This window comes from Coturnix japonica, chromosome 1, assembly GCF_054131305.1.
Source record: "Coturnix japonica strain WE chromosome 1, WE-NBRP24, whole genome shotgun sequence".
Classification (NCBI taxonomy): domain Eukaryota; kingdom Metazoa; phylum Chordata; class Aves; order Galliformes; family Phasianidae; genus Coturnix; species Coturnix japonica.
Genome location: NC_140663.1, coordinates 164,343,840 through 164,632,197, shown reverse-complemented (window position 1 = coordinate 164,632,197; position 288,358 = coordinate 164,343,840). Strand labels below are relative to the sequence as shown.

The window sequence follows — 288,358 nt, the reverse complement described above, 5'->3', positions numbered from 1 at the left end:
CCTTTCACAGAAAATTGGGTAGGACCCAGATAGGGCAGAAGAGAACCTAATGAATTTTCCTACATAGTGTTATCCTGTGAAAGCTGTGTGACAGGAAGCGATAAATCATAGAATAGAATCATAGAGCGGTTTGGTTTGGAAAGGACTTTTAAGTTCTTTTAGTTCCACCCTCCCTGCTATAGGCAGGAACAGCTCCCTCCAGACCAGGCTGCTCACAGCCCCATCCAGCCTGGACTGCTTCCATGGAAGGAGCATCCACAACTCTGGGAAACCTGTTCCAGTGCCTCACTACTCTCACAGTGAAAGATTTCTTCCTAATAACTAGCCTAATATGCCTTCTTCTAGTTTAAAGCCCCATTGCTCATTCAAGAGCTACTGGGAGGCAGTCTGCTTTTAGACTCATTCTCCTGCTTCCAGAGTAAATGCTAAGCCAGATTTTTGTGAGTGCTGCACATACCATGTGGAGTCTGTGAGACTCTTCAAGTCCACAGCTACTTATAAAAGATGCTGGTTACACTACGTTTTTCACGCCAATGCCTGAAAATCGAGAATCAAGAAGTTGAAATGATGCACTTGCCCATGGGAAGCATCTCAACAGTGGTCATCTGTTCATGTGGTTCATTCTAAACAGAAGACATCCTTAAGTATGCACCCAGGTGGCTGTGCCCCTCCTGGTTGTAGTACCCTTGTTTGTAAAACTCTATTTGTATTCTCTGTCCTTAGACACGTGACTTAGTTTTTTAATTAGTAACTCCTGAATTCAGCCCAGAGCACTTGCTTGAGATAGTGCTTGTTTTCAGAAAGTCATCCTGTATTACTTTCAAATCTTCCATTAACAGAAACACCCTACAGTGGCTAATGAGTTGTCCCAGTAATTCATTCTATTACCTTTGAAAAGGCACAGATCATTCTTGCACTAAATTTAGGTAGTGCCTTCTTTCAGCCATGAGCACATTGAATACAGTTTTCAGACACACATCTTTATGAGCAGATGTCTGCTCCAACAGTAAACTTTTGACATCTGCTTTACTTTATCCATGAAAGAGATTGGAGAGCTGGTAAACCTGCTTGTTCTTGGAGATCTAGTGTTAAATTTAATACTTTGTAACACAGGGTCTTTCCTTGCTAATAATGAGTGTGATTTCTTAGATTAACTTGCATATATGAATAAGTTCCTCCCTTTCCAGGCATGTCTGAACAGATTTATGGCATCCTTGTCTATGCCTGTCTCAGTGGATTGAGGAGATACCAGACTTGGGTTTGAGCACTTCTATGACCATTTGCACTGTCACATTTTTATCATTATCCCTTGCATGGATTTGTCCTAAACAAGCTGGTTTTCCCCTTGATTACCAATATTTCAGAAACCTGAGAAGTCCACATGTATATTTTGAAAGTCATGGAGAAGCCCTCAGTAAGGCCACTGTAGTTGGATATACAGCTGTGTGGGTGTATACACTTTATGCTTTTATGCAAACCGAAGGCATCATTTTGGCACTCTTCAGGAATGTAACAATGGAACAATACTGTTCTTGCTCAGAGGGAGATGAAGCCACTGACACCTTCCCTGTGGGAGAAACTGCCCATCTTGTACTGCTGGGGGAATATTTGGAGGGAATTGTTGATGTCTGATAGGTAGCTGTATGTGCAAGGTTTATTTTGATAAATATTTTATACATTTTTATAAATATATATATATATATAATGAGCAGTTATCTCATGCCTGCAGGATGGATTGGGCTCCCTGCTTGTGTACTCAGAGATCTTTGCACTTGTATCTAGTTGAGAAATCCCAGTCTCAGTTTGGTAACCATACGAGTGCATGCAATTGTTACTGTCTCTGAAGTGTGTTGACAAGATCAGTCAAAATATTCATTACATATCAGTGCAGTGTTTTATATAGAACACCCTACTCAGCTGTGGGGGGACATATTTGCAGAGGTATGTAGGTGCCTCGCTACTTTTAGAAGCTTAACTCCCCCAGATTCAGGTGAAGTAGGTCCCTAAAAACCTCGATAGCACTTGTAGAATACCAGAGGCAGAACGGTCTCTTAAACTATTCCCACACACTCTTTTTCCGTTCTATCTTCATTACTACTGAATTATTCTTACACAAAATAAAGATTTTTTTTTTCCTGAATTTGAATGAGTATATACATTTTGTTTCGGTTGCATACTATTATTGTTTTAGCACTAATCTGACAAATAGAATTGCCCCTCACATTCTGTAAGGAAAATATAACACATTTTAGCATTCTTCTGTGATTTAATTTCTTGTCAAGCTGTACATTTATAAAAAAGTCATTTCATAAAAATTAAAGACTGTGCTTACTCAGTCATTTGCTGCAACCATCTGCTGCTGATACATTATTTTGATTTACCATCCTTTGTCTTCCTCAAGGAAGTCAGCTGTGATTTTATTACTCTTTTCACTCAAAGCATGATAGAGACTTCATTCAACTTACCACTCAAGGTGAATTATAATACAACCTTCTTCCATCACCCTGCAGCTAAGAGCTTGAAATTTCTATACCAATAGTATTGTGATATTATAATTTTCCCAGTCATTAATCCTTTTGCAGTCTCTTGTATTTTAATGATATTTTAACTCACAAGAAAAAGTAGCACTTCGGCACAGAAGTATTTTGAAGGTTACTGAGTCATAGTCAATGGCCTCTTTCAGGTGTCACTTAATTTAGTACATCAGTTTCCAGGTTCATTAATTTTCTCTTCTCATTTATTTATTTTTTCTCAAAGAAATGTAGCTTCTATGTACATGCACTTTCCCTTGAATGTATTGCCCTTTGTATTCTTGAATTAGATAAAGCAACTTTGAATTACATAGTGCTTTTGAGTTAATTGACATTATCTAAATGCAACTTTTACGACTATTTAAACTGAAACATTTTCCTAAAATCTTGTTAATCCTTGTTGAGCACGACAATTAGAAATGAAAACCTTGTTTTTGCTAATGCATCTGTTTATATGTACCAAATACACCCATACTGCAGACACATACACACTTACCTGCACAGATACTATCCATATTTTGATGACAGTACTTTGTATTTTTCCATGAAGTACAGACATTTAATGCCTCCTGCCTTTGGAGGTGGCTTTCTGAGCACCTAACTAAAAAGGGCATGTTTAATCACAGATCTCAGCTGTGAATACTGAACAGCTATAGGAGCTCAACCATTCCCAGGAACATTTATGGGAGGGACTGGGGTCAGCAGCAATGCCTTTAGCTCTCATGCAAATTTCAGAGCACTGCAAAAGCAAAGCTAAGCATAAAAACTAAGCACAATAAAGCACTCATCTGCCTTTTATGATATTAAAAATTACTCTGTTTTCAGTATGCCACACTTTCTACAGTGGAAAAAAATGTAGAGGACAGCTGCATATAGATTAATGGCTTTTCAAGTAGCTATTGTAATATACACAAACAGAAATTGGCTGTGCTTCTTGCTCTGAACCACAGTTTAAAGGCATGTGAATAATGCTGCTGTTATCTCAAGTGAAATCTGGCATTTTAACTGCAGTCTAGATTATACTAATAATTCCATAAGTGATCATGACCAAGTTATGGAGCTCATCTTGAATAGCAGAAACTGAGCCAAGCAGATCACATTTCGCCTTGATATCTTGAAAGTCCTTGAAAGGAAGATATCACAGGGCAATAATAATGTTTTTGAGTTACCATAGGGAGAGACATTATCTAACAGTGTAATCTCATAAAACCTGCACAGTAACTGCATATAGAGTACTCAGCCAGAAGTTCGGTCTGTACTTCCAACCCTTTGAGCTTTCACTGGAAGAAATAGTGTGTTATCTTGCATTCTGATATCTTATTTAGTAAACTATTTTCTTTCTCCTCAGATAATTGTCACTGTTTTGTTTTAGGCCCATCTCTCCATCTCTCTATCCTTTTCCTTTATCCCCTTCTGGGGTGCAGATCTGTGGGTCCCTCCACTCCACTAGTCACAGGACTGGGCTAAATTAGCCCATTAACCATTGACAGTACCTGAAATATCTATGATGAAGTCTTTCTACTCTGAATCAAAACTAACTGGAAATAGGAATGATTATGACTCCAGAGTTCATAAATCCAGATAGATAAGCATCACACAAATAACTCATTTTTTTCTGTGTATGTCCTTGATCCCAGGTTCTTTCCATTCCTCCTCCCATCAAAATATACTACTACTGCTACTGCTATCACTACTATTAATATTACTACTAATACTTCTACTACTACCAATAATAATAATAATAATAATAATAAAATTAAGAATTACTTTCCAAACAAGGAGTTTAAAAGAAATGTATCTTGGAGAAAAAAACCGGTTTGTTTTTCCTACAGAGGATCCTGCTTATCTCCTGAACATAAAGAGAAAAAGACTGGTCATTGGAAGAAGGCTATCATACCCTGGCTTCCTTAAACTCAACCTTGGCTTGTTTAAGCCCCTGTTAGACAGAATTCCTTGGGAACCTACCACTTTGTGAGTTCACAACCAAATAAGAAAATGTGGCAGGAGACCTCAGTTAAGCATGAAGTTTCCTCCTGTAATAACACAAACAAGCAAACAAACAAACAAACAAGAACACTTGTGAAAGTCATAAAAAATATATCAGACTGCAAAAAAACAACATAGTGAATGATGATATTGTCATGACCGAGGTATTTATTTAACATCTTTTTTTTTTTCCCTAAGTCTTCACAGACTAGGCGTGTTCCCAGTTCTTGTCTGTATTGGCTCTTTTTGAGAACTAGATGGATAGTCAACAGCAGAGGAATAACAGATTAGAGTTACTACTGAGTGAATATTCCTCTCAGTTTGGTGCCTTTGAGACCATACCTGAGGCAATGTGCTCAGTTTTGAGCTCTTCATCACAAGAACACAGATATACAGGAGTCCTGCAAAGATCATAAAGGCAATCAAGGTATTAGAGGTTATGTTAAAAGAGGTTGAAAGAAATGGATTTGGTCCACCTTACGAAGGCTCAAGACAGATTTATCGCTGTCTTCAACAGAGAAGGCCTCTCAACATGATGGAGAGACATCCAAATCAGGTTATGACAAGAGAAATTCCAGTCAAGGAAAAACAATCTCTGCAATGGAGTTGGTTTAGCACTGTCACAGGTTTCCCCAGGATACTCTGGATTTTCTGTCATTGGAGATAGTTAGAAGTTGACTGGACATGGCCCTGAGCACTGCATTATTAAGGGGAAATAAAACTTGAGCTACCTCATTATCATCTATATGTGATTAAAGATTAGTTATGTTGATGGCAAGTGTGGTAGATATAAAATGTTTTGATTATAGTCTGAAAGCTGATTGTTCACCAGGCAAGCAGGCATTAAGCTCTGTTGAAGAAAAAAAAACACAACTGAGCTACTGAACTAAATAAAAATACTTTTGGTAGTAGCCAATGAAAATCATCCAGATATTATTCCTCAAAAAACAGTGTAGCCTAGAGACTGATACTGGGACAAGCAATGTTCAATAACATCACAAAGAACCTATTAGGTAAGACAGAATAAGCAAAGAACCATGCAAAACATACAAAACTAGAGAGCATTTTCATATATTGAAAGGCAGTGACTCCTCCACATTTCAATAGGTTGGAAAAACCAGGCAGTCCGGGTTAAGAAAAAATTATGTAGTCCAAAAGGTGAAATGAATAGTTCTGTACCCAGAGCAACTTCTACAAGCTTCAGCGGAGTCAAAGCATTGAATGTAGTTGATATCTAGACTGGGAGAACAATATAGTTGTCTCCTACCAGTGACTTTGTAATAGAAGCCTGTTGTGTTCTCTTCAGTAAAATTTTTCAGTGAGGTATTCTGAAGCACTTAATTCACTGAAAATTGCAGCATTTCTACATCAGAGGGGAATTTAACCAGGCTGAGAGGCCTCAGCCTGTCTGTGAAGTGAGTATAGCATTTTCCTTGTATTACAGTCACCCAGAGTTGCAGTTATTAATGTCACAAACCTTTCTCTGAGTCAGAGACTGCCTTTTTCTTCATGTCTGTACAGCAGCTAGCAAAATCATATGACAGCTTGTTTGCAACTATGGTACACCACGGAAAATGTGTGCTATATATATATACATTTTGTACCTTGGTTCTAATATCAAACTTGGTTGTAATATCAAAAGCACTTTTCCTTCCTTTTTGTGTATGTGTGTGTGATTTATGAATTCAGAAATAAGAAAAATCAGACATATATGATTCATTTTTAAATAAAAGAGCTTTTAAAACATAAGAAATGCTGTGTACCAGTAGGATGTTACCCTTTGTGCATTGCAATTTGCTCTTTTTGAATGTACTTTTGCACTGATTGAAGTTAATGATTGAATCTTCTGCTTTAATTACATGTGTCAGAAGTAATTTATCAACAGAGAAGTAATTAATCTGTGCTTTAATAAGCAATATCTCATATGATCTGTAAAAGAATTTTTAATCTGCTTTCTGGCCCTTGGAGATCCCGAAGATCTTTTAATGAGATTAAATGAAAGCAACGTTTTCCTAAGTTATTTGCTACAATGAGTTATTAGCTTTTACTCATTAAAAGAAGTGTGATAGGAGTATATATATATATATATATATATATATATATAAAACTCAAGTACAGGTTTCATTCCTCAAAAAAAATCAGTAGAAATATATTAAACACTTGATAGCCCAGTTATTCACAAAACACTCAGTAGAATACTTTTACGTGCAAATCTTCAAATGATATTAATGCTATAGTCATCTTTGTACACGTAAATGAAATGAGAGAGAAATTTCTTAAATTTGAGGAGACTATTACAAGCTATGGATTGGTGATAGCATTAATGATCAATGGGAAAATTGCATTGAAGATAACACTCATAAAACCTTTAAAGAAAAAGGCAATAAGGTGATTTAGGTCAGCTTGATTACAATCCTATTAAGAAACAATGAATAGGGCTTTTATATTATAAAAGATCAATAAATTAAGGGTTGCTATAACACACATATGCCTTTAAAAGAGAATGGCATCCTGGTAGGAAATTCAATAGATCTGGCTAATAACTAACTGCAGTGAATAAATCAGACACAATGAGAAATACTCATTCTGATGCACAACTCTGCAAGCCAGAAATTGATTTTCTTAGAATAGCAGAGTATTTACTTGCTTAAATATTTCAGTATTGTCTTAAAATAAAATCTTATATTTCACATAAGTATGATTTTGACAGTTTCTCTACCACTGGTTAATAATATTTGTGTCATTCACTTACAAAAAGAAAATACAAAAAAAACCCAAACAAACAAAAAAAACCAAAACAAACAAAAAAAAAAAAACACGCTGCCTTTGCATTTTCTTGTCAAAATGTAACATTGAAATTTAGTGGTCACACACTGCATGGAAGAAAACTGATTAAAGAAAGCCTACTTTTGGAAAAGCAGATTGTCATTTTTTGGTTTTGGAATTAATCACACAAAATTAACATATTTTTTCTACTATTCTCTTTACTGAGCATACTGATTTCTGTGTATAACATTTCATGGCACAAAGGGATACCATCCAGTGGATCTTTGACAAGCTTGAGAGGTGAGCCCATAAAGTTCAAGAAGGCTGAGTGCAAGGTCCTGTGCCTGGATCAGAGCTATCCCAAGCACAAACAGTCTGAGAAAAGAGTGGACTGAAAACAGCTTTGAGAAGAGGAACTTGGAAGTGTTGGTTGATGAGAAGTTGGTAGAAGAAACGTTCTTACAGTCAAGGAAGTCAACCATACCCTAGGCAGCATCACATGAATTATGACATATAGGTTCAGGAAGGTGATTCTCCCTCTCCAGTCCTCTCATGATACTCCACCTGCAGTATTGCATTCTGCGATCCCCAACATAAGAAAAACATGGATCTGTTTGAATGAGTCCAGAGGAGAGACATGAGGATGATCAGAGGGCTGGAGCATCATCCCTATGAAGAAAAGCTGAGAGAGCTGGAGTACTTCAGGCTGGAGAAGAGAAAGCTCTGGGGAGACTTCATGGCAGACTTCCAGTACCTAACCAGAGCCTACATGAAAAGGAAAAATGTATCAGGAAGAAATTCTTTACTGTGAGTATGGTGAGGCACTGGAACAGGTGGCCCAGAGAAGCTGTGAATGCCCCAACCTTGGAAGTGTACCAGGACAGGTTGGACACAGTTTTGAACAACTTGATCTAGAAGAAGGTGTCCTTGCCCATAGCAAGACTGTTGGGTAGTCTCAACTAGACAATCTTTAAGGTCCATTTCAACCCAAATCATTAGATGATTCTATGATTTTTTTCCAGGTGATCAGATGACCCCAGTACAGAAAGAACATAGAGGTGCTGGAGGGCAACAAAGCTGGTGGAGGGCTTGGAAAATATGTCATTCAAGGAGAGATTGAGGGAACTGGGGCTGATTAGTCTGGGGAAGAGAATATCTGAAACATGCTTACGGAGAGAGCGGGGTTGGTCCCTTCTCACTTGTGACAGGTGACAGGATGAGGGAAAATGGCCTCAAGTTGCACCAGGGTAAGTTTAGGTTGGATATCGGATATCAGGAAAAACTTCTTGACAGAAAGGACTGTTAAACACAGGAATAGGCTGCCCAGGGAGGTGGTTGAGTCTCTGAATAGTCCTTATGCTATTATTTTACCTTCTCTGTTTTATGCATGTTAAGTTTTCAGACATCTTTGATTATTTACACTGCTATATGTATCCAGTTCTTCCAGTGATATTTATATCATGCCTTGTTTCAGTTCTACATCAGTTAATTACTTTGACATCATTCTGTATTATTACTATTATTATATAATTGAATTATATAACTTCATGCAGTTAGCTTTTGGAACTGCTACCAAGATATACCTCGTGTTATCAATACCAAAAAAGCTTCAGCATCAACAAGAAAAGGTCTAGTAAATATCCTTCCTTTTTTTTGATTTTTTTCTTCTTGATGTTAGTGCATTTTGAGGTTGTAAGGTGAATAACCCAATGTGGTACTTCCAGCATCAAAGAAACACAATACAGCTGTACTTCAGTTAATGTGTTTTAATTTAATGTACTTGGGTTTTTTGTTTGCTACAACTAACTTGTTAGAGAGCATGGTGCATTTCATTTAATGAAGGATGAGTGAGTGAATTTGCATTCTTTTTAAGATCCAAATTGGAACCTAAAAGGAACAACTTGAAGAAAAATCTCTTTTACTGAGGGCACTGGATGGGGCTTTGAGCAACCTAGTCTAGTGGGAGGCGTCCCTGCCTTTAGGAGGGGGGCTTGGAACTAGATGATCTTAAAGGTCCTTTCCAACTCAAACTTTTCTATGATTCCATTATTCTATAATTCTATGATTCTATGAAACTTTTTATCCCATCAGTCTTTCTAGCCCATACTGACTCTACATCTGTATGCATCCTCATGCAGATAACAAAGCATCCTTCGACTCTGAACTTCTCCACCTGTGAAGATGTCAGTGCTCAGTCGAGTTAGAGAGCTCTCTTAGTTTCTTGCAGGATCAGAATAGTGTGTCTTTATTGTGTTCCACATACTCTTATATACCATTCACTTACAAGCAAGACATTCCTGTTCCTCTTACAGTTCCTCTAATCAGTTAATTGGTCCCAGTTTCTCCCAAACAACAGTGATAAAGGATGAAAGGTTTCTTAAGTGTAACAGGATTAACAGTGCATATCAATGGAACCTCTTATCTACCCTTAGACGCAAACAGACACTGCTTGCTCTTGTTTTACACTCTGGTCTTCCAGGGTTTCACAATGATAAGGTCTATCAAAGAGTCTGATAGGCTCATTGGTGACTTGCACACAGTTACATCTTCCCCCACATGCAGACATACTGAGAAGGCTGTATATCCCAATTCATTTTTCTTTCACATTTCTATCAGGATGTTCCTTTTCTCGCCCTACAGCATTGCTGAAGTAGTGGCAGTAGTAGCTGCCCCTCCCACCTGAAGCACTGTGCAGATGTCACCACTCTGCTAAAGCTCTAGAGACTTTAGTGTCCTGAAAATATAGTAAAAATGAGCTGTTTGGATGTGGGAAGAAGGGAAGGAAAAAGGACAAGTGGAAAGATTTTACTTGTTAGAGGGGGGAAGCATTCAGAGCTGGCTGAGCAAGGTGACAGAAAAGGGAACTGGGACCTGAAAAGGCTGAGGGACTGGGAAACATCTGGAAGGAGAAAAAGAGCAAAGATACATTAGTGGAGGGGCTGCACGGCAAAAGTGACAAACTTGAAAGAATCATGGAACCAAAAAGAGCAGCATTCAGACATCTCCAACACATCCAGTGTTAGAACAGAGCTGGTTGGCAAGGCAGCCACAAATACATGTTTAATTAATATAGACTGCAGTCCTATCCTTTCCACAGAATGAACATTTGGACATTATGGACCCTGCTGTTGTTTGTGCAGTGGTCTCACTTCTCTTTTCTTTTATGCTAGTTAAATAAATTCAGAATTACATGCAATTAATGAGAGAAAATAACTACTATAAAAATGGAAATAAATTTTAAAAAGACAATCTGTTTTACCTAGACAATTTTCTTCATTTCAGAGCTGGTTGCTCTGGAAACTTTAAGATATATCTTTTCATCCTCAACTGAGAAATGAGCTGATTTATGAAACTACACTGTCAAGTAATTCAAGCAGACAGTGAGCGACTTCAGCAAACTGGACAAAAAGTGATTACTAGAACTGTCTCAATATTAGGTCCATACCTGTCCTCCAAGGGCAGTTCTACAGTACTTATTTTACTTAACACTTTTCCTCCTATGCAAGTTTTCCTGGTCAGAAAAGATTCTCTAAACAGTTTCTTGATGTGGCCCTATGTCAAATATCTTTCACAATCACAGTGAGAATTCCCTGCGCAATGCAAACTGCGGTTACTTCCATGCTTGAGAATACAGCAGAACATTAGTTTTAAACTTATATTTATGATTATTTATACATATTTCAAAGGGGCACCAAACAAAGCTGTGCTTCTTATGCACACCTTCAATTGTGATGCTGGAAGACAAAATGATTCCTCATATAGCTCCAGTTTATCTATACAAGTTTCATCAAAGAAGATGGATTTTGTGCATCTTGTTTTCATAGTCATGGGCACTAAAAGCCTACAAATGACAAAGCCATGAAATTTCATCCTATTTCTATTATATCCATTTAACTAATATTCAGAAACGGTGGACAAATAAGGAAGCATAGCTTTGTATGGCTGTCACATCATGCCTCAGCATTCAGAGCAGAAATAATTATATATGGGTAGAAATAATTATATAAACCTTTCTACTAGTAGGACTGAGACATTTAGAGTAGGAAGAAACAAAAGCAAAGCAGTAACACCACAGTCTGGTCTTTAGATAGGACAGGTGCAGCATGAATGCATAAGAGTACAATGATGCATAAGAAGTTAAAAGATGGGGATTGTTGTGTGTAGATATGTCTTGATTTCAGTTCAGACAGTGCTAATAACACACTGATTATTTTCTTATTTCTGAGTGATGTGAATGTGACCAGTGCTGGGCCTGGCCACTTGGCAGGGAAGGTTTGCCACCATGATGGCTCTGAGGCAGGGATCAGGGCAGAAGCAGGACAGAGGGGTCTGAATTAGAAAAGAGCTTATTCTATGCCATGTGACAGCATGCAGAAGGCCTCCCTGCTCCACCACAATTTGTTCATGTAAAAAATTTATCTCCTTCCTTGTTTATGATGTCCTTTTAGGTACTGAAATGCCACAATGAAGTCTTCCCAGATCCTTCTCTTCTCCCATCCAAACAAGTTCAACCCCTTCAGCCTATTTTCTAAGGAGAGGTGCTCCAGCCCTCTGATCATCTCCATGGCCCTCCTTTGCACCTGCTCCAATATCTCTACATTTTTCCTTTTCTGGAGATCCCAGGCCTGGACATAGTATTCCAGGTAGGGCCTCACTGTGTGTGTATTTATAGCTTCAACTATGAGTTCATCTAGATCTTGCAATGTGCAGTTTACATGCTCCAGTGATGTGCCAAGGAAGAATTGTTTTTCTGTCATGCTGTCAGTCACAAGGCTTGGCAATTAGCCACCCATTTCTAGTTTTTCAGGCACACTGACAGCCTCTGATCTGTGACTGTACTCCACTTGTCCATGACTATTTAATTTCCTTAACAAGTTTTTTTTTTGTTTTTTTTTTTATTTTTAAGGAATTTGATCTTTCTTTACTGTGTTCCAATACAGTGTTCATTTTCAGAACTTTGAGTGTCTACTCCAGACTTCTGGCAAAATAAAGTCACAGAGCTCTCCCTGGAATATCTTCTTTTCTAGAAGTCATCCTGGCTAGTCTCCATCTCAGTAAGATCAACGAGTTTTCCATCCTTGTCTTTAATATATTTTATGACAGGATATCAAAAAGGCTAAAGGGACTTTACTTAGGTATGAAAAAAACACATCTGATTTTGTATTTTTACTGTATTCTAAGGAAGAATAATGTAGACATTTTACTTCTCTGCAGAAAAAGTCTACAGATGATGATACTGATGATATCATGATGATATTGACATAAATCTACTGTTTAACACCCAAGGACAGGATACAGTTCCCACTACATAAAGTGAGTAGGAACTCTGCTCTCAGCCTGCTCAGAATATGTCAATAGTAATATGCAAGTTACTGTAGAACTGTGAAGGAATGGGTAAATTATGCCTGTCCAGCAACTGATTATATCTGAAGAAGTCAGAGACCTCATGTCTTGTCAGATCCAAGCTGTCTAATAGATTTTTCCAGACCTTGAAATAAGCAATGCTTAAGACTTGATTTCTGTTTTATAAAAGACTGAGTTCTGATTTACATTTGGCAACATGGTGAAAAGCTGATTTTCTACAGAAAACATTCAAGCAATTGCTGTCCAGTGAGATACAGAAAAATGTATCTCTGAAACTCAAAGCCATTTGGTCTTCAGAAACATATGAAGACACCCCCATCCTTGTAATGACACTCAGACTGTCACTAATTTTGAGTGATAATTTAATCAAAAATTAAGAAATGCCATGCTGAAACTAAAATAAAATAAAAAAATAAATAATTTTGTCATTTCTGGATCTGGATTAATCACTGAAATAATTATTTAAAATTTCCAAGAGTTCTTAATAAGACAAAATTTACTTCAGATATTTTAAAATGCATCCTTAGCACTACCACAGTTCAGCCAGGTCTGCAAAACTTTTTATTCACTTCTGCACAGAGCTCTGGCTAGTTGCCTGGTCTCTCAATTCTCATTTTAGTTCAGCAGACAAGTGAGATCTACTCAGCTCACTTATATTCTCAGACATTACTAGTTTGGCATGATCTTGTAAAACCACTAATTTGAAGATATTCCTCACATCAGGAGGGTAGGACTGTGGACACACACCTGTATCTTCTCAGCCCAGATTACTTCCCAAGGACTTCCTTTACTTCCTTTGTTATGTCATGTTGCTGGGCATCATACATAGAATCATAGAGTTATAGAATTACTCTGGTTGGAAAAGAACTCAAAGATCATCAAGTCCAATTGCAGCCTAATCATAGTACCCTAACTCTAACAACCCTCTGCTAAATCATATCTCTGAGCACCACATCCAAACAGCTCTTAAACACATCCAGGGACAGTGACTCAACCACCTCCCTGGGGAGCCACGTTCAACCTAAACTTACCATGGTGCAACATGAGGCCATTTCCCTCATCCTGTCACCTGTCACCAGTGAGAAGAGACCTGCCCCGCTCTCACTGTAAGCACCTTTCAGATACTGGAAGAGAGCAATAAGGTCTCCCCTCAACCTCCTTTTCCCCAGACTAAACAGCCCCAGCTCCCTCAGCCTCTCCTCATAGGGCTGATTCTCCAAGCCGTTCACAAGCCTCATTGCCCTTTTCTGGACCTGCTCCAGCACCTCTTGCTCCTTTTTGTACTGAGGTGCCCAAAACTGAACACAGTACTCAAGGTGAGGCCTCACCAATGCTGAGTACAGGGACAGGATGACTTCCCTGGCTCACCACACCATTCCTGATACAAGCCAGGATGCCATTAGCCTTCTTGGTCACCTGGGCACACTGCTGGCTCATATTCAGTCAATTGTCCATCAGCATGCAATCAACATGAAATCAACAGAACAGTTCTTACATAAATTTTACACCTTCTTTTCACCTCAGCACAAGTCATAACTGGAAAAAAAAAAATGGTAGGACTAGGAATGGCTGTGTCCATTTACCATTTAACATAATTTATGGCATGGAAATACTGAAAATTATTTTTAGCCTATTCAATATCCAGGCATCCATTTGACTTAAAAGGCCTAGTGGGAAATAACAATCATTAAAATGCTTTTAACATTTGTTCTCAAGGTAATCTAAAAACTAATTGATAGGCTTCATTTGAATGATTTTCAGAACACCTACCTCAAAGGCCCAGGCATAATCTTCCAGAAATTGAATATTTCTGCCCCTGTATCTGACTCAGAAATTCAATGAGCCTGTTAGAACTGTCAGCTAGGGAGCCTAGTTTTTCAATTCAAGGGGAAGACACTTTAATCTCTGGCGTCATCCAAAAATTCACTTGGAAATTGCCAGCAGGAGGAATTACTTCTGCATGTAAAGATTTACTGCACTGATAACAAAAAGTGGGCAAATTTGGACTCTAAGGAAAACTATGGCAATAGATATTTAAAAGTGATAGGATATCATTATAGCACCATTTTTTGCAAAACACTGTTTCAGCACACAAGGACAGACATTACTGTCCTTCATACTCTTCCTGACTGTGGAATGCCTCCTTGAGTTACTGGAGAGAAGGAAAAAGGATGACAGAATCTGGCTTGGTTCCTTTCCACTGACAGCTCGCCAGACAGACACTAGGACATCCAGACACTGAAGCCATCTGTGTGTTGTAAAGTCTATATATGACTAGTGTCCACATACCACTCTTGTATTGAGGATATCTGGCATATCTCTCTAGTGTTCTTTTACAGAGCATGGAATAGCATGTGACCTGTATTCACATACACCTTGTCTCACAGAGAAATCATTAGAAAACTGCATGCCCCTTCCTGTGTCTGACACTCATTCTGGATAGACATCTACAACATCTTTTAAATTATGAACACCAGAACAGGACACAGTATTTCCTCTGCTAAGCATACCGTGACATGTAGATACATGCATTGTATGCAAGCAAGGCTCAATGCAGTCAATATGTAAACGCAGTCATGCACAAAAGCAGAACTGTTTCTCTTCTCTAGACATGCTCCAGGGCTTGAATGTCTTTCTTGTAGTGAGAGACCCAAACCTGAACACAGTACTCAAGGTGCGGCCTTGCCAGTGCTGAGTACAGAGAGATGATCTCTTCCTTGCTCCTGCTGGCAGCACTATTGCTGGTACAAGCCAGGATGCCATTGGCCTTGGCTACCCAAGCACACTGCTGATGTACATTCATCAACCAACAACTGCTGGTCCATTTCTTCCACACAGACTTCCAACCACTCTGCCCCAAGTCTGTGGCATTGCCTGGGGTTGCTTTGGCCAAAGTGCAGGACACAGCACCTTGTCCTGTTGAACGTCAACCCACTGGCCTCAGCCAACTGATCCAACCTGTCCAGATCATTCCATAGGGCCTTCCTACCCCCAGGCCCTATGGACACTTCCTGCCAGCTTGCTGTCATCTGCAAACTTACTGAGAGTGTGTTCACTCCCCACGTCTAGGTCATGGGTAAAGATATTAAACAGAATAGGCCACTGTATTGACTCGTGGGGAGCACCACTCATGACCACTTACCAACTGGATTCAATTCCATTCCCACCACCATTTATTTGCCTGGAAAATAAAACAGATATAAAAAGAGCAAAATAACGTTACTTGATAGATCAAATTCTCACCTACAAAACGCTATTGTTTAAGAGTCACCATCATTAGCTATGTATTTTCACCAGCAATGAACAGCCTGCATGCTGCACCAGTCAAAATCTCCACCAGCTGATTTACTGTGATGGCATTGTTGCTAGGAAAATTACCCCCAAAATTCATCCTTCATTGGCCCAAACAGGTGGAAGTCAGAAGGCACCAAATCTGGACTATACAGTGGGTGTGGTAAGACAGTCCAGCCAAAATCGGTAATATGTTCCACAGTCTTCAGACTGGTATGGGGCCTGGCAATATTGGGTTGCAGGAGAAAGGTTGTCTTTACCTCTGCCCTGGTTCTGGAAGTTCAAGCCTTCAGCTTGAAATGATGCCAAGAGCTGATGGTTTGTCCCAGGAAATCCAGAAGGATCACCTCTTTCACTGCACATCACTTTAGTGCTGAGGTCTGTGGCATGAACTTTTATTCAGTGAAAAATTAATGTTGCCTCTTCATGGACTACCATTTTGACTATGGCTTGTAGTGTTTAGGCTACATCTTATCAACAGTAATGTGATCTGGGAAATCACCTTCAGCCTCATACTGATTCAATAGGTCTTGTTCTTTCTGATCCCTTGCAAGCGTTCACAGGACCCACCTGGCACAAACTTTGCAATATTCCAATACTACCAAGCTGATGTTCAGCTCTGTACATACCTGCCTAGTTGTAATCTGCCAATTTGTGCAGATGAGCTGATCCAGAAGCTATTCTTTTCTTAGAGTGACAGCTGTGCATGGCCATCCAGAACATAGCCTGCATTTCATGTCACTGTCAGCACAGCTGAAATGTACCACCCACCACCTCACCGTGCTCACATCCACTGCTTGGTCTTCATAAACATTCAGCAAGCTTCGAGGATTGTCAGTGGTTTTCATTTTTTTTCACACTGAGGAATTCAGTGACACACCTTTGCTTCACAGGCACTTCCATTTCAGATGTCATTTTGTCAGACTGCCCCTGTGCTGCCATCTGTCACATGGCAACAAAATGTAACTGAATACTGGTAGAAAGGTTCAGCCTCTACTGTCATACTTCCAGCATCTGCCTCTGGCCTCATGGGCCTACATAATTAAATAGAGGACATTACCTCTAGAGCAGCTTTGTATATTGTAATGATTGTGTTTCTATTTCCATTTTTCCCTTTTGATTTTAGTAAATAGATTTTATCTCAACCCATGAGTTGTGTTTTGTTTCCAGTTCTCTCCCTCATTCCACTTGAGGATGGAGTGAGCAAGTGACTGGTGCTCAGCTGTCTGCCAGTTTAAACACCATAACAGCTTGACTTCCTATTTGTTGGGATGGACTAGTCTTGAACTTGGAGCAAATGGTCATTAAAAGTCATTTTTTTCACTGTCATAGATTTTCTTGAAAATTGTCTCCTCCCCAGGGCCATATCCCATGGGATTCTTCCAAGCAGATCACCAAAATGGCAAAGTCCACTTTCCTTAAGTCCAAGATTGTGACCCCACTATTTGTTTTGTTGCCTCCTCTCAGGATCTTAATCCCCATCACCTGTGGTCCTCGAGGCAGATCTTCATATGCAGAACCAATTCTTCCTTTTATATAAGTATGAAAATCAGTATGGTGACTCATATTGATGGGCCCTCAGTTGCCATCATTAAGAATTCACTATCAGGGTCCACTAGAAGCCGCCTGCATTTCATATTCCCAGCTGTGTTTCCCTTCCAGGAAATCTACACAGGTTGAGAGTCCTTAACACTTTGTACCCAGTTCTTGACATTCTTTAACTATGTAGCTTTTCTAAAAGTGTTGTGTAAAACATCAGTAAGATTTCTATGACTAAATCTGAAGTTACATACACACATAAAAGTTAACAGTTAGTTCAAGAAGAAAGTTTCTGTGGCACTATACTTTCTTACATGTCATATACTCCAAATTAATAGGATTTAGTTTACTGAAAACACTATCAAATACATATATATATATTTTTCATAACTTCCACTTTGGCAGTAGCTCCAGCCAGCAAAAGAATCAGGGTGTATTTCATACTAATGACTGTGGATATGAATGAAAGAAATAAAATTGCCTATGTCAGATGATCACAATGGGTTAAATACCTTCCCACAGCAGATAGCTCAGCTTCAACTGAAGTAGAACCAGAAGCCCTTGTATGAAAATACATTTTGCAGCAGGGATTGTATTAAATTAACTTCATCTGTTTAACTCTTAGGTATATATAAGACCACAAAATAAAAATAGTCCATTTGAAATGGTAACTTTACAGGAACAACAGATATGAGTGTGCCTAAAAGGATGGGAAAGCAAAAACCATGCATATCGTTGTTAACTCAGAAAAGCCGGACACTGATCAACTGATACAGCAGAAAAGGGCATATTCTTCCTATGTTTTTCCTGCTTTTCCCTGGCTCCCCTTCTTCCTCTCAATCAAACAAGCAGTATTCCTGATGCAAATATTCAGAAGTATAACATGTATTCACAGAGTCAGTAGTTACAGCTCCCTGGCAACCACAGGAATACAAGGGACATGCTTACAAACTTCTGACAGTTCCCAGGTTGGGAGTAGCCCACTGAGCAGATGAAATGTGCATTACTTCCTTTTACCTGGCAAATATTCCCCAGCAGGAACTGACCATCTCAGTAACTTTTCTTCACCATAAGCATTTACAGACTTATTTCTGCTTATTATTTTTTCTTGGGCAGCTTATTCATATTCAGCTAATTTATATTCAGCTTTCTTGTAACAGATTTATTATAGCTTTTGAGCTTTTCTCAGGACTTCTTCAAGCCTCGAGTTTGCATTGGCTTATAAAATTGAAAATATATTCTCTGTTGTCCTGAAGGATGTTATTCTGACTAGAAGAGTGCACAGGCTATTGCTGAACAATATTACCCTTGAAAAGGAGACCAAATGACAAATGGCTGCTTTCTCTCACTTATCTCACAGTCATAGTTGCCCTGTGCAACTGATCATTTTAGACACTATCCACATTTTACTGTCTCAACAGAAATGCTTTAAAGAGATCTGATTGTCCAAGAATGGTTATTAATTCATCTGCTGAAAATTAATCACCTGTAATTTTCCAAGAGTAAGAAACTTAAAGAAAGAGCTTCTTGTAATCACTGTCTACCTTTGGAAATGTCTATAGCAGCATTGCTGTTTGGACCAGGAGTGTACTGTGTTCTTCCAGCTGAAGTTAAGCAGAAGAGGAGCTAGCCTTATTGTTTCATCCATCAGTGGGCCCAGAACACACAGGGTTCTGACCTAGCTGGTCCAAGTGAAACATGTGGTACATAGGTATGCCCTACTAGACAGAGAGATATTGATGGGGCATTCATGCGTCACCCCCTTCTTGTAAGCAGGCACACCAGCACTGCAGGATACACACAATTCAGGCACAGCCTTTGAGGACATGCATACATTTCCCATTGACACCAGTATATTAACATTTCACCACAGCTAGCTTGATGGGGTACCCAAGTGTGTATGTGCTGTCAGCAGCGATTAACCATGTTTCACGTGTAGGTACTTGGCATGCTGCTAAATGCCAGCAGCAGCTCCATGTCAGCCTACTGCAGAGATTCAAATACTGCTGCTGTTACTGGTGCTGCTCAGATGTCAGTGAGAACAGAGAACAACCCCTGAATGTATAATATCTCTAAGAAATTTGTGAGAGTTCTCACAGTGTGACTGCCCAATGCAATCATGGATACGTCACTCCTCTGCAGACAGGGCTGACCTGCTGCAGACCTAGCCTGGGTAATTGTCCTTTTCTCTGCAGAGGTTTATGCTCCTCTTTGGACATTCTTGTGTCAGTCTTTGATGGCAGCAAAACCAGTGGTTGTTATACTGTCAACTGTAAGGTCAACATTCAGAAGTAGTGTAAATTATACTGTTGTAAATCAGTTCGAGTGAGTGTCAGATGAGTGTTTTAAGAAATTGCATGTTAGAGAAACAAAATGTCAGGCTTAAAGCAAGGAAAACAAATAAAAAAGATAAACTAAGGACTTATATCCAAAGGAAGGACACAGTACTAATCCTTAAATATAGACTCAGATACATAGAGATTATTACCTATCTCCTGTGCAACTGTTTGATCACTAATAAAGAAATGGGTGGTTGTTATTAACCTGGACCTTTTCCCCATTCAAATTTCTCATAATCTCCCTCAAGGACAAGTATCTAACTAACAATTACTAATTTTCTTATTTGTAATTTCCTTCTCCTTATTAAACTCCTTGTTAATAATTTCATTTTAATAACTCTAATGAGGGTTCCTCTTATTCACAAGAATAATTTCTTACTTTATTCTTAGATAATATGTACTTAACTGTCTTTTACCTGATTCTGATACAGCATTTTCTTACATGAAAGAGAAAAATCAAAAGACATTTTCCCCAAAGCATATCAAAACAGGAGTACATAATATTGGTACCTTTCCTTTGAAGCATTTTTACTAAAGCTGATTTCTCACTCCATTTCTCAGTAGTATCAGGATAACTGAGATGAGAGAGCTATCTGTGCATATCTTTCTCGATGCATAGATAATTAAAAATGTGCAAGAAGGAAAAGCAGAGGGAGCTCTGAACATCATATTAGACTAAACAGTCGTATCTAAACCTGCATCACAGCATTGCCTTTGTTCCCTAAATCTTCCATGTGAGAACATTCTCTTGAGCAGATTAATTAACATTTCAGAGCCACATGTGTGCATATGTATGGATATTTCATTTAGATCCTCAGCTATCAGCATGTGGCACCCAGGGTTTTTAGTCATCTTTGTTTGTGCCTTCAAAGAGAGGGGAAAATCCTATATTTAGCTCCCCACAGCACAGTTAGCTTAGCCTGGTACCCTAGACTATTTGTTTTCTCCAATGTACTTCTGTCAATTTCTGGTTAGAAGACAGTGAAATCCCAGCAAAAACTGCCTCTGAAGCAGTATTTTACGGAATTTATAATTTTGCACAGTGAATGTTCTTTGTGAAGGCATTTTATGTGCATGGCAGAGCTCTGTCTATGGGCTTAATTTCCTGTGCTTTATCAGGCAATGCTTTCTTTCTCTCTTGAATGTAAATAGGAAAGGTTGACACTGCACAGGTTTAATCTCTTTAATCAAGTAAAAATGGAAGACATAAATCTTCCTTGAATGTTATTATATTTGTTACTTAAATTCTATTATGCACACTTAATTATTGTTAATTGAAATGTTTAACTAAGATAGATGTGCATGATCGTGCTTAGCTGCTTTTCTTTCAAGGAAGAAAGTTCTTAATGTTTTGTAAGTGTTTTTCCTGCAGATTTTCTGTCTTCAGACAGCAGCAGTGTGCAGGGAATTTCAATAGGAAGATTTCCTTGCTGATCTCATTTGTATTGACAAGCATAAGTGTGCCTCATGCCTTATATGTGTACAGCATTTATCTTGGACTGTTCTCTGACCTTATCAAGTATCGTGACAAGTATCACTTTTTGCTATTGTACAAATTCATGTCTGAGAAGGTGGGTTTCATAATATACCTACAGTGATTCTCATATAACTCATGTCATGGCTATACTTCCAAACTTCGAAAAAATAAGGAAAAAATAATAATAATTAAAAAAAGCAGACATTTTGTGTTCTATATCCAGGCTGTATGGCCAATATTGGCTTCCTTTAAATCTCACTGAAGTTGAAATGATTCTTTCAATTTGCCTCTGAAAGTTTCAAAGAAAGCTTTGGACATCTGATTTGATTTCATGTCTTTAGTGAAAAGCCATTGGATAGATTACTTTAATGTTTCAACCACAAACCATGCAGCAGAAAGTGATACACTTTTGGGTATTTTCAAAGTCTTTGAATTTCCATAGTAGGTATTGAAACCCACAACATTCGGGTTAGAAGCAACTTCCACTACAGACACAAGTGGGGACACAACAGAGGGGTTCAGCAGAACTTCAGTCTGGGTATCACTTCATCAGAGAATAGCAGAGCTTGGGGAAGCTTTGGGGCTGTGCTTGGTGTTTCTCCAGACCCAAGTTTATTGCCCAAAAAAGTAATCTTGTATCACCTCTGTTTTGTATTCTAATGAATTGGTCAATTCAAAGGGACACTGTTTTCCTGCCAGAAGTTGCTGAGTGTTATACTAAAATAAACCAGAGTGGGGAGAAACTGTTGTAAAATTCGTCCCAAATTTGCTAAGGAAATCATCTGCCTCCTGTCATGTAGGTTCAGGGTAGATTTACAACTCAGGTTCATCTGCCAGATGTCTGTATGAGGAGCTTTTCACTGTCAAAGGAAGAATTGGAGAGAAGGAAGAAAAGGTTTACTTACTACCTGAAGACTAATTTTAATTGTTTCTGGGTGAGTTCAAAGTCTAATTGATTGTGAAAATCACAGGAATATATCCTAGGATTAAGCACCTGTTGTCTGACACATGCTTTTAGATGCAGTTCAACCCAAAATAATTGTCATGAGGAAGTCTGAAAGGTTTTTCTTTTCATCTCTACTAAGAAGAGATTGTCAGTTCAAAACACAGTAAGTATTGCTTTGGAGCTTTGGAGTTTCACCTCTTGGAAATTCTGCCTCAGTTTTCACAACTGGAGATGATAATGGTGTCAGATATCTGCATTGCACTCACAAAGCATTGTGGATTCAATTCCTATACATCAGTTTCTATAACCCCATCAGCTTTGCTCCAAGAGTAGAGCATGGAGGAAAGTCTTTAAATGAACATCAAGTCTTCAAAAGAACCGAATCCTCTGGAAAACACTTACATGGGGCAGAAAAGAAAGAAAAAAAAATAAAGCAGGCTTTTAGGAACTCACCAGAAAAGCTAAAGGTTGGATAAGTCAGATTTGTTTTCAGATAGGACTAACTATACATAAGAAATAAAGAGACTGTGGACTGTCCATTAAAAAATAAAAAATAAAAAAATCTCTTCTGGACCTCTGACCTTGACACCAAGGATCCAAAATGCAATGGGAGGAAATTTCACCTGAAATGAGGCACAAATATTTGGTAATAACTGTCTTGGCTCCGAGTACAGCTCAGGCTGCACTCACAAAAACATACAATCCCACTCACTAATTATCATGGACTGATCCTTCAGCCCTCACCATACTCACCAGTGTAAGGAAATAATCATCTTTTACTGACCTGTTTCTTATACTCATTACAGTGTGACCCAGGGGGAGAGAATGATTCATATGATTACTTTATCCTGTGAAAAACATAAATGTATCACTCAATCAGTTTTCAACAACAGTGGAAAAAAAAAAAAAAAAATCCTTAACCTTTCTTGCTTATATTGAATAATAGAATAACCAAGGTTGGAAAAAACCTCCACCTCCTAGTCCAAATGTCCATCAACCACCAATATTTCCCCACTAAACTATGTCCATCAATACATCATCTAAATGTTTATTTAACACCTCTAGGGACAATGACTCCACCACCTCACTGGGCAGCGCATTTCAGCACCTGACCACTCTTCTAGAGAAGAAATTTTTCCTAATGTCCAACCTGAATCTCCCCTGGCACAACTGTTGCCATTCCCTCTCATGCTATTGCTAGTTACATGGGAGAAGAGGTCTACCCCCACATCACCACAACATTCTTTCAGGTTGTTTACTTGAACCTCCTCTTCTCTAAACTAAACAATCACAGTTGTCTCAGTCACTCCTCATAAGACATTTGCTCCAGACTCTGAAAGATATTTACAGACTCTGTATTACTTTTCCTCCCACTTGAATCTCTATTACCATGTGGTAACTCATCAGCACATAAGGCCAGTAGTCAGTGGTTGACCAAAACTAAATCCAACTACTATTCAAGATTCCAAACTGCTCTTAGGGACAATACGAGAATATTTCCATTTTTAGTGGCAGTGAATAATGCTGAACAAGGTCTACTGTACTAGGCAAACAAGAACTAGTAGTAGACATCAGAGGAAAGAGACTCACTGACATCCCTGCTACACATGGCATAGACACTGGGAGGTGGCAGTGTCACTCACTTGAATAAATTCTGGATAGAAAGTGGGAAGATGAAACAACAAGAGATGGGTACATTTATGTAAATTCAATGTAACACAGGTATAGATGTCACATTCTACATTAGCTTCACGTTGCAGAAGCTTGTGTTTCACTAGTAAGTAAGTACTTTCCTGTAGTCTGTCTGGAAAAACTGAGTTCATTCTGTCCATTGGATATTCTCCCTGCTTCCATTGCATTATCACATGACTGTAATGTAAATAAGACAATCCCAGGTTCTTTCTCACACAGTGCTAAAGCTGCATGCCACAAGGGTACCTAAGAGTTGCAAGCAGATTGACCCTGAGCTGCCCTTACTCTGTGGTAAAGCAATCATCAGTGGTGCAAGTACCAAGAAGGTTTCATGGCTCTGTGTTTGGGAGCACACTAACAATTGGGCTAAGGTTAGTCTAAACACTGTTCCCAAAGGCAGTGCAGTGGTATGAGTTTGTTCCTAATTTAGATATGTTCATACATATACTTTTTCTGGAACTGTAATAGTTAAAAAATATTAAAGCAATAATTAAACATTCATAACCAAATGCAGGTATTAAGTCTGAGGAAGTCCTTTTTTTCTCTTTCCTGCATTTTTCCTCAAAGCCCATGGCATCGTGATAAAGGGATTTTGTAAAATGAGTTTGAGTATAGCTCATCTTCTTGAACAAAAGACTTTGAGTGATATGAATCATCACCACCTAGAATCTCTGTTCATAACATTGCATTAAATTAAACAAAGGAGAACAGAGACCTGGATGAGACTTCAGGGCCACTGAATCTAATTTCCTATTTTACATGCGAGAGTTTATAAGAGCTGTTCTGTCTTGACAGAAACTAGTGATCACTTCCAAATGCTCATTAAAAAAGTCAACCCTCAGAAATTCCTGCTCTTCTTTCTTTCTTCTTTAAATCTGTTTTCCCCATCTTTCGCTGTGGAGAGATGAACATACCTGCTTTCCATTTGGAAATTATTGCAAAAATCTTGCTGCAAAATCCTGAATTCAGGATGCTTGTTCATCAGATCTGGTTCAGGTTTCACTCCAAGTATTTCTGTTGCAGTATTTGCTGTGGCACATTCTACACTCAATACATTGCTATAAATAAAAAGGAAACATAGTGTTTATATGTAAAGTCACGTAGTTATTATCAATATAACTGATACAAAAACTACTTAATAGAAAAGTTATTACTAGTCCAGACTTAATTATTAGAGAAATGGAAATCAAATGAGAAAATTATTGTTATTATACTAGAAAACTGTCAGTAATGGTACAAATAAAATTGTTTGTACCTTGTGTTTATCCAACACTCCTTTTTCTGACTCTGTGTTTGTCTTACCTCTGCCTCTTTTACTACTAAGCTGACGGCTTCATTATGGTGAGAGTGGAAGGGGTTCTAGAAGACACCAGTATTGAGAGTCATTTGTCTGGGAAAGTGGTGATGGTTTCTGTGTCCAGGATCCAGTTCATATTATTTTTAAGTGATTTCTAAGAAATCTGTATGCTTGTTCTTTTTTCACTGGTCTGCAATGCCTTGTGACTTTACTGTGTATGTTATATTGTAGATAGATTAGATGCTTGTTTTTTGTTATCCAAAAACCATTTTTTATCCAGATTTAAATCTGCATGTTTCTCAGTAGACACTAGTGAATTTTCTATAATCTTCAATTTTAGAATCCTTTTAGAGGATCTGCAGCTTGTATCTTGTGATCTATCATCTCATGCTTGCAATCCTTGCTAGAACATCTTGCAGCTCCACTTTTCAAGGTCTCTGCTATCTGATAGAACAAATTTTCTCCACACTACATTAACATTATTACACAATCATAAATATTTTATTCTACACTGCATGTCAGCTTACTATTACCTTTAAGTACAATAGTTGTACCATATACAGGTAAGCAAAAGGAAAACAAGCTAGGTGTACAAATCGCTCAAGAGAAAAAAAATGCTGTTGTGATCAAATGAAAGTAAAGTTCTAGGAACATCAAGAAAGGTTCAGACAAAGCCTTGCCAACTCAGTACAAACCATGTGGCCATCTTTTACTAGCAGTGACAGTGTTGCATCACTCTACTACAGAACTGCAACTGAAACAGCTGTGATGTGACCTTCATGATCAGCCTCTGAGCTTCTCTTCATTTGCTGTTTCAGATACCTGTACTGAACTTCAAAGACCATCTAGTTTCAACCCCCTGCTATGTGAAGGGTCGCCAACCACAAGACCAGGCTGTCCAGAGCCACATCCAGTCTGGCAATTTAATGTATTCAGGGATGAGGCATCCACAACATCTTTGAGCAACCCTTTCCAGGGTGTCACCACCCTCTGTGTGAAGAACTTCCTGCCAGTATCTAACTTAAATTTAAACTACTTTATTCCATTTCTCTGTTCCCTGTTTTTTGTTTTCATGGCATTTTAGATATACATATGTACAGATATAAAATGAATACCTGAGTAGCAGAACATGTTTAAATGTGAATTAAATGAATCCATTCTTAACAAAAGAGTTACACTGGGAAGGAATTTTGCCAATGAGGTTTTAATTTCATAATTTCTTTCCTGTTGAGTCTCACTAGAAATAAAACAAAAATGAAGTAACAAATCTTGTAGAAAGATCTAGGGGGAAAATAAAAGTGAATTAAGAATAAATTGTTTGGTCCGTTTTTGATGAACACTTTGACTTAATGTGATTCAGTGTGCTAATTTGAGAGCCAGAGAAAAGCTTCAAGCTACATTACAAGCAAACCAATACAATACACTCTGCTTCTGAAAGGAAAAAAAAAATGTTATCCCATTCTTTTTGTTTCCCAGAAGTGAGAACGTTTGGTGTACATGTAATCTCATCCACAAGAACTCAGCAGAGAATGGAATTTGTAGATAAGCAATTTCTTTGTGTTTAGGTGGCTAAATGTACTTATTTCTATGAGGAGGAAGAGAGGAAATGTTTAAGATAGGAAATTTTTTTTCTCAGTTTTAACCCATAAGGATGAGACTTCATTCCTTGTGGGCATGTTAGGGAGAGATAGGACAAGAAGCAGAGCTGCCTGGCTTAAATTAAAGCAAATGTGCTGCACAACTGTTGTTTCTAGACCTCCAAGATATTCACCTTGGGTTTTAGCGTTTTTTTATTTCCTGGGAGAAAAATGCTGGTATTCAAACTGTATCAGAATGCTTAATATTAAGCAGCACACAAAATACGCTGACATTTTTTGTTTGTTTGTTTGTTTGTTTTTATTTGCTTTGTTTGTTTATTTGTTTCTAAAGAGGTAACACATGTCTTTAGCAGACTGCCTCTGGTCATAGTTACATGAAGACATAGATCCCATAATGAAATAAGAATCTGCTCCAGAAAGTACCATCTCCTAACAGACCACAAGCTGTTTAGCATCCTCATCCTTATATGAGCTGACATTTCTCCAAATAAATTATCAGAAATTCAAGTTTATTATCAGTTTATTTTCTTTGCTTTTCCTCTCCTCTCATGAAAACTATCTTTAAAGAATTCTCTGATTATGGAAACATAGCATCTTATCAATCTTATCACACTAAGGCTGTATTCCTAATCTCTAAATCTGCTGGCTAATTTTAACTATGGTTATATTTGGGGATGCAGCACATGTCAACCAAGAACAAATAAGTTTTGTGAAAACCAACAGATGGTTGATAATAAAGAAAAGAAGAACAGAATTCAGTGTTTACCCATTTTGAGAGATAACAGACAACTGACCAACCTGACATGAGCACGAGATGGCCAGTCAATGCATTCATCATTCCAGCCTAGCTACATGACACAGTTGTATTTCATTTTCAGAAAACATACATAGAACATGGTAGTAAAGGAATGACATGTGGTTAACAGTAGAATAGATACTGTACATGCGATAAACTAGATGGCGTTATGGGAATTCACGGAATACACTGAGAACCTTGAGATACTTTAAAGAAAGCAGGTGGGGATGGATTAAGACAAACCCATGAGAAGTGAGTGTCAGTAGTTCCACTGCTTGCAGAGCAACACACTGTTCTACACAGTACATTATGCAGTCAGGAACTAAAATACAATTGTCCAGGCTTCATCCTGACAGACAATGCCCTAATAACCAGTTCTCAGTCTTAGTTATAAAAGCATAAAACTTCCCCCACTAATTTTATTCCTTGTTATCACAAGGTGACCCAAATGTTTATGTTTTCTCATGCAATACGTGGTTTTTGCAAATTGAAATTCCCATCAAGTCACAATATGTGGCATATACTTAGCAGCATCTAAGAAACCAACAGTTTCACAGTGTTGTATTTCTACTTGTCAAATAGAAGAGGACCATCTGATTAACATTTTAAGTGTCAAAGTTGCTTGGATGACACATTTAGCAAGGTGCAGAATAATTTCAGCCATATGTTTTAAAATTCTATAAGGGGAAGGAGATCTAAGCATAAGAAAAAGCCTAATCCATGACCAAGACTTTCAAAAGATGTTTGCATACAATTAGATTTTGAAATCTGAAACTGATTATTTTCTCAAATGAACTGTTTTTCAAAAGAGCTTGTGAGCCCAGGCTAGTCCATACCATCACATCTGTGAATTTATGGTGAAGAGAGTAATTTGACTTTGGATCAGGATACTTTCTTAAATATGGAAAGTGCTGGCACATGGAGACTTGGTGTTTTTCACTGGACAAGAAAGAAAGTGTTCTATCATTTCCTAGCCTGAGAAAAACCAAGTGGGAACATATCCTGCAAGAAACATGCAAAACCTATTCCATCGACTGAAGATCAAAAGCTCTCACAGAATCAGTTGTCACTGAGGATGTTACAGGAAACAATTAGAAGCCTTCCTCCTGAGAAAAACATCTGCAACTTTCCCCTCATCTACCAAATTAGTCAATTAATTATACAAAGTTATCCTACTGGTAAGGTCCAATTTCTGTTTCTCCATGTTAACTAATCTCCATCACCTCTCTTGTATTTCATATTTTTAGAAATATTTTCCAAGGTTATTATGGGATTGGGTTGAGGTTGACCAGCCTGAAGTTTCCTGGGCCTTCTTGCCTTTCTCAAAGACATAAGTGGCATTTCCTTTCTGTCAAACCCTAAGGATCTTCACTGCTCACTATGACCTTTCATAGATTATTCAGAGCTGTCTTGCAGTGATATCAGCTAGTTCCTCATCATGACTGCATCCTACTGGATCTGAGAATTTTGTGTACTTTCAGTTTGTTGAAATGCACTCAGATCTGACCTTCTGCCTAAATAAATCTCTTTTCCTCCATATTTTCCTATCAGTTTCAGGGGTCTGGGTCTCCTGAAGGCAGTGTACTCCAGAAATTAGTGCTGGGTCCAGTCCTGTTTGACTTCTTCATTAATTATTTGAACAATATACTCTCAGAAAGTTGGCAGATAACACAAAGCTGGAAGGAATGGCTGATACACCAAAGGTCAGAGGGACCTCAAGGTGACCTATGGAAGAACAACTCCAGATACCAGTACATGTTATCTGGATGTTATCTTGGGCAAGTGATGCTAGCTAGCCTTGCTTAGGCTGCGCACTGAACAAGATTATCACCAGAGGCCCGTTCCAACCTTTCCTTGTATCTGTCCTGTTGGACAATGTCTTTACATCCTCTCTATCTCACCTCTTCCTTTTTCAACCTCTTGTGTACTTTTGCTTAATATTTAGTTTTTGTCAAGAGATACCCACAGATCTGTGCTGACCTCTTGATGCTTTTGCTTGTATTTGTGCACATTGACACAGACTCAAATCAAGCCTGGATAAAACGAACTATTTGGCCTCACAGTAGCTTGATATCTAAAATATAATTCACAGGTAACATCCTCCTGCAGAATGAAACAAATTTCTTTTGGCCTCCTACGTTTAGAGCAAGCAGACTCTAAATGCTCTCCAGTGTAGTAAATACTTTAGCTAATAAAAGTTCCAAAAGAGCTCTTATAGAATATGGCATATTGGTTATTTATCTCATTTCCTTGCGAAAAGAGCTAATACATTTTTTTTCCCTGTCACCTGCTGAAAAAGATGGTTGTAACATAATCAGGAAAGACTGGATATGAAATAATCTGTGAGAAAAAAACTTAGATGAGTTAAAGCTGAACACATCGCCAACATAGCCAGGGTCTCTAATGAAAGTTCTGAAGGGCATAAGATAGCCACAATGAAACAATGAGGTATTAAAATTCCTTCAGGTATGTGCATAAAAATTAAATCCCTGGCACACTGAACACTAGGACCAGTCAATAAAGTTTCCACTTTCTCTTTTATTCCCTGCCAGCATTACGCGCTGCTGTCAAATTTAAAAACAATTCTGTTCAGTATTGATACTGTACAAATTTCACTGAGATTATGCAAATGGAAAAAGTTCCTTGCATGAACAAAAGATAAAAATAAAAACAAACAAACAGATTTTCCCTTTGTAATTGGGTGTGTGCCATTTCAGTCCTGAAATATATTCTGTACAATTATGAAATTTGACAAATTATTCTACCTGAGTTATGTTTTTCTCTTGGTTTTAATTTCTAATACTTGTTTCATTTGGGTCTACCACTTACTTCCATTTGGAGACACCACAGGCAAGCTGGCTACCTTTATGGCCAGTGTAAAAGCAGCTTCTGTTCCTCCTCCTAGAGAGAGATGGAGAACTGCGGCAATTATTTTCAGTACTCACATACACCTAAGGAAAAACCCAAATTCAGGGAGTCATAACTTCCAAGGTACTTAGAAATTCAGTCTTCTCTACTGAGCTCTTTCTAAAATAAATGCATAAATGTGACCAAGTATTCAAATAATACCAAGCAAAATATTCCAATATTTCAAGAATCATCATAGCTCCAGTACTTTATCTGACAGTGTTGTTTTTGCAGATATGTAATACAACACACGTTATCGGGCATCTGAGAAACAATATGCATTACACTGTTGTTCAGAGTTTTACAGGATTGCACTTATTCTCTTTCTTTTTGTTGGAATGTATTTAAGTGTCCTTGACTGTAACAGACATGTTGCATCATATTACCAACATTTCTATTTAATAAATAACCAAAGAGAGAAATGTCAGCAGTTGAATTATACTTTCACATTTCACTGTAACATAGAGAAGGAATTACATTGCAATCCAATAAAGAAAGAACTACTACAATAGGGAGTAGAAAACACAAGGTGACAGCACAGAAGAAAATGATTTTGCATTCCTGAAGATAGTTTATACCTTGTTTTTCAAGATTTAATGGAAATTTCTAGCTAAATAAATAAATAAATAAATAAATAAATAAATAGATAGATAAATGAAAATGTATCACAGACCTGGGACAGTAACTCTATAAGCCAGGAAATGGCTGTAAGCAATCAGACTGGTACATTTCTGTTTCTGGGAGAAGTAAAGAGATCTGAGCCCGTGAGTAGCACTGTGAAAGGCAAAAAGGAGACCAAAGAACATATCACTAAGAGATATGTTAAAATAGATCAGATTAAAATGGAAAACAGAAAAAAAGAAGGGACTGAATGCTTTAAAATTGGAAGGCAGAAAGCATGAAAATAAGAAACTAATACTAATAAGGATTAAAAAATCCACCCAGATTCTAACAAAGACATCATTTATTCACATCTTGAAGGAAAGCTTTGGAGGAAGGGCAGAGACTAAGTGGGAAATTTCCGCAAATATGCATCTTGCTGTCTTTCATAAGATTTTTTTAAGAAGTCACGAGAATGCAAGAGCAAAGAGACTCAATAATGTTAGTGATTGTGAAAGGAACGTCCAAGACTTGCCCCTTTTTTGTTGTAGTTCTTTTTTATTAATCTTCAATTTTGAATTTACTTACATGTAGTTCTACTTACAATGTTGTTTTATGAAGGTGACAGCTGTCTAAAACTGTTGCTCTTTCTGTAATGTCTATAAATGCTGCTGAGCACAGCGACTCCCAGTCTCAGCCTGGGACTCTCTGATGTTACCAAGGAAACTCCCTCCATTTGTTCTGGAAAATAAATGAATAAAAACCACTGAGGACTCCACAGTAAAAAGCGATTTTTCAAATATTATACAGTGGAACACTTATTGTGTAAATAAATGCAAAACATATTGCTGATTACCAAATTCAAGGACTGGGAATGCAAATTAACTGAGGATTTAGACACCTAAATTTAGGTGCATGCAAGCCAGAAACTGAAGGTTTGATGATACCTAATGGAGATCTGGCCAATACAGATATGGATTCAGGAGTGCCAGTTGTCTTTTTTTTAAAGCGAATGCTTACATTTTGCAAGGTATATAGCTTTGTGTACTCCGATGACTGACATGATTAGATCTTGCTTGATTATAATGGGAGCTTAGATGTCTGGCTCAGAGGTTAAAGGTGTTAATAGCAGTCTTTGCACTGTAATTAGAGAGAGAGCAGTACCAGCACATCACAGAACTACAATATCCCAAGTTGCTTTAATAGCTTTTCTAAAATGGCCTCCAGCTGGACTAGCATTGTGTCATATAACTGCAGGTTCCTGAAGTTTAATTTGAATCCTCAAACTAAATCCACAAGTAAATGAGATTCTTAGAAAGGAAAGATAATAAAATAATTAAATAATTTCTATTACCTAACAATTTCAACTTCAAAACAAAAAATGATCTTTCCAATCACGACAGTTGTGACTGACAGAAAGGACTTGTAGTGAAATGAAAAGAGGACAGGAAAAGAAAATGTAAAAACAAAAAATCTCTTCAAGATCCAATGCTACCACCAGATTTTTTTTAGGCAAAATCATCTTTCTGTGAGTCTGATTGAGTTTTCTATTTTCAGATTCTCCAGATTTATCCATTTTCAGATGTGTCTTCTAACCAGGCATAAATACCACAAGGCACCAGTCACTGGCACAGTCTTGCAAGACTAACTGACAGAATACATGTGAAACACACATACCAAAAAATACATACAGTGCCAGCTCAGCTGTAGACCACTTCAAAAGAACTACCAAAGCAATTCAGAGCAGGATACTTTTGCTACACAGTAGAGCATCTCCTTCCCTTATCTAATGCAAAATCTATGAGCCAAACGGAGAACTTTTTTAAGGCATCTCTCCACTAAATTGCTGCAATTATTTTTCTGGCTGAAACAATTAGTAAATAATTAAAAATTCCTTTTTGACGCAGTTCATCATTTCAATTAGAAATTCACAAGCATTGTTAGATCTGGCAGCTCATGATTATTTTTTCCTTCTTACATACTAAAAGGCTTGTTACTCCCAGAAGCCAGTAGGCACTGCATATTAATCAGTTATGAGCAAGTCAGAATATTAATTTGTCAAAAAGTAGCTTATATGAATTTGCTGTTCTCTATTTATGCTTGATGTGAAATCCTGAGGCTTTAAGTCTTTTCGCTGACCCATCACTACATGGTGCTATTTGAGTCAGTCCAACTTCTGACACTGAGATGTCTGTGTGTGATGGGATGGCACACAGTAATGAACATGGCACATCACAGCTCTGGTGTAACCGAAGGTGAAGGAGAGGAATTGTTAATTGAAGGAAAGGACCTCCTGGCATAGCTGAGTTTTAGCAAGTTGCTTTCACTTCTCAGAACACTATTTCTTTTTCAAGTAGATAGCTTAAGAAAGTTCAGAAGATTGTTTCTACCATTTTTGAGACAGGTTAGATAGATAGACAGACAGACAGATAGGACAGCAAGATTTCATCACCTGTAAAAGAAAGCTACATTTGTATTACTTATAAAAATTGCCCATCAAGCCCAAATAGTGGGCCATAGAAAGCATAACTGTTACCATGAAAATTCATTAAGTTGAAACACTCTTTTACTCTGCCTTACTTTGTATGCCTTTCCTTCCAAGAAGGAAGGATGGAAGAACTCACATAATTTAGAAAATTATTTCCACACCATTTCTAGTCAGTCTAGAACCGGAATAACATAGGACGCAAAGGAAAAAGTCCTTACAGCTCAGCAGAAAACAGAAGATATCAACACTGATATCCAGATGGATAAATGCTTAAATGCCATATTAGTGAATTGTTAGTATTCTTTCTTTATCTCATTGTCAGAAAGAAAAACCTTTTAGTGCTGTCACTTCATTATTATTATTATTATTATTATTATTGTTATTATTATTATTATTATTATTATCATTATTATTATTAATTAACTGAGTTCTGAGTCCTTTGTGTTTCTATCATAAAATTTTCATGCAGCTTCAAAAATTTAACTCTTGTTACTACATACAGTTCATTGTTTACCTCCCCACTGCTTTTCCAACTAGGCAATGTCATGTCATTACCCAAGTTAGGGTAAAGTAACCCTTCAGAGGAAAAAAAAATAGTAAACAAGTAAATCATGCTTAATTATTAAAGAAAAATAATTCTCAGTTAACATGATATGCATCAGAGAGAATTCTGTCATACAGTGTCCTTTCCACAACATGGAGTTTGCTGTTTCCAAAACAATCCATATACTTTAATCTGGAGTAATCTTGGGCTCTGTTCAGTCTGCATTTCTTTCCCAGTGAGCCCTCATCCTCGCAATCGTCCAAGTGCGTAAATCATGTCTCCCATGTGTGAGGTGTGTAGGAGGCAGCTCTCTTCCTGATAGCCAGCTCAAAAGATTGAGAGAGCATGAATCACTAGATCTTCTCTCCAAGTTTTAGGAAATCAGGTTGTTTTTCCATATGTAGGAAACAGTATCTTCTAAACCTCACTGGAAGCATTTTCAAAGGTTGCATGTTTGGTGGGGAGTCTTAGGAGGAACTGTGAACAACAAAATAAGCTGCCAATTTGTTGTTTTCAAGAAAACAGATGTTTACTGATTTCCTTTCTGGTCACAAAGTATCAAAAGGAAAACCAGGTATAGTGGGTCACCAGAGGGAAACTACCTCAGAAGGCACATCAGAAGGCATTGGAGGGAGGAGCCATCTACTGCTCCCAGTTAGTTCTGTCTGCCTCTACATCTGACACATGCAAAGTTCTCAGCTGGTCACGTTGCAGAAGTGTATTATGCTAACTGTTTCAGCTTGCTGTATGGGCTGTCTTCAGATGTGAAGGCTATCCTTGCCAGGTTCACTTTGACTGGTGTCTGTTCCTCCTTGAAACTTTTATTATATGTCTGAGAATGGGCACAGTGCCACCCAACAGATGGCCATAAGTGTAGGCATGTTGAAAAGCTACTATGTACAGATCTAATGCCAGATTTCTCCTCCCAATAGGAAAACTGAGGAGAGCTTCTACATTCTTTGTGAGCTAAAACCACCTCTACTTTAAATATCCCCTGATACCTTCCTGCACAGCTCAGGTATAGAAGGGTAAGATACTCCTAAGAGCAAGGAAAGAGGCAGTGAGAGATGTATCTGTGCAAAACAAAGCTCTGTAAAATGTGTTAAGTGAGAATTAGCTAAACTTTGCTACGGTTTTAAGGGCTCTCCGCAGGATAAGCATACATAGTGCAGAAGAAAATGCACATTCAGTCATATGTGGAAAACTCAGTCATTTCAACATTTTATGCCTGTAGTGACTGTATATTCCACAAGTCTACTGCTTGCTATACAGCATGGCAAGAGGTTTGTTCCTTTCAGATCATCTATGGTATTAAAAAGATTATTATTTTCTGAAGCTCAGAAGGTGAATCTAATTCATGCAGTGCATACAAAAGAAAAGAAAACAGAGCAAAATCTTCATGCCAGTTTTTCTGTATGAACAGCTATTACAGGGTAATTCATATACCTTCCCCACCGTTAACATTCCATATAGGAAAAATATATATTCTAGGAAATTAATCTAATCTTTCCTTCTTTCCCTGGCCTTGCTTTCAATATTTCCTCAGCAAGTTCCAGCTTGGAAAGTGATTTTTCTGTTCACTGCTCTACTGCCATCAGCCTTGGTTGTTTTATTACCTGTCTCCTTTCAGTACCACCAGCGTAGTTTAGCTGCTTCAGCAGTAGTCACAGGTTCTATGTGCTTTACAAGTTTTGTTTCCAGTCCAAGTGCTCTTTCTATTCTGCTTTCTGCACCTCACACATTGCCTCTTTATCAGCTGCATCTCTGTGATTTGATTTCCTCTTGATTTACCAGTATTCTGAGTAGCCAGTCTAATCTGATGTCAGGTTCTCTTACCAGAAAATTGGTTCTGCCAGGCTGCATTATACCACTCAAGGAGTTGGGGCAAACAACTATGAGTAAAAAGGCCATGGAGGAAGTCAGGAATATTTGGATTCCACAGTGGGGGTTCACATCACTGTAGGGCAGAAGAAATAGAATTTCTGCTCATTGTAAGTCAGATTTTAGTATCTGGTTCTGAAAATGTACTTTCAATTCAGCCAGCTATTCCATACAAATGAGGGGGAATAATGGACACTTGCACTTCTTCAATTCACTCTCACTTTTTAATTAGCATCACACACTCCCTTACCTGTTCAACATCTGGAGTTTCTAAACATTCTGATATAAGGTTAAGAAATAAAGGATTTCCAGGAGGTATTAAAAATCTTATACTGAGAATCAGCAGGTCAGTCCCTCTTAGCATGAATTTAGCTGAAGTTCATCCACCATTTTGAATTAAGAGAGCTGCATCCAGGAACCTTATATTTAGATCTCTGAAGTGCCTGAGGGCTATCCACTCCCTCTCCTTATGCCATTTTTGTGTGTTAGCAACTTCAGAGAAAGTCCTGACTATGAAACAGAAATAGTTGTGCAGTGCTGTATGACACCACTTGTATCAAAAGAAATAGGCCTCCTATGTCCCCCGGGATATTCATTAGTAGAAACTGTTTACAGAGCCTATGCACAGAGAGCCTGTGACAGGTAGCACCAGGTATTGGGTGCTCCTGTGCAAAGTGTAACATAAGGAAGGTTAGGTTACCACTTTGCAGAACTAGCTATGCATGATGATATTCATTTGAAGATGCTAATTGTACTGAGTGAACTGGAGACCACGCATGTTGCAGAAAGCATTTCCCTATGGGCAAGTCTGTGTTTGATAGATGCCAAGTTTGCTGAGGTCACAAGAAGGTGCTCTGGTGGGTTTAGCATTGGCCAGACCTCACCCAGCCATTCTCTCACTGCCCTCCTCTATGAGAGAGGAGGAGATGAGATGAAGAAAACAGCCTACTCTGTTCTGGGCCTTTCCTGGGCGACAGGGAACTGCTGCCTGGAGCATCTTCTACCCTCTCTACTTTTTCAGCAAGCTAGTTCCACTATCAAAACAATACACTGCATTTTCCTGTGTTACCATACCTTTTAGGCATATATTGTTCTGTGCACATGGGAGAAGAAACAAAAGAAAGATTGTTAGCAAATCCTCTCTTATATTATCAGATTTATGGGGTAGGAAGCCTTCACAGTTCTTGTTACTTTTTCTAGAGAAATACAGCTAGCAATTTTATATATATATATATATATATATAAAGGTTATTCTTTTTCTCACTTAGGTCATTCATTTAATTTATTCATGCCCTGTTGTGTTAGTCATGTCTTCAAACTGGGCTGCTCCATATCTGAGTATTTTTCAGATTTTTTTATTGATCCAGAAGTAAGAGTCCAAACTTAGAAAACCTTTACAAACTTTAATTTGGGGTCTATGAGGAGAAGGGAGAATGTAGAACAAGTGCTTTGACAACTCTTGAATTACTGTCTACTGAAAGGTAACCCACAAATGCAGTGCACTTAGCTGGAAATCCACTTCATTCCCTTCCTCTGTTCCTCCCTCTGCCTATGAGTTCTATTCTTTGTGGGTAAATCCGTGGAAAATAGGAACAGAAGGAAAGTGGTAGGTCTACTTGCTTTAGGAGGAAGAAAACATTTCCAGCACAAGAAAATCAAAACTAAAGTCTTACTATGCATGAGGAAAAAATGCATTATCACAGAACAAGAATGACAAAAAAGGACTGTCAGAATTCTGCCTACCAAATCGGTCTGTACAATTCAAAACCTGATAAAGTGATTTAATTTATTCAGAACGTGACAACTGGGGAAACAATTCTATAATATGCAAATGCCTGAAAAGAAAAATTGTTAAGAAAAAAACTTTACAGAAGTACTTTTGCTTCAACAACAGAATTAGAAGTCTGTTGGGTTTATCATCTGGGAAATAGAAGTTGCCTATTGTTAAAGATAGATCTCTGGAACCTCTGTTTAGTGAATTCGAGTGATGAAAAAAATGCGAATGAGGTGTCAGACTGCATAAAAACTGGGCTGGGGAATAATACAGAAGAAATAATACAATTATGTTTCTGGCTCTACAATAGCAGATGTAAGTTTTTGAGGGGAAAAAAATCTGAATTACAGAGGGCTTAAGAGAAGGGAATAATTATTAAGAACATGGAAAAAACACTTAAAGGGAGTATGAAAAGATTGGAATTGTTCCCTTTAGAAGGGAAATTCACAAGAGTAAATGAGAAACAACTGTATTAAATAGAGGAATTTGATGGAAAATGGAGGTGGAGGAATTCCTTTTTTTCTTTTTTTTTTTCTTTTTTCTTTCTTGTAATGCAGGAACAAAGGATATGAAGAATAAAGAAGACACAAAATTTAACAGAATTTAAATTGATAAAATCCATTCCCTACGGTGAATAATTAGATGGTGGAACAAATACATTGATGGAGGTGTCACTGCAGCCAAGGATTTTGCAAGGATGAATTAAGTATGAATAGTTACATGCATTAATGCTGACAAAAATATCAGAGAAGACAAAGTGTTTTCTCAAGACTAAGCCCAGTCTTTAACTGCTAAGAACAGGTAGAGAGGTCCCAGTACCAGGCATCTTTATTTTTCATATAAACTGCATTTCTCACTGCTACTGGTAAGATTCTCACGGTACAGTCAATGGAATTTCTCACATAAGTTTATTTTGCAGTGTTGTTCTAAGTGCAATTTGGATCTGTTCACAGTAACATGACAGCACTGCAGATGGTGTAAATGTCTATCTCCAAAAAACAACCCAGTCATCACTTCCATTTTCAAAATCCACAGATGAGTCATTTCCCTCCCACAGGTAAATGCATTTGCATGAACACCAAGCTCTGTAAAATTCTGCGTACATCCTCACAGTGGAAAAAAATAACAGCAGTATTTGTATTGATAAAACTCAGGTTCCAGTTTAACCTTAACCACTCTCCAATTCTGCAAATGCTCTGTTGTAATCCTGACTACCCAAATGGGCATGACAGTACAACACCATTTTATGGCAAAGGGGATCATAGGAAGAAAGGCACCTCAGGATTTCTACAGTCCAAACCGTTGCTCAAAAAGAGATAAACACTGAATTCAGCTCAGACAGTTCTGATCTTCACCCAGTCAGCTCTTGAAGGCCTGAGATGGAGAATGTTCAGCCTGTGTGTGCATCCTAAGCCACTGCCTGGGTGTCATCATGTGGAAACAGTATCTCTTTATTAGCAGGCTGAGACTCCTGTTTCAGTTTATGCCCACTGTTTCTTGTTCTCCTGCCCAGACCAACTTTGGAGGCTTCAGCTTTCTCTCCTCTATGACCTCAACATGGGTACTGAAGAATGCAGTAAGGACTCTTGAAGTCCTGCTCCAGGTTGAACAAGCTCAGCTCCTCTGGGCTCTCCTTACAGGTCCAGTGCTCCAGCCCCCACCATCTCAGTGGTCTTCTCTGAACTCAGTCTAGTTTCTCATTCTGTTTTGTGCTGGGGGACCCAAAACTGGATTCAGTAAACCAGATGTGATCTGAAAAGTACTGAGTTGAGGGGGACATACAGCCCCCTCATCCCTGGCTCTGCCTATTTTTATACAGTCCAGGTTGCCATAGGCCATCCTGTCCAACCAGAACTTGCTGCTGACTTACATACCACTGTCCAGCAAGACCCCTTGACATTTTTTACAGAGCTGATCCCCAGGAAGTTACCTGACTGTTCCTTTGGGAACTGTTCCTATTCTCTTCCCTGCAGCAGTGACTGGCATCTGTCCCTGATGAATTCTGTGAGTTTCCATTTGGCTCATTCCTCCAGCCTGACCTTGCCTCTCTAGTCAAAAGCCTTGCCTTTATGCACATTGGCTGTTCCTCCTAATTAGGTGATGTCTGTATACTTGAGTTCAACCCCTGTAGTCCTTCAGGCTACTGATATGCTAAAACGAACAAGTCCCGATGGCACTTTCCTTCTTAGAGCAATCTCCAGGCAAGGAGATTAACATCCTAATTTCACCTAAACCTGACCACACAGCCATTTTTTACCCATCCTCCTGTTCACCCATTAATATCATAACATCCTAAGAGGGGTAGAAAAATATTTTGGGAAAAATGCACCAAAATTCTTTATAAAGTCAAAATAAATAAATGTAATCTACTTCTTTCCTCTTATTCAAAAGTCTAGTCATATTATCATGGAAAATTGATTGTTTAGCCTTGATTTACCTCTGATGGCCATGATTACTGCTCTCAGTCACCTTATTCTTTTCTATATTCCCAGATATGTACTTCACTAGGAGTTGCTCAGTGGTTTTCCATAGATATGAAATGGGAAATGGGGCAGATCAATCTGTAGTTCCCTGAACTGTCTTTTTGGAAGATAGGAGACCTTTCAACTTCCTCCAGCTGTCAGAGGCCTCTTTACAGCTCCTCTATTTCATAGAGTGTATAATTTGCTCAAATGAAGAAAAACAGACGTTATTCCCACTTCAAACTGTACCATCAAGGTGTACCTTTTACCATTAGCAAGATGCTGAAAGAGCCGAATCTGCCAGCTGTATGTGGAATTGATTTTAGTATACATATTGTATACAGTTTCAAGGAATGTTGTGAGGACATGGCCAAAGCAACATGTATCATGTAGCTGTGAAGGAATATAGGTTGGAAGGGTTGGCACATCATCCAAACAGTGAGAGGGGATGAAGAGCACTCTAGTGTGCCTTGTCCATGTGTCTCACTGGTATTCACACTGGTATTCACACAGCTCTGGTTAGCACATCAAGCACTGGAGGATGAGACCTCAGTTGCTATAGCAGGAGAATGGGCCAAAAGTGCTGAGCAGAACAGGCCTGGCAGGAAGCAAGTTGCAGAAAGCCTGTGTGCATGCATAAAAAGGGCAAATCACCTTGGAAAGTTAAATGTTCTTGTCAGTGCAGATGTTATCACATGACAAATCACTGCAACTTGATGAAAAACGGAAGAAGAAAACAGTCCACTTCTGAAAGCTATTAAACTATTATGATGTCAGGCCACACTAACCACCACTGTGTTTGAGCTCATCAGGTTTAGTTAGGAAAAGAATTTAGGGGGCTGGCCAAAATGGTGTACTCTATTTGGATAAATATTAACATTTCATTTTAGCATGATATTACATACATATATTAGGAGCTAATTATTTGATTGGTTTTTAGTGAGAAGGCCTTTGACACAGCTGAAATGAAGTGGTCATCTTTACAGTATTACAGGATCACTGACCCTGTAAATATAAGGATCAGATGGGAACTGACTTCCTGTTTCTTACCAAGCCACAGGAAGCTTTGGGAAAAGTAACAGAAAGCTGAAGTCATTACTTTAGAATAAAAGCATTTAAAAGCTCTGAATGCTTCTGAAGACATCAGAGACTTACCACAGAAGCTACAGAAAACCTGGTCCAACACGGAGGTGAGCTCCAGTTCCCTTTCTTGGGAGAGGAAATGGCATCGTGGTTGTATGGGATTTGTCAATAAAGCTTCACATCTATAATGACTAGTTCTACATTATCATCATGAAAACATTTCATACAGAAAAATTTCCACAGCTATGCAGCATGCTAGTTCTCTCTCTCTTTCCCTCTGCTTCTAAATTAAGACCTCTAATACTGTGTATTTTTAAAATCAATATACCTCTTCCTTTATCATTGTTCCATCTGGTGATATTCTATGGCATTTGCGGAAAGCCAATGTTTATTACTGCTAAAAAAGAAATAATCTAAAACAATTGATATTTGTAGTACAACTGCTAATATCGACTGTAGTATTTTCACACAAGCTCATTTTATCTATTATGTATGAACACTGCATCTGCCAATTTTTCCTTTTCAGAATCAACTCAGAGTCTACTGTTAGTCATCACTAGAGAAATAACCTAAGAATTGATTACCAACAATAACAATAAAAAACAAATTTCTAAGAGAGACAGTTCCTAAATGGGAAGGATTTTCGTGGGTTTTACGTCACTTCTGCTCTTTCAAAGGGAAAACAATGTCTTCTAAAGGATTTTGCTTTCTTTCTAAATTGAAAAATACACTGCATCAATAAAAACCCTAAGGAACAAGATTACACGCATTCTCAGAGTCTACCAAATAATAAAACAGGTTTTTGTCTGCACTTACTGCATTTCTTGGAGGAGATAAACCCAGATTGCACCAAGAAACTCTGATTACTTAGAAAACAAGGAGAAGCAGTCCTTCTCATTTTTTCTATTGGTACCTCTATTGGCCGTGGATACCATACAACCTACTGTTTAGGCTCATGAATTCCATAGGTTAATACCATCTCCAATGCTGTCTTAATTGGCCCATAGCTCTCAACAATTTTCATTAGCCACTCTATACTCTCAAGGCAACAGCAAAAAAGTTTCCATCCCGATCCTATAGCTACTAGATACTGTGACAGAGATAGTTATAGAAGCTAACTGTGAATCATTCTGTTATATTTATAACTTTTCTATTCATACCTGCTTACACATTGAAACCAGCAGCCCAACTTCCCTGTCTCACTGAGTTGCCCCAGAGCATGCAAAAAACTAACATGTTTCTTATAAAAGGGTGTCATTATTGACTGAGTACTATGAAATCTAATATGAGAAGAAATTGCAGAAATAGTAATTAGATTTACTAGAGAACTGAATCTCTGATGGAAAACTCTGCCTGATCAGTTCATAAGATGTGAAGAAGAGAAGAATCCACTGTGTTTACTTATTTATTAAGTCTTTTGAAATGAATTATTTTAAGATGATTATTCCAACTCTGGGAAAAAAAAAAAAAAGAAAAAAAAAAAGGAAAAAAAAAAAAGGAAAAAAAAAAGAGAGAGATAAAGAAAAAGAAAAAAAAAAAACAGCAATAATTTTTAGAGATACAACATAAGGCTTCATTAGTAAAGAAAATCTTATACCATAGTGGTGTGTGGACACACACAGGGTGAACATTTGTTAAATTAAGTTGATATATTAAGACCTTCACATAGGATAATTCTCACAAGGAAAATAGAATCTCTCAACCAAGATAGTCAGCTGCTGTCTGGTTGATACTGAGGGTCTACAAGTGACTTGGCAGCAGTATCTTCAACTGGATTAAGTGAGACACCCCAAGCTGCAGCGATGAGGATTTCTTATATCTGGACAGGCCATGGTTCTACACGATTGATCCTACACCAGCAAGGTCTTAAATACATTCAAAATGCTCTCCTGTGAGGCCACTTATTCATCTGCAGACATGGTTTCTATTGAGCACATGGGTAGCATGTAGATTTTGGTCAATTATTTAACAGGAATGGCCTCAGGGAGTCCCTACATGCAGCAGCTGCCCCTGGATAGTCTCCAGGGTTGCTCAAAATCTCTGCCTGAGGAGAAGCTGTCAAAATTGGTCAAATACTTCACAGCAAAGCAGTTGGAGTTTGGTCAAGCATTTCATGCATCAGCCCATTGAAACAAGCCAGTCCCATGCCTCATCTACACAGAGGTTGAGTGAGGAGTTCCTGGTCACCCCAGGGAATGAGTGACTAGGCAAGTCCCCTAGCTGTGTACACAGGCAGATCCTTGCTATTATAATTACAATTATTGGGCAAACTTAAATTTCAGTTTTCTATCAGATTTCTGAGTTAAACTTTGTAATTCTTTTGACAGTAGGTGTATTTGGTAACCAGAATTTCAAAGGAAGACAGAGATCAAATCTGAGTATTTCTCAGACATAACCTAAATCACAAATTTAGCATTTCAGCATTATAATGATGATCCCTCAGGATGCTTTGATTTATGAGATTGTCTCAGTTTTATTTTTTAATTTTCATGTAATTATGAAATACACAGAAGATGTTACTCCACCACAAGCCCATCACTGATGGGTGTATGTGTAGACACTAAGTATTTGCTTATGCTGGAGAAAAAGGAAAAGCAAAGAAATATCTCACAGCTTTCCTGACAATTTAAAATACCATTTACTCCCCTGCACAATAAACTCCTGCTTCTTCCCACTCTGCTTTTATTTGACTTGTTTCTCTTGTTCTGTACTTCATGCATAATTTCACACCTGCACAATTTCCAAAGAGCTAGGAGACTTTGTTTATCATTTTAAACAATAAAAACAGACTATTCAAAGAAACAGATGGACAGCCATTTTGCAGGCTGAAATGAATGGGCCTGGTCTGTTAATGCCAACAGTGATTTCCTTTTTGCAGCCAGCTGAGAAGTGTTATACTCTCAATAATAATGTTAAAAGGCCAACAAAGCAAAAATAAAGCATACAAAACCCCACAAAAGGAAGAGTACAATGAATGTATGCACCACTGAAGTACATACCAGGCGTGCATCCTTTGATGACTAGTAAGCAATTTGAAGAAAAGTGTCCTTCTTGAAGTCCTTTGGGGGTAAGTGCGATGTTTGATCTCCCTAGCCAAGTCTGCATACTGTACTAAATTGGTGTCTTGTAAAATACAGCATGGATTATAGGTTGATCCCATCAGTATGCCTGGAAGCAGCAAGTCAGGAAGACAGTCAGCATCCTGGTATGGAAGATGAAATTTCACAAGATCACAGAGCCAAAGAGTGGTTTAATTTGGAAGGAACCCTTGGAAGTCATTTGGTTCAATTTGATTTTCCCCATGTTTCATACCACTGTCTCGTAAGGCCTGGTGCATACCAGTGATGCTGGTGGATAATAGATGGTGGTCAGGCTGGAGATGGGATGGAGGAGATGGGTCAGTCAAAGCAAGAGTACTGCCTTATTGCCAAATATATTTTATATAAGATGTCAAGTGTGCTATTATTTCCGTTTATCAGAAATAAGGCAATAAGCTGCTAGCAATAGGTTTAGGTGCAGTTTTAGTAAACAGGTGCATCACCATCTCAGCTCTGCATCATGATATTGCTGGTGCACCTGAGGAGGAAGTGGTCCAAACAGGAAAGTAACACCAGGCAGCAAGGACATAAGGTCTCCCTAAAACCAGCTTTGCTCCCAGACTGCAGCTCACCTACCATTTTCTTAACAGTTTCCTGGTATTGTTCACTATATGCAAGACTGTGATCTTCAGTTTCCCAGTGAACGTACCTGATGCAATGCTGTTACTCCAAGGACTTGTGCTATCTCTAAGAACTAAGATTATTCCCACTAATGCAGCTAGATTCAGGACTTTTTCTGGAGGGTGTTAAACATCTGAGCAGCTTTGGACAGAAAAGTTCAACCTTTGAGATACTCTCCCATCAGTCTCTTCTGCAAAACTGTCTAGGCTGTGCCAGGAGAGGGGTTTTAGTGCAAATCAGATATATGTGTAAATCTAGAAGTTTAAATCAGATTCTACAAGCATGCAGGGAAAAGCATTATGCAACGTTGCCAAGAAAAATCTCTGAGAAGCTTCTTGAAGTTCCGGTAAGAAATGAGTCTTTCATTTTTTGGAACTCGATAAATGGCTGAAATCTTCCTGTAAAGGCATTTAGCACAGCTCTGCTGCAGCTAATAGTGTGCCGAAATAAATAGGATCGTGACACGCAATAGCGGTGCAGCACACCTCATGAGGGTAGGTCACACTATTGCAAAATAATTTATGCAAGGCACAGCACCATTGGGTACTGTGGAGGTAATTTATGTTTATTATCTATGAGTCTATGGTGACAGCAAATATGCACTGCAATAGCTGTGTCTCACCAACACAGCAGTCATCAGTATCACTGATGTGGTCATGGTTGTTTTACTAATTACAATAAAGTAATATCTCAGGAAAGTTATGAACCCGGCTAATGCAACAGTGCCTGCTCCAAAATTTTAATATTCTATTATTTGTTATTTTAGTTTATTGCAATAAGAAAGATGAAGCATCATTTTCCTACCAACTCTCCAGTCTGTGCCTGGGTTTAGTCCAGTCCTGCAGGGGAGGACTTTTAAATGCTCCAGGTTTATCCCTGGTGGATCTATTTGTGATTCCCAGTGCTGAAACCATGTACTGGCTGCAAGTTTTTTTTCCAAAGGGCTGTAGTCATCTTGCACAGGGACAAGTGCAGAAATTGTCCTGCTTGATCACAGGTTAAGATTATGGGGTTCATGGGGCTGCTTTCTAGAAAAAATGAAGCTGCAGAGTGCTATACCAGAGCTTTAAGTCAATCTGGATTTCTTTCTGTAGGGTATTTTCTGCTGAGAAGAGAAATATATCATTAATAAATAAAGAAAAAGTAAATAATTAGATGAGGATTTTCATCTACAGCTGTGAAGTTCAGACTCAGTGATAATGGATTTTCCTGATGTGAAAATAAGAGGGGATGATGTAGCATATAATGTCTTTGGGTTGTGTTTATGTCTACTGCAGAAGAAATCCACCCTGCTGGCAATGAGCAGGCAGTACCAGGCAGAGCAAGGGGCTGCAGAGGTGCCAGATACAGTTCCCCTAACATATAATTTGCCTTCGTGTCTACTACCAAAGCCAAAGGACAAAATGGACTTGCTCCCAAGGCACCAAAACTTCTGTCACCTTTTACTGTATATTAGCAACTGAAATTGTGCTTTGGGCCTTACTCTGCTTAAGATCCTAGAATCATAGAATCATACAATATCCCAAGTTGAAAGGGGCCCATAAGGATCACTGAGTCAAACTCCTGGCTCCATATAAAAATCAGAACACGTAACCGAGAGAATTGCCAGGACACATCTTGAGCTGTGACAAACTCAGGACTGTGACCACTTGATATTTTACCTTCATGTACGTCAGCTCTTCTGACAAGGTTTTATGAAATGCTGCATCAAACTCTAGAATCACATGCAAAATGTTTAAACCAATTGCTCTTTGGTTTCTCATCAACATAGGATTGTGAAAGTGTTATAATGGAAATTCTGTGGTTGACTTTTCACAAACTGGTGTGGTCTGTACCTCACTGTTCTGTTATCTTCTGGAGCTTTCCCGGCATAGATTATTCTTTGTTTTTCATTGTCTGAGGCCATAACCCTTAGGACCTCATTCTTGAGTTTTTCCTTTTTTCTCCTCACCCCAGTATTTCTCCCTTGTCCCTTTTCTCAGTCTCTGATTACACCAAGCAAAACAAATTTATATTTTGGCCATTGTGAAAAATGACTTATCTCTGGCAGACATATTTTGTACTGGAAATTGTCATTGAATGAGCCAAACTGGGTTTCCATGCTACTGGCTGGAGAACTGTGTGCAGTCATGAGATTTTCAAACGATAAAGGGATTGTTTTGGTTTGAATGCTCAGTAAACAGTCAACATGCCTCTTAAATAGTAATGAAAATAACTTACGTATTTGGTGGAAGTTGATACAGAGGAATTTAAAACAATCTCAGCTCAGTCAGGACCATGAACAGCAGAAAGAAGAAAAAGGATGGATTATGGACACCATCACTCCACGTGAAATGGCAAATTAACAGAACAAATTGTGCAGAAGATTAAAGCAGAGGCTTCATTTCCCCAGGAGAGCAGCCTTCCTGCCTTCATGCCATCCTCCCCTGTCACTTCGCCGTGGCTCAGTTGTTAAAGCGCCTGTCTAGTAAGCAGGAGATCCTGGGTTCGAAGCTTTCGGATCAGCCAATGAACGGTGTGGAAGGAAGGGGGCGGGGCTATCGGCGTGGGGGCGGAGCTCCGCTGTAGCTCGCAGCCAATGGGCGGGGAAATGGCTGCGCCGTAAAGCGCCGGAGGTGTAGCGCAGTGGTAGAGCGCGCATGCAACGCAGATGCTTTGCATGTGAGAGGACCCGGGTTCGATCCCCGGCATCTCCATGGGGGGCGCGCATTGTTTTTTGATTCTTGAAGAAGCGGTCAGGGAATTACTGCTCCAACTGCACTGTCACAAGTCCATGGGTCCGGATGACATTCACCCGAGAGTGCTGAAGGAACTGGCGCAGGTGATCGCTGAGCTGCTTTCTGTTATCTTTCAGCACTCCCTGTTAATGGGTGAGGTCCCAGAAGACTGGAGGCTTGCTAACGTGACTCCCATTTACAAGAAAGGTTGTAAAGGAGGATCCGGGGAACTACAGGCCCGTTAGCCTGACCTCGGTGCCAGGGAAGGGAATGGAACGAATTGTCTTGAGGGAGATTACGAGGCAGGTGTGGGATGACCAGGAGATCAGACATAGCCAGCATGGGTTCATGAAGGGCAGGTCCTGCTTGACCAATCTGATCTCCTTCTACGATCCTGTGACTTGTCTAATAGATGAAGGAAAGGCTGTTGATGTGGTCTACTTAGACCTCAGCAAAGCCTTTGACACTGTCTCCCATGCTGTTCTCCTACAAAAGCTGGCAGCCCGTGCCTTGGATGGGTACACTCTCGGCTGGGTAAGGAGCTGGCTGGAGGGCCGGGCCCAGAGAGTGGTGGTAAATGGAGTTAAATCCAGTTGGAGACCAGTCATGAGTGGTGTTCCCCAGGGGTCAGTGATGGGGCCTGTCCTCTTCAACATCTTTATTGATGACTTGGATGAGGGCATTGAGTGCACCCTCAGTAAGTTTGCGGATGACACCAAATTGGCAGGGAGTGTTGATCTGCCTGAGGGTAGAGAGGCCCTGCAGAGGGATCTGGACAGGCTGGAGAGCTGGGCCAAAGCCAATGGGATGAGGTTCAACAAGACCAAATGCCGGGTTCTGCACTTTGGCCACAACAACCCTGGGCAGCACTACAGGCTTGGGGCAGAGTGGCTGGAGGACTGTGTTGAGGAAACGGACCTGGGGGTACTGATTGATGCTCGGCTGAACATGAGCCGACAGTGTGCCCGGGTGGCCAAGAAGGACAACGGCATCCTGGCTTGCATCAAAAACAGTGTTACTAGCAGGAACCGGGAGGTAATTGTCCCCCTGTACTTGGCATTGGTGCAGCCGCACCTTGAGTACTGTGTTCAGTTTTGGGCCCCTCACTGCAAGAAAGACATTGCGGCCCTGGAATGTGTTCAGAGGAGGGCTACAAAGCTGGTGAGGGGTCTGGAGCACAGGCCTTATGAGGAGCGGCTGAGGGAGCTGGGATTGTTCAGCCTGGAGAAGAGGAGGCTCAGGGGAGACCTTATAGCTCTCTATAACTTCCTGAAGGGAGGTTGTAGTGAGCTGGGGGTTGGCCTCTTCTCTTGTGTAATCAGTGATAGAACTAGAGGGAATGGTTTTAAGCTGTGCCAGGGGAGATTCAGGCTTGACATTAGGAAGTATAACTTTTCGGAAAGGGTAGTCAGGCATTGGAATGCACTGCCCAGCTGGTGGAGTCACCGACCATGGGAGTGTTCAAGAAATGCTTGGATGTGGTGTAGAGGAATATGATTTAGCCAGGAAGTATTGGCAATGGTTGGACTAGATGATCTTCTAGGTCTTTTCCAACCTTGATAATTCTGTGATTCTGTGATTCTTGGTCTGATATGTTTGGGGAATGGTCTCACAAGAGAGTTTGCTTCTTTTTGCTTACTGCCTGTGCTTCTCCTTAACAGTTTTTTGCTTTTCTGCTTCCTACAGTAGATGTGATTAAAATAATTCTGATTCATTCTGTATATGTTAGCTATGGTTAATTGAATTCTTCTCTTTTATCAAAATCATTTGTTTTCCTACTATTTACATAACTATTTACTTCTTACTGGATTTCACCACCACGTTTTATTAGGAAAAGCTTACTCTCCAAAAGACTGGTGAGGCAGTGCCACAGGCTGCCCAGGGAGATAGGGGAGTCGCCATCCCTGAAAGTGAAGTGAAGTGAAAAAACATGGAGTTGTGGCACTGAGGGACATGATTAGTGGGCAATATTGGTGGTAGGTGGACGGTTGGACTAGATGATCTTACAGGTCTTTTCCAACATTAATAATTTTATGATTCCATAATTTGTCCTTTTAAGAGCATTGCCCTTATGGTTTATTTCTTCATTTCCACCAAACCAGTTACGGAAGGACATAGGGAGAGGAGTTAGAACACACTCCCAAAGTGCTATCGATGAGTCATGTCATTTGTCTGTTCATTTCTGAGTGATATCCCACATTTTTCAAAGTTAACAGTGTCAGAGCCTAATTGAGGAATTTCTAACTGTAAACTGCGACAATGGATATTGTGTCACAGAGCTTAAAGAAGGAATGCACAAACATGATATCACTTGTTTACATAACGGAAGAAAATGAGTGACAACATCACTAAAGTTAATGCAGAGATGTTCCCGCTAGGTAGTGAAGTGGGCAATGAGTTTATCTGCCCTTGTGTCATTAACAGTAAAAGTTGTAAGGAATATCTTGTACTATTCATGTGTGTTCAGTAGTGAAATTCATCATTATATTTTGTGGAGATCTCTGAATAGTAGCTTCTCTTAATCAAATAAATGCTACAACATTCACTTTTCATTGGAGAGGAGGAACAGTGCAGTGAGAAGTGTTCTTCAGAAAATAAAGCATGGGGAGAGACAGAGAAACGTATTCTTTGATATCAGTATAAAATAAATCAGTCTGAAGTGAATAGCAATCCTTCCTTTTTCTACTTATAATCTCCTTTTTGATTGCAGAAAATGTGTCCCTTGAATGGCAGCAGAAACATCACGAGATAATTCTTTTCTCCTTACAAACTACAATCGCCAGTGCTCGGACTAACTTTAAAACTCCACTTATTGTGGAATTCAAGCTTATTACAACTGCCATTGATGGTTGTTCAGAAGAAGACTTTTATAAGGGAATACAATACTACTCTTTTGTGATTTAAACAGAATCTCATCATCTCTTGACAATATATTTCTGAAGAGTTGTCTTCAGGTAACAGCAGCATCTGCATTCTTCTTTCCCCCTTTCAAAGTTCTACTTAGCCTGGCTTATCCTTCATCTCCTTCCATCTTTCATTTTTTTTCTTTAATACTGTTTCTGATGGATTTGTGCTCATTCCAGTTTAAGCTCTGTTCTAGATTCTGTTTTAAGCCTGATTTCATTCATCATTTTTGGAAGATATTGTTACAAAATGCTGTGGTGTAAAGCAAACTTTAAAAGTAATGCGGTATACACACACGCAAAGTAAATAAATTTGTCAGAGACTACAAATATAATATGTATATTTGTTTCACATTTCATAGCCAGGATTTCCTATGTAGACTTCTCAGGGTATGGAATAGCTAGTATAAGATGTCTTAGTCTTAGGAGAGTGCTTTTTGGTATTCTGATAATGTAATATGTGGTAACATGAATGGGAAATCAGATCAACTTCTCTCGAAGTGGTGTGTCTTTAGACTTGAGGTAACAAAGGATCAGAAGATGGAAATCCATGAAGACAGGGAGGGGAGTAAGGAAGCCGAATACTTCATCATGACTTGCCAGAAGGGAATCACCCGAGGGTGCTGAGGGAGCTGTTGGAGGTGACAGCCAAGATGCTTTCCATTGTCTATCGGCACTCCTGGTAAACTAGAGAGGCCCCAGAGAATTTGACATCTATGACTTGCCCTAAAATGAGTCAACTGTGCAATAGAAATTCTTCTTACCTGACAGATGGCCATGACCAAGGCTGCTGGCTCTTGTATGGACCATCTAAGATTTGTGAGAGGTAGAGCTAAGCAGTCACGTGTTTCTGATTGCAGGATTTTGTGACAGGGAATTGAAGATTGCAAATAACAAAACCAAAAGAAGAAGAAAGCAGTAAGTCCTTTTTGGCTGAAGAGTATTGTATGTGATTTGCTAGACTGCTCCAAGGGTCTGATCATCGCTTGTTTTACGTGCAGCATAATAAACTTCGCCAGCTCCAGACAGACTACTGAAATAAGAGCAGTATTTGTTCTTTCTCTGTCACTGTAGGATAAGCATTCTATCTGGATCTGTGCACTGCAGGCTTATAATGATTTCCTAAAATTACAATACAGTATGTTACACAAGAAATGATAGCAGGGGTTGTTTGCAGAAGTAACTGAGATGGGAGGACAAACAACACATGTTATATAAAACACTTTCAGTTTCCATGGACTTCAAGACACTTTTTCAGGTTCAAATTAAATAGATGACACTTTATCTCATTTGCTAGTATTACTACTCAAATTACTGCAGTACCAAGTTGGATCTATTACAAGTTTATTATTAAATTTATTTCAATATTTTCTGGACCATACATAAAGTTTTATTTTATCAATTATGAACACACTCTGACACAAGTCATGTTGTATCACTGGCAATTAATTTAGCTGCCTTAATACAGCATCATGTTCTGGTATACAAGAGGTTGATGCAACATGGGTAATTGTGGCCCATGGTCTACAGGAAAAAATTTGTTACCTAGAGTCTAGAGGCCAAGCAAATTGAACTAGGGCATCTCAAAAGCATAAGAGGTCTATGTTTAGGGAGTTAATCCAAGATCCCTTGCATACGCATTGATACCTAACCTTCTTTCTCATGTTTTAAGAAAAGTCATAATACAAGTGGCTGAAGGTCCTTTTTTGGTCAGTTCTAGCACCGTACAAGGAAAGGCACAGAGAATCACATCCCCGATCTTTCAGGAGATACACTAGATGGCAACTGAGTCTTTTCTATCACTTGGCCGTATACTTAAGCCCTCTTAACCCTAACAAAGCAATGTGAACACTTCAAACATTTTGATGGTGTTACATTCTGTGCTCAGAGACATACCATTTCATCAGACACTTTTAAAGTGTTTCACATATATTCTTTGAAAAAACTGCACAATCTACAGAAAAGGAAACAGGCCAGTGAATGGAAGATGTTTCCCCTAGGCTTTACCTGAATGTCAGTCACAGGAATACACTTCTGAATGCAAACAGTCAGAATTATGCACAGTATTCCAGGTAAAGTCCCACAAATACCTCATGATATTGCCCTGTATCTATCAAAAACACCTCTCTTGTGATTGCATTTGATTTTCTCATGTGACAATAGTAGCTGTAATCATACATTTCTCAGTCAGTATCCTTCTATCTCTTTTTCTTCTGTCATTTCTAAATTATGAGCTTCCAGCTATTACAGGAATACCTGCAATTAATCCTGCCATGCATTACTTATCCTTTCATCCTACTTCTATTTTATGTCTGAAGTCTGTTCCCTTCCTCCCTTATTTCACTTGGCTATTACTGTGTTGATAAGAACTCTCATTTTTGTGCCATCAACAGACATAATTGCTCCTCCTCTGCACTAAGGCCTTTAATGAAATTATTGAATAAAACCAGTCCTCAATTTCAGTTTCCATTCCACTGAGCCCGTGCATCTTACACATGCCTGTGTTTTAGGAGCCTAGTAAAACTAAATTACATTATGTGATATGCTTGCATATATAGAATAGGGAAAAGCTTTTGCTCGTGCAGACTTACAGGCATGGGTTCTTTACTCAGCATTATTTTTTAATTTTCTTTGCCTGTGTACTGAAATCATGAAGAGAGAGAGAGGAAAAAAAAAAAAAAAGAAAAGAAAAAAACCCTCAAATTATCATTTTTATTAGATCTGTTATTAAACATGTCTTACACTGTAATCCCAGGAAGCTTGTGCTCTGGGAACTCTAGAAGATTCAACACAGTAAAAAGTGCCACCTGCTGCAGATGATGAACCCCCCACAAGCTTTCCTTATAACATCAGTCTTGGCCTATTGATGGGTCTTTATCTTCTTAATCCATGTGTTGTTTTTTTCTCTGCAGGAACAGGGAAAAGTCTGTGAAAGATGACCCGAAACTTTTTTGAGCTGAGAAATTTCTGCAGAAACCTACATTTGCAATCTTCCTGCATTTACTAACTCTGTATGAACTTCTCCAGTCAGTATCCCAACGAGAGCCTGCCTTTTCCTTCAGACCAACTGTGTTGTCCAGTCTTTGTATTGTTTTTAACAGTATGTTTTACTATCATAGTATCATAGAATCATAAAGGCTAGAAAAGACCTCTAAGATCACCTAGCCCAACCATTCACCTACCCTCAGTTCTTCCCACTAAACCATGTTCCTTAGTACCATATCTACACATTTATTGAACAGCTCTTACACTATCTCCTCCTAGTGCTGGTATGACTCTTATATTCTCTTCCTGCTATTCTCCCCAGCAGATCATTCTGGTCTTTCTTCTCCCAGTGCCTCCCACATCAGAATTTAAAACCAGAATTTTCTCATTTCTTGAAAGGTTTTTCTACCCAGTACCTTGTCTGCAACAGCATCCAGTGGTGAATTCTCCACGTGGAGAAGATGATAAACATGATGAGATCTCTGGCTGGGACACTCTCTGAGGCTCCTACAGCAAAGAATTAGTGTCAGTCTGAGCTGATCATAGCACCCCATTCAACATATTTAAAATTAGATGATGAATCTACCCTTCAACAAATTTTCTAATTGCTTCTATTTAAAGAACTGAAATATTCAGTTGGCACTGAGAGCTATAATTTGATTACACACTCTGTGAGAAAAAAAAAGTACTTTCTCTTGCATTTGCTGTTAATCTGCTGCCTGTAACCTCACTAAATGCCCTCTAATTTTCTGGCATTGTAAGAAACACAATAATCATTTTCTATTCATTTTCACCATAGTACCCCGAGGCCTTTATCACAGCCATGACTTTTCATATCTAAGCAATTCTTATCTATTTAATTTCTGGAAGACAGACATCTTTGTATGTTTGTTTGATTTCCTCTTTTCCCCCTTCCTTCCCTCCTTCCTTCCCTCCTTCCTTCCTTCCTTCCCTCCTTCCTTCCCTCCTTCCTTCCTTCCTTCCTTCCTTCCTCCTTCCTTCCTTCCTTCCTTCCTTCCTTCCTTCCTTCCTTCCTTCCTTCCTTCCTTCCTTCCTTCCTTCCTTCCTTCCTTCCTTCCTTCTTCCTTCCTTCCTTCCTTCCTTCCTTCCTCCTTCCTTCCTTCCTTCCTTCCTTCCTTCTTCCTTCCTTCCTTCCTTCCTTCCTTCCTTCCTTCCTTCCTTCCTTCCTTCCTTCCTTCCTTCCTTCCTTCCTTCCTTCCTTCCTTCCTTCCTTCCTTCCTTCCTTCCTTCCCTCCCTCCCTCCCTCCCTCCCTCCCTCCTCTCTCCTTCCTTCCTTCCTTCCTTCCTTCCTTCCTTCCTTCCTTCCTTCCTTCCTTCCTTCCTTCCTTCCTTCCTTCCTTCCTTCCTTCCTTCCTTCCTTCCTTCCTTCCTTCCTTCCTTCCTTCCTTCTTCCTTCCTTCCTTCCTTCCTTCCTTCCTTCCTTCCTTCCTTCCTTCCTTCCTTCCTTCCTTCCTTCCTTCCTTCCTTCCTTCCTTCCTTCCTTCCTTCCTTCCTTCCTTCCTTCCTTCCTTCCTTCCTTCCTTCCTTCCTTCCTTCCCTCCTTCCTTCCTCCTTCCTTCCTTCCTTCCTTCCTTCCTTCCTTCCTTCCTTCCTTCCTTCCTTCCTTCCTTCCTTCCTTCCTTCCTTCCTTCCTTCCTTCCTTCCTTCCTTCCTTCCTTCCTTCCTTCCTTCCTTCCTTCCTTCCTTCCTCCTTCCTTCCTTCCTTCCTTCCTTCTTCCTTCCTTCCTTCCTTCCTTCCTTCCTTCCTTCCTTCCTTCCTTCCTTCCTTCCTTCCTTCCTTCCTTCCTTCCTTCCTTCCTTCCTTCCTTCCTTCCTTCCTTCCTTCCTTCCTTCCTTCCTTCCTTCCTTCCTTCCTTCCTTCCTTCCTTCCTTCCTTCCTTCCTCCTTCCTTCCTTCCTTCCTTCCTTCCTTCCTTCCTTCCTTCCTTCCTTCCTTCCTTCCTTCCTTCCTTCCTTCCTTCCTTCCCTCCTTCCTTCCTTCCTCTCCTTCCTTCCTTCCTTCCTTCCTTCCTTCCTTCCTTCCCTCCTTCCTTCCTTCCTTCCTTCCCTCCTTCCTTCCTTCCTTCCCTCCTTCCTTCCTTCCTTCCCTCCTTCCTTCCCTCCTTCCTTCCTTCCCTCCTTCCTTCCTTCCCTCCTTCCTTCCTTCCTTCCTTCCTTCCTTCCTTCCTTCCTTCCTTCCTTCCTTCCTTCCTTCCTTCCCTCCTTCCTTCCCTCCTTCCTTCCTTCCTTCCTTCCTTCCTTCCTTCCTTCCTTCCTTCCTTCCTTCCTTCCTTCCTTCCTTCCTTCCTTCCTTCCTTCCTTCCTTCCTTCCTTCCTTCCTTCCTTCCTTCCTTCCTTCCTTCCTTCCTTCCTTCCTTCCTTCCTTCCTTCCTTCCTTCCTTCCTTCCTTCCTTCCTTCCTTCCTTCCTTCCTTCCTTCCTTCCTTCCTTCCTTCCTTCCTTCCTTCCTTCCTTCCTTCCTTCCTTCCTTCCTTCCTTCCTTCCTTCCTTCCTTCCTTCCTTCCTTCCTTCCTTCCTTCCTCTCCCTCCCTCCCTCCCTCCCTCCCTCCCTCCCTCCCTCCCTCCCTCCCTCCCTCCCTCCCTCCCTCCTCCTTCCTTCCTTCCTTCCTTCCTTCCTTCCTTCCTTCCTTCCTTCCTTCCTTCCTTCCTTCCTTCCTTCCTTCCTTCCTTCCTTCCTTCCTTCCTTCCTTCCTTCCTTCCTTCCTTCCTTCCTTCCTTCCTTCCTTCCTTCCTTCCTTCCTTCCTTCCTTCCTTCCTTCCTTCCTTCCTTCCTTCCTTCCTTCCTTCCTTCCTTCCTTCCTTCCTTCCTTCCTTCCTTCCTTCCTTCCTTCCTTCCTTCCTTCCTTCCTTCCTTCCTTCCTTCCTTCCTTCCTTCCTTCCTTCCTTCCTTCCTTCCTTCCTTCCTTCCTTCCTTCCTTCCTTCCTTCCTTCCTTCCTTCCTTCCTTCCCTCCTTCCTTCCTTCCTTCCCTCCTTCCTTCCTTCCTTCCCTCCTTCCTTCCTTCCTTCCTTCCCTCCCTCCTTCCTTCCTTCCCTCCTTCCTTCCTTCCTTCCCTCCTTCCTTCCTTCCTTCCTTCCTTCCTTCCTTCCTTCCTTCCTTCCTTCCTTCCTTCCTTCCTTCCTTCCTTCCTTCCTTCCTTCCTTCCTTCCTTCCTTCCTTCCTTCCTTCCTTCCTTCCTTCCTTCCTTCCTTCCTTCCTTCCTTCCTTCCTTCCTTCCTTCCTTCCTTCCTTCCTTCCTTCCTTCCTTCCTTCCTTCCTTCCTTCCTTCCTTCCTTCCTTCCTTCCTTCCTTCCTTCCTTCCTTCCTTCCTTCCTATCAAATCCTTCTGTGCCGAAATTGCTTGGACTGCTTATGGGCTTTAAGCTAAAGGCACTCCTTACAGTCATAGTGTCATAAATGTACGTCATGTGATAAAGTGAGATCACAAAATACAATGTAATAGCTCTCTTTTGCATAATTTCCTGATTGGGATGTAGTATTCCTCAGGCTATGGAGGACCAGAACTGACTCCCAGATATAATTCCCAACTAAAATTTCTAAAACATTTTGGAAGAATTTGAACTAGTTAAGACACTAATAGAAAATAATCTCTTCCTTGGAAAATATTCCCCAGCCTATTCCCCAGCTGTGGCAAAGAGCATTGAATGCTCAAATGTGAGAAAGAATGTTAGACCTTTCTTAATTTTAGTTCTAACTACATAAAAGCCAAGTGTACTCAGTACTGAAATGTCAGAATCAAACTCCCCTGCCAACATTTTGAATTACCTGAAATTCCATTTTCTCCCAATAGCACATTTCATATAAAAGTAGTGCATCCAATTCTAGTTAATGATCTTCAGTTAAAAAAAAAAAATAGCGAAGCAGAATGAGTCATATTCTCAGTTGGGGATGTAGAAAAGATGATGGAGGAATGAAAAAGTGGGCAATGTGAGCAGGATTCTTAAGTCTGATGACGTTACAGTGCAGCAGCTTTCGTTTTTCTTGCGTGGGTATCAATAAGCTAATGTTGTTATTGCATTGCAATGTCACCCAATTCAAAATTCTGTTCTTCAAGACTTAATTCTGGTTCTGTTTTTCTAAAGAACCAACAGTCACAGTAAGAAATTATTTACAGTATCACACAAATCAGGCATTTACTTTCTAACAATCTGTTCGCTTTTTTAAGCAGCTATTTATTTAAACTCCAAAAACCTCAGTCAAGAAGAAAAGCTTTATTAAAATCTTTACATGGCAATGTCCATGAAATCTGGAGAATTCCTATAAATAAATATACATAATCGTGTGTACTTAAACATCTTCCTTTTCTTACATTTCCCTGTTTTCTTTGTATGTGATAGACATGTGGTTGAAGGTGAGCTTTAAGAGCAAGGAGTGAAAAGGGGTTCTTTTCATGCAAGTATCTTTGTTGACTTCCTGGGCTATTTCCATTCACTTGGGTTTTACCTTACTTTATATTACAATACGTAATCCTGCTCTTCATGGGTTAGCTGTCAACAAAGGGAAAATTTCAATGATTCATCATGAATTTTAATAGACTTTTGCATGATTTATTGATGTAAATATGCTTAAAATAGCTGGTTGGACATTAAAGGGTAAAGAAAATGTTTGGTTTTTTTCTTTAACACGGTTTGGAATTGAACAGTATAAACAGAACATAGTCATCACCACTTTATTTTATGTCATTCCAATCTACTGTCAAATTCTTTTCATATACAAATTCACTTTTTCTTTCTTTTTTTTTTTTTGGTGGTGGTCTTGATGACCTAGAAATCTTGCATAATGAAACATTATTTACACTGTGTATGACTCACAATTAATTACAAATAAAAATTATACAAAATGATTAAAATATATAATTACATGAAAAGCAAGGAAGATACAGTAAATGTTCAGATCACCGATAAATGCTTACATATTTGTACATATCTTTCTAATCTGAAATTGCTAGATGTTATATCCAATGATTTTGATCAGGAATATTGGTTCTTATGCCCACACTACTGAAATGGAAGCAATATTTCCAGATATAATGAGCCACTTAAGAAACATTTATGATACTGCATAGAATGGAGTGTAATAATCTTAGAAAAAAATAAAATAAAATATTTGATATTGTAAAATATAAGCAATTTAATTCATGCCATACTGGTACATTTTCTATTAAACCAATACTGTAAGATGGCATTGTAAATAAACATGACAGAGCTGTAACATTTTAAAAATAAGCAATTCACAGGGCATTTGTCTCATAAAATAGCAGATGTACAGTATTATTTACATTGCAAACCAAAGAGATAGTAACCCCCATGAAAGCTCAGCAAACAAATTGTTCAAAACATTGATCACAGACCTGATTCATAAAATATGCAGGAATGTGGGCAGAACATATGGAAAAATAAGTCCATATATATCTGAAATGCTGCATTAGGTTCTGGGTGTGTGAGCCCTCTCTCCATCCACCCAGGCATGAGGTATGGCCGCAGTCCCACCACCCTCGCTCAGAGTGTTTGCAGAAGGCTAAAGTACGCTTTGAGGCCCCCTGCATCCCTTTTGTTACTTGTTCACTTTGACACAGGCAGGACTGCAGCCTAAATGGCCCATGTAACTAAATGTAAAATCAAGATGCAGGTCAGGGAAAGTGCTGTCTTGTTCCTACACAGAGTGCTTTAGACATCCCTGTGCTGGACTATGGTTCTGTTAGCAGACTAAGCATTACCCAGCAAATACAACAGTTGTAGAATCAGACCGCTGATGTCTTATACAGCAAGGAGTGTGGGATATGGTTTCAAAGCTTTTTGCAGACTTTTAGCCCAAAGACTCCTATCAGCTATAATAGCAGCCCAATGATTTTTCATTGCAAGGATGAGGCGGAAGTCTGGTCTGCAGTTGTTCAGAACACTGGATTTCTGGAATGGCAACACTGACAAAGGTTTTGACTGTACTGTAACAATCTGATTTATTAGTGGAGGCTTTGGACCACTACAGATGACTTCTGATTCACTGCAGTCAAAATTCACAAAGCCTGGATGGAAAACGCACCTTACCTGCTGAATTCCAACATGGAATTTGGGTATTGATCACTTCAGCAATGAATCATCAAATGACGGTTGTTAAAAAGGATAGTCATCTCCTGCCCCACAGCAGTACTGTAGCTACTCAGTAAACATTTACCTGATGAACTCAGGTACATCTTCTATGAGACCAAAGATCAGCACTGACTGTTGTGTTTGAATGGTGTCAGTTCCTCATGTGGCAATAGGAAACAAGGTTTAAGAGAACACAAATTTTGACAAATGAGCTCTACATCACAACTGTCTTCACATTTCACTCCCCCTCTCCCCTTATTTTCTTTGTTCCAGACACACTTCACAAAACAACAGAGAGCACGTGGTAGAAATTACATAATACTTTACATCCAAAATCCCAAATGCTGTAACTTCCATTTTTTACCCCAAGTTTCACCAGAGTGAAATGCACTAGATGAGCAGTGTGTCAGCGCCTGTTGTGCCTATACACATCAGCTCCACTGACTGAGATGAACTGAGCACATTTGCAGAATTGGTCTGCTCCTAGCAGAAAGCTCAACAAACCTATACAAAACTACTCTTGCCTGAAATACAGACTTTTTTTGTGCACGTCTGTAGTCTGGTCTTTACCCAGCAGACTTCCAGAAGCCCAGACAGAGCTAATGACACAGTTAAAGAGATGTCCAAAAAAAAATCTAGACAGACCACAAGTATCACAGAAGTGTTAAAGCAGTTACTCATCCATTTGATTGCGTGGGAAGGCAAGGCAAGTTTGCAGCAAACTACCCAATGCATTCTCCACTTGGAGGTACTGGAATAATGCAAAGACATAGGATCACACTAACATTCTGAATGGTGGGAGAATAATAGTAAGTACTTTCTGGATGGTTTCTTGGGCACCTGAAAGTGTAAATGAACTGGTACTTTTCAAGCCATGTTATTGCAGTTCTCAGAAAGCTAAGCTCCATCAATACTTTCCATAGAATACTCTACATTTATGATGATGAAAGTCAGACCTGGCAGCTGAGCTGCCTTTATAGAATGACTGGATAAAGTAACCAGGTAACTTCCCTTCTCAACTCTCTGCATATGAAACTTCTGGATTTGTTGTAACACTGTCTTATTTGATCACCTCTTCAATGACTTCTCTCTGAAACATATAACTTAGTTATCCTGGTCACAATCAAGAACAAAATGTTCTTCTGTAGAGTTTCTCTGGTAAAAAAAAAAATAAATTAAAATTAAAAAAAAAAAATTTTTTTACTGGTTATTGTATTACTAATGTGATAAAGAGTAATTAATGTGAGCTACCTACCTGAGGAATAGGTTAAATGAAGTGAAAAATCTCTTGAATGAAAGCCATGTGATTTTTATTAAATACATTCTCCATAGCATTAGACTTCCAGATAAAACTGGAAGCAGAAACTAGAAGAATTTTTGATGAAGGCTGGATACACGTCAAAAGCTTCAGAAAATATGCCTTCTATAGTGAACCAAGAAGTTCTGCAAAACTAAGTAATGCACAGTTCTTCAGAATGCACTCAGCTGAACTTCAGAGGGATTCCTGCTGTTTTGTTAACTAGTAACTTATAAATGAGGTTATAGATCTGTTTATGAATCAGGTACTGTGACAAGATCACGCACTAAAAGATCTCATTACTCTCCCTTTATGAAGAATTAAAGTAGGATAGAGCCCACCACAGGTTAACTATAAGCATGAGAAAAGAGTAGTTGCTGAAGAGAAATATTACTGTTTAGACAACCTTTAGTACTCAGACAAGGCAAAACTTCTTTCCTTGGTCCTGTAATGAACAATAAAACCTGTATTTTGTTTATAAACATTTATATGAATATTAGCCTAAAACTAGAGGCATTGAAATAGAAGATGTATAGTATATTGTATATTGCTTTCCTTATAGAGTGTACCTTATGTTCTAATATACTGACAAACAGTAAAATATTTCGGACAATCTAAAAGGACCTCATTGTAACAAACAACATTACAGCAGGTCACACTATGAAAGCAAGATGTGAAGCCCCAACGCAGTGCAGGCATGTCATTAAAAGATAAACTGGAATGTTCTTAGAAGGCTGTTTTACCTTTCCACTCTCTGTTAAAAACATGCCTGCATGTGTTCTGTAAAGTTTCTTCTTCTTGTTTGAGACCTTTAATTGCTTTGGATAAAGGAAGAGCAAAGAAGGCAAATTGCCCTCCATTGTTACAGCTGGCAAGACTTGTATCATCAAAGTGAAAGGAAGCAGAAAGCAAAAAGTAAGTATCAACAGAAGCTGACCAGAAGAAGGCCACTGAATATATGATTTATCTCTTCTAAAGAAGGGCTGTGGTTATTGGTGCTGTTTGCACTTACTAGAGGAGGAAAAAAAAGAGGAAAAAAACACAGCTTGGCAGAAAGAGATTCAGGACCAGCATTCCCTGATCTCCCCAGCCTGTAAAGTTTACAGATAGCGTCTGCTTTTCTGTTTCCCAGCAACACATGGAGAAAGACTCCTTGCTGTGTGGAGGACTGTGTAAACAACAATTCACAGAGTGGCAGTTTTAAAACAAGAAGAATAAACTTTAGCTTACAGATTTGTCAGAAGCTCATAGGGTCACAGCTATCAAGATATACATTCTATTATAGGAAGAGCAGTACAAATGTTAAAGCTTTGAAGCCTGTATGTAATTCACTGCACACACAATTTTCCCATGGCCTACACATATGGCACATAAATTTATTACACAGATTTGTGTTTCCATGGAGGGATTAATACTGAATTCTGCTGTGTTATACCAGTGCTGCAGCCTTGAATAATTAATTCTTGCTCAATGACACAACATGGTTTTGGTCAGTACATGTATTATGCACTTCATCTGCTTCCAGTCAAAGTCACAAATAATAGAAACCAAACTTCACTGTTTTGTTTTCAAATAGATAAGTCTTTGGTTAATGATAAGTTCAGTTGGTTTGGGGAACAATCATAACTGAAACAGTAATTTTCAACCAGAGCTACTGTAATTTCCAGACCACTAAATGCCAAATGAATCACAGTAACAAAACTGAAATGCGGCATGAAATATTTTCCATGGTTTCTGCTTCTTTTGGTAGGTGGATTCCTTTGCTTAACAGCTAGGAAAAGTAAGAAGCCAGTCTGGGTTTTGTTGTTACTCCATTGGTTTCAGTGCGGGAAGATCTTGGCTTACATGCTTTGCTGAGCTTTTTTGTCCACATGAGGTCCCAGTAAGAGTCTAACCTGCCATTTTCTTTCCCAGAACATTACAGGTCACAGTTTGAAAATAATACCAGATTAATGTACTATTAAATTGATCTTTTAACCATTAAGGGGACAGAAGTATCCAGAGACTCTACCTCTCCTATATATTACTGAAACAGAAACACTGCTGTTAGTTGGTTACCATCAGCTCTACAAGAAATCCTATACAAACTACTACCGTTCACAAACACCACAGTGCTCTAAATGCTGTCTGAGCTCCAGTATTATTTAATGAAATCAAACATTACTTTTACTGTAAGTATCCTTTGCTGATAGTGCAAGACTGTAATCCCATTATGTAGTGCAGAATACTTGTAGAATTGCAGTGTTACGGAACACAATAAAATAAAATTTCAGAATGCACTGGCACTCTGGGCAGATTGGCTCATTTCTACAGGAGAGCAAATCTTGAGTTGGTCAGTATTCACATTTTAGGATACCAAATACTTCCATCCAGCTTGCAAAACAGAGAAGTTAGAAACAAGTGGCAATTCTCAGCCACCAGAAAGGTGACAGTAAAATGTCATTGAACTGCTCCTTCCCTTTGCTCTGATCTGAGCAAACAGTTGACAACTAATATGTGGCTGATAACTCCTAATTTCTACTCCTAAAACTGAGTACCACAGACTCAGGTGAACATCCTCCTTCCTATAATAATCCAGATTTCTTGTAGTCCCTTAGCTACAAGCTACATCTTACCTCTGCCCATATCTGGCCCTGTTACAGGAGGTGTTTGTAAGCAGCTCATACAGAAATAAGCCCTCAGGTTTTACTTTGGCAACACTGAAATAAAAGGGAAAAGGCAAAAGATACATCTCTAAGGCATCAAAGAGTAATCATTCTGGAGTTACCTGCAGAGGAAATTGAGATGAGTCTGAACAAACTGACAGTTAAACCACCAATTTGAGAATTGCATCAGATTCCCGATGGAAAGTGACAGATTGAAGTACCGGAAACATGAAGTTTACTATTCATAGTTTCATAGCTTTCATTAGTTTTCCTTTGGATGGGAGGAGTAAGGGGACAGACAGTGTGGAGACAAACAACTTTGAAATTGTAATCAGTTCTTCCAGGATAATTATGAATGCAAAGTTCACTTTGTACTCAGACTTTGGGATGAGTCTGAACTATGACTTGATGAGCCCAAGCTGTGAAATGTACACCAGTAACACTGGCTTGTTTTTGAAAAAGTCTCATAGTCATTGATTTATCTCACTAAAGAAATATAAATCACAAGAACTTTGTCAGTAAGTAGAATTGAGTTAGTTTTCTACAGTTGCCTGCAAGGACTCCAAACATATGATTTATAGAAGCTACAGGGCTGGAGAGGATCATGCCTTCCACCAGAGCAAGGATGCCAAAGATGCATGACAGCTCAGAATGATCCCAGAAGAAGGTGATGAAACAACCTATCTCAGGATAGGCACCAGGCACTGCAGTAACCACGTATTTTGTGGTTTTAATTCCCAAATATTTTTCTGTATATTTTGTCATATTACATTCTATAATATAAAGTATGCCATGAAATGTGTGCACAGTGTGTAGGATGTGCAACACAGGCAACTGCAGGTGCTGCTTGTCCTGACATTTCTGTTTCACCACCAGTCCTTAACACTGCAGTAACTCTGGTGCACAAGGAAAGTCAGACAAATGCAACTGATGCTAAAATCAGAAAGAATCCTATCCCCTCTTATAATGATGACCAAAGGCTGCTGAAAACACAGAATTTGCAAATTATTTACAATATTTGCTAATATTTTTAGAAGCGATTTAATTCACTGGTATAAGTTATTGTTTATACCCTTTGCTTGACAGTGCCTCAGATCTGAAACGCAGATATCTTATAGAAGGTACGCAGAAAATGTGCATCCTACAGAATGGATTTCTATAAAGTGGTAAAGATTACAGAATCATTAAAGTTTGAAAAGACACTAAGATCATCCAGTCCAAACATCCATCCATCCCCACCATGCCCACTAACCCATAGTCTTTTCTTGAGCACCTCCGGGGATGGTCACTCCACCACCTCTCTGGGCAGCCTGTGCCAGTGCCTCACTGCCAATTCTGAGAAAAAAGATTATTCCTGAACTGTAGGTTGGTCTGCTTCTGACCATACAAGTAAAAATAATGGCTTAAGTCATAAAACAAATTGTGTGCGACTGCTGCCAGCCTGATTCAGCTGATAAAGCAGCAACCGCAGGCTGGATCCAGAAGGTGAATAAAACAGAATCAACACTAAACCCTGACATTCTTCCAGTTGGCAGCTCTGGTTATTTTGAGTGTAATTTTATGGCTAACTTGTAATAATAAAAAATGCTCAACCCAAAGCTTTTTCACCATGTTATGACACTTTGATTTGCCTTCACCTCTGCTCCTGAACAAGCTTCTCTGGCAGACACACACTGCCTATTTTTAGCACCATGAGCTACTAATCCAGTTTCTCTGACAACTGCAATTTGCTGGAAGAAACGACTGGTGTTACGATGTCTCAGAGCTATGAGCCCCATTTGAGAAATTAGCGTCTTAGCTGACCTTTAAAGCAAGTGAGAATAATGTGCCTGCAGTTCCGCAGGGTTTGGATTTCATTATCACAGCAGCACGTACAAGGCGGGATGCCCCTGCTGCACAGCTCTGCCTCTCTGGTTTGTTTTCCTGGTAATTACAGAAACTGTTTACATGGAAAATCTGCAAGTTTTCTCAGCTTGGGGAGACAATACTGCTTCTAATTCCTTTTCTCTGGAGAGAATGACAGTTCACAGTGCAGAGGACTGTTCTTCCCAAGAACTTTCCCACGGCCTCCCCAACCAGGACTGCGATGGAAATCACTGCAGATGGCAGGAATGGTGATTGATAACAAACAGAGATGGAAGGGTGGGAGAAGGATGGGAGTTGTAAAGCAGCATCCCTGATTCTTCCCACTCACCTCTGGTTCAGAGCTCAGCCCAGGGCCCTTTGAAACTCTGGCCCTTGTCCCTGATGTGTTTCTCTCCGTGTGTATGTTTGCTTTTCCATCAGAAGTTGTAAATAGACTTAGGATAGCAGAACCTCACTCCGTCTCACAACAATTCCAAAATCTCTTGGTGCTCTAAAGCTTATTGGATCCCAGATTAAAGTGGGCAGCAAGGTATAAGGTTAATAAACAATATTCTAGCACCAAAGGCATTAATGGCTACAACTTAACTGCTAATTGTCACATAGGGCAATACGGATGCCATGTACTGGGGTGAGAGTTGTGCCTGTTTGTTTGGGCTTCAGTAAAAGGCACAGTGCTCACAGACATCCTAGGAAGCGTGTTTAGAGACTGGCATTGGGATGCATTCTTCCTCTTAGTAAATGCTCTAAACCATCTGAATTCAACTTTGGCCTTACCAAATATTATTTGCTATGCATTTTTGCACCTTGAAATTAACTATAAATGACTGTTGGCTGCAATTGTTTTTGAAAAATCCATATATAGAACTGTTTCTGAAAAAATGGCATGAACTTAGAGTGTCTTAGAATCTTATGTCACAGATTTCAAACCTTTGAATCTTTGCTTTGACTCAACGCTCCCAAATGTGCTGTTCAAACATTTCTAAACAATATTTATTAATGAAGTATGATAGAATCATTACTTTTCTTAAGTGCTAACACTAATGTATCATATCCCTACACACGCCCGGAAGGCATTCATCTCTACTTGAAAAAGTACCTCACTTGTAATGTTTTATAGCTACTGACAGGTTTTGCATTCACCATCTAAACTTATGGGGAAATTCTGAGACCTATCTCCAGAGAAGTCAAATGATGAACAAAAGTGGGTCATCTGTCTTTCTACATTTAGAATTTGTATATTTCCCTTTTTCTCCACAACTTTTCACTGCAACCAGAGATTGAACTCACTTGAAACAACTTTCCAAAAATAATGGATTTCTCATGCAACTCCACTAAAACTCTGAGGATAAATCTAAAACTCTAAAGCTCATCCTACTAATGTGAGAGTTCTCAACACCACATACAGCACATTCTTGCATTCTGCAACATACCACAGTACACTCTTTGTTATCAAACTTCCAAACACGCTGAATCTTTCTTCACTTTCCTCAGATGCATTCTCCCCCTGGGCTCCTTATCCACACACTCTTGAGATCTGATATGGATTTCTAATCCACATTTTAGAAACTTATTGGGGCATTCAGAATCTCAAGATATTGAGCAAAATGAGGTTCAACTTTTAGAAGGAGTTTGTGTATCAACAAAGAAAATGGGATGGAGGAGAAAGACTTATGGACCTTGAAAAACTTCCCTCTTTCTTTGCAAACACAAATAAGCTGAATGATGAAGCTGTGCTTTAATTGTACAATTTCAGAATGCTTTTTAACCAAATAGAAATGCCACATAAACTTTTACAAATAATATAAGTTTGTTCTTCGTTTCCCTTTCCCATATGATTTGTTATCACAGGCAATGTTCACTTTTAAAAGAAACTCTACTCAATAGTTATTAATTTCCAAACATGCTCCTCTGCAATAAGCTCCAGAACTGATATTGATGCAATACTGTTTTTCAGCCTCACTAGGGAAGGAAAAAATACCTTAGAGATGTGCTGATAACAAACACTAAAACAGCTTAAGAAGTGCTCTGCTCTGACTATTAATCAGACTTAACATTAATTTACTGCTGCTTACAAAAGCAAAATATATCAATTACTTATAGCTGTTTTATTGCTCATATTTATCATTCTTGGGCTTATCTTGCTTATGGTGCTGTTGTTTCTAGGATGGGAGAACAGTCTCACTCGGCAGGCTAGTCTTTAAGGTACTCTGTTTACAGCCATAAGCCTTCTCTGATCCTGATCCATAGTTCCAATTTGGCCCATCCTAATTTAAGCAAATAACAGTGTGTATTTTTAGAAAACTAGCAAAAAGACAATACCTCACAAAATCCAATTATAACACAATTTTTCCATGGGACAAAAATACACAACAGGGTGTTATTGTGTCATTTCATGTTCTTCTAAAAAATGCTTTATCAGGGCGACAGCTGTCGTTCAGGAGTTTACAGCAGAATAGAATTGCATGGCTGAATGTATTGCTTCAAGAGTAGTCATTTCAAAGTATTGCAAGGAACACTACTCTGAAAACAGCTATCTCAGTGCAAGACATTCTGCAGTAACTTCAGGCCTACAAAATCACAAAACCAGTAAATATGTATATTAATGATAACCCAGCAACTATTCTCCTGCCCTTTACCATTTGTATACTTCATTATCATCTATACATAAGGATAACCAGCAAGGTTTATATAGGCATTCTGTCATATAGCTTAGGTGAATATTCATAATGAGATCACAGAATTGCAGGGATTGGAAAGGACTGCAAAAGACTGAGTCCAAGCCCCATACTAAAGCAGGCACCTTACAATAGGTTGCATAGTTATGTGTCCAGAAGAGTCTTGAATGTCTCTATCAAAGGAAACTCAACAACAACCCTGGGCAACCCATTCCAGTGGTTCTGCTTCATCACCCTTACCATAAAGTTCTTCTGCATGTTATTATTGAACTTTCTATGTTGAAGTTTTAGGCCATTTCTCCTCGTCCTATCAGTGTGCACCACTGAAAAGAGCCTGGCCTCATCCATTTGCCTTCTACCTCACTTTAGACATTTATAAACATTAATCAGAACCCCCCCTCAGTCTTCTTTTCCCCAGACTGAACAGACCCAGGTTACTCAGCCTTTCCTCATAGAGGAGATGCTCCAGGCTCTTTACCATTTTTGTGGCCCTCCAGTGGATTCCTTCTAGGAGAGGTATTTGTCTTTTTTCTGCTGGGGAGTCCAGAACTTGTCAGAGTAGTCTAAATGATGTCTCACCAGGGCACAGTAGAGGGGGAGGATGACCTCCCTCGACCTGCTAGCCACACTCTTTTTAACATACCGCAAGATCCAGGAGTTGTGATTGGCAACACTCACAGCTTATGTAAGTGGTTCAGACAGCAGAAGGAAGAGATTTCTAGAACTTCAGTAGCCCCTGTTCTGGATGGTCACTGTATCAAACCACTGTTCATCCTGGAATGTGCTTATCTGTCCATGTAACACTTTCTTTGGCTAGTTCAAAACTCTGAAAAGCAGCACAGACTAAAAGATTTGAGAGACAGCACTGGTCTGGAGAGAGCTTAAATCAGTGGGATCAATTTCACACCCTCACACCCAGGGTTTTAGGCAGCCTCATCCTGTGTCTAGAATCATGGGGGGTAAGTAACTGAAGAAACTACTGGTTTTCTGAGGAAATTATTTCTGGGTTGCTAAAGTAGAAGGGGGTCCAGCAGCTGAAGGCAAGAGCAAGCCATGCTGCCACTGAGCACAGCTGCATTCTGCTCCTTGCCTCCTAACCAAGGCAGGCAAGATTCTCCTTTCCCTGAAAGACAGCCTTGCTTTGCCTTGGGAAACTAAAATCCCAGGAGCAGATGGCCAGTTTAGCATCTGCCTCCAGTTGCTCTTTTTGCTAAGGCTGCCAACAAAGTTGCCACTTTGCATAATTTCTTGTATTGGCCTCTCTAATGAGAGCCCCAGCCTGAGATGCTCCTTGCTGTTTCTTTCAGAAGCCATTTTGTTGCTGCAGTGACACTGGGATCAGAGATAACTGGAGGTTAACCCTTCTAAGCCACAGGAGTGAGTAAGCATCTGCCAAGGTGAATGATTTGTGACCTCTGACTGAGTTGCTGCATTCCCCTGTGTCACTGTTTCACTTGTTTTCATGCATGATTAGAAGCCAAGCCACAAAAGATCAAACATGCATATGAAGTCAAATAGCTTATAGATTTTTGTTGTAAGGTTGCTCATGCACTGCAAATTAATAACATTGAAGAGTAACTACTGCACTGACTTCACCCAAATTCCCCAATGAAAACTTCCACTGTGGTCCTCCCACTCTACAGAGGCAACTGCCTGCTGTGTCACTGTAATGGTTTTGTCTTTGCTGCAAATAAGAGCAAGAACAACCCTTTGATCCTACTTTTCCTTTAAATGTAAGCAGTCGTGTCAACAACAGATGTTAATAAGAACAATAATAAGAATTACTCACCATCTATGTCATGCACAGGCTGCAAAACAAAAAAGAATGGAGGGCTTTTAAATAACAGAATTCTGAACTAGAACTGGAAGAGCATGCAAGGCAATGGAAGCATGAACAGTAGCAGCAGAAGGTCAAGCTCCTACTTCTTGAGCCCCCTGCAAACTCAGCATCTTCAATTTATGCCTTCCTCTACTGCTACTTGCATCCTCAGTTCCAGAAAAGCTCAATGAATAACGTATTCCTTCGAAGGAAGGGAACCAACTGTTTCTGGCTTTACTTCCAACAACACTTTAACCTTTCTCAAAACATCCCTGCATAACTTGGCATTATTGCTATATTCTTTTCACATCACCAGACCCTTTTTCCATATTCCATACAATTCCTTCTTCCCTTCGAGTTTATCCATGAGTACCTCGCCCTTCCATGCATGTCTACTGCCACCTTTGCATCTTAGGGATGTGCTGACCTTGAGCTTGAAGTGGCATTTGAATAACAGCAAGCTTTCTTGAACCTCCCTTATATTCTAAGCACTCTGACCCATAGGATCCCACCAAGAAGGTTTTCAAAGACATCTAAGTCAGCTCTCTGGAACTCCAGAGTAGTAATATGACTTATTGTCCTGCTTCTTCCACACAAGATCCTGAACCCCACCATTTAATGAATGCTGCATCCCAAGCTGCCCTAACCCCTCACATCCCCAGACAGTTCTTAATTGTTTGTAAGAGCAGCAAATCTCTCCTCACTGACTTCTCTACTACCTGAGTTAGAAACTTTGTCTCCATACACTTCATGAACCTCCTGGTCTGTGTGTACCTGGCAGTACTGTTTTTCCAGCAAATATCAGACTGTGGTGATGCTTCCAGCTGGTTGCAGAAGGCCTCATCAAACTCATTCCACCTGATCAAGTGGCCTGTAGTACATGCCCACAACAGTGTCACCCACATCAGCCTGCCCCTTAATTCTCACCCACAAGCTTTCTACTTCTTCACTGTCCATACCCAGGTAGAGCTTGATACATTCCACTTGTTTCCTCATGTAAAAAGCAACCTTACTGCCTCACCTTGCTGGTTTGTTTTTCCTAAAGAGACATCTGTCAAGCTTATGCTTCTTGTTTTGTTGCTAATTTAAGCATGCTGCTATCTGTAGTATTACAAATGCATAATTTTACAAAGCAATACCATTACCCAAAAACAGAATGAGAAGCTCTGTGACTGAGTTAGGGCAGGGAAGGGGCTCTGCTCAGTGTGTTGTCAGCACTCAGCAGAGGTGAGGCAGAAGCCTGAGATCAGATGAAAGCACACAGAAGATGCTAGATGTCAGTGATGCTGCTGTTGGATTAGTCTTGTTGGCAGATAGAATGTGTGAGGGCTTCCTCTGGATGCTGAAGAATCTGAAAGCCATCCTGCAGCTACAATTGCCCCAACAACTTATACAAGTTTCAAGCCCATTTGCAATTCAAATTGGTTTATTTCCCCCTTCATTTTAAAGTCTGATGGGATAAAAAGGATCTGTTCAGAGGAAGAAATATTTAATGTAACATCAGTAAGCAAAGCATGGGACTCAGTACAGAGCTATGGTATGTTTAAGTGTTTGCAACATGTCACAGTTCTGCACTGTTTGCTTTATAGAGAAAAAAAAAATCAAAAGAGAATTGTTAAGAGAAAACAGAGAAAAGGTGGTTACACACTGGATGTCTCTGTAGGCACAGGAGCACTATGAACACAGGAACAGACATCACTATGAAATTGCCTCTTTATACAGATGAACCTCAATAGGACCAGCTAGTGACAAACTGCAAGTATTTCTTCTTCAGCATAAGCATTTCCCATACAGGATGGTTTTCTGTTTGCAGAGGCATGCTTCCAGGCCCCACAAAGCCTTTCTGAGCAGACTGAGATCTGAAAATGGATGTGGGAATGAGCAGTGTAGTCAAAACCACAACCGCATTTAACAACTACGAGCTCTTTGGAATTAAAAGAGCAAAACCCTGTGGGACTCTGCAAGACAACCACACTATTAGAATTCTGTCTTTGCAGTAACTCTCCCATGCAGTGGCTTTTGTCCTTGTACCGTAGGTATTGGTAGAGTGATACTGAACAAAATTTTATCCACTTCTCTACAATTTCCTTCACCCTGAGTTCCTGACCTCTGTGCCCTGCATCACAGAAAAGCCTGTGTGACAGAGAGCTTCAAGCAGATGGAGAAATCTGACAGAAAACCTCTAAAAGGTGCCCCAGGGGAATAACTGTTGCTTCTGTTTACTTAGGCCTCATGACTTCTGTAAGACAAGTTGGCCTGTGGGTCTGCCTCTGTGGTCAGCCCATCGTCTCCAGTCTGTCTGAGCCTGGATCAGGGGGAAGCTGCACAGCACCAGGCTGTGGCAGAGACCAATAACCCCAGCTTGGGCCCATTCACCCTCCTCCCCACACAGGGAAGATGCAGTAGATCTCCTGTCTTTATCTTCAGAGAGGAAAAAAGGATCATCTGTTTAATAGGAAAGAAAATATCAGGAGGAAATTCCAACTACAGTATGTGATTTCTACATTTCTGCACCTCTCCACCTCAACATCCCAAGGTAAAAACACTGCAAAACCTTTTATTCATGAAAACAATGTCAGGCTAATGAGAACATTTTCTCTGTCACTAAAATGAAGTTCCGTTGGACAAATGCTGAGTCTGACAATGATCTTACCAACTTCACAGCATTAACCTTGCTAATAAACTACATTTCACTTCATACAAGTGTCCAAATAATAAGTTTACTACCTAATACTGCAGGCAGCAGATGCAGCTGCTAAGTTAAACAATGTTGAGAATGCTTCACACTTTTCTCACACTGATCAAGTGCCTCTAGAAAGCCTACACTTCTCTATTAACTTAACCTGTCGTAACACAGAAGCAAACAACACAATACGTAGCATCAGTGCTGAAGTTTTGGGCATGTTACCTCTACAGAAACTTATAAAAAGCAGAGACTGTATATTCTCATACAGTAAATCTGCTCCAGTTTGGGGAGCTATCTTTGTCTCCATGGTTCTGCTAACTCCAGTTTTTGTTCTTTGCTGTAATCTCTGTGTTTACAGATTCCATTATCAAACAAACTGTAACTGGAGAGAATGAGGATGGTGCAACAATTATTTTTTCTTCTCTTGGCTCTTCAGTGTAATAGCTGAATTAGCTTTTAACCATCATTTCTCATTAAAGCATTTCCATGGATCCACCAAAATCACCCACAGGATAAACCTAGGCATTTCCTATTAGCAACTGTGAGAGACAGGATATTGAGCAATATGCTTTTGGTCTGAACCTCTTCGTTTGTTCTCATCACAGAGTACTGTGGGTGGTGAGAGAAGAAACAGAGTTTGGCCAGAGAGATTAGTAATCTGACATTAACACCTACTGAACAATGAGGATGTGCCAGTAAAGTCAGAAAGAAATCTTGATGTATTGATTCGAAAAGAAATATATTGCTAGGGAAAAAAAAAATAATCACTCCAGGGAACTGGGTAATGACATCATAACCACAGCTTTATTAGCTCAGAAGCAGTGTTCCAGTTCCCATGACTGAACTGGAACTTTGCTCCTTATATAATCCTTGCAGGTCTCATTGATGTTCACCAGAAAGAGGAAATGAACGCTAAATCCTGTGATGTAGCTAATAGATGTAAAATATCTTGCCATTTGATGCAGAAAATTCTTGAATCAGTGGTTTGGATGGAAATCCTACAACCCCAAGCCCAAGCAGTTTTCATCAAGTCATTTTTCAGACATAGAGTACAGCTGCAAATGCTGATTATCAAGGTAGGCAGAAGATAAACTCCTCCAATCCCAAGGATGCTGTATTACTATGGAAGAAATTTTTAACATCAGTGGTCCTCTGAAAAACAAGGGAATTTCTATTTAAATAATATTCATAGAATCATACGTTAGGATGGTTTGGATTGGAAGAGACCTTATAGATCATCCAGTTCCAATGCCCCTGCCATGCCCATGCAGATTCCCTCTCAGCAAGAAAACATCTTGCACAATAAATTCATGTTTCTTCTACCTGATGAAGTCTGCATACGTTCAGAATAGTCTTTTCTCATAAAGGCAGGCTTCAAAGGAAGGAAGCATAATTTTTTTTTTCTGTAACAGGATGAATTGTTCCTATCCTAATGAGAGTCAAATAGAAATAATGGAGCATTGTCATTCCCTCTGCAGAAAGGTATAACTGGATAATTTGGACACATGGAGAATCTTATTCACTAATTTTCAAAAGGCGCTTCAAGATTTGATAACTAAATCCATCAGTAAAGCCCAAACTTCTGGTTTGGATTACAGAAGAGCTGAGCTGTTGATAGTTTTGACTTTGATTTCTTTGAGCTTTGATCAGGCCATTGTGCATCTAAGCCAATTTGAAATCACTGCATTAATGTTTTCTAAAAATTTACAAGACAAGTAAAATGTTGGCTCGATTCAGTAGGACCTAAAGGGAAGTACACATAGAAAAGAAAACTGACCACCGTTACTTCTGCAAAGGAAAGCCTGAGAAACAAACACTGTCTGAAAACATGTCTACTGGGAGGACAGATTTACATCGTGATTCCTGTTTCAGTTGGTTTCACTGAAGAAAACAAAACTATTTTAAATTTAACCAGGAATTGGGCCTTTTTGTTTTGTTTTGTTTTGTTTTTTAATTATTCATTTAATTAGCATTAGAGACTGCTCTAAATCTTCAACTGGCATTTTCATTAAATCTGAGACATTATTTCCTTTCCCTTTTCAGTATTTTTTGGTCTGCATGAGATAAAGCTTTTATCCAATCCACCACAGAAGAAATTTCCAAATGAGCATCTTCAATAGCAGATAGGATTTTTAGAGCAGGAGCAGAAGTCCTTTTAAAAAACTAGAAAACCAGTACCCGGAGTGCTTCCAGAATTTGCTGGACTCTCTCAGAGTAAGGACTTCTACCAAATATTCATTTGGATGACAATTTGTTGCAGAAAAAATAAAAGACCCACTGTGTATAACAGAACTTTTCTGTTTGTTAACAGATTGTTCTTTCACATTTTGTTTGCTTTGTCCTGAAAAGACTGGAAACACAGCACTGTAGGACAAATACTGAACATTATTTTGTATTAGCAAGACAATGCTCATCTAAAGTTTAGCATAAACATCAGGTAAAGAGGTTTACCAAAGTGGTGGGTTTTTTTCTTTAAAATACTGGTTTTTCTGATGCCAAAAAAAAAAAAAAAAAAAGTCAAAAAAATGACTTCTTCCCATTTGTATAACAATAAGCTTTGATAGGTAGAATATACGAAATATACAGTAGCTTCTTCTGAAAAGCTATCTAGGCTTACTCAGCTTACAGTATGTGGAATGTAATTATCCAGCAAGTGAAATATGTATAAAAATAGGTAAAATCCCTACAACATTTGTACGAATTATAATTCCTCCTGCCAGGAAGGTTACAACAACTCTACAGTATATGTATGAAATGTTTGTTCATAAAGTTAAAAAACATCATTACCGTACTGAATAACACACTGAATGTAGGAATGCATAATCAGAACTGACTCTCAATTCTGCTTAGCTGGTGCAAATCTACAGAGAACCATCACCCTTTCTGCACAAAACAAAACCAACCTCTAATGTGAGATTTGGTTTTTCATTTTGTTTGTGTTTGTTTGTCATAAAGGGGCCAGACTCAAGTTTACTAATGAAATTCCTCTGGAAGTGGAAGTATTTTGTTTAAATGCTTTTTTCCCTATCATCTCCACTCTGTTTACCTACAGCAGTCACCCACCTTTAAAATGGTTATTGCCTGACATTACATGAAGCTTTTACTGCTTGTTCAGAACAAGGCAGTGAAATAGAAAGAACCTCCAACTCCCCTGGCATGACCCAATTCTGGGCTTGTGCTTTTTGATGAGTCTTTGATCTGCAGCAGGCCTCATAGGCTGGTCTCCCGGAGGAACATGGTGCCAATGTTGTAAGAAACTTTTCTCACTCTGGTAGACGTGATGGAGGGTTTTGGCTGCTTCTGACCACTTCTGACCTCGAGAAAGTAACAGATCCCAGGAATTTCCTTTGGAAAGTTTTCTGGAAGCTCTTCGCGGGAACGAGGGATAAAAACAAAGTTTTCTTCCTTTTTCAAAAGCCTGGGAAAAAAGGAAACAGAGACATAAAAAGCTATGAAACACAGTGTGGACACATTTCTATGGAAGAGATTGGTCCTATGTGATCTCAAATTTAAAAATGTATTCAAAGTATTACATGACATCTAGAAAATCCTTGGCCAGGATCCCCAACCAATCTACATTAAGAGCATCACCAACTTCAAGGGGAGTCAAACAAGATGACCTTTAAGGGTCCCTTCCAACTGAAATGATTCTGAGATTCTAGATCTGCTGAGATCAGCTGAGAAGAAGGCCCAAATAAACACATTCTCTGAAAACCAGTGTCAGCATTCAGAAAATCATGTACCAGAAAGAGAACCAAATTCAGAACCAAAATTGGTCCCAAAGCAGCAAAACCAGCTTCAACAAGAAACAAATCAAATCTGACCCTATCCACCGTATGTACCTGAGAATTTAATTTAGGACACCTGGTTGAGATAAAAAATAGATGCAGGCTCATGTGAGGTGTGAAGCCAACCCCCCCCCCTCCTCCAGCCATGCCATACAAATGGCACAGTGTCACAGACCCAGTGATACTCCCTGCTGCTACTTGTAGTCTTCCTCCATGTTGGAAAAACCTTTACTGGCTAAATCTAATAATTTGGGGCCTTTTCATGAAAACAGCTTAGTTGCAAAATAAAGCAAATAATCTACACTTTTCTATTTGTTTCCAGTAAGTGAAGAATTGAAAAGAACAATTTTGATGTAATAGTAAATTCTAAGCTATGTTGGATATATGAAAGTAGCCTTCATCTTTTTCTCAAGGATATTTATTCTTTCTCTCAATCAGAGAGAAACTCAAAAACATGAGTGGGAAGAACCTTGTTAACTTCAGCAGATTTTGTAATAGGCTGCTTATTTAGTGCCTCTAAAGCTGGTTTCTAGAGAGTAAACGACTGAATGAATTCTGCTGCTGGGCAAGCATTCTGGAATTTTCAGTACATTTAACGGAACTTCCTTTGTTAATTTTATTTTATTTTATTTTTTCTTTTCTTTTTGTCTGGGAGAAACCACGTGAACTCCTCACAATTTCTCTAAATACAAAGGTATTTTTTTCCCCAGCTTTTAAATAATCAGATGGCTGTAAGTCTAACCACGTTTTTGCCTTTGAACTTCTGTGGTGGTCTTTGTTTACCATATGGTTTGAGTGTCATAATCTATTTTCCAGGCCGTCAACTTTATGAGCAAAACACAATGATCTTCTTTTCATATTGTGTGAGAGTTTGCAGAGACCTCCACAGAGAAGCTTCTCTCATCTCCACAATCTCAGACTAGATTTTACAAGGAACAGATGAACTCTTAGAACCTTCTGAGCTAAAACCACAAGCTTTCACTGCAGACTTCTTCCCTGAGCAGCTCATTCACTATACAGCATCTAGACTTGCTAAAAATCAATGGTTTCTTTCTCAGAGTCCAACATTATCTGATTGTAATGACAGTTACAGATAGATAGATCTAATTCAGGGCTGGCACCGAGTTTAATCAATATTTTCACACTATTTTCCTCATAGAATGAAAGTGCAAGATATTAATCAAAGGCCTTATTTTCAGCTGTTCTATGAATTGCAGCTTGGTTGCAATGAAATTGTTTGAGATTATCAAAAGTGCCAGCAGTGAAGGGTGACTAACCAATTAGTACAGCTATTTGGAAATTTATTCACTGTGGCTTGGGATAGACTCCACATCACTATATTAGGCAATATTTGAATTAGCCTCTCATACTCAGAAATTGCTTAGCTGACCTTTATTTCAGCTCCCAAGCAATCACAGCAGGAAATAGTCCTCTTTAACAAATATTAATGGAAGCTACTTCTAATCATATTCTATGCTACTTACTTTATATGCTTGTGAAAAAAATAAAAATAATAATTATCTTAATGACTCTAATTAGAAAGGCTTTAAGCAAAATAAAAAATGATCTCTCCAGTCCTGTCCTAAAGTACAGGTTCTTTGGATTGTCTAAACATACTGGTCCTGGCACTCAGTTTCGCAGACAGTGAGATCAGGTTTCAGAAATTGCATCTCATTTCTTATATCTATGTGTATACACCAAAGAAGGATTTATCTACTTATCCTCGGTGTTTATGAGTAGGGATATTTTTTCTCCAGGAAACTTCTCTCCCATATTTAGGCTATTACCAATGTTAAAACGGTACCAACTGATGTTTGCAACCAAGAGCTACAGACCTTGCTAAGTTTCTTGTCTTCCTCTACAAGGGTATGAAGAGCCTCAAAGTATAGTTCTGCCGAGAGCTGAACAGTGCAGACTGACAGCAAGGGCAAAGCTGAGCCACATGACTAGTTCTTGCACTTCTTCTCTGTCTCAGGGGACTTACTGGTGTTAAGCCTTGTGTCTGGAAGCTTGTGGTGGCACCCAGTTCTGGTTGTTAGTTCCAACTTGCTGACCATCCTCAGAGTGCTTTGTTGAAACCAAGTCATTGTGCCTGCTTTGAAAATCTGAGAGTCTACCATTCAGCTTCCAGAAATTATCTGGTAGCTTAGATTCTACACAAAGCATTTCAAATCCCCTTTGTGTCCCACAGTCATAGAGCTTGATTTGAGGCAATGCAACCTCAATAATTCAGGAATTTGCATATAACAACTGGTCTGAAACTATTCCAAAGCATTTATCTCAGCAGTCCTTCCTGCACCACTTCTGTATATTTTCCTTAAGAGCACTATTGCAAAGGACGTTTTTATGGTAGGTTATTCACAGGGTCAGAATTCTGGATTCCACTCAAGCGTCTGGATACACAATTTACAATTCAGTGCTTAAACTGTGAGGGTCAGGCTACTCAAGCATTCCTATAAATTTCCTGGAACCAGGTCTACCCTCATCTTGTCTTTTTTGTTGATGTTTCAATGGAGGAGAAATTTCTTAAATGCTGATTTGTAGTTGATTAATTTGACAGCTTCCCCTCCTAGTGTAAAATCTTCCTGAACAGCATAAATTCTTATTCTTTTCCTTCCCGATGGAAACACTACTACTTTCATACAAAAAGATGGGATCTGAGAATCACCCCCTTTTTCTTTTCATTTTCAGGAGCGGAGGGGAGTTTGGTATGGTTTTCCATACATATATGCATTTTAGCCTCGTTATAATGAATTTACACACACTTTAAATAAAATCGATTATATGATACAATCTGGCAATTTATTTACTCAGAGTTAAAGCACCCACACAGAACTGAACATTCACATAAACTTCTTTAAGATATATAGATTTGCATAGATTGATGTTTGAGTTACATTTCATAAAGACATAAAATGGACGAAATTAAAGAAGAACATATACTGCCTTCCTAAATACAGCATACAGCAAAAAGTTCCTAGGTCAGTCTTCCTTGCATGTTATCTTCCATGACTACAAATAAAGAAAAATTATTTCTGTTCTAAGTCTTACAGTGGGAAGCTGCTTCTGATGAAGTGTATTGAACTGTCTTTACCTTATTGAGCTCCATTTATTAATTGGCAAAATTAGGAAAAGTTAATTAATGGCTTCCCAAATGGATTATCAGAATCCTCTGGGATTACTGATCTCTTCCTCTTTGTGAATGAGTGTTGGTCACTTCACTAACTGGTATCTGGTTTCACAAAATACATCAACTCATTAGTTTTCGTATGAATTATTATGGCATTAATTAGAAATCAATAGTCTGCTTATAAAATACACAATATAAGTGTATGATTTTGCTATGTAATGCTCCAAGTCAGTCTAATTGGTCTTATATGTTAGTGGCTTTGAATTTCACACACTGTTTTTGTACATACTAGAGATAAACTTGACTATGCCTGATTCTAATTTATTTCATGTTATATGTCATGGAAGTTCATGTACTGGTGCTTTTCCTTCAAGAAGAAAGAAGGGTTATAAAAGATTTAGCCCTGATTTTGTATTTAACGCATTGTATATCACACAAAATTCTGCATGGTGTCTATCACTGACTTCTAAAACCTCTATTTCTTACATACCTAAGCAGAAGTGTTACTGTGTCTGCACTCTGATCAGGACATCATAGAATTAGGCTCAGTGTTAGGATTGTGCCATCACTAGGGAAAGGCCACAGACTTTGCACAGACCTAACAAAACGGAGCTCAGGATTTGTGTGGAGTTGAGTTTATTGAATTAACTTAAACAATAACTTTTACCTTTAGTTTAGCTGTGCAGAACTGTGCAGTGTAACATCCACTGTTACATAACTGACAGTGATCTAACCAAAAGTTATCCCATGATCCTGAAATGAAAATGTCAAACAGTGGAGAAAGGAGGCCCAGAACTGGATTCACAAAACACAGTTGCTATGGGAGTGTACACTCATGGAGGCAGATGACACAGGTTTCAGGAGTAAAAGGAAATAGAAAAACAAGAATAAATCAGTTTGCTTGGATGTGACTTCTAACACTTTAATTAGACTGATTTTTGTGTCCATATATAAGCTGTGTTTCCCTTTTGTCCATGGCTAAGTTCTCTGCCCAATAATACATCTCATGAAAGCACACATGTTGAACTGTGAAAAGAAAAAGCTTTTTAAAAGGATTGTCAGAAACATAAGTTTAAAACATCTGAAAAGGTTCTCAGAGAGTAAATCCACTTACCTGCCTGTGTATAGATAAATACACAACCAGTAGGAAAAAGAACTATTGAAATACTCTGAGGTGATTATGGAAATTCATGGTGTTTTAATTTAAAAAAAAAAAAAAAAAAGATAATGACAGATATAAATACTTAATTTTAATTATGAAAAAGTAAAATGAGTTCCATGTAACAGCATAAAAATTCAAAATTTTGCAGGTTTTAATTTACTGTTAAGGCTGAGGGGCAATTCATGCAGGTGAAGTGGCAATGACCTCACCCAGCTCCATGCAAAACAAACCTTGGCAGCTCTCTGCCCTAATCACATAAGGAGGTGAGATACAGGATGACCATCTTTGCCTAAGCTCAGGTGCTGGATGTATTGCATAGCATGTGACAGTGGGAAATATCTGTATCCCACACTTGCTTGAAGTTTTGGACGTTGTGTTGAGGGACAAGGTTTAGTGAGAGCTATTGGTAATAGGTGAACGGCTGGACTGGATGATCTCTTAGGTCTTTTCCAACCTTGGTGATTCTATGAAGTCCTAAGGCATAATGTTTAAATACTATTAATAGAATTAATGTAGATGCATTATCATCATAGTATCATAGTTGTGTGCGGGTTGGAAGGGACCTTAGAGATCATTGAGTCCAACCCCCCAGGATTCGAGCCTCCTGTGTAGCAGGGTGGCACTTCTACCACTTGCGCCACAGGAGGATTTGAACCCAGGGCCTCCGGTGTTGCAACGCAGCATTGCTACCACTGCGCCACCAGGGCACACAATTATATTATATTATATTAGTATCAGATGAATATTATTATTCAAGGCTGAAACAAATAATTAAAAAGTAATTAATCTTTCTTCTACGCTGAACAGGAGGCTGAAAAATATGATTTCCCTTCAGTATGGAAAACATGACAATTTTATTCAGTTTAGGATAAAATAAATAAATTACATAAACCTATAGCTGGATTTGTCAGTCTACTAAAGGAACAGGGAATGTTTTATTCTCCTTTTCCTTCCTGGCCATCTGGTTAACAAGGACTGGTCTAGGACCAGATTCTTCAACTTCCATGCACTGCACCAGAAGTTTTACCAGTGCTATTCAGTGCTTTCATCCTACAATACTCAGTGATTCAAAGCAACCAGTGCTCTGCAGTTCTTCTGTCAAAAGACCTGTCTGTGTCAAGAGAACAAGGGGTTTTCAAAAGAGCTAAGCTTTTATGGCCAGCAGATTCAGAGCCCACTTTTGTAAAAGGCAGTCTTACATTGCTGAGCTCTTCCCCAGCAAGTGTAACTGCGAGCAAGTACACCTCAGGTTCACTACTGCTGCTAAGCAACACCATATCCTATTTATTTAGGCTCCCCTTCTTACACAGGCAGATTATGGGCTCATACGGAAGTGTTTGAAAACAATAATTGGCATTCTGATGTACGATTATCATCTGAACGCTGATGACACTTTGTAATGCATAATTTATACTGTAAAACGAAAGCTGGTAAGTATTAGACACGTTTGCACAAAGTACGTTATCGGAATTTTCATCACAGAGCATGGTAGACACAAACGCATTATGATAAATGCCAGTAATTAAATGGAATTCTGTTATTTTCATACTGATTGTGGAATTATCTACTTTGTGGAATATTGCTTCTTAGATAATAAAAACAATAAATGAGTAAATGGCAGCCCAAAATGATAAATTTAAACATTTAAAGGCATGTAAGGTCAGCTCTAAAGACATTACCGTTTGTAAGGAATTACCTCATTTGTACACAGCAAATTATATACCCATGCCAATTCTACTTAAGAAAAGTTATATACAGGCACATCAGATTATTACTTGTTTATTTAGATAGTACTGCTATATTATGTTAAAATACCCTTGATCACCCTCAGAAGCTCTGAATAATTTTGCTCTATGGAATATCTTGTAATAACAGCCCTCTCTCGCTCCCGTCTGGTTCTGTTTCCTGACTTCTCCCTATCTGTTCTCATCCTTGCAAACACTCCTGAAGTTATAGTTTGGAATAGCCTTTCTGAGTAGCTCTATCTACATTCATTTTATTTTCTCAAATACTTTCTGTAAAAACCTTGTAGAATCTTGAACAATAACTGCCTCTCATTTGAACACATTTTCTTGCTGTTTCTACTCCCTTTACCTCTAACCGTGCACTTAGCTTGTTACTTGCACTTAAAGCTCTCTGAACTGAACTTTGATCATGCAGTCTTTTGCAATAACATAACCACAACATCATTCACTTTTCCACTACCTTCCTTTTCTTGAAAGCTGAAATCAAAATTTGTAGTATTCTGGAAGATAAAATCAGACATGATGATCACATTAGGTGAAAGTTTGGCCACACTGAAAGAATCCGACTTGCATCACCAACCCAGTGGTTTCAAGATATATTCTCATATTATACCAAAATGTCACCTGATACTGCATGGCCCCTCCATGACTGCTTTGTAAATTGATTTTTGCTTGCAAGCAGCCTTGGGAATCTTTAAAGACTCCCAAAGACTGTTTTCAACAGAATCATGCAGTCCAATAATAATACAATGCTGAACTGTTAAATCAGTATATGTTTTCTATGGATTCACAACAAAATCAATATCCAAAACCATACAGTTGTAAACTTTGTGTGAAGAACTAAAGTACAATCTTGTCTTTTTGTCTTTTACTTTATTTTCACAGTGTCTACCACAAAAAAAATAACAGTCTCCCTTCATTGGAAGTTGCTACTGTTCATCAAGTTTCAAAAGCTGTCAGAATCACAGAATCATAGAATTACCCAGGTTGGAAAAGACCTTGAAGATCATCAAGTCCAACCGCAGCCTAACTATAGTACCCGAACTCCAACAACCCTCTGCTAAATCATATCCCTGAGCACCACATCCAAATGGCTCTTAAGCATATCCAGGGATGGCAATTCAACCACCTTCCTGGGGACGCTATTCCAGTACTTAATATGAAACTATTCTAGATACACCAGTTGATGCTGTGATATTAAGCAGGTTATTTTTGATTTTTCAGTAGAATGTGTAGGCTAATGTCACAAACTATCAATTTTTTCATTTAGGTCTGGAATTTCAATCCACAGGCACTCTGGTTGCTAACTGGACACTCATATATGTCTAACCCACTAGTTTTCTGTTTTTGCTGCTTTTTATGTTTTGATAAAAATATATATTAAAAAAGACATATATATATACTTTATATGCAGCTCAGGCAAACCAATAGGTTGGATAATCATAGATATCAGACACTCCTAAAATAATTACGGCTGAGAGGCACCACAAGTGCTTTCTCATCCAAACTATTGCTAAAAAAAAGATAAACACTGAATTCAGACTAGACTACTCAGAGCACCACCCAGCCAGGTCTTGAAAACAGTCAAAGATGGAGAATGCTCAGCCCTTGTGTATGGCTGTCCTTGTGGGAAAGAGTTTTTCTCCATAAGCAGGCTGAGCATCTCCTCTTTATGTCCACCGTCTCTTGCTCTCCCTCATTGCCCTATTCTGGACAGCTCATTTTTTTTCTCCTTGATGATCTCCCCATGATCACTGGAGTATGCTGTCAGTTCAAAATGATCAGTATATATTTCCTATACATTTATAGAAATCATTTTTATGTAAATGAGTGGGTTTTGTATGCCTGACAGTAACTTAGGTCTATGTTTCTCTTGCACGTTACCAGAAAATCATATGAACCTGCTTCTGCACACAATGCAAAAGTCTGTTCAGATTTTCTGCCTCTTGTTCAATTAGCTACACTTGTGTCCCTTTCCATAAATCTGACCTCAAGTAAATGGGCTCTTCAGATAAATGACATTTTATTCACTCGTTTTAATTACTTTTTAACTTTTATTTCTGACTGCTTTCTATTTTAGCATATCAGAAGATTCAATTCTTGGATGAAGAAATTCCATTTAAAACCTTAATTTACACAGACAGTTGTGGGGAAAAAGTAAATACTGAGATTCACAGGTCTGTAAAGGAGAAAAAAAAAAAAAGAGAGAGAAAGGAAGAAAGGAAAGAAGTATTGTTTGAGAAACTGCTTACAGATTTACAGCAGAGGAACAGCCTGAAAACCTGAGCAAAACTGTACTTCAGAAAATTACTTCAGATACAGAGTGTAGAAAAAAAGAGTAAGATTTAGATCTCCTGCCCAAAAACAGAGAATACATCAGTCATAATCCTAGCACAAGAAATTCTTATAGTCAAGCTGTCAAATCTGAACAATAAGGAACACCTCCCATTATTTCAGGAGATGTTCCTCATAACCTGATTTAATCATGCCTTTGCTTGATTATTTGCATAATTTCTTCAAACAGGCAGTGATTATGCTTTGCCATTTCCAGTCTTTTTTCTTATATTGAGAAAATACTTTTACCAAGTGTCTCTTTACAGTGCTAAAAAACTTTGTCTCCAAGGAAGCACAAAAACTCGGTGTCACTGACAAAATTAAAGGCTTTCTCCTCAGCCAGTGGAAACATGCTTCTCTTCATCTGAGGCACAGCATAGAGCAGAAGGCACAGACCTACCCCTGCCCTGTGGAAGTGCTGGGCCTGGGGCATCCAAGGGCATGGTTGGCCCTTTGGGTTGCCAGGGCTCACTGCTGATTCACACACATCTTGCCGTAATTCAGAACCCTCAGATCTCTTTTCCCACCCTCCAGTCTCTGGTTCCCCAACCTGTACTCTGATCCAGGGTTGTTCCTCCTAGGTGCAGAATCCAGTGTTTGCTCTTGTTTCAGTTTCTTGCTGCTGCTGATTCTCTAGCCCTTCGATTTGTCAAGATCTATCTGTAAGGACTCCCTATTCTCACAGGGAATTAACAGCTTCTCTCAGTTTAGTATCATTTGCCCACTTCTGTTACATGGTATTTTAGGTAGCAACTGCTGGTCCTCCTGTTGTGCTCCTTTGCCCTCACTGCCACAGTTTTCTGTATGTTCTGATGCAAAAGTGCAAATGAAAGCCTGAGAACATTTTGCAATTGCTCTTTCCAATTAGTATGCAACCTACTGACTTTGTGCTGTAGTTCATATGCCAAGTGAGGGGAAAGCATGCTTTAAGAACTCATTGCAAACAGATTGTAATAAAAAAGCAGCATGAAAAGCTAAGAGCACTTACTGGTACGTGGTTGGACTGACATTGATGCGACGCGGATGACTTCCTGACTCAAACTTGCTTGCAAGGGTGACATTGTTTCCAAAGAGACAGTAGCGTGGCATTCTTACACCAACAACGCCAGCCAGCACCGATCCTGAGTGAATGCCTATCCTCATCTGCAAAAACGTAAGATTTGTGTCAGTTTGTCTATTTTGTGCTGCCTGTATTAATGGCATTAGCAATTATTTACCAGCCAATCACAGCAACCCTGTCAAAGAAATAATAAACCAGAGAACAAAGAGTAAAAGAAAGTAAGCTCCCCATTCCACGAACTCAGATCAGACAAACATGGAACCTTTTCACTAAAAACATTTTTGGCTGCTGCTTCTGTGCCCAGTGTTCTGGAGACTACCACAGTCAAATCAGGAATCACAAACAGAACAGAGCCAAATAGCCAAGTGTTACTGCAATATCAGTAAACGCAGAGGGTTTGTCACCAGTTCTGATGCAGGCATTAAAACAAGACCCAAATTTTCCCAAGCTGGCAGAAAGAACAGTAGAATGGATGAATATGGTACATTTTTTCCATAATTTTTCCCCCCAAAGGGCTAAGGCTGATTTTCTCCCTTTGACAAACAGATATAAGGCAACAGTGAAGATGAGGAAATTAAGGCACCAGTGATTCTAAAAATCATTTCATCCTTCCCAAAATAAGAAGGTGCAAATCTGTCTGAGATGTGGATATCACACTGACCTTAAAAGCTTGGAATTAGCCTCCAAGTTTCCTTTAGAACAAATGCCTCCAGGGATGGGTCATCCACAACCTCCTTGGGCAACCTGTTCCACTGTTGTCACCACCCTCTGTGTGAAAAACTTCCTCCTGATATCTAAACTAAATCTCCCTTGTCTCAGTTTAAAACCATTCTCCCTTGTCTTATCACTATCCACCCTTGTAAACAGCCATTCTCCCTTTGCTCTATTCAAGTACTGGAAGGCCACAACAATGTCTTCCCCATGCCTTCTCTTTTCTAAGCTAAACAATCCCAGTTCCCTCAACATTTCCGCACAGGAGATGTGCTCCAGCCTTCTGATCATCAACATGCAGGAAACAAATAATAAAACAGAGGATCCAATGGAGACTGAATGGGTGACTTAATTATATCAACCTATACTCCATCAGTTCCTTTGACTTATTCAATTCACACTCATCACACTGTGCTTTTGTCTAATAATCTTTATTTTTAATGACTGTTAATGACTGCCCAAACACAAATAAAAAATAAATAAAATTACTATCTTGTTAGCTTGCACACCAGAATATACTGTCAAGAAATCACTCTCAGCTTCATAACCCTGGAGTTTTGGAAGTTCTATGAACATGTGGGACACCATGTTATTTCACTCCCTATAGCTCTTCCCATGTGTCCTAGACTTTTATCATATAGCTAAGCACCCTTCTCATTTTGTTCCTCTCTTACATGCTACCAGCAGTAGGTACAGCATTGTGTTTGCTATACACTAAGCCCGTGCTAACCTAAGAAGACATTGTTCTGCATAGTGCAATATAACTTTCAGCAATCCCACAGGCTCCCAGTAATGCTGTTGATTACAGGCTAGGATTAAAAAGTAAATAAATCTGTGAACAAACAGCACTTGAGTTTCATTGAGCTTTCAAACCTTTACTATAGTTTGAAAGGCAGCTGCTGAAATCCCTCAGATACTACATGCTACTGGTCTGGGAAGCACCCAGAAACTTGCTTTGGCTATAAACATATATGCAAATCCACTGCAGCTACATTACTTTGCAGTATTTAGGACATGAAGATTTCCAGCTTTTTCACAACATATTGTTCCATTACAATGGAAAAGGGTGGTCCTGTGTCAAAAAGTGAACAAACAGGTCTCCTGAATGTTAGAGAGATAAGGACAGCTCCTGTCGGTACCTGCCCACAGCAAAGGAGCAGACAGCCTTGCTCACACAAAAGTACAGCTTTCAATGAACAATAAAGCACTTATTTGCAATGTCTTGATTTTTTTGAGATAGGGGAATTAATTATGTTGTACATAAATTTAAGAGCACAGCATGCTGCCTGATTCTTCCACCTGTACTCTGCATGTTCATTAAAGCGTCACAAATAAACCACTCACTGTGACCTCTTCTAGGGTACATTCGGTAACATCTGAACAAGAAAAAGCACTAGCTTTATTTTGAAGTTGGAAAGAGATGAGAATATATAGTAGACTGGAGGGAAACCCTGGTAGCAAATAAATAAATAAATAAAATCAAAAGGCACTTATAAAGTAAAATTAACTTTTACAGGCAAAACATATAAGTTGTTGATGATTGGTTTTCCACTCTTTAAGAACTTCTTTTTACCTGTTCAGAAAATTGCTTTATCATTCAGGACTTAAATTGATAGAGGACTTTACTCAGGATCTCCGAACAGCTGCAAAACTGTTAGGCTGTCATGTTATTGATTTTGATCAATACATGTCCTCACACAACCCAGATAATGTATTAAAATTCATGTTTACCTTCAGTAAAAACTGAGACATTTCATTAAAAGTCTTTAACATTCTCTCTCTATTATGTATGTTTTGAGAAGTAAACAATGTTCCAAACTTTAATGAAACCTGAAAATTTATTATTTTAAAATTAATCTTCAAGGCTTTTATGTACATGGTGCTGTGCAAAAGTGTCTGCAGATCTTGGTTAAGGGCTTGCAAGTTTATTTCACAAAGTTTATTTCACGCATGTTAACTAAGAAGAGGAAGGACATCAGATGTGTTCCCTGACAGGTGACAGCGTGAAGAATTGGATGAGGACATGAAAGTGAGGAATTATTGTTTCTGGTGAAAGGAAGAACAGGAAAAAGACAAGTCCATGGGTATCTTTCTCTTTGTCTGACAGTAAGGAATATTTGATGCTAAAAAATGCAAACAAACTTTCTCATTACAACTTTCTTGTTCATCTTATATGTAATCCTTTTTCTGGTAAGCCCAGGGCAAAAATGCATTTCCAAAAACATCTCTCTGTAAACTTTATTTCAGAGATTTCCAGAGCCAAAAGAAATTCTTCTTTTGTAAAGGAAAGGTGTTTGTTGCTGGCATTTCCTCCCCAAATATGAACCATGGTAACATTTCCAGGGAGTGGCACTTGATGCAATATGCAGTATGAGTACGTATCCTTCCCACCACACACAGAATAGGACCTTAATAAACAGTTCTCACACTCTGAAAAACACATTTCAATGCTTGAAATAAAAGTCTCAGATTGCCTGACAGGTGAATTGCATCCATATGGGCTCAAAACCCATCTTCATATAGCTGTCTGCTTAATGCAGAGACTGCGCTGAAGAGGTAAGGGTGGGCTGGAAGTAGGTGACACAGTTTCAGCAGCAGCAATCCTATACGCAGCCAGCCTGGGGGATTTCAAACCTTAATAATGTGACCAGCTGGCAGCTGCTCAAGCTTTGTGCTGAGCCAGTAGCAAAGCTCAGGCAATATGAAGCAGGATGTGCAGGGAAGTATTTCCAGGCACATGGACATCCCAGACCAGCATTTAAATCAGCAGCATCAAAGCATTCTGCTGATCGTGATTTTGGATATCAGTTTCAATAATCATAGAATCACAGAACTGTGTGAGGTGGAAGGTACACTTAAAGGCCATCTGATACAACTTCTCTGCAAGAAACAGGGACATCTACAGTTTGATCAGGTTGCTCAGAGCCCCATCCAGCCTGACCTTCAGTGTTTCCAGGGACAAGGAATCCATCACCTCAAGGCATCCATGCCAGTGCCTCACCACCCTTAGTGTAAAAAACTTCTTCCTTGTAACTTATCTGAACTTCCCCTCTTTCAGTTTGAAAAAATAAAACTCCATGTCCAATAATATACTTGTATTTCTGTACATTTCCATTTCTCAAATCATCACTTTCTGCCCTAACTTATTGAGCAATATTCAGTGTTTGGGTTTATTCTGTCTCTGTAGTCACCTTAGAGAGTCACCTCTCACAGCATGTCTTAGGTATTGGTCCGTGACCCACTGCCAGATCCTTTCAAATAGATTCTGTAAGATCTTATCTTCCTTAATATTTGTAGCAACTTCTAACATCACCGCTATCTCTGAATCTCAACATATGCATTACACAGGGATATTTATTTCTGAAATGTGTTACTGCAAAATATACTATTCAAAGCTTCAAGCTCTAAAATCAGGGCACACACTGGTGAGTCGAGCTTTCTTTCTACTCCTTCAAAGAACTGCATGTTGACAGGACCGACAGCTATGCCCTGACATATGCTTTAGTGTGGGGGTTATCTGTATTCTTAGATAGATTTATAAATATCACAGTGTCTTTCTGGAAAGGGACATATGACAGCATAGCTCACTATAGAATTGTTGCCAAGAAACAGACCTGCTCAGAGGAAAATTTAGATCATTTCAAATTTCACAAGGTGTTCTATTGAACAAAACTACAGGACACATTTCCCCTATATTTGAATAACACTGAGAGAAATGAACATGGCTTTTTTCTAATGAGAATTCCCTAGATTTCTTATTCATAGACTTATAATTATTTAGCCTGTCTGAAATAAGAGACACAGAAAATTATACATGGAAAAAATAGAAAACAATAACGAACTAACACAGATTGAATTTCATTGATCAATAATTCTATCAAATATTTATTGGGTAAAGAAATTGTAGTTTGCGTGAAGGATACAATTACTTTTCCAGTGTGATCAACACTACATATGTACTTTACAGGGCCGTGGTCTTTTCCTATGGCCATCTCCACTGAATGAGGAACAAGCAACTGCAAAGTATGTCTTTGTAAATCCTCAGATGTGGATAAAATTTATTTTCTCCTTCCCTTATGTCCTTCTGCTATGATCTAAGGGAGCCTTTCTTTGAGCGGTGGTTGGATTAGGTAACTTCCATGGTTTCCCTAACACCAATTTTATTACATGATTCTGTATTTTATGTCCCATAACAGAAAATTTTATCACTATGAGTGCTTAGCAGCAGCCTGATGTATATGATTAGATGAAGTAAAAATCAAAGACAAAGTGTAAATTGGGGGATTCATTAGTTCCAGCCTCAGGTTTATGTGGAGGCAAGTTTTTTGGAGTCAGATTCTATCCTAACACACCATCTGAATTGATAACAGGATTTTTCAAGGGTTTGGTTACAACAGAACCTAAAATGATTTAGTACAAGAGGTTAATGTGGGTTGAGAAGGATAAAGTACGTACATGAGAACTTACAGCATTTTGAACAGAGGAGTAGGCCCTATGTCCACCCCCTAAGACTCCAAAGAAGAGAACAGCAATAATATGCCTCATAAAGTGCTACTCCCTCACCAACCAAAATGTTGCATTTCATTATTGATACAGCATTTAATCAAAAACATTATCTTTTGTTTTGCTTTTAATCATAATTTTCACAGCAGGAATTTAATTACTATGTGAAACCGTGTGTTCAGGCACTTCAAAAAGAACTAATCATTCAAGCAAGCCCACATAGCAGTGGAGGATTTTTCCCAGCCTCCTCTCCACTGACACCCAAAAAAGACAAAAAAAATTATCAGAATGTTCTGTTTGAGCCTCAGTGTAGGAGGACATCTTTGTCTCACAGTGCCATCATATGACATACACCGAATGGATTGGGTGATATTTTAATGAGGATGAATGACACACGCTCAAAATATTTAAGGGAACAAAAAAAAAAAAAAGAAAAAAACCAACCCTCTATGGTAAAATAAAAGTTGGGCAAAAGAGTTTTAACCTTCAGAAACAGTCTGCCATACTTTTGTTCATTTTTTCATTTAAGGCAGATTTCAGCTAATTCCGACAACCTTGAAGTCAGTAAGGGAGTAAGGTAGCTTGTTTAAATTAGATTTCTAGACTTCTTCCAAAGCAAGGAGATAAATAATCTCAAGGGAACACTTCTTCATCTTCCAAAACTGGCACCTTAAAAGGGCTGGAAGAATCACCCCTGGAGATGCTTAACTCTTTTGGTGGAATAGAGAGGGGCTCTCAGTGGTGAGTTTAGTTTGAACACCTGACACATGGACAGCTAAAGGTAAGTGAAGTGCATCCAACTCTGAGAATGAGGCTTAAAATGAGCTACACTTCTGTGCATAAATGAACAAAGAAATAGATTCTGACAGAGAGGGCACTGTTAGAAGGTCACTCTACGCATATAGAACAGTAAAGTTTTCTTCAGCTATTTTAACTTAATGGTCTTTGAATTCACTCTTTGTAAATGTAAAGGGAAATGAGCTTGCAATGGAAAAGCCCTACTTTGTCTTTTGATCACAGTATTTGCTTTTACACATTGATGAAACTCATGATCTGCTTTGAGAAGACCTTTAAAACCTGTAAGCAACAATCTGCTGCATAGCAGATTTAAGAGCTACAGAAACCACTGACGTATAAGAATCTTGTAGTGTTATTATTAAAAGCAACATTATCCAGCCTACATACAATAATGACAAGTCTTTATTAAGAAACTAACCAAAGGCATTTACACTGTTAAAGAGAGCTAAATTGGTGCCAATGTCATTTAAACCTTTATCAATGCAATATGTGCTAATAACTTTTTCATAATTGCTACATATTGATACAATAAAAATTAAAAAAAATTACTAGGATCCCATTCTTGCATATAGATACAGGAGATTGCACAGAAATAATTAAAAGTTGTTCATAAGGTGGTGAAAGGGATACACCAGTTCTTTAGTCTACTCTCAGTCTTACACACAATATATGCAATTAAATGAAGACAATTACTGGAGTCAAATCCACGTGTCCTCTTTGGAAATGCAGTATTCATAAATTCTGAAAACTGAGTGACTGAAAAAATACAGTAAATCAAGGAACGACTAAGTGGATGGTAAAATGCTAATAACACCCCAATCAGTGTATAAGGAATGCTTAATGTTCTAAGTTATCATAGCCAAAAAATAGTTCACTTCCTTATTAAGAAAGATGCCATCATCACAAGGATTTGAATACTAAACATCTAGTATGATCACATCCTCTTTCCTGTGCCTAGCTAGAGGATAAATTAGCTCTTGAGTACAGGAGGCTTCCTTGTGACAACAGGAGTCTTTGTATACTTTAAAGCAGGCACATTACCATATTACAACATCTCACAGTATTAGACTATTCTTACACATCACATACATCTCTAAAATAATAATGAGTCTGTTCCTTCAATTGTTCGTGTCTACCTGTTTAAGAATTTCAATTTCTACAGACTTAACAAAAGTCAATATAAAAGCTACATTACAACCATGATTTCTGTGGAATTCACTCTGTACTTAAACATGGAGCAAGACTTCAGTTTGCAGGTAAGTCTAAAATCCATTTGCAACTGCATACAAAGAGAAAAGAGGCTCTGTGATTGTATGTGTCTTTCAGATAGGCAAGTTGAGGAAAAATGCTTAACAGAGGGAAGGGAAGGAGTATGAGGAGAAATGGCTCTCCTCTACAGTGAACTCATTATTTTAGTGCAGTGTTCACAGACTCTTTTGATTCATAAATAGATGATATTTTATCAAGTCAATCAAAATTTCTCAACACTACAAAAGAAGTATAATAGCAACTAGCATCAGAACTCAAATGCTTTTCTGCACCTTCTTTGGAAAACTAAGTTAAAAAAGAAATTTGGAATTAAAATAGTAAGTGACATCAATGAAAAGTCACACTGTAACTACTACAAAATGTTACCTGTTTTACTCCTATACTTAAGCTGCAAAGCTGTAAGCAGTGTCTGATTGCTACTGTATGTTAGATGTGCCATGAATAGAAATAAGCAGTAGTAGTTTCCAGTTTATTTCAGCTATTTTACATAAGAAATTCAATTGCACAGAATTTTAGTTGAATAATTAGTATAAATTTGAGTTTTTTGTTTCTAGAGAGACATGAATCTTATTTGCAACTTCTTTTTCAGAGCAATTAGTAAAGAAGATCTGATCATATAAAGAAGACAAAATCCAACTGTTTTTATTAACAGATTAGTTTTTCTATAATCCACAAACATACACACACAGAGATAAAAGCGCTTTTGTGCACGTTTGGAAGACCAATAGAGAAAGATGAAAAGAGTTTAAGCCTCAATTATCCTTGCATGTTCATTTGAAAACCTTTAGACAAATGAAACAGTGATTTGGTTCTGGATGAAGTAGCAGACGATACCGTGGCATTTCTAAAAATCTCTCTGTTATCACTGCTGCCCAGCCAACCTGTAACTCTGCTAATTGGGTGAGTTTGGCAGCTGAAGGGACAGATATCTACCCGTGTAATTTACTTTACCAATATTATTATAACTTACTTCTTTCTTGCTATTTATCTTCTCTGATTGTGCTTTATTTGGAACTTTTACAGTCATTTTTTCCCCAAAGCTACCTCCCTTTGGCCACTGTTAAGTTCTTCTACCATCCTTTAGCCCTTTCCTCCCAAAATTCATGTAAGATGTCCTCTTAGAAAGAGTGCCTTTATTCTCCAGCACACTAAAGTTTTCATACTCCACACACATGTCAGATATGTAATCAGTAGAACTGAAAATAGAATCATAGAATCATAGAATTACCCAGGTTGAAAAAGACCTCAAAGATCATCAAGTCCAACCGCAGCCTAACCATAGTACCCTAACTCTAACAACCCTCTCCTAAATCATATCTCTGAGCACCACATCCAAACGGCTCTTAAACACGTCCAGGGACGGTGACTCAACCACCTAAATAGGAAATAGGAATAAGAATAAGTATAAAAATTATTCTCCAACAAAGAGCAACCAACTTGACAATACTTCTACCTTAAATTGCTGAACAAAAATAAATGTTTGCCTTTAAAAGTCAATTGAGCTTTTATCTGATGATATATAATCAAATCAACCCCAGAGAAGAAGCAGAATGAATGCAACATTCAATCACCTTAAATGAAGCAATATTTTCAAAGTAGGAAAACGGAGAGGAAAAGAATGAGTGGAAAGCAGTCATTATAGGTTTCTTAAACTGTATAGAGTGCATACAGAGACGGTTTTGAAAGACAGTGCTTATTTAGAAGGTCATCTACAGAGACCATGCAGACCAAATGAGTAAATAAATTAACTACTGATCATACTAATAAAAGTGCTTTCAAAATCAATAAACACCCGAAATGACACTGGAAAGTTAAATATAATTATCTACAGAGGAAAACCAAGAACATTATATTAGATATTACTGCTTCTTTTAGCCTTAAAAAAATTAAGAGAAAATGGTTGAAGAGAAAGAAATCATTAGACATTTCAGAGTCTGTGTCTGTGGTTTTATGAAGACTAAATCATAGCGATTTAATTATTCTTATTTGCCTTTAACTTGAGTTGAAATTAAGTGGATGTACATGAAATACATCTGAACTTTGTCTTCCATTTACTTGTGCTCAGTAAATAAAAATAAACCATCCCAAATGTTATTTAATGTGTACAGCAGTGATCTGCAATAAAGAACATCTATTTTAAGTTTACTGATCACACAAACTGGACTCATCCAGGAATACTCTCCAAACTAAAAATGCACAATTCAGTAGAGAAAATCAGAAAATTCTATTAGAGATCTGCTAGGTGATGGCCCAGATGAACTTTAGTTAACATACAATCTGGTCACATATAGAGAGTAATCTGGGGCCACAAGCATTGCAAGTAGACTCTAAATAGTTTCTTCCTTCAGAATTCTTGCTTACCTACACTACGAATACTAAGTTAAACCTAGGTACTGTCAACCTGAATGGTATCAGAATAGATCAATAATCTGCTCAGATCCTTGAAAGGATTTGTTGGGGGGGGGGGGGAACACTAAATATTCATAGCTATGCTAACTATGTCTCAGTAGGAGGAACATGAGAATCAGCTACAAATATCTGCAATTTGTTATTGTCAAAGACTGAGATATGGCAGATGAATATTCAGAGAACCTGAGGTCTACATATCTCATACATCAGTGCCAACAAATTCCTGAGATAACTGTGTTAAGCTATGCCATACAGGTCTTTTACACATTATTCTAATGCTGCTAATACACTTCAATTTTACATTGAACTAATCGTGTTATTTTGGTGTTGTCCTTTTCCTCCTCACAGACAACCATTATTAGGCTGCAGTTTGGTGATTAATTCTGCTTCATATGGAAAAGCATAAAAATAAACTCTTTCTTGAGAAATGTTTTGGCAGTAATACATTCAGAATCCACATGGATGAGAGTATGAGAGAATCCTTTGGTTGCTTCACTAAAGAGCAATAACTTACAAAGTAAAATGTATCAACATCTTACATTGATTTTGGTCCAATAAAACAGAGCAGTTTTGAAGCAAGTGCCCTGTTTATCCTCTCTTCCTCTACACTGCTTGATTTTAACAAGCAGTTTAGATGTGTATGAACTTGGGGCATAGATGCCTCCGAGAGGAAATTAAAGCACTAGCTGTGCTCAAAGTAAGGAAGTCTCTTATAGGCATATCAAAGTGCAAATCAACTCTTCTTCTTTCAGATCACGTATAGTGGAGGCATTCAGTTAAAGAAACAAAATTAGTCCAAGTAAGAACTCTAAAACACACTGAGAAGTAGGGGCCACATCCACTGATGAGGCTTAGCAGACAAATCTATTTGATCATCAGTGACAAGAGCGAGAGACCAAACCTAACTACCTAATATTAGCTAGACAAGGCTATGATTATGCACTGAAAAATTTACTTTCCAAAATTCAAATCAGTGACTGACATTTTAGAACAATTAGTTCATTGCTAAGTAAAAACGTTATGACTGCATTAGAAATATTCAGGACTGAAATGTAAAATGAAAACAATGACATCTTTAATTAGAATTGTAAGGCCCATAAAATTATGAGATTCGCTTCTATAAAATGCTGTAGACGAACCTTCAATGAGATTAGTCAAAACACATTTAAAATTTCTCTTTGCAAAACTGTTTAATCCCAGAAGCTTCCCACATGAGGGGTTTGGCTTCGTACATTTCAAAGCTGTTGCATGTTAAATTCCAATTACTTTATAAAAGGTAGGCAGCGTGAGCACAAAAGGTACTTGTAACAATAGACTGCATTGTGGTGTGTCTCAGATATCATTATAAAGCAGCTACTATAGTGGACTGTGTCTGATTACTCGCCACAATTTTTCTTCATTTAGTCTTACTTAGAAATTTATCTTAGTTTGTAAGCAAAATTAGGGAATCCGAATGCATTTCTAAATAATCCCCATGGGAAAGAAGAATAATGTTCAGACTCTGTGTTCCATAGACAGCATTTCCCACTGTGGAAATCTGGAATGAGTAACATAAACTCCTTTTCTCTCCTTTGAAGTCAGTTAATTATTTTCTATAAAAATAAACAAGTGCATTATTCACACCAGCTACCATCCAAATTCACATACATAGCTCAAATTAAAATGTAGATGCAAACAAAACAAAGCAAATGTCTTCCTATAAAGTGTACATTTAATTAATAACTGTCTAAACTATACAACATGCCATTAAAAAAGAAATAAAAAGTAAATTAGACCAATGTGTGAAGAACACGTTAATAAGGAAGTGAGTACACTTTGGTATTCATCTTGGGGAAATGTAGCCAAGGAGGCATTCGATCTTTGTATCTCATTTTTTAATTTATTTATACTTTGCCAGATAAACAAAGGCTATTTTTCCATTTCAAATATCTTAAAGGTTATATCTGACCTCTAAATTTTCAGTAAGGCATAGAGTCCAAATTAACTTCAAATGAGCGTGTTCAGATCTGCCTCAATATAACCACAAAATAGACTGGGACATCACAAATGGCTATAAGGACTGAAGACCTGTGACTCAAATTGCAGCAGTCACCAGCACCTACAAAAATTACCAGGAAAGATAAGTACAGAGTTCATCTCTCTCCTCATTGCCAGCATGTTTCTGACCTTCTGTCTTTGCTTGTCTTTTCCAAAGTTATGCATTGGGTAGGTTCCTCAAATGTTCTTTGGATTAAAGAAAGGCTTTTTTTTTGTAACCCACACGCACTAATTAATCACAGTATATTTGACTGCAGTTACTTTTACCTTCATCTACCTTCCTGGCTGTAAGGACAAGGCAGTAAAAATAAATTTCTTAAAGCATAACTCAGTAGTGAAAGTCCCTCCTCCTCTCTACACATCCTTGACTCTACTTAAACAAATGGATTCAATAGAAAAATGGCATACAAAGTTAAATATTGTTTGTAGGAACAGAACCATTTCCACTTCACCTAGAGACAAATTGCAATTTGTAATTTCCTGTTACAGAAACCCTCCACAAAAATGATTTCTATAAGTAGCAGTTGTAATAAGGTGCCATTTCTGTGGAGATTTCAAATGCTGTTTCTGGTATCACCTCAGTCTGGTCTGACAGAGTTTAAACCAGAAGGTGCCATCAAATCACTTGATTTGGGATGACTGCATTTGCACCCAGTTAGCCCCATGCTGACACCAACAGCTGTTTGCATACTTGCAGCACATCTCCTGTGTTGCACAAAAAACAGTGTACAAAGCTTTTTGCAGACCCAAAGGTTGCCTGAGAAATTGTCAAAGACGAGGTAGGACAGCAGGAAAAAATGTCAACTGGTGAGTTCGCACCTTGCTGTGGGATGGTTACGATGAGTGGGTTTACAGATTACAGATATGGGGAAGAGAGGAAAGGCTGTACTAGTTAGAATATAAAACAGTGACTTTGGGGCATCCATAGAAAGGATGGCAAAGCCTGTTTAGCCATATTAATCTAGTTTAAGTGCTGTAACTCCCAAAACCTAAAGAACATAACCTATATGTCTGCATAATCACAGGATGTAAATGCTAATTTTTCTATACAGAAGGTATCTCATAAGTAAAATTTCAGTGCTGGACAAAGCAAAGGAATGAATCAGTCACTTCCTCCTTTTAGAACCTTGTCCCACTAAATTGGCAGCATACTCAGGAAATAGTTGTAACAGAATGTGAAGGCATTATTCATAATACTGTCATTGTGGGGCAAGACATATCAGGAGATGGATTTAGAAATGTCTGCAATAAATAAAAATGAACGTTTTATCTCCATGGCAAAGTAAACTATATTCACATCTGGATAACGCTCACATCCTGCTGAGGAAGACACAACTAAACGTTTTCTTACTGAACAGGAAGCAGCAGAACCACTGGTAGCACAGACCTCTCCTGAAACAATTTCCACAAATTTCAGTGTTTTATACTGCCTACCAACCTGTAGCATAATTCTTATACACACAGGCTTGGCATTTATAGATGTACAACCACCAGCCAACTTTTTCCTATTGGCTTGTTTCTGCTTTTGCTTTATTGGCATGGTTAGAGGAAGGTAAAGATAATAATTTTCAGGAAGTTATCAGGTTCTCATGTTGCTTTTCTGTCCTTCAGATAAACAAATTAAAAGTAATCCACAGTTGCAATTTGGTCATACAAACAAGCGTCTACAGAGTGATTTTTTGGGGTTTCAGATGTCCTGTAAACATAGAGAAGGTTAATTTGACTCCAATGTTCTATGTTCTTTAAAAGAAATAAGGAGGAAGGGAGGGGAGGGGAATGGAGGGGAGGAGAGGGGAGGGAAAAGGAAAGGAAGGGTGGGAGAGAGAAGGGGGGGAAGGGGGGAAGGAAGAAAAAATTATTTCTGCAAAACATTAATAAGCTTAGTTTTCACTTTGATATTAATGTTATGTGGGCTGTGTAACAATGAAGCTTGCTGTTAGGATTAGCAAGAAAAAAAATCAGTTTCACATGTACTGCAATTTCGAAAAACATTTTATGTGAAACAGGTCATTCAAAATATGAAATATAAATATAAAAAACATATAAATCATATAATAATATAATATATAATCACATAATGCATATATCACATATCATCATATAAATGTATATATAATGAAATCTTATATATATTATGTTCTTTTTTATATAAATATATATATATATATATATTCATATAAATATGAAAATATGGTTCTTCAGCCCCTGTTGAAGAACCTTTTCCTAGCAGCCAGCATGACTCACTCCTGATGCAGTTCCATGCCATTTCCTCAGGTCCTGTTGCTGTCATCTGACAGCAGAGATCAGCGCCTGCCTCTCTAGTCTGCCTAGAAGTGATATGTTTCATGGAAGAATTAGAAGAATTTGTGTTTTCTGCAACCTTTCACTAAATGAGAAAAATAATAATCTCACAGGATCACAGAATGGTTGAGATTAGAAGGAACTTCTGAGTCCCTCTGGACCACCTCCTGCTCCAGTGGGGACAACTGGATCAGGGTGTCCAGTCCACATCCACATGGCTTTGGAAGATCTCCAAGGAGAAGACCCCACAGCCTCTGAGCAGCCTGTGCCAGTGCTCTGTCACCTGCACAGCACATCAGTGCCCCTAGTGTTCAGAGGGAACCTCCTGATGTCCTGTTTGTGCCCACTGCCTCCTGTCCTGGCACTGGGCACCACTGAGCAGAACCTGGCTCTGTATTCTTTGCCCTCTCCCTTCAGATATTTATGAACATTGACAAAATCCCCCTGAGCCTCTCTTTCTCCAGGATGAGCAGTCCTGGCTCTCTCAGCCTCTCTCCATGGGAGAGGAGCTCCAGTCCCTTCATCATGTTGGCTGCCCTTTGCTGGATTTGCTTTCAGCTGGCTCTACTTAGAGAAAAGTCAAGAGAAGATATACCTGATTTACACTTCTATGCTGAGTTACATTGAGCTTTATAGGACTGTGTAAAATGCCATTATCTTCCTTGGTTAGCCTCAGAAACTAGACTGGAAAATGTAAGTATACGATAGTTTGAAGATAAGAGAGCATGGGTCTGTAAGTTTGTTGAGACATACCTGGAGATATATTTCTCTGTTATGAGAAAAACCTTTCTTCACTGTTCAAAAATACTTTTGCAAACAAACATTTTGATTTTGAATGGTTCATTTCTTTCTAGTCATGAGCACTCACAACTGAAAACTTACTTTACTGGGGGATTGATATTTGCAAAATTAACCTCATCTTCTGTAAACACTAGTGTTCTTGTGTGAACAAGAGTAGTCTATTATTTAGCTTTTTATCATTCATTCTCGTGCACTATATGGTTGTGCTCTGTACAGCTAACAAGGATGTCACATAATTTAGGCAAACATTAGACACAACGTTCACGAAATGCAACAAACGGAAAAAATCAAGGAAGAGTTATGAAAACAGAAAGCCTAAAAATTCTTTGGCAAATGCCAAAGAAAGAAAGCTCTGAGAACAGAAGGATGTTATAGTCCCCTTAGTATGTTTATATAATTAGCAATTTGACAAGCTCTCCACTGAACCACCGGGGAGGAAATCGCAGTGTATAAGCAACCATGAAATGCTGTTCAGTGACCAGACTGAAATAGATACCATGACCTCATTCATACCAGACAGAATTTCTGCACTTTTTTTTGTTTGTTTTGTTTTGTTATCTGAGCTATCCTTGATATAAAATGTTCCATTTCTTCAGAAAAAGAACTTGACTTTAGCCACAGACGATCTGTGACCAGGAACAGGCAATTAATCAGATAAGAATATAAGAACAACTATGCTATTTCAGACTGAAAGACCATCTAGTCCAATGCTATGGCTATGAAAATACACTTGAAGAAAGAAGACAGTATGCAAAGGATTGTACTCTGAAGACAAACGGGGTTAAATGAAGGACTTACTGAACCCTGTGAAAATTTTCTTTTCATTTAGATAGAGAAAATGTTTCAGGCCAAACAGAATGTAATCATGCTTTGTTCTTCACAGAAGTTTAACAAAAGGGAGACTTTAAGACTGAATATCAAATACCTTCCTATGAAATGCAAGGCCTTGTGACATATACAAAGAGAAATAAAATGGAATAAAAATAATAATAATATAAAACTTCCACGTAGTATTTTAATTTCTACCTTTGAGAAAGTATTTACAAATTGAAATGGAGGCTGGTGTTTTGGACTTATGTTATGGTTTTATGATTTTTGGTTACTGGTGTTCCACATCATAACACCATGTAGTGCACTGGGAGTTGAAGTGTTAATGCTCCAGTCCCGGGTACCTGCCCTGAAGAGAACTACATTTCCCGGGGGGCTTTGTGGTCATTGAGTCATAGAACTCCTGGCAAGGTCACTTGATCTGGCTCTTCAGTTCTTCTTCACGTTCTCCTTCACCTCTCGCTGCTGCCCATCCCAACTGTGTGCATCACTTCAGTATTGCTGTGAGGCCTACAGCTTTCAGATACTCTCTCATTATATTTGACTTATTAGTTTCAATTCAATATTGAATTATACTGTGTTATCTTGCATTCCAATACCGTATTTAGTAAACTAGTTTGTTTCTCTTCAGATTGTTGCCGCTGTTTTTAATTATTTTGGGGTTCGCTGTTTCCCTTTTCCAGAAGAGTGGATTTTGCAAAATCCCTCTGCCCCACTGTTCATGGAACCAGGCCAAACCAGCCTGTCAACTGTTGACAACTTAGATATAATACCAACTGAGTGGTAGAGTTGACACAGCTGTCTACTTATTTTTACCTTGAGTCCATTCTTGAAAACATAAATACTTATTATATAGAGGAAAAATTCACTATTTCTATATATGTCTAGCTATTTTGGCAAAGTGATACTCAGAAATGGTATCTTCAGCCCAGGAACTCAAAGACTGAATAAAGGCAGCTAAATAGATAAGATTTTCTACTCAAGTCAAAGGACATGAGCTCAGCTCTCACATCACTATGATGTACAAATGTATACTTAGCTAACCAAGTTTAAAATCAGTCAATTATCTAAAATTCCTGGACTATTTTTTGTAAAATAGATAGGAACTGCTTTCAAGATCAGAAATGACTAGGAACGCTATTTCCTATGTTCAAGCAATCAGTGTGTTTTGAGATTATAAACCTTTTAGTAATATTGACAAGCAAGTACAATAGTGACTGAAGATGGTCTATAAAACAGAAAGCTCTATATGCTGGGTAAACAAAGACAACTACAAGGTGCAATCAAAAATCATAGACAATAATAGATGAAAATCCTTTCAAAAGGCAGCATAGAAACAACTTTTACAATTGACTTTAGACATTCTGGGTTTGGACTGAAAAGTGATTTTCATTGCCCTGCTTGTTCTGCCCTTCAGTAGTTTGGATTTCAGACCAAAAGACTTGTTTATTTACTGACAAACAGATCACCTTCAGAACATGACAGTTTTGATGTTCTGGTTTTTCTTTCAGAAAATAAATAAATAAATAAATAAAATTTACTGAAATAACAAGAAATAACAAGAAGATATTAGTGCCATTAAATATTCCTTCTTTGCCCTCATCACTGTTGTAGAGTACACAAAAAACAGAAAATACTTCTTGAAGTTAAGGAGCAGTCAGCTGAAGTAGAACAGGCTGACACTCCCAGCAGAAATGAGAACTGTAATTAAGGGCTGTCTGTGGCCGCACTTTAATTTCTAAATGACCAGCCCTCAGAAATAACAATAGCAAAGAAGTAACAGCAATTACCTCCTCACCAAAAGAACCTTTGAAACTATATGCGGTTGAAGATCTACCTATTATTAGGATATTTATTTATTTATTTATTTTTCTTATAAAGGTAGCTATTACTTGTTTTCACCCATTTTCTAAAATTATCACAAATAGGCCTTCTACAAAGTAAGCTGTCATGAAGAGAAAAACAGGCGTTTTACAGAGATGACAGAAAAGGAGCATTTTTAACAAGGTAAGTATGGATTTAATGAAATTTTCCATTCAAATGAAATAAGATTTGCCTCTACTTTCACAGAAGACTGAATATTTACTCTTTAATAATGAACATGTAATGCTTCCAGGATGAATATCAAATTTCAGGAATATATTATCACTTCAGATAAGCATTTTATAATCAGATTCTGTCTCTTCACATTTTAAGATAACAGTGGGACCTTTAAGCGATCTTACAGTATTTATCTGAATATCAAGATTATTTTGCTCACTACAGAAAAACTCCTCAGCAAGAAGAGGAATGAAATTATCCAGGGCCATGTGTTTGCTGGAGTGATTCCCCTTTCCAGGAAGAAAAAATGAGATCTCAGAAAGATATCATTTCCTACCTTCCTCTTACAGTCTGATTCTTCTTCCTGTAAGAAAGCTTCAACCCAGTCAATAATCATATTTTCCTTCTGGATAATAGTCACTTGGATCCACCAAAGTTCTAACAGCTGGAAGAAATTCCAATGTATCCGAAGCCATTTTTGTTTATACCACTTTCATCTTTCTTTTTATTGCCCTAATCAAATTCTAGAAAGAAGCCAAGTAGCCCTTTTATTAACTCAGCATCCTTGAAGTATTTTGATTTGTTTCTTCTCATTTTCATTTTATAACCAATGTTTTTATCTTCTCTCTTCTGCTTCCCTCTCTCCCACTCCTTCTCCCTCTCCTGTCCTCGTCTTCTCTCCTTCTCCACTCCTCCCTTCTGTTGTCCTCTCCATTTCCTCTTCTTTTTTAAATATTAAAGCAAAATGCAAACTCAGACCTAAAATATACCAAAATACAGAGATAATTTTGTCTAAATAATAGTTCTGATTATTTAATATAGAGTCTCTGAAAGTGATTATTCACACTGAATGACTTTTACCCTAGTTTGAACAGAAGAAGCTCTTGCAAGTTCCTCTGAAGCATTGGCACTTTTTCCAAAAATACTCTATGTATCATATGAAGGGAAGCTGAAATACCATTAAACATTTATTTTATGGATTTATTTATTACAGGAAATGCATTCTTCCATGGGGAATGAGACTATTCTGAAACAGTTAAACAATGCTGCTGAACTTGTCAGCTTCAAACAGAAGGCCAAGTATTACCCTTCGGCATCCACCCCACATCTGAACTGTTTGATCAAATATAGCACAGCACAATGACTCACTGTTTAGCACCACGTAATGACAACAGTTAAGTGACAGAGCTTTTTAAACAGTGCTTAAAACAACAGACTTTGACTTTTACTCTCAGAAATGAGTGTCTTGTAGGGAACAGAGGAAGGAAAGCAGTGAATAAATGTTAACAATTTATTTTTTCCTGGTTTTGTGAAGATGTTGACAGCTGTCTCTAAAAGTCCCATAACAGGACAACAGACTATGGAGCCTGAGCTTCATAAGGGTTAACCCATCTACAGTATTACACTCTGCTCTTCTGGCAATCCAGGGCCAGAAAAGACAAGGGTTACTGAGGTTCTCTTCCTCGCAAGATGGAAGACTATCTAGATGAGAGCTCTTACTGCAGCAAGTATAATCCTCTCAGAAAAAATAGATTAGCAGAAGGAGTATTCCACAGAAAGGACAAGATAACTAGTTCGTCATGGGGAAGAAAGTAGAGCTATGCCTTTTAAATGCATTACAGAAATGGGTGCAGCAAAAAATGGGTGCGACTCAGCTTCATTTTTTAATTGTTGTCTTTTATTTACGGTGAACCTCACACAGAAGGAAACAAAGGCGGGGAGAAAATAAATCCTTTCTTGCATCTTTTTCTCCTATCAGCTTAAGGGTGAAAACAGAGAGAGCTGTGTTAGCACTGTCACATAGCACATTTGTTGTGCCCAAGCTGTGTTATCCAGGAGGATGTGTTACTTCTGTAGAGCTCCATATAGATATATCATCTCTTTCCTTTAAAGGAAGCTCAGATCAAAGGAGGCAGATTTGCCTTGTTCATCACTAAACTCCACAGTTTAGTGGCTGTAGACAAAAACAGTTGGATGTCCCTCCTTGAGATGACCTATGGAGACCACTACAAAATCAACCATTCCATGGTTCTGTAATTAGGCGGCTTTACACTTTGAAGGCTTTAAAGAAAGAAAGAAAACAAAGGGACATTGGAGACATAATGGTGGTTCTGGCAAGAAAATACTGCAGAGCCTAGAAAAGACAACGTACACGTCTGAAATGACAACAGTGGAGGTTCCTCATTCCTATAGCTGGCACCATCCAGAAGAGGCTTCCTTGATTTTAAGGTGCAGACAGCTTGGACATTGGAGTACAAGGAGAGGAAGATGCTGTAGCAATGCAGCAAATGGCAGCTATTTCCTCCCTGAATCCTATCCATGATATCACCAGTGCCTATTAACTCAGCTGGGAGGCAATTCAAGTCTAGCAGATATTTCTGTTCATGCATATGTGATTGGATTGCACAAAATCCAACAAAGCACTGTTTCAATGCAAAAATTAGTGCTTGTTTCTCAATGCATTACTACTTACTTTCTGTGACTCTTTGTAGGATTGCATATGAGAATATCACTCACATCACTCTTTTATTTAGGTTGTTTTTTGGTTTTTTTTTTGTGTAGTTTTCCATCTCTTCTATAACTCAAGAGAGAGGAAAAATAGTTTGGTAGCTGATAGTGGAAACCTGACTTATAATTCTTATATGACAGAAAGACATGTTGAGCGAAGAAGAGAACAGATATTTAGGAATATGGACCTTTGACTTAAGAGAAATAAGAGTTTAGAACTCAGCTACCACGGGTTCCCTAGCTCAATTCTTTACCTTTTCATAGATAACTTTATATATAATTTTCTGTTGGTTTTATTTTTTTTTCCTGATGAATTCATAACATCATTATGCAAGTGGCAATTCTCACTTTTTAAAGATTTTCATCCACTGTTACCTGTTGTGTTACCTCTGTGAAGATGTAACAAAATTCTTGTGTATACAGGATTATTAATTAGGCTTACAGTGATTATTAATTAACCTAGTGGGTTGTGTTGATAGTCCATTGATAGTTCCATAGTCGCTAACCTCCTATTGGTTCTTAAGGGAAAATGACACTAATCAGAAAATCATGAAAATGTGGTAAACTTGTCATCAAATCAGTGCGGGCACTTCTACAGAAGTTTTTGATTTTGATAATTCAGTGTTTTCATCTAAAAAGTGCTTTCCATGGGAAATTCCCAACTATCACTAGCCAGACATCTGGAATATTACTTAGAGGCATTTGTAATAGGAATGAGTGCTGAACCGTGAGAATCAGAGCAGTGACCTTAAATCTAACCCCACAGTCCAGCTGCACATCCTGTGGCCACAAATCTCATGTAGGAACTAAGTCTTGAAACCATCACCAGTATTCCCTGTGCAAGTTCTTAAATTAAGAGCAGTAGGTGAAGAAATTATCTGCTCCTTGCAAGGCACTGAGACAAAATTATGAGCTAGGTAAAGCCATCAAAGCAAGGTTTTTGTCTGCCTTAGAAAACAGGCCACATCACTGAACTACATAAACACCTGGGTTAAACCCAAATGCTGTGAGTCAGAAAGAATTGTGAAAATGTGGTAGTCACTGTGAATTAATAAACAGTGGAAAAGTCCACATGGTGCCCTGGGTACATACCCTGGCTTCTACAGTAGTGATTTATTTCTGCCATGGAGACAAGAGTAGACAGAAAAGGGCTTTGTGCTTCCTGATCTCCCATTCTCTCAGGAGAACACTGTCAGAGGAATTATAGCATGAGGAGAATGCTCAGGTCCAAGGACAAATCTTCTTCCAGCAATCATCACAATATTAATTAGCTCACCACTCATCTTTCAGGTCTCTTCCTCCCAGCAGTCAGAAGTAGAGCATATTCATAGCCTTCTAATTAATTAAATTTGGGCTTACATCTTGTTGCCAACGCTAATATCAAGCTTCTGTGCCCTGCAATTTCATGCATAGCAAGCTGATCCTCTTGCTGTGCAGCATCAAACCCTGGAAACTTTGGAAGCCTATCTTTACCGGCAACTAGGATTTTACTCAGGTACCCAATGAAAACAAGAAATGCACGGTACCTGAAACAATTACCAACCTTTTGGACAACATCACTCTTCAGCAGAATAAATATCTAACAAAATTTCCAGATCAACTTCTTCCACAAGGCTGTTGCTATTCACGTATTAGTTAGATTAAATCCCATCTACCTTTGTGATTGCAACATATTCACAAATACTTTCATATAGTGACTGTAATATATAGCTAGGTACTATAAAATCCCTTCCAAAGAATAAAAGATGAAAATAATGGGCGTGGTTTAAGTAATAATGATAAAGATTATTATTAAAATCAAACAAAAGGAAGCACTGGAGTAGAAATGATTGAAGGGCTGACAAAGGTTTGAATTTTCCCTTAAGGCAACCTAACAAAACCTACAATTTCCCAGAAGCCTACAGAGATACACTGCAATTCAGATCTGCTCCTCTCACTTTGCTTTTCCAAAGGCAGGTACGGCTTCAGGAACTCTCCTCAAGTCCAGGTAACCGACTTCGGATTGCCACCTCCCAGACACCTCTCAAGAAAAAGCACCAAGCTTTTTCCTGAGACATTGCAGCCCTGAGGGACATCCAAAGGAGTTACATTGCCCAGATGTTGGTAAGCCTGTCAAACTAAACACGTTTGCATAGGCTTGTTCATCAATTTTTAGTCAAAATCTCTCTTAATGAACATCTTTCTTTTGTGTAACTGTTTCGGATTTTTTTTCTGTTAACACAACAAAATTTCTTATTTGCTGTTATCCATCCTGAAGTGGGGTATTCTATTCCTCACCAAGGCTAATTCAGACACTGGGTACAAGGCGAAGTTGCTAGGAGACCGCAGACGGAGCTGAAAGCATTGCCGCAAGCACAGCTCCTCGCACGGCTGACGGTAATGCCTGCATCAGCAGTCATCCTTTCAACAACTTAAAACAAAACAGACAACCTGTTACTGCTTACATAAAGATGCACATTTGGCGAGGACCACTAGTTGCTATAACACTAGCACGCCACAGTCTAAATTAAAACAAGGCAAGACACACTGAAAAGGACTACAGAGATAACATTTGCTGATGTACTCTCCTTCACAGTATGTTTGGGAATTGATGCTTTGTTTAGAAACTAATAAAAAGCATATATTCAAGCAAATGTCAGCACTTTCATTCTACTTGCGTTTGAGCCCAAGTGCCTTATATCTCCATAATGCAAAAGGGAATACTTAATGAGTAAGCAGAAGTTATAGGCACTAAGATTCATTGCCCATGATCACATGTCATGCCTCACCGTGGACATGAGCCATTATAATACACTGAGCCCCTTTTCCTCTTCAGTATGCTTATTCAGGATCCAAAAATGTTAATGCTTATTAACATTTACCACTTAGCATGCAGAGATTAGAAGCTGATAAGAATCAGGCTTTCAACATTCTAGTCATCATGAACAGGTATTTCATTAGACAACACACACCAGAACTAATGCTGTGACTTGGCTGTAAAATCTGATGGCTTAGGTTTGCTGCAGAAATGGCTTCACTTGCAAAACACTGTCACCTATGCTGTAAATACAAGAAGCTGAAGTACAGAAAGTGTGATATTATTGAAAATGTGAATGGGAAGGCTGTGGCCAAACAAGATATGAACATACGTGCCAGGTCCCTTCACTGGCATCATCCGTATTCTCATTAGCTCTCAGAGGTAAGGATATTTGTCACACTTATCTGACAAATATTCATTCAAATATTTCATTGTGAAGTATAAATATAAAGTATATGAGCTGAATACATAATAAAATAGCTATATTTTCTCCATTTACAGAGTAAGAGTAACAAGTTTTGAAGCATTTGTCTACACTGCCAGAATTTGAAATTAGATGATGCTAATCCCACCCTTGGTATGAAATGTTCCCTCAGCTGTGCTGCCTTTCTTTTGCTAGCTGATAGATAAAGACAGGCTTTGTGTTGAGAGCATTAGTACCAGCCTGCATTGTTTGTTTGAGTGCAGCTTATAAATCCAATAGGAAAACAGGTTTGGTAATGCACATTTGAAAGTTACAAGCTGCAAATGCATCATGCACTGTATCTTGATAACAAAGAAACCGCTGAGCTGGGGACCAGGCTATGTGCCCTGTAATCCCAATGAATGCAGGGTCTCATCTACCTTACCTGAAAATTAATTAATCCAGTTAAAGAAAATTTCAGCTGGAGAACGTCTTGCACTACTCTATTCAGATTATGTCATCATTAGCAGGCAAGGAAGCAGGAAACTGAATTTTCTGACTGAAGTGTTTACAGGCCTAGTTCTCATATTATTGATAAGAAAACCTGAAGATACGTGATATTTTTCACCTACAGTGGAACATCTTCTAAAACATGTTTTGAATTACTGTTTCACATAAACCCTTAATTTGTCCTCAGTGTATTCCCAATTCAGTATCTGTTCACGACGTTACTGGGACCACCTTCATGCACTGAAAAAAGAAGCTGGCAATCTTGGAGAATAAACCCTTGGGAAAACCTCATTAGTCAAAACCAAGTATATTCTGCCAGCCCAGACTGTTTAACAACAAACTGCAAAGGAAACTTTTCTCATCTTTAGGATGCACACTGCATACTGAATAATTGGGTAAGACTTGAATCATGATAAAAAGGGATGCCACTGATAATATATTGCGGGTTTAAACACGTTAAATGAGATACATATTTTGACCTTTATTTCTAAAGGTCTACTCTCCGGAGAATTCTTCTTAGAGTATCATCTCCAGTTATTAAAATTAATATACTTCCACTTTATCTAAAGAGATAGAGGATGATAAATATTGAACATTCAAGTAATGCTCACTTAAATGCAGAAGGCAATTTTAAATCAATATTTTCAAACTACAGGCATAGGGCACTACATTTAATTAGTGGCACAGAAGCAAAATCAAATCAGAGCTTCCTGACTAAAAAGCATTTTGCTGAAAGGGTATAACCAATTCTACATGAAGTGCGTGAGCCAAAAGCCCTTCCTTTTACTAAGGCCCCCAAATTAAAGGGATTTTGCCTCAAATAGAAATGAGTAAGAAAATATTGTACAGGGACCTGGAGCTTCTATTGCGTACATGCAAGCAATCAGTCCATTTTCTGTTAGAAATATTTCTTTCAAAAAGAGCAGACTGAGCTACAGCACTGACGGCAGGACTTGTGTAGACTGCTATAATGTAGTCCTCTCTCTCCTTCTGAAAAGATTTTTCACCACTGTGCAAATCACAGTTCATTTGTGTTGCTATAAGGAGTGCAGGCACAGGGTCTACATTCTGGTATGCATTTCTGCTGCCTTTGTCTATGTTAGAAGTGACAGATGCCTGAGTAGATGGCAGCTGCACACCATGGTGCTCCCAGCAGCACACTGTGTGCTCTAAGCCACAGGTTGAGACCAAGGATATAAAACAGATATGCTTCATGCAGCTTGCTACCATCCTGAGGTCCATCATTGCTTTCTAGTCAGGTAGTCTAGGTATTGTTCTAAGGTGTAGATTCTTCATAAAGTGCACAATGAGTACTGATAACTGTAAACTCAGACAATAACTTTTGTTTGATTGCCTGCTAATACTAAAAATCCTATCCTTAATTCCCACTTATGTGATATAATATTTTTCATTCCATCATTTATTTTTTTTCCCTAACTTCCTGAGTCTATCTCTAAGGCTGTGTCAGTGTCACTCAGGAAGATGTCAATAAGCTTCTATCACAGGGATGTCACTTCAAGCAGTTCAAAAAGCAAACATTTGAATTCAGTCCTGAGATGACAACAAAAATATATTCATCAAAGTAATTTAGAAAATATATGTATTCCATAAACTATAATCACGAAGTCAGAGATGTCTAATTGAGTAATCATCGAATAAAAAGCACCGCATTTCATAATTGCAGTTGGATTTCCCTAGAGCTGAAATCTCTGCAAATAAAACAACCCAGAAAGATGTGTAACTTAAGTCTGAACAGAAGACATTGCCTTCTGCAATAACGAGCCATCTTCAATGTGCGTCACTGCCAGTCACACCCTACAAAGCTGGGGGTAATTTCTGAACTCTGTTTCCAGTGCAGATCTCCAGGAGCTTAAATAACACTATGTCTCTGGAAAAGAAATCCACTGCAAACACCAAGGAGATGTCAGCATGTTTGCTTCTAATAAGAAGATGCTTTCAAAACAGAGTAGCCATGTGGTAACAGTCAGCCAGTCAACAGAAATCAAAGTTCAAGTCACTCTGGTGTCATTTATTATATAAAGTGGCTGGGAATAATTTCCTCCTATTCAATCAATGCTTGTCAGCCAGTTTCTAGGGGGAGGAAACACAACACTGTTGTTTACTCCTAAGATCAGAGGAACTCTTATTTTTAGGAATTATGTTTTGAAAACTTGTCTCAGAGTTAGTGAAGCTCTCCTCACTTGTTTAGAAGTCACGACACTTCATATCTTATAGTTTGCACAGTGTACTTTGTAACTAACAAGCATGAGTATATATCATCTTTTTGTGGAAATGCCTTATAGCAAAGGGTATGAAACAATTAGTCTCTTATTAATGGTATGGAGCTGAATCCACTTCTATAAACATCTAGGGATTCTGTAAACTTCAGGTGAATTACATACATGATGTATTTGTTAGCGAAAATCTGTGGCACGATGAGCACCGTCAAGGCTTTTACGTGAGAAACTAAAAAAAACAGAGATCACTCCATGCAACACAGCATTGGCTGGAAGTTAATCCTGTCAGTCTGATTTAGAAGTAATGCATCTACATTTAACTGTGATGATAATTGACAAACCTACTAAGAAGACTACGCATTCTTTGCCATTTGTAGGAGGGTTCATCTGACAGTGTGAAGAAGCTTACAATGTAGATACCCAAATTTAGGCTAGGTCAACTAAATTCCCATACAGACATCTGAGAAAATACACATTTTTAGGGTGTGATTCATCTCACCCCTGTGTAGATACATAAACTAGGGCAAATAAGATCTGGCTTCTGTAAAAGCACTTATTCCTATAGTTTAACAGGATATACACCCAGGTGAGATGAATCCTTAAAATCAAATCAACACTGGAATTCAAGCAGCATTTTGACAATGCTTCAGATGTCACACTTGAATTCTAGGTGGTCCAATGTGGAGACAGAAGTTGGCTTCAATGATCCTTGTGTTTTCCTTTTATCTCAGGTTATTTTATGATTCTGTGCCTCTATTAACTTTCTTAAGCATAAATGCCTAAATAAACAGGCTCAGTACAAGGCAACAATATCTATGTAAGGCTTTTTGTCACTCAGATTGATTGGTATCACCAGCCCTCCTGCCTTGAAGTCGCACTTAAAACTGAAAACAAGATTATTAACATCCACTGAGGATGAACCTACAGTTATTCTTCTGAATTAAAAAGGAAACTCATTAGGACTTTTTGAATATATGCAGTTATTCCTAGCATTTTCTTCTTTGCAAGTCTCTTTCTCATGCATTGTCTTTATGGTCTTTCTTCTATAGTTTTTCTTAAGAAGTCACTGAAATTATAAATATACAAAAAAGTAGTAATGAAAACATTCCCTAAATGGAACTCTGAGAGTAAAACAAAAACACTTTTAAAATTTCCCTATGATCACAAGAATCATTTACTAGAGTAAAACAATGGAGAGGATCTGGAAGGCAGCTCTCCAGCAAGTGACAGTGAAGCTAGAATGTATTGATCATCTATATTAACTTATCAAACAAGGTAGAAAAACTATTTTGTATGGTGTAACTGAATACCAATTTGAAACAGTTCTCAATCAAAACTAAAACCCACAAACATCTCCTGATATCTTCAGAAAATATTTATCTTTTAATGCCAGTTCTGAGTTTGAAAAAGACTGTGCAAAGCTTTTCCAAAATTTTTCTTCAATATTCATATCCAAGGTATTTTAAAGAAAGTTAAGCTTTTAATAAGTGGACATTTTATGGTAAATAAATAAATATTTCATCATTTTAAAGACAACTGTCATCAGAAGCATGAGTACCAAAAACAGAAATCCTTTTATTTTCATTTGAATATTGTATTGCTGTATTTCCTGGTATTTTTTAGATTAGCTGTCCATGCTCCCCTTCTTGGTCATAGCAAAACACTTGGATTAAATCTCTCTTGATTCACCACATACAAAGACTTCAAGAAATATAATTCAAGATATCATTTAATAGAGATGGGTTGGAACTCAGGAGTATATAATTTTACTGCTCAAGGATCATCACAGATGCAACACTGAATATTTTTTGTTTGCAAAACCATCTATTTTCTGAAGAGTTTTAAAACCTCAAAAAATCTTTTAGAAATTCATAACACAACCCCCTCCCAGGAAAAAAATAAATAAATAAATAAAAGTTCATTTCCATGGTTTCAAGCCTTCAAGCCTTCTTTTTTAACAGATATAAGGAATCACAGTTTGCAAAGTGTAATTCAGCTAAGATGTCAATCCTATGGGGGCTCTGTCCAGCCTTCTTATCTAACTACATATGACTTTATGACTTCTGTTACTGGCTTTAGACAACGTTGAATAATTGTTCTAAATAATCTCCCCATATTCTCTGAAAATAAAAAGAACAATTTAACCAAAATCAGAAGTGAGTAAAATGAAGACGATATGTAAAATGATCCTTGCATATATCTCCATGGATTTTCTTCCCTGCTGAATTTCTGCTTTGTACCTAAATGTTACCCATTCCAAGTGCCTGTGCTTACAAGGCTGTTGTAACATCAAAAGAAGCAGAATGACAGAGTGGACCTTCAAAGAAGTACAAAAGGACATGCTTTCCCACCTCCTAATGCCCCCTGTATCGATCTAGGAAATAGAACTGGCAGTGTGTGGGAAGGAGGAACAGTATCACCAAGAAAGAGCAAGCAGTTCCCACACAGTTGTATTTAGGTCAACAACTTTTTGGAAGAAACAGATGTACCCTTTAGAGCTACCGTGAATCTACATCTGAGTGCACCTACAGCAGAGCTGAAGTTCTGGATCCTACTTCTGAAATGAATTTTCCAAATGCCGTTCCATGATTTGGATGCTTGCAGCATGGGACAGTCCTGGAGCATGTGAATAATCTCCTTGTCACGCTGACTGAACTGGAAGTCTCTAGGATAGCACCTAGTGCTACAAATAGACTTTCAATGTCTATAACAAAGTGACAGCTAACACAAAGCAGATCCCTCCACACACTGAAATGTGCATTATGTGGATGTTAAGTCACTTGTGCTTAAAAAAATAGGCATCAATGTTGATGGGGACCACTGAAATATATAAAGTAATATGTTACAGCAATTTTTAATTCTTGCTATAGACTTCTACTGACAGAATACAGTGGAATTAATCAGGCCGATGTACCACTGATTAGCTGAGAAGAAAGAGCAAAAGGTTTACCTTAATAGGGCTCCCATCTGGAGTTAGAACCTCTTCTGAAAGTTCCATCATCTTCAGTGCCATCAGGGCAATGGCTTTAGCATGGCTAAGGCTTTTCTTGTGGAGCCCTGCAGCAACGCAGTATGCATCACCTATTGTTTCCACCTGCAGCAATCAGACAAATCAAATATTAAAGTAAGACAATGAGAAGAGATCACTACCATTAGTTATCTGCAATTAAATTGCATTGCTTAAAAACATGTGAGCAAAACATCCATAAAATAAGCAGTCAGCAGAGCATAATTAACCTGAGTTTGCAAACAGGTGCAGTCAAAATCTGACATGTGATGGCATAGTGGTTTGTCAATATTACAACGAAAGAAGATAATTACATCAAGAACAATGTATGCCATCAGCTGAGATATGACATTTTCCCACAGCGGTAATGAAGAAAACTCTATTATCGTAAATGAGAAACTGCTTGCAGCTTTGTTCGGCACTATCTTGGTTGAGTTTGTTGTTTGGTAAGAGGAGTTCTACATGATTATAAATCATAATTATTATGTGCTCTGCTAGAAAAGTACATTAAGAAGAGAATAAGAAGAAGCAAAATGTCACCATAAAAAAAACAGTGAAGAGACTATGACTGCTCATTATGAGGCAGCTCTTCCTGATATAGGGGAGAATTTAAAAATAGATGTTACTGATACAGACTTTTGACTGCATCTGTCTCTGTTATTTTCAAATGAGAAATGCTGCCCCTCTCTTTGCAGCGCAGGCTGGGAGTGAGCTTCCTGCCTTCAGGCATCAAGTGCAGTAGGCTGTTCCCTCTGGTCTTTTCAGACAGTACTCCTTTATCTCTCATCCTTTATTTTCTTTAAAGAAAGCTGTCCCTCAGGAGGAAGCAGGAGCAAAAGAAATTACAGAAGCCCTCTGGCTCTGGTTGAAGGCAGCATGAAAAACACTGAAGCCCCTGAGTTCTGCAGCTTTATTGACAGCATTCTAGTCTGCCTGCCCTCACATCTGCATCACATTCTGCACAAAGGCCATTAACACAAGCCAAAGCAGACTCAGCCCTGAAGGCTTCTTGCTAATCCAAGTTGGCTTTCACTCTACCCTCAACACAACAGGAATGGCAGAAAAAAAGCCTCAGCAAAAGTTAGCATGAGAAGGAAGCTGGTATTGAGCAAGTATTTATTCAACAAATAAATACAGATGATTCTTCTTTCTTTATGGACTCTGCTAATAGTAGTAGACATGGTCCTTCTTAGATTAATTTTCAGTGCAGAGAAATAGAATCAGAGGGACTGCCTCAAAAAGTAAACATTATATGTAAATGTATCCAGAGCAGGAATCTAGAACAGCCGTATGAGCAAGTGCCTCCCACCATCAGACATGCAGAAGTTGTTACTAGGCCATTGCCAATCTCAACTCCTTAGGATTTCCTGGTGATCGTACAGGAGGATATACAGCAGTGACTTGGGGTTTCTTGTGAACTGATGATGAACTGATGGTTAAATTTTTTCAACTACAGAAGGAAGAATTAGCACAGATTCAAATAGACACCTTCAACTTTAGAACTGTGGAAGAATATGACCAGTTTTAGTAGAAATGAAGGGATTACTACAAGAAGAGCTGACTATATGATGCCAGATACAAAAATAAAATATCTATTTTTCTCTTCATTGAATGATTTAATTTCAGAATGACTATTCCACTAAAGTCCTTTGCATTATACCTCTGTAAGTAAGTATAGATTTGGGACTTTACACTGTTCCTGCAATGTTCAGATAAATCTTCTTTTATTAGCATCTTCTCATTCCAAAGTTTCCATAACTGTGTGAACCAACAGCTGAATTCCATTCACTGAATGAGTAATAACATCTGATTTGCATTGTATATATCTGTGTACTGCTAGGAAAATGGAACTCAAGCTGCCACGTGGTACTCTTACTCTGACAATAAAAATGATAATAGTAACGTTGTGGGATAGCCTTTAGTTCCTCTAACTTGATTAGAAATATTAGCACATGTGAGACTGGCCTGCTCTAGGTCAGTGCAACTGACCACCAGCTGAAGTGGATGTGCAAAGTGCTAATCAGGTTATCTAATGACTATATGATCATTTTCAGTCACTTCTAAGACATTCCCCGAAGTATTTAAGCTGAAATTTCCATGCTGGATATCTCCATTAAATTTTAGTGTTGGTTCAATCCTCCTTCAAAATTAGATTTGGAAATTTTTCCAATTATTTATATTTTCCCCAATCCCTTCTGAAAAGACATCCAGGATTTATAATTCTCTGATTTACATAAATGCAACAGAACAGAAGAAAAGGAAGGATCTACTCAGTGCAGCTAAAAGTAGCAGCATTCAGCTGTTTGATGCTATTCAGGAGAACTGCAGAATCACAGAATGGTTTGGGTCAGAAGGAACCTTACAGATCATGTAGTCCCAACCACACACCAGCCCAGGTTGCTTAAAGCCCCACCCAACCCGGCCTCAAGTGCCTCCAGGGAGTGGGGTGCATCCACAGCTTCTCCAAGCACCCTGTGCCAGTGTCTAAAACCTATAACCTAAATTTACCATCTTCTAGTTTAAAGCCATTACCTCACTACACTCCCTGACAAAGTGACAGAGCCCTCCCCAGCTTTTCTGTAGGCCCCCCTCTAGGTACTGTAAGCTGCTATAAAGTCTCTCTGGAGCTTCCTATTCTCTAACCAGAACAAGCCCAGATCTCTCAGCCTTCCTTCAGAGGAGAGAATCTCCGGCACTCGGACCACATTTACTGACCTCCTCTGAACACACTCCAATACATCTATGTTCTTAGGCTAGGGCCCCAGAGCTCAACACAATGCCCAGGTTGGGTCTCACAAAAGCACAGCAGAGGGGGACAATCATGTCTCTCAGCCTACTGTTCTCCTTTCTTTTGATGCAGCTCAGAATACAGTCGGCTTGCTATCCATGTTGGCTGCAAGTCCATGTTCAATTTTTTACCTACCAAAACCCTCAAGTCCTTCCATGCAGGGTTACTCTAAATCCAGTACCATGCTCTGATAGCACAGCGATCTTCAAAGGAAATCTCTACCTAGTACCTAACTAACTTCACAGGTTTTGACTGTAATATGTGCATTATTATTGCATTTCAATTTCATATTCTTCTAGACACATATGCAGAGTGCATTTTGCTACTGGAACTCTGGAACACATCCTCTCTTTTACCAAGCAAAATGCATTCTTCGCTGAATATTTTAGCCATTTTTTGCATACAATCAACACTTCTAACTTTGTTTAGATTCAGTGTATTTTTGCCCTACTTAGGTTATTTTTCTTAGTACTAATTATTTCTAGCCATTAACTGGCAGCCTGACCTATTATTACCTGTTCTTCAGTTATTGTTGATTTAGGCTCACTTGTGTCACTGCTACACAAAAGCCTACTCTAATGCTTTCTGTTAACTCCTTGCAAGCTTCTTGAAAATGTCCAAAAGATTTCCACTCAGGTCCACAACAAATCAAAGATTAATATATATTCATAATTTATTGATGTAGTTGTATGTACTCTACAATTCAGGATCTGTTTCTTGATAAATATCCTCAGTCTGGTAAACACTGTACAGTGACAATGCAAGAGACACACTGTAGATACAGTATGTGTAATACAGGTATGAACACTAGTTTTTATAGATGTTAAGCTCTAGTAATTGTTCTGTAGTCACTTACTTTTCTTAATTTGAATGGATTTTAGATGGAGTATGATTTGCAGATGAACCTAGAAGCTCAGAAGACAGAATATAATATCTTCGGTATAGTAACCGGAGAATAGAGGTTAATAAACTACCTCTGGGGCAACACCAGCAGGTTTCTTCTAAGTACAAAGAGCTACAGCTTCTCATCTACTTAATTGAAAAACTGGAAGTTTTTGTATTTAAATGATGTTCCCCTGTAATAACACTGGGGTGTTAATTCAGTGGCAGTTCAGAACAGAATGTGCAGCACTCTTCCTCATAAATAAATGAATGTGTGCCAGGAATTCCACATATGAACTGCTATAAGTAATGAAGGAACTGGAGTGTCACACTTCGTTTCACAATATTATGTTCACAGTGGAGGGGAAAAGATCATTTTGTAAGTGAAACTTATAATAGCAAGTATAAGATTTTAATCCAAAATATTCTTGAAAAACAACTCTAAGGAAACTTCCTATCACAATTTGGAATGAAAATACCCATAAAAAATGTAAAAATGATCACTCTTCTAGTTTCAACCATATCTTAAATTCCTACAGTAACAGCAAAAATTAAATCCACTGAAAGAAACAACCGGTGGAAGAAATGGCTGTTGCTGTAGTTCTGTATAAATCAGTAAGTTTCCCGTAAAAACCTAATAGATAATATGGATTAAAACTGTTTCAGTGGAATGGTGGTTGTTGATTTTTTTATGCATTGAGCTGAAAACTGTGTGTGTGTGTGTGTGTTCCTTTCTTATGGGTTAACTAATGCATCATGAAAACTGCTTTAGTAAGATTAGGAGATTAAAACTAAATTTTCACAAAAGAATGGAAAGAAACTGGTTTTCTTTCAGGAAGTACATCTACTTTTCACTGCAGAACCATTATATTCTTCTAATTGCACCTGGGTACTACTGTTTGTATCTCCTACATACTCCATATGCTGTACAGTTATTTATTATCTCACTCATAAAGGTTATGATATTTAGTCCCTATTTGCCCTAAAAAAATCTATTCCAGTGTCTCTACAGACTCCTAAGCTGTCTTTAGCAAAAATAAATACAAAAATAAATTGGTGTTAAAAAGTTCATTTGCTTTCACTTTTATAGTCGGAGTTAAGTACAGTCTTTAATTCGAAGTGTCCCTCAGAAATGCAGGTTGCACCAGTGATTTTAGTTCAAGCTGCCTGTCCCACTTATACAAAATTAACTGCTATTCCAGCACTTCTCAAGCCAAATCCAATCAAGGGACATCCTGCATCTTCTTGATAGGAGAGGAGAGTGTATATATATATATACCTACGTATATATATATATATATATATATATATATATATATGCATAGAAATAAAAGATTTTTTTTCTCATGCTATGGCAGAAAAAAAAAAGATTACTGTGCAACAAAGATTGAAAATCTACAGATTACTTCTGGATATCTCTATGGGCGGCCTGTGTCAATGTCTCACCATCTCTGAGTAAATAATTTCTTCCTAACCTAAATCTCCCTTCTCCTTGTTTAAAAGACACTCCCCCTTGTTCTATCACTATATCTATGTATATCTATCTACCTATTGACTTTAAAACTTGGGGTCTATTTACAGCAAACTGTGTTGTTTTTTTAGTTGATGACAGTCCATACTTCACTAGATGGTCTGAAAACAGAATCTAGCTATTATCTTTACATTCATTTAGTACTTCTGCTAATTGAAGCAGAACCAGTCCACTCAACTCAAACCAAAACAGTCCTTAAAATATCACAGAAAATGTCCAATAAGACCAACTGAGGCAAGGGCTTGCTCATTTTTCCCACTTGTTCCCTCTTACTTTGATATTGGGAATAGAAAAAAAGACCTGTTGGTCATCTAACAGCATTATGGTCTTCTGTGATCTTAGACCCAGGGCCACAAGGTATTTGAGAATATGCTAAGTTCTAGTAGAGTAAACACAGACATTCCTCAGCCCTTTCAGTCCATGATTTCTCATTCTCCACCTGTAGAATAATAGATATTTTTTCAAAGTTAGTTAAGTTCCTAGATGCATCAAATTCTGCTAATCTCACCTGTTTCTGTTATTTTAATCACCAGAAGTATTTATTTCTTTTTAAGCAAGAATGTGTTCAGAATCACAGTAACCTTAAGTTGGCAGTAAACTTGAAATATTAAACAGTTTCTCTACACTCCACAGCATTTAGAGTGTATATACTATCTTTAGCTGAAGGGTAGCTTATTTCTAAACTGTTTCTTATCACTTATGAGCAGTCAGCCAATAGCTGGAAAGTCTCTTACTGCTGGGAGATATTCTATAAAGTCTCATTGTGTAAGAATGAAATAATGACAAACGGCAGTTGCTATGATATCAGTTTCTTCTTTAAGAGTTTCAGAATGAAAATACGTAAATAAGCAGCAGGGAAAGAGATAATGGCCTGGATAATTGTAATTTCATTCTCTTCCCCTTCCTCCCTTGGTTTCTCTCACCAATAAATAAATAATTAAATAAATAAAATACTGCTGGTTTGTGTGTGATTTGTTTCCCCACATAAGAGAGGACAATATTCCATCTTAAAATATTGGCTTGTCATTTCACTTCTCTTCTAGGAATATTTCCACTCTCCCCCATATAAAGGCACATTGTTCAAGGTGTATCCATAATGTACATAATCCTTGTATTTCATGGCATAAATCTCAGAATGAAAAGCTAAAAAAGAAGTCTGCCAAACGTACCTGACACTTTGTAAGTAGCTGTTTTAAGGGCCTTTTGTACTTCTTCAAGTTCCCACATTTGGATGTGGCACCCTGACATTTAGACAATTGAGGTTATACTGTTGTCATTGTTTTTTCACCCTTGTTACTGTATGTTTTAATTGCAGGATGAAAAATTTGCTTTACAAATTACAACGGGAAAAAATGCAGCTGAAAATTATTGCCACTTTCTGTACTCTTCACAATGTAACATATAAACCCTGAGAAGGGAGGGGGAGAGGAAGGGGAGTGAGAGGGGAGCAGAGGGGGGACTTTTTTCTGTGTATTACAGACATCTTTACTACTCATACGAGCCACAGAGTTGCAATGGTTGTGTCTGCAACACACCTGTTTCTCTGGTGACCAACCAGCACATTAATGTCTGCCACACTGTCAGCCTGTATCTTTCTTTCATGACTGTGAGTAAAACAGCCACCTCAATTTCCTTGACTTATGAACTGTTGTTTATATTTCCCTTCTTAACTAAAATTAACACCAATTTTAAGGACCCTTGAATACTCCATTGCTTCTTATTCAATCCCAGACATTACTGCCTGTTATATATAACGGGCTCCTTTGCACTCAAAGATAAATTTAGGCTTGGAACAGAATTTACTGGAGAACACAAAGCTTAATTGATTTCTATGATTATATTAACAACAACAGTAATACTGACTTTAAGCTTATTATTATTATTATTACTTCCAGGTTTTAAAGACCTGGAAGTAGTTTCTCAATGTGGAAAGTCAGGACATTTTCCTGGCTGTCTCTTAGTCAGAACACATTCTGTGCATACTTCTCAGCCTGTACTTATTGGAGCACATCTTTGCTTTCTGCATACTTAGGCTGCATTCCTATGGGAATACATAAATACATAAGGAGGTTGTTTATTAAGTCTCTTCTCCACTTGGTACCAAGATTCAGGATGGGAATGCACCTGGAAATGGAAGATGAGAAGTGTTCTCAGGTACTGCATTTGTTACCCTTTTTAGCTATATTTCTTTCCAACTGCAAAACTTACCTCAAAACAATATATTTGTTTTGTTAAAGCTAGAATATTTTCTACCTAAAGGAATACAGCAAAATTCAACCTTACGAAGATATTCTTGCATTTGACTCTATAAAAAACATTTGGTCATTACTATCTGCCATTGGGTTTTCTTTCATATGTTTTCGAAGTTGAAAAGTTGAAGACTTAGGGAAAAACTACAGTATATGGCAACACGGTGTTCTATAATTGCCATTTGGACATCATTATTCCTGTCCATTACTTCTAATTCAGCTACAAATAAAACACCTTTTAAATTGGTATAGGACAAAAACTGAAAAAATAGGGAGATATTTCCAGTCCAGTTTTATATTAAGCCAGCAGTCTCAGCACAAACTGTAGTCAGCAATTTATTTAATTTCTGTATTCTACCTCAAGATTATATTGAAATCTTCTGTAATTTCTTCTACCCATCTCCTTCCCCCGAATACATCTTTGCAAATCACTAAAATATTGTGATTTGGGATGGGAATAATAATACCCTGCTTCAGCCACACAAAAATAAAGCCTCTCACATACGCTATTCAATTATAAACTTCCTATAGTCTATGAAGAGAAAAAAATTTCCATGGCATGATTTATTCCACTGTTAAGTCTGGAAACACCATTTTTCTACCCTACAGGAGGACTCACATCTTCTCTTAATTTACTGTGTGAAGAGACTGAGAGCTGTGACTGCTCAGCTTGGAGAAGAGGAGGCTCAGTGGGATCTCTTCAGTGTCCATAAATGTCTGAAGGGAGAGAGCAAAGAGGATGGAGGCAGGCTTTGTTCAGTGGGGCCAAGACAAGAGTCAGTGGGCACAAACTGGAATGTGACAAGTTCCTTCTGTACACAAGGAAACACTTCTGTGCTGTGCAAGTGATGGAGGGCTGGCACAGGCTGCCCAAAGACTGTGGGGTTTCTTTGTTGGAAATCTCCCAGAAGCCATGTGGATGTGATCCTGGGGATGCATCCTGTGGACACTTCTCTGGGTGTCCCTGTTTGAGCAGGGGTTGGGCCAGAGGTCTCTTCAAACCTCGAGCATGCTGTGAAAATGTGATTCTGTGATCCTGAGGTGACTGCCAGGCCTACATTTCTTTGTCAATATAATAAAAATGTAAAAAGGATCTTTTTCCTAGTATCCAAAACTCATTTTCTTTATGTTGTGTGAACTGAAATCAAAGTGTAGCCCTGTTTGCATTTTCAAGTATCCCCTATATCATTTTCTGTTGCACAGAAAAGCTTTAAAATACAGTTGAATTGTGAGATGCTGCGAAGCTTAAAAACACTGGTTAGCTTAAAATACTCAAGGCTGGTTTTAGTTGTCACTCATTTTGGTTTTGGGCTTTTTTTTTTTTTTACAGAAATGAATTCTACATGTTGCACACAGCATTATTTATAGATCCATCAATTCTGTGGGATACTTTAAAAAGTGCTTTTTTTTTTTTTTTTTTTTTTTTTTTTTCCTTCAGGCTTTACCATTTTCAGAATAGGATTTGGAAATAATCTCATTCGGTTTCAATCTCAGTGTTTGAATGTCCTATTTTCTGCCTCCCAACTTCAAAAATTAACTACTAAGCAATGAGAATTTGTGCCTCATCTTCAAGGTAACCCTGCAATGCTTTTACAATGCTGAATTATGCTTTTGGAAATAGTTCAGTTGGAATAGTTGGAAACCCGTCCCACATGAGAGGTGAGTTCCAAGTATCTCTGAAGTTCAGCAGTCTCTGGTAAAGCTTAGTATCTTGCTACAAATCCCCGCTCTTTCCCAAGAGCCTAATTATGAAGCAATTGTTCTTACCAGACCTAAGGGCATTTTATTTTTATTGAGTTTAATGATGCCACATGCTTGCAAGTTCATGTGCATTTTACAAGAGTCTTATTCCAACATCTTTCTAGAGCATTTACTTAGCAGTCTTAAAAAAAATATTTCAGTATCCAATTTTTCATCTACACATTTATTCACAGTCCTGTTTTTCTTATTAAAGGAGAACAGACAAACAGTTCCTGCTGTGTACAACTAATACCCAGCATTTTAAAAGTTGTTTTTTTCCTCATTAGTTATAATAGAGACGTGCTAGAAGACTTACAGTTTACATTAGGCCAACATCAGGTTTGCACACAACAGTCATGGAAAACATAAGTCATCGCATATAAACAATTTATCCCTTTTGTTAGGTAAGAGTCAAACTGCAAAAATCACACTGAATGTTTATGATGAATAGTAAATGCCCTGGTTAATGTTCTGCCTTTAGTGAGGCAGTTGCAATGTCAAAATAAAGAATGATCTAACAAAGCACACATTAAAATAATCAACTATCACAGAAGAAACACATTAAGTTCACTGTGACAAGCCTTGTCAAGTAAGAAGGCCTTAGTTTATTGCAGCTACCTCTGGTAGTATGCTCTAGATCTGCAGCAATGCTGGTCTTTGAAATGGAAATACCTTAGGTTGATGGAAAGTGAAATCAATATTCTCCAGTCTTTCAGAGAGACTAAAACAGAAAAATGTGACATGAGCAAACAAAGTACTCAAGTATGAATGATGTACTCTTTTCAGTAGTGCGTGGGGATAGGACTAGGGGTAATGGGATGAAAGTACAGCATAGGAAGTTCCGCACGAATGTGCGGAAGAACTTCTTTACAGTGAGGGTGACGGAGCACTGGAACAGGCTTCCCAGGGAGGTGGTGGAGTCTCCTTCTCTGGAGATATTCAAGACCTGCCTGGACGCCTACCTGTGTGACGTGGTGTAGGGAGCCTGCTTTGGCAGGGGGGTTGGACTCGATGATCTCTAGAGGTCCCTTCCAACCCTTACAATTCTGTGATTCTGTGATGTTTTATAAAAAATTTAGCATCAGGGAGCCTGGCATGCTGCAACAGGGTATGCTCTGTGATAGAGGTCTTCTTCAGCCACTATAACTGGGATTTCTTCTTGGTATGAAAAAAGGAGCCCTGAAGAAGAATAAACTTCTGGGTTTCCGAAACAAAAAGTCAGGAGGTAGCCAGGGTTCACGCACAAACTGAGGTACTGGGAAGTGCTCCCATAATCTGCAGGTTGAAAATAGGCTCAATACTCCCAAGCATCATGAGAGAAATGGAATGGGACACATAAATGTGCATTTCTCAGGCAAGACAGAAATGGAAGAAGGGAGTAAAAAAAAAAAAAAAAAAAAGAAAAGCAGAAGTAAACCTATACAAGCATGGTGTTCATAAAGAAGAAATCATACACAGAAGCATAAGCCCTGGATTCTTCAGAGAATTCTTGGGCGATTAATTGCCTAAAGCAGGGGAACATGTGCACATGTTTTAGTGCTTTGTGCAGGTCTGTATGTACATAAAATAAAGAATAAGCGTTTTGGAGTCTGTTTGCTTCATTTGCACATCTCCCTAAAGACAAAAAATGTAAATCCTCCACAACGTTGAAGCAAGATACAGGCTTAAAGAAATGGGAAGACTTTAAGTATCTGGGAGCTCTCTGGTGATAATATTCAGACAGAAAGGAATCGTCTGTAGGGTTTTCTTCATTCATTTTTAAACATAATGCTTCTGAGTTTCCCCCAAAACACAGGTGTCCCATCTTGGCCCAGACTTTATAGTGGAGTGAGAGACTGTGACAGCAAAGAATGCATGGTCACAGAAACAACCACAGCATCTTCTACCTTTATGCAATAACAGACAAGGGAAGAAAAAGAGGTCTTTTCAGAAATCTAACATGGGAAAAAGAGCTAATAAGGCCCATCCGGGCAAAAAAAAAAAATACCTGAACAACAAAATTAGGTCAAATGATCCTATATCTAAGACATTAATTGGAGGGAGAAACAGAGGCTGCAGGAAGCTTGAATATGAAAGATTTCAGTCTTCAAGGCTAAGTTTTAAAAGGTAGCTATGGCTGCAATACATCTTAATACCTTATTTAATAGAGACTTGGCTTAACAGAAGCATCATTTTCCAGCTCTTGGCTCATAAAAACATGAATTCTGATACAGATAAAAATGGGTCAAAACAAAGACACAGTCAGGCCAACCAGCATATATTTTACCCTAAGCATTTGCTTTCAATATTTATTAATATCCATCTCAGTGCTTCTTCTCCTGGAGTCTGTGTTTCTATCTGCATGTCTACAGGCACTATCTTTTAAAGCAGCTCTTCAGATTTGCATCTGTATTGCTATGATTTGCAATCCCTTCTGGACAACATCCTTCTCTCCCACTCCTCCGTACCAAGACAAATATGATTGGCTCAAATAGTGAACAGCACCAGTTTCCAAAGGCATTGCCAGGTCTCAGCTCTCTTGCATCCACTCTCCAAATTTCAATCTAAAACATAAATTGCTAGAACTGTCACCCATGCTCATATCACAATGCATCTCAGTTACTGTATTGTTCTCCCTCAGCCTTTAGAAATGTAATCTGCCATCTTTGCCATCTATTCTATGTGCTGCTGCTTTGAAGTTTGTTTTCTGAGCCCATCGTTCACTCATGACATTCATACCTGTGCATCCTTGTGCTGGATACTCTTTTCCTTTCTCATCAGTTACAGCTATGTACTTTCTATTCCAAAGAATTTCAGAGTCTAATACATCCTCCTTCAGACCTCTTCAAGAATTTCTTATTCTGTACCAACAGTTCATTGTGTTTGCCCTCCATGTTCTACTTGTTAAACACAAGTATCTATATTCTTCAGTTGCATTCCACATTTATCTGCAAATATTCCTGAATAAATAGTATGAGACAACTGAAAAGTATTACATTCATTGTCTGACTCCAAAATTAGAAGCACTGAGGTTCTGAATTCATAATTCTCTAACAGAAAAGCTGGGTGAATAATTTACAGCATGAACTTTATTTAACGAATTTTGCTTAATTTTCTGTTTACAGAATGATGAATTTGGGCTTCAGAAGTACTCTAACAATAATTTTTGCAAATTATTTTTGCCACATTGCTTAAGCATAAGCAAATTTGAAAACAGTTGTGTTTTTATGTTCACGATAAACTTCTGCAGCCTTATTAAAGGACTATGTCTTAAAAGTAGGCTGTCAATACAAACACTGGTGATGATACATATAAAACTCACTGCCTGACAAAATCTTCTGAAGTAGTAGTTGTTGTGGTGGTGATTTATTATATTTATTTATTTATTTTATTAATATTATTATTATTTTATTATTATTATTAATTTATTAATAAAATTAGCTTCCAAAAAATGGAAGAAATATGAGCACACAAGTTACTTTTATTTTAAAATGCAAATGCTTTTTCAAAAGGAGTTGTGATTATATCTTAAGCCTGATTCTCTAAGGAAATGAAAGATGGTTCAGTCCCTGAGTTTTCTGTCCTTCTGTAATGCTTAATTGAGTCACATTCACTTAAACCCACAGTAACTTTTTAGATTTCTGATTAAAAAAAGAAAAATAAATGGTAAATAAAAAAATAACTTAGAGATTTCAAAGACCCAGATCCTGCAGATTGAGAGAAGATCCATGCTTGGATCAATGTGGGAGATTCAGAACAGTGCCCCCAGTTGCAGAACTGGCTGTCATGTGAGCTCAGCAACAAGAGGATCCCATAGCACACACATACAGCTCCTAAACAAGCATAGCGCACACTCCCTTACTCGTTGTGGGGGTCAAGATTGTGGACAGAACCTGAAGTCAAGGATAGGCTGTAGGGATGCTCAGGGAGTATGAGGGAGTAGGGAGACGGAGGCAAACCTTTGATGAAAGGATCTGAGGAAGACCCAGCAGTTCTTCCTTTAGGCAGTAACAGGGGAGAAAGAATGTTTGAGGTATAAGACATCCTTCCATAGAAAAACAAGCTTTGTTTATTCATCTGCTCATTACATGGAGGTCTTAAAGTAGTTTTTTTTGGATTTTTTTTGGGTTTTGGGTTTTTTGGGTTTTTTTGTTTGTTTGGTTGGTTTGGTTTTTGTTTTTTTTTGAGTACTCATGCACATAGTTAATGTTTAAATCTGATCTTGCCCATCTCAGCAGCCATCATCTTATATAACTGGTCAGAACAATGTTGCTGTGCAGTAACTTCTTTCATCTAAAGTGGTAGAAAGTGGTGGAACACAGTAATACATGGTATAAATGGCCTAATCTTCACAACTAATGTAAAAATATTCCTTCATAGTGTTTTCAGAGGACTCTGCCAACCTGCCCTCCAAACCGGTCAGGGGTTATTAGATACTTTATTTCCTATTGCTATGCAATCATCATTCTTTTAAAAAAGAATGTCCTGAATGCCTAGGAACAGATAACTAAAATTAAGCATCTGGGAAAAAACTAACTACATCCATATACCCAAGAGAGCATATGAAATGGAGTCATGAGATACAGCTCTTAATGGTGGGTCAGAAGTTCCTCGATCTCACTGTGAGAGCTGGTTTGAGAGCAAGTACAGTAACAGCAGACTAATACAAACCAACATCAAACTTCCAAACTTTTCTAGCTATAACACCAAAAAAGAAAAAAAAAAATAAATCTACAGAGTGTTGATACCTTCCATTCTGGTCTTCTTACAGCATGACATTTGGTTTCAGAGCAGTAGTAATAGAAACTCATAGCTTAGGAGCTCAAAACCAATTTAAAGCACGACGTCTTATCTTGGTAGGTAGTGTCGTATCAACATATATCTATGTAATATACATTTCTACCTGTGGTAGTTATTAAAACCTTGCAGCAACAACCGCTATTATTACCTAAGTAGAGAATTAATATTTTTGGAAGCCTATTAGAGTGTACTGGATAATAAAAACTAAAGGAATACCATTCCTGTGAGGACCTCCTACCTACAACCTATGAACAAATACTATTTAATACAAATGGAAAACTGGTGATTCAGTTTGAAAGCCTCAGATGGAAAATAAAGTCAACATATAATTTTAAAACTATGATTTTTTTCTTTGATGTATTCATAGTTATAAAAAGAAATTTGTTCTGCGTTTCCTATCACAAAATTAAAACGTTCCCTATATACAAAACATTTTCTGTAGACTTCACAGAATAATTACACAGGTAGTATTTTAACTATACTTATTAAATTCTGTCTCCTTTTTTTTTTTTTTCTCTCAAATACCTGGAAACCAAATCTCCTCAAGAGAATGAAGTTGCTGTAGTCTGTAACAAAGGCTAATAGTGAGACAACCTCTTTTGTCAGGACAGTAAAGGAAGAGGACACTCCACTGACATCTCACACTCATCACATTTACTATGAATGGACAGCTGCTGTTCTCTTCCTAATCATCAGTGGAAGGTTAATTTTAAACCCGAAAAACATTCAGGTTCTGCAGAAACACAGAATACTTTAGTGCCTTTTGAGGAGCTTTGGGCTAAGGACATCACTGAGGCCTTCATCATCATCAGTACGCTATAACTGATATGTCACTGAGAGGAAACCAGACTCTGACACAGGAGGTGTGTACCCCTATAGGAAAAAAGAAATGTTAGACATACATTGCTATGAGGAAACCCTGATGAGAGCTCAACATTAAAATATTTTGTTTCAATGAACAAATTTCATATTCTTTTTTCCTGTGACATAAATAATTTTGTTTCACACTTTTGCAGGGAAGCTACTGGTAACTTTTTCTATCTTAGCTTCCATTAGATTTTACTAATGTAGGACTTCAGCTATTACCTTATAGATGTCCAGGAATCCACACTGGTGGTCAAACCGTGTGTAGAGTTCATTCAGCATGCTGATGACTTGCATGGGTGTGCACTGCGCACAGATGGCTGTGAAGCCAACAATATCCGAGAAGAGCATGGTGACATCATCAAACTTCCTGGCCTGAACTTGCTGCCCCTGCCACAGCTGCTGAGCCACTTCTTCAGGGAAAATGGAAATAAGGAGATCGACTGTTTTCTTTTTCTCCTCTTCCAGGGCTTGGTGTGTGCGTTCTAGCGTTGCCTTCAGTTTATCCATTCTTTTTTTCAAGCCATCTTGGGCCTTCGCTTGCTCCCCAACCAATATGACATCACGAGTAGCATCGTGGATAGGTATGTCCGAAAGATGGAGGCCTCGGCCCATCAGTTCATCCAGCTTATCCACACAGGGAGACCCCAGAAACAAAATTGAATTTGATTCTGGCACATGAATCATTTGTCCTTTAACTTCCATCACCTGCAAAATAAAACCAGATTTTAGAAAAGGAAAGATCAGCTGATAACTGGAATTCCCTTCTAATTCCTCCCTATTCCTCCCCTTCAGTTAAAATGATAAGCACAGACTGTAGCCTATTACACAGTTGCATATTACGCTCCTGTTCAAGAAATGAGACTCAGTCTGCTCACCAAGGTAAGTCAGAAAACAGTCTACATTCACACAAACATTCCCAAATGTTGCTATCAACATTATTTTTCTCCCAAAACCAAAGTGTAGTATCATACCAGCCACTATAAAGAAAGTTAACACTTTGCTAAAACCAGAACAGTGTCCTGGTTCAATTTCAGCTTTACCCTCTTCAGCCTGGAAAAGAGAAGATTCTGAGACCTTATTGTGGCCTTCCAGTACCTGGAAAGGGCCTATATGAAAGCAGGGGAGTATCTTTTGATAAGGGCATGAAGCAACAGGATGAATGGAAATGGTTTTAAATTGGAAGAGGTTAGATTTACACTAGATATTAGAAAGAAATTCATTACTGTGAGGGTGGTGAGACACTGAAACAGGTTGTCCAGAGAGGTCATGGATGCCAGGCCTACCCCCTGGAAGCCTCCTCTCAGTTTTTGCAAAGCTCTTTTCCTTTCAAAGAAGACTCAGAGAACATTCAGCTCTATTCCAGTGGGCTTTGATCTGCATCTATGATTCAGCACGATCTTCATCGCCTTTTAGAGCGTGCAGCTTCTCAGATCCCTCTCTGTATCTTCAAGTATAACTGAACAAGATGGGACATCAGGTATTCTTGAAGCTAGCCATAGCAAAACTGCACTTCTGGGCAGCTCCCCAGAGCTGGGCAGCTTTGCACCCAGACAACAAGCTTTTAGGCAATTAGAATTACATCATCTATCTTTCTCGTAAGCCGGGAAAGATTGAAACGTTTCTGTCATCTGTTATGTTTCATTACTGCTACATTTCATTGCTTTCCTGTCTCTTTAACTATCTTCTCACAGAATAAATTAGAACAATTCCACTGTTTTCAGAGGACATTTTCCTGATCAACAATGGTAAAATGGAACACAAAATGTTTTGAAATGAACAACTACATCTCGTGCTTTATATAGGATTACATTGCTGGGAAATGATGGTACATAATAAGTAGCTCTAGGAAATAAATTAATTTTAAAAAACAACAACAGCTGTCATTTTTCTTTCATTACAAACCCACTGCAAAGAAAGGGGAGCACACAGAAGAGTACCTAATCTTCTGTGTGCTCCCATAATCTCCAGGATTCTTCCTGCCTCCCTCTCCCAAAAGATCCAACCAGAGAACACTGGCAGACGATAAAGCTGCCGTTTTCAAGATGAGACTATCTCCTACTGTGCTGAACACCAGCAGATACTTCAGCATGTCTCTCAGGTCTGCAAGCTCTGCATTAATATCGCACTAAAGTTAAGTATGAGTCTTCTTTTAAACCCCAGTATGGGGCTTAAAAATAATTTTCTGTCTCCTGTTTTGCAGTATCTGCAGATTTAAAGGGGCCTTCCCTCTGGCTTTGATCAGTTCATTATCCTTCCTGAACTGTGATAAAACTCTTCTCTTTTTAGGGCTTTTCATTAGGAATATGCTAGGAAACAGACTGCTATGCCACACTTTTGTAAACACCTCACCTCACATAGAGACTAGACTTCATACAGTGAACAAATTCAATGACAATAAACAGTCCTTCTTTTTAAAATGGCATATAATTAATTAAACAGCTGGGGGACTGGAAGAAAATCAGCTTAGAATGAAGAAGTCTGGAGAGTATCATACATACAAGGTATCCAGAAAACAACTTAAGCTCAGAAAAGAGAAAGCGTTAGTGCACACTGAGGACAAGAGTATAAAACAACTTTTATAAAGGTGAATTAGCTGCTAAGCTAAAATCTAAATCACTTGGACATTCTTTAAAAGTCTTCTTTATTTGCATCTTCAGATCTTTAGATACAAATAAAGCACCTAAATTAAAAATAAAAATCTTAACAAAACACTAGCTTCCATTACAGACACCTGCTGAAAAAGCTAAGAAAGAGAAATGTATATAATCTCTGCAGAAATGAAAAAGTATATGCGCTTTTCAGTTGAGTAATCCTGGCAAAGTTTGCTCAGCACAACTCAGGAGCTTCCCAGGTTCCTGTTGAGGTAGAACCCTGAGCATTTGTTTACAAGTTGGATTTCCACCTCAATGCATTGTCAACAGAACATGATTCTACACAGCAGCAAAGTGACTGTTACAAATTTCTGATTATTTATAGAAGTCTCTGGGGTGTTATGTAATACACAACAGTCTCCAAACCAAAGTGAGCAAATGTAACATTTTATGTGTGCTAGATACTTCACAAACACACAGTGGCAGCAATAATATTGTAGAGAATTCCACTTTAGGAATTTCCTATTTTTTCATAGAATCACAGAATGGCCTGAGTTGAAAAGGACCACAATAATCACCCAGTTTCAATACCCCTGCTATGTGCAGGGTCACCAACCACGAGACCAGGATGCCTAGAGCCACATCCAGCCTGGCCTTGAATACCTCTAGTGATGGGACATCCACAGCCTCCTTGGGCAACCTGTTCCAGTGCGTCACCACCTTCTGGGTGAAAACTCTTTTTGTTTTTGGCTGGTTCAGCTTCCACACAGCAGTGTACAGTCATTCCAGGGGAAAAAAATTATCAAGAGTTATAATTATCAAGTACTCTGGAGACTCTACTCAGAATTGACTCTTCTTGACAAATGTTGTGCAAACACCACTCAAATACAAAATTTTTGCCTTTGTACTCAGGATAATGACATAAGTGATATCATCAAAATTATCACCCTGGTTAAATGCAAAAAAGGTTCAAGTATTCTTGTGATCAAAACTAATTACTTTATGCTGTAACGGCCTTTATAATTGACAACTAATAGTTGTTAATTGGTTACGGACAGACTTTTATTGATACCTACCAATATCAATCAAGCGAGATTTCAGAGGAATGTGCCAGCAAACTCTGAAGGCAGTGGGAAGGCACCCATTCAACAGAGAATCATTACCCCTTGGATTGTTTCCAACAGTTTTCACCACTAGACGAGTGTGAGTCCATAAACCCATTCTGCACCTAATCACTCCATTAGTGATATTCAGCTTCTAGCAAAAGCTTCTCATTTGAATTTGCCCGCTTATCAGAAAGTACTCCTGCTCATTCTGATATCCTTTTCCAAATACCTTTCCTTGCCAGGATTGTATTTTCCTTGGAGAATTTTTATTTTTTTTTATATCAAAATACAATGAAATGGTTAAATGAGAGTATAGGTTTGTTCTGGAGAACAGCAAGCAGTGAGCAGAAGAAACAGATTTCTCCTTTGATCTGTGCAGAACAGATATATATAGCAACCATTAGGAGATGTGACATCTCATCACCAGCATAGGTATCTTAAAACTCTTGTGATTAGATCTTTGAGCCCATTCACTAACCAGCCTGCAGACATTTTTCTCCTTTAGCATTTACATGTTCCAGTTCCCTCCCTGTTCTATTTCATCTTAAATACATAACTCTGCTCCAAATTCCTGCCAGCATCACATCATGAAAATTGATTAGATATAGAGTTATCTGATGGTATTTTTACTTTATTTTTTTTTCTTTTTTCTTCTTTATTTCTCCTCCTATCAAATACTTTTGTGGCTTAGATTAAAAAATAATAATAATAAAAAAATCATTATAAGCTGATATTAAGATGAATCGATTCTGATCTCCTGGTGAAATACAAATTTTCAGAACACTAGGACAAGACATTTCTGCTTTTCCCAGCATAATCATTCTGCCATTAGATATAACTGAAAAGAATCTTTCCACCTCTGATTGAAGTCTCCAAAACGACCCTCAGATGATTTTAGAAGGAACTGCACCATGAATTTAGAATTAAATTTTCAGTGTTTTTCTTTAAAAGTTCAAATTTCTTTCCATATGTCCAACATGGTGCCTTATACTATTAGTACACATTTATCAGCAACTTTCTATAAGTTACTGTATTTTACCTATACCAGTAAAAGAAAATCTTCATGTGGAGCCTTTCCCAGGCCATGTAAAATTAAAAGAAAAGGGTAGATGTGGCACCAAAAGACATGGTCTAGAGCAGTCACAGGCATGGGCTGATTATTGGACTAGATGAACTTATTGGTCTTTCCAACCTTAATGATTCTATAATTCTCTGATTCTATGATTCCATGCAAATGAAAGGCCCAGCTGTTACAGCGAAGGAGGAAAGTGATCATTCTATAAATGTTGAGAACTGCAGCCTTAGGGAGCTCACCCATCAGCCTGTAGGTTTCTGTCCTTACACATCTCAGGGGAGGTTTGCACATTTATTCATTATTTGCAGTGGGTGGGCAAATCACAGCCAGCCCATCCCCAGAGGCCATGGCTGCCTGTAGCACAATGCTCTGCCTCAGCTGAAGAGCCCTGCTGAGGAGGAGAAAATATTTGCTCAAGTACAGCATGATGCTAACACAGCTACCTGGCTTTTGGATTAGAGCCAGTTTACCCTTCACAGACTGAAAGACTGAGCAGAGCTAATCTGAAGCTGCCTACCCACACACAGATAGGACCAACTTCATCTAATTTATGCAAATCCTGACCTGAAGCTAATTTGGAGCTGTGAATTCCCTAAACAGTGGAACACATAAAGTGTAGTATCAGCACTTTGACTCCCATGATTCTTTGAATATTAAAGCCTTTAAGCATAAAATCCTGATGCCAAAAGTCAGTTTGAAGAACTAGTTGCTTTTTAGAATCTCATCCTTTGTATTCCTGTTTCCTACAGAAGAGTCAGAAGCTCTTCAAAGCTCTTCACTTCTCATTCATGACTGCAAAACCTCTCTTGCTATTGGCTGGAATTAATCCTTCTGGAATTACAAAGGACCCAGAGTAAACTGTGGTCAAAGGAGCAAGGCTCCACCTTCAGCAGCTCCTGTCCCTGAATTTCTGATAAAGAAGACTTCCTGAGAAGGGTCTAAAAGAAAATGCTCTTAATGGAAATTACTTTAACCTGGTTTTTTAACCTGAAAATGTGAAAATGTTAACACTATAATATGTAGATTTCTTCTAAATTTACACTGGAAATCCCAACTCACCCTCTCTTCTGAGCATTTTAACCATTTATATTTTATGGTCCTCAAACTAACATAAACACACAAAAAAGAAAACTTCCACTAGTTTAAAGGTTCTGTTTTTTGTTAGGACTAAGGTTCCAACAGCTTAAAAAATGCATGGCTCTCTGGGAGGGATTCTCTCAAGCAATAAGAAGACCTAATCTGAGACAGATGATGCTAATAGGGAAGCTGTGGCCAGTGGCAGCGCACTCCAGGGTGGAGAGCTGTAAACGTGTGGAAAATCCCTCCTTTCTTAAGTGACCAAAATACATCCTTCTTTTGGAGAAAACAAAAGATCCTGGGTTATTTCTACCAACATTTACAACAAAAATCCATTGTGTCAGTTTTTTTTTATAACAAAATTGAAATAGTCTAGCATGAACAACTCTCTGATAACATTTGAGATAGCTAAACAGTAGCCATTCCCCACAATTTCTTCCCACATGTCTGAGAAAGGAAATAACACCCTTTGCTCAACAGATTAGAAAATAAGTCATTGTTTACCAAAACTCATTTTGATGGATCAGTGATTTGTGAAAAGATGGGATTATTAAATCTCTTTTCTGCTTCCACGAAAGCCTCTCAATCAATCTAAAACACCTTTATATTTCACAGAAAGCAAAACAGATGACATATCACCACAAATCACCAAAGTGCTTCAGATGTAGTTAAGTCCGCGGAGTAAAAATCCAGATCTACTGAAAGAAATTGATACACATCCAGACTTGAGTAGAGAGAACTTTACTGCAGGTTCCACTCTTTGCTACAATCATATATAGTACTTAAACACTGATGACCACACATAAAATACAACACCTCTGCTCATTGTATACAGCTACCAAGTGAGAGGATTCCTCAAATGAGGAATTAAGCCAAAGCTTTATCTGTGAAAGCTAGCCAGAGATGTGCTTTCATATTCTCAGAGATGTATTGCTACCTTCAGAATACCAGAATGCTAAATTCTGCAGAGCAACATCCAATCTCTTTCACATGTATAAATCACCAGAGTCAGAATTGCCTTAGCATTGCACAAGAAGAAATTACAACAACGTATCTGAGTCACAGCTCCTAAAAATGTAACCTGTTATATCATGACATTCTTGTTACACAAATTAAAATTCATAATTTTGCACTAAAAGCAAAACACAAAAGAAAAGTTTTAGGGATACAGGATTGCTCCAAATGTTTTAGTCTGCAATTGACTAAATCTTCCAGAAATAACCTTAGCATTTAAGTTCAATAGCAAAACAACCTGTGAACTAATCCTTCTGGAGTGAGAATTTTAATTTGGAAATACACCAGGGATATCTATTTTTAACTTCATGTTTTGCTACATTTGGCATTAGCTTCATATTTAGAGCTGTTATAGCCACAGAGCTCCAACAATGCTGACTTTAACTAGCTCTTCAATCATCCTCAAATACAGTTCATCCCTGAGATAAGATTGATAGATGCATCCTTCAGACTCATGGTGACAACAGCTGGACAAAAACATCTTGGTTACATGTTTTTGTGTCAGGAAATGATGGTTTAGGGAAAGCAAATAGTTATTTAACATAGATTAATTAAACTAAAAGATAAGATGTGTATCTATGCAGAATCAAAGTTTTTCTGTTCCATCATTAGTAGAAGTAAAGTGATAAGACTTAAAATGAACTGTTTTGTTTTCATTGAAACAAACACTTTCCATCTCACTGAGAGAAAAATGCTACATTCACCAGTTTCTGTTTACCACAACATTTTGAAAAAACAAGTTGCATCACTCACTTGAGGGGAAAAAAAAATATGAAGTGGTAGAATTCTCTCTTGTTAAGGAATCTGAAGTTTTGATTAATTCTAATGAAGATGGGTCGTTAAAAGGACACACTGTCTACACAGGGTACTATGTTCTAAACTGCAATTAATAAATACAGTTTCCTGTTCAGGAGTTATTAATTTTAAAAAAACCACAAGGTTATATTATTAAAAGCATTTCTCCTACTAAATAACAGGCTGTTTGTATGAACAGATAGTTTTATATTATTAGATTGAAATTAGGGCTGAATTGTAAATGTTTAAATTAAATCTTGCTTTGTGATATTTGGGTTAAGAACAGAAATCTTTATTTCATAATGCAGCACAGCACATTTACAAAGCCTCATCTTAGATGAATTCCCTTCCACTAGCTATTCTTTACAAACATCAGTGCTGCACCGCTAATAGCAATCAACTCAGTTGCTTTGGCTATATGATGCAATGCCAAAGGGACACGCCCTCCTCCTCTCCACCTCAATCGTTGTTCACCCACACTGGTATTAACAGAATACATTTTTCTCAGTCAACAGAAACATTACAAGCCAAGCTTTCTTAGGCTGATGGTGCTGTACTGCTGCACTCTGGTTAAAGGGCAATTTCAGAACAGCCTGTCTCTGGCAAGCTGGATTATCTTCAAAAACATTTGACAAATCAGGCTGAATTTTTAACACACAGGTAATGATCTTCCTGTACTTCTTTATGTATCAGTCTTGAAATACAATTTATTATTAGAGACTGATACTTATGGTACTGTGATAACAGTGGCCATACTGAAGCTGCTGCATTAGATTAGCCCATGCTGCTTCTGTTCTTGTGCTCACTATCTGCTAGTAACCAATATGATACACCCAGACGAGGGCATAAATGTTTTTCAGAATCCTGATATTTTACAGCATTCTTCTACTTCTTTCTACTTTCAATTGCAGGACATAGAAAGTTACATATTCAATAGATCTGAAACTAAAAGGCACAAGATCTACTGAGATTCTGCTTTCAATTATTCTAGAGACAAATCCCATTTTCCTACAAGCTAACACATGCTTCTGAAACAAAGGTGGTCATAAGCACTGGAATACAAAGAAGAAAACATCCACAAATAACCACAGCTCTCAAAAGAAACTGCTTCTGATGACCAGCACTGAAATTTATCAAGAGAAATAAAATTTCATGGGATGAAAATTAGGGCCTTTCAAATGCATCTTGTTCAGCACCTACCAGCAGACCTGCATGGCTTGGTCATACTATCCTCTCTTTTTTTTATAACCTCAGGAACACAACACTACCCACACTGTTGTGGTCCCAACACAGGATTTGAGCTGCATCAAAGCCAAAGGATCACATAGATACTTAATGTTACATTATTCAAGCAAATTATGCTATATTTCTATTTCACATTAATATTCTCTACAGAATCTTATTTCGAGTGTGAAATGTTGGTGATAAAGAACATAAAATGAAAGACTGGAAATAGAAGACACTTCAGCTCGGAGTACGAAGACTCCCTTATTCATTTAAGAAGAGAAGACAGAATTAATAAAACGAATTTATAGTTAGGAAGAGTCCACATTTTTCTATGTTTTAAATTATATAAGCTGCTTTGGAGTCAGTTATTTATATATATACATATATATATTCTACTTTCAGCAGATATGATTGCTTGTTTTATTGTGTTTACCAGAGGAGAGAGTTCTCTACAGAGAAGAGCACTTAGAAAGGGAACTAAAGGATTAAATACAATATAAACTTCATCTTCATGTGCCTAGAACTCCTTTCCTTTCTAACTTGGATGATTCAAGACTATACTTAATTTGTTTTCCTAATCTTCCAGCATAATTCCTCCTTTTCTGGAACCTACGCAATATCAAGTGTAAACATATATACTAATAAAACGTAGTTTCTGACGCACTTGTACAACCACATAACAAATCTAAACTTGGCTTGATCATCTTTCCTTGCCTTATCTTTGCACATCTTCCCAAAGAAGCCTCAGTAATTACTGACATCATATGGTGCAATTATAGACTTTGAATCAAAACAAAAGACAGCAGATTGCAATAATTTTAGATGGCAATGAATCTAATATTAGATTATCAAAAACTCTAATGAGAACTAAAGTGATTTGAAATGATATGTTCAAATCAGAACTGAATTCTGTATTCCTTTTGTAAAAATGAACAATTTAAACTTCCTGAAAGTGTTACCGTATCTAAATGATGAGCAGTATCGGGTCTTCCCTCACAAATAACATCAGGAAGGACACAAGTTTAATTTATGTTGCACACATTCTTGGAACACACACACACTGGTAAAAAAAACAAACAGCTAAAATATAAAGAAAAATCTGTCAAAACATGAAAGAGAAGTGAAGCAGACAAATCAGCATCACTCAGTTATTTTGCATATCAGAACTTACTAGAACAAATCTGTCAAAACATAAAAGAGGAGGGAAGCAGACAAATCAGTATCACTCTTAGATACTTTGCATATCAGAACTCATCCAAACAAATTTATTTCTGAGCACGTATCTCTGAGCATAATCTAAACATGGATCCCCCAGGTCCGTTTCCTCAACACAGTCCTCCAGCCACTCTGCCCCAAGCATATAGTGCTGCCCAGGGTTGTTGTGGCCAAAGTGCAGAACCCGGCATTTGGTCTTGTTGAACCTCATCCCGTTGGCTTTGGCCCAGCTCTCCAGCCTGTCCAGATCCCTCTGCAGGGCCTCACTACCCTCAGGCAGATCAACACTCCCTGCCAATTTGGTGTCATCTGCAAACTTGCTGAGGGTGCACTCAATGCCCTCATCCAAGTCATCAATAAAGATGTTGAAGAGGACAGGCCCCATCACTGACCCCTGGGGAACACCACTCATGACTGGTCTCCAACTGGATTTAACTCCATTTACCACCACTCTCTGGGCCCAGCCCTCCAGCCAGCTCCTTACCCAGCCGAGAGTGTACCCATCCAAGCCACGGGCTGCCAGCTTTTGTAGGAGAACAGCATGGGAGACAGTGTCAAAGGCTTTGCTGAGGTCTAAGTAGACCACATCAACAGCCTTTCCATCATCTATTAGACAGGGAGCGCTGAAAGATAACAGAAAGCGGCTCAGCGATCACCTGCGCCAGTTCCTTCAGCACTCTCAGGTGAATCTCATCCGGACCCATGGACTTGTGACAGTGCAGTTGGAGCAGTAATTCCCTGACCGCTTCTTCAAGAATCAAAAAACAATGCGCGCCCCCCATGGAGATGCCGGGGATCGAACCCGGGTCCTCTCACATGCAAAGCATCTGCGTTGCATGCGCGCTCTACCACTGCGCTACACCTCCGGCGCTTTACGGCTCAGCCATTTCCCCGCCCATTGGCTGCGAGCTACAGCGGAGCTCCGCCCCCACGCCGATAGCCCCGCCCCCTTCCTTCCACACCGCTCATTGGCTGATCCGAAAGCTTCGAACCCAGCATCTCCTGCTTACTAGACAGGCGCTTTAACGACTGAGCCACGGCGAAGTGACAGGGGAGGATGGCATGAAGGCAGGAAGGCTGCTCTCCTGGGGAAATGAAGCCTGTGCTTTAATCTTCTGCACATATATATAAATATGTAAGTTATTTTCATTACTATTTAAGAGGCGTGTTGACTGTTTACTGAGCATTCAAACCAAAACAATCCCTTTATCATTTGAAAATCTCATGACTGCACACAGTTCTCCAGCCAGTAGCATGGAAACACAGTTTGGCTCATTCAGTGACAATTTCCAGTACAAAATATGTCTGCCAGAGATAAGTCATTTTTCACAGTGGCCAAAATATAAATTTGTTTTGCTGGTTTTCCACAAAGTTAAACAATATAAAGGTTCTTTCCAAGCCATTATATTGAATCCTGTGTACAAAAGACCCTCTCCTTTCCTGTTTAATTTTAACTATAGTAAAGAACATTTTTCTAGCTAAATACCACCTTCAGAAATGTAAATATGTGATTATTTCTCTATTTAATTAACAATAGGTTATCTAAGATTCAAATGCAATGTTTCTAGACCTATCTATCACCTTCTGGGTGATATAAATAATGGGCAATTCTTCCAAACAGGTTTGATTCTGTCAGCAGACACAGTGCCTAGGACCGTTAAGTAACAGAAAATGAGCAATGGATGTCACTTTGCTACTGATTTTTAATTTCAGGATGAAAGAACAAAAGGCCCTGATAAGGAAAACGTCTTGGTTTTTCTTTTGTCCAATATTTCATCTTTCTTATCTGTTAGCCAATATTATATATTGTCTGTTTCCATACACAGATTTAAAAAGAAATTAAACTCAGAAAGTCTTACTGATAGAGCCAATTATATAGTACATTGCCTCACTTACAAGAAATATCAATCCAACTGGGACAAATTCTTCTCTCATTTATACAGAATATATATAAAAATAAGCTCATTGAGTCAACACATTTACACCAGATTTACAGCACTGTGATTGAAAGAGGAATTCTTCTCTGTTTTGGATGAGAGAAAGAGGATTTGGCAGGAAAAAAAGGAAATTATCATAAAGCAAATTCCAACTGCAGCTCTCTTCTTATTGAAGAAGTCTCTCTGAATTCAATAGAAATAGGATCAAAGCAGCATTCAAGCTTGATCAAACTGTTCTTTTTTTAATGTAGCAATTATTGTCACATTATCTGCAAATAAAACAGCTATTAAAAGATTATGAATATTCAAAGCAAAATTATAAAATATAACCTCTGCAGCCATACAGAAGGAACTACAATTTTCTTTAACCTAAACCTCTTCAAAAAACAACTCATGAACAAAAAGAATAGCTTAATGAATAAATATACTTTCCCTCAGATGCTAATATTGTCGGCATTTTTCCTCTTGACTGAACTCTGAAGGTAAATTTGTAATTAGCAGACATAATAAAGCAAAAATGAGAAATTATATCGTTACTGTTAGCCAACCATGTCCAATTTCATACCAGTTTTCATACAGCAGCAAGTGTGTGCCCCTTAAATTAAAGGAATTGACTTAATTTGGCACAGCCGGTAGCATGCCTTTTGTCTCCTAGGACAATGCTGAAGCCATCTACTCCATTAGCCAAGGGGTTTTAAAACTCAAAGACTGTACAATCTGTAGTTCAAACTGAAAAGCCAAATTAGAGAGTAAAAATGCATGACAACATGGAGGCTGTCTTTTAATAGACTGCCATTTATAGTACAGACTGCAAGAATGAAACTATATTAAAAAATACATATGGATTTTATTATAATATCATAGAATCACAGAATGGCCTGAGCTGAAATGGACCACAATGATCATCTAATTTCAAGCCCCCTGCTATGTTCAGGTTCGATATCCATTAGTATTCCTGCTGCCAGCACTTTGCAGAATTGAAACAAGTTGGTTTTTGTCAGTGTACATTTTCCCTCTACTCCACAAAGACTAGCTTGAGAAGTGAATGACACGTAATTCTTTTATTGTTACTCTCATTAGCCAGAGAAAATCAAGAGAAAGCTCAAAAGAAAGGATTTAAATGCCCAAACAGGACTTCAGCACCCCTTCCGCACAAGTCTAAGCTACAAGACAAGCGGTCTCACACACCAGTAAGAGGTACAAATGCTTCCTGAACATCTCCCTACTGGTCTTAAACACTTGCTGACTTTTGTGTGTGCATCTCAGACGTGCTCCATCTGGGGCCCATAGTGGCCGGCTTCCAAAGATATGCTGTACATCCCTGCAGAGCCTCACAGGACAAGTATCCTTTGAACATACCCGCTGTCATGGACAACACTCTGGTACCAGATCCTTAATGTGAGTAGTGTCTTCTCTTCTTGCCCTTGATCTATGCTTAGAAAGATGAGGCATTTCCAATAGCATCCTGAAGTCTGCATTTCCTATTGCTTCCCAGTCTTAGAGCAAAGGGCTCTATGATTCCTCTTACCAGAAGCCCAGGCATCTCTCCCAGGTGAACCCCTTGGGGAACAAAGATATGTATTACCTGCAAGCTAAATGTTTACCAACTCTTTTTCATTTCACATTTGGCATGTGTTTTTAGCCCTCTTTAGCAGATAAGGACAGGTAGGGCCACTCAGTAATTTCCCCCTGAGCAAGCTGCCCACTGCTAGGTGGGCTCATCAGGACACCAGGAAGAAAGCTGTGTGATGGCTCTGCTCTCATCTGCATGTGCAGCAAGTGACGGATGAGCAAGAGAACAGACAGCACCTATTTTTGGTAATGATAATTTCTTTCTAATCCAGTTACCGTGATCTTGTGCGAGGTAAATAAAATTTAATAAATAAATTATACCTGTTCCTAGCTGATAGGCCTACTAATTCTTTGTGTTAAATCAACCTCTAATGACTCTTGAGCATGTCACTAGTTTTCACTTGCGAGTCTCAACCAATTTTAATATGCAGTTCTCCAGAGCTAATCGGGACCATTCATCAAACCAGGCTGCTATGAAAGGAAAATAAAAACCTTAGGTGACAGTGCTTTTATGGTACATATACAGAATCACAGAATCACAGAATTATCAAGGTTGGAAAAGACCTAGAAGATCATCTAGTCCAACCATTACCAATACTTCCTGGCTAAATCATATTCCTCAGCACAATATCCAAGCGTTTCTTGAACACTCCCATGGTCAGTGTCTCCACCATGTCCCTGGGCAGTGCATTCCAATGCCTGACTACTCTTTCCGAAAAGTAATACTTCCTAATGTCCAGCCTGAATCTCCCCCGGCGCAGCTTAAAACCATTCCCTCTAGTTCTAACACTGATTACACAAGAGAAGAGGCCAACCCCCAGCTCACTACAATCCCCCTTCAGGAAGTTATAGAGAGCTATAAGGTCTCCCCTGAGCCTCCTCTTCTCCAGGCTGAACAATCCCAGCTCCCTCAGTCGCTCCTCGTAAGGCCTGTGCTCCAGACCCCTCACCAGTTTTGTAGCCCTCCTCTGAACACATTCCAGGGCCTCAGTGTCTTTCTTGCAGTGAGGGGCCCAAAACTGAACACAGTACTCAAGGTGCGGCTGCACCAATGCCGAGTACAGGGGGACAATTACCTCCCTGTTCCTGCTAGTAACACTCTGTTTTTGTTGCAAGCCAGGATGCCGTTGTCCTTCTTGGCCACCCGGGCACACTGTCGGCTCATGTTCAGCCAAGCATCAATCAGTACCCCCAGGTCCGTTTCCTCAACACAGTCCTCCAGCCACTCTGCCCCAAGCATATAGTGCTGCCCAGGGTTGTTGTGGCCAAATTGCAGAACCCGGCATTTGGTCTTGTTGAACCTCATCCCGTTGGCTTTGGCCCAGCTCTCCAGCCTGTCCAGATCCCTCTGCAGAGCCTCACTACCCTCAGGCAGATCAACACTCCCTGCCAATTTGGTGTCATCTGCAAACTTGCTGAGGGTGCACTCAATGCCCTCATCCAAGTCATCAATAAAGATGTTGAAGAGGACAGGCCCCATCACTGACCCCTGGGGAACACCACTCATGACTGGTCTCCAACTGGATTTAACTCCATTTACCACCACTCTGGGCCCAGCCCTCCAGCCAGCTCCTTACCCAGCTGAGAGTGTACCCATCCAAGCCACGGGCTGCCAGCTTTTGTAGGAGAACAGCATGGGAGACAGTGTCAAAGGCTTTGCTGAGGTCTAAGTAGACCACATCAACAGCCTTTCCATCATCTATTAGACAGGGAGCGCTGAAAGATAACAGAAAGCGGCTCAGCGATCACCTGCGCCAGTTCCTTCAGCACTCTCAGGTGAATCTCATCCGGACCCATGGACTTGTGACAGTGCAGTTGGAGCAGTAATTCCCTGACCGCTTCTTCAAGAATCAAAAAACAATGCGCGCCCCCCATGGAGATGCCGGGGATCGAACCCGGGTCCTCTCACATGCAAAGCATCTGCGTTGCATGCGCGCTCTACCACTGCGCTACACCTCCGGCGCTTTACGGCTCAGCCATTTCCCCGCCCATTGGCTGCGAGCTACAGCGGAGCTCCGCCCCCACGCCAATAGCCCCGCCCCCTTCCTTCCACACCGCTCATTGGCTGATCCGACAGCTTCGAACCCAGCATCTCCTGCTTACTAGACAGGCGCTTTAACGACTGAGCCACGGCGAAGTGACAGGGGAGGATGGCATGAAGGCAGGAAGGCTGCTCTCCTGGGGAAATGAAGCCTGTGCTTTAATCTTCTGCACAATTTGTTCTGTTAATTTGCCATTTCACGTGGAGTGATGGTGTCCATAATCCATCCTTTTTCTTCTTTCTGCTGTTCATGGTCCTGACTGAGCTGAGATTGTTTTAAATCCCTCTGTATCAACTTCCACCAAATATGTAAGTTATTTTCATTACTATTTAAGAGGCGTGTTGACTGTTTACTGAGCATTCAAACCAAAACAATCCCTTTATCATTTGAAAATCTCATGACTGCACACAGTTCTCCAGCCAGTAGCATGGAAACACAGTTTGGCTCATTCAGTGACAATTTCCAGTATAAAATATGTCTGCCAGAGATAAGTCATTTTTCACAATGGCCAAAATATAAATTTGTTTTGCTTGGTGTAATCAGAGACTGATGAAAGGGACAAGGGAGAAATACTGGGGTGAGGAGAAAAAAGGAAAAACTCAAGAATGAGGTCCAAAGGGTTATGGCCTCAGACAATGAAAAACAAAGAATAATCTATGCCGGGAAAGCTCCAGGAGATAACAGAACAGTGAGGTACAGACCACACCAGTTTGTGAAAAGTCAACCACAGAATTTCCCTTATAACACTTTCACAATCCTATGTTGATGAGAAACCAAAGAGCAATTGGTTTAAACATTTTGCATGTGATTCTAGAGTTTGATGCAGCATTTCATAAAACCTTGTCAGAAGAGCTGATGTACATGAAGGTAAAATATCAAGTGGTCACAGTCCTGAGCTTGTCACAGCTCAAGATGTGTCCTGGCAATTCTCTCGGTTACCTGTTCTGATTTTTATATGGAGCCAGGAGTTTGACTCAGTGATCCTTATAATCCTTATAAGGCAGTACTCTTGCTTTGACTCATCCATCTCCTCCATCCCATCTCCAGCCTGACCACCATCTATTATCCACCAGCATCACTGGTATGCATCAGGCCTTATGAGACAGTGGTATGAAACATGGGGAAAATCAAATTGAACCAAATGACTTCCAAGGGTTCCTTCCAAATTAAACCACTCTTTGGCTCTGTGATCTTGTGAAATCTCATCTTCCATACCGGGATGCTGACTGTCTTCCTGACTTGCTGCTTCCAGGCATACTGATGGGATCAACCTATAATCCATGCTGTATTTTACCAGACACCAAGTTAGTACAGTATGCAGACTTGGCTAGGGAAATCAAAAATCACACTTACCCCCAAAGAACTTCAAGAAGGACACTTTTGCTTTCCAAATCTGTCTCTTAGTGATTCACGGTGCTTGCTAGTGTAGATACAGTCCCCTCTCATGACTGCTTCTGTTTCTAATCCAATGCTTACTTAGAGTAAAATTCTCAAATAACCCTGGAAGCCTATTTCATGTACGCCAAGCTGTGTCCAACATGCCCTTTTTGGACTCCTGAGCCATGCCAGTCTAAATTTATGCCAACTTGGTAGCATATGTAACTACAGCTATGAAATTGCCATGATCCCAATTGTTCCCTCCCTGGAAACTCAAACAGTCCTCTCATTCAAATGCTAAATGAATACAGCATACTCCTGATGGACTGAATGTCACTTTACCCAGGTTGGAATTGCTATGAGTGATCTGCAGCACTACAGGAACAGGCCTTATGTCATGTCTGGTTGTCAAATAATTATGTTGTCAACTGCCAGTAGCTAGAGCTGCTTATCTACCACAAATAAGGAGCTGATTTAGAAGACTATCAATTTCTGAGATTATTGCCTTCTATTCATTTTACAACACAAACTATAGGTAGGATTCTCAAAAACATGTTTCCTTAGCAGAGTAACTTAATATGAATCAGTCTGGTCTTTGTTCTTAACCTAGCAGCTTCTGAAAATGCTCTTGTATTACCATACAGCATGCAGGTTTGGGTCTTTACATTCAAGTATCAATTTTTCACACCACGTTCTATGGCTGCAAATAATAAAAGTAGTTGATATAATCTCCTGAAAGCCAAAAAGCTCTGCACTCTCTGAATTTTAATGAATCCCATTCTAAAACTGTTATTCAGTATTTAACATTTCAGCCCTTTGGCAAGGCATCCAGGTGAGACACAGTAGAATATTTTTTCCATATCACATACAGGTTTATTTTTCAGTAACAGGAATATATACAAGTTAAAAAAAAACAAAACAAAACAAAACAAAAATAACATAAAAAGATTAAAATTCGTCTCATTCGCTTTTATACTTGGTTACAAAGACTCAGACTTAAAACCAGACAGTCTGCTTCTAGCCATGCATTTTACTAAGGCAGAGTGAGTATAAAATGCTCATAGCACTTTCTGTGCACTTTCTGGTCCTTTTCATTAGTTTGATTCACAGATCATTAAGGATCAGCCACTTAATTTTGCCCATTTCTCTGCTGCTAGAGACAATCACATCATACAGTTAATTTTCTCAAAAGTAGAAGTGCCGTTTCTGAAGCAGTGAGAGTACATGCTGTGTATCAGCTCCACCTGATGCAGCACGTATAGGAGACCCAAGCAAGCTCAGACATGACACTACCAACAGCCAGATATACCTACACCTGATGGCAGGCAGCTTTCCAGATCACCCAGATGAGTTTCTTCATCCTCACACTTCCATTTGTGGAAGTAACAATGAATTAGTGATCTGACTGACGTTAATAAATATCTAAATGAAAGTGAGAGGCAAATAGGTGAGGCCAGACTCATTTCAGTGGTGTATATCAGTAGGACATAGAGAAACGCCCTAACACTGGAACGTAGGAAGTTCCATACAAACACGGAAGAACCTTATGGTAAGGGTGATGGAGCACTGGAACAGGTTGATCAGTAAGGTTGTGGAGTCTCATTCTATGGGTGATATCCAAGACCCGTCTAGATTGTTTCCTATGTAACCTGTTGTAGGAACCCTGCTTTAGCAAGAGGGTTGGATTCAATGATCTCTTGAGATCCCTTCTAACACCCACAATTCTGAGATTCCATAATTCTGTAATTCATAGGTCTACTAACACAGCATGTGGGGTTATTGGAAGGTCCAGGTGTAAGAGTCACAGTTTGAGAAAGATATGTTAGAAGAGCTGGTTCTGGGGAAAAAGAAATAAATAAATGAATAAATAAATTGATGATAAAGTAGTAATGGCCAGAAGGCTGGAAAGGTGCCCAGACAGGGGACAGGATTTCAAGAAGATACTGATTTTTTTTTTTTTTATCCTGTTTTGTTAGCAGATCAGTCAGCTAAAAAGCTTTGTATTTAAGAACTGCAAGTGAATAAAACTTTGTCTCAGTCTTAGGCCAGTTCATTCATTTTGAAGAGTGTGAAACAGAACTACTGTACAACTTGAGAGGTACAATAAACTGAATAATTCCCAAAGAAAACACAATATTTTTGAAAGAAACGTGCAGCAAAAGGAGACAGCTTATATAATATTTAGAAAGCCCTTGATGAAGAAATGTTACTGCTGGATAGGCTTGTATTATGCCTGAAGTAGCATATAAGGGAAGGAATGAAAAATAGAGAGTGCTGTGTTTTTGAAGGAAGATTATTAAGATTAGGATATTTGAAGGGTTTGCATTTGGTTCTTCCCTAATAATCTTAAAACAAAACAAACAAACAAACAAAATGATAATGCGGTGGCAAAAAATGCTATGAAATAGAGCATCACTTCAGATGTGCTGAAGGATATCTGTATTATAGATACTAAAGGTACTGACATTCTAAGATTAATGCACCTATTTCATAATGATGGAAGGGAATGTCCAGTGCCATAGGAGAGAATTAAAACCAGAAGTGGGAATATTCTTTTTATTTAACATTGCACAATTAGCTGGAAAGGGCTGTCAGGAATCTAACCTCATGCACTCAGAGACCTGTGTAACAGAGAGGCCCAGAGAACATAGAATCATAGAATCACAAGGTTGGAAAGGACCTACAAGATCATCTAGTCCAACCGTCCTCCCTTTACCATACCTACAGAAAACCACTAAAACATGCATCCCGCTTCATGCTAGGCACCATGTGTAACACTGATTAGGTTGGGTCTTTCTCTCCTCAAAATAATGCCACAGGAAAAGAGTAAAATGAATGAACAGTTTGGCCACTAGGAGATATGCATCACTTGTTCTATTCTCTGTCACTTTCTAAGCCATTGTTCCCATCCCAAACAGACATTTTAAGCTAATGTCAGGGTCCTGGTTTTAGCTGAGACAGCATTAACAGCAGACAGTCATAACAACACGCCAATCTTTTGGTTGTTGCTGAGTGATGGAAGCACACCAACCAGGCATTTAAAGAGGAACAGCACACTGTCTTTATAGCGTGGCATCAGGGGGTAGGGCAGAGCCAGGACAGGTAGCCTGAATTAGGCCCAGGGTTATTCTGTGCTGTATGATGGCAGGCAGGAGGCCACAAAGTTTTGGGGAGCTGGCTGGGAGTGGACACTGCTTGGGGGTTGGTTGTGTGTTGGTCATTGGGAGGGGAGACATTGTGCTAGTATTGGAGCACTGGTTGGCAGGCAGTTGTATTGTCAGCTAGGCATTGTGTGGAAAGTAATTGAATGGCAGATATATATATACACATATATAGTTATCACTGCATTTTGTTTCCATTTTCCTTTTCTTTTAGTAAGTAGTTTTTATCTCAACCCACAGTTCTATTTTGTTTCCAGTTCTCTCCCTCATCCCACATGTGGAGTGTGAGCCAAGCACTGTGTGGTACTGAGCTGCTGTTGTGTTACACAACAACAGTCCAAGGCATGAATAAAGCCATCACAGGCTCAGGTATATCTTCACCAAATGAAGTCACTGCAGTGGACATAAGGATGAATGTAAACAGGTAACTAAGCTATCAACACATAATTACACATTTCTCTGCACCATAGGGAAATCGTTTTTCTCATAAATGTAACTTAAGCAGATGGCAAAGGCCATAATTGATTTACCTATACCTGCAAAGAACTGTTCACTGTCATGAGCCAATGCTTTCTAAGAATTTCAGATGCATTACATAATACATTATGAAAAACTTCAAAATCAGCATCTAAAAGCTGTTCTGTTTGTATCATAGGCAACAATATAAGCCTCTTTTCTAATAAAGGCTGAAAAACAGTTCCTATTGACAGATCTTACTTTTCATTGTTTTTAACGCTCTTATATTTGAACCAAACTCTAGGATAAAGCAAATCACATCCAATAAAGTAGAAAAAAACAGTTGTTACATTGATGATTTCTGATGCTTTTTTGCATAAGAGGATTGATTTGAAATGTGGGATCTGTACTGAGCATGTGGTTTTGCCATTCTATGTCAACTCATTCAAGTTTACATATGCAGAGACCCTCTAAGAATGTGTTTAGAAAGCTGGTAGAAACTTTAAGCAAATATCTGCACTCTTATCTCTACAATGCAGGACTAACCTGGTCTTTTCCTTCAGTTGCAGCTGTGTAGTACTAGGGAGGCATTACTGGGAAATAGCTTACCTATCTATCTTTCCGGACAAAAGAGGCAAAATAATGACAGAATCTGTTGGGGATGTTTGGTAGCATACAGAGAAGATAACATCTACTTCTCTCCAAGCAGGTATTTATAGACACAATTTTAATTCACTTGGGGACCCTACTTATTTTGCTCAGTAGCAAGTTATTGTTCTTGCAATATGCAAATATTACTTGTATATTTGGTGGTTAATCAGGCAGAATCTAGCTTTCAATTTTCTGTCACATCACAGACAAAAGCACTCTGAACTGGAGTCACTTATTGAAAATCTTTACAGGAAAAAGAATTCTAGACTTAATAGCAAAGAATAGCAAAAATGAAGAACTGTTTCCAAAGGCACAGTAAGGATCTATGATAATTTCAAGCTTTCAACTTTGGTTTTCAAGGAATGTGGGTTAATACATTTTATTTACAGTACAGATCTATTTGAAAATACCAAATCATAAAAATATTTGAGAATTTTAACAATAACACTATTCTTGGAAGAGATCTTCCCTGTTAGGTAGGCAATGTGCCCTCTGTACTAAATTCTCAGCCCTAAAATACAGAAATAATACAAAATATAAGGCTTACATTGATTGCAAAAGTAACGCTTATGATGTGAAATAGGAAGTCACTTTTTCCAACTGATAAACAATAGCAACTAGCAGTGAAAAACTCCAGAAGCAATCTTGCCAGTATCCATACAGTGACTGTTCTGCTAACTGGACAATAATTTAATCATTCATTTCTAGGACACATCACCTGTGTTTTACTTTTAATACTTTATCTACTGTATTAAGAGGTTCAACAAACACACATCCAAAAAGTACAAGGAAAAAACAGAATTTTAACTGGAAATTTAAATGTGCTGAACTTATACAAAGCTCTTATGCAAGCATCAACTGGAACAATGATTTTTAGCATCACAATACATCTTCAATACATCTTCTATAGAAGTCAAGCAAGAAAGATGAATAAGTAAAGATAAAGAAAGAACGAATCATTTGAAGAGAATGAGTGAAAAGGAAATAATGGATATGTATAAAAATTGGTATACGTACAGGAAAAATCAGCTACCATGAGAGAAAGCAAAGTAGCTACAGTACACTGGTATTTCATAGAACAGCTGCGGCTGGATCTTTTGCAGTTGTAATAACTGTAATAAAAACTTAATAACACTTTGAAAGTTAAGAGCATGGACATCTTCTGTAGTGTACCTCTTGTATCAGAGGTGCCAGGCAGTGCAGGCAGTTAACAAACCAGTTTCTGCAGAGGTGAGCAGCAGAAACTGACCAAGAACTGAAAATCTGTGCATACTGAAGTTTAATGGAGACTCTTTTAAAGTAAAAAAGGCAGCGAAAATGCTTTGTAAAACAGCCTTACTGTGAAAGAAGCTTGGATAGGATGCTATGATGCCACCTTTTCTTCTGAAGGTACAGATGACAGAGGGCAATGCAAGGCACACAGAAAGATATTTATCAGTGTCACCATAGGAACCATTTTGCAGAACTGTGTAGGAGCAAAAAGCCTGACTGATGGATGCATTTGGTTTAAAAAAGAAAAGGGGGGAAAAAAAACAACAATAAACAATAAGCCTGAAATATAAATCAGCTACAATGTACTTGGATTGGAAGACAGCACCACATGGGACCTGATGCATGGGCAAATCAAGATAAGAGCAAAATCATAGTTCAATTCACTGTAAAGACATTGCAGATGCACAGTGAAATATGCAATCACCACAGAAGGAAATGTTAAAGCAATCCAGAAGAGTATAAAATGAGAAAAAATACATCTCTTCCACACACAGTGAAACAAACTGGCAATGGCAGCAAACTGTTTCCTTGGAGACATGAAAACAAAAGTTACGCGACTTTCAGTCAGCAGTATTTTACAGTAGCACAGTAAGAGCTTCACAAAATGCTTCATCTGAGGGTTAAGTGCATTTTCTGTTAGCAGAGTAATTTCTCCAAAATGAACAGAATCGTACTGTTACAAAATCAATAGAAAACCAAAGATTTCTTCTGCAGATTTCAAATATGGAATTTGTATTATTTACAAATACTTCAATGTTATTTTTGTTATTTGTTTTTTTAAATGGATCTATTCCAAGCCTTAAATTTTCTTGCTTTTGTGGACTGAAATCCAAACTGAGATTTTCAGCCTGTATGTAATGGGAAACATTTCTTTGGTTCTGAGCTACTCTGAATCTCATATACATCAATGACAGAGCAACAATTTTAAGCCAATAATTTTTAATTTAAAAATATAATAATAATATTAATAATATCTATGTATGGAATTATGATTTTTATACAAGGGTAGCATCCAAAGAAGCAATAAAATTAGTCACAAACTTCAAGCAAATAATCTAGAATGTTAAACTCATAGATTGAATTTCAGTTTCTGTATATATCACCTCAAAGCTATGAGATTTCCACAGACTTTCATGTTAAAGTAACAGTAAAGTAATAGTAAAGACTAAATGAGTCTTTGATTAAACAGAAGAGGAGAAAAAGCAGCATTACTGGTCTCATTTCTCATCTAACAATATATTATATCAATGAAATCTTTCTCTGCCTAGCTCATGGCCATTCATATTTCATATCTCACAAGAGATTTCCCTAACCATCTGGATCTAGATTACTGTGGGTTAGGAGTAGGTACCCTCTGCAGTACAATAAATGCACACAAGTTAACAACAAATGCATTTAAACAGGAAACTAGAAAATATCTCCAATCATCAAGGGACTGAAGTATTGGGAAAGTCCTGCAAACAGGAGAATGAGTGGTAAAATAAAATCTAATTGATTTTAAATAGCAATTGACAATTTCATGAAAAAGTTGTCTGCAGGCCCAGGAAATTGAATTTCTAGACCCTAAAATACGCACTGTTACTGGAATTATAATGAAAAACAATCAACATAAAATAAAAAAAAAACAAGACATTTTTTTGGAAGTCGGGAGTACTGAAGAAACAGAATTATTACAGAGGATCAAAAAGGAAAACCAGAACACCTTACAGCATTGGAGAATGAGTAAATTACAGGCTGGTGTAATAAGACTTCATAAAAGCACAAAAATAGCTGAATATAGCCAAAAGGATGAATAAATGAACTTTAGATAGTACTAATATCATTTAGATGTGTTACTTAGTCACCTCATAGCAACCAATTTGCTCATTCCAAATTACAGCTTTGTTAAGTACAAATGGGACTAATGTCCATTTTACTAGATGTAAAAAGCAGCTAATATCTTCAATGTGTACCAGTCTCTAATCTACTGCAGAGAAAATCTAAAACAAAATAAAGATCTCAGTGGAAAGGGTTCTAAGTGTTTCACAGCCTGGAAAGAACAGAGGTAAAACACCTGCTACATCAACTGAGATTACTAAGAGCATGGAAGTATAATGAAAATTCAAAGCAATGAGCATGAATAATGAATGTATTTTTGAAATGTGGCCAGGCCATGGATCTCCTGAGAGGAGGGTATAACAATCATAAATACTCTTTTGAAAACAGATTCAAATGCAGGTGCAAACGTGGTAAAATGAAATCTGAATGTGTGCCTTCAGCAGAGCAGCACCATCCTCATGGGTATTCCCAGTGAGAAGAGTTTCACTAAGCACCCCAGCATGCCACTTCCTCATACCAGCAGTCAAGGACAGCTTGCACTGCTAATGTTTATGAATTTTTGGCATGAGGGGCCAATTTAATGGGCTTATTTAACCTGGAGAGGAGGTAGATTTCTAGTACGTAAAGAGAGCTTATGAAAAGGAGGGAGACTGAATTTGTACATGCGTAGATAGTGATAAGACAAAGGGAAATTGTTTTTAACTCAAGAAAGGAGGTTTAGGCTAGCTGTCAGGGGGAAATTCTTTACTTGGAGGGTGGTGACCAGAGAACCTGTGGGTGCCCCATCCCTGGAGGTGTTCAAGGCCAGGCTGGATAGGGCAGCCTTGATTTAGTGCCGTATTTAGTGGCTGTCAACTCTGCCCATGGCAGAGGGGTTGGAACTGGATGATCATTGAGATCCCTTCTAAGCCAAGCCATTCTGTGATTCTATGATTCTATGACACCTTCCTTGATTCTGTTGTTTTATCCATTAAGTTCATCATTTTTGATGCTTTAGCATGCCTAGGAAATAAATTAATCAGACTGGAATTTTGTTGTGCTATATAAACAGAAAAAAAAGATTATGCTTCCTCAAAAAAAAAAAGTAAATTCCATATTACATTTTCCTCTCTGTTGAATATGAAGCTCATGATTTTATATTAAATTCTACTTGTTCCTTTACACTCTGTCTGAAATCGGTCATGCTCCATACCATCATTAATTGTGATTCAAAAATATGATTTATTTCATTAAATCAAGTTGAACAAGGAATTAAAGGAGATAATTCAGTTCCAGCACTTCAGACTTATCCTGGAAAGAACTATGAGCAGAGCTTGTTTTTATTCTAAGACTCAATTTCACTGTATTAATACACCTGAGGAGAGCTGTCTGAGGAGGAAATGATAGGGGCAGTCTCAGTAGGGCCTTGCCCATACATTCTGCAAAATAACTGGAATTAGCTCACACTCTCTGCATTCCCAGTGTAAAGTGGAAGCTGAGCTACTTTAATTCATGAGCAAAAAAGTTATTTGTATCCTCACTTACTTTATCTCTTTCAAAATTCATGTTGTAACATAATTCCAAGACAGAAAAAACATGGGTTAAGATAATAGCTTATAACTTACATATATGATAAATCTCGGCTGGGTAAATCTAGATTAAGAACTGAAATCTAAGAACAGAGTTGTCAATAGTTAGCCGGACACACAGTCGCTTCGAGCTCCTCCTGCTTGTTGTCCATGCTACGTGCATTGGTGTACATGCACTTTAGCTGAGTCATCTGCCTCACCAACAGCTCAAGCACTGTTCCCCTAGGCTCATCTCCTGTAAGCCCTGTTTCATTCCCTTCCCCTGTAGTTGGTAGTTTAAAGCTCTTTCGATAAGCCCCACTAACTCCTGAGCTAGGATTTGTTGCCCTCTTTGAGACAGGTGGGTTCCATGGAAGGACAGCAGGCCAGGAGCCGAGTAAAGTGTCCCAGGATCAAAGAACCCAAAGTTTCTGGTTTGACACCATCCTCTGAGCTATTTATTCCTTGCTTGTACTTTCCAGGCCAGCTCCATGTCCCTCGTTTACCCTGAAGGTACAGAACAAATAATCACTTGAGCTCCCACTCCTTCAAGTAAACACCCTAGACCCCTGAAGTCTCTTTTCATAGTTCTCAGGCTTCCCTGAGCAATTTTATCACGGCCTGCCTGGCTATTACTAGTTCCACACATTACTAGTTCCACACAGTAGGACAAATATTCATGCAAGAACACAGCATAGCACATTGCTGTGATGATCATGATTTCATATGATATTCTGGTTTTAAAAGCTTGCCTTTGCAGAGAAACCTACATATGAAAAATATAGAGACTATTTCTCCTCTAGATTTTGAAAATGTTAGGTATGTTGTTATTATATATTCATTTTCTATTGTTTTTTCTTCTGACTGATTCTACTCTAAAGAATGACTTTGTATAGCAGCCACTTTTATTAAATGTATTCCGTCATTGCCATGCCTGTCTGGCATTCGTTGTGTACCAGTGTTTTACAAATGTGCTTCTTTGTTCTCACAGTATCTTACAACATTTTCAGTGTTGGATTTTGTTTGTTTGTTTGTTTGTTTTCACGTACTTGTTTGTCATTGAGTTCAAAGATAATTTTTAAAAATATATATAAATCTCACTGTGTTTAATATGTTAAAGTTTTCTGAGATATTTTTAAGAGTTTTTACTTGCAAGACTTTCTACTGTCCCAGCAACAGATTCAGTTCAAGGTCTTTGCTGACTGGATGTGAGAACAGATTTCAGATGTTTTGGACTGTGAAAAAGAAATCAGCACTGCTGGTTTGGCCTTATGTCAACACATAGCATAGCTTATCATGTGACGATGTATTTAGCCAACAATTTCATACCAAAACAAAGCAAACATTTTGTTCTTATTGGATTTCTGATATGGACAAACATCAACTTGCTCAAACTCCATATTTATCACTACAGCTTATCTTCTCTGTGAAAGACTTCATTCATATACAAATAATACTTGTAGGATAACATCATAACTGAACAAACACAAAATGTTAAATGGTATAACCTTAGCCATCAAATTTTATGGAAAATACTTTGTCCTTTAATACAATTTTGTCCGATGTTTTTTTTTTCCTTCCTGCTTCTTGCATCAATTATTTCTAATGAGAAGAACTTCTAAGATACATGGCACAACAAGGCAACTTAAGTCAGACCTGTAATATGGTCATAAGGAAGTAAAAAAGAGAAACATTTCTCCTTCAGAAGCCTCAGCTTTCTTACTTGTGGTGCGCTATCAGGTGACTTGGCCATGCAGACTGAACCCAGGTGCTGAGCATCACAAGCTTCTTTAAAGCTAAAAAAGGTATATGTACCAGTCAAAAGACTTGTGTTAAAAAAAAAAAAAAAAAAGGAGAAGGAGAAGAAAACATTTCAAATTTCTAATTAAACCTACCTTGTAAAAATATCATAGAAATCTGCCAGTTAGTACTGATATCAATACAAATTGACCTCATCTGGTAACTAATGATGAAATTTCAAATACACTTCCAGACTTTTGTGTACCTCAAATGGCTTATCAGGTTCTAAATATATCAGAACTAAATAAGGTTTTATTTAGCAACATAACGTAGCAAAGAAGTTTTTTCATGATACTGACAGGCAGACACTTCAAAAGTAAAATTGTATAAATGTCTCAGCAGGACACAGGTATGCTACACATCCTTGCAATGCGTACTCATAACATCTACATTCATTTTTAGTTTATCAGTGCAGTTCCTAATATAAGCATGTTTAATAGTTATTTAGGTGATCTCAGAGTCCTGTGTACATTTTGTTCATGTATTACCAGAACATCTGCAGGAAGCACACTTTGCTGTTGCATACACATAGACTACTTAAATGGTGCAGTATAAAAAAGGATTGCAGATATTGTTCTTTCTTCCAAAAGTAAGAATGGCCATATCCCATATTTTACATCCACCAAAATTATAATTTTAAAACATTATCATAGGGTAGTGGAATCATTAAGGTTGGAAAAGACCTCTAAGATCATCCAGTCTGTCCTCCTACCTATGTTTGCATAGTTAATAAATTCTTCTATCAGAAAAAGAAAAAAGTAAAAACATTCTATATTTCAAAAAATCAACAATGGTATGACCTCACTGCTGCGTTCTTATTTACTTAGCAGAAAACTGTAAAGTAGTAAATGCAAACCTTTCAGTGATAAACTATGAGGAAAATCAAGCAGTTTGATACTTTAAAGGTAAGTACAAAGGTACACCAACAGCATTACACTGCGAGAGTAAAAATATATTTCTTCACCTCTTCTTGGACTTCTGTGCAGATAAGAAAGAAAGGCAACCGAATAACTGCCCTTAATCTCTTAAAAAATTCACAATAACAAAAAATCCGACTTTCTGAATTACACTTTGACTTTCTTCTTTACAGTACTGCTCTTCTTCGGTTCCAGAAGTTGGGTATGTAAAGAAATGCATTTTTGTCTGTAATCATTTCACTGAATACCTCAGTAACAGTCCTGTCTTCTTTGAAGTCATTTGCACAAATCCTGTTGCATTTGAGTGGAGAGAGGACTTTGCTACCTATGATCAACAATAGTTAACTCTTTGGACATCAAATTTTTGTGCATGTGCTGTCAAGTACAATATTTTGATAGGCTGTTTCAGCCTCCTTATAGTCTATGTAGGAACTCGCTTGTTCCCGTATTATATCATCTTAGCTTTACCCAAGTCCCACTGTTTCAGAAAAATAATTTATGACAAACATGTTCACAGTAAATGGGTCCCATTAAGTAGGACACTCAGAAACACTTCTCAGGTTGTTTCTGATTCCAGTTTAAAACAATCCTCCCCCTCCTGCTCCTCAAGGAGAAGTTATTTTAAATCTGGCTCATTATCTTGAGCAAGAACAGAGTTACCTTATTAGGCTCTTCTCACAGATCTGCAGTAGCAGATTGACAAATATCCTTTGTTGATACATTCTTCAAAGTGAATAAACATACAAATGAAACATATTTCTCATTCTTTCTCATTCCCTTCTGCTACAGGAAAGACAGGTTTTCTGGAAGTCCTTCATAATCCACTGCAGGATATCAGCCCAGCTCAGCAGAATGCCTTATTTCTGTTTATTTTCTCTAACAAGTAGGAAAGCATCAGGCAGCCTTTAGGTGGATTACTCCCTACAAATATAAATGCTTGTAGAATTTCATGGGGAAAGATCTGTTAAGCTTAAAAGTCCCAAGGCATTTTTTTTATGATTCACACAGGACATCTTTCAAAGAAGCAAATATATATGCTTTTTAATACATGCAGAAATGGGGAAGCATCACTTTTTTAATTCCATAGTAAATTATCAAATGCTGATCATCCTAATCATCTGTACAATTTTCAGCTCAGTGGCTGCAATTAACACATAAAGGAATCCTAAAAATGTTAATAGTATTCCAGCTTCTTACAAAATAGTATCTGTTTTTCCTCTGCAGGTAATCTGTCCGCTTCCCCAGTCATGTGCAAAAGTTCCATTTCATCAGCAACCATTAATGTTTGCGGTAATAATACACCACAGAAAGCAATTAGCAGAGAAAAGCATGAGGCTGCTTCTAATCTGGTAGCTATCTCCTTCTGACATGAGTTGGAATGTTGCACAGTCAGGAAAATTGTCACACTCAATTCTTCTTTCAGAAAGGGCTGAGTGCAAGCATCCAGCAATGACCTGGAGACTGTGCAATCATACAATGGCTTAAGCTGGAGAGGACCTTAAAGACCACCAACTCCAACTCCCAGCAGTGGGCAGGGCTGCCACCCACCAGATCAAGCAGTCCAGGTCCCCATCCAACCTGGCCTTGAATGCCTCCAAGGATGGGGCATTCACAGCTTCTCTTGGCAAAGAACCATGGGAGAGTGGTGTTCAAGCAGGACTACACTGTCCAAGAAAGCCTTGTGCACTAAAGGGAGAGGATTCCCCCTCTCCAGACTGCTGGTGAAACACAGATAAGCTGAAAGTGAGTACAAAGGGAATAGAAGGTAGTCAAAATAAAGATAGAACATGTCCCAGAACATTTTGGTCAAAAACAATTAGTAATTATAAGTGTCATCAAAAAGAAAGTTATTGTCCTGAGAAATCCTGTGCCTGTATTCCTTGTATTCCTACCGCTGAAGAGGACCTACACCTTCCAGGCTTCTTCCCTATAGATGTAAATGCTGGGAGGCAGTGAGGTGGCTCAGGCATCAACTGTGTGTGTTTCTCTCATGGGCAGGCAGAAGATACTAGAAAAGCAAGGGCTGTGGCATTTATGAAAACAAGATAACAAGAACAGAGCAAGCTGTATGTCAGAAACTGAATCACAAATGACTGTGTTATAGACAGAATTGTACCAAATTAAGCTTAAACCACAAAATGAACATATATATATATATCTGTGCTCAACTATGACATATGCTTCTATTTTTTCCTACAGAGGAACAGAGTCTCTGTCTGCTTAGAATCTGAGCAATCTGATACAGAGACCACATCATCCTACATATCTACCTACAGGCATGATCCACAGCACTTTTTGCACAATGCTTAAGAATGGCAAACAGAAAATATATGTAGGGGCACTTATCTGAAAGACTGAGCCTCTCCCAGATAGCATCATATCCACTTGCATACTCTTGAAGAACCTCATCTTTAGACCAACATTTCAAACCGAAAGCATTTAGATAATGTTGCCAGCACACAGATTGACCAAAACTCATCAATGAAATCCCAAAGAACTTCACAAATGCTTTAACAGTGCGCCATCACTGAATTTTGTGATAGAGAAAAGTAGCCCATTCTTGAATCCAAAACAGCATACAAACCCACCATCAACATTTTATGTTCTGTAAACACTTTGTAATGAGAAGATAGTACTAAGGAGCCTAATGGACTTCTCTAGATCTACATGAGAACCAACACTGAACAGCTGCAGCACCAACAGTGAGGTGGGATGGTCTGGGAAGAAAAGAATTAGAATCTGAACTGCAACAAGAACAAGAGTGATCCAGTGTAGTAGCTAAAAGTGATGTCTTGAACAGATGTTAACTAATTGTACATATCAGTTGTTCCCAGCAGGTAGAGAGCCAGTGGCACAGAACAGCATGCTTGCAGAGAGGCAGGCATAGGGAAAAGACATCCCTGGCAGTACAAACCTGCCTCCACAGGGGCAGGCTGCCTCTTGCATGTGCTGAAGTTCAGCACTGAGTGCAAATCTCATCTCTCAGGTGTTTCCTCCTGGATCCACATGTCTGAATTCCTTCACTTTTCGAGACAAACAGGTCACATGCAGACTCCTCCTGGGAAACATCCACTGCCCACGCTAACTCTTGATCCCTGTCCAGGAAATGTTTCACAGAATCACAGAATTGTAGGGGTTGGAAGGGACCTTCAGAGATCGAGTCCAACCCTCCTGCCAAAGCAGGCTCCCTACACCAGGTCGCACAGGTTGGCATCCAGGTGGGTGTGGAATATCTCCAGAGAAGGAGACTCTACAACCTCCCTGGGCAGCCTGTCCCAGTGCTCCATCACCCTCACATTCGTGCAGAACTTCCTATGCTCCAGCTTCTGGCCGTTTCCCCTTGTCCTGTCTCCACACACAGCTGAAAAGAGCCTGGCCTGGCCACTTTGCCCCCCACACCTCAGATATTTATAGATCTGGATCAGGTCCCCTCTCAGTCTTCTTTTCTCAAGGCTAAACAGACCCAGTTCACTTAGAAATTTAGGAAATTATTAACTGGCACTAGACAAAAGTCATGCCACGGAATATCTCACAGTTACAAATAATTCCTCACAGAGTCTCCAAACATTTCTTGGCAATGCTCAGACCATTAGCCCAGATAAAGTCATACAGCCAGTAAAGAGGAGAAGCACAAACCTTGTCAGAGAGGTGAAGTCATGGAGGTGAGGAGGCACAAAAGCAGGTGAGAGGGAAAGCACAGGGTCTCACCAGAGCGCAAGACAGCCAGCTCATTTACTAATTAATACAGTTCATTTAGAAAATTATTCTAAAATACAAACTTATTCTCCATCACATCTGTCTTTTGAAAGGAAGTAGGATTACCTATTTGCCAATACTGAATATGACTGATTTGCTTCACGGAATGGATGCTCAGCTGCAACAAAGCTGGGATTGGCAGAGTGGAACAAAACACTTGTATAACAATTGGAAAAAATACAGCAGTGATGCTTAGACTTAGGCAGGCAACAGTGGTCGTCACTCAGCTGAAACATCAAAAAAGCCTAAGCCCTGAAGCTGAGCTATCAGCAGAAAAAAAAAAAAGAAGAGTTCATCCAAATCTACAAAATCCCTTTCCCACCATAATCAGTCTGGAAACAACAATGCTTCTCTAAATTTATTAACTCTCAACCAGCAGCTCACACTCTGGGAGAATTTCTGAACATTTCTGTGCCCTGGGACTCTTGGGAAGTTGTTTTCCTGCTGACACTGCATAGGCTGTTGTCCTACAGTGGTAGGACTTGCAGCACTCCTAAGCCTTAACAGATAAATAGACACTACAGTGTCTGCTTCTACAGCGACTACAGAAATGAGCCATAAAGTGTCAAACAAATGAGCACACAGGGAAAGATACAGTTTATACAGTTTTTAAAGTCTCAATTTGTTGAGTAGTACATCAATCATAGAGGGGAAAAAAAAAAAAAAAAAAAAAGGATTTTTTTTAAAGGATAATTATTTACAATTGTCTAAACTCTAAAAAAACCCACAACCCTGCAATATAGTATTGATGAAGTTGAAGTCTCCTATTTAGAAATAAAAGTCTAATTCCCTGAACATGCCACATGGAGAATTTCTGCTACCAAAGGAGTTTCATGCTCAAGACATTTGTAGGAGCAGCCAACAAATTTATTTTCTGCAATGTAAATTCAAACTAAAGGCTATATTTTGCTCTCCTTACTCAAAATAATACTTCTCCAAAAGTAATCCTATTGAAACCAGGCTGAAGAAAAATGGTAAGACAAATCAGGAAAGAAGATTTATTTCTCCCAAATGTAAGTATTAAATTTTTGGTTACTATTATCAGGATGATATACCTGGATTAGAATTGTAGCTTGATTTATGTTACCATCTGTGGGTCAGGACATCCTGACCACATCTGCTGGCACTTCTCATTTCTTTGGTCTCTTTGGCAAACCTCACGACACCAACACACATGAAATGAACTGTTCTTTCTGTTCTTATAGCTGTTCTACTCTACTAAAAGCAACTTGGGATTTCTGGACAGTGCAGATGGTTGGCAATAGGATAGTCCTGCCAGTTCTGCTAGTCTGATCTGATGGTCTGGTGTATTGAACACATTCAGTGAGCCCATATATGACTACATGACATCATGGGAAAAAGCAGAATTGGAGCAAATAAGTTATTTTTGAATACTGTTTATGGATTTGTCAATGTTATTCCCATGTCCCCAGAATTCTCTGTGGAGTTCTCTGTCACCCAAAATGGCCCTGAAAGCCTTTCAGTACCCTCTGGTGCTGCGAACATAGCTAGGAAATCTCTCAGATGGCTCTGCATTTTTGGCTGACAGAGAATATTCTCAGCTATTTTATCCCCATATTCCCAGGAACAAATGCCAGAAACTTGATGTTTGAGATCCAAAACAGAAGTTATCCAATAACTGAATTTGAAGCCTTCACAAACAGAGAGGAAACAGACTGAATGAGCAGTCCACTGAGACGAACAAGAAAATTCAGTATCTTTTTAATATGTTTTATGCTTCTTCTATTAGAAAATTAAACACTGCACAGCTCTCACATCACTGCAGTTGTCAGTATTTCACAGCATATTCTTCCTTATCACGAGAAAACAAACACAATTCAATAAAGCTGAAAAATCAAAGTTCTTTCAGTCAGAAGTCTCTCCTTTAATATTTGCCAAGCAAATATTTTTACCATCGGGTTTCAGTGAAGCTGAAATACAGCCTCTCCTGTTCTTTTCTTGGTAGCTCTCCTTTCACTGGCATAACAGAACTCTGGGAATAGGCAGGAGATCTCTTCATTCTTTTTGCCTGACTTCTGCCAGGTACAATGCCCACTGAGGCAGAAAGAGCTTTCAAAGGGGAGTCATCCAAAAACCTGCACTATAAACAACTCAGAGCCACAGAGAGCACTGTTGAGAATTATCCCCAGGCATAACCCACTCAAACATTCCCTCTGCTGGATGTCTTTGAGGTAACACAGCAGAAAGCATTGAAGGTTTTGGGGAAAAAAAAAAAAAAAAGAAAGAAAAAAAAAGGCACAAGCTCTTTTATACACAGGTAATGCATTTAAAATGTAATTAATTTAGAATTCATTGACCATTCCCCATGAAATTTTTGACTAATGTAATAAATCAGGCTTTATCAGAGTATCATCCCTTCTTAAGCAAAACAAAGCAAACAGAGAAAAGCTGCTCGATGAATGAAATAATCCAACACACTTTTGGGGAGGAAGATTAAAAGATGTATTTAAACAGTCAGGATCCTCAGCATCAGTGGAAGAGGAGACACACCTGAGCCCCATAAGTCACATTTCATGCCTTTTCTGCAGTGTCACCAACCTTCTCATTAAGAACCACAACAGCAGCGTACTGAGGTGTTGGGCTTATCCTCTTCTCTCACTACTAAAACCGTGTTTCCCTTGGAACATTTTCTAAGCTACCAGTTCAACATCAGAGGCTGGAAGTACTAGACTCAAATACTGAGAAGTGATGTGAACATATCCTACCAACTCCAGTCACAACAGAAATCAACTAAAGCCACTGGCACATTAATAGGAAAATGCTGTGGGAAAGACACAGCAATTCCTTGCTAAAATCCTTATTTATGCAGATCAAATCATATGCCCATGAAAGCTCACTTTAGGTACAATATCTTTAGGCGCATAAGGCAAGAAGTATTCAATCTATGTATTTTCAAAAAAAGAGAAAGGCAATGCAAAAATGAAAATAAAACATGTTTATATTCCTGCAAGAGCCGCACAGACCCTGCTCAGCCAGTGATCTCACAGTTAAGTATCACTATGAAAAAGAGGCTGTACAGTGTGAACAAGCAAATCAATTCCTCTTCTTTGAAGCAAAGAAAGAGAATTACAAATATCATAAAATAAATTACACTCACAAGGGAATCAGACACTGTACTCATCAAAGCGTTCAACATAACATCCAAACTCTCACCTAAGGTTGAACTGAAAAATGTTAACTTCCATCCACGTCAAAATAACAAACATTTATTATTTGTATGTAATCACAAAGAGGAACATGTTCATTCAGTTTGGAAATAATACAGGAGGAAAATTTGTATTAGGGAGATCTCATGTGTGTTCTGAGTCTGTGGATAAAGGACATTTAACTGTCCTTTCAGTTACTAATTCTAAATCCTTATTGACAAAAGCCAAAGGTAGAAACAAATAATATAGATACTATTATTTTTACTTTTTCCCCCATTTACAACTTAGCATAGGCAGAATAACCTTGGCACATACCTGTGTTCCATCTAAGCATTATTTTGTGGTTTATGTAGCTCCTACATCTAATATATTGGGTACTGACATAATGTCTGTCTTAGCACATCCTATAAACCCATACGTGCTGGAGAAACACAGCCAGAGCAGCACGTCCATGGACATCCAAACACTGGTCTGCCTGGCTGGGCTACATGGCTGGATATTGAGTCCATTCTCTACAGTGAAAAGAACTGCAAAGGAAAGGCTTACTCTTCTGAGAGAATACTCCTGGCTTCCTCAACAGGCCCCTTCTTTGCAGCAAAAGTTGTGCTAAAATGCTCATTAGAACTGAAGGAAGGGACCACTTGACCAGCAATAGGTGAACTGCTGTTTCTGAGACTGTCAGTCATTGCCATTGGAAGACTGAGAACAGAACATGTTAAATATCACACATACTAATTCTAAAAGGCAGCACAATGGGACCAAGTCAAACTCATTCACATTACCATTTCCAGAATGCATTCACAAAGGTTGTCATTATTGCTCAAAGATTACAGAAAAACTGCACCTACGTATTAGGAATAATGCACCTGGCTTTTGCAAATCATATTTGTAAATCCTGACTCTTGCAAATCACTATTATCTTACTTTTTCATGCAACCACTAATGGATCAACCACTAGTGGGTCACCCACTAGTGGATCAACATGCAAACTAAGCAAGGTGTTGCATCACAGTAGCACTCTATTTCTCTGAGTTTCCAGCCCCAAAATTAACTATGTTTGGCTCAGTTCAGGACAAGATGCATGTACGGTGAACATAAAGAAACTGCTATATTTAGAGACATTATGCACTATTACGATACAAACCAAGAAGAGTAGATATACATAAGATAGGATTTGATGACCCAAAGCTGAAAGTCCAGCACAAGTCCAAAACTAACAAGCTACACTAAAGATCAAATAGGAGATCACTGTCCTTATCTGAGATTTCAAGGCAAAACACAATGTGGATGGCAAAAGTGGGAAAGTGCCTTTCTACTCCCTGGACATTGGCCACACAGGGCCACTCCATGAGTAGCCTGAAGTAATCCAGGCAAGGGGCATGCTGGAGGAGTGGGGTCATAGAATCATGTAACCATAGGATATTCCAAGTTGAAGAGGCTCCTCAGTGGCTCAGAGGCACACTCAGGAGTTCACACACCCTCTGATTTCCTATCGTGCTCTCATGGGACCTCCCACACAAAAACCCATCAGCACAGAGAGAGAAACGCAGGCTTTGCCTCTTCATTTTAAGGGCAGTTCAGCCTCTGTGAAGAGACACACAAAATAACTTAGCTTGTCTACATGTATTGCCCAGTAAGAACTGTTAGAGATGAAGGAAGGTAAAGAGTGATGAAATCTTTTTACTTTATTTCAACCATGCCAAGGAAAATGGCTTTTTTGATATCAGACCTACTCAGATTAGAGGACTGTGATGCCCTGGAAAGCACAGTCACTTAAAAATTCACATGAGAAAATGAGGGAAAAGAAAAAAATTCACTGTAAATAACCAATAATTAATTTTATCACTGGAAGAGAGAGTTAAAAAAAAAAAATTACATTCCTGAAAATCAAACCAAGTTTTGTCTGTGTTCTTACTGTATAATGCAAAACTTAATGAACTATTTCTCTTGTTTTAGTTATGACGCTGTAATTTAGAAACCCACTCAAATAATTTCTATCAATTATAGAAAGATGGACATTTTCATGTGGAAGTAGCTGCCTTATCGCAGAAAAATAATACAAATCATAAGAGGGCAAAGTTCACCATGGAGTCAAATTGGTTTAATAGCTACTTGACTCCACAAAATAATCTCCAAACAGTTTCTTCTAGGTTTTCAGCTAGTGGAAAGGAGAAGTGAGAACTTTATCTCTAGGCTGTTACATTTATTCAAGTCCTGCCACTGAAAACATTTTTAAAATGACATTTTCATTGGCTTTCTTGAAGAAGAAATATTAAAAACTGTGGGCCACTTTCACAGTGTTATTATAAGTTCTCCAATGCACAGCTGTTACTGAGTTAAGAAAGTCACGTCATCTATTGTTTCTCATAACCCATCATGGTCCCTAGTAGCTGTCAAGGCAGCCAATCCAATTCATCTTGAAATCCATCAAAGTCTAAACACATTTTGACAAGCAATCGGGGCAGGATATTAGCATCAGAAGAAAGTAAAGACACAATTTGATTCCGAGAGCACCAGGAGCCTGCAAAGAAATGGGAGCTTAGCGTCAAAGGCTGATTGACTGTGAATAAATCAGCTCTGGGAAAAATTAGAATTTTTAGATCATAAGTGACAGATGTCCCTCATGCTATAATGACTTTCAGGCCACTTCATTTGAATTTTATTAGGAGAGGAGGAAAAACACACTTACAGAGCAACAGCATTTGAAGATTGCATGTGGTAGGTTTAAGATTAGTCTGCCAATGTCAGGACCACTCATTTAATTCACTTGGTTCAGAATAGAAATAAAAAGTGGCAGAGAAAGAATCAACTTATTACAAAACAAAGAACAGTGTTCTTTGTGGATTTGGGGGAAAAAAAATAATAATAATAAAAAAGTATATTTTACAGATTCTTCTAGTGGTCAGGAAACACCACGGCAAAGTGCAGTGGGAAAGCAATGAGCAAGTAGACTTTCTGCACACAGGATCCCCACTGACCTGGCTGAAAATGTCTTGTGCTACCAAAGAGGTCTCAACTTCACACAGTTTCTAGTAAACAGTAAACTTTATTGGCACAGGAACCCACTGGAGCTGTTGCTATAAATTCTTCCTGGCCCAGAAGGAGATAAAGAAGATTATGGAGTAGTCCAGAGGGGTCTACAGGGCACCATTCTCTGGGCACTGCTGCAGTAGGATGCACTTTCATCCTTGGAGAGTTAAGACGGTAAGGGTGTACTGAAGAAAAGAACACTGCAAGCTTATGTTTTTCATTAACCATCATCTGTCAGTCACTGTGAGAATCAGGTTGCCTGGAATGGATGCACTTTGGATTTGATCACAACTAGCAAACACAGAGCCAATTGTCTGAAGGGAAATATTTAACCTAGAGATGGTGGTTCCTCGTACCATGGAAGAACTAGAATTATAACTTCACAGTTAAACAGAACAGTGGGAATGAAAGGAGGAAATCATTACCAACTGCCATGGAACCAGCTTACATTTTAAAATGAACTGTTGTTTGTAAATCAGCATTTTTAAAGTTCTGGCCATTTGCCACATGTCCATCTTATACATTACAGAATCTAACTTCCTGGGAATATATATGCAGTTTTTTTAATCTTGGCTCTGGACTGGTTTATTTTTATCTATTTATGAATTAATTTAAGTCAGTGCACTGGGACAGAATCCTGCTGGTGCTGTCTAACTCATCTACCACAATCCTTTCCACTGACAACAGCTGAGGTGCTGGCTCAGACAGGACTGAGCTATAAAAAGCAGGTACTTCCATTTTGCTGGATGTTTTATCATTACAGAGTTGGCATTTCTTGATAATCTGAGTAATATGTGGCATCTGGAACTTCTTGCAGTATAAAATTTTAAGAGGACTGCATTTGTCAAAAACAATGTTTCATTATTCTTTTTATACTGAATTATAATTTATAATGACAAAAGCCTTTCCTAGTAAGTATTTAACTCTAAAATAACAAAATACTTTAACACATAACATCAATTATTTTCCAGAACATTATTCTGAATTCCTGGGAAAGTCGTGATTTTAGTAAAATGGCATATTCAAAGGGAAAACATCCTGACAGAAAAATTATGACCATTTCAGTTAATGCAGTTTTAGGTGCAAGTTTTATTCTTAAACAAGGCCTTTGAATAAAAGTGTAAGAAGGCCTAACGGCAAGTCAAAGGCCAGTGAATATCCATGTATGAAAAATGGAAAAGAGCTGTTAGTCTGAAAGAGAATAGGAGATCAGTTGTATGGGAAAAACACAGCTGCAGAATGTCTGGCTGAGACCCAAATTTCTTTCATGGTTCACTTTCAACTTTCTTTTTTCTTTAAGCTAAGAAAGCAGTAATACTTAATGCAGCATGTTTTTAGCAAGCATGTCAAGTCACAGTTTCAGAAAGACAAGTCCTGCAGAACCTCAGATGGCAGAGAGCAGTGCTGCTACAACAAAAATCTAAGTAAATCACTAAAACAGTCAAGTCAGCACGTTCTCTGTATGGGTGAGAGAGTCAGGGAGAGACTTGTTTGCAAACATGGCATTTGTGTGAGCACCTGGACATGCTGCCAGGGAGGGCACAGCAATGCATCCCAGCCAGTTGCTTGGGTGAGGTGACGTGCCAAGGACTAGGCAGGCAGCTACTGCCCTGGCCACAAAGCATGCAGCATCTCCATGGAGAGGAAACCTCAGTGAAGTGAGCTTGGCAGGGGCCTTGGAGCAGTCCAGCAGATATTTTAAGGCCTTACCTTCCTAACTTAAATAGTGTCTTACTCCATATGTGACTCCACTAACTTTGATTAAACACTTACAGAATAACCACGTGTAAAGATACAAGCAATTGACACCATCTAGGCAATTTTCACAATAAATGTGTTTCTGATTGTTGCAATAAATAATTGTTCCCAGATAGAGTGATGTAAAATGGGTTGCCTTAGAAAGCACAACATTTGTGATCTTGTTGTTTAGGGATAATAACCATAACACGGATAATGTAACTGCATGCAAGTGAAGCTCTCCAGCCTAAAAGAAAAGAATAAAAAAAAATGAAAAAAAAGAAAAAAAGAAAAAAAGAAAGAAAAAACTGACTAAAAATTAGCTTGAAATGTAGAAAAAGACAGAGTGTTGGTATAAAAAGTAGAGCAGCAGGGCTCTCCCTTTGGCAGCTGCATAGTGCCATACTATCAACAACAAAAATACCAAGGATTGGATTGAATGAGAAAATTAAAAGCCCAAGAGGCCAATCACATTCAGCTTTTATATATCCGAAGAGCTGTATGGATCCTAGACAGCCACAGTTCTTCATATAGTGAATGAGTATCCAAAAGAAGAGGCTGTAGTTCACAGATTTAGAATGCTGTTATAAATACAAGATAACAAATTCTGGGGGTTGGATGAGATGACTTCCAAAGCTCCCCTCCAACATAACCATTCTGCAATTCTGTGAACCCACAGTAAACCAAAGCACACAAATGAGCCTTTGCATGAATAGAACAAGCAGATAACAATTGTAAAGTCAGGACAGACATTCTGTTCTTTGTCTCTGGGTGCTGAGGTAAAGAAAGATCACAATTTGTGGCTTACTTTCATCAGAAAACAGAGCTAGAATTATAGAATCATGGAATAACTTGGGTTGGAAGGGACCTCAGAGATCATTACATTCCAACTCTCCTACCACAGGTCGGGCTGCCAGCTGCAAGATCAAGTAGTAGATCAGGTTGCTCAGGGTCCCATCCAACCTGGCCTTGAACACCTCTAGAGCATCCACAACCTCTCTGAGCAACCTGTTCCTGCACCTCACCATTCAGTAAAAAACTGTTATGTAACATCCCCTCCTTTAGTTTAAAACCATTCCCCCTTGCCTATCACTATCTACTTGTGTAAAAAGTTGTTTTCCCTCCTGTTTATAAAACTCCCTTTAAATATGGGAAGGGCACAACGAGATCTTGCAGCTTTCTCTTTTCCAGGCCCAGTTCTTTTGGTCTGTGTTCATAGGAGAGGTGCTCCAGCCCCTTGGATCAGTTTTGTAGCCCTCCTCTGGACCCTGTCCAACAGCTCCACATCATTCCTGTGTTGCAGGCCCTGGACCTGGATTCAGTACTCCAGCTGGGGCCTCATGAGGGCAGAGCAGAGGGGGGCAATCACCTCTCTTCCCCTGCTGGCCACCCTTCTTCTAGTAGAACACAGGATACCATTGGCTTTCCAGGCTGCAAGTACACATTGCTGGCTCATGTTAAGTTTCTCATCAACCAGAATCCCTAAGTCCTTCTCAGCAGAGCTATACTCAAAGATTTCTTCTCCCAGTTTGTACATGTATCTGGGATTACCTTTACCCACATGCAAAACCTTAGACTTTGCTTCGCTGAATAAGTACTAAATTAAAATTATTTTGTTGTTCTGTCTTTCTCACTGCAAGCCTGCAAATAAATAAATAAATAAATAAATCTATTTTGTGCTCTGAAATAAAGATAAAAATACTTTGAAAAGAGGCTGAAAGGTCGTCTGTTTACCACAAAGCCTTTTGAAGCTTTTTTTCTTACTGAAAAAAACATCAAGATATCTAAGCAGCTTAAAAACTGCAGCAGTCATCTGGGTTGCATCCCTTCAAGTGCCATCTAAAGTAGCCAAGTCTGAAAAGTAATGAGATCAGAGCAAAGTCCTTTAAAAAAAAAAGAAATTTCTTTAAGTGGGACACAACTCCAGTAAAAACTGAATAAACGTATGTGACAGAAATGTAGGGAAATACATAAACTAGTTACTGGTAACTGCTCCTGGGATCCTATTCACAGCACTGACCTACTGGCCCAACACTCCACTACCAAACAAGTATTGAGAAGAGTTCCAAAATGAGATACTTGAGTGACCTGTGCCTTGGGAATAAAATTGAGTAACTAGCAAAATGATGATCTTTGTTTAATTCCATAATTATTCACAGAAACTTTTGGAAAGTCCTTACAAAATCAGTGACTCATAAGAAATTACCTTTACACTGTTGTTCCCATAACTGCAGCACTAGGTTTACACCAGGTCTCCTGCACCTTGCCATCAACATTTTATCTCTCATTTACACTTTACTGTTCAATAAACAATTTACCCCTAACTGCTGACAGACAAAAGATTTCCTTTACTGATCTTTCCTTTTAATTGCCCCTAAGACATGAAAATTCCCACTATGTTAGTATGCTGACACTTGGTGTTCAGGGTCTGACTCTACACAGCTTTAAGGCAGAGGGTCACTCTCCTGAGTGGCTCCTGGGCACTATACTGATTGAATTCTTAAATCACCTGTAATGACTCAGCTTGATGGTACAGAACAAGTTTCTGAAAGCAGTTTCTTCCTAAGCTGGCTGCTAAACCTGTCTCCAGGAAGCTCCACTCCCTGACGCCTCTCCTGTGAGCAGCCCACAGTTATACAATACCTGTACAGGTAAGAAAGTGAGTTTGTTTGATTGTCAATGTACAGTTAGGAAAACTATGAATCAACACACTTCTCTTCATTTACAGCAGACTCAAGAAAAGTGGAAGCTTGTCAAGAAGCTGGGACTGTGTCCCAGGGCAGAAAACACCTGAAAGGGATGGAGAGGCTCATTGGAGAAAAGAAACCTCTTTCAAAACATGAACAACCATGAGACAAGGAAGCTCAGGCTAAAACCTCTAACTCTTCATGCAGCTTTTAAGTAGGTTGAATACATCAATTCATACAAAATAAGAAGCACCAGTATGTTGTTTCAAGGGGAAAATGAAGCAGAAATATTTTCATTGGTGCCAATGAGTGGTGTGAAAGAGAAGGTGAAAACATTACTGCTGTTAGATTTGGCTATATTTCTAAAAGAGCCCAGAATTACATATGTTGTTGCAGGAGCTGTTGTGACACTGGCCCAGTGTAAGCAGTAAAGCAGAGATGGAATTTCTCAAGCCATATCCAGACCGTCTGAATTGTATACGTGCCACCTTTAAGAAGAAATTTGGTAGGTAAGTATCCAGTGTGAATAGGATTGACTATTTTCGGTTACTAGCTCTTAGAAATTCTGCAAATCAATAATTATTTCATTTAAGACAGCAGTATCTCCAAAGGACCCAAGCATACACTTTCAATATAAGTCCAGCATATTAAGTGTGTTAGTGCATAAAGCTGGAATCTTGCTTTGCAGCAAAAAGTTTTCTATTAATTTAAGGATATGCAATAAGGCAGAAGTCTTTGTGGAGGTATGTTCTGGAAGACAATTTCACATGGGATGCACTGAATTCAATATAGGGCACATTAGTTGAAGTAACTCTTCTGAAACACTGAAGGAAGAGGCAAAGTAGAAAGACAAGTACTATTTTAAATGACTGGGAAACATTAAAACTAGTCTACAGTGATACAGGTACCTTTTACAGCTCTGGTTCTTTGAAAGCAGGGTGAGAGATGAGAAGAAACACAGACAAAAGCAGTGTTTCCAAATTGGGAAGCAGGATATAAAAGTAGCTATGTGAGCCCTGCAGCAAGAGTCTCTCAAAAATATATATTGAAAGCTATTCTCCAGTTTAATAACTATTTAATAACTATTATTTTTATCATAATAGAGCTGGAGTGACATTGAGGATTAGATATAGGCATTTTCTAAAAATCCTCACTCTTCTGGTTCAAACTGAACTAAGCAACTTCACTGAAGAGAATTTTCTCAAAGGCAATGTCACCATTCGCTACAACATCTCAGGCAAAGCTTGTAAATAACTTAGGAAAATACTCATTTGGCAGAGGAATACAACTTAACCCTGTTTAGAAGGCATAATTGAGCTTTCCACAATACACGGGACTTTAGATGTTTCTTTCTGAACAAAAACTCCTCTCTCATTACACACATATACACGTTAGCCCTTCCAAATTAATGCTCTTACCTTGTCTTTATTTTCAGAGTCAGTATCCTCAAGTTTGGTCCGAATAACAAAGGGAGTAGATAACCTCAGGAGGACTCGTTCAAATGTGGCACTGATCTTAGGAGAAACTATGTCGAAGCAGTCTTGGAATTTCAGAGTTTTGTGGGTGTCACATCTGAGCTGCTTCCTTAGACCTTCTCCCAGCTGAAGAATAAACATGTTTTGATCAAACATCAGGTGAAAGGGGAATGCTCTGCAGAAGGTGCTGATACTAATCCTCAGATCTAAGGGAGAGTGGGAAGTTCCTGATGGAAGTGCTTTTGTGATATTTGCATTTTCATGTTCTTTGATAAGGAAAGTCAGACAGCTGCAATTGCCTGGGTTCGTCCCCTCTGAACACAGCTTATCGTTAGTGACCTGTTCTACTTCCACGTCCAAACGGTAAATTTTCTTTGCTGCTGCCTTTATCATTCCCACCATTGCAAACCCTACAATCTGATGTGGGTGAAAATAATGAAGCATGAGATTGCCTTCAGGGAGCTCTTTGCATAGGAAAGATGGGGATTCCAGGGTGGCCTGTCTTCCAAATGAAGTTCTAATGTGCTCCAGCAAAGCATCAAAGCCATTGAAGAAGTCTTGAAGGGTCCCACCTACAGCTCGAAGAACTCTTTCATTCTCATCAAAGCAGATATTGAAGAATTCCTCCCCAAATTTTTCTTGCATTTCCTCAAGTTTCAGACCTATAGGATAACAAGACACTCATGTCAAATACATATATCTCTACTGTGCCACATCATCCCTTTGTTGTCTCTTTTCTCAGTATTTTTCCAGTCCTTTAAGAATGGTTTTTTCCACTACCCATGGAACCGCTGCTTTCTGTGGAAGCTAGGAATGCCTGAATGGTACCCTTGGATGCCTGAAACACACTGCTTCATTCTAGTAGTCATTTTTGCCTGCCCTTTCAGTCCTTCATGCTTTCAGCTCCCCATCCCAGCCAGCTAAGTGTGAAGTTTACACTTGCTTTGTCTCCTCTTCCCTGATGGAAGCCAAAACATACTATAATTTCCCTATTTTTTCACCTTCCCTAACTGTAAGTCACATGTAGCCTGTTTTGCAAATACATCCAACCAAGGATATATACCAGCCACTGCTGGCACAGACACAGGAGAGGTTTCTACTTTTATAGCCCCTCTTGTTTGCTGTTTCTCAAAGTATCTAGCTCTTATCACCTTGAATAATGAGTTATTGGGATGCAGGTTTTGGATTTCAGTGAAAAGTGCAAAGTGAGACCACTAGCTTTCAATAAGCAGTGCAAAGCCATACACTTTAGTAGCTGGGTTGTTGTTGTTGTTGCTGTTTTTCAACAGACAAATACTTTTCTCATTATAGATGATGGTACTGAAAGAAAATAGGAAAAAAGAAAGAAAAAAAATATTTCTTTTTTGTTACCCGAATAGGAGAGCAAAGCCTCACTATTCTGGGCTTCTACATTCATCTGTCTTCCAATAAATCCATGCCCCTTGCAACTTTCTGAACTGCTATTAGTTGAGACAGGTCTCTTATATCTCTAAATGTCACTTCAAGTCTCCATCAAAGCTATACAAAAGGTTTTGATTTACAGAAATGATAAGGCTGGTATTGCACAAGAGTAAGAAAATATCTGTAATAGATGCCTCTGAATATAAATATAAATGTTTATTAAAAGCTGCCCATTTTTATTTCTTATTTAAACTAGAAAAAAAACCCATATTTTTGAGATGGTTATTAAACATTTTCTTTCTTCTTATTTTAGTTAGGATATGCTCTGTTAAGTCTTATCTGACTCTAACCCTATATCACTTAGCATAGTTAGAAAATTCATCATTACTAAGCTGTGATAGAAAGAAGCATAAATAAAATGTAAGTGAATTACAAATATCCTGCAAGAAACAAATTACACAGTTCCCCCAGTGTATTGAATTTATTAAATTTTAGTGAACCAGTCAAACACCTTAAAATTGATCCTGAGTTCAAGCAGAAATGAAGAGCAACTATCTCATTCCTCAGGGCGCAATAGGCCCTTTATTTTAATATGTATTCAGCATGCTTTATAACATTGATAAGATCCTAGTGGATCGCCAAACTTCTTACTGTTTGTTTAGATTACTGGTAGGCTTTACAATTTGGCAGAATAGTGTGGTGAGAGACTTCCATGCCTAAGAGTTTTAACAGGACAAAAGTCACTCGTCTGTCATATGCTGACAATAATCTTCAGTCATCTCAAGTCAGGGTTCGTGCACATAGGCAAAGATACATTGATCAATATTTACAGGGAATGAGAGTACTCCATGCCTTTGCAAACAATCTGCAATGAGAGTTTTATTTGGACCTTCAACATGATTGATAGCAGAGTAAAATTCATAAAAGTACATTTGTAAACAGGACAACATGACAAAGCAATAATAGTTTGGGAAAGTTCATCTGAAGGCCTTTACTCATAGTGAACTTTGGTCAATGAACTAGGTTATTACAGTAATATTCCCAGGATCTTTTGTGCCCACAGATGGTCAGATCATCAGCTAAGCCAAATGAAAGTACCTCTGGTACAAAATAGCTGCTAATATCACAATTCAGAGTACAACATGCCAATTACTGACTGATTATTACTACATCAGCATAAAAAAGTAATGCAACATTTTCCATAAAAATTCTCAGTGAAACCAAAAAATAATTAAATTCTAACCCATATCCAATGTCAGCATTGGATATTAATAACAAGAATTTAAGATGTTGTCATACACGTTTATATACACAAACAAACATACATACTTCTAAATCTTATTTTCCTGTAGAGTGAACTGTGAGTAGCTTCTTCAAAAGAAGTGTGTGTGTAGAAGTGTGTACTCACAAGTCTTTAACAGGAGCATCCAAGGCTGTAACTGCAGAGACTGTAATAGTATGGGAACACAACTATGCAACATTCCATAGCAACAGCAGAGTTGAAGAAGCTGTCTTTCAAGCACACTATGACATTAACAGTAATTTACACTAGCACCACGGACCAAAACCAGGGTATATAGGACTGATAACCCAATACTCCATACTCTACTGCTACATAGGTAAGTCTCATCTTACAATCATTGAAAGGAGCTTTATCTTCGTATTTGGCCAAAGATTTTGTTGACTGTTTTAGATTCATCCCATTGTCTGTTTAGTCTGGATATAACATATTAGCCACGAGCAACATGAATTATCCAATGATATTCAAGTCAATGATCTAACTCCAGGATGTGCCACTACTTTTAAAAACATTCTAGCTCTGAATTGAGTTACACGTAGTACCAGCACAAAATCAGATTAACTCGGAATAGAAAAACGTGTACACTCAAGCTAGACCAAACTGGTGGTCTGTTTTAGTCAGGAATTTTATCTCTAATAATAGACATGATGAAATACTGAGAAAATTAAATAAACACAAACAACCTCCTAAAACAAACATCCTGCATGCAGAAATGTGATGTGGAACGCCAGGGCCCATTTGGAATTAAAACTGACTACAGATGTCAAGGTCAATGAGAAGGGCCTCTTCCAATACATCAGCAACAAAAAGAAAACACTCCCAACCATTCTGAAAGAGAATGGCTTGGTGCCTGAGGACTACAAGAAAGCAAATGTCACCCCAGTCTTCAAAAAGAGCAAAGAGAGGGATGCAGGGAACTACAGGCCAGTCAGCTTCACCTCCATTCCTGGAAAGGTGATGGCCCAGCTCATTCTGGAGGCCATCTCTAAGCATGTGGAACACTAAGTGATCAGGAATAGTCAGCATGTATTCACCAGAGGGAAATCATGAATAACCAACCTGATTGCCTTCTACAGTGAGACAACTGGCTGGACAGATGTAGGAAGAGCAGTTGATGTTACCAACCTGGACTTCAGCAGGGATTTTGACACTGTCTGCCATAATTTACTACAGGCAAGCTCAGGATAGATGAGTGGACAGTGAAGTGGACTGAGAATTGGCTGAATGGCAGAGTTCCAACAGCTATGATCAGGCTGGCTGCTGACCTGATGGAAAACAGCTCTGTGGAGAAGGACCTGTGGGTCCTGGTGAACAGCAAGGACAATGAACCAGAAATGTGCCCTTGTGACCAAGAGGTCCAGTGGTATCCTGAGACACATTAGGAAGAATATTGCCAGCAGGTCAAGGAAGGTTTTGATTAGGCCACACCTGGGGTACTGCAACCAATTCCAAATACCACAGTACAAGAGGGACAATGACAGTAGAACTGGAGCATCACTCATATGAGGACAGGTTGTTTAGTCTGGAGTAGGTAAGGCACAGGGGAGATCTAATCAATGTGTGTTTGAAAGAAAGATGTCAGAAGGATGGAGGTGAGGCGAGACTCTTCTCTGTGGTGCCCACTGATAGGATGAAAGGTGATGGGCACAAACTGAAACAAAGAAAATTCTGTCTGAATACCAGGAAAAAAGTTCTTTCCTGTAAGGGTGACAGAACAGAACAAACTGGACAGAGAGGTTGTGTCTCCTTCCCTGGAGATGTTTAAAACCTCTCTGGACATAACACTGACCGATGTGATCAGTTGCTCTGTTTGAGCAGGAGGGCTGGGCTGGGTAGATGATCTCCAGAGGTCTCTTTCAACCTCAACCATTCTGTGATTCTATGATTTTGTCACCTTCAGTTAAAGAAAAAAAAGCAAACTGTTGAAGGTTTTGTATTAGCAGATTTTTGACTTGAACATAATCTTGTCCTGAACAGTCTTTTGAACACAAAGCCAGGTGGCAGTTCCAGATTCCAAAGTATAATTTAAAAATAGTAGGAAAAGCGACATTTATTTCTCAATAAAAGAAAGAATTTTATGTGCACAGGCTAATGCTGAAGGTACATTAGATGCATGATTTGGCTTTTAAGTGAGCCTAGTACCAGTATCTAATTACTGTAAAAAGACTTTGATCTTACTTGATTATCATAATGAATTTATATCATCCTGGAAACTCAGGCAGTATTTTTTCATATTATCATTTTACTGCCTTTATACAAATACAATAACATCAACTTATGCCTTTATGTATGACTGATACTACTGTAAAATTTGCACGATACTTCCCGTACAGCATCATATATAGGATCCCCATAACCTACATTACACAAAATAACAATGAGAGTTATTGTTTAAAAGTATTCCTCATGCTTGTTCACCATAATACTTGTTTTACTGAATTTTTAATGGGGTATTTTTTTTCCTTGTTGTTGAAGTTTTCTCCCGACAAATTATGGTTTGAAATATTATATAAAAGGAAATTGTAATAAATTCAGAATGGCACCTTAAAAAGCAACTCACGTTTTTGACAAGTTTGCTCACCCTCTTTGCATGAAGCAAAGACACATGGTGTTTTCTTTGCTGTCAAGCTGTACAAGCCAGCACTATTAACCTGTCTGACTCATGACCTCTGAATATTAACATGACCCTGTCCAGCCCAACTGATATTCTATCACTGTAAATTTTTAGTGTTACCCTTCATGGGCTTCTAGTGTAACCAGTAATCATGTTTTCCCCACTGCAATAGAGATGTTGGATCAAGCAGCCAAAAAAACACTAGCATTTTCTTCTCTTCTTGTGATATGGAGCAAAAGTCACCTAGAGTTCTCCTGGGAAACTTATTCACTCCCAGCGTAATGTTGCACAGAAGATCCTCCTCCTACATTCCTCCATTTACTTGAGGAGGGTGCATTAAGCTTCTGCATTCAGTGGGGACTCGATCATCTGTGGTTACACTTAACAGATTCTGCACCAAATTACTGACACAGAAAGCTCTATTCAGCTATAAAGAAGAGGCAGTGTTCTTTTCCTTTTCCTTCACATACTACTTTCAGTAACAGCTGTGGGCAAAACCAAACTGCCTGAAACACAGCAATCATTCATTGCATTCCCCCCATCGCATCTTGGAAACCTCAATACTTCTGTTTGCACAGAGTTTATCAAAGAACTACAATCAGTAAATTGATGCTTCCTAAGAATAAGGCAGATACAGTTTATCTCATTTTAACTCTAGAGATCAAACAGCAGTAAAAGCAGTTTTAAATTTGCTTTTGCATTAAGTCTATGGCTTTAAATCCACACATAGAGAAGAACTTCATTTCTTGGAAAGAATGAAATGGTAATGAAATCTAAAAATATTTCCCATGAAATGCAAAATCATCTCTCATAGTTCCTCACATGCATGAAAGGCTTAATTCAGATGATTAAATATATAAATCTATGTTATAAACACAAAAATATAATCCTACTTGAAACTTCATTAGGCATCCAAGACATCTACAAAAGGACTAAATAGATATCTAAATCTGCCAGGATAAGGGACTTAATGGAAGACCTACATATTTTTGAAGGTTTAACATAGGCCACACTAGATACTCCACGGCACCTAAAATAATGACAAACTCCTACAGTTAGTCAATGAATCATGCCCAAAATGTCTTCTGCTTTATAAATAGACTTCTACAAGATGGTAATGTACATCATGACTTCAAGCTGCTCATAATCTACTGATCGTACATCTGCTTTCCAACAATAGAGTTCTGGTTTGAGAACAGCAGAAAGTCTAAGGCGATTTGGTATTCATAATTTGTCCTTTTCTAACTTAGACATATTCATCTCAGTTTTAAAATCACATTAACTATGTGGGTTTTGTTTAGATTACTTTTGTGTTGCCAGTGCAGTGTAATATCTGCTAAATAAAAGAAGCCTTATGTGTAATAGCCTTCAACCCCCCCGAGGATGCAGTTCCAAGTATTACTAAAATCCATTAGTCTCTCCAGTCCTCTGGGCCATGTAACATTTCCTTTTACACCATTTGTAAACCAACAACTTTAATTATAAATCAAGCTGTGTATCCTAAATTAGTTGCATCCTAATGACTATCTGCAGTTGTTAGCTCAGAGGAAATGGAAAGTGAAACTAATTTATGTGCTTTAAATATATAAGCACTTACAATTTTCAGGCATCTGCTCAGCAGTCAGTGTGCCAAGCCTTTGTCCATCTTTCCACTTACATCATTTGATCTAATCTCATCGTAGGCTGAGATTTGTCCTAATGTCTTCTTTTCAATGTATTTCCTACCTTCTCAAATACAGTAGTTCTCAGCAACAATGTGCCACTATTGTTAAACAGTTACCAGAAAGATCTCAAATTTATTCCTTTCTAACTAGAAAATATGTCAAGATTTTCTTTGTTTCAAAAAGGAAACACAGACCTTCCATTTTGACGAATGTACAAAGAACTAAAGACTTTTATGGAATTGTGTCCTTTGAATTAAACAAAGGAACAACCCTGCCGGTTATATCTAGAAATGACATGGTTTGCTCCATATAAAGCAGCCTTTGGTGGTGACAAATTTCACCAAGAGAAAGAACTCTCTGAATTCCCACACCAACAGTGAATTCCACCTCCTCCTCAGCATCTCAGGGAGGTTGAATCTAGGTATGCAATCCTCCTGATGGGACAGAGCTATAATGTGGTATTCCACATACAGTATCACCAGAAGATTCAAGGATTCTTGTCTCCATGGTATATCATCCTCCACATGGAAAATGACAAAAAGTTACTCACTTAGAAATGATAGAGGTGCAAAGTCCTCACACTACTAGCAGAAGTGAGATCAAGAAGGTGAGCTTCATTACTTTAAAATATCTAACAGGAAAACTTTGTACAATTAATTTAAGTCCACACATGGAGCTAACTTAGCTGCCATTAATGTCAGCAGTGCATTCTTTAAGGAAAAATTAGGCTTGGGCTTTAAGGTTTTAGAAGCCAATTTTTTAGAAGAGATTAAGAACAATTGGGTTGCACAAGTTAAATAACTGAATAAAATATGGAAGGAAATGCAGTATGAATCTATATGATATGCTTGATCATACAAATCTTGTTATTATTTCTGAAGTAAGATCAGTCTAACAGTGCAGATTTGCTCTGAAAAGTCTAACTAGTGAGCTAAAGGCATTATCAGGGTCAACAGGATAAAACATACCAGTGTTTATTACTGAAACATTTTATTTCTATCTAGAAATTTTGTAAATGCTCTCTTTGAGGCTAGGATTTTTATTTTTGCCCGGTTTCCAACCTACTGTTAAGTATTTTTCCCTTGGATGATATGCTTATGAAGGACACTGTAAAAAGTATGCATGCATCAATTAAAGAAAGCAGAGCCCATCATAAGCTGTCGGCGCTACTATGAAAAGAACACTAAGCTAAATTAAATATTCCAGTAATAGAAGCTGTCACCACAAGGGAAAGCTGTACCACTGATCTGGTATCAAACACGGTTCATAGCAATTGAGCATGACGGACGTGGCTCCCTTAATTACTGCAGATTAAAGCAGGAAGACCTCCATTGATATCTAGACTTGTAGCAGGAATAATTTACCAAGAAGATGAGAAGAACCAGGCCCTTCCACTGCAGAAGGATGGTATCATACTTTTGTCATGACTTGACAGGAGGAAAATTCCAGTGTTCATACATGATAAATCACATGCATTGAGCTGGGAGTGCAGCATGTAGTACTGTGTTGTGAGCAGTGTGAGCACTGGGACCACAGTGCAAAGCATCTGCTCACAGTCTTCTAGGTTTACTAATGATCTCAGCATTCACAGTCCTCCGATGAATAAGAAATGCCAAATAACTATTTTAGAGGCAGTTACAGGGTCAGGAGAGGTGATTTGTGTTGGCATTATCTAATGTAAGAGATTAGGATGTTGCTGCCAAGCATCTGTAGTAATATGCTTCCCTGCAGCCCTAGACAGTGAATCCTTGCTACCACTCATAAATAACCCGAGTGCTAGATTTGGTTCAACAGTTTCTCTAGCCTATACCGCAGTTAGATTCATTCTCATCTTCTGTCTCAGAAACGCCGATTGCTCCAGATACCCATCTCAGTAGTAATGTACTTCTTACACAGAAAATTCTCTCACTGACCTTTATTCAACCAGAAAAAATAACTGTATGTGAGAATTAATTATGTCAGCTCCAAAGGAGCCAACAATTACAATGAAGAACTAGTTTTATTGCTCACTGTTAGTGCTTTGCTCATATGGATTTTTTTTTTTTATTTATTTTATTTTTTGCTATTAACTCAGATTTTATCTTTAAAAGAAGTGGTTTTCCAAGAGTCAATCTCAGCAAATTTATTTACAACAAAACCCATTTTACTAATTCCCGAAGACAGTAACATCCTGATGCTGCTTACACCTTGTGATCTCAATGAGCTGATCTGCCCCCAGCACACAGACCGTGAGGATAACACCAAAAACCAGCTACATATCACCACTCAGCCATGTTAAGAGACTGGGACTAACATATTGATTTAAAAGCACTCTGAAGCCGAAAAGTATTTGTAACTATTTTTAGAACACATATTGCTTCATGTTGTACTGAGTACTGAAAAATCTAATTTGTCAGGAAGTTATTAACAGAATTAATATGTACATGTTAGTACATAAAAAGTCATTACTTTGTTTTTGTCCTGCCTTACAGTTCACAGCATTTCTTTCTGAGAGGTAGTAATCAATCATTTAAAGATACAAGCAAAAATATGCTGTAATTAATTCTGGACATATTTACATTTAGTGTGTTCTCTTAGTGGCCCAAACATGGAAGGTGCCAAGCACAGCCTCTTCCCACAGCTTTGAACAGCAGCTAAAGGTACTCAGAACCTCCCTGAAGGTGCTTGGCATCTTACAGAATAAGGCACTTGACAAAGGAAAAACACTTTGATCACTGAGAAAACATTCATCTCTCAACAAGAACACAAAAGCTGTTTCACAGAATGCTCTACATCTGTTTAACAACAAATCAGATAACCTCAGGAAGGAATTTTTTTGTGAGGAGGATACAGTGGTCCACACTGCAACATGAGTAGATTATGACTTTACATTATTCTCCTGTCACAGAAAGTACATCACGTCTTTAGTTAATTTATTAGATGATCTTGAAGATCCCTTCTAAGCCAAACCATTCCTTGATTCTATGATTCTGTGAATTATCATTTAAGGTCAGATCTCAGTCCTGTGTATCATGTTGAAGAAAGATTCTAGCTGCATGTCATAAAAAGTCTTCAGGTTTATCCTGTATATTACCAGGTGAAAGGAAACTTCCAATGAGCCAAAGTTACATCTTTTGCACTTTCCACCCTGATTTCAGCAGCTTACTGAAGGCTCCAAAGGAAAAGCAAAGAGATTTTAAATATTAGAAGAAGTATAGCCTAAGGGTTAAACTTGATCCGTAAAGTTTACTTTAAACAAGGAAGACAGGCACTTTCATAGAAGTGAAATAGTTAAAACAGCCCCAAATCAAAAATCACATTCTCAGCATCAGGTTCTGCACTTCTTATACTTTTTTTTCCTACTGACAGGAATGAATATGGCTTTGTGGGAATGGTGTATCAGCTACTTATGTAGCTACTTCCTGAATTTCCTTTGTTGGAACAAGAATGCCTTGTTTCTTTGTTGGTGATAAGATGGGCAACAAACTTCTCAAATGAAGTAAGCAAATTCCCTTAAAAAAAATACATACCAAGTACATTAGCTGTACACTGGAGAATTCCTGAGACATCTTCAGTTTCTTCGTTGCCAGAGCAGTCTGTGTAGGTGCATCTGTTTGATATATTGTGAAAGTTCTTCTCTGCATCCCTGTAACTAGAGTAAAAAAGTTATATATATATATATATACATAAGATAAATAATTTTCAGGAATGGTAATAAATGGTGTATCTAGCATCCCCTTCTCTTCCATCTTCCCATCAATCCCTTTCATATATATTTTCAGATGACACTGCATTGATAGTGTGTGGCATTATACTAGAATCTGGAATATTATCTCCAGTGAGGAGAAATATGTGAGAAAGGTGTTTCCAAAGGGTTCAGGCGTGAGGGCAGGGTATCAGGCATATCTGTCATATGTCATTCCTTCTGCAGTGTTCTAACAAAGTTGTACAGCAAACTCCAAGCAAGATGTTTATGAGACAGTGGAGAGTAACTAATAAGAAGAATAAATCTTTTATGTTAATTACATTATCACTGCAAGAAGAAAACCTTGCTTTCTCTGTGGATTATCTTCTGAAGAGATTAAATTTGTGTTATAGCCTGTAGAAGAAAAATTAAAAAGAATCCCATCACTGCTGAAATGTACAGAGCTGTGCTCAGGCCAACAGGAAAGAACGGACATCCGAATTATTCTGTTTGATTTCGCTTTGCTGTGTTGTTTTTCCTTAATTCAACAGAAACAGAACAGAAGCTCATACTACATTTAAAACAAAGCTTGATGCAGGTGGTAATGAGGGCAAAGGAGCTAATACAAGTGAAGAAAATATTACAGCAGAGTGACAATGCTCTTGGCAAAATATGTAATTGATTTAGCTCAGTGCTCAGAGAGAAGATTCTTTAAAATGAGTATTTTATTAACAGTTTTGCTGTGCTTTCATACTTTGTTTATACTTCATAAATCATGAACAGCACTAAGGACTGGAATTCTCATCTGATCATGTTCCGAAAGGCCCTGTGGAAAAGGCTATGATGGACTCAGAGCTGCCCAACAGCAAACTGGTCTTCCATGTGGAGCAAAACAAAGGCTGACAGTACACTCTACAGTGACCATTCACCAGGTCCCTGGTGACACCAGGCCACGCCAAAGGACTGCAGCCCTTATCCTGCTTCAGCAGCAGCCCACGTCATGTCCCAGTGCCTGAGCTCAGTCACAGCCCAAAGCCACAACCAAGCAGGAGGCCCGTCCTCTGAAGGCTGCACCACAGGCTTCCTGAAATGGCACATGAACATTCCTCACCTCTGCTCTTGAGTAGGACAGGAGATCTGATGAACATTTATGGTGTACAAGGTGTCATTACAAAGGTCCTGGCTGTGAGACTGTATGGGCCTCTGTGAGGAAAGGCTGGGGCTGTCTCATGCTGAGCATGGCTTGAGCCCAGCAGCTGTGTTGGTGATACCTCTGGGAACGCATGTTCAATAAAGGGCAAAAAAACACCTGGTGATGTGAGGAATGAGGCAAAAGCGTGTGAGAAAGAACAGCAGCAGCAGCAGCAGCAGCAGCAGCAATGGAGGATGGGGAAGAGATGCTACAGACACAGGATCAGATATTCCCCTGCAGCTGGTGGAGGACTGCACTTTGGAGCAGGGATATGCCAAGAAGTGTTCATGTTAGAGCAGAGCAACGGTGTGGAAAGGAAAATGAGGGACTGTTATGACAGACCTTAGCTCCCTTTGACGACTACCCTCCATGGCTCGAAGGAAGGAAGGAAAGGAGGCAGGGATGAAGGAGTGAGGTTGAGCCTGGCAAAAGGCAGCCCACCACAGTGCATATTAGCAGTAAGGACCACAGGGTAGCACAAATATAGGACATCTCCTACAGACAGATTCTACATTCACTGCAATTTACTTAAACCTATACAAATGTTCAAAATCTTGAATCAAAGCACATCATAAATCACAGGAATTACAGGTTTCTGGAATGTCCCTTTCTTAAACTCTGTCCATTGAAATAAGAATATCTAAACCACATGTGGCCATAAATTATAGGCAGCATTGTTTTTGCACACATGCTTTCCACAAGGCTCTGTCTCACCCACTGAAGTCTCCTGACATGCAATTTTTTTTCACAACTGAAAACATTAGCAACCAGAAGGCTTCTCCCTTTCTCTGTCCCATGGTGGGCATCATAATTACCTGCCAAGATTAGCTCCCTTCTCTTGCCCCCAGGTGCTATCCAGGTGTGCTAACACTGCAAATGTCACCTACTAAGCTAGGGGTCCCCTTTGAATTTTAACCAAACATGGAGAAACAGGCAAAGGACAATTTCCTCCAGTGCACCAAGCTTCAAAACAATGTCATAAATCCTTAAAATACCCTAAATGCAACTTGAAAAAAAACAAAAAAACTTCCCTTACATCTTTGTAATTGAATTCAGAGGACAGTGTTCCCCATTTGTCACATGGCACTGCCACTTAATGGCTACAGACATGCATTTGTTGTATTCTGTTAGAAATGTGAGCTGTCTGCAAAAAACAAAACACTTATGTAGGTAAAGGAAAGGTTAATTTCCTTAATAAATTCTTCGGAGGTGATTTTCTGCCTTGCCCTGCTTCTACCCACATAAAAAAGCAGGTTTATAACCACACACGTATGCAGCAAAAAAAATTATGTATGATTTTGTATGACTGGTATCTCAGCTCGCAGAACAATAATTTTTCCAGAAATCTCATCTGTCTCTATGAGAAGCAAACTGGAGTAGATCTTACACTTCTATATAAAAAGGTTCCCTATTCACCTCAGACAAGAAATGTCACTGTTAATGGAACGGTTGTGATGGGATGGGATTGCACAGAAAAAGGACTGGGCGGCTGTTTATCACTAATATCCACTGTATGTGCTTCTACTCCAGAGCTTCCCTAACAGTTTGTGAGGAAAATTAAAAAGCTTGTCAGCCCAGGCTGTGACTTTGAAAGCAGAAAGGAAAGCACTACCATGCACCTTTCACTACCTCAAATTAACACTTACCCAATAACTTGATGCTCAAAATGCTGCAGTGTCCTTTGAAGAGTCTGCCGAATAGTCTGAGGCTATGGAAAAATAAATAAATAAAGCCATAAGGTTAGGGAAGTGTAGCACAGTTTAATTAACGTATCTTCCAACACACTGTTTAATTCCCCAGTTTTACTCTTCCTTGCCATCTACCTGCCAGGCGCCCATCATAGCAACAGATAGGAAATATTATTAATTCCTTGTATCTTAGTTCCTCATTAAATAAGAATTAATTTAACAATGAGATGTAAAATTTATACTGCTTACAAAACTATTTGTTCATAACAAAGTAACCACTTCACTATTAGCTCTCACCAACTATCATCTACCAATTATCTCATTATTTTAAAATAATTAATTAAAAATAGTCTGCAAGTAAATGCTATAATTTTCTTATGTCCAGGAAAAGGTATTAGGTCTTTAAACTTTCTATGCTCCCCAGAGCATTTTACATTAAAGGATATTACAAAGACATCATTTATTTTGGCTTACTTTCCTGGCAAGCCATAATTCTGCCATCATCTTTTAAATCATCCGGAAGCTCAGGTTCATCAAAAGAAAATCATTACATGCTTTAAGCATTTTGATGCTGTTTCATTTTAGCAGGTTTTCACCAAACAAACAACGTATATGCTTAACTGTGTTTATTTTCATTATTAATACTACCATAGTATCGACCAAACAAAACACTTCTACTACAGGTACTGCTGCTGCTCCTATTATTTTGAAATAATACCTGAGAAATCTTTGGATAAATCAAGAACATGTAAAATCCACATCATTCCCTTGAGAATTTTCCAAGTAATTTATGACAAAATATCATTCTTCCAAAATTACCAGCATTTACCAAATCCGAAGTTTTTCACCTGTACATTTTGTCCTGGTGACAAGCAGACAAAGGTACCCAATTTGAATTTAAGTATTCCTTAAGTATCCTTCCTTCTGTACCAAAGGCACAGGGATATTTTGGTAAGCAGCAGCAGCACCTGACACTCAAATTTTAGAGATATTTAGTCTTTCCTCACCTTTTAGAAATGGCATATAATTGTTTTAGAAAGTAACAGACAAACAGCTCGATAATTTGAGCTATTTTATTCTTCAAAAAACACCACTTGAGATTTCACTCAAACCACCGTCGTCTTTGAAAGTCTCCAATTTTGATGACTACTGTACAGAGTCACCAGTTCAAGACCTGACCTTTCTTCCTACAGTTGTCTGTGAGTTGACAGGAGGTACCAGAAGGAGCATTAATGAAAAAGATTATACAAGGTTTGTGCAAGTGTGAAAATTTCTTTTTTAATGCCAAATTGTAGGACTTTGTCTGTCTATTGGGATTCAAATATGTAGAAATGCATACACTTAAAAAATAAGACGAAAAAGATGTAAAACTTGAAGGAGGTTTTTATTTTTTCTAATATTTGCATCAGATAAGTCCTTCTACTTTCTGCAAGAGCTGTTTCCTCTGATATAAGATACTTTTCACTGTTCCCCAGCCTTCTCTTCAGAGAATGAAACCCCTTCCCAATAAGCATAATTTAAAGCACTCCTCACAAGATGACAAATCCTGTTGTCAAGGCATCGTCACCCCACCTTGTCAGATGAATTCCATTCAAGTTCTTGGCTTTGCAAAGCCTCTGTGAAGAATTTGTTCACCCTCCATGACAGCTATACCTGCTCACCATCTCCCCCAGCTCTTCTGCCTCATAACTCAGCCCTGAAACCAGAGCAGGCCACTACTGCCCAGTAGCAGGCAGTGATTCTGGCCATGGCACCCCATCATGGCAGCCATTGTGACTCAGCCAAACACCTCTGTTTGTGGTGCCCAGCCTGAAGGATGCACTTGGAGAGAAATCTGCCCTTTTCAATAGATCTCACTGTGCTCTATGACAAAACCGAATAAAGACCAGAAGGTAGAGCAATAATACCGTCAAGGGTGTTTTGGGTTTTATTTTTCATTTTTGCTTTGTTTTGTTTGTTCAACTCCGACAATTTCCTTTGAAAAGGGAATTCTAGTATAAACATGCATCATCTGGGAAAAAAAAATAACCAAAAAAATTAGATTAATTTAATTGCATCTCTTTTTATAAATGTCTTTCCTCGGGCAATCGAATATAAACTTTCCAATCTCTCCTTAGAGAACGAAGGCTTTAACCTCTTCCTTGACCATTTCCTTTTACCTCTGAAATGTCTCTCATTTGATTGCAACACTTCTGGAAAGGAATGGTAGGGCTCACTTGTGCAACTGTATATACCCAAAGTGATGCACTTCTTTGTACAGTTGGCAACTACTAAAAGTCCTAGGACTGTCTTCAGAAACATCTGTGTCATTTGCTTAGAAAGGATGTTGACTGATTGTTTAAGACTTGCACATCTTTTTGATGTTTAAGTGGGGACAAACAAACCCCACCAAGAGGCAACAGTACCATACAGAGTATCCTAAATGACACTGCTTAAATTCACAAAAAATGTAATGTTCTGTTCTACATCCCATTCCTTTTGCATCTTACAATGACCAGCTAGTACTACAGAAGAAATGGACTGTAGGGAATGGGCATGTTCAAGCCAAAAGAGCAGCTAGAAGCCAAAAGAGCAACTAGACACATCTTCTCCTTAATCCTAACAAGGCTTCAAAGACTTTTCCTGGTAAAAGCTAAGTGGCTCCTAGCTGAGCCTCAGAAGTGCTTCAATAGTCTTGCTCTGAAAAACTTGAGTGCTAAAAATTTTAAACACGAAAGCCGAAGCACTGAGAAGCATAATAATCTCAGCTAGAAACCACTTCACTTCTATCCGAATTTCTTCAAGGAACTCTGTCAGGTCAAGGGGCTCCTTCAGACTCTTTGTCCTGGGGAGCTGTGTGTCCCTCCTGGAGGCATGGCGCTTCCGCACACAGGAGGGATGAGCTACTGCGACCTCAGACAAATCAACACTTGCATGCTGATAGCTTAAAGTGTTTCAAATTTGTAGTCTTCAATTACTAACTCAGCGGATGTGTAAGGTTTTACCTCTGAACTGTCATTAATGAAAGCCACTTATTTTTCTGTATTTTAAGAACAATTCTAGTGAAGTTTCTGTGCTTAGGTGTTTACAGATCGCTAAGCACACTTGTACCTGGACAACCTGGAAGGAAATGAATGGGAAAATAATTTCATTTCTGTTGATTTTTTTTTTTTTATAATATTTGACCCATGATCATAAAAGCAGTGGAAATCTGTTCTTTCCCTATTCTTCTGGTCACAACAGTATTGACGTTAAAGAGGCAGTAATCAAAGAAACAAGGCTGCAGTTGAGGACAAACATTTATCAAAGTTTCCTAAATGCCAGCTTGTGAAGATAAGTACTGAAATTGCTGCAACTAGGCAATACAGAGCTGAGAAAGGAAAGGAAGGTTCATTTGGCTTCTGACAATTTTCTGATGATGCAAAAAGGAGGAAGGCTCCCTAGCGGGACCTGGGTCTCTCTCTATCTCCTTCATAATAGGATGTAGGCCAAAGGGCATAGACCAAAATCAAAGAATAGAGATGAAGAGCCCAACCATTTGAAAATTCAAAAAATCAATCATGATAATTTGGAAAAAATATTAGTTTTATTCTCTAGCTTCTGAACCTTTGGGATGCACTCAGTTTTCTTCTCTGTAACCATGAAAATCAGCTTCCTACCTCCAGAATTCTGTTTTATATAAGAGCACCAACTGCTTGCAGACCAGCACAACTAGCACCTGATTTGCTACCAAGAGAGGAAGATGCAGATTCCCCAGGAGGGGAGTGTGTGAAGATCCAGAGTTGGACAGCTGACAGCTGGATGCAAGGCAACCTGCCTGACAACAGCACACCATCACCCAGACATGAGGAGGTGAAGGTGCTGCACCAGGGCTCAGTATTAGTAAGCATCTAAAGCTGAGAGCATTCTGCTCCTCAGTTCATGGAAGCTGGGGTCCTCTTCACAGACAAATATTTGTTCACATCAGAGAAAACAATTTAATAAATTACACTGAGACCAAGTATTTTACCCCATACTATACCATGGCAATAACAGTGCAAACACTCTGAAGAAATAAAAAAGAGATAACTAATAATTAGAAATTATAATTCCCATATCCCCAGCTGCCTTTCAACTAGAAGCATCACAGACATTATGGGTGGAAATTGCCTATTAGATCATCCAGTCTAACTCCTTGACAGTGAAGGATAAATATCTGAGGGTGCTATCCATTATAATAGCGGCTGGGATCATTTGGTTCATCTGTTGAATTTCTGCCATGTTTCAGATGGATAGAAGGTCTGTTCCATACCGAAGACATTCAGTACGTGAGGGCACAATAGATAATCTACCCCTAATGCTACCTGTTAATCTTTGAAAGCAACCCATACCTACTTCATAAAATCATTGGTGCTATGGTAGGTGGGAAATGAGAAGCTTCACATGTCAGTCCTCAGCATCACTGGGTCTAATTTCACATACCGAGCTGCACACATGCTTTGAGTCCTACAACTCAAACACAGATTTTTTTTGTCTTCATTTTGAAACTTAGAATTTGCAAGCAGATACATCTAGAAAGAACTTGGATATGAGATAGAACTATAGTAATAACATACAGTTCTTAACATTAGCACAAGGAGGAAAAGGAAAGAGAGCTTATCTGCTGACTTTCCAAGTTTCACCAGGGCTACACTGAACTTCTGTAAAGTGGTACCTCTCTGTTCAAGCAGCTGTGAATGAAGGACATCCACTCTCAGTTTTAGGTAGCTCTGACTGTACAGTGCAATTTAGAGGCATATATTGATGTGGTCTCTGATTCCAGGCAGCAAAGATACCTGCAAAGAATGAATGTTTTCAAAGAAATGCTTTTTCCAAGAACTGAAAAACTGAGATTTCAGTCTGGGACTGCACAAACATAAGAAAGCAACCATCACTGGGGTTGGGTCTAAGTACTTGATGTGAAATGCTCAAGTTCACCCCAAAAAAAACTTCACTGGGGTCAGTAAAAGCTGAAGTCCTTTGGGCACAACTAAATTGTTTTTCAAAGTATTTCGTTTGCGAAGGCTGAAATTCCCTGGCCGGAGATTCTTTGCTACCAGTTCAATTCAACAATTCAGTTTCAGCAGTGACGCCATTAACAGCCACACAATAACTTAAGAGATGGTCTTCAGGTTCTTTTTTTTTCCCCATTGTCAGGAATAAGACTGTATTCAAGAAAAAAACAATTCTTAAATTCAAACTATTTGGCAGCAGCCAGTAGCAGCTTTCTCACAAGAAGTTTAATGTGCCTTCATTCGAGCCTTTAAAGGATAGCAGGAATAATTCTGCACGAAGAGAGAAGTATACCAGAAGCGATTCCCACTTAATAATGTTTATAGTTCAAGAGATTTGTTGCATGGGCCATTCAGAAAATAAAATGGACCAGAAATGTAAGTCAGCCTAATGCTGTGTCATGCTGTAATTCTCTCTCCAGAAGGATCAGCACAGCGCTTCGGGGGTACACAGTCTCCTCTGAATGCGTGCCCAGGCGCTCCCAGCTCCTTCAGGGTAATCTGTGCCCCTGAGATGGGAGCAGAGTATTTGAGTTTTCAAACCAGTGACAAATTATTACTTTTTTTTTTTTCTGGTTTTGATTCTATTTTCAGCCTGGGATTGGATACAAGTCAAGATGGAACTGGAGCAAATGTGAAAATTGCTGCAAGGAACTGGAGTTTAGTGAGAAAATAAATGGCATTTCTGAAGAATAAAACTGCATCCACCATTCCCACATAGCAGAGCCCTTACAGGCAGAAAAAATGATGTTGATAATTTACAGCTTATAGCATCATCATCGCTAGTTATAATCACTCAAAATTTATGTCACTGTGGGTGTAAATTTCATCCTTTAAAATAGAACACAACAATAAAGCTGGAATTAAAAGAAAACTAACGTTCAGTCCACTTGTGACATCCATTTGGACATGTACTGTGATATGTACTGCACCGAGCAGCTGTATTTGGTCCTAGAAAATGCCCTCTGCACACCCAGGTGCCATGCATGGTTGCCCTGACCCTTTGGGCTGTGACCCTCTGGCTGCAACTCCCTGTGCACACCAGGGGCCAGTGGGATGCGGGCTGCAGTGTGCTCACATTAGCTGCACCCTGCTCGGCAACACCCTTGTAGGATGCATGGGCAGCTCTGCTCGACCTCCTCACCTCCATAAACTTTACATAAACTACATCAAGTTATGCAGCTGCCTTGGTAGAGGGAGAACCCCTTCATCTCTGGCTGTTAAAATAGAGAGGGTTTGGGGAAGCAATTTGAAATGGGCAGTGTCTTTCCTTCAGCCGTCCAAGTATGTCAGGAAACCTTTAAGAATCACCAGGAATGTAAAATCACCCTGTGGTGATTCAAGATTGGGCCCCTCCATCCTCTAGTGTAACTACTGCAGGAAAATCTCCAAAGACAATTTGTGAGAAAAGCTGGAATAAGACATGTTGGAAGGTGCTGGAAGCTGTCCTCCCATAGCAAGCAGAGTGGCTGGGTTACAATCTGCAATGTAGAGCTTCACTTTCTAACTTTTCCCCTACACTGTTTTTCAAAAACCATTATTTGTGCAGTCACGCCACAGCTAAATTTGAAAGCAGCACTGCAAGTGATACACATCACAGTTTCTACCAACAGTACAGCTGTGCCCATTGCTCATGAATGCACTACACAGGAGATGCCCATATTATCATGCACTCTTTTGCACTACCACTTCTAAGGGCCAGCCTGTTCTCACAGCTCCCTGCCGTTCTGCTCCCTGATACTGTGCAGCTCCTTCAGCCTGGAGGCTCCTTTCTGCAGCTCACATCAAGGCTCTGCACATCCCAGAGCAGCGCTCGGCAGCCCCTGCTCCTGCTGGATTGAAACAACATCACCCCTGAGCTCTCTGCATGCATCTCTGCAGCATTAGACACACACAGAACATGGAGATACAGTGAGAAATTTTGACTCAGCATCTCAATCCCAGCTGTTACCAAAGGAAAGAACAAAACTAAGTATTGGCATCAGGAACCTGTAGCGTCCTTCAACTTTGAAAGTGTTCAGCACTGGGATGGGAACAGATTGCTGCCGTGTTAAGGCTAAAATGCACACACTGAGCCTCTGCTGGCAAGATCTATTTTATATATATTCACACACACTCTACGTACATCAGTGCTTCTATACTTAACAGAGATCTTTATGGATTTACAGAATGAAGACATACCTACATCTGCATCAAAGTATTAGAGCTCAGAAAGAACAGTTGTAAGTGCACCCTTCCAATTTGCCTTTAAATTTTAAAAATAATGGGAATGACTCTAATTCAACACTAATTGTATGGCCAGTGTCATTTCTTAACTTCTATCTGAAGTTATTCCTGATTTAGATCAACAGATGTGAGAAAACGATCAGATTCCGAGTGTCAGACAGATGGCAACTGGACTTGTTGCAAGAAAGCATATATTCAGCATTACAGAAAAGACTCCCGAAAATATTAAAGAAGGCACCAGAACAACAAGGCACCTGAAGAGTGATGTGTCGGAGTCAAGAACGAAAAGATGAGAAACCGATTCCTTTCTCATATCAGGATGGCACCAATGTGACTTTCCCAACGTAAATGCCAATGACTGGTGCCAAAATGTGTAAGACAGAATGAAACTGCAGTTACAGTGCCAAGATAATAAAAGGAGTTTGGGAATATTCTATATCATATGAATCACATATTGAAATTTATGAAAATAAAGATCATTACAGCAGTAAGGATTGGGATAATTATCTCCAAAGGAAACCAATGGAAACTGTTTCTTGGGACATGGAAGTGAGGTGGGATGAAATTTTTGCACTCTTTTTTTTTTTGCTTCAGTTTCCCCAGGAGCAGGAAGGAAGGAGGACTCTGAGACCGACCCAAGTTTTCTCATCTCTCAGTTCACAGAATCTGTTTATTTTTTCAAACATGTTCAACAATGAATGAAAGCTGTAAAGCCATAACCGTCTTTTATTGCTTCAGGAGGTATCAGCCAAAGGGCTAATACAAACAGTAAGGTTATCTAAAAATACTGCACTGAGCTACTTCAGAATATTTCCAATATTTCGGGTAACACATGCTCTAATTATACCCCAGCATCATTAACAAATTAAATAGCTTCATTTTTTGGTACTAAAACAAGGCAAGTCACCTGAGATACCATCTATTAATTTCAGCATGACAAGCCTGGGTTCCCAGTGGGGAGATTAAAAATCAATGGGAAAGAGAAGACTTGGCTGGAAGCGGACGGCTGCCGGCTCGGTCACGCACCGCTAACTTCCCCCATTAGGCAGCCTGGCTGCTCGGATCCAGCCTGTTCGAGCAAGGAAACAGAAAAGAGGAATGAAAAGCAAAGCACACCGACAGCAGATGGTGATGAGATTCAGAAGTCATCTCCAAAGCCGAATAAGAAAAAGCCAAAAAGACACTGCAATGCCACCAAATTCAGCAGATGTGACTGCCGTGCGGATTAGGCTACTTGTTGCAGTCTACGTTCTACACCTGATCACAGTAAGGTATCTCAGCAAGCAACAAGCATTCCCTTACAGCTGGAACTTCATGAGGGAAATGTAGTGATGGTCACAGAGACAGCAGTGTAACACAGCTCTGGAGAACGAGCTCCTATTGCATACGCAGCCAGCGCAGCTCCGGAGCTGCTGACTGCAGTCACCCACAGCAGTGCCCGCACGCCTCACACGTTCAGCACCAATTCTGTTCTTTGTGGCATATGCACTGCTTCACTACAGGTGCAGCTGGAGACAAAACCATCAATCACAGACCCCAAAGTGCCCTCAGACTGCTCTCTCAGGAATGTGGGCACATCAGAGAGGCTCAGGGAAATCTGTTGCTGCAGTATTTCTGAGAAGAACACACAAACTTTCTTTTCACCTCGTTCAGCAAGGAAAAACCCTACGAAAACCCTGCCAACGCAAGAACTTCACATCTCCTCTGCGGTAAAGAACGAGCATGCTATGCATATACAGACGTGTGTAACTTTTCATACAGAATTGCTGCTAGCACCAGATGGCAATAAGCACTTTGTGACTCCGGATTCTAACGCCGAGAACTCGGCTGGAGTGCGGAGCGGGGCAGCGTGCGCCTCCCGCCGCGGCTGCCGAGCCCTGCGCCGCATCCCGCATCCCGAGCGGACCGGGCCGGTCCGGGGAGCTCCGCACATCGCTCCGGGGCTCGGACTCAGGAGCCGGCCCTGGAACAGCCGTCGGGAACCGCGCATGAGGAGGCCGGGCGGGCGCGGAGCACTCACCGCGGGGGCCGTCAGGCGGCGGATGCTCTCGCCCAGCGAGTCCAGGTTGACCCGCCGACGGCGCGGAACGCGGCGAGCCCCGGAGCTGGCCGCGGCGGCGGCGGCGGCGGCTGCGGCGGTGAGCGGTGGCTCGGCGGGGCCGGGAGGGCTGCGGCTGCCGTTCCAGCAAAGGCGGGACAGGGGACACTCGCCCTCCTCCTCGGGGCTGGTCTCCGGGCAGTCGGAGCCCAGCGAGCTGAAGGACTCGGAGGAGATCTTGCGGCGGGACATGGTGCCGCGGGCCGGCGGGGCTCAGCGCAGCGGAGGGCAGCGCGGGGCCGCGGGGCCGCGGGGGCGGCCGCCTGGCATGGCCGCGGAGCCCCTCGGCGGGGGGCGGCGGTGGATGCGCTCCGGGGCCGCTCCCGGCTCCGCGCTTCGCCGCGCCGCTCCGAGCCGCGGGTGCTGCGCGGCGCCGCCTCGCCGGGAGGCTTTAAAGCGGCGGCGGCGGCGGCTGCCCTCCTCTGCCTCGGCCGCCCTCCCTCGCTCTCCCCTCCCCCGGCTCCCTCGCTGCTCCGCGGGAATCACGTGTTGTTTGGAGCCCTTTCCTCCTCCTCCTCCTCCTCCCTCCTCTCCCCTCCCCGCTCGCCGCCTCTCGCACGCCGCGGCCCGGCAGCAGCCCCCTTAATGCCCCGCTCCCCGGCGCTGCGCCGCGCCGCGCTCTCCCCCCTCTCTATGGGGATGTCCCCGCGCTATGGGGATGTTCCCGCATTATGAGGGTGTCCCCGCATGGCCCCGACCGTGCCCGGCCGCGCCGCCTCCGAGACCGCGGCGGTGCTGGACAGCTCCCTAAGCACGGGATGCCGGGGAAGGCAGCCGTGGGTGCCCGGCGCCGGAGGACTTCACTGAAAGGCACAGCTAAACCTTAGGGAAATGGATGGTGGTAAATATCGGAGAAGGCTGAAGGACTGCCACCAGTTTTCAGAGGAAAAAGTTCTTTTCGGCTCTGACACTGTGGGTCACGTCCGAAAGAGTAACTAAACTCGTTCCCTGTTGTTACAATCCAGCTACAGTACCCATGTACTGTAGAAAGACCACAAGGAAACATGCCCTCAGTGGTAGAGTTTCATCCAACCATCAAGAAAGACATTCATTCATCTTCTGTTGAACAAAACTTCCTTTGAAAGCAGTGCTTTTAAGATCGTTTTTTCTTTACCTGTCCTCAGTATTATAGTATACACTTTACCACCTCATCATCTGAACTATCTGAGTGCAGCCTTCACAAAAGACCACCTGAGATATTGGGAAGAGCACCGCAGGCATAGAGGGCTTTGGAGGATGGCCCAACACAACCCCCACTGCACACCCAAGTTCAGAAGGCCAGGTAGGCAGCTCTCAGAGAGGACATGGCGTGAATCACATATTTCACCAGGACATTCCTTTCAGTGCCACCATCTCTCAGCTCACCAGGTTTCTGTTGCAATTTTCTTCTTTCTCTAGAAATTTATACGGAGTAAGAGAAACAACAGAGCACCTTTTGTCATGGCACAGTTCTTAAATCTCTGCATCTTAAAGCCTGTGCCTTAAAAGGATGTATCAAAATTCCAGGGTGGTCCGTGATGCCTTCTGTTGTCTTGTAAATATTGCACTTGGGATGCAGAGTGACTTTCTTTTGCAGCCCTGGTAATTTCCTCATCAGCAGTAGGGGGGAATCTGAGGTCTTTGCTTGAAAGTTAATTCACACATGGGCCTCCAGATCCATTGCTCTCGTTTGTCTTTCCTCCTCTCTTGTGAATAACAATATTCTTCAGTACTTAGAGCACAGAGAAAAGTTGGGGGGAATAGTTTTAAACTAAGATGGGGAAAGTTTGGGTTAGATATTAGGAGGAAGTTTTCCACGTGGAAGATGGTGATGCACTGAAACAGGTTGCCCAAGGAGGCTGTGGATGCCCCATCCCTGGAGGCATTCACAGCCAGGCTGGATGTGGCTCTGGGCAGCCTGTTCTGGTGGTTGGCGACCCTGCACATAGCAGAGGGGTTGAAAATAGATTATCACTGTGGTCCTTTTCAACCCAGGCCATTTTATGATTCTATGATTTTCTCTTCTTCCCTCTACAGAAATGCTCACTTTGACAGATGCCTTGCAGACTGCCTGCCCTCTGTCCCAGCTCCTGCCGCTGGGGGCAGTCATCCATTTTGGCTTGCAATTTATAGAGCTGACATGCAATCATTCGATCGTTAAGATTAGGGAAAAAAAAACGCTAAAATAATCTAGTCCAACCATCAACCTATCACTACCATGCTGACTAACAGTGTGAGCACAGTTAAGGTGTTGACATCCTCCAGATAGTTCACAGCAAAGCAAACTTCTGCTGGTTCTTGGTGCATGCAGTGGCATTGACACCTGGGGAAGAGGCACAGAGCTCAGGGTTGAAAATGCAGATGTGTATTCCTGATTGTAAACTGCTGCAATACCAAAGTATCAACCAGTTCCTTATGCAGCACATCAGGACTCAGGGAAGCAACATGCTTGGGGGCGCTTTTGCATTTTATTCAGCTGAGGGGAAAAATACTTTTGAGAAAACAAATCTGGCATTTTTTAAGCATACAGTTTCCACTTTTCCTGGGAGTAAAGCTTAAAGTAGTATTCCCCAGGGCAACTTGTCATTGGTGTGTGACAGCACTCTGAGTTCCCTTTGCAGTATTACTGATGACTTTCCTCACACCACTCGTGGCTTTATTCCTTTTAAATCTGCAGTGTAGCAACCCTGAAATGCTTTTCTTTGGTGGTTGTTCTTGAGGTTAGGATTATTAAAACCAAATGCACTTGTCTTGCTCCAATTTATAGGAGGGAGGCAAGGTTCTTTGATATGTGTATATCTGGCATGAGATTAAGAAGCAACAGTTCAAATGTTGGTCCAACCAGTTTATTAAAGTCCTAGCCATTTTAGGGAGATTAGGAAGGGAAGGTAGGCGACAGGAAAGGTAGGAAATATAAGCAAAGACAATGTCATTGGCCTCGATCTGCCTGCTGATGGCCTCGTCAAAGTCCTTGAGCTTCTCATAGTGGTTGGGTCCCCAGGATATCAGCCACTTGGTTTTGTGGTGTTTTTTTCTTACAGCAAGGAGTCTCTGCAGACAGCAAAAGAGATAGTCACCACCTTGGGTCCAGCGAGGTACACAGTAGGTCCGTTGATCTCAGGAACTCATCTGATCACTGCAGGGGATGGGAGACAGCCAGGAAGCTCCGCAGCAAGCCGGTCCTGGGGGTTCTTCCCAAGAGGTTTTCCCCTCAGGGAATTCTCCGTCAAAGGTGTCTTTGGGAGTTTGTCTCCAAAGTCCCCAGTTTAGTGAGGGCCTTTTATCCTCCGTTTCTGTGGGGTTGTGTTTCTTAGTGTGACATTCCTGGCCCACAGATAAGCCAGCAAAGAGGGGGGTCTCTGTTGCCTGACACAAGCTTTATCGCCTTCTGCAGTGGTCAGCTCCTTTGAGCAGCACCCCTGAAGAAGACTGCTTGTCCTGCTTCTGCTTATCTTTGCAATCATAAGCAGAAGTACTGTGGCACAACAACACCCACCATTCACCCTCCTAGAGAGTTAGCAGTTGCCAGTCAGAGTCTTATAATGAGAAAGGCCTCATGAAGCAAGCTTTGAGACAATAAAAGAAAAACAGTTCTGTCCTTCACTGCACTCAAGTACCAAATCAATTCACTGCAAGAATATAAAAGACATTTCCCTTCAGCATCTGGATACTGACCTTCACCATTCAGAGTAAAAGATGCAATTTTGGCTCCAAGGCTTCTGTTGTTCCAGCTGTAGCAGCACCGTGAGTAAGCCTGGACTCAGCATTGCTCCTCTGCAAAACTGCCTGTTTTGCTCAGCTTTAGCCTATGAAACTCATGGAAACAGGCCTAACACCTACCTGCTTCATTGCAAGGATTGGCAGTCTGCCTCCTGCAACACTGTTTGTGTTTCATGATATAAAAATACATGGAATTGGTTAGAGATGCTGACTAGAAAAGTGCCAAACACTATCACCAGAAGTCTTGCACTAAGTAAGTACAGGCAGCGGGAGATCCAAGGTGTTGTAAGGCCAGGAGGTCCAACAAGTCATAGAGATCCTGGATCATTTTTCTCTTCCTCTTTCCTCTGATCAAGATACAACCTTGGCAAAAGCTAAATACCACAGAGGGCTGCTTCAACAGATACTCAAATGCTTTTGACAGCACGTAGACATAGACAGCACATAAGAGAACAAATGTTCTTTTATACACGTCTTATCAGCCTAAATTTGCATTTGGCACACTATTGGATGAATAGCAGACATGTCTGTAAAACGTATAATGTTCATCTAAGCAGTGCCTACAAAACTTTTCTATCATATTATGACAGAATGCAATTTATGTGTCCCACATGTCTTGCAGACAGCTCAGAGAAAAACATGGATATTTTTAATTCCTGTGCAATTACTACCAGACAACTGCTGGTCTAAGACATTTTTTGACAAATTTTTACTTGTTTTCTCCCAGTTATGGAAAGAAAAACTCACCAGACTGTGTTCAGACCTGACATAAAACACATGGTCCTTAACTTCAATTAATTGCAATGTGATAATTTATCATTATTTATCCATGACTTTTATTTGTTATTAAGTAAACATTTCCTAACCTGGCATTACATGATGCAGTTTTTTATATTATTTTTGTTTTTAAATGCTGTATTTCTGCTGCTTAAACAGCTTTGGATGATTAAAATAACCAAAATAAGTTAATCATAACACATTTTAATGTCCTATTTGTTAAGGAAACGCATAGCAGAACTGGCAGAAGAAATTATTACAACAAATCCCACTTAGTCGCATCTACCGCATACATCACTTAGATAGTTCCTATCATTTCACCTAGGACATTATATGTCTTTTTATAATAATCTTTTGATAATACTGTTGAACATATAAGTACTTAATTTTCCTTTAATAGAAAAGATTGTTGTCCTGAGATCAATGTCTCCCACTGAGAAAGTAAACATCTGTTTTGCAAAGCATTTCTAAAGCAGCAGGAGACCATTATCCTGTGACAACATTCTATTACAATTACTTTATTGCAGTCAGGCAAAATGAGTGATGTGTAGCAAATTTATTCTTTTTTCACATTCTGCCAAACCTTTCTGTTCTTTATCCAATGACTTCCATCTGGAGTATTGCCTGGAAGGACGGCTGGGGCATTCTGCCATTTGTCATTAATGATCTGTTGAATTACGATTGGCTTAAAGAGCAGATCTGTTTCATGTTTCAGCTTCTCAGAAATAAAGTTTAATGCAAGGCAGAGTGGATTCACACTGGACAATGCTGATGTTCTGGTAGTTGTGGACATTTGAGTTCATCAAGTAAGAGTGTTACTGTCCTGTTTTCAGCTGGGATGGAGTTGGTGTTTTCTTACCTTCATAGTTTCTGGTGTTTTTACTATGGGAGAAAAACAGTACTGATAACACACCAGTGTTTTAGTTCTTGCTGAGCAATGGCTGCAAAGAACCAAGAACATTATGGCTTCTCATACTGCCCTGCCAGTGAGGAGCTGTGGGGCACAAGGAGCTGGGAAGGGACAGAACCAGGACAGCTGACCTAACCCAACCAAAGGGATGCTCCAGAACACGTAGCATCATGTGACAAACTAAAACTGTGGGCAGCCACTGCTTGGGGAAAGGCTGAGCATCCATCAGCAGGAGGTGAACATTTGCTTTGTGCATCACTTGGTTTGTAAATATATACTATAATGCTACTGTTGCTATTATTCTTCTCCTTTTCTCTGCCTTTTCTGTGTTAGTAAGTAGTTTTTATTGCAATCCACCATTTAGTTCCACTTTGTTGTTTTTTTTCCTGATTCTCTACCCCATCCCTCTGTGAGAAGAGTGAACTGTGTTGTGCTGAGTGGCTGGAGGTTAAACCTCAACAGTTACTGAAGGAATATTTAATTAATTTTGCACTGTGGGATGAGGTCCTACATAATGAAGGCAGAGGAATCTGAACCTTAATGATCATAGAATGTCTTTGGTCTGTGATACTTAGTATGTTTCTCAGGTAGAATTTTCTTCCCACGGTTGAGAATAGCAAAGCACAGGTGAGCGATACCAGTCTTTCACAGTACATAGCAGATCAATAGCAGAACTGGGAATTCCTTGATGTCTAACTTCAAGACAGAGTTATTCAGAATCAACTGACTAGAATTATAACTGGCCAGCATCAGATCCATTTGTAGTTTCAGGGATTTTGCTATACCAGCTGCCAAAGACAGATCAGATCAAGACAAGACATCGGGACTGTGCAAATACCAGTACCATTCCAACTCAGATGAATAGATCAAATTGGGATTTTAAATCTCAGGGAGAACGTCTGACAGGGTACAGCTCCAAATGGTTGTTTAGGAGGAAGGCACAGCTGACTAAACATTCAGAATTAAAAATTTATAAATGGTACAAGAAAAAAGGTATGACGTGACTCAGCATCACTTATTTCCGTTTAACTTGTACTGCCAGCTTTACTGAATTCAACATGAGGTAAAATGAATTTTTTCCTTATTTGAAGTTCTTCCATATCCTGAGTATTTTGCCCTGAGGACAGCAGGTAACAGTGACTTCTGTCTCAGAGTTACCTATAAATCTCAACGCTATTTATCTAAAGGAGCAAAACAAGAAGATGTTGATGGGCTACTACATAGTCTAGAGCTGCCTCACCCCAGCACTCTGCAGCTGAGTCAAACCACTATTTATAGAGCAGCTTCCTACAGAAGTCACTTGATTTTCACTATTGCAGCCACATTTATTCCAGATAGATTTCCTGCTATAAACTGTTTTTGTGGATTTACTGATGTCATCAATCAGATTATAGCAGTGAAAATATGATGGTATCTACGTACAAGGTTAAAGTCAATTTGCTTTCAAGCAACCTCTGAAGTCATAGAGTCACAGAATCATTAAGGTTGGAAAAGACCTCTAAGATTCAGTCCAACCCCAATCCATCCCCATCATGTGCTCTGACCATGTCTCTCAGTGCTCTGAATTTCTTGACCCCCTCCAGGGACAGTGACTGCACCACCTCCCTGGGCAGCCTGTGCCACTGCCTCACCACTCTTTCTGAGAAGAATTACTTCCTAATGTCCAGCCTGAATATTGCAGTGGGAGCTCAGAAAGTTTTTGAGACTTCCTTTGCAGCTCCCTGCACTCTTCATAGATTGTGAGAATCAAAGATGAGCAGGACTTTGGGAACTACTTGTGTCCAAAGCAGAGACTGAATTAAACCAAGATGTCCATATTCCCTAAAATGGCTGTTTGTCCTCCTTCATCTCTTGAAGGAGGGCAGAGTCCACAAGGCTGGCTGCCCCTTATGCCCCGAAGCTCTGGCTTATGGGTAGAAAATCCCCTTGCTAGTCTTGCAAGAAAATTAGGGTAGTCAAAATGTTCCGATCGGTTTTTATCCAGGCTTGTACCAAAGTTGATGGAGGAACAACTTTCCAGAACAAGCAGTCTTGCACTGTGTCGGGGAGATGGTCAGCAGCTGAGCTTGGACCAGGAGGTTATTCTTGACAAGCTCATCCAGGACCTGTCTAGGAGTGTGACAAATCCTCCCAGCAGAGGTTAAACCAGCGTACACAGTACACAGTGTTGTAAAAGCATCTTTTTTAGTGTCATCTGAGCAAGCGAGCCACTTCCACAAATGTTACATTTTTACTACAGTTCATCATTTCACTATTAACAAATTTTTACCTTCTACCAGATATTTTCAAATTTTAAAATGTCTGCATGTAGATTATTGCCTTTAATATTCTCTAACCAATTGACCTAAGAATAACACACAGTGGCATCTTGCCTGATTAGGTTGCCTTTCTTATCCTAATGACCGGGAATCACAGAATATTTTATCCAGACTTGTTTAAAAGGGAGACCTTATACTGTATGAGTGGGAACACTTTCTTTTGGAAGCTTATTTACAGCCTGTAATGGATTAATTGGTCAGTGTATCGTATTTAGTGACTCTCTTCCATGAAGCACCAAAAGTAATAACTGGGTTTATTTATGTATAGTTTATGCAACAGGGAGGGAGAGAGAAAGATAGAGAGAATGTGCTCGTATCTGTACAGACAGATAATAAGAAACCATCAAAACAGTACATGAGCAATAAAAAATATCTACAGTGTCCACCTATGCAGTATTATTCTCTGAACATGGACGAAATGTTGCCAAATGAAAATTCCTGTTGAGCTTTCAGATAAAATCTCTTGTAATAAAGTCTGCTATATTTCACCTGCAGATGGCAAATAATCCTGTTGTGAAAGTAATTTCTGCAAGAAGGATTCCGAATACACATAGCTCCTCACAATGCTGGTATAGCTGTCCCATCATTTTCACAGCTGTATATTCCTAGCTAACAACATCACATCATGGTTTTCAGCACTGAGCGGTGATCAGGGACTTTTTCAGATGTTCATCTTCTGACCTTTTGTGTCATGTCTGCTTTTATGGAAAGAATCCTATAATATTCAGAGAAATTTTAGCAGCAGTTGCATAATCTAATGACATCGCTCCACCTGCCTGTTTATTCCTGGCTTGGGATTTTGGCATTTTTAATTCTTGAAAATTTTATTGTTCTTTTTGTAGAATCACAGAATCACTGAGGTTGGAAAAAACCCCTCAGATCATCCAGTCCAACCATCAACCTGTCCTCTCCATGCCCGCTGACAACGTCCCTCTATGCCACATCTTCACATACCTTGAACACCTCCATGGACAGTGACTGCACCACCTCCCTGGGCAGCCTGTGCCACTGCCTCACCACTCTTTCAGTGAATAATTTTTTCTTAATACCCAACCTGAACCTCACAAGTTAGGGCTGTTACCTCTTTTCCTATCACTAGTTACCTTTGCTTCATTCTTCTCTTTTTTTTGCTTCATTCCTTAGAAGAAGGCTACAAGTAAGTACTAAGGTAAATGCTTTTCCTGTCATTTGGTTACTGTCATTTTGTTTTAGTGAAGGAATGCAACTTTCAAATATCAGGACTTGTGCTACCCAGCATGCTGTCCCTCTGATTGATGTTACTTAGCATCAGGACACCACAGTTTCATACTTCAAGGCTTCCTGTGTTCTTTACAAAACAGATCATCACTTCCCTAAGGAATATTTCAGTGCAGAGAGTGGCATGAATACTAATGAAAAACCTCTACACTGAGAGGTTTAAATGGTGTATCTTCTAACATTAATATAACAGGAAACAACATATGTATGTATCATATATCATATACATGTATCCATATAATTTTAGCTTCAAAGACTGTTCTAAAGTGTTCAGAGGGGTGGGTAGAGGAAGACAAAAAGAAAAAGAAGAAGAAAATGCACAAAAAAAAAAAAAAAAAAAAAAAAAGCAGCACTATTTTCTCTACCCTCACTGGATTCTCAAGTCCTCTTTCAAGTCAGCTTGCACTATGCAGAAAGATCTGACCAAGGTAGGTTTCTGTGTAGGAATCATGCATCTGAGGGGTGGCTGCAGTACTCTCATAGCACACTACATTCCGAACTTCTCAAGACGATTTGCAAGCAATTACAGAGCAAATGTCTTCAATGTGAATAAGCCTGAACAAACAACTAAGATTTCATGGTGGATTTAAAAGCATTGTGAGCCCAATCCAGTAGGCACTAAGCAGTTCTCACCACTATTGGCTCAGGCAGAGGTGCTCAGCACCTTGCAGGGAACATCAGCGCTCTGTGAATCAGGCCCTGGGTGAGTCAGTATCAAATTTTTTACGAGACAAAAAACTCCACAGGCAAGGTGAAAACTGCTATAATAGGAATTTAACTGCTTGTAGCAATGCAAAAGTAAGGGCTAGCTGCAAATAACATTTACTGCTAAAGGAATAATGTTTTAAAAAACGACTCTCTTTAGATTAATGAAACAGATGAGCAAAGTATTTTTAAAGCAAAGTGCCATTAAGGGCCTGAAACAATGGAACTAAGTCTTAGGAGAATGATATTTAACATTTTGCTGTTAAAGCCAACAGGGAAACTGGAATTGTGGAATACATCTCTTGAAAGGAGAAGGGAGCTCTCAACCAGAAGTATTAATATAGTGAGTTTAGACTATTTTTAGTACCAATATGTGCACAGTATGAGGTGTCCCATTTTCACCATCAACTGAAATGTATGCCTGCTGCATCGTCTCCAGTTCACCAGACTGTGTCTACTTCATGCACATGGTTTGTCTTCGGATTGCGTCATATTTTCCATCCACTGACAATAGTTTAAGGTTGTATATGACTCAACATGAAGAGGGCGTCAGAAATATTGATGAGCAATTTCTTTTTTGGTTGGATACTAACATAAATATTAAAATAATGAATGTAAATTCATTGCAGCCAAAGAAACCAGGTTAGTACTGAGAACATCATACTAGCTCAAATGGTGATCACTTCCCAAAATGCCAAGAAGCACCTTGAAATCACTGCAGATGAAAAGTGGCAGAATGTGACATTGCGGTATTAGTCTGTACAGTTCACAATGCTGCATGAATTACTTTTTGATTGATCCAAATGGTATAGTGGAGACAATATTTGTAAATATAAGTGGAAAATGTGAAATCACATTAATTGAAATTATAGAGGTGTAAATAGATATTCTGATTCTGGCTTGGATAGCGTAACTCATATCAGTCTTCACAAAGAGAGAGAATTCTGATAACTGAAATAAGAAACGCTGCCATTGCCATTCGTATGAAAGGACAAAAGTTGTGCTAACAGTAAATTTGGTGGGCATAGTGGTGATGGGCTGATGGACAGACTAGATGATCTCAGTGGTGTTTTCCAGCTTTAATGATTCTGTGATAACCTGACAATGTTTGAAAAAAGTCTGAAAAGCAATTCATGAAAGCACTGTGCTGCTGTCTGTGGTATCCTCATTCTGTCTGCTGCCAGTAATTCCTAAACATTTCAAATATCAAAATTCTTGGTGCTGCTCCCTCCTCTTCCTTTCCTGCCCTGCTCTATTTATTTCCCCCTTATTTATCAAGAAGCCAACATGTAGGTCATTAAATGTGGAAAACAGCATTTTTTTTTCATTCAAGCAGGCTCACATATGTGTATAGGTATAAAAATAGCAGCAAAATGCTTCTTAATCTCTTATTGGTAAGAGAAATGCGCTTGCTATTATAGAGCAGAACAGTTTCATCACAATCTGAACACTTGAGACATACCAGGGAAGAGAAAAATTTTCAGGGTAATTGGGTTTTAAATAGTGTGAGGTCTTGTGAGGAGTTTCTATGCTGAGAGAAGATTCAGCCTCAGTAGAATAGAAATGCAGGTATTAGAAACAAGCAGACAGGCAGATTTGATGTTACAAGAGGCAAATTAGAAATGGATAGGTGAAGGATTCAAAAGATGGATACATGACTCAAAGTAGAAAGTTCTGCCAAATAAAACCTCCCACCTCAAGTTCACCTCTTATGTCCTCTTCAGATTTTACTGAAAGACAACAGATTCTAATTTTACATTAAAAGAGAGCATACCCCAAGGAAATCTCTGCTGTATACAACCACTCATTATACGTAGGTTGCTCCAAAAGTAATGTCCTCTTTATTTCCACGGAAAGTACAACAGATACAAAGAGCACCATAAAATTATTTGAAAGAGCAAATTTTCAGCTACAAAACATTGTTTTCAACATAGTCGTTACCATTAGCTCTGCATTTTCACCAGCAAGGATCAATAGCCTGCATGCTGTGCTCATAAAAACAGCATGGCTGTCTAGAATGTGGCTTGTCTTCTACATCACTGTCTCCACTGTTGAAACACATAACTCACTGCCTCACTGTGCTCATGCCTGATCTTTGGTCCCCCAAAACTTTCAGCAAGCGTCAGTGAATGTCAAATGGGTGCCACTTTTTCCCACATAGAGGAATTCAGTTCTATGCCTTTGCTTTATATGCACTTCCATTTCAGACTCCATTTTGTCAGACTGCCACTCTTCTACCATCTGTCACATGGCAACAAATTGTAAGGCAATACTGGTGGGGATGTTCATCCTCTACTGCCATATCACCAACATTAAGCTCTGACACTATGGGCCAACATAATAAAATAGGTGGCATTATTTTAAGAGCAGTCCTTATATTAAGGGCTTAATTTTCTTAAACTTTGCAAAGGAGTTCGACTAAGTGAGAACCCTAAAATGTGTGTTTCTTCATTGCTTGTTCTGAAATCAGCCCCCTTACCATGGTTATGTCAGTTGCTTTCTGTCTCAGAATTCAGTTTTCATTGCCTTCCAGTTGCCCACCCAGCACCCTCACAGACACTGCCCGTCCAGCTGTCCTGCTGCCTGATTCATGCTGCCAAGCTCGGTACAATGACGAAGAGCAGGGAATATCACTTTGGCTCCAGGGAAAGTGGGGAAAACATGTGCATTTCTGCCTACCTCTTCTCAGCAATTTTTCTTCACATCCATGGCCATCGGTTGAACTCCACACACCCCACATTGAACACTTCTCCCATCACGGCTGCCCACTACAGTGAGATGCTCTGTATGAGGTCCTACATTGGTAGCATCACTCAGCTCAACAGGAGCTCCTTTACAGCTCCTTTACAGACCTCACCTGCTGAAAAGAGAAAGTGATTGAAATGTGCAGGCAGGGGAAACTTTCCAATAACATCTTATAAAAATGATTTTTTACAGGAAGATAAAGTTTTCTGTTGCAAAATTCCATTATTTGTATATGAGGAGTAGAATCAGAAAGCAAGGATGACCATGCAGCAGCAGTGTGAAAGATCAGTCTCCTCTGGGAGTTTATTTAGTAGAAAGAAAATAAACATCACCAAGGACCAACTGTGTGTTAAATCTGATATCTTTCCATGTAGAAATCAGAGCCTTTCTAAGGGAACAGCGGAAGCTATATGCTATGATTACATTTATGTGTGCATTCCCACCTAGGTTTCCTGTCTGCCACAGGAATGGTAAGTGATGGGAGATATCACTTATGGCTTAAATCTAAAAGATGTTGTATTTGAGTGTAATGGCCTCGTGCTGGCTGGGGGAGACACAGCTGTAGCATACACTGGCTATCCAATGAAACATATTACCATTAAATCCTCTTCCCTCCACTGTGTTATCTACCCTCTCCTATTCAGCATAGAAAGTGAGAGCTCTCAGAAGGAAGTAATAGGACAGCACAGAGCAAGATGCAGCCCACAGCAGTAGAGCTGGAAAGCATATAGACCCTCTAAGAAGACAAATTCTAGAACCAAAATCAGCAACTACAGCAAGATCAGGAAGTAACCACATCAGTCAGATCAACAGAATGGAAATCAAGAACTGTATCTGAACTACAGGAACTGTAAAAAAGCAAGAGTAAAATCCAATGTTCTGCAATTGAGAATACTGACATTATCAAGCAGCTACACCAAGCAGCTGTTTGCTTGAATCAATTTGTCAGAATGTGGCATATTTACTGTAATGTACAGGAATCATTCAGGTTCTGATCAATTAAGATCTTACTTTATAATGCATATTTCCATTCCTTCTGGTGGTAAAGATTAACTTGAACTTCAACCAACAGAGGAGTTTCAAGAGTTATGGATTCCCCCACTTCCCATTATTCCTGCTGGCATAATACAATCAAAGTCTTTAAATTATAAGGGCTTATATTAATCGCTTCATTGAAAACAATTTCAGGAAACAAAATAAGAAAGGATTGCAAATTGCTGAAGGAAAGGGGAATAAACATAAAAAGACAAGGAGAATAAAAGAGAAACAGCAAATCAGGAGCTGGAAAGCAGAGATGAAATGGGCAGAAGTAGAGCAGACCTTGGTGTGAGTGTATTGCCCCAAACCCTTGAATTCTATCATGTAAGGATCTGAACCAACAATAGGGTATGCTATAACCGAAGCATCTGCTGATTCATTTGGCCAAATGTGAAAACCTGGAACGCAGACATTTGCCCTTAAGCTGGTCCCTTCACTGCTCTCTACAGACAAAGCACAGAAATAGGCACTTCTGCAGAAAGGGGGGACATATTTTGTCCTAAAATAGATGGTTACAAATAGGTCAAGTGAATCATTTCCTGAAAATACCTACTTCTCTCAGTCAACTCTGAAAGGAACCTGAGATGACTTGTTTCATCATTAATCCTCATTCCATAGGTAGTTGTCCTAAGAGAGGAGATCCTACCCCAACCACAATGCCAACACAAGATCCTCTCTTCATCTTTGTATGCATCCCCACCAAGATAATGACAGCTCTTTTGTGGATTGTTATTCCATCTCAAAGACTGGATTTCGGTCCTCTGCACCTAACAGATTATACTGTGTGTGTCATAGTTAATATAAAATTAAATTTACAGGAGTCAGATACTAAAGTAGACTGAAAAATTAGCATGATGATTTTGAAGGCCTCAAAGATCAATGTAAATACGACTACCAGAGCCTTCATAACCTGCAATTATTTTCATATAAGCAATATGAACACTCAGTATTACTGTAGTCAATATTGAGAAAGGATAAGGTTTGGAACATAATCATATTTAAAATTTCTGTGTACATGAAAACAAGGAAGAATACCAAATACTGAGAAATATTTTGCTGAGTGGGCAGGAGGACAGGTAGTCACCAGGAACAGCATTTAGGCAGAATACCTCTGTGGTACATGCACTGGGGAAATCCCACTTTGGACTCCAGGATCAATCTCTGAGCTTCACATGAAGCTGTGAGTACCACAGGCTGATCAAAAACCAACAGGCCTAAGCCTCAAACCTTATCTGTGTAGCTAATGGGTTACAATGACAATCATCCAAAGAGACTGATGCAACTCATCTCATTCAAGGGCCAGACCTGCTTCCATGGCTGTGTCAAAGCCACCACATTTTCTAGTCATCTCCTTGGGCTGGAGAACAGCTGGAGTAAGACCCAGTGAGTGAATGCCAAGAGGCGATAATGGTGTAAGAACTTGAGAACTGGGCCTTACCCATCTTAGGCATGTGAGCATAGCAACTGAATCTGTGTTTGCAGGATTAAGATGAAAACAGCCCACTGACTCCAACTTATAGAGCATTTGCTCTTACCTTTTCACAAGTATCACCTGGGGACAATCTTTCTGTGATAGTGGGTTTGCTCTTGTACAAAAGTGTGAAGAGCAAATTAAACCCATTATATCCACATTAGAAAGAGAGCAGCTTACATTTTACACAGTAGAACTGAAATTTATTTTGCCAAAGTTCACAGGTGTTTCAAAGCTGAAAGGTATGTTTTACCTTCATTAATTCTTGCAATAAAGGGAGACATTTTATTTTATCTTGCTAGATGAGATTTCCCTGAGAAAACATGTTATCATTCACACATGCCAAAATCCTTGCGAATTTTCACCCAGACCTCAGTCAGGCAGATAACACGTGTCAGTCTCCAAGAAATGTTAATGTGGAACATGGAAAGTTGTTGGGCAGAGAAGTGATCCAAAATGCAAATGATGTCATACTTGTGGATATTTTGGGGCAGCAGAGATCCAAAAGAAAGCAATCATATGGCACATGTAGCTATTTTGCTGTTTGATACCCTTTCTAGGTAGCAGTTTCACTCACTATTGAATCACACATGCCCATCTGGCACATCAAAAATTGCCATCATCTGTTTGTCTCTGGTTGAATGTCCCTTGCCTTTGTGACTGACAGCGTGCAGAACAGCAGTGATGAAACAAACACCTAAAACAGATTGGTCTGGCTTTTGCCTGCAGCAGCTAAAGAAAAACAGCAGAGAGCTGCGAGTCCGGCAGCAGAGCAATGAATCACAGCAAAACTCCCTGCAACCAGGGAGAGATGCTGTTTTTTCCCCTTTGTGTTTGGTGCATTCTGCAAAGCACTTTCCACCTGTATCTGTTTTTCACATGGAATTAGCCAACCAGCTACCACCAGCAATCAGCAATCTATATTGGCAAGGATCTAAGAAGAGCAAATGTATTAACATTGAGGGAGGCACTGCCATCATCCTGTCACTCACAACCATGTGTTAAGCAGATGCTACATGTATGAGGAAGAGTATGACAGGTAAAAGAAGAGCTTTGCACTATGTGGAATATACAGTCCAGCATGAACAGCCCCAAGGATTAGCTTTAACAGTTCACTGGCTTGTTAGAAACATGTAAAATACCATTTGACAGAACATGAGAAAAATTCAGCCAGCAGCTGAAGTCTGGGGTTGGTCATATTAGTCTCTGCAGCACAGGCTGCTCCTCTCTGTGTTCCAGTTTTGCTCTGTGTTGGGAAGCTTGCAGGTAAGAGGAAGGAACTCTTACTACAAAAAGCAGTGAAAGCAGAAAGCCCCGGTGTCTTAGTTTCATCTGGGATGGAAATGTTTTCTTCAGTGTCTGGTATGATGCTATGTTTTGGTTCTAGGAGAAAAACTGTTGATAGCACACACCAATGTTTATTGTTGCTGCTAAGCAGTATTGTACAGAACCAAGGCCGTCCCAGTTTTTCAGTGAAGGGTTTGTGTGGGGGCAAAGGATCTGGGAGGGGACAGAATCAAGACAGCTGACTTGACCTGGTCAGAGGGATATTCCATGTCATATGACATCATGCAGAAGGGAAGTTTCGAACGGAGTGGGATTTCATCTCATTCCCTTCCGCTTGCAGGGAGCCAGTTGGGCTTTGCTCTGCAGAAGCTGAGGAATTGCTTGAGCATCACTTGTTACATATATTGGCCAAGAAGGCCAATGGCACCCTGGCTTGTATCAGGAAAGGTATGGTGAGCAGGACTAGAGAAGTCATCCTGCCCCTGTACTTGGCATTGGTGAGGCCTCATCTCAAGTACTGTGTTCAGTTTTGAGCACCTCAGTACAGAAAGGACATGGAGGTACTGGAGCAGGTCCAGAGAAGGGCAACGAGGCTTGTGAAAGACTTGGAGAATATACGCTATGAGGAGAGACTGAAGGAACTGGGGCTGTTTAGTCTGGGGAAGAGGAGGCTGAGGGGAGACCTTATTGGTCTCTTCAAATACCTCAAAGATGCTTACAGAGAGAGCGGGGTTGGTCTCTTCTCACTGATGACAGGTGACAGGATGATGGCCTCAAGTTGTGCCAGGGGAGGTTTAAGTTTGATATCAGGAAAAACTTCTTTACAGAAAGGGCTGTTAAGCACTGGACTAGGCTGCCCAGGGAGACAGTTGAGTCACCATCCTTGTATGTGTTTAAAAACCATTTGGATGTGGTGCTCACGGACATGATTTAGCAGAGGGTTGTTATGTTAGTTAGGGTAGTTAGGTCAGGTCGTGGTTGGACTTGATCTTTAAGGTCTTTTCCAATCTTAGCAATTCTATGATTCTGTGATTCTATATATGTATGTTGTCATAACTATTATCCTTTACTTTTTCTCTATCTTAGTAAATAGTTTTATCTCAACCTACAAATTCTACATTTTTTAATTTATTTTTCTGATTCTTTCCCCTCATCCTACTGGGAATGGAAGGAAGGGAATGAACAACTGTGTGGTGTTGAGCTGACTTGCCTCCAGAATAGCTTATTTCTCTGCTCTACAAGTGTTTTGAGTGCCCGAACATCTGTTGTTTATCTGACTTCTATAAAACACATCAGCACAGGAGCATGAGGGATATGCTTCCTCTGGTGGAGGATATGTTTCAAATGGTACTACAGGACTGCGGTTACCGAGCTCTGATACCAGTTGGGAAACTTCCACTAATTCAGCTATAAGATCTTATAAAGCAAGTACTGGAGCAGAAGGTGCTGGAAGAGAGGAGAAAAGAAAGTAGAGATCACATGAATCCAAGAGGATTCATGAAACTGGACTAGATCCTGGGGACTTCAAAGTAAAGATACTACCAACTGCTAGCAACATATGGTTGTGAAATGACTTACACCTTATTTTCCATTTGCCGCTCCTACAAAAACAAGAATGTGGTTTCCAAACGCCTTCACCAATTCCTTCGCCAAAGAGAATTTGTTCTAATTTCCCAAGACTAAAAGGCTCAATGTTTTGAAAATTCATGCCATGAGCAGAATTTGGAATAGAGGGACGAATGAGCAGAGGTAACATGAGGTCTTTCTTTCCAATAGATTTCAATAGTACATGGGCAATAATCCATAGCAAACACATTTAGAATAAGCTGCCTAGACTTCTCTCATGTTGGGAAGCAGACCATGCCACCAAAGTCACTTATTTGAACAAAAAGGGAGAAAAAGTCTTAAACTAGACTTTTACCTCTAAAAACCCATCTAAGAGATTTGCATGTTACAGCAGTAGTACTTTATTAACCTGTTTTTCAAGGGAAATGCTAGTTCAGAAAAAATAGAAATGGAATGGACAAACTGACTTGATAAAAAAGCTAGTTTGGTAGAAGAGGGAGACTTTGCTAGTGCCCTGACTAAGGCGATGGGGAGGCTGGCATCTCATACATTATTAATTACCACAGAACTCTACAAAGTCAGTAGTCTTCCTCAGTTCCTCTGCTCACACTGCTGCCTGCTTGGGGTGAGCAGCCACAGGCCAAGAAAGCTCTGGGGCAGAGTAAGACAGGACAAGACAGGGAGGGTGTGTGTGGATCCAATGAATGGATGAGTGGATGGATGGATGAATGGACAGATGGACAACCAGATGAACAGGCTGTCACCATGGATCACCACTACGGCTCACAGCAGACCAATGACTACATGCAGCTGAAGGAGTACTGGGGTCAGGACCTGCTCCTCAGCCTAGCCTGAGAGAGGCAGCAGCAGGTAGCTGGCACTTCTGTGCTAGTTGTGTATTAGTAAATGATACCACTGCCCGAGAGAGCTGAAGTATTCAGGTTCATGCTGCTTCTGAAGCAACATTAATTTGACCTAAGCAAGCTGGAGCAGTGGACCCAGGAAAACCTCATGAGATTCAACTCATCCAAGATCTGAGAGTGCCCTTCCATTGTCTGAAGGGGGGTTGTAAGGAAGAAGGTGGATGACTCTTTCGGAGGGTCTGTTGTGACAAGAGAAGAGGAATTAGTTTCAAATTAAAGGAAGAAAGATTTTATAGTAAGTGTGGTGAGACTCTGGAAAAGGTTTCCCAGATATGTGGTGGATGCCTTCCCCGTCCCTGGAGATACTCAAGGCCAGGCTGGATGGGGCTGTAAGTAACCTGGATCAAGCTGAAGGTGCCCCTGTTCATTGCAGGGGATTTGGACTAGATGACCTTTAAAGGTCAAATGATTCTATGATTCGGTGACTATTACTTGTTTTGAAAAAGAGAATGTCTAAAAGACATGGTCTGTGCCAAAATGGTGCTCTGATCACCTCCATAAGACATTAATCACCCCTAGTCAAGTTGTGTGGATATTTTTAATGTATTATATCTGACCAGTAGGTTTAAATAATGTCCCTTCTGGGCATAAAGTTACTTGTGTTGCTCATAAAAGGTCCAGGAGTGGTCACAAGCTGGGAGTATGTGAAGACTTATGATTGACATGTACAAAGTTAGCAGGATAGAACAACCTTTGCACTTTACGCATGAGCTCATAGGTCATGTGGAAATGAGCAATATCCATATATATGGCTTTTGTGCTCATCACAAGAGGACAGATAAATGCAGTGGGGGTAAGAGATGACTCTCATTCTCAGGCAGGTTGATATGTCCAATGCCTATAATTATATCAGCAGTAGGGACAGAGTTGATGCATACTGTTCCAAGAACCAGATAAGAACTGTTTGAGGAGAACATTACCTCTTTCCCACCTGCTTCTGCAAGGAGACTGTGATGAGGCTGCCAGCTTCACATGGCTGCCTCTGGTACCTTCATTTATTTGTATTACCTTTGTTTAGGGAACTGATTCACATTCTAGATGACTTTAGGTCAATTAAATGACACAAATATATATAGTATCAGCTGAGATTCATGTACATGTTTTTATCTTGAAACAAAAATAATTTGAGTGTCTTCTATAACCAGGATTGTTCCTCCACATGCTGCGGGACAAGTGTATGGCCACAATGAACTCCTAAGACAATCCCACCTCCTTCAGCTGGCAAACACATCCCAGGCAAACTTGTATGTACCTACCATACCACTGAAACTGCAGCTTACCCAATACCTGACCAACACATCTTCATCCTACCAAACTGTAAGCCCCAGAGTAAAGCAGGGATGGGCCCCTCATGGTGGATATAAGACTTGCAGGAAGCCATAGGCAAGCAGGAGGTGAGGTACTTCTCATCCTGGAGAAGAGGCTCAGGGGGATCCCATTTATGTCCATAAAACACCTGAAGGGAGAGGGCAAAGAAAATAGAGCCAGGCTTTGCTCAGTGGTGCCCAGTGACAGCACAGGAGGCAGTGAACATAAGCTGGACATTAAGAGGTTCTCTCTGAACACCAGGAGCACTGCTGTGCTGTGCAGGTGATGGAGCACTGGCACAGGCTGCCCAGAGGCTGTGGGGTCTCCTCCTTGGAGATCTTCCAAAGCCATCCAGTCATGGTCCTGGGCACCCTGCTCTCGGTGTCCCTGCTGGAGCAGGGCATGGGCAGAGGGACCCAGGGGTCTCTTCCAGCCTCAAACATTCTGTGATTCTATGACTCTCTTTTCCCTTATTCTTGGAAAGGAATACTTCTGAGACGTTACCTGAATTGCTGTTTCTGGGCCCAAAATGAAAAGCAGACCAAGCAAATGCTCTGCGATAGGTACTGCATCTCCCATTGCTAGCTTAGGTATTTCTGAACCTTCTCCCTCTTTTTCACAATATATATATGTATATATTTAAAAAAAAAAGAAGAAAATTGTAAAAGTAAGTGCTGGCTGTAATGGACAACCTCCAGCACTGAAAGAACTGGAATAACACTACTCATTACTATAGTTTATCTTATTTTGCAAATTACTTATAAAGATACAGCTGGCAAAAAATTACGATGTTTTTCAAGCAACACCAACTGTTGAACAGAGTCTTACTTTTAACTTTCATTACATGCCTTCCCTGTTCTCCTGTTGTGCAGAAAGGCCAATATCTAATAGAGCTTAGTCAGCTTCTTCATCAGAAAGCGCTATCATTCATTGACATAGCAAGTGTGCAAACAGGGAGTCCCTTCTGATATTTTTGTAAATGAAGCCTCCTACTGTGGAATATCTTCTGCAGCTGGGTAAATGAAACCTGGCTCCACTTGAATGCACAAACTCTTCAATTAAATCCCACTAGGTTTGCATACACCCTAAGGGAGCCTCCTACTGAAAGCATAATGCTAATATTATAATATTGCAGAGATGTCTTCTCCAGGCCTCTGCTTCTCCTCTTTATTGGCCTATGTTTATTCACACTTTAAATGCATAAATGCACCTGAAAATAGAATACACAGACCAGTTCCAAATTAATCTCCAGACTCCAGTTAGCCCTTAACTTCAGTTCAAATAATTGATCAGCACTATTCAAGTAGTCCAGTTAAAGTATTCCTCAATTGATATTCTCAACATCAGTGAGAAATGTAATACTGTCACCTAAATATGAAACAAAATATGGTCAAGTGTGGGGTTTTTTTAAATGACTGTTAGTCTGTTCTGAAAACGGTGGTATTTCCTGCCCCAGAATCCACTATAAACATTTCTGCTCTAACAGAAATCAACAAGAAACACAGAGATTGTTGAACAGCAACACGTGAGACACACTGGACCCAGCTCCTGCCTAGGCTGAATCAGGGCAACCTTGACTGCCAGCATGGCTATGACCGAGCCATTTCTGCAGGCCCCAAGCTTCACTTGTTCACAATAACACACGTTTTGCAAAAACAAGGAATGTAAAGCAATGACAGTCTTTGCTCTTTCAGCCTTCCTTCCTCTTCTTCCTTTCCTGCAGCCAAAATCAAGAGGGCAGAATCTCACAGGTGATACAGTACCCACAGCTGGTGGGTAGAGGGCTGTAAGTCAATTCAATAACTGAAAAGTACTCTAGTGTTCAATGCCTGTATTAGGTTCCTTGCTTGAAATCAATATTCGCCATGCCCGCACGTAGGAGGTGATTTCAGTAGAAGTCCCGTGACCAGAAGAGTAGCAACCACACATGTTGAGTGAGGCTCTCCTCAAGCTGACCTCTGTTGAATTACCATGGTAGCAGGTTGACATTCAGGCTGCAGTAGCTGCCTTGAAGTGGCTGATGGATGTGGGATTATGTGCAGTCAGGAGCTGGTTCAATATTTTTACAACTCTTCACATCTTTACATACATATATATGTATGTATACATATATATATACATAGACATACATATACAAACACTATCAGCTTCAGAGCACTTAGCAGGGCTTTTCATGTGTATTGACAAGTTAATAACTATACTAATATAAAAACATCAATATAATTACTGCACAAAACGTACAGTTCTCTGCAGGCCTTTTATTGTCAAATTTTCCTACTACCCCGTGTGTTTTATTTATGCTAAATGTGAACTTAATTAGTAATCAGAATTCTTGACTTCTCTTCTTGATTCTAAAGCTCAAGTATAAAATATTTTAATATATTTCTCTTCCTTCTTTGCAGTGTGTTAAATGAAGCGTCAAAAATTCAACTTTATACTTAATAGATCTTTCTGAGAAATGTTCTGAAAAGGCTATAATTATTTAAATTTCAGTTTATAAGTACTTAAACTACTTGGAAAGAAAATAACTGAAGCTTAATTAGTCATATTTCACTAATAAAATATTGCAAAAGGTAATTTATGATGTCTACCTAAAACTGGGTTTATTGGTAATTTGTGGGACACGAATAGTTTCCTTTAAGGGTCAAGTTCAAAGGCAATGAGTAACTGAGAAAGGGACAGAGGTAAAGCCTTGCAGTCATTGACGAGCCTTGCATTAGTCATGTCTGCAACAAGGTGAGCTCAGCCCCAGGAGTGAAAGTGTTATGAAACCCACAGCTTGTTCCCTCACAAAAGCAGAAACAGCAAAGCATCACATGTTAAAAATAGTGCTAATGCACCTTGACCTAACATGAGGACCTATTCAGGGGCTGGAAATCACAGGGAGCTAGAGCTGACATTAGAGGAAAGGTATATTCTGATGTGTATAGATTTTTGCTTTATTTCCTCTTTAGTCATCCATGCAGGAGTGATGTGACAGAGCTCACAGCAGTTGAGCAGACACACGGACTAATGTGTTTGGAGGAGTAGCATAGGGCTCTTTGAAGTTTTGGTTTAAAAGCCTTATCTGAACAGTCTGGATCGATGGGATGAGGCAAACTGTATGAGTATCAACAGGGACAAGTATTGGGTCCTGCATTTCTGACACAACAACCACAGGCAACCCCACAGGCTGGGGAACAGTGAATGGAAAGCTGCCTGACAGAAAAGGACCTTGGTGTGCTGATGAACAGTTGGATGAATATGAGCCAGCAGCATGCACAGGTGGCTAAGAAGGCCAAAGGCATCCTGGCTTGTATCAGGAATGGGGTGGTGAGCAGGACTAGGGAAGTCATCCTGCCCCTGTACTCGGCATTGGTGAGGCCTCACCTCAAGTACTGTGTTCAGTTTTGGGTACCTCAGTACAGAAAGGACATGGAGGTACTGGAGCAGGTCCAGAGAAGGGCAATGAAGCTTGTGAAGGGCTTGGAGAATATACCCTATGAGGAGAGGCTGAGGGAACTGGGGCTGTTTAGTCTGGGGAAAGAGGAGGCTGAGGGGAGACCTTATTGTTCTCAAAGGTGCTTACAGCGAGAGTGGGGTTGGTATCTTCTCACTGGTGACAGGCGATAGGATGAGGGGAAATGACCTCAAGTTGCACCATGGTAAGTTTAAGTTGGATATCAGGAAAAACTGATACCAACCCCCATGAGCTGCTCCACCATGACTGGAGCAGATAGGAAGGAGGACACACCCATGGCCACCGTGTAGTGGGCACTTGAATAGGCCCTGATTGAGAACAGGTCTGTGTTGCTGCAAGGTTAGAAAAGCCTAACTCTAGTTTACCATTGGAATGGGCCACCTAGGGAGAATCTCCATCAGGGAATGTTTTTAAGAGTAGTTTGGAAACGCAGCAGTCAGGCAAGGTTTGGGCTCAGACAGCCCTTCATAGTCTAAACTTCCCTTAGAGCAGTATTTTTTTCACTGTATCTCAGTGACACCACTCGGGAAACACAAGATGTGTTCCATCCCACTCAGAAACATCCCACACAGATGCTCACATTTCTGTCAGCCCCCTCGGGAACATGAGGAGAACATCCATGTTAAATAACAGTAAGGTCTGCTACTAACAAGAATCACTATTCTGACTGTACAAAATGATGACTTCTGCACAAAAGGGCCATTTTCAATAATTATCTCAGCCTGACATTCCAAGCGGAAAAAATACCTTAGCTGAACACTTTGATCGTATTTTCTTCTCCTCATGAACTCGGTGAATTACCTCTGCAGAAATCTCTGTTTCTACTAAACACGCAGTCTGGACAGAGCATGTGATTGCACTCTGTGCCACTCTACCTCAGTCTTGTCTGTGCAGGATTGATCGAGGTTTGAGTCACAAAAGAAATATGTCATTTATGAATGTTTCTGATGGCTCCATTGTGGAAGATATTTGCAGGTGAGCACAAGGAAGTCAGTGATTCTCATGCACAAGGGAGAAGATTGCACTTGGAGATGGAATCTAGCCAGGAGTTTGGTGGGTCCTTAGGGGTGAAGCTTGTAAAAAGATGTTCATGTCCTCAAATTGCTAAATGCCCAGTGGGGAAAAAAAAAAAAAACAAAAAATAGAGGGAAAAAAAAAAAAAAAAAAAGGCTACTGTTTCTCCTGCTGCTGCTGACGGATGATTAATGGACATTTCCCCACTGCATTTCAACACAGTGTTTTGAGTGGTAGATAATGCAAATTATCCATTAACTTAAGTGCTGGGTCTGCTCTTACTGAATTTAGAGCACCACTGGTCAGCTCAGCTGCAATGGAGGTCAGTTCTTTGTAAAGAAACCCACAAAAGAAAAGGTGAAGGTAAATAAGAGGAGCCCATGGTGGGGCAGGAGGGCTGGGGGAGCCCGTGGGGCTGTGCTGGAGCAGTGCCTGAAGGGTGAGCCCTGTGGGATGGAGCCTGTGTGAGCAGTGCTGGGAGAGCTGCGGCCTGTGGGAAGACCACATGGGACTGGTGAATGATGTAATCCTGTAGGAGGGATGACAGAGGGATTGAGGAGTGGAAGAGATGAGGCATTACGGGCAGATCTCAGCTCCCATTCCTCATTTCTCTAAGCCACTTAAGGGTAAGAGGTAGGAGAAGGGTGCATGGAGCAAAGATGTCCGTGGTTTGCTTTTAGTTATCTGTGCTTTAGTCTGTTAGCTATTAGCAGTGTATTATATGAATCTCCCTATTCTGACTCTATTTTTCCCATGATGGGAAGGCAGATTTGGGGGGTGAAATATTCTTCAAATTTACTTCCCATTGCATGCACTTTGGTAATTTCAGCATTTTGGAGATAGCATTTCTTTAACAAAATATTTCAGGTTTTCAGGAATGTGAAAGTAACTGAGCACTGGTTAAGGTTTAAGTTTATTTTTGAAACAAAGGAATGGTAATTCTTTTACAATCACTTTCCTTTTACAAAAAACCTCACACCACATAACCTTTGGAAGCTAGAATGCACCAGAAGCTTGGGGTACAATTGCATTAATCCCACCAGCCTTTCCAACTCTTTTTACTGACTGAAGTTGACACCAAATAGTGGGAAACTGAGAATCAACTTTGTGAAGATAGTTGTTACGGGATGTTCAGCCACATATATTGACAGATCCTATGAAATCTGGGCTGAATACACTATTTTGTCCTCTTTCCTTCAGAGTAAGGAGTCCTATTGATGATGTTTAAAAAGTTGGATATTGTCTGTTCTCTGTCCCCAGACATATTCAGGTGATGCAAATTGTACCAGCTTCACCAGAACAGATGAAAAAATCCACCCCCAGTTCTGGCACTTAAAACATTTCCAAAGGATGTGGTTGTTCTTCACTGCAACTGTGTTCTGGCCAAACAGAAAGAAGACTTGAGCTTCCTCAGTCAAAACCATGGCTATCCTTGTCATACCACTGCATTCTTACATGATGTATGTTTAAATTTCCCTTACATCATGATTCCAAAATTTCATGGGTATTAACTTAGGAGTGCTGATGTTTGCACCTTAGAGTTTTTTATGTTACATTATTACACATTTTTGCTCAGTTCCTGAGTAAAATACGCAAACTTTGTGTGAAAAAAACAAAAAAGCCCACAAAACCCAAGACTCTTCCTCTCCATTTTAATAATCTGATTATTTAGCAGGAAAACAACTCTTACTTTCATGCTCCAGGGTTTTGATCCAATTAGAGATCCTATAGAAAGGCACACAGCTGCAGGGAGGGATAGAAAGTAATTTCTGCAGCTGAGTTCATAGTCTGGGAGTTAGAGCAGTCTCCCTCAAAAGGGAAAAAGCAGTTTGGATCTCTCTCAATGAGATCCCTTCTGACTCCCCTGGAATGAGCAAGAGATCTAAACAGAAAGCAACTGCATGAGTAATTCTTTGATCCACAAAGAAATGTCATCTGCTGATGAATTTTGAGTAGGACACAATTCTACTGATGTTGATTGTTATGTTCTAACATGATGTGATCTGAAAAAACAGAGCCCCATAGGCAAATGTAGTTAAGTAACTCCTGTATTACATCTACACCTGTACCATTGCTGATGTTCATGTTCAGAAATCACTCTGCTTTGGCTCATAACAACTCAGTCTCTACCACTTACCAATGGGAATGGTCTTGGCTTTTCCATCTCCCCCAGAAGCACTGCAAACAGGATGGGAAAGCAATGTATGGCATATTAATTGGGAAATAGCGCAGAACCCAAAGACAATTTAATTCTAACCCCCATACAGTGGGCAGGTGCACCTTCATCCAGACCAGGTTATTCAAAGCCCCATCAAACCTGACCTTGAACACCTCTCGGGACGGGACGTACACAACTTCTCTGGCAGCCTGTGCCAGTGCTTCACCACATCCATGGTAAACATTTTCTTCATAATATCTAATCTAAATCTTTAAGTTAATTAATTAATCTCTTTTAATTGAAAGCCATTACTCCTTGCCCTATCACTACAGTCTCTTGTAATAGTCCTCACCTTTCCTGTAGGCTCCCTTAAGATACTGGAAGGCTACTATAACATCTCCTTACAGCCTTCTTTTCTCTAGGCTGATTGATCCCACATCTCTCTTTCTTCATGGAAGAGGTATTCCAGACATTTGACAGCCTCTGTGGCTCTCTGGGATAACTCTAGTAAGTATTACTGGGCAAGAATAAGCATCAGAAAGTACTTTTAAACCTAGAATCGCTTCCACAGACTGATTGCTCATATTATGCAAACTAAAAAGCAGCATTTCCATTTTGCAGTATCTATATCCCAATTACCATTTTAGGCCAGCACTCCACCATAAACTTTAAGAGCATCAGAACTAAAGGTACATTAGAAAAGGTACACAACTTCACTATTTGTTGTAACAATAAAAGGATATTTTTAATTTGGCCTTTCCTTCACTGTTCTGATATTATGCTTTGTCATATATTAAACCAACACAAAAAGGAACAGATTTTGACATTTATTTTTACGAAGGTCACACTTAAGAGGACCCAGAATTGATAACCTGGTAGAAATACAGCTTGTAGTTACTTACAGAGACAACAAGAAAATTACCTCTCCCAGTTCAGTCTTTGTTTCCTATTTCAGAAATGTTCTGACCAGCCTATAGCAATACCCACTGCAGAAAGTGGAATGGTAATTAAGGAAGCTTTTCCTTCTCCCTGCCATCTATCCATTACAACACTTGTTTCCTGTAATTCAAATATACCACCTCTTACCAGCACAGTGAGTCAAGGAATATGATTCTTCTTTCCTTAGGGACCAGTAAGGTTCCCCAAATTGAACATAATGACAGTCAGACTGATAACATCTACTCTATTCCACCAGTTTTAAATAATTTCAGACTCAAGTACTACTCTCTGTGGGGGAAGAAGTCATACACTAATTAATTCATCTGATAGAGATCCCAAAATCACTTTCAAATGTTCTCTGATTCTAGCATTTGGCAGAACAGAACACCGACTCTCAAACTCTGGTATTCTATGACTCCGCATTTAATTGTTTTCACTTAATCCTCTTTAGAGGTTTTTAAATTAGTTTTCCCAGGGCTCAATAGATTCATAGATGCTAAAGGCTGAGAAATGTCCTTGGAATGGATAGATGTGACTCTTCAAAAACAAGAAGAGGATTAACTTCAGGAAGTGGCAGGCAGTGTGAAAATACAGAGGGGATGGGAAAAAAAAAAAAAAAAAAAAAAAAAAAAAAAAAAAAAAGAAAAGAAAAAGAAAAAGGGAAAAATAATAAAGCTAAACCAGTGCTTATCCTTTTTCAAAGCCTGGCCTGGCCTAAAACAAGAAAGAATTTTTGTGACCTCATTGTACCTCATTTCTGTTTTCTTGATTCCGTGCTATTACCTGTCAAAGTTGTCAATGAAAACAGAATCTTGGTGAGGACACGCTCCAAAATGAGATGGTCATTAGTCTATCCCTTGAAAAACCACATCTCTTTCCCATTTGACACGAAAATAACTGGTCACATAAGGGATGAAAGGGATGAATTCAACAATCCTGTTGGTGATTCCAGCAAGTTTCTCAGACTAAGCTGACGAATCACGACTTTTTGTCTCTACTTTCTAACAGTGGCTGTGGGAATCTTCATCTTTGAAAACATAAATTAACAGTGGAAGGATCTGGAGACATGTGACGTGTCTCTCATTGCTGTCCAATCTACTCCTTTACTTCCTTTGATTGTTTTGTGGTATTTTGTATATTTGCTTGTTTGTTTTTGTAGTAGGCTTCAGGACAGTAAGTAAAAGGCTGTCTTCATACTAATATGCTTTGGATAGGCTTCTTCAGTGCAACTTTTATATGAACCAGTGTCAGTGCAAGCTCCTTCATGAACTATCTCAGTCCCTGCAGCTTTTTGTCTTGAGTGCCTTTTAGGCTGTAGCATTTAAAATATACACACCATCTCTTTACACATACTTAACAGTTGATACAAAGAGGATTCCTTCTCAGAAGATGTATTTTTTTGTTTGAAAACAACATAGTATTTCCATTATATCTTTATTTTTAAAATGAGAGTTTGGAAAATAAATCCATACTTGAGGCTTATGTTTTCCTGTGTCAAACATCCTCACTTGAAGAGTCATCTCTTTATTCTTATGTCTTTTCTCCTTCCACTTACAGTTTGTGTTTGGATTCCTTCTATTTTCCAGGCTGGGAATGTTCTCAACACTGGCTTGGTTAAAGGAAGATGGTTAAAAATACCCAAGTTTACCATATCATTTCTGTCTTAAAAGTCTTTTTTTAATTAAAACTTAAAGTTTCAGCCCTTTGTCTCACAGTTTCTTGAGACTGTTAAATGAACTTAAAGGTCCTAAAAGAGAAAGAAAATAGAGGCAATCCATGTGTTGTGCTGTTAATTCTGCATTAAGTGGAAGTGCTGATTCTGTAGGTGGCACTATGAATCAATGCTTCCATGCAGCTCTTGATGTTACAGCGCTGAACCACAGACTATCCTTCAGAAGAAGGGTTACCCTCTGTGATTTCCTCCATGTACCTACTGCAAGAAGGAAGTGGCTTCTATGAGTAAGCTGTCCAAAGAGAACCAGCTGATATCCACTGGATGACATCCAAGAGAATCTGAGTGTCTTTTTACCTTTTATTTTTGATGAATCATGATTTCTCACATATTTTTCCAGAAACTGAATCTAACAAGAGTAAGACATAGCTCACATTGCTTTTACTTGCTTCTTACACTGTGAAGATGCTAGCAAAGGAAGATTTAGAGACATGTAGATGTAGACTTAAAATTAATACAGAAATAAGTTTATTTTATCTATTACCTTCTAGTCACACTAGCTGCTCTTTGTTCTGGAATAGAGACTTACAGTTATACTCTATTCCCCTGGCAAAGATCAAGAATTCAGGTTTTGCAGAAATCCAGGCTTCTTATTTCTTTGAGAGTGCTGCTTTTGGATTCCCTATGACAAGGAAAAGTCTGTAGGGAATATCAAAGTCTGCTGGGGCATTTATTTGAAATAGTTGTGTCTGTTGACTTGAGAAAAAAACAAGTTAGTCTATGTGATGTGACAGAGCTAAGATTGCTGGGGAATGTCACCCATTCCTACGCCACTTGCTTCTCTGTATGTGGGATGTATTGATTGATTTTGATTTTGGGGTGGTCCTGTGTAGAGCCAGAAGCTGGACTCGATGATCCTTGTGGGTTCCTTCCAGCTTGAGATATTGTATGTTTCTCAGTTTCTACTTAGCAGCTTGCTCAAGGCTGGAGTGAGAACTGCACATGTTGAGTAAATGTAGCTGATTCTGTCAGAATTTTGAACAAAGGTGCAACATGTATAATAAACAAATCTGGAACATACCCAACAAGCAGGAGTTCGGTGACCGTGGTTGCCAGCACGAAGTTGCAAGGGTGTTGCTTTTCTTACCTCATTTTGCAGAGGATATTTTGGCAGTCATGGGTAAACTGAGCCAGTTAGACCAGCTGGTCCTGTTACATGTGAATGAAGAAAAACAAACGTCACATCAAATCCAACCTGAGCTGCTTCTGGCATGTATTTGCTATGGGAGGAGCAAGGGCAGATTCAAAGTCATTGATTTCAATGAAAGCTAACCCAGGGATTAAAATTTGAAAACTGCTGCTGTTCCTCCTTAGAAAGACTACATTTCAAACTAATCTATACTTCAGTCAGTCTCAAAATTGATCTTAATCAACTGCTTAAAACACTCCAGCTGAAACACTGAGCAGTGCACTGAAGTTAGCAAAGCTGAGGAATCACCTGAATTCTTGGCAGCATTCTCTGGATATCACGTGTATTCCGTGAGGTACTTTGTACAGGAGCAAAACCCCAGGAGAAGAGCAAGAAGATCACCTGGCTAAGACCAGCAGAGAAGGGCTGTTGGACTTTGGAGACTGCCCATTTAAGAGATGTTTCCTTAGTCACAAAAGCACGAGGTTCATGGTGTTTACTTTTTTTAGTGGGGTCTCCTTGCTAACTAGACACTGGCTGACTGTTCTGGTGGGAAACTCATCACTTCCCAAAGCCAATTAAGATTAAAGACCCATGCCCTGGTTTCAGCTGGCATAGAGTTAATTTTCTTCCAAGTAGCTGGTACAGCACTGTTTTGGATTTAGGAAGGAAATAATGTTGACAGCACACCTATGTTTATTTATTGCTGAGCAGCTCTGCATCCATCCAAGGACATTTCAGCTCCTTGTGCTGCCCAGCCAGTGGGGAGCTGAGGATGCACTGGGAGCTGGGAGTGGACAGAACCAGCATGACTGGCCCCAACAGGCCACAGGCACGTACCATTCCACATGCTGTCATACAGTCACACAGTTGCATTGTACATCATTTACTTTTTTCATTCTCCTTTTTTTTTTTTTTTTTTTTTTTTTTTTCCACTTTCTTATTAAGCTGTCCTTATCTCAACCCATGAGCTCTTGCAATTTTTCCTCTTTTTTTTTTTCTTTTTTCATTCTTTCCCTCATCCCACTGGGATGAGTCAGTGAATGGTTGTGTGGTGCTGAGCTGCCTGCTGGGTTAAACCACAGCGCCCCAACAAATGGTAACTGAGACGGGCTTCAAGACCTCAAGGGAGCTTAAGTGAGAAAGAAGAGCAGAGAGACCCACTTTGCAGAAATGAGGACATCATCACTGTGGAAGTGGCTAAGGAAGGAGAAAATGAGCTGACACGGGACTTGAAGAAGAAGTTCTGTTCAGAACAATGTTGCATTCCCTGGAGGTCTGACGACAAAGGAGGGCAATGAGGCATTGAATAATGTTCAGGTGTTTTATTGCAGCGTCTCCAGCTGTATAGCTCATTGTTAAAAGACTGGATTTCGGGGAGGAATATTTTACAAAGGCTGGGCATGGCATGCTTTTGTATGTCAGAAAACTGTAAATTCAGACTGATCAGTGAAATCTCTTGGAAAAAAGACTTCTGGCAACCTGAAGAGACAGCTTCAGGACACGCAGTCTGGGGCTGCTGGGCTGCAAGCTCTCATCTCATGGGAAAGGGGGAGGCAAAGAGCCTGTTCCAAGCAAACACGCCAAAAGAAGCAAATGAGCCATAAACTAATCAAATGAGGAAAAACTAAGAGAATATAGATCCAGCCTGCTATGACACACATGCAACAGCTGAGGAAGCTTCCCGCAGGCACAATGATTTTAAAACACAAAAATCCCCAGCTGATTTTTCATCACCAGTAAGTAAATGCTCCTAATGAATCTGGCCCTTATCTCAGTTAGCAATTCTGCAAGGCAATCCATATCATCCATTACTTCTGAGTCACTTTTAACCAGCTGATCGTCTGCAATTTGTGCCAATGAATTTTTGGACTGTGTGATTGACTGGGTAAGCCAGGTGATGTCAGCCCTGCTCGCTGCATGGCACAATGGGAGGAGAGCGCTGAACAGTGACTAATGGATACAGAAAGCAAATATTCTTGCTTAAACATGGATTTTCTTGTTTGCATATGATGTACAAAGGGCATACACAGATATATATAAATATACTTTAAAGCATGCTACAGCAATTTCTTATTTTCATGGAATGGTATACAGACATAAGAGCTAGGACATATTTAATAGTCTGCAGAATTACAAAAAGAAAAGGAAGGAGGAAAAAGAACGGAGGAAGGAAAAGAAGGAAAGGAAGGAAGGAAGGAAGGAAGGAAGGAAGGAAGGAAGGAAGGAAGGAAGGAAGGAAGGAAGGAAGGAAGGAAGGAAGGAAGGAAGGAAGGAAGGAAGGAAGGAAGGAAGGAAGGAAGGAAGGAAGGAAGGAAGGAAGGAAGGAAGGAAGGAAGGAAGGAAGGAAGGAAGGAAGGAAGGAAGGAAGGAAGGAAGGAAGGAAGGAAGGAAGGAAGGAAGGAAGGAAGGAAGGAAGGAAGGAAGGAAGGAAGGAAGGAAGGAAGGAAGGAAGGAAGGAAGGAAGGAAGGAAGGAAGGAAGGAAGGAAGGGAAGAACGGAGGAGAGGGAGAGAGGAAGGAAGGGAAAGGAAAAGAAGGGAGGAAGGGGGGAAAGGAGGAATAAAAAAAAGAATCACAATTCTTACTTTGTTTAATGCATCTGTTAATTAAATAAGAATTGAGGAGCTTCCACACTGGGTCAGCTGAAAGGTCTGTTTGGTTCTGTTAAGATGATGGAAATAGTAATATGCATCCAGTTAGTGTTATATATTCTTGCTTTCAATAAGAACAGGCTGAAGAATTTTCTTTCTGTATAACAAGTGATTAATTATTATCTTTGGTGTTAATTAGGCTTTTTCATGAGATTTTATTTTGGAGCTAGCAAAGCAATGCTGAAGACAAATCTCTCATTATTTGGAATTACTTTGACCTTTATTTAACTCTACCTCTGTGTACTCTTAAGAAATTATCAGCAGTGAAAAGCCAGACAGCACATAAATGGTGAGACTGATAATCTTGAATTGCAAGACATGCAAAATAAAACCTGGAACTTCCTGTTCTGTTTTTGTCTCAAGAAAAGCTCTCATCAATTTTTTGTGCTAATGACTGCTTTCCTATCATGGACCATATCCTACAGGTTGTACTATGCAGATGATAAAGACAATATTTGTTATATTTTTCCTTTCAGAGAGGATAACACAGATATACTAGGAAGACACTTCACTTATCTACAGTGGAAAGAATCTGAAAATTTTCTTCCACAAAACTTGTGGTGCCTGATACAACGAATTAATACAGGCCTGTCCAATCTCTCTAAGCAATCCTATTTAGGACATTCTCCTGTTATCTGTATCAAAACCAACCCCAGTGTATGTCACAGTTCTCATGTATGCATTACAGGCTGCTCCAGATATTCAGTACAGACACCTTTCTGCTTTCCCTTGACAAGGCCTTGGCTGAAAATATAAAACCTTTTTACAAGAGAGACAGCAAAATGGTGTTTCACTCATTGACATTAACTCACTATATTAAAAACTAATTTTCTTAGAGCTATAAGGGCAAAGAAATCCAATGCTGGCTCTCACTCAAAGGAAAGGTTTTCCTGTTCTTCTTCTCTTAATAGATTATTGGAAGGAAAAATTTACATCCGTAGTTGAAAACTGTTACATTTAATTCGTGTGATATAAAAATCTGATCTGCGTTCTTTTTATTTCGTTTTCACTAAAATGTGGTCCAGCATCCTAAACTTCATGTCTCTGTTTTATATGTAATCGCATTACCCAATTCCAGCATTATTATACAAAAGGACACCATAGGAGTGGATCAGCTGTCAGGGTTTGCTGTGACCTGCCTTAGCAGTGCTATCCAAAATGTTTCTGGGACGTGCCAGTCTGCACAGTGGTTATTGTACTTCAACATACAAATGCTTGAATTCTTTGTACCATTGGCCACTATTTGTTCACTCATATTTTTCCATTTTTATTTCTGGAGCTTTTGCCTGTCTCTTAGAGAAATAACTATAAAAGATCAAGGAAGACATTTAGAGCCCAAGCTAAAATAGCCTTGGGCCAAATTTTGTTCATTCACAGCACTGAACTACTGTCAGACTCCCTAGAGCTTTACAGGGACGCACAAGAGGAGAATTTGGTGTTGGCTTTGCAATTTTATTTACCATTAAGATTACTTTTTTATCACTAATAGCTGTAAGAAGTGAGCAGATACTTCCTGTTTGGGCAGGATTTGGATACAAGAATGTTGTTGCTTTATACTTCTGTACACAAAAAGTAAATGCAGTTTAAGAAATGTAACTGGAATTCACCCCATCGTATTCCCACATCTCGAATCCCTTACTGCCCCATACCTCTGAGGTGAGCAATCACTACCAGATCTGTTTTACAGAAAGGGAACAGGGTGCTTGACTGGAGAACTTGGTCCCAGCTCAGTGAAAGAATTAAATAGCATCTCTGGCCACCAGCCTCAGAGTTCCAGATCTGGACTGCTGCCTGAGGCTCCTCTGCAGTGAGTTAGGAGGGATGAGCATCACAGACTGGGAGTTAGGTACTCTATGCTACTTTTTAAATGCTGAAATATGATATAAAACTGATTTGAACCTCTCTCCCACGGCATCTGAGGTAACATTCAGAATGAACTCCTTCTCCTCTTTCTGCTGGGTACACATAATTGCTGCACTCCTCATTTTCAAGCTGAAGGTGCTATAAGAAGGCTGGGGGTCACAGAAATCCCCCAAGGAGTGGCAGAACCAGATGTGAGTCCTGCATGGGATGGATGAGCTCTAACAAAAACCCCTCCTGCACAGGGCAGCACCAAGCAGCACAGGATGGTACTGGGGTACCACAGAATCACTTCTCACTCTTCTCAGTGACTTTGCCCTCCTGTCACAAGGGCAGGTTTGAATAATCAGAAAGCACATGAACAAAGAGCAGTCTCTACCCTTATAGGGAGGGTAGAAGACATGGAGAGAAATGTGGATTTCAACATCCTTTTCTTGAGGTGTTTATCTGCTTTTACCTTAAACAGTCAGCAGTGCAAAAGTAAATGTTGAGAACAATCAAGTATCAACATCTGTATCTAGGAGCAAGAGATGCAGTCAGCAGAGCTTCTGAAACATAAGGGGTGAGGGGTCAAATTGGATGGGCTGGAGAGCAGTAGGCTCCCACTGGGATAGCAGCAGCAGACAGCAGCTGGCAACTTGGCTCAATTCCATTCACAGAAACTACAGCTGGAATATGTTGCTCAGCTGATGGAACAGACAAAAAATAGGAGAAGATGCAGAAACAATTAAAATGATCTGAGAGCTGCGGAAAATAAATTACGAGGCTTAAAACACTCATGTTTCCTGTGTCAAAGAGAAGGCAGGATTTTTATAAGAAATAAGTCATACAATTCTAAGATGGTTAACCATCAGTAGAAATGACTGAGGTATACAGTATGTTCTCTCTACCACTGCGGCTGCACGTGAAGGCTACATGCCATTTTGGAACATTACTTGTAACAAAATACAAGTCCTAATCTGAACAAAGACAAATGGGTGGGTTCAAAGCAGAGTGATGAGTTGTGTGTTATGCCTGAGGAACAACTGGTTATCAGCTCTAATTTACTGAACAGCAATTTCTACTAAAGGCCTATTGTAAGAAGCCATGCTTTTTACATTACTGTCTCAAAGTTTGCTGAAATGGAGACACGCAGGAGATGGACAAGTCCGGGAGCTACGAAAGGGAGATAAGATACTGATCAATGGCCCTTGAGTGGTCTTTTTGTGTTGGCCTATCTCAAGGAAGATGGCCATCCCTGAGGACTAATGGCCCTTAAGTGGTCTTTCCTGTTGGCCCATCTCAAGGAAGATTGACAGCTCTGAGGAAGTCACAAGACTCTGACCCGAGCCGTCCCGAAATGTCTCGAAGGCTGGAAAGAAGGATAAAAAGGGCACGGACAAACCCCGAATTTAGGGAGAGGTTTTCTGACACCAGATGCCTCTCTACGCGAGCGCCTGCATGCTGAAGAAGATGGCTGCATGCTGAAGAACCTTTGTGGGCATCTAGGTATCTGACCTCAGATTCCTCCACCGTTGTCCTACTGCTGCCTATTATCTCTTCTGGGATTGCTGCTCGAGACTCTGCTCCGAGGGACCTCGCTGCCCGAGACTCCACTTCTAGAGACCACGATACTCTGACCATCTTTTCTGCGATTCACCGATCTGCTGCTTGCAGCCTGCTACTCCGTTGCTGCTCTCCCCTACGCTTACGTGCTACGGGACGCTGCTGCATCCAGGAGGTGACTATTCCCCGCTTTAACGTAATTCTTGCTCTTTTCTACCTTTTTCTATCGCCTACTTTCCCTTCCCCATCACCCTAATTTTGGCATTCGTCACTCTCTCTTCTCCATCCCCTCAATTGTCTATTATTTCCAATAAACTGGTCGGATCAACATTTGAATGCTCTTCTTCTTAATCTCACGCCGGGCATAACATTATTAAAAGAACCTTTGCCTCACTCCTAAATTGGAGCGAGACACCTATGTAACTAAATGTAGGTAAGAACATAATCCCATTGCCTCACTTATGTGAGTAATGAGCATGCCCTGACATTATAGTCAGGTTTTCTCTGTTCAAAAACTGGGGCACAAGAGTGCTCACTCACCTTTTCCCTTCAATTGGAAGTGGGGTGCAACCCAAATAGGTGCCAACATCCAGCAGCCTGGAAGCTTATATAGAGCCACCAAAACTGACTGTAGCATAGTGTATTTACAGGAGGACATGTCAGGAGGCCAGGCCCTAATGATTTTCTTGTTGAAAAATACCTCTGATAACAAAAGCATGAGAAACCAAGTGGGTATGCACACGTGGTAACAGGGCTTATTTGGAGTATTTGCTTCCATGTGTTCTTGTTCAGCTTTCACACAGAAATCGCAGAATCACAGGATGTCTTAGGTCAGAGGGTACCTTAAAGATCACCCAGTTCCACCTCCCTGCCTTGGGCAGGATTATCCCCCACCAGCTCAGGCTGCCCACGGCCCCATCCAACCTGGCCTTGAACACCTTCAGGGATGGGGCACCCACAGCACTCTTGGCAGCTGTGCCATGGCCTCGCCAACCTCTGAGTAAAGATTTTATTCTTAACAGCTAACCTAAATCTCTCCTCTTTTGCTTTAAAGCCAAGTGAAATATGAAGGGAGTTTTCCTTTGAGAATCCATATCCTTTGGTCACTACAAACTAAAAGCAAAAAAGCATATGCAGCAGTTGTTAAAAAAATAATGTAAATAATCCATGTGGGACATGCTGGCTTCTACTAGTGATGTCTGCTGCTTCTTAGTAAGCAGGAAGGAATAACTCATCATTATAACATTTACATCCTGTTTTAGAGTCTGTCTTAATGCTGTTTCCCAGAGCCATAAAAAATCTTCATGCTCTCAAGACAAAATTTCACATCATTGCTCTAATTTGCCGTGTTGAGAAATATAACGATGTGTCAACACACTAACACAAGTGTAATGCCTGCACTGCATGCAAGATAGCTTCTTAATGTCACTATCCACAGGGTTCTATGCACAGTTTGAAGAGATAACTTTGCATCCACGTTGGCAGCTGGTGGTTAAAGTTATGTACATGCTTAGTCTCAGGGGCCCATTTTCTTCCTACACTGTACTAGATTAATGAGAGTAATACAGACAAGAGCACGATGGATATAATCTACAGCACATACCATCAGCTTGCAAAGAAAGGAAGGCTTTTTTTTTTTCCTCAGGGTGCAGGAAAAGAAGTAATGGAGCCAGATCCAGTGCTGGCTGTGCTGTCAAGGAGCTGCTGCGTGGTGGCTGCAGTGTCACCTCCTGCAGGGAGGTGAGAGGGGAGGACACGGGCACAGGGGGCTGTGAGTCAGCTGGGGGCCTATGCACACATGGAGCACAGGGCACTTTTTGTCTGCTGCAGATAAACAGAGATGGAAGTAGGTCACTAAGATTTCGAGTTTCTCTGTGCAAAAGTAAATGAGAAAAATCTCTAAGAGACACCAGCAGTGCTACACAATCTTCTGCTCACAGTTTCTCTTTGGTCAGGCTTGAGGCAATGAGCATCCTATGGAAATGTAAGTGGCTTCTCAGTGGGCAAAGAAAACTTTACAGATTGTGGGAATGTAATCTCCCGAGTAGGGCATGGAAAGGGATTTTAACGTGTTTATATTCATTTATTTGTAGAGAAACGAAGTGATACCATGTGTAAAAATCTGCCTTGGTCTGAGAGAACTGGCTTGCACATCACCAGGAAAAGTCATGAGGTCTTGTGCAACCCACAAGTTTCTGTGCTCTTTAGTAAAAATGCCTCAAAACATCTAATGACATAACCATCCACGTCAAGACCAGGACCTTCTGACAACCTCCCTCACCATGTGTAAACTGAGCTGTACCTGGCACAGGCATCTTCCCTGCAGCTGGGCAGCTCAGAGAGGGACCTGTCACTTTTGACATTCCCCAGCAGTGCTGCAGGTCACAGGGGCTGAGAGTCACCAGCTTTCCTGGAACAGGTTTCCACCCCAAACTTCATCAATTGAGTCACATTTGCAGCTTTCTGGCAGGTCTAACTCTCCCAGACTGACCTGTAGGTTGAAATGCTTTTCCCAGCCAGAATTTCTCATTTGATCTTCTGAGCAGAAAGCATCAGTTTGCAGCATAAATTAATCTTACTGCAGCAAGACTAACAACAACAACAACAACAACAACAACAACAATAATAATAATAATAATAATAATAATAATAATAATAATAATAATAATAATAATAGAATTTAAAAGCACTTCTCCAGCAGGAAAAAACAGACCTGCTCAGCACCTGCCAGCCCCTGGTTGGAGTTAGATAAAATCCCCCAGCTCCAGCTTTTGCTGAAAAGACTGTCAGCATCTGATGGATTATGGTTGCCACTAAACTTGCAGGCTGGGTTTAGTGGCTTTCCTTCATTTAAAGAGTTCAGCCATTGGCTGCAGCAACAAGTCTGACTGAGGTAAGTCCCTGCTCAGCAGCCCTTGTTTTTATTTTTTTATTTTTTTTGTTATTTTAATCTAAGCAAGCAAAGCTCTTCTGAAATCATCTCATTTCTTTAAAACCTCTTATGTCAATATTCATCCCGTCCCTTCCTATCTTGTCATCAATCAGATCAGCCACCTGTACTCAGTGCCCATTCTGTCCTTTGGTGAGGTGGGGAGGCTGAAGACCTTTCCTGGTTCCCACATGAAAGCAGACACAAAAGCAGAACAGGCTGTGCTTTGTGATACTCCTCATTTACTCGTTTGTCCCTAATACAAATTAAGCCTTGCGCCCACAAAAGCTCACCAAGTTTTTCAGCAGTCTTGATATTGCTCTTTGGTGCAGATTTCCTTCCTCTTTCTGCCAACAACATGCATTTATCCTGACTTAAGAGAATGCTTTCCATCCTTGTGACTATTTTTTCCCAGTTCAGAAGTAAGATTTCTTTTTGCCCCAGGGATGAAAACACTGTAAATAGGAAATGGAAGCATTTGCCATCCTGAAATTGGAAAAAGAGGTCATAGTAACTTGACAAATTTTAACTAATGGCTTCAAAAAGGCTGTAAGTTGGAAATTGGTTTCCATTCCTACTGACCTGAGCCACTTTCAAAGTGCTAAGCAATTCATTGCAGCCTCCACACGCTCATCCACACCCTGAGCCTTTCAGTCTCATCTGAGTATTGATTTTTGCCCCTAGAATATTTATGTTCTGCACAAACACGTTATCCAGCAGCTGCTCAATGCTGTGAGCTTTAATTCTTACTTACAAATACTGAATTTGCTATCAAGGTATGGAAACATTTAAGCATAGGGATGAACTTGGTATAGTTGCAAATTTCCTCTTTTCATGTTTTTCCTGTTTTTAGGTCTCTTCCTCCTCCTGCTTTTCTTAATACAAATGTTTCACATCCGGGCCTCTCCAAGCCTGTGGGCTGTGTTGGTACATTAAGGAATGTTTCTTCTCCTCAGACCATACCAGGCAGAAGAGAAAACCCACCACAGTGGGTAATTTTGCCTGCAGAAACTTATTGAGAAGAGAGGACAATGCCTAACTATCATTTTATTTGTACATTGCTCATTGGAATGATATCACTGTAGATATCCTTCTTCATGTGAGAATTCTTTCTCCTACTGCAAGACAGATGGAGGGCTGAGAGAGGCTTTGCTGTGCATCATGCTCAGGGACATCCCTTGGCACAGAATGTAGCAGAAATACCACTATCATCCTCACAGGGGATTGAATAGAATACAGCTTCCTCAGCCACATCTTGAAAATCTGCATCCTCTGCCATGGGCTGGTGGGAATCTCATGGCACAAACTGTCTAAATGAGTACTTCCCATGTGAATGTGCCACACAGTCTGTTCTGGAGGAGTCTTCTTGTGCTGAGCACAGTGCTGCATTGCCCCACTATGCCCAACGTCCTCATCCGGCCACCAAAGCTTTCCCAGGTTAAGCAGAAAATTCATTTGGAACAGTTTTCTTCTCACTCTGCCTCCAGCTGTACCCTGAAGTTTCATCCCCTCTTCCTTTAAATCCCTTAGTATGCAGCCTCTCTTTGTTCCTAGAAAGGCTGTTAGCACACAGAGGGCAAAGCCCAGTGCAGCTGCACTCATTCTTTACTGCTGTTAGCAGCAGTAATCATGTCCCACTGCAATCTTTTCAATTCCTCCTTTCCCAGATGTGAACAGATCCCAGTCCTGCAAAGCAGCAGGAGTTTCCTTAGGGGGTGGAATGATTCCCTTACTCTTCCAGCTCATCTAGGTGGCTTTTTTTTTTTTTAATGTATTTCCCTGAACAGAAAAAGCCACTTAGAAGTTGCTCAGCTGTGAGGATTCTCTCTGATACTATTGCAAATAACACAAACAAGTGCTTTCCCTATATGCTTGTGGGAATCTCAGCCCATGTTTAGGTGTTATCTGGGAAAGGATTACACGGGGCCTTGATTGCATGCTGGCCACAAGGAGGCTTCAAGCAGGAGCTGGTCTTTCAGGGTCTGTTGGGTAGGAGGAGAATATTCATAGCAGTCATGGAAATCATACATTTTATGGAGAAGATAAGCTAATACTGAAACTATAAAGCTTCAAGTCACCACTGGCCATAGGCTTTATTTCAAATCTAAACACTACAGTGCAGCAGAATCTCCAGCCGGATGGGTGCAGAGGCAGTTTGTGTTCAGAAATGCCTGCCCCTCCAGCCTCTCAGTCAGTGCATCCTGGGAATGCTCATTTTGTTCTGTGTTGATGGGGACGACGTGTTTAAATAGCAGAAAATGAAGTGGTTTTCACTGAAGGAAGGCTGTGAGCATCTGCCACAAATCCTCTCAGCAATGCAGCAACACTCAGAGATGGCACATTTACCCCTGGGTATGATGGAGCATCTTTCTCCCATTTCCAGTTGTTTTTGTTTTCTTGTTTGTTTGTTTTTGTTTGTTTGTTTTGCCTTAGGCTAAGGGTTTGCATGGCAATACAGAGGATGGCAGATCCCACTGCTTATTGGGATGCCCTGAGAAGCTGTGGTGCCCCATGCCTGGAGGTGCTCAAGGCCAGGTTGGATGGAGCCTCGGGCATCCTGATCTGGTGGGAGGGCAACCAGCCCATGGCAATGAGTTGGGACTGGGTGGTCTCTAAGGTCCCTTCAGCCCAAAGAATTCTGTGATTCTATAATTCTATAATCACACTGGAACAGGACAAAGCCTCTCCAAGGCTGTGACTAGCCTTCACACAGAGCAGTATAACCCTCATATTTGCATGTCATTTTGATGGCATAGTCATCGTTTTTGCATTTTGCACATATTTGCATAGCTGTGCGACAGGCTGACCCACACTTATTTCAAGGTCACTGATGTGCCCCTCGCCTTTGCCCTCTACACCTGATTCTCCTCATCAGATGAGAGTGCTGAGAAATTCAGCTGTGATTAATAACCCTCTCTATACCCCTGGGCTTATTTTTTTCCCTCCATTTTTAATTTTACGTTCTGCTTACCAGCTGCTCTTGTTCATTTAAAAAACAAACCCTCTCTAGCTCTCATTAACGCCATATGTCTGCTGGTTATTTGAGACAAGAACGAAAAATGTATTTAAGTGATTAGTCAGATTGTGGTAGGCAAAAAGCTCAAAAAGCAAAATGCAATGGCGATGAACATCAGATCGTTGCATCACTGCTCCAGCTTTTCACAGCCATGCACAGCCTTGGTGTCCCCTCCCTGTTCCACTTACACTTTTACAGACATAGTGAAACCACAGCCAGTTTCCTCAGCTCTCACTAATTCCCCAGAAGAGATTGTTTCCCATTCTCTTAACTTCAAGGAAGCCAGAACTGACCAGAAGCAGCTTTGAAGCATAAGTTAAGGGCTGGTGCTACCTGGGGACAGCTGTTGCCCGAACGCTGGTGAGGTTTCTCTGGACCGTCCCCATGATGCATGTCCAGAGCTAAGCCCCACAGAACAAAGCTGGCTGCTGTCTACTGCTTTCCTCTCTACAACCATCTTCTACAGCTCTCAGTATGCAATACTTAAAGCATTTTTTCCTGAAATCTCTCTCTATTTCCAATTCCAAACACATTTATTTAATTTAAAATCCAAGCAGAGAAAATCAGTTTTCTTTGGGACACAATAAGGCAAAAACTCTAACCTATTTCTTTTCTCCAATGGCTCCTGTCATGCAACAAACTCCTTTCTGGTATTTATAAATTCAGCTCCTATCCTGACATCCTGATTGGTAAAAGAGAATATAAACAACGGAGAATTTGGCTTGTTTGAATGCCTCTGCACTTCTTCGGGGAGTGTGACATCTCATCTGATGCGCATTACCTCCAGCAGCACACTGTCCCTCGATGCAATGAACGTGTCCAGATTTCTAAGCCCATCTATTACCATCAGGCTCAGAAGCAGCAGAGCTGCTGACCGATGCTTCTACAGCTCCAGCATCAAAATTCAGTGTTTAGTACAGATCTGCAAATAGCTGTGTGGAAAAGAATGACAGTCTGTACCTCTCCATATATATAGGGAAAGTTTCTTACAAAAATCTATAGGTCTCCTGCGATTCCTGGATTTGTAATATGAACAGCATTGCTGAGGATGGTCCTTTTTTTGTTTGTTGTTTTTCCATAGGAGAAAAATAGCAAGCCATTAGCTGCCTGAGCAGAGACTTCCTGCCCGGAGGACATGGGGAGAAGGAACGGCTCTAAGTGGATCCTCTGCAGCAGAAAATCTTGTTTAGAATAATAACCCAAAGTTGTGTCTCCTGAGAGGCTGTGCATATGCTGGAGGTGGGTCATTTTCATTCTCCCCTGAAGCATGTCTAGAAAAACTGAGGCACTTGAGACATCAGAGACAGCACATGAATATCTTGAAAAGGCAGGGGGGAAAAAAATCTGATTTTGATCAAGCACTCAGCATCCTATGAAGAAGATTAGGCTCTGGGCAACCTGATGGAGCTGTAGGTGTCCCTGCTCATTGTAGGGGAGTTGGACTACTTGGCCTTTAAGGGTCCATTCCGATTCAAATAATTCTTTGATTCTATGATTTCTTACAATCCATTACAGGGAACAGAATAGGTGGATAGGTTGCAATAGTTATGGCCATTAGGCAAAAACACCAATGTAAGAATATTTTGCTGTGGGTGCAGCAAGGTCAATACAGTGTTTAGGGTGGCCTTCAGGGGAAAGCACAGAATCATAGAATGGTCAAGGTTGGAAAGACCAAAAAGAACACCCAGTCCAGCCATCAACCCGTGACCATGACCTTTCTAAACCATGTGCCTCAGTGTGACACATCCAGGGACAGTGACTGCCCACCTCCCTGGGCAGCCTGTGCCAGTGCCTCACTACTCTTGCTGTGAAGAAATTTTTCCTAAAATCCAATCTGAAATATATTATGACATCTGGATTTCCTGGTCATCGTATCTTCTTCAGGTTCACTTATAACAGCACTTAATAGCTGGTTTGATCAATGTCAATGAAAGCTCCAAGTTCAGTTTAATTGTGGTCAAAATATTACATATTGTGCAGCTAATTTCTTACACGGATCTTTTTTATGACTGTGCTTGCCAGCACGCTCAGTGAGGTTCCACTTCCCCAGGCAAATTAGCCTGGTGCTTTGTATGGGAGCAGAGCCTCCAGCCTTCGTGCTTTCACTGCCTTGACCAGCACTAAACTCACCCAGCAAAGCCCTGCAGATACCCCTGAGAATTCATCCTTTCAGCACGGAAAGCAAGGCCAGGTGTGCTTTACTTAATTGCTCCTCTTGCTGAAAGGATGGCTGTGGGATGGAGAGCAGCTCTACATAGTGATTATTTTTTTAAAACAAACATGTACAGCCTGATTTTTAGAATTTTTTTTAAAATATATATTTTTAAGGGAATTAATAAAAAATTTAAAGAAAGTGTTGAATAACTACAGAAAACCGGGTAAGAGCCACTTACAGCTCTCAGTACCGAGAGATCTGGTGATTTTCCCCATAAGCAAACTGTGATGCAGAAGAAAGACAGAGCTTTTGTTCTTCTGTTTCTCAAAGAGAAATCTCAAGCCCAGACTCTCAAATCTGTCCATAAATAACTACCTCCCTTCAAGACCAGTGTGTATAGGATATCCGCACTTTGTACAGACAAGCCTTGGCATTTTAAGTAATCTAAGCTCCTGAGCAGTTCTCATTTAAAGATTCCTCTCCTCTCCTCTCCTCTCCTCTCCTCTCCTCTCCTCTCCTCTCCTCTCCTCTCCTCTCCTCTCCTCTCCTCTCCTCTCCTCTCCTCTCCTCTCCTCTCCTCTCCTCTCCTCTCCTCTCCTCTCCTCTCCTCATTCTCTTCACTATGCAGTTGTTGGAAAATACAAGATGGTGATTCAATTGCCCTCTCCCTGGAGGATAACCTGCATATACGCTATCATGATGTGTTTCCAGACAGTTGAGTCTCAAAGAAAATTTTTCCTTCATACACCTTTGAAAAAGAAAGGGTGCTTAGGTGGAAATTAGCAATGAGAAGCACTACAGGTACCAAAGCAGTAGAAATCTAATATCAGAACCATGATGAAATGCCGCTATTACCACATGTCATCAGATCTACAGGGTTTTTTAAATTAATCTGGTGTAGCTGTAATTACTGGGGGCCTGTTTGTGTCTTCTTTAAATGTTCATTCAGACTGGTATGAATTCATCTGGAAATGATGGTATTCAGCAGCAAGACAGTGCATCTCCCAGGGGCTGCTCGGCATAGAGATCAGTCTGGGTCTTTTTCAAAGCTCACCCTCCTCTCAGGTGGCAAGATAAAGGATTTAGCCATAATTCTGTTGTGATTCTTAAGCAATGCAAGCATCCCAGCAAGACTGCAGGATGCTGTTGTGGTTCCATTTGCAGGACACTAATGGAAAAAAGGGCATTAGAATGTGAAATCATTCGTTCACTGTGTAACTGATGAGCAGAGTGCCTCTTGGCATCCATACTAATAAACTGGGTCGGCACAGGCAGTTGATTTTCTGAACTTGCATCTTGGGTCACCTGAAAACCTTGGCTGATTCTGTTTAAAGAGTAAGCAGAAATCTCAGCTTTTCTCCAAAGAATGGCAGAGCATCTCAAACGGGTTTGCTCATTACGACCCTACAAGTCTCAATATGTATTTGTCAAACTTGAATTACTGCATATGTCTTGCCAGTAGTGAAACTAAAACAAGTAGCAAATAAATCTCCAAATGCACTAATTTGCCTCTTTGCACAGTTTAATTTATCTGAATTTGGTACTGTAGAGAAGCCACTGACATACAGGTAAAATTGGTTTATTTGACTAGGACACAGGCTAGTGCTGCACTGAAGCCAGGAATGCAAATGTAGCATCTCCAGTGCTCATGGTACTCCCTGTAAATGCCTTCTGACCTCACTCCTATTCCAGGCAAAGACCTGAGCACAGAGTCTCAAAAATGAGGACAGGCAGGCAGGGACAGAGCATGAACCATGGGGATAGGAAATTCCAGGCTTGTGACACTCCTGCATCACCTTCACTGGCTGTATGCCCAAAGCAATGGGTTCCATTCACTATCTGAACTGCTTTTATACCTTAACCTGGCATATGGCATGGCCTGACTGTGGGCAATGGAGCACTGGCACAGGCTGCCCAGAGGCTGTAGGGTCTCCTCCTTGGAGATCTTCCAGCCTGGATGTGGCCATGGGAACCTTGCTCTGGGTGTCCTTGCTGGAGCAGGGCTTGGGCTTAATGGACCCAGAGGTCCCTGCCAGCCTCGTCCGTGCTGGGATTCTGTGATTTTGTACTTTCTGCTTAACTTTGATGAGGGTCTATACTTTCTTTATCTCCAGCTGTTTTTCTATATGAACAAATATTTGTTGGATAAGGGTCCATAAAAGGCAAACTTGGTAAATGATGTGTTACTTCTACTTGAAAACAGAAGCTCCAATAGCAAGTCTTCTTTTGAAAAACTGCCAGTCTGTCAATCAACACCTCAGTGGGACTGGTTTAATTTAATAAATAGATTTTGCATTTCTGTAACTCTAATAGGAACTATCCTCATTGCAGCAACAGCCAGTGCACCTAACTAGCCTTATTGCTTGCCCCTCTGCTTGATGTGAACAGCTAAACTGGGGAGTTTCAAAAAGCAATCAATGGCTGCTGTGAGACCAAATGAGCTCCTAATCCTTTCCCTCACTGATTCAGGGAGTTGAAGCCCCTTAGGGAACAGTGGGATCCCTCACCTCACCTTGATTTTCACAGCCATTACACAATATTCTTGTTTTCCTTCCCAAACCTAAACTCTGCTTTCAACCAAAGTTAATGTCTGTCTTTCAGAGAGAGGTCCTCAGTTTCTGGGAGTCCTTAGGAGGTGGAGAATCTGCTCATCCCCTCATTGCACACTGTTGAGTTGTGCCAAATTAAATGAGTGCCCTATTTTTCCTTACTCATTTTTTTTCTGTTCAGCATCCAAACATTGCATCTCACGCCTTCCTCTGTCCCAAGCTTAATGAGCTATTCCTGACCCATCTTTTCTTCTTGTCAAGGCATTACAGGTCACGATGAAGTTTAGGTTGGATGTTAGGGGGAAGTTCTTTACTAGGAGAGTGGTTAGGCCCTGGAACAGGCTGCCCAGGGATGTTGTTGATGCCCCGTCCTTGGAGGTGTTCAAGGCGAGGTTGGATGGGGCCCTGGGCAACCTGATCTAGTAAATGTGTATGTTTGGTGGCCCTGCTAGGCAGGGGATTGGAACTACATGATCCTTGAGGTCCCTTCCAACCCGGGTCATTCTGTGATTCTGTGATTCTGTGAAGTGATATTTCAGTTTTATTTCCAGCAGCCTGAATGAACCAAATCCTTTGAGGCTCACCCAGTGTAGTATTTCCTTTAAATATTGCATCATTTGTATAGGTCTTTGCTGCATCTTCACCAGCCTTTAAACATCCTTGAAGCCATACACACAACTGGGATGGGATGTACCTGGCACAGTGTCATCTCTGCACCTGGGGCCCTGGGCTCCTCAGAGTGATGGGAGAAATGAACAGTTGTCTTTGTTTTGAGCTACCCCACAGCCCGTGTTAGGATGCAGTGTGTCACTTTGCACGTGCACCTCCACGTGGTGGTAAAAAGGAAAGCAGGAGATTCTGGTTCAGATGCCTGCGTTCATTTCTAGCCAGGCTCATGATTTTAGCCTCTGTATGTTCTTACAGTTCACCTGTGTGTTAGCCAGACTTCTCATTTAGAACATGATAACTTCTGTATGCCCAGACAAATTAAAGGCAGAGCTTTTAAAGTACCTACATAAACGCTTGATTTTACAATCTGTGGTTGAAGTAAAGACTCCAACCTGCCCTGGGTATACAGCATCATCTGTGAAGTCACAGCTCAGTGCCTATTAAGCCCCATCATGTAGAAATCAGGCACTTCCATTCAATTTGCATTCCCTTGACCTTTTTTCCTCCAGTCATATCTCACAGGGCTGTTTCACATCAGCATCCTTCTGTAGCGGATCCTGTATTAGTAGGCAGCCAGTGACAGCGATCTACAGCACCAGATCGCCACCAAGCAGAGGCAGCTAGTGAACTGGATTGATGCCTCTGCCTTCCTATGCCCTGTTTTCCCATATCAGCCTAGGCACATGTCTCCCTCCTGCATACATTCCCCTTCATTACATTCTATGTTGTGCACATACCTAGTGGCACTAGAGCTTCCTTGGTGGACAGCAGCAGCCAGACTGCTCCACCACTCATACAACACAAAGGCCATGGGGACACACACACAGAAATAAAAAGGTGTTGTTTTGTTTCCAACTAATGCAATAAACCTAAGAAAAAGCGAGAAAGAAATAGGGCTTAAGGGGCATATTTTCTGAGAAGAGCTGTAAGGTCATATTAAGCCTAGCCAATAGCAGGGACAGAATTTCCCAATCCTCTAAATACAGATCAGTGAAATGACTGTAGCTAGAAGAAATATATTGCTTGTTTGTGGCCAATATTCAGTAGAAATTGTTGCAATATTTCCCTAGGTGTTGTTGAGCTGGTGATCCTAGCAGGATCATTACTTGCAGGGACTACTTGTCATGTAAATTGTCTCTGCCTGTTTCACACCTTGTGTTATCAGAGAAAATGAAACAAACCATTTAAAGCCAGGTTAGGAAGTCTGAAGCATGCTTTGTTTGCATACTGTGTCTATACATCCTCATTTAGGACACCTCAACCCCAGCTGCAGGTACTGTATAGAGGAATCTCACCCCAGGCTGGAAGATTATGCACTTGCTGCTTATCTCCCATTAGCTTAAGTAGAAAGTATTTTATGCATTGAGAAGGTGGATCATAGGTCATCAGTGTGCTCTGGTACTCAGAGTCATAGCTGACAAATGAATCAGCCCACAGTGAGACAGCTGTTGGCAACAAGGAGCTAATGCTTCTCTTTGAAATGCCATGGCATAGGGATAGAGGCACCAACCTGGCACGATCAAGACTTCACAGCTTCTCCTGCAGGTTTTTTGTACTGGGAAGCCCAGAACTGGACACAATATTCCAGATGAGGCCTCACCAGGGCAGAGTAGAGGGGGAGGATCACCTCCTTTGACCTGCTGGAAACGCTCTTTTTAATACACCCCAGTATGCCATTGGCTTTTTTGGCTACAAGGGTTTGAATACAAGGGCTACAAGGTCTCTTCCAGTCTAAGCCATTCTATGATTCTGTGATTCTATGATTTGAATATTTAAAAGGGAAGGTGATAACACTGCTGAAGATATCACTTAAAGTCAGAACCATGCAAAAAGACAGTAGTAACAAAAAGCTCTTACTACTTTTTTAGTGAATAGAAATCAAACAAAGAGGTGTTACTTTGAGATGTCATTAAAGCATCCTCTTACCAGGGGAAAAAGCAAGTGTAAGAGCAGAAAGCATACAGAAATTTCTGAAATTAGGTCTTCTGTAGAAAAAACTTGGCTATATCCTAGACAGCATACAACTAGTCTGCACCACACTGCATTTTGAATTGCATTAGTTGGTCTCCCAGGCAACTCATCTTGAATTCAGTAGGGATCCTTCCGGAGCAGTATTTACAGTGACAAACTTAGCCATCAAGTCACTACTGAAAGTCTACAAGTAAAGAGCAATATAATGCAGCTATAAAGGAATAACATATACCAATTCTTATTCCTTATTAGAAGCAGGCCGTAGATAAAAATTATAAAACTTTTGATTTACCTGAAGGTGAAAGGAGAAAACATTTGGATTTCTGGTCAGCTCTAGCAAAGTGCTTTGCAACTAGTCTGCAGACAGCAACTGCAATGTGGGTCATCCTCATCTCAGCAATCATCATCTAAAGCAAACACATCTCAGTCATGCAACAGCTCCAGACCTCCATTGTTATAACTGCCATCACCCAACCCAGAGTTTGGGTTTTCTGTGAATATGCATCCATTTTGATGATGCAGGAAGGAAGAGGATGGACGTGCATGCAGACCACAGGTTATTATTTAAACAACACCATCTGTCTATGTGTTATGCATGACTCATTCAGCAAAGTTATAAATTTCTGTTAAAAAGAGAAGGAAAAAATTATATCATGGTTGTAAAGAAATAGCAAATCACTGAATCACAGAATCACAGAATTATCAAGGTTGGAAAAGACCTAGAAGATCATCTAGTCCAACCATTACCAATACTTCCCAGCTAAATCATAGTTCTCAACACAACATCCAAACATTTATGTTACCTAATTTCCAGGTTGCCTATCAAAATCTTCAAATGAGTCTGAGGGGTGTGACCAACCCATTTCACTTGCTCACATTCATTACACTGAAGCATCAGATTTAATGATCAGTCCTAACAATTTGATGTCACCAACAAGTCTAGCACCAGTTATGCTACCACACAAGGAAGAAATGAAGCAGGAACAAGCTCTACTAAGCAGTTGGAACTGCGATGCAATGAAGAGCAAAGGGAATCAAGTATTGATGACAAGGCTAAGTTTTGCCTTTACCGCAGTCTAGGGATGATAAAGAGTTTATAAGTTGGTTTGTTTAGCAGTAGGGATTAGCACATTAATTTAAGAACCAATATATTAATTTAGCAAAAGGAATTCATAAGCAATAGTTTTAAAACTTTCTATTTCAGCTTTAGTGGGTGAAGAGTCTGATTTTCCCTAATAATTTTGCACTGGGGGTGAAATAGAATAATTTTTTTCTTTTGCCTCAATGATTTTGCCGAACAAGAAGCACTGGAGTCACAGTAGAATACTTTTACATTTTGCCTCAAAACGTGCAAAGACATTTTTGTCAGGTTCCACACTGTTTTGAAAAAGTCTCTCACTACGGCTGAATAAGCAGTGGAATTATTCCAAACTGGGGAAAAGTGGATAAAAGTGGGCCGAAGGCTTCAGTGATGAAGCTGATGGTGAAAAGTGGGGAAGAAGCAGGTGGACACTCAACAACCCTGAGCAGGCCCAAAAGGATATTAGCACATATTTATAAGTCCTTGAAGAAGAATGAATATGCATGCCAATGTACTGCATATGCATGTCTTAACTGTTCAGATGTAGAACCTAAACTCTGATATGATGGGCTTGCTTGTCAAGTTGCCCGGCACGAGTGTTATTGAGAGGCTGAGTTAAAGTCATTAGCACTGAACACATAAAAAACTGTTAGAGAAACATACCCTGAAATACAAGCCAATGCGCTTCAAATTACATAACCATGCCACCCATGGCATCTTTCCGTCATCCAACACTTAGAAGTTCTTTTCACTATGCTCAGTGGAGTAAGAAGTTAGGCTTTTATGAAATCAAGTCATTTATTAACTAGTTGCAGAGAAAATACTGGACAAAATGCAGCCACAGTTATTTCCATGACAGGAAGAAAGAAGTATTTGCCATATTATCATAGATGTAGAAGAGCTGTCAAGAATGCAATCATTCTATCATGTGTTGACATAGAATATGTTAGTATATGACCTGTCAACGGTTGTCCTTGAAAGAATAACCATTAAGAGAAAATAGACTAACAACAGCAGACATTTTCAAGTATCTGGTCTGCAATATAACACTCTCTTTACTTCAAAATAAAGTCCAGTTGCAAAATCACTAGAACTGATTCTGTCTCAATGAAATAAGTACACACAGGTGAAATACTCAGAGAAGTTGTCCCTTAATCACACAGAATGGTTGAAGTTGGAAGGTACCACAGAAGATCATGTAGTCAAATATTCTTGCTCAAGGAGGGCCACCTAGAGCTCATTGCAGAGGATTGTGCACAGGTGGGTTTTGACTGTCTCCACAGAAGGAGACTCCACAACTTCTCTGGGCAACCTCAGGTTTCAGAGCTACTTCCCTGGGGAAAAAAATAAAAAAATAAAAAATATTAGACAGGTTCTCTGCAAGCAGGATGGATGATTGGACTAGATGATCTTGCAGATCCTTTCCAACCTTGTGATTCTATGATTCAGGAGGGGTGGTGATGAACAGGCCTGCAGAGAGCGAATTTGCATTGCAGGATGGAGCTGAGGGATTACCTCTCTGTGCAACTGATAGGGCTAGAAGTCTACACCTCCAGGAACAGTTCCTACAGCAGGTTTGTGTCACTTTGAGTATCTTCTCCACTGTCATGATATCATTTGTCTTCTTCCCATGGAGGCTGCCACAGGGATGTATTCCTGTTACCTTCACTCACATCTTTCCCTTCACTACTTTCTCACAAGCTGTCTCTTTGTTTCAGACAACCTTAAAAAGCCAGACAAAGCAGCCAAGCTCAATATTACAGATTTTTAAGTGCATTCCACTACCTTGCATGTTAATGCCACCATCAAATGCGAAAGGTAGTCATTATAGAAAATGGCAAAAGAGTCATCATGTGAAACCTGTTGATACAGTTATTCTTTTTCACAGTGGCTATGGAAATGAGAATCCTCTGGTGGAACTCCTCTGTAACTCAATTTTAAGTTAGCAGATTATAGAATTACAGAATGGTATAGGTTGGAAGGCATCATAATTTAATCCCAACCCCCATGCTGTGAACTTGGGGAGATTCCCCAACAACTCTTCATCCATCAGACTTCCCCCTCTGCTGATCCAATCAGCCAAGTCTGGATAACACCTCTTCTCATCTGGAGGCAAGATGACACCTCTTCGCCCAGATGGAGAACTTCAGGGTCATCCAAGATCTGGTGAGGAGACATTGCCAGAACCTTCAAATGTGAAGAGCAAAGCTACAAGGAACATTCTTGATTTGCCTGGGAAAGGAAGACCACTGCCTATACTGAAATTATAGCAAACCTCTCACCACCTACAGCATGATTCAGCTTCCTTGACAACCCTAAACATGAGGGCACAAATATCAAACACTTTCAAAGCACTCAAGATTTATGATTGCCTTCTCTGTAAACACCTCAGCTACCAAAAAATATTTCAATCTCTACTTCTACCGAAGGTCAAAGACCCCTGCAAGTACAGTGTCATGGGAAAAATATGGTCAGAATGTAACAGCAGCCCATTTTACCATGTTGTGGTTTGAAGTAAATGCTGCTTTTATTATCCATTTATGATTCATCACCAAGTGTTTCTCTGCTGACTGCCTCTTCAGCAGGCCAGATTCAGGTCACAGCTTTGCTTGTGGATGCTTGGATACCTTCTACAGACATCTATTAAGCAGCTTCCTTGAGCTCTTTCTGTCATCTTCAGGGCACCAAGGGCTTCGCCAAATTCAGCAATTGTCCTACAGCATTCTTCTTCTGTGGACCCTGAGAATTGCCTCCAGACAAAAGAAGCACTGCTTAGGGCAGGTGGGGCAAAAACACCCATTCCAGAACCAGGAGAGTGTCCCACTCTGTTACAACCCATTGCACCAGTGTTGCATACAGATAGTCTCTATGATTTATGACTGCTGCTTGTACCAGCTCCTTGTTCTCTTTGCAGCAAGTGTAGGATGTAGCAGTTTTTGAACTGATGTCTGCAACTGCCTTTTTGGCAGCATGAGTCAATTTTCTGGGTGCAGCAACATCAGTGTCCCTGGTCAACAAGTGAAACAAAGGATATTAGATATTTCTGATCTAATTAGTATCTCCTACCAATTGCTGTACATCACTCAGGGTCTGAACTTGATCTTTTATCCACAACTTCTGTGGTATTACTATGGCCTGGGTAATTTTCCAACCCAGATATTTCCACAGTGGTTTTTTTTGCACCTTTTCAGCTGCAACTTGTAGCCCCTTTTCTGCGAGCACTTCTTCCATTTCCTGAATTAATTTTTCTTTATCTAAATGGTGACCTGCTACCAAGATATCATCTGTATAATAGGAAATCAAACAGTTCACCCAGTTTGCTCAGAGAGGAGCAAGAGCTGCAGCTACAAACAACTGATACACTGTAGGAGAGTTTTTCATACCTTGAGGCAGCACAGTCCAATGATATCGTCCCACTGTCTCAGCTCTGTTGATAGATGGTACTGAGAAAGCAAAATGAGGTACATCTACTGGATACAATGAAATTCTTAAAAACGGTCTTAAAGATCAATTATTAAGATATCCCAGTCTCACAGCATCATTGTAGGTGATTGTAACCCTGGCTGTAGTGCCCCCATATTCTCCATAACTTCATTTACCCTGCAGAAATCACATCCAAAATGATGCTTTCTGTTTTTCTTAGGTATTACAAATACTGGAGTGTTCCAGGCGCTGTTTGTTGGCACACTATGCCCCTTATCTAGTTGTTCTTGAATTAGGTTGTTAAGAATGGCCACCTTTTCCTCTGTTAATGACCACTGATCCACCCACAAGTGTTTATCTGTTTTCCATGTGAGTTTTAAGGTCTCCCTTTCATCAGTGGCCACTCCAAAAAAAGGCGGATACCAATGCCAATCTTCTGCTGTATAGCCAGTGCTGATAAACACAACGGCTTCAATGGTACTTTGGCTATGTATGGCCATACTGAGCAATGGGCTCCACTTGGTCTATCACAGGTTAAAAGCACTTTACTGCATGAGATGGAGGGTGATGAACCTCCAACTCGGTATCCCACAGGTGGGTGCCAATAAAGGCCAGTCCTCCGGCCATTCTGCTTTTGATAGAATCAAAAAAGCCCCCGTGTCTGTAAGAAAGGATCCCGTCCACTCATCTCCTACTTCAGGGTTGAAAAACCTTATTTTCAGAGATGGTTTACAGAGACTAGTGTCCACTAGCCAGTACAGCTCAGGGACCCCTGTGGAGCCAAAATTCCCTTGGTGTCATGAGTGACTACCCAGTCGCAGAACAGGAGATCGAAATAAATAGAATAAGCCATGCACTTCTACTACCTTGTGGAATGTTTACAGGCAGATTTGGTGCCCACAACATTATTTCTATTTGCCCTTCAAAGTTTGAGTCTACTACAACAGGCAGAACAAAAAGTCCCATTATAGTAATTGAGGAACAACCAATTAATAGTGCATTTAAACCGTGTCCCAAAGGCACCTTCACTGTAGATGCAATGTGCTGTACAGATGTATCCCACAATGTAATATCTACATCTCTCCTGAGGTCCTTCCTGAAGTGCTGGCGAAGCTGCCATCCAGGCACCCTGGGACAAAGCTTTTTGTGTCTTGGAGCTGCAAGTTGGCACACGGCGTGACCCATTTCCTGGCCCCTCGAGAGGGGATCTGTTTTGAATGCATTTTGAAAGACATTTATCTGCCCTGTGTCCTTCCTGGTTATGATGCCTGCATATCTCTCTCTGTCCTGTCCCTGGTCTTGCTTTGTGTGAGAAATTCCTTTTACTACTTTTGCTCTAGGATGACCTTGTTTTCTGCAGTTGTAACATTTTTGGCCCATATGTAAGGCTGCTGCATATGCATCTGCTAACACTGACCTAGAGTGCTCAGTTGATCCGACTGCATAACAAGCTTCAATCTATCAATTATAGTAGCATTTTGATGGAAGCCTAACAAAATCTGTTTACAATCAACATTAGCATTCTCAACTGCTAATTTCATTAAAAAAGGCATCTTTTCTTCATCATCAGATATCTGTTTATTCAAAGCATCTCTGAGCCTATTGATAAACTGCATATATTCTTCATTTAACTTGCTTAAAGGACTGCATTTTCTTTCCCTCTTCAGGCAAAGATAACAATGCCTTAAGAGCAAAACGTGCTGAAGTACACAGCGCATCTACTGGAAGTTGTGCCTGTTCCCATGTGTCACTAAACAGGGATGCTCCTAGCAATTGACCCACCCCTATATGGCATAGTGGGTCTCCTTCAGATCTGCCTAGGTTACACAACACCTCAGCAGTGCACGAGTGCTCCCACTGATCTCTCCATAACAATCTTTGCACCAGTGTTTGTTACTAACAGTCCTACTAACTGTTCACAATCCTAAGGGGTCAATATCATAGCCCAAAAGATATTATCCAGCAAGGCCTGTGTGAAAGGACTGGAAAGACCATGACCTGTAACTGCTTTCCTTACTTCTCTACTTCTCAAACTGAGAAGAGCTCTGTTTGTGAAGAAGGCACCACTACAGGGAAATTGGGACTCTGGGGCAAGGGTAATGAGAGTGCAGCAGACTTTGACTCCTCTTGCTCGCCTTTACTTGGTGACTGCTCATCTAATACTTTTTCTGCAGCAGATGCAACCTTTCACTTGGCATGTAAGGTAACAAAGCTCTGGTATAAAATGTGCCATGTAGGTCCTACTTCTACTGCTTGCCAGTCCCCTTTGCCTATGGCCATCCATATTGCGTCCCCAGCCCACTGCCATGCTTTAGGATCAAATGAAGTAGCAGTGGTAGTTGGAAAGCCATTTGCTTTGCACCACGCCAGTAGTACCATGGTTGCATTATGCTTAACCCCTCTCTTAGAAAGGATATACAGGAGCCTGATGGTTGCCTGTTCTTTGACAGATGTTCTCTTCCCAGTCCTGCTCTCAGCACTGCTCACTGCTCCTCTTGGTCTTGGTCCCAGGTTAGTTCTGCTGTCCTGCTCCTGCTGAGGTCTCCCGCTGCGTCGCTGTGCTGGTCCCTGTTTCACATCAGGGTCACCATTTGTCAGGAGTAAAAGAACAGTCTCTGTTATCACTTTCATAAAGTGTCAGAGTCTGTTCTTTTTCTCCCCACAGGCAGACAAATCCAGTTAATGGCCCAGCATGGCTGGCACTGCTGCCATCCCCTGCCCTGCACTGTAATGGCAGCTCTGCCCTTTGGAGCAGCCCCAGGCATGCACCCATCACTCAGCAACAGCCAAACCACCAGTGTATTATTAACGCTTGGTTGACTGAAAGCAGGGCAAGGGGAGGGCACTGCTGTGCAGCACTGACTCAAGTGATGGCAAAAAATTGTATGCATTTTGATACATTGGCTACATACAGTCCTCTGAACAGCAGACAGTATGCAGCTACGTTTTCTGGTTTGATAAAGAAGTCTGAAAATAGGCTGGGCTCTTGGCAGAACGAGCTGTCTCCTATTAACTTTTCTGATGTCATGTATTGAGCTCAGCTCCTTCATCAGCACCTTACCTCTATACCTCAGCATCTTGACAGGAGAATGACCCCTGCAGAGAAATGTAGATCACCCTGTGGGTATCCCAGATAGACTCTGGGAGACTTTGGTGTGTCTGAGCAGATCAGTACCAACAGCTGGTTTCCCTGGAGCTCCCTAACAACAAAGTACCTTAAGTTGCAATTTAAATGAGATCATTTAAAATAAAAATGTTTTGGAAAACAACTCTGAACTTGTAGCTAAGCATGGTGACACAATACAATGGCTCATCTCATAGATGCTTCTCCATCTGGTTTGACTTCAGACAGTGTCTGTGTCCCTCCTCAAGTCTCATTAAATCCCTAGATGGTTTCTACCATTCTTCAAAACATCAGCTCTCACTGTGGCCAAAGAAAGGCGTCTGTAATGAGGACTGCTTGCCTTTCTCCTCATCTCATCATCAGGGATGGCTATGTCCAGTGCCAAACCATTCTCAGCTCCTCACTGTGAACTAGACCATCACTTTTGCAGCTGAACCACCATGCACAGTAAATATTGGCTGTCTGGAGGGTTGTGACCAAGCTCTCACTTCCCATCAATGCTGACTGGCAGCCCAGAATGAGCTACTCAGAAGATTTCTCTGTGTCTGAATGAAATACAACATTTCAGCAACAAGCTGGAAGAACTGCTTTTTTGCTTTTAAACAACAAGGGAGGTTTATGTTATTACTGAATCTCAGATGATGTTGCTGCAACAGGAGCAGAAGACAAGGAGTAGATGTATTTATCTTGGCAAGAAAGTACTCATGTCTGAATGATGATAATATACACAGAAAAAAACATGCATTGTCTCAGAAGCACAGAAGTAATGCTCCTGCTCAAAACTGTAAGTACAGTAAGCTCCCATACTGAGTACCATTAAAAGAGGCAGCTCCACTAAGGAGAGTGACATACAGGACTTACAGCTGAACTGGAAACCAAGCCAGGAGGCAGCATCTGCAATCTGAACTCAAGGAGCAGAGACTGAAATCAGTGTGACAACAGAGGGGCTGCGGCAGAAATGACTTCCCTGGGATATCAGAAGTCAAAGTATTTGACCAGAAGTCAAAGGATGAATTCCCTGAGTGAAAGTGGATAACAACAGGGATGACAATTTATAGCATAGAAATGGTTAGTAGATCAGGAACATGGTCCATGCACAGAGATAATGACTCATCCCAAATTCTTACCATGGTAAATGCCACAAGGATTCCCTAGCTTGTTTCATTTGACTGTGCCCCCATGTCAGTAGTTTCAGGACCCACTTGCACCAAATTCACCCACCACCGCACAGTGATGTGAGGAATAACATCCGTCCCCTAGTTCAAGGCAGAAGGATTAAAAATTCACTTAGATGAATGCAGCTTCTACACAAAAGCAGCATCTTCCCACCTCCTCTTCATTTTGTATTTCCCTTGTTTATGACCATAGCATGCACAGACTTGATTCCTGCCCTTGCCAAACAATGCGCTGCTCCCACATCACACTCTCAGAACGCCCTGATCCCTGAAGCATGGGCTTCTTCACCCCCCACCACCACTCCTACTCACTGGTCACCACTGGCTCTGAATGTGGCCTCTGGTCTATCTACACCAAAGAAACATTTGACTGATGCAATCATTAAGTAGATCTCAGTATGCTGGACATGACTGGAAAGGTTCACCATACCTGGGGGCTTGGGGGAATTGTAGCTAGCTTTGTTGTTGGTTTTAAATCTCCTGAAACACGTTCAAGAAGACGAAAGTTTAGTGAGGAGCTTTACTATGCACTCGGCTCAAGGTGGAAAATTCCCACAAATCAAGTACAAATCTTCATGCTCACTTCTATTTATAGTCAAAAGTTTTCAATATACACCTACTTAATACATAAGTCACATATCTCTATTACATATTCATAATATTATGCAAGTACAAGGTTACATAAACATATTTGCGTCTTCTGCGCTTGCATGGGGGTCTTTCGTGGTCTTCAGAGCTCATTTTGGGAGGTGTCCCACTGCTCACTTTATCCATATTTGGGCACAGGTTTTCTAAGGACACTTTTAGTCTCTTCTGGTTGGATTCTGTCTTGGACTTGTACCCAAATCTTGATTATATCTGTTCTTATTGTTCTTATTTGTGAAAGTCTTGAAGGCATAAAGAGGGACATCGTCTGGAACATAAAGTGGAACTTTAACCTTGAGCAAATACCTCAACCAGACAGAAATGTCAAATGATTAGTTTTGAGACATCAGCTTCAGCAAAGAAATGCTCCTAAATTTCTAACAACTCATTGTTGATGAACGGCATCTCAGTATTGGCACAATATCTCTGCTTGGTGGGAGGGTCTTTCCTGAATGAAACACAGACAGGGTATGAATGGACTTTGAAAACGGTGCACAAAAATCTCACCTTATTTCCCTCTAATCAAGCCTTGCAGGATGGGGACTTTTCCTTGCAGGAGCTTCCCATGAGCAACCAAATGGGAGAGTGAAGGAACAACACAGTCTCTGTGAGCATACTGCCTGGTCTGAGTGCACTTTCTCAGTAGGATGAGATTTGCCTGAGTGAGGAGAGTTGATGTATGCATAACACTTCCTGGTGTTATATATTTTCAGACCATTTCTGAAAATTCTTTTTCAATATGAACACTGCATTTGAAACAGTCATTTGATAGACTAGTTGCTGAATATGCAGGGATTTGATAAAAAATGTACAGAAGTACAAGGACAGCAGAAAAGCTTCATGACAAATGGCTCTGGATCTCAAAGTTCAGACAAGCGGCCTTGTTAAGTCAGCTTCCAAATGCATACATTTTTGTTAATGCATCTAGCAAGAATAACTCAGCAAGTTTTTCTCTCAGAATAAATTCAGATTTCTGTAGGTGAAATCACTAGTTTTGGGGCTCAAGTGGTGACAAGAAATTGTATTAAAAGTTTTCTGTTACCTGATCGATATCAGTTTTCTGAACTTTCCTCAATTTGCTATTGTTATAAAGTGGGAATTAGAAACAGTGAGTAGGGAGGAAAATGTTGGAAATGCTATTTAAAGGATATCTTCCCATACTTGATAACAGAGATCACAAAACAACTAGGGGAGCACAAGGATAGTAAAGCCTTGAGTATTCTTGATTTTCTTTCTGCTGGCTGCTCAGCTGGCACGGAACAAGTGCACCTCAGCACTGAAACAATGAGCACGCAGGCTGGAAGAAGACCAAGAATAGAATTATGTTCTCTATGATTTTCATGTTATCTGTCTGCTAAAAAGAAAAAAAGAAAAGAAAAATAGAAAGGAAAAAAAAATAAAAAAGAAAGGTAGCATCGAGCAAGGGAGGATCTAACAGTCAGAGTCTAATTTCAACTTTATAGTTTGTCTCTCTTTCAGATGAAAGCATTAAAATACAAACTACTGAATAGTTACTGCAGATCAGCCCCATCTCTTTCACAGAAGGAAATCAATAAACATCTTCAACCAAATCTAATGGAAGTTGGTGGAGTCCTAAGAAAATTGGGTTGAAATTAACAGACTGAATGTCAGGGAAATCTTTCTGCCTGACAAATCCACCATTTTACAGAATGCCAACCTTGTTACATGATGAGAGGCTCAAGAGATAAGGGGACCGTCTAAACTGTAGTCATGATGAATATATAAAATACACTACTAACAACAATGAAGTCATTGGAAAGAGATCATCACCATAGGCATTGTTTCTATTCTCATTTATTTTGCATTTGCCAACATGCTTTGAGATCTTTTCCATCTATAACTTAAATAATTATGTACGATTTCACAAGAATTTTATAAATCTGATCTTGCAGGGAAATGGTACATCAGATAATGTCTGAATGCTGCGAGGCAATTCTGTAATGTGGGATTTAAACTTATTTTGCCCCCATGCGAAACTTCACTAGGTGATAACTGTGGCATTCTTTGTGTCAGCATAAAAAATGATTTGACTACTCACTGTACATTTTCCAGGTCTACAAAAGCCTTTGGGATTATACTGGAGGAAAGATTTAGTTATGTTTCTATGGAAACCGTAACTGTTATATAAAAGCTTGTTTAACAAGGAAGAGTGTGATAGTGTATCTCATTCAAGGTGAGCCACCTCCAAGATACCTCACTGATAAACTTCCAGCTGGGTCGGAAAGCCCAGCAGGACACCAGTGGGTTTCTCACACCTCTAACAGCAGTGAGAGGCAGCAGTACTGCTGGATAACTGCTTAGCATGTGGCATAGGCGTTAGAATCTCACATGGGAAGGACCAATCATCCTGCTAGACTTGAAAATAAATTTCTCAGTAGGTAGATGATGTAGTAATGATTATTAAGTTCATGTCTTTCTCACTTACCCCCTATTTTATCCACACACAACTATACTGACTCTGGTGTGACCCCGAGGACAAACATGGTTATGTCTTTTCGTAAAGCACTGAAGTGCTCCCAGCTGTTTGTTTGCAAACACCTAGAGACAGAAGTGGTATTTTCTTCACTTAGTTGCTACATTTTCTCATACGATAGTCTCTGAAATTAAGAAGGGCTTTGTCCCTCTGACAGTGCTCAGCACCCAATGAGCACATAGCGCCCAATGATCACATAGCAATAGCTGTTGCAATGAAACACAAACACCAGAGCTGAATTTATTTTCATGTTTTCTCCTCAGAAACGTGTTCAAATCAACTTTTAGAATATATTTCATTTTTCCCACTGATAGCACTGCCAGCTATGTTGTGGATTTCATTGCAACATACTAGAGATAATGAAGCTGGCCGTAGTTGTTAATCAAGATGGTGCCAAAAGCTGAGAAGGAAATCTGTTTGTTTTTTAGTTAATTCTGGTTATCTCACCAGAAAAAGTTCACTGATCCCACAAAAAAAATAAAAATAAAAATCACCAGAGTGGACTGAAGGATTGAAATACATTCTGTACACATCATTAGATTGGGGGGTTAATCTATTAACTTCCTACTTAGGAAAAAAGAATATTTTTGGATAGCATGGAGACACCTTGTCCTTTGGGCTGTCAGTGACCAAAAAGAATTTTACAAAGCCATTGATGTGCATTTTTGTCAATGTACTTCTAACTGACTCACAAACGAATACAGAATGTGCTCCTTTTGAGAAGTAAGTGTTGCATCAGCAGAAACACCATGGCGGCATCCTAGACCTACTCAGGTCCTCTCATCCTGCCAAGACTTGTGCACTTCTCATGCTGTCCTGTTCCCTCTTAAAATGTTGTCATTTCCTACAGACTGAGTTAAGTTCTTGCAAATACTCTTACAGCATCACAGAAACTTCCATAGTTTTCACTCACAGATGCTAAGGAGACCATTTGTGCCTATCGTGATGGCTGAAGTTCATTAAGAAATGCTTTACTACACTGAAGAAAGTCTTTACTACACTGAAGCTACTGAATGAGTTTTAATTGGTCAAGACAGAAGACTTGTTACTCTGCTGGGAAGGCCCAATTGTTAGAGCAGGCAAATGTCATCCAAGTAGTGTGTCACACTATCCTTCATAACCTACTAAGCTACACAGATCTGATCTATATTGTAAGGTGCTGTGATGTCTACAAACCGTTTCTCTGCAGGAAACACACACCAAAACAGAAAGTCTCTAGAAAGGTTCAACTTTATCCACTAAGGAGAAAAATGGTTTTTTACACCTGGAGTTGCCACTTTGCTGCTAATTCTGTTCCTGAGATGCCTTCCCTGGGACCTCTTGTTCATCAGTCTCCACAGATTTCACTGGGCCAGAGTGGTGCCCTGCATTCTCCTTTTTCTGTCAGGACAACAGTTTCTACTTCATTTCCCCAGTCTGTGGACTGCTTGGGCTAAGTTTAATTTCTGCAGAGATGGAAACTAAGCAGGCAGTTCCAAACCATGCAAGAACATCTCAATCACAGTCATAGTATTTGAGCACAGTGCCACAGATATGCAGTCCTGAATCACAAGGGCATACCCAAAGGCTCAGTCCTGTGGGGGAAGATGAAAGCCAGAATTCAACCCTTCATGAATCCCATCATCTACAAAGCCCTGATGTTTTTCTCTTCAGAGGCAACAGATTAGCATCTGTGCTGCTCACTTTCTGTAGCAACATTTCCACATATTTACACCCTGAAAAATCCAAAACAGATGTTTTCAATTGGTTCCTCACTGATAATCATTTCAGTTAATTAGGGTTGGCTTTAAGGGCTAGTAAAGGTAACTATGACAGATTGAGTGTGAGCTGCATAGTGCGTATCTCTACTGTGTATAGCATCTACAATTATATGTAGCTAAATCATCCTCAGTTGTTTTCTCTACATCTTGCAAAAACCAGTAACTCGATGTTCAGGACATTTTTATGATTGAGGGATTGTTTATCTCATACAGAAGGAATGATACATCATAGGCAGTATAGCCTATGAGCCATGAGCCATGTACCATAGCCATGAGCACAAGGTTTCTAAGGTCGAATTAGAAGCCATTTCAAATCTTGGTTTAAATCAACACAGCTTAAAGCCACTGGTCCTGTTGTCATCTCACAGGAACTAGCTGGTAACATATTCCTGGATCTTAGATGTGTTGGTGCAAAAGTAATGCAGTTGTGGCTGCTCAGTTTTCAGGGATTTACATTTTCAGCAATATCAGTTCCAGTGTATTTTGCTGATGCTTTTGGGATCTTATTTCAGTTGAAAGCATTAAATTCCTGTACCCTTAGGGGACAGGACATCTTGAACTAGTGCAGTAAATAGCAGAGACCTCTTTGCTAGAGCTTCTAAATTGCTGTCCCATTCCATCTTTTTTTTTTTTAGCTAATAGATGTTACACAATTGGACCATCAGAGGAGGCCTTAATGAAAGCATTCCATCAGTATTCAGATGACAAAAACACACCCATTTGATTTTTGAAGTTGCTGATAATTACAAGAGAAAGTACATGAAGAGGAGGTGGTGCTCTGTTTTCCAAACATTTCTTGGAACAGCTCTTGTTTGGAGAGTATATTCACACACCAACATGATTCTGTATTACATCAGGTATAATAGGGAAGCATGAAAGGTCAGTTTAGCTGATGGTGTGAATAATTCTTTCCCTAGCACAACCTCAAAATTCAACTGAATCATTCTTTTGCATAGAAGAAGCAGATGTTCAGTGTCTTCCAGTTTGGCCTACCCTCCTGAGAAGAAATATCAAATCTGAAGTTCAAATTGGTTTGGTTACTTACACGTACACATAAAGAAAATGGACACCAGTTCTTGAACAAATCGCTCAGAAGAAAAGTAATTATTTCTTTCAGGTACTTCAGCACTAATGACCATTCCAAGAATTAGCTTTCTTAGAAACCAACACTACCAGGGGAACAGAGAAACTACCTTGCCTGTTTCCCCAGAAATAAACTGATAATTTGGGAATGTGACTGTATGGAAAGCTTAGATTCACAAAGCATGTCTTTTCAGGGCTTCAATTTACTCCCATGTTGACAAAAAAGCCTTTGAAATGTCATGATTTTGCATCTGCTGGTGATGTTGATCACACAGTTCCGTGATGTAGATTACATGACTATGATGGAAGGGCACTAGTAGTTGCCTCTCTAAGTCTTCTGTGAGGTTCAGGAACTTCCACTGTCTTATCAAAAGGACTCCCCAGACTCAGGAAGAAAATGTAGGCAGCAGTTTAGAATAGTTTAGTCAGGAGAGACCTTCAAAGATCTTCAAGTTCAACTTCCTGACCACTTCATTGCTAACCAAAAGCCCAAGCATGTCACTGATGACATAATCCCAATGTCTCTTGAATGAATACTGATAGGCTTGCAGCATCAACCACCTCTCTAGTTGTTCTGGTTTCAGATGGGACAGAGTTTACTTTTCTTTTGTAGTTTCTGGTATGATGCTTTGGTGTATAGAGAAAAACTGTGTAGATAACGTACTGATATTTTAGTTGTTTTTGAGCAGCGCTGTGTGGACCCAAGGACCTCTCAGTTTCCAGCTTCTCATGCAGACCTGTCAGCAAGGGAGCTAAGGGCAGGGGTACATGGAGATGGGTGGGGACAGAACCAGGACAGCAGACCCTAATTGTCCAAAAGGATATTCCATGCTATGTGATACCATGTGAGAAAACAAACTGAGGGGAGTTGGCCGGGCGGGCAGCCACTGCTGGGCATCAGTCAGCAGGTGGTGAGCAATTGCTTTGTGAATCATTTGTTTTGTAACTATGCATATATATATGTGTGTGTGTGTGTGTGTGTGTATAGTAACTATACATACATACATATAGTAACTATACATACATACATATATATATATATGCACTCTTTACTATTATTTCTCTCCTCATTTTCTTTCTTAGTAAATAGTTTTTTGTCTTGACTTGTGAGTTCTAGTTTTTTTTTTTCCTGATTCCTCCATTCCACTGGCAGCAGGGGTAGTGGTGCTGCACCCTCCCAGTAAAGAAATGTTTCCTAACATGCAGCCTGAACTCCCCGTGGCACAGTTTTATGCTGTTCCCTTGTGTTTTATTATTGGTTGAGTCAACTTTTATGTTATGACAACACATTTGTAACTGGTTTTATTCTTATGTCCTCGTATTGTACCTCACTAACTGCACTGGGTAGTCAGTTTGCAAGCTGAAATATACTCTATCCCATAAGGAAATTGAAAGCAAACAACTAGAAGCAAATTAAAGCATGTCCACTTGTGGTATTTGAAAACACTGTCGTTTTGGAAACCATATTTGTGTGTCTTTTAAAAAAAGGGACGAGTCAATCCCAAACTGCTACTAACAGTGATAGCATCACAGTCTAGTTCTCACTGAGTTTAGTTCAGCTTGCTAGGTTGCAACTTTGCTGTTATGTTTTTGGTTTTTTGTTGGTTTTATCTTGGGGTGGGTTTTTTTGCTTTTGTTTTTGATTTTTTTTGTTGTTGTTGTTTTTTGATTTTGTTTGGGGTTTTTTTTTGCTAAGTAGTAGAGCTGAAAGATTTGAATGTTTATGAAAAGCTAAATTTCTTATAAATATTGAGTTTTTCAGCAAATCCCAAATGGAGACTGAAGTTACAAAATATTTCCTTGAAGCTGTGAATCCTTTATATTTCAAATGTTGACTGGGCTGGTTTTGCAAAATGAGCATTCATCCGAAAAAAGAATTGTGTGCTTAAAATGCCTGCAGTCAAGTGCAGCACAGAAAGAAGTTGAAGGATCACTGGATAAATACTGAATTATTAAAAAAAAAATCTTAAGAAGTTCAGAAATAAATCACATCCTCAGATTAAATAAATCAGAGCTATACAAGTTTTAACCAGAAGTTCAGACCTGGAAAGTTTGTTTTTCACTTTCTCCTTTTATTTTTCATTTCCTTTTCCTATTTCTTTCTTTTCCCCTTCTCTTTTTCTTTTTCCTTTTTCATTTGGGATGCCTTTTTGTTTGTCTTGTAATTAAACAAAATGCATGAATGGTTCCTTCTTGCATCACTGAGGCTTTGAGAACTACTTCAATTGAAATAACTTTGAATTATGTCAGTGGATATGCACTTATTTTTTCCAGCTGTGCCTCAGGAAGAAGAAGATGAGACTCTACACCTTGTACTGTATTGACAGAGCCAAGAGAAATGTGTTATTCTCTGCTAGCTGCTGCAGATTCGATCAAGCCTGAGTTCTGTATGGCTGACTTCTCCATTTATCATCATCCGTCACTTGGAAAATTCCCGTGTTGTCAAAAATGGGAACTAGGCAGCAAAATGACATAAAACATTGTGAAAAATTGCTGTATGCTCCAAAGGCCAGCACTGGAAAACATTACAAAACACCCAACCTCCAATGAACATGCTGTGATGGGTGTTGTTTCCACCAATAAAATTCTTACCCTCACTTCTCTGAGCCAGATAAACTTTATTGCATCAGGCATTAGATGTGGAGCGCTGCAACCAGAAACAGTACAGAAATAAACCAGTGGGCTACTCCACAGTAATCCCCTGATTTTTTATCAAAACTCTTTTAAAAATAGTAAATATTAAGCTTGATCTGCTTTTTAGCCTGTTTTTACATTGCTCTTAAATGAAAATGTGGTTATTGCTGTAGTATTTTTTGTGCAGGTGATAAGAAGAAAATTTATTATGGAGGAAGAGTTAAAACAGTGATGTTTGTTGTGTATGTGATAAGCACAGGAAGTGAACTGCAAGAAGGAGCTTCCATCTATCAGCTCCATGGTGCTCCACATGGCTGTGTCCTCGGACAACACAGCCCAGCTCATCACCCGGAGCAGAGCAGCACCAAGCCCCTGCCTTGTCCAAAGTGCAAAAAGATCCATTGCTTTGTAGGAAGAGTAACAGGTACACTTCCTAAAAGATGCTCAGAGAGACAATAAGTCTTCTTGAACTCTTATCAGAGAAGTCTAATGGCACAGACATAGGGCTTGATAACAAACTCCAGGCACAATTTTTCCCAAAACCAAGAGTACAAGGCTCTAACATCAAACTTATCCAGCAAATCTGAACATAAAAAAATGGATGAATGATGATGGATGATTTTTATTGTGGATTCTCCCTAATCCTGTTTGGAGCATGAAGCCTGAGGGAAACAAACAAAAAAAAACCAAGGCCCACAATATTGAGTTTAGCATTAACTTCTAGGTGAACAAGCAGAGCACAATCCAAAACAGAAGCAAGAGCAGTTTAGTGAGCTACAACTCAGGCACATGGCATTTAAGTGAATGCACAGTGTAAGTACACTTTCTAGCCATGTTCCCTAAGGCAGGATCTCTGCTATGACCCAAAGGACTACTAAAAAAATATGCATACAACTCTTGACAAAATTAAACTGCAAAAACAGCTCACAGAAACCAAACAAAGAGATGTACCACACCAGATGGTGTCATGCAGAAGCTGTACAACTGTGAAGAGTTGGCTGCAGGAGGCAACTACTGCTCAGGGTATGGCTGGGCATAAGTTGGTAGATGATGAGAATTGCACTGTGCATCTCTTACTTCATCACATATATGTGGACATGATTTAGCAGAGGGTTGTTTGAGTTTGGGTAGTATGTTTAGGTTGTGGCTGGACTTGATCTTTAAATTCTTTTCCAACTTGAGCAATTCTATGATTCTATGATTCTATGATTTTATGATTCTATGATTCTATGTATATTATCATTACCATTATTTTTTTCTCTACTTTTTCTGTATTAGTACAGTTCTCACCTCCACCCATGAATTCTACTTTGCGGGTTTTTTTCTCATTCTTGACCCCATCCCATTGGGTGTGGGGAGTGAGTAAATAGCTGCATGGAGCTAAGCTGCCTTCTGGGTTAAAGCACAACTCCAAAGTAATGTCCTTTCTTCCTTTTGGTCATGTCAAGAGGTCAAATGCTGTTTCAAATAAAGGAACAAACAGGCAAAGAAAACTTGAAAGAAACTCACCAGTCAGAGCAAAAGGAGGTGAGAAGTCTATTCTGCAGTTGTAGGTAATTGTCAGAGACTGGACCTTGTCACAGTGACATACTATCTGTTACATAATGTGATGTATTAAATGCAATACCGTTGGGTAACTGAGAGGTTATGATAAAGCAATGGAGACTGTGAGAAGTATCATCATTTAAGGCATCATCTAAGTATCTCGTAAGACGGCATGGAAAGACACAAGCAGAAGCTAAGCCACAAGAAATCAAAGGTGCAAGGAGTTAATCCGCAAGAAGTTAAGTCACTAAAATGGGCCTCTCTCCTCCATTTCATTTCTGTTTGGACTTGTTCTTCCTTTGTCTTTCCTTTTTGCTGTTTCGGTGATGAGGATGGAGCAAGTGCTCATTTGCAGCAGAAGAACCTCACATTGTTGAGCGCTGTATCATCCCGAAGTCCCTGTGGTGGCTCTACCTTTGTCTGGAGACCACATATTTTGCATCTTTTGCTCCATGGGCCAAATCTTCCCCATGATAGTCCATCACCTACTAGAACAGCTTCACCTGAGCATCTGAACTGGATGTTGTTGGCTGCTGTGTCATCACCTCCTCCTTGAGACTTCTCCATTCTCAGTGAAAAGGAGATCAAGTAGCCTGTAGGGCAAACCAAGAAGCTGGTCCAGGTACCCCACCTGACAAAAAAAGCAGACAGGAATTTCTGGGCTCTGCAGGGCATTGGCTGTACCCTTTCTCCTTTCCACACTGCCCTCAAGTTTAAGGGCTCCTTGCTCTCAGCAGTGACTATCACAATGTCCTGATGCACACTGTGACTTTCTTTGAATGTACTTTTCTCTTCATTAGTATCTTATCAGAAAAAAATAACAGAAAATTCCAGATAGCAACAGTTCTGCTAGAAACTCTATGGAACACATGTTTTATGATAAATCCCTGACCTGGATCACAAGTACACATAAGACAGCAGTGAGAGCACGCACACTGCTATCCCAAGGAGCACCATTCACTTTAGCAGGGCCAGGACTTCAAAGTTTCTGAATATGTGGTTAAAAATCCCCTTCTCCTCATTTGTCCCATATGTTGCAGATATCCAAGAGGAGCTGTAGCCCTGGAAACATAATTTAGGTGTTCACAGTGCTCTGCAGAAATTTCGAGAGCAAACAGAAAATGGTGATGTAAAGTACCCCTGTGTAACTGCCCTAAAAACGGATGAAAGCAAAAACTCAACCACTTGCATTATTTTACTTTCTATTCCAGCTCTGAAAAAACACAGTAAGTCAAAGAAGAGAGCCCTATAAATGGTGATGCTTAGGGATATTTTGTGAGCTGGCATGTGACAAATGAGGGAGGAACCAGTGTTACTTACTTCCCCACCAAGGACTCAATGACTGAGCCATCAGGGCAGCTCAGCCGTATGCCATTCAGAGCTGTGTCATCTCTGCCAAACTGGGAGGGCTCAACCTGCAGCAGAAAGCACATGGACAGAGGTAAAAGAAAGATGGAGAAGGCCCAGGAGAAGTCCCCAAAGTGCGTGTTGTAAAAAATCCTAATTCCTATCAGAACTGAAAATAATACCTTGAAAAGCATGTAGGAAAAGATGCCTGTCACACTAGGAAACAGTAAAATAGCTACATAACACAAGCAACATGCTCTCCTTTGGGCTCTTTTTCAACTCCTTCTGGTTTGACAAGTAGGGCAGAGACTCAGTGCCAGGGGGACACAATGGAGAAGGCTGCCACCTTCCCTGAACCCTGATCTTGGCATAAATGTGGCTTCCTCCAGCAAATCCAGCCACGGGCAGACCATGAATATGCCTGCACACCCCTGCCCAGTCTGACAAGAAAACAACCCTGGCAGTAGCCCTGTTTTTACTATTTCTAATATGAGGCCTCTTGTTCTGAAAACAAATTAATTAACTGATAGATAACCATCTTTTTAGTTTGCTGGTGTAATTCTGGTGGCTACATTTTCTCAAAGGCTCAGAACTTGATATGCGGTATGCTACAGTCACAGAATCACACAGATCACAGAATCACAGAATTACCCGGGTTGGAAGGGACCTCAAGGATCATGTAGTTCCAACCCCCCTGCCTAGCAGGGCCACCAAACATACACATTTACTAGATCAGGTTGCCCAGGGCCCTGTCCAACCTGGTCTTGAACACCTCCAAGGACGGGGCATCCACAACCTCACTGGGCAGCCTGTTCCAGGACCTAACCACCCTTCTAGTAAAGAACTTTCCCCTAACATCCAACCTAAATCTTCCCTCCTTCAACTTAAAACCATTTCCCCTAGTCCTGCTATTATCAGCCCTTTCGAAGAGTTTACTCCCCTCCTGGGAGTAAGTTCCCTTCAGGTATTGAAAGGCTGCAATGAGGAGTCAGGAGGACAAACACTTCAGAAATCCCTCAGAGTCTGTGGAAGACCCTCCAGGAAACAGAAAGCTGGGGATCAGGGCACAGAAACAGGAGAATATTAGCAAAAAGAATAAAGCAAAACAGGGAGAATATTACCTTCAGTGCAAATCCATTGGCGTAGCCACTGCGGCAAAACTGCCGAATGCCCCACTTTCCCCAGTGGCCTCCATTGGGCACAGTGATGACAGAAGTGTATTCACGTGTCCCTGCATCCACAGTGTAGAAAAAGAAGAGCAGGATGAGTGCTGCTGGTGTGAGCACCTTCATCTCTTCCACTCCGCATCTGAAGGAGACCTGGTGTACAGACAGGGGAACTTATACCCTGTCTAGTCCGCTTGGGTTTCCCCATCAATTTGTCAACAGTCACTGTGGGAACAATAGCTCCTACCCAGGCAGCGACACAGCACTTGCTGACCTGTTTCTTGTGCCAGTGAGGAGCTCTCTTGGAAGAACAGTTTGAAAACCAACATGCAGTAAATGCTGGGGCAGTAGATGTGCCTGCAATCACTGGAGAGCTGTTATACCTGTTAAGGTATACATGTATGTATATAATATATATATAAGTTAATATCTGGTAATGTATGTATACATGTATATACAAAAGTCTGCACTAAAAGTAATGCCTCCCATTTTGTTTTGTTGGCCCCTGACAGCAGAGGCAGATGCTGATGGTTTGTCAGTAAAAACTGAGCCTTCCTACCAGTGTTTTATTCCATTCTGTTGCTGTGTGACAGATGGCAGCAGAGGAGCAGTCTGACAAAATGGAATCTGACATGAAAGAGTACATGAAATAAAGGTGTGGAACTGAACTCTCCATGAAGAAAAAATGTTGCCTATTGACATTCAGTGATGCTTGCTGAACATTTAGGGAGAAAAAACAAGGGATGTGAGCACAATGATTTGGTGGGTGGTGCACTTCAGCAGGGGTAAAACTGACACTGGGTCACCTCTGCGGGTGCAGGTAGCTATGAGCATGACAGGCAGGCTCTTATTCATTTTATGGTGAAAATGAGTAGTTCATGGTGGTAACTATGTTGAAAAATAGTGTTTTGTAGCTAAGAATTTGCTCTACCAAATAATGTTATTGTGCTCTTTGTATCAGTTGTAGTTTCTGTGGAAATAAATAGGAGGCATTACTTTTGGAACAACGAAGAAGCATGGGCTACTTATGGTTTCAGTACCACTTTGTTTCCACTGGTACTTTTATATCAATAAAAAACATTGAATTTGTCACAAGCTTAACTGGTCAGACACGCTGAGATGCTCCCAGCAGGTCTCAAAGTAACTGCAAAATAAATGCCACTGGGCAGGAATGTGTATGGCAGTTTATCCAGAAAGGTCATACTGAATTTGAGTCTCTGAGGATGGCACAATGCAGGGAGAGATGAATTTCAATCCCTGTTTTTGAAAGCATCTCTTCACACACAGATAACCAACGTTCCCTGCAGACCACTGCCAAGCTTAGCAGGAGCTGATTCGCTGTTCAAGAGGCAAAGAAGAAAATAAATATGTTTTAGGAATATATCCTGAGGGCCAGGATTTTAGAGCAGGATAGGATGCCAAACTGAAAGACAAAAAGTTTCCCTTTTCTAAGGTTCTCTTTCACTCTTTGCTCTGTTCCTGCCCCAGTAAGAGCTGATGTTGCCTTTGCAGTGTTCACTCTCCATTCTCCTTCTAATGATCCACACTTCTGTGTAGGTGATAATATCTGCAAATGGTGATGACAGGAATCTGGATGAGCCTTTTGGGGGAAGGCACCACAAGATCACCCCAAGTGATGCAGACACAGCCTGTTTTCTTTACAAGACCAGGACTTTAATTTTGATTCTTGAAGGCGGGTGTCAGAGCTCAGAGGACAGGTGTTTTCCATCACAAGGACCATGCAGCCATGGCTGGTGAGCCAGGTGTGTTTGCTCAGGCAGTCACACGGGGACAGACAGGGACACTCAGACCTGCCCTTGGTGGCACGAGAACAGAAAGAAGCAGAAAGAAACAACTGGGACATAGTGGTAACACCACAAAGAAAAATCAGCATCCCCACATTCATCTATACTTTTCTTGACCCAAACCACCTCCAGCAGCAGTGCTGCAGATCCACAGCCAGGCAGGACCCTGTCAGAAGATGCCCATCTGCACCCAGCAGCACAGCAAGGGCTCCTAGGGCACCAGGAGCTCATGGTGTGCAAGGGGGTGTGGGAGTGGGTTGGGATCCAGCCATGAAGAATGTGTAGCTCTGTCACTCTAGGACTGGGGAAGTACCGTTTTCCCTGTTTATAACCAATGCAACTACCTACTAACCTGTGGTGTCAAATGTGAGATGATTGATTCTTTTCTACTTTTTAATTCTCTAAACCTGTAATTATTAAAAAACTGAATGAATGGCTGTGTTTCTGTGTGCTCCAGGCCATTTGGTTTCTCTCCCACACTTCCACTAAGGTTACAGTTGCCACCCACCAGCTGTTTTGTCTATATAAATACTAAGAGTTGTATTATTTGGAAACAAGCTGTGAGATTCTGACTGAACCTGGATGTCTACCTTACATAATTCCCTTTAAGGCTGCTGAGAAAGACAATATGATGGCAGTAGTGAGAAACAAATACCTCCACATAAAACTTTCCCTAAAAATACCCATTCATTTCCATTGACTGCAGGGAGGCAGGATGTCCATCTGGACCAGTCTTATAACTTCTGTCTCTTTTTAGGCTTTAGTAGGCTAAAAACAGTAGTGGTGAATTAGAATTAGCACTCTGTAGTATGGGCAAATGTTTAAGAAAATATACATAATCAAACAGTGTGCTGTCTGCTCCATGGTTAAATTGACTCAGATTGATGGAAAATTGAAAAGCAGGAAAAAATACAAGTGAGAGACATCAGAAGTGTGACAAGAGATAGGATTCGTAAGGGGAGAAAGAAGCTTTACAGTGAACAACAGAATGAGTATAGCTGTTTCTCAGGTGTAGGAGGAGGCTGTTTTGCATTAGCAGTAGGAGACATCTCAGAGCTTCACTCTGAGGGTGCTTCTCTTGCTGTGAGCTTGTCTTCATGCAGTTTCCTGCCTGTTCATGACATCCAATTTACATAAAAAATTTTTGCTCAGAAACTAAGACAAATCAGTCATTTAAACATACAAAGTTGAGCACCCATTGTTTAACACATAAATTTAGAGTTTTTATTTCTGTATGACTTGTTCTTGTCCTGTTTGTATGGCTTCATCTTTATTTACTTATTGAGATTTCTTTTACTTATTCTTTTACTTATTGTGACTCTTTTCAGCAGCATGTGGAGACGGGACAAGGAGAAATGGCCAGAAACTGGAGCATAGGAAGTTCTGTATGAATGTGCGGAAGAACTTCTTTACGGTGAGGGTGACGGAGCACTGGAACAGGCTGCCCAGGGAGGTGGTGGAGTCTCCTTCTCTGGAGATATTCAAGACCCGCCTGGATGCCGACTTGTGCAACGTGGTGTAGGGAGCCTGCTTTGGCAGGGGGGTTGGACTCCATGATCTCTGGAGGTCCCTTCCAACCCCTACAATTCTGTGATTCTGTGTGATTTTGGTTTACAATAACTGTTTTAAGGCACACTTTTGAAAGTGTCACTTCTTTGCAGTTGGTAGCCTCATTTTCTTCTGCTTCTCAGTTCCTATCAGGGAACCAGCGTGCCACAACTGCTTCTTGTTTTTGCCAGAAAGTGTCACAGAACAATCCTCTCTGTAAATTAATCTGAGACATATGACTTGATGAAGCAGAGCAAAGCAGCCAGTCTGTGCCTGCAGCCGTAGGGCAAGCTCAGTCTACACCTGAGTAAGTGTTCCCAAAGGGTGAGAAATGTTTGTCCAACTTGTTTTTTAAAACATCTGGGGATAAACACACTGCAGATCTCTTAAGGAAGACAATATAGTGCTTGACTGTCCATACTGTTGGAATAGTTCTACTGTCTGCTGAAATTGAAGCTCGCTGCTTTTTCCTGTTCAGAGGTTCCCTGCTCCCTTCCTTCGTACTAGATTGATTTCAGTATAACCTGCTCTCTGATGTGCACACACTGGAATTGAAAATACATAAAGGGCCCACTTGTTATTGAAATGACACTGTGATTTCCACTTGCATGGTAGAAAGAAACCTGTTGAACAGAAAGAAGACACCATAGCTGGTAACCGAGAAAATTATTTTGCTCATGTCTACCTGTACAGTCTTTGCACTGAGAGTTAGAATCATAGAATTCCAGAATCATTAGGGTTGGAAAAGACAAATAAGGTCACCTAGACCAATCATCAACCCATCAACACCATCCCCAGTTCTTTTCCTCAAGACTGTTTTAGGGGCCAGAACCAGCAGGAAAGGAAATTCACAAACGAGGACAGAGCAACACCTAGAGAAAGAGAAGCACCTGCCCAGACAGGATAGTACTGCAGCAGCCTGGGATGGAGAGAGCTGCTGTCTGGCCGCAGCCCATGTCTGCTGGAAGGAGAGGAGGGAAGTTGCAGAAAGCACAGCTTGGACATGGAAATGAGAACCTAGCAGACAACAGAACGCTATCAGGTGATGACAGAAACCAAGGCATTGTCTCTTTATGCTCTGACACTTCACTCTTTCAGGAAGGTTTAATCCCTGTGATTTCTCCCTCACGATTCTTCTCATTCTTACAGCTCATTTGACAGAAGGTTTTAACCAGGTTTGATTCCTTCCTTCCGAACCATTTAGCCAGCTTTCAATAAGTGCACATGTTTCTAGGAACTGTAACAAGACAGTGGGTAGATGGCCCAGACCTGTGATAATACAAGGAGTTGCAAGATCCATCAGCAAAACTAGACTTTGGGGCCTGAATTTGTTCCTGGCAAGGCATCTCTGTCCCAGCAGAAACACCATGGAACAGAAATGTGGGGGCATATTGCAGACAAGTGTACAACAGGGAAGCAAATGACTGCAAGTCAATGAGCTAATCATTCCCAATGGAGACCTGTTTATACAGCTGCATATTCACAGCAGCAGATTATTCTGGTGCTGCTCTTTGAGATGTACTTTATGTTTCCCACTGTCCTCTCTTCCCTACATTAAGAAGGCCCAGTCTCCTTGGTTATCCTGCATACATTGTTTTCTCTCACCATTTTTGAGACCTCTCATCATTTTTGCTGCTCTCCTCTGGTGGTCACACCTGTTTTGAACAGCATTTCCATCGATCTTATTGCTGCAGAACAGTTGAAAAGTAGAAACTTTCTACTTGGCTGTTTAAGTACCTGGTTAGATACCAAGGGTGGAATCAGCACCTCACTTAACACAGAGCTGCTGTCTCACAAGTCATTCTCTCTCTTTGAAGATGACTGCTATCACATCAGTATAATACTTTGCACCTGTGCTTATTTTGGGTTCTATTCTTATCTTCTACTGTTGTCAGCATCTCCCAGGATGGTGCCATCTACAAATTTAATGAGCAAACTCTCTATTCTACCATGTAAGTCATTAATAAAAATATTGAGTAATTCCAGTCTCAGAACAGTCTCCTGCAGAACATGGCTCAATATGTGTTTCTACAATTGGATTAGTCTTTTGACATTTTTAACCATTGATTCAAATTGCTAATTAACAAAAATAAAAGAACCAGACCCTGAGGTGCTTTACTGACAGCCAGGGACAAAACTTCAATTAACACCTGTTTCAGATCTATCACTACATCTTCATCTAAAGATCACTTCACATTAAAAAACTTCAACTTACTCTAAAAGCACACTGGAAAAAGTTCTCAGGATTTTCACAGAGAGGACAGTGAGGTGCTGGAACAGGCTGCCTAAAGAGGTTGTGAATGCCCCATCCATAGAGGTGTTCAAGGCCAGTTTGGATGGGGCCCTGGGCAGCCTGATCTGGTGCCTGACCTAGTGGTTGGGAGCCCTGCCTATGACAGGGGCTTGGAACTAGATGGTCTTTGAGGTCCCTGTGGAAAAAGGCAGCACATGCTGTAGCTGGGCTGAAACCCAGACATGTGTACAGCAATGAGGTGGCTGTACATGCTAGCTGAGCTACATCAAACCAAACAGAGCAGACTGAGATTCACTCAGGATTGAGGAAGGAGGGAGGAGGGAGGAAAAGAAAGAAAGAAACTGTACAGAGCTCTGAAAAGACAATGGAATATCTTTAGATTATTTTGATAAATACTTGATCATTCAGTGAATATCTTCCTTTTTAAAAAGGGGACCTTTAGTAGCAAATGCTTAACGCTCATGAAGAAGAGACTGAAAAAAAAGGGGGAAGACAAATCCTCATCATTAAAATGTCTATAGATGTTCATTATTTACTTAAAGCCTATGCCCAGAGCCAGGCAATGGGGTGATCTCTACTATAATAGATGTGTTGACAAAGTGTTTGTAAACAATCACATTAAGATGAAGACTTCTGAGAAAGACTGTGTTCTTACAGGAAACCTGTATGTGGAGTTACAGTTCCATTCCACTCTAGAGCAGAGCAGAAATAATTCATGGTCATCACGCACCATTGGGAATTACCAGTAGCCACCACAGCTCTAATATCCATGCTGATGTGACAGCTCAAGAAAAAGTCTTCTTTCTCCCAAGTGTTCTTCACAAGCAGTCATGCTGATTCAAAGAATTTACTGTGAAACATACTCTGTCATCTGCAGATAACCATCTGCCTCTGGAACTGATGCTGCACACTGTATTGATCTATTAAAGTATTTAAGCACAGGATTAATCTTCAGAATTTCGTTTATATTCTTAAAGTTTAGCAAGTGCTAAAAGGCTTTGCTGTATGGCATTTGGAGCTTACAACCCCTTAAAAGTACAACCCTTCAACTAGCTGTCTTCAAATCCTGGCCCAAGAGCCCTTCACACTGATGGCAGACCCACAAGGCAGCCCTGATGCTGATGTGGCTTTGGTACTTGCCTGTCAACAAATGATGGGAACTACAAAGGCAGTATATTTGGGTATACATCATGGAATCACAGAAATGGTTGGAAAAGGTCTCTAAGATCATCTAGTCCATCGACCCATCATCTCCACTACGTCCACTAACCATGTCCCTCAGTGCCACATCTTCACATTTCTTGAACACCTCCAGGGACAGTGACACTACTACCTCCCTGGGCAGCCTGTGCCACTGCTTCACCACTCTTTCTGAGAGGAAATTTTTCTTAATATCCAACCTGAACCTCCCCTGACAAAATTTCAGGCCATTCCCTGCCATCCTATGACTGTTACCCAGGAGAAGAGGTCATTTCCCACCTTTGTACAACCTCCTTACTTTAAATAACATGAAAGCAAGTTCTTCCCAAGTTGTGAACAGATACTCATAGAACACATTCTGAGATATAACACGATCTTGAGATTTTCTGTGGTTCTGTGATTCTATGACCTGATGCTGTTCTGTATCACTCACCTCCTGGCAGAAGCCTCCAGGCACAAGTTTCTTAATCCCCTCTGCCCTGGGGTTACTGTACAGCAGCAGTTCATCCCACACCAATGGAAATGCCAGTCTCTAAAAAGAATATTCCTGTGTAGATGAGAGTAAATCTCACATACCTGAGATTCTCTCACAGAGTTGGCTACATGCATGTGGCTGACATCTTTTTACATGTTTGTAATGTTCTGTGCATGTATTAAAATTGATTAAATGTGCCAGCAAGTGCAAGTTTGTTTAGTTCACCCTCCAAACCTGGCACTCCAGCTGTCAATGAGGCACTGGTGAACTGGTGATATAAGCAAGGCCTTGTGAACTTCAAAGTGCTGTTCTCCTGCAGCAGTGCTACAGGAAACCCCACATAACACCTTCAGTTTTCTGCCACATTCAGATTTTCAAATATTCCCAAGAGTTTCTTCTCAGGAAAGACTCATCATGGCGATGGTGCCAATCTGCTTATTTATCTCACATGGAAGGCTGCTAATGTGCAGCTGCCAGTCATCCTGCTCTTCTCATATCCTTGAAACTCTGACATTGCTGTAGGCATTCCTTCACCCTCAGATCACCCAACACTGACACTCATGTTAGACTTGGGGGATACCTTCATGTTCAGTGCAGGGACAAAAGGGAGACAAGGGAGAGTATCTGTACACTGTCATACCAATGGCCATGTAGGAGCAGAGTCTTGTAGATGAGAGGGGGAAGATCTGGGGAACAGAAGGGGAGAGAAGGAAGCAGACATCTTTTTTTCCACTTATGGCACCACCTCCAGCTCTTTGTCCTTCAGTAGTGCCTCCCTTCACCCCCCTGCATTCACACAGGCTGCAGCCAAGGGCAGGCCTGGGTGACTCCAGCTACCTCTGTGTGACCCCACCTGAGCAAACACACCTGGCCCGTCAGCTGCTCTTCTGGCTTCTGGCTTGGTTTCTTATTTCAGGGGGAAAAAAGGAGTGAATACAGAGCAAACAGAAACAGTGAAACTTGTCTTTTTATCAGCTACTTTCTGTGCTGTGGCTCCTCTTTTTTCTGCATCCAGCTGAGCATGTACCAGATCTTCTAGGAGAGAGCTTTTCTGCTCCAGTCGTGCCACTTTGGTCACCACAAAAATCTTCTTCCTGCATGTAATTAAACCTTGGTTCCTGCCAGTGAGGGATCTATTAGTGAAAAGCTCATCAGACAAAGGGAAACCTTACTGTATAAACTAATGCAGATCAGGAATGAGCTCTCCCCTCCCATGTTGCTCAGGGCTGTTTTGATTTCTGTGTTGCTGCAAGAAATTACTGTACTGCTGGAGCCTGGGACAGTGAGAGACCAGGGAAAGGTTACCCTCTTGATTTTTTTCCATGTGAGGTCCAGGACCTCTACTTTACAGGCTGGAAGAGACAAAAATAAGCAGGAAACAGTCTGCTTTGCAGATCCTTATCAAAACTATGTGGTGTGTCAGCTTCAGTTTGAAGACCTTCCAATAAGAAAAGCATTAAGGGAGGGTGCTGTAGGATTGTTAAGAGAGAGAAAAATGGGGAAATGTACCTTGTACAGTTCTGTGCTCCCAGTGTAAGTGGGGTGCAGTCCTCTGCTCTCTCCTGCTGGAGAGGTGTTGCCTGCAGTGCCAGCATTTACCCTAGGAAGACGATATTGTTCCATCAGGGCAAATGAGGGCTCCCCCTGCAGAGTTGTCCATGCTCCCAGAGCTGGGCAGACCTCAGGGCAAACAATATCGATGTGTCACAGCTGGCTGAAACCATCTCAGGGCATCTGAGGAGAGCCTGAGCCTTCAGTGATAATCACAGTGTACCCTCAGCAATGCATGTGAAAGCTGCACTTGTTGCATGACATTCAGTTTCACTTGGAGATGATGCAGAATGCAGATATCTGCTCCTGAAGATGCCATCTTCAGATGCATAGGGAAGGTTTGGTCTGAGATATCAAGGAGCTTGTCTTTGGAAATCTTACCCCAGGTGCTGAAAGCATCTTTGCCAGGCAGGTTTTAATGATAATTTGAGATTGTCAACATTATTTTATCATTATTATATCATACACTTTGTTGTTACTGTTAATATTATATATAGCTATATAATAATATAGCTATATATTACAATATTATTATTAATAATAAATGATAATCCTTAGTTCTAATACTTCTTCAAAAATTAAATGATGTATATTTATGAACAATATGATATATGTGACTAGGTATTAGAAGGAAATTCTCTACTGTGATGGTGGTGAGATGCTGGAACAGGTTGCCCAGTGAGGCTGTGGATGCCCTCCTCCCTGGAAACATTCGAGAAAGCCAACCCAAGCTTTGATTCTATCTTTTCCAGTGTTTGACCTAAAACAGTCCTTTCACCTCCCACCTCTACCTGAGATTAGAGCTGGATGCCAGACTTAGAGGGTGCCTCCTAATCCCAGCTGGTGTCAGTGCTCACGCAGGCCCACACAAGCTTACTTAGCTCGACAAACACTGTTGTAGCTGGAGGGAAGTGCTGAGCATCCCTAGAAAATTGGCTCCGTGCTATTTCTTGCATGTCAGTGCTAGGCAGGATTTGTGTCCCTGTTTGTTTTCTTCACTGGTGTTTGGGAGATTTGTCCTTTGCTACGCCCACATTACTGTCAGGAAGAGGACTCCCTGAGCAGCAGGAATTCGATGTCCAGCAGTTTCCTATCTACAGCTCTAGCTTAGCTTTCATTAGCAAAATTTCAACATTATTAGAACTTCCACTCATCTGGGAGAGGATCTGGGAAATTCAGTACAGGCTTAGGACCACAGTAAAGTATAATCTTTGCAATAAAATGTTATCTGTTTGTTTTGTGTTGTTTTTAATATGCTTAATTTAATAAACAGCACATTCTGCAATGATACATGATCTCAGTTACTTACACTCTCCATCAGCAGTCAGAGCCCAACTGTCCAACTGCCTTTACTCGTTTTCTCAGGTTTTTCCTAATTTCACCCTGCAAAGATGATCATCCCATTGTGTTGATAAGGGTCGGCATCAGCCTTCAACCATTTTCTGGTGGGATGCTCCTGGAAACATCTGTCTGTGAACAGCAGCACCTGACTGAGGCTTTGCTCTCCCAGCACACATCAGTGCTGAGGTCATTGCAAAAAGCCAAGCAAGGTCGCAAGGAAAGCTGTCCCCACAGTCACCTACAGAGGAGTTTGACATGATGGTGGATGGCAAAGGGAAAGAAATGACATCTCCCTCCTACTTCATTTCATCTGCTCCTACTGCCTACAAGCTACACCTCAAGAAAAAGCTTCTTGCTGCAGAGTCTCTTTGTGTCCCCAGGTCCTTGGTGGTGAGGACTGACAGTGGATAGGATCTGCTTTGCTCCCATGAAGGTCCACATCTGTCCCAAATGCAGCTAAAAAATCTCAGCTGATGGAGATCTCCTGGTCTCCTTAGGTCAGCTCCAGCCTTTACCAGCTCACCCTGATGTTCAATGGAAATGGATTCTCATTCAGCCACCAGATTACTCGATGTCAGTCCCCACAGCCCACCTTGATCCTCTACAGCTGCCTCCCATCCTGGCTTTCCTGGATGAGTCACCATCCCTGAAGGTGTTCAAGAAACATGGAGACATGATGTTTGACAGTTGGACAAGATGATCTTAGTGTTCTTTCCAATCTTAACAGTTCTGTGATTTTACAATTCCTGGCATTGATACAACCCATGGATGAAGGGACTGGGAAAGCTGGGACATGTTTTCTCCCTGTGCTCTCTGCACTGCCCTCCCACAGCCACCCACCACAGCGCTGGCTGCAGACCCCCAACTGAACTGCTCTTCCCATGACTCCACTGCCCAGCCCTCTCATCCCTCAGTTATACAACCCCAGCTCTCACGCTTGTTTCTCACAGGTCATGTTTTCCAGATCTCCCACAATTTGTGTTGTTTTCCACTGAACTCTGCCCAACAGGGCCACATCCTTCTGGGAGCTCAGTGCCCTGAGCTGAGCATCCCTGCAGAGGACTCACTTCTCTCAGAAGAAAAGTTGCTCTGTTTGTCTCACAGGCTATAACTTGGTTCCTATATCTCATCATAGAGACAACATGACCCCACTGACTTATGCCTAGTCTTTGATCCACTGTGACCCCCAGACCCTCCACAGAGTTAATTTAAGGCAGCACTTTTCCTCATGCAACTGCTCATAGAAATGAGAAGTGTCTGCCTTAACACTGTGTGTACAGGGGAGCTTTCACTTGTCTCCACAGAGCTGCATCCTCAGACTATTTCTCCAATTTGACAAGATCATTGGAGGTCCTATCCAGCAGCTAGTCTGAAACGTGAGTCCTTAAGCCACTGATATGCAACAGCCAGAGCCAAGATGTCCTCCCATATACCATCATGTCCCAGAGAGGACCTGAATGTTGAAAGAGGTCGGAGCCTGCAGTGGCTGCAGCTCATTGTGTTGGGGAGCCCATGGAGGGAGGTGGTGGCCAGTAGGAAACAGCCTTCAGTCCTGCAGGTGGGTCCATGGAAAGAGAAAAGTTCCCTGTCTGTGCCATTACTTGGTCAGCAAGGGATCTATTTTATGATCACTCTAATGTCCACATCTAGCAATGAACTTCAAGCAGCTGTCTGGCTTTCCAAGCTCGTTCTTGACAAGCAGGGCCACTTTCCCAACATGCTGCTGTCAAACTGAGCAGGGTCTGCCCTTCCTCTGACAGCTGATCGCAGAGGGACATGAGGAGGTAGCAGCAGTTGTTACAAAAGTCAGATCTGGTCAGATCAGCACTTCCCCCATTTCCAAATCTGGGAGGTACCCAGCAGCTGCTTTTTGAAGATGCTCAGGATGAATGCTCATCATGTAACCCTAGGGAGGGATTATCATGATGGTTAAAATTTCTTTTCCATTATCTCCCTACTGCCTTTGTACTTTCAATATCCATTATCACAAGGATAATTCCTTTGTGCTTGAGATATTTTTGTTACATGGTTGTTGTTCTTATTTCTTTCATTCATTCCCATGGTTTGCAACCAGCAAACCAGCCCATGGTGTATATTAAATTAAAGAACAACTGAAACTCAGATTTGAACCAGGAGGGATGTTATTAAGGAAGAATTCTGAGACTTTGCAGACAACATTTATGGAGGTTTAGCTTTTCAAATGTCTGGAGTTCCCAGGCAACACTGATTATATCAGAAGGAAGGGCAAAGAAAGAGCTCAACAGGATGAATCTCCATGGCTTAGAAAAGAGAAGAAATGAGATTGCATCTGGAAACTGGTTAAAGTAGAAAAGGTACTCAACAACATGGGTAAACTAGTAGGAAGGGAATAAGGGTCTAAAAATCTAACTCGGAGGACAAGCCTGGTGAAGAGTTTTCCTTCACGTTTATCATAACACTGTGACATACCCAGTTTTAGACCATTTCAGCCTCAGACGACATCCCAGAGGATGTGAGTGTTTCACAGGACCAACATCAAAGTAAGACCGAGTTTCTCAAAATCACATCCAGTCAAGTTCTGAACACAGTTGGGTTTGTTTTAGTTTTCTTTTTTCCTCCAGGAAGAAAGAAGAGCTGGACTCACCACCTACAAAGAATTTCTTACACATTTTCCAGAGCAGGTGCACAGTAGTTTTATGAACATGATATCAAAGCTGAGTTCAACACAGGGAACCGTATTTGAACTTCTCCCAGACAACTTCTTCTAGACTAGGTGAGGGAGGGGTGTGAGGCCAAGTGGGGGAGGCACAAAGAAGAGAGCAGAAGGATTCCAGGTCCCTCCTCACCAAGAAGTTCAAACCCTAGTTATGCAATGAGCCAACCCATGCTTGTAGGCTGGTGCTGCCCCAACCTGAAGGGAGGAGAGTGTTAAAGGAAGATAAAAAAGCAGGGGTAGAAGTCAAGTAGAAGTCAAGAAGCCTACCCGAACAAGGCAATTTTCATTAGAAGGGATGTGGGCGACACTTCTGGGTGTCCAGAAATGTTCAGGGTATGAGCAGATTTATCAAAATAATTCAGTGGCATTGTCCTCCTGCAACCCAGCATAAATAGATTAAACTGATAATTTTAATTCCCTTCCTGACCATGCCTTACTCCTACAGAATGGAGCATTTTGTGTAGAAAAATACAGAAGTGTTTTTGACTCTAGAAGGAGGCTCATCATTCTGGAAGGCTAAAAAAATAATGAGAGGCAAGAGAAGGAAATACAAAACTGATGCTAGTATGGTGTTTGTTGTCTAGCTCACCACTCTGAAGTTAAATGCTTGTGCTGTCCTCTTTCTCCCACAGGTAGAGCTAATTACTTGTGTGATCAATGAGTGAGACTCAAAAGTATTAGAATTCAGCTCTGAGGATATGATGACAAGCTGCAAAGCATCTCTCACTTTTTGGCCTCAGCTATTTTAGGGTCTCCTTTTCTTTGTAGCTCCTCTTTGCTGCTTCCCTTCCCCTGCTGCCTGCAGGGCATGGAGGTACAGCCGTATGACTCCTTCCTCTCTGTGCCCAGTGCAGACACTGGGGCAATTGGGACCAGATACAGTTTATCCCAGTGGAGATGCTATAGGAATTGAATGAAAGATAATGGCTATTCATTTCCTTCTTTGAGGTAGGAAAAAATACTGCTGTGAAATTACGTTCCTTCATCCTGGCGTCAGAATGGCTGGTCATGACACATTGTTCCGTCACAGCAGTTTGCACTGTACCTGTATCACTCATGCAGACTTATCGGTAAGAAATCTCTGGTGAAGAGAAGCTCTTCAGGCTCCCTGCTAGCAAATGATTTCTTAGCAAAGGAGTCCACAGTTAAGAAAACCCCGGGCTCTGTACCACACAGCCCCTTTTCAAGGGGTTAGGAAAACATCCACCTCCCAGTTCTAACCCAGATCTTGGGAACTACTCAGGAACAAGTTGGTGGGAGGGTCACAGGGGCCATAAGCTGAGAAAGAACTCTTGGTGGGAAGGAAAAATGGGAATGACTCTTTTCAAGGTAAACAGCAAAGGTTTCAACAACAACAACAAAAGTAAACCTTTTATTTGTACCAAGAGTAGCAAGAAGAGGTAGAGATCTGAAAAAGACAAAGGGGGGAGGAAGAACCTCCTTAAATCTACTGTAAGGTTCACAGTCATTTTCTATACTCACTTCTATACTTCAATATTCAGAAAGATGCTGAAATTGACATTATCTCTTAAAGGAGAATCTTAGGAAGATAGGAATTCTTTTCCCCAGGGCTTCCCTCAATCCATTCGCCATCCAGCCTGTATTTGTGCTTGAGATTGCCCTGATTGAGGTGCAGGACCTTGCACTTGGCCTTGTTGAACTTCATGAGTTCAGGCCCACTTCTCCAGCCTCTTTCTGGATGTCATCCCTTCTCTCTAGTGTCTTGATCACAGCATTCAACTTGGTGTCACAAGAAAACTTGCTGAGGGTGCATTTAATCCCACTGTTCATATCACCAATAAAGATGTTAAAAAGCACCAGTCCCAATTCTGACCCCTGAAGAACACCACACTTCTGTAGTCTCCACCTAGACACTGAGTCACTGATCAAAACTATTTGAGTGCAACCTGCCATCCAGCTCCTTATCCACCTGGTGATCTAGCTGTCAAATCCACGTCTTTCCAATTTAGAGACAAGGATGCTGTGCAAGACTGTGTCAAATGCTTTGCACAGATCCAGGCAGATAGACTAAGAGAGGAGACAATAGTACACTTCTTGGAAGCCGCAGGCCCATCCTTCAGCTACCACAATGCTTGAGACATGTTTCCAGAAGTGAGAGAATAAACACGTGAAATAGACTACAGCAGATAGAACACTCTTTGGAGTCCAGTATTTCACCTGGAAGTACTGAAGGAAGACAGAGAACTTTTTGACGTTTCCCATTCTCATTATAGGATTTTGTTCCCCTAGTGCCCTAGGAGCCCTTGGACCTCATTCCCAAAAGATAAAGGCAATACGAGACGCTTCACAGGTTTTGAAAGAAGTCGATTTAAATCTCTCTATGGATCATGTAAGCTGAAATAATGACTATTAAGTCTGGAGAACAGGTGTCTTCAAAACCCTATGAAGTGTTTACATCATATGACATGAGCTCACGTCTGGGCATTTCAAACTGTCTGTCCTCACAACAGTTAGCCCCCAAAATGCCTTGGAAAGTTTCTTGCTTCTTCCTTCATAACAAGTGTTGGACTGTAGCCTAAACTGCAAAATAAACTGCACTGGAAGGAATTGCAATCCGGGAGTCCTACACTTATAGGTGTTCTTTTCCTCTGAGCCCACCACATTCACTTTAAAAGCAATACATCTCCAGTGCTGCAAAGTTTGAACTTGGTTCCTCATTGAGCAAATGTCCTTAAAGTTCAGAGCTCTTCCAAGCCAGTTTATTTCCTCCGAGAGCACTTTAATGAAGTACTTATTTATTCTTTCTGTGCAATAGAAATACAGTATCTGTGTCATCTGTTATTTTTTATTTCAGTAGGAGGTTTGTTTTTGCTTCCACAAGTGTTTCTTTGACCTGTAATAAAATTCTTACTGAACTCACGGCTAATTCTGAACAACCAAGTAATTATTCCAGTAAATCCAAAGGAGGGTGCAAGCAGTTACATCCCTCTGACCTTTCTGTGACTCTTTTCAGAAACGAGCATGTACTTATTGCAATAGAACAACACTTTTTGTGTTTTGGTCCTGCAGGGTCATAGCAGAGTGCTGCCTATGTCCATGCAATTAAGAAGGAGCTTAATGAATTGCTGAAATGCATGTTTCCAGTAGGCAAAGCAGGTAGAAAACATATTTCAATGGGATGTACAGTTTATTAAATATAATTGTAATAGATTCTTTGTCGCTTGTCCAGTGCCATTTCAAGATGAACTGCTGTAATTTCTCACCTCAGGAAGGTCCGGAGAGGAGAGGAGAGGAGAGGAGAGGAGAGGAGAGGAGAGGAGAGGAGAGGAGAGGAGAGGAGAGGAGAGGAGAGGAGAGGAGAGGAGAGGAGAGGAGAGGAGAGGAGAGGAGAGGAGAGGAGAGGAGAGGAGAGGAGAGGAGAGGAGAGGAGAGGAGAGGAGAGGAGAGGAGAGGAGAGGAGAGGAGAGGAGAGGAGAGGAGAGGAGAGGAAAAACTGGTTGTATTTCATAAAGCACATGACAACATTCACCATCCTCTTCACCATCCTCACAATACTTACAAGCCTCAAATATGTAGCAGTAATATCTACTTTCACAAGAACAAGTCTCCAAGAAAGTGCTACAATTTTAATGCTTTGTTAAATCTGTGTCTGTTGTAGTTGCAGTACATATTCCAGTCTCATTATGCAGCTATTTTCTTTTCTGGTTCATCAGAAAAACCTGTCATAAAACAGCTACTGTCTAAGCACCCAGTTCCCCTTCTTTACTAAATATTGCTTGTCTGCTTTTACAGAGTTGTCTAAATGCGCCTCTGTCATCTGTAATAACGTAATAGACCTAAAAATTACTTAGTGTCATCGTGTGTCTTCCATTTAGGTACAGAAAATGTTTTAAACCCACGCTGATGCCTTTATTGCACCTTTTTCTATCTGTTGCTTGCAGCACTTCTAGATATCAGTGCCCAAGAACTACAAGCAGGAGAAAGAATATAAAAGCACTCTGACACCAGTGTTATTTTATTGGGCTGGAAAATCCCCACAGAGCTCAAATTCATTATTTCACCCTAATTAGTCATTTATGCTTGCTGCATTAATTAAATGATCCACAGAAATTCCACACATTGTGGGTTGGGTGGAGCTGGTGTCCTGGGCAGATTGCTTTGAACAGCAGTTCTGTTGGAATTCCATGTTCATTAATAGCTTACGCATTGCAGCTGGGGGGGGGGGAAGGGGAGGGTTGGAAATCATGGGCTGACAGAAAAGTGGGACAAATTGCCAGTTTCTGTGTTATTAACACAAGCCATTCCCTTCAGCAAGGCGCCCAAGGTACCCTTCACAGCTCTGGTAGGAGTTACAGACCAGCCAGGGTCCTCTCAACTGCCCAGTGAGCATCATGTAAATATAATGTTGTGATGGTTTCACATGATGGCTGGCCATATCAAGCTGCAACTGCTCCAACATGGCTCCATCCCACAAGGCCCACCCTTCAGGCACTGTTACAGCACTGCCCCAAGGGTGGCAGCTCCCTCAGCTCTCCTGCCCCAACACAGGCTCCACTCCATGGGCTGCAACTCTGGCCCAGGTTGCTCCTGTGAGGGTATCCATGGGCTGTGCCTTCATCAGCCCTATTCCACAGCTACACAGTGGACCCCTTCATGGCTGCACATGGAGATGTGCTCTGTGCGATGCCTGTGGGCTACAGAGGGACATTGGACACTGCTGGGTACTGCTCACAGAGCCACCCCTGTAGCCCCTGCTAACAAAACATTGCCACACAAACCCATTACAATATCCCTCAAATCACACTCTTGTCCTTGTCTAGATAAATTCCCCAGCAAACTGTAAGTTCCTAATTCCAATGCACTTACCATCTATCCTCCTGACGCTGTACTTATAAGCTGTGGTCATGCAATAAACTTTGATTTAAACCAGTTTTACATATATCCCAAAAGATGCAGAACACAGGCTTAATTTGCTGTCCAATAGGCGTGAAACATTAAGGCAGATTAAGAAGCATATATTATGGAAAAACCCATATTCCCACTATACTAATCATGCTTGAATCTCTTAGGATCACTTACACAAAACCTTTCTTGAATTGGGAATTAAGGACCATTCTGTCACTATTTGTATACCTGCAGAACGAGGGCAAAAAGTAAAATTCCTATATATTGCCAAGCAGCTTGACAGGGATATCTTGGCCTGGTACCCACAAAGCTCAGCACTCCCCTACTTCTTTCATCTCTTTGTACCTCTCTCTGGTCTATCAGCTCTTTGTGTCAAGAACAATCTAATAATGTATACAGACAGTGTCTAGAATGTGAGGTTAATTAGAGCCTCAGTCTACCTCTAACAGCTGTGGAGTTTCTGCTCTTTGCTTCCTCCCAAGACATTTCATGTGAACTCCAATAGCTCTGAAAAGAAGAGATGTCGCAGGAGAGCTTACCTTTAACTAAGCCATCTGCATTAAAAAAAGCTCTTTTTAAACTCCTGTGTAATTTTTTTCCACTGATATCCTGAATGCTGAAAATTAATTTGATGTGATTTTTGATTGGTGAGTGGGAAATAATATGAAAATACAAGATCTATAATGTGAGTGAGCCAAACAACACAAATCAGCCACGGAGCAGCCACTGCAGAGTCATACGATTTCACTGATATTTTTCATGCAAAGTGAATGATAAATTTTGTCAGCTACCACATCAACAAAAAACCTGAACCTTTGTTTTCCACAGGAGGAATGATTTATGTACATGCATTAAAGTTTCTTAACATAAAAGTGTAATTGATGATAGATTGTTTGTAGCCCAGAAGGCTGACTGTGTCCTGGGCTGCATCAAGAGAAATGTGACCAGCAGGGCAAGGGAGGTGATTCTGCCCCTCTGCTCTGCTCTTGTGAGACCCCAGCTGGAGCACTGCAGCCAGTTCTACAGTCCCCAGCATAAGAAGGACATGAGGATGTTGGAGCAGGTTCAGAGGAGGGACACAAAGATCATCAGAGGGCTGAAATACCTTCTTTATGTGGACAGGCTGAGAGAGCTAGAGCTGTTCATCCTGGAGATGGCTCTGGGGAGACCTGACAGCAGCCTTCCAGTACCTGAAGGGAGCCTACAGGAAAGCTGGGGAGGGACTTTTTATAAGGACAGGTAGCAACAGGACAAGGGGAAATGGTTTTAAACTGTGAGAGGGTAGAATTAAACTAGATATTAGGAAAAGATTCTTTACTGTGAGGGTGGTGAGACACTGGAACAGGTTATCCAGAGATGTCACGAATGCCCCCTCCCAGGAGGCATTCAAGGCCAGGATGGATGGGGCTGTGAGCAGCCTGGTCTAGAGGGAGGCATCCCTGCCTATAGCAGGGGGTTGGAATGAGATGGTCTTAAATGCCCCTTCCAACCCAAACCATTATTTGATTATATAGAAGAGCACAAGTCCTTGTTGTGTGATGCTGTCCTGTTCAGCACAGAAAAAACACACTGAGAGGTGGGGTTGTCCATGGACTTGCAAAGAAATCTTCATGTCTGAGTGACAGCCTTGATGTCAAGCAACCCACACCAGATGAAGGCTGGTAGAAACAGAATATCTCCAGCTTCCAGAGCTGAATTTGAAGGAAAACAGTGATTTCTTTCTGCAGTCTTTGCTTTGGTGCCTAAAGAAACACTTTTCAGTACAGATTGACAAAAAAAATGGTTTTAAGTTTAACAAGAAAATTAAATCTGACTTTCTTTTGTAGAATCTCCTTAAAAGAAAGTAGAGTTTATTTTGTGGCAGGGAAAGGCAGCCTTTGTTATACCTAACCATGCTGCTTAAAGCACAAAATGACAGGGAAACTATTCCAGAAACACTACATCTGTAGGTTCAGGTTAATTAGGGCAATATTTTAATTATTCCATTAGAAGAGGCATCACCTTTGGAACAAAA

General features: G+C 39.9%; 2 protein-coding genes and 2 long non-coding RNA genes across 4 annotated transcripts; 1 reads left to right on the top strand and 3 right to left on the bottom strand.

Annotated features, from left to right (window-relative positions):
* Positions 1-52,027: 52,027 nt before the first annotated feature.
* On the bottom strand, positions 52,028-54,634 carry LOC107308350 (uncharacterized). Its single transcript, XR_001552761.3, has 2 exons — positions 54,102-54,634; positions 52,028-53,626 (listed from the first exon to the last, which is right to left on the bottom strand). It is a non-coding gene; the product is annotated as an uncharacterized LOC107308350 (long non-coding RNA).
* Positions 54,635-73,559: 18,925 nt separating this feature from the next.
* On the bottom strand, positions 73,560-197,776 carry GUCY1A2 (guanylate cyclase 1 soluble subunit alpha 2). Its single transcript, XM_015852224.3, has 8 exons — positions 197,272-197,776; positions 187,975-188,036; positions 184,982-185,103; positions 174,437-175,155; positions 130,211-130,696; positions 115,099-115,242; positions 85,925-86,079; positions 73,560-76,195 (listed from the first exon to the last, which is right to left on the bottom strand). Exons 1-8 carry the CDS (start codon positions 197,539-197,541, stop codon positions 75,988-75,990), a joined length of 2,166 nt encoding a protein of 721 aa, XP_015707710.2. The 5' UTR covers positions 197,542-197,776; the 3' UTR covers positions 73,560-75,987.
* Positions 197,777-233,379: 35,603 nt separating this feature from the next.
* On the top strand, positions 233,380-234,173 carry LOC146762831 (uncharacterized). The gene is made up of 2 exons (XR_014949121.1): positions 233,380-233,786; positions 233,901-234,173. It is a non-coding gene; the product is annotated as an uncharacterized LOC146762831 (long non-coding RNA).
* A 30,980-nt stretch (positions 234,174-265,153) lies between these two features.
* On the bottom strand, positions 265,154-268,764 carry LOC107308353 (vitelline membrane outer layer protein 1). Its single transcript, XM_015852209.3, has 3 exons — positions 268,565-268,764; positions 267,417-267,511; positions 265,154-266,727 (listed from the first exon to the last, which is right to left on the bottom strand). Exons 1-3 carry the CDS (start codon positions 268,733-268,735, stop codon positions 266,442-266,444), a joined length of 552 nt encoding a protein of 183 aa, XP_015707695.2. The 5' UTR covers positions 268,736-268,764; the 3' UTR covers positions 265,154-266,441.
* Positions 268,765-288,358: the final 19,594 nt, after the last annotated feature.

Bases quoted from the DNA above. Each gene is read 5' to 3' on its own strand.
- GUCY1A2 (XM_015852224.3), bottom strand. From the start codon at position 197,541: ATGTCCCGCCGCAAGATCTCCTCCGAGTCCTTCAGCTCGCTGGGCTCC. The intron at 86,080-115,098 runs GTAAACCTTTTG...ACGTTTTTGCAG, and splicing joins CAGATGGGAGCCCTATTAAG to ATGAGGATAGGCATTCACTC. The intron at 76,196-85,924 runs GTAAGTGCTCTT...CTTTTTTCCCAG, and splicing joins GTCAGTCCAACCACGTACCA to GCTTTTGAAAAAGGAAGAAA.
- LOC107308353 (XM_015852209.3), bottom strand. From the start codon at position 268,735: ATGAAGGTGCTCACACCAGCAGCACTCATCCTGCTCTTCTTTTTCTAC. The intron at 267,512-268,564 runs GTAATATTCTCC...TTTCTGCTGCAG, and splicing joins CCAATGGATTTGCACTGAAG to GTTGAGCCCTCCCAGTTTGG. The intron at 266,728-267,416 runs GTAAGTAACACT...TTTTTTTGTCAG, and splicing joins ATTGAGTCCTTGGTGGGGAA to GTGGGGTACCTGGACCAGCT.